Below are 263,914 nucleotides of genomic sequence, written 5' to 3'. Positions count from 1 at the left end.
ATAGTCTGATTTGTCATAACTTCTCCGTTTTGTGGTAAGCTTTTCTTTGGCTGTCACTTCTTCACCCTGACCTGTCTTATTTGGCTCAGCAGAACTAAAATATATATCCTGCTGCTTTTACACACGCACTCACATAACGCTCAGCGATTCTCTGCGCGATCAACCTCTCACATGTTTAAACTTGCTGCAGGAGATTTCACTTGTCATGTTTGCGTAGTAAGCTAACGATTGATAAGACGATGTCAGAGGAATTGGTGCACAAATTATGTCGCTCTCTATACACAGTTCACGCGATTGCAAAGTGAAAGCAAAAAAACAAGCGCAAATTCAAACGCGATTTCAATATGTCACATATTGACAGTGGCTCATCGATGCCAATGACATAATTACCCAGCTACATTTCCGAAAGAATGCAAAAGCATTGACATATATTTTTCCTTCCTATGATAGGCCGACGGGCAGGACAGAGATAGATTTTGGTAGCCTGACTGGAAAAATCGCTAGCTCCGGGACGTTGGGCTAGCGATTTTGCGAGCCCTGTATCTGATTGAGGAATCACTCATCTTTGGAAAAGAGAGTTTATTACAGAGAAATGCATGGGGCTGGACGGCCAACACGTTAACGAGCTAACTGCGCTAACACACTAGCTCCCACCCATGTAATTGAGCATTGCATGGCACATCCAACATACTGTTTTACTTTAGTCCATGACGCGCTTACCTTCAGGGTCATACGTCACATGAAAACCAAAATAGTTCCAAACGCCAGATCTGAATGAGGGTGGGGGAGGTTCAAGTTGCCATGTTGCAAGGAGAGCTTAACTTCTGTCTCGCTAGCTTGCCCTGCGCTCAGTGAATCTGCGTTCGACTACTCCGCCTAGGCTGCACTGTCGAGCGCAGATCCACTGAGCGCTCAACACAGACAGCATCGTCAGAAGGAAAGTTGATCAAATAAATTAAAAATTTTGTATTGTTCGATACATATGCGTACCGAACCAAAAGCACTGTATCGAACGGTTCAATATCGATACGAGTATTGTTGCACCCCTAATGTTTATATATAAATATTTACGGTGGCCCCTAGAGACAAAGCACGTACAAACCAGAGGTGTGGACTCGAGTCACATGACTTGGACTCGAGTCAGACTCGAGTCATTAATTTTATGACTTTAGACTTGACTTGAAAAAATGTTCTAAGACTTGTGACTTGACTTGGACTTTTACACCAATGACTTGGGACTTGAATTGGACTTGAACCGGTTTACTTGAAAAGACTTGATATTTTACCCCAAATACAAAATTTAACATGCATATTATATAGAGATTGAAAATGTGACGTCATTCACGGGTAGAACCGCAAAGGATTCTGGGAACTCGTGGCAAGCGGTACTAGCGCACGCAGGCTTTCAATTAAAATCAGTTATACAGCGATAAAAAGAAACACAAGAAGCCGTTGTATTATTAACTGCAATAGCCGGTCGCATGACAGCCACGGGAAGCCGACGGGTAAAGAGATCGGTTGTTATCGGATTACCTCGTTGAAGAGAAATTGTTCGAGCCATGTTTCCGAAGTAACAAAGAGGCGACGGATGGCCTGGATTGCAGCCATTCTAAGACCAAATATAACGTCCCAGAACACTCCAGCTCACAGGTTAGTCTGCTCCAAGCATTTACACGAAGGTCAGTGTTTTTTAGTACTTAATACGTCATTTTCATAACATAATTGGTGATATAGGTTACAAGCAAGTCTGGCGCTGAACAGAAATTGTCGCGCTATGCTCCTTTATTTATTGTGCATAAATAGTGAATTGTCCTGACACAATATTGCGTTTCGCCTCTGTTATTATGGTACATTGACAAAAACATATACTTTTATTCACAGGATAAAACAGGTTTTTTGTATCACTAATTGCCCAGTACGATTACAGCATACAGTATTATTGTCACTGCTACATTTCTGTGATGCTACCAGAAATTATTTCCACTACTAATTAATTACCGTTGAGCTCAAAGGTCCTATTAATAAACGGTTAACGAATGTGTATTTATGACGACGATTTGTGAGACTGGTAAACTTATGATACGTACGATGGTCTTTCGTTCTACACGGTGCATTTCAAGGTCCTGTACCCATCCGTCGGTAAACTGTACCTGGGCTTGTTGCAGTGAGCTGAAGTTACTAAACTTCATGAGTGTATGCACTCACTCCAAGAACCGTACGATTATAAATATGCATATAAATATGCTACGATGAGATAGCTGACTTCATCTAACTAGCAAATGTTGTCCAGGCTACGTTGGTGATGCAGTTTTTTTAATGTGTATGATATTTTTGTCATGCGATTTTAAAGCCGGTCCTACAACCGCATCCAAGAATGACATGCAGCTTATCTCAGAACTGTCGGTGAAAATTATTCTTGGAGCTAAGTTTAATTGAGCTGCATTTTAAAGAGGTGCAATTTCACAATTTGTGTATATTTTCTAAGTTCACTATTTTGTCATGTGTTGAGAAAAACACAGATTTTAAAATTACATGGTCTAATATTTACATTTAGCATAACTGCAACATTATTTTTTCGTTGTTTTTTTATTTTAAAGACTCGAAAGGACTTGAAATTCAAAGTTTCAGACTTGTGACTTGACTCGGACTTTTACACCAGTGACTTGAGACTCGACTCTGACTTGCCTGACATTACTTGAGACTTGACTTGAGACTTGAGGATAAAGACTTGAGACTTACTTGAGACTTGCAAAACAATGACTTGGTCCCACCTCTGGAAACTGGTACAAACTCCAAAACACATTTCTAGCGTTAACTGAACTTCCAAAACAGAGCTACCTAGATCACTTCAATTACGAGAGATGCACGAGAGAGAGGGACAGAAAAGGAAAAAAAGCCCCACGGCTCGCGATAAGGAGTCGGCTCACGGCGTTCACTTCAAAGACCCGGCTCTAAGAGCCATTTCGTTTGCCACCGACACATCACTACCAGCCACAGCCTCCAGGTAGCATCACTTACCTTTATCTCCTTTTCCAGCCACTAGGTGGGGCACATGTAATCATTTTTGGCACCTACTGTGTGATTAAACTTTTCTTTTATGTAGACAAAGGAAGAAAATAAAAGCTGGGAGAAAAGTGAGGAAAAACAAGTCAGGGTGCACTCTTCCACCAGTTCGGAGTTAGGGGCAAATGTTCACAGATTTTCACTTCACTTCGGTCTGAATGCATAATAATTGTTTGACAGTTAGGTGTTGGTCAAACCCAGGTTAGGAATGGATTATTGATTCTCAAAGATGGCTAAATCAACATGTGTATATTTGCTCCTGGCCAGTAACACAGAGTGGAGCAGGGAGCAGTCACTGCAGAGGAAACACCAAGCTTATCCCAGCTGCCACAGGGCGAGTGGCGGGGTACAGCCTGGGCAGGTCACCCATCTGTTGCCGGGCTCCTATTGAATAAAATTATAAAACAACTGATTGGCACTTGATAGTGCCTTGCACATAGATATTTATGGATGCAGCTTTCTAACCAAATCAGCTGATGGTTTTGAGGCTTAGAAAAACAAACAAACAAAAAACAAACAAACAATAGTAACGTCATGGTAACAATGCGATTTGTCTTTAAGAGAATTCATAGTTGTTGACCAATGCAGGTACATTAGACTCTGTTATACACCGTGTATTAGCTGCTCGTGCTTTTCATAAACGTTAAAAAGGTGTTGCATTTAAAGTGTTTTGATGTAGTGCTTTTCATTGTGCAGGTGTATATCCTTTTGGCTCTGTTCTTTGAGACCTGAGTGATTCAAGGACCGAGAGACAAAAATGCCAAGAGAAAGATCTTGTGCACATTGCCCGAGGCCGTGCCAGTTGCATGTGACACTTACAGTTAGATTACATTTTAAATCAAACAATCAAGATGTGATTGATGTGCAGACCATCAGCTTTAATTTGAGGGTTTTAATAAAAGTATTGCATAGACTGTTTTGTTGTTTTTTTTATAAACAAAACAGTATAAACTGTATAAACCTGTTTATACGGTTGGGGAAACCTGCAGTCAGCTGAGACTGAAGAAGTCACTTGGATGAGTGACGAAACGTTTCTCCCACTGAAAACTCTACGTCCAGATGAACAGAATCAACCTTTTGGGATTTACTTACCTGAACGATTGAGCATGCATCAAGACAGTAAGAAGGACAGAATCAAGATGTTTGCTCATGTTGTGACTGTAATGAACGCTGCTGCCTCTATGGGGCGTTACTGAGCAGTCCTAATGTATTTTACTGTATGTTACTCAGCAAATGAATTTAGTGTTGCAGTGTCTTAAACCTGCTGTTTGGTGGTTCATGAGCAACACTCAGCTGCTCAGTACAACACTGCCTCCATGTGGATGCAGGTTGCTTTACAGGTGAGGATATCGTCCCAAACGATGGGGCACAGCCACTGCATGTTGAAATATTGGTTATGTTTTTTTGGGGTTTTTTAGGGAGAAATAAATAAACAGTTTACTGTTGCTATCAGCGGCAATCATTATTTAACTAAAAATTCCATCTTTTTTATTATTAATAATTTTTCCGAGGTGGTGTGTCGCAAAAGGTTTGAGAAAAGCTGGTGTGGGTGTGTTATGGCCCACGGTAATTCTCCTTCTCTCTTCCATGTGGCCCATAATTTGTCCATTTGTATTTCCTGGTGCCTTTTCCTGAACAACTACACCAAGGATCTCCTCTGCTGCTTAAAGAGCCTGCAGGCTGTGAGTGAAGGTGGCTGTGATTTGATGGGACGAGCTCACTGCTGTGTGCGTCTGAGCCAGAAACACTTTAAAGGACCTTAAAAATGACCCTTTTAAGGTCCTTTGCTTGGGCGCATTGTTTTTTCCCTCTGTCTGTTCTAGAAGTGGAAACTTATCTTCACCATCAGGATGCGATTGACATGCAGACTTTTAGCTTTAACTGACGGCTTTAACAAAAGTATTGCATTAACTTTTTAGGAGTTACACTCTTGTTTATACATATAGTCTCACATTTTCAGATGCTCAGAAGTAATTGGACAAATATACAATTTTACAACCCCGCTTCCAAAAACGCTGGGACGCTCTGTAAACTGTAAAAACAAAATGCAACCCCTTTTTTATTTACAACTGAACAAAGAAAACACATCACATTTTTAAAATGAGAAAGTGTACAGTAAAGCTAAATTATGAAGATTAGCATTATCTTGTCAAAACATGCAAGAACTTCCCTGGAAACGCTGTCGTCTGGGAACTGTGTATAAACACAGTTCCTTTATCAGGTATCTGTAGTAGCTTAAACAACATTCAGCCCAGACTGAAATACAGCACAACTAAAACTAAAGAGGACAGGAGATTTATAGAAGCACCTCGAGGCGAGGAGTGCTCTACTGAAGGAAATCTGGTTTGCTGAGTCAGAGACTTCCTTTAAGTTGTCTTAAAACTTTCACAGGAAAGTGTTCCTGATTTTACTCATGCTTGAACTTCTCTGTCTCTATTTCTTTTAAGAATCTGTAACTTTCATTGTGCTTCACTGGTATTTATAGACCTTATCTGAACATTGTGGTTCACGACAGAATTTTACACATTTCTGTAGATTCCTCTTTTATTTTGAAAGGATATCTTTCTGTGTTTGTTTGTTTGTTTGTTTTTACTTTGTCTTTTTCTATTTTTTTTACTCTCATCGGTTTCTCCTGTTCTCACTCTGCTGCCTGTTCTTTTTTTCTGCCTTGGTGGATTCATTGTTTTTGGGTTTGTTTGTTATTTTTCCTGTTTACTATTTTTCTGCAGCTTTGAATCATCTTAGTATTAAATCCCCCCCCCCGCATTTGGATACTTGTTGGAACTGCTGCAAACCTTTGATTCATGCGAGAATCAAAGACAGATAATTTGGTAAACCACTGTTAGTGCGTAACAGCCAAGCAACTGGTATGATCCCCAGGTCATGGTTTTTGTTGTATGAGCTGTATCTCATATATCTGTCATAGCGACTGTGAGACCAGCAGATATCAGAATACTTTATTTATCCCAAAGGAAATTATGTAATCAGTTATCTGTACAACTGATTACCAGAAAATTACCAATTTCAGTAATGTGTTGGACAGTGAGACATCTTAAAAGTGCCTCATTGGTACAAAACAGACACAGGAACGGCAGAGCCGACCTTGTGCAAATTAAACACGCCCAAAAAACACTACAAAACTGTAGTGTCTTAATTCCAGGTTAATACTTCAGGACAGTAGATACAGTGGGAGTAGGAATGGGAATTGATAAGAATTCCAAATCCAATACTGACATCAGTTATGATTGCGATTCTCTTAGATTCTCATTAGCTCCACTTTGAGTCACCACCATCTCTTAGCAGCACATCAAAGACATTCATGTAAATTAATTATAAGTTTTGTGTTCAAATGTTTGTGCGAGTTGGAGGTAGTTCCCTTCATTGTTGTGATCCGTGTTGGGGGTCGTTATTACACAAGTTACACAGAATGCCTGAAATGCCTTTTCATATAATTAGCATTTAACAATATTAACCTATGGGCTACAGTCCCTGTGAGGACACACCACATGATCTTTGTCTTAGTATTTTAGGTATCAACACAAGGCAAAGATGAAAACCAGCACAGTGACTTAAAAAGGTTAACTGCAGTGATTCTACTGTAGAAACATGAACAGGTAGAAACAGAGGCTGCACCCTGACTGCTAATCTCTGCTGTTGTTACTGTGGAAGTTCAGGGTCTGGCTGCTGCGATGGGGTCAACATTCACAGCATCACTCCGGGTTTCTGGCTAGCTTAGCATTAGCATGCTGTCTGTGCAGGTGCTTGTAAAGAGTTGTGTTAGCAGTATAATGCAGCTGTTTCTGTTCTAGATGCAGTTTTCACTTTACCAACGTGCTCTCGTCCTTATCTGTTGTACGAACATCTGTTTACTGGATGCTATGTAGAATAGATACACTGCATATATCCTAGAAAGATCACTATCACATAGCCACTGGCTTACATGCAAATTTAAAATCACCAATTAACCTGCATGCATGCCTTTTTAAGGAAGCCCAAGTACCTGAAGAGAACCTGCACAGGCCTCGGCTGGCCAGTGGATTCAAACCCAGGCAACAGTGCTAATCCATTGTGAATGTTTAACAATGAGTCTTCTATATAAAACAGAATTTGAGTACTGGGTTTGGACGTGAGTCATGTAAACACTCACTTCCTGCTGTGAGAAATTAACCTCCATCGGGCTGATTAGTTTCTTGTCTGGTTTCTTTCACCCTCACGACTCCTCCCTTGCTGTCCGTCTCTGAGTTTCTTCACACTGCCATCAATTACTCCTTAATGACCTAAATCACTTCTTCTCACTCCCATCTCTCCACCCACGAGCCTCCGATGGCAGCCCACATTTCTCGCTGAGGGAAACTCGCCCTGCAAGATGTTGTCACGATGACTGCATTTCTAATGGCGACTGCGGCGCCACCACAGCAACCAGTGACTCCAGTTTGTTTGGGTTCATTAGTGACGGTGGTCATAATGTGGAGCGGAGCTCCAGGCGACAAACATCTTAACTGCAGACAGATCATTTAGCAAAGTTTAGAGCTGAACTGGCAGGCGGTTTGCTGACGCTCGCGTCATTCACGCTGACTCATTCCTCTCCGTGTCTTCACCCTCAACATCAATACAAACATTCAGCCCCATTTCTTAGTAGCCAGCGTGAGTCTGCAAGAGGAACCAGAGGGGATTAGACCAGAAAATAGAAAAATGATAATCCCTCAATTGAATTTCATCCTCCTTTTGAAAACACCTGCTTATGTAAAGAGCATGTATAAGTGTGTAAACCTCCTCCACTGTCACACTTGGGATCAAATTATTAACATGAATAAGCCCCAAAAAATGCTTCCATGTTTTGCTCACTCTTCAGACACAAAGATCACAGATGTCAGAGATGATGGTGCTGACGTTTGTTTCAGGAGCAAATCAAACCATTTTCAATTAAGAGAGTGGGAGGCCTGAGTAAAGTGTGTGTCCGTGTGTGTGTGACGGAGAGGGCTTTATAAAAGGTCTCGAGATTGAATCTGAAGTCAGTTTAGTGTCTAATCAGCCGAAGTACTGCAGTCGCAAACACGGGAAATGTAAGTACCTCTTTAAGAGTCGGATTACTTTAAAGAAGCTTTTAGTTAATTTTTGTTTCATATGATAGTTTTTTAGTTTTTAATTTGATTCATTTTTTTGTACTTAAATGTTGCTGGTGTTTATTTTTTCTGTGTCAGTCAAACAGTTAAAAGTAAATTGAACTTTATAAAATTGAAATTGATATGAAATCCAGATTCATTTAAAGAAAACTGAAGCAGTTTCTTGTTGTGGACAGACCGACCCAACGTGGACGAAACAGACAATATCGGGAACGTTTGCATGCTCGTTTTACGTGTTTTTTCTTTTTTGTGTGTTGAACCCGAAGCCCAGATGGAGTAGGATCCATCAGCTTGATTTGTCTTTGACTTTGGGAGATCATTAGCTCATCATGACTTACCCGTCACACCTTTCTCTGCATACAGCCGATCTTCCAGCTTTGTGAAAAGTTTGTAGTTTGCTTCGAGGCAGAAAACAGCAGCTGTGTTCATTCTGGATTCTGATGCTGGGGGAAAAAAATGAATGGCTGCAGAGGAATCAGATGTGTGGAGAACTCTTTGTTGTTTGTAGGTTCACAGAATTATCTCTTTGTGAGGTAGTGGAAGATAACTTGGTTGCATCCACTAATGAAGCCAAAAATATCCTCCAACACTTAGAATCAGATTCATCCAGATTGTCCACATCATCAAACATTAAAACACAATCAAAACCTTCATAAACGATGCTTTGTGTTCATATTCTACAAGCACATTTATTTCTGGTATTTTTCAGGCTGATTACTGTGCTTTTATATTTACAGGAAATGAAAGAAAAGCAGATGTAAATAGCATATTCTGTAAATATAAGTTGTTCTTCTTAGCAGACACCTAAAGTAATATCTTATATTTTCTGTATTGTTATATTTCAGTGACTTGCATAACTCAGTGGTTCCATAAGAAGTGGTCAGGACCTGGTAATGGGTTAAAGGTCTGTTGGCAGCTATCTAAATAGGGCAAGGAGTGCGTTACAGGTTATTATTTAGCAGTTTATTTGAAGACAAGTTTTTAAACTCTAATCAGAAAATACGATAAGCTTAAATGGGAGGCTTATTCTCATGCAAAAGTCTTTGCATGTTCCCATGTTCTCTTTTCATTCAGAAGAACTTGTTAACTTTAATTTTAGCTGCATTTCTGTCTGCTGATTATCTTTGAGTAGGGATGCATCCACAGATCAGCACATTTCTTATTGAGTGTCACTTTTCTCATGAGACTCATGGGCTCCTGATTTGAGAGCCAATCAAAAGCTTGGACATTGTCTCAGTATGCGGATCGTGGGGATTGGGGATAAAAATGTGGCGCAGTTGCTGAATAGACTCGGGCACCTAATCATAGCCACAAGAAAAACGCACTCACTCGCTCACACGTACACCGCTGAACTAAACATTTCCACAGTTTACCTGACACACAAGCACGAGAACACAAATGTCAGATTCAGTCTGACATTTATGTGATGTCATAATGCATCACTCCATATAGTGCAGCTAACCGCTGCGAGTGGGCATTGTGCTCCTGCGTGCTCTGTGCAGGCCTAAAACACACCGAGGATTTCCAGCAGCGCTAAAGTGTCTGAGGTGCTCTACTTCCTGCTGTGTGCTGCATGTCAGAGGAGACCACTGTGGAAAATGCCCATAAACGATTCTCCTGCAGTTCATGTGTGAAAACGACTCATCTCTACTGAAGAAAATTTCATTTTCCTCGGTTTGTTGAGCTTGTGCTCCTTTTTCCTGGGAACTGGTGGATGATTTTTATCCATAAGAAAGAAAAATGTTTCCAATAAATAAATAAAGTAAATGGGCTGGTTCTTATAGCACTTTTCAACTCTACCTAAGCTCTCAAAGTGCTTTATGTAGCATGTCTCATTCACCCATCCACACACACATATATACAAGCAGTGTTTTCTATGTCTGGATGGGTTTTTTTAATCTAACATTCCCATAGATGAACCCATCAAAAGCAACTCAGGGTTCAGTATCACCAACCTTCAGCAATAGCTGATGTGCATTCAGAAGGTTTGTTTTTTACCTTTCGTATGAGAGGTTTAAATGTGTTTTGTCTTTGCTGCTGTTTTCATGCAGAAGATGCAGACGTCCCACAGGCCTGTGCAGTGGCTCGCTGTCATGCTTCTTGTCATTGTTACAACAGTCCAGGGCCAGCAAAGCGACAGGTGATCTCACTGTTCCCACTTTATTTCAGAGTTTATGAATAATAACTATTACTTATTTATTACGCATTTTCTGTTTTTGGTGTCACTTTGAATCTAAAACAGTTTTCACTCATTTAAAATGTATTCATGTGCTAAGAGATGAATGGACCCAGTTTGCTGTGCTGCGTTTGCGGCTCTGATTTTGTTTCCATAAATGAATCCGTGTGTTGGATAGAACATGTCATTGATGGTTGCTGCATGAACTTTGAGACTGTGCGCTGACCAGCAGCTGCTTCCTGCTGTCTGTTTTCTTTCTGCAGTCGCCGAGCTGTGACCGAACACCAGCTGATGCACGACCGCGGCCGAACCATCCAGAGTCTCAAGAGACTCTTCTGGCTGTCCAGCGCAATTGAGGGTCTCCACACAGCACAGACCCGCTCTGCTGCTTTCAGCCCCACAAAGGTCTTAAATCTGGCTCTGAATCCAGAGCTGATCCCTGATGATGGAAACCCCCAGAATGCCCAAGTCAGGAGCCTCCTGAGAGACTTCTCTAATCTGTACCTGTCAAACGGAGACGACTAACAATGCACAGAAGCAAAACATGAAGCTGAACATATATAAAAAATTTATTGTATCAATTGTTTGAATAATAAAATGCACAAAAAGCACAACTACAAAATCATCCCGAGTGCCCAAAGCACCCATTCAGCTGCAGATGTGTCTCAAGTGTTTAAAAGCAGCTGTAAGTTTAAGTTTAGTTAATAGAGCTGCATGAAAGTGTACCAGTGGGTATAGTGGTAAGGTTTCAATGTAGGACTGCATACGTCTATATGACTGCATAGGCTTTAAAAAATATTTATTGGGGTTTTTTGATGTTGTTGTTTTTTAATCATGACTGAATATCACACGTTAAGGCAAACACGACAAATTATCTAGAAAACGAATATAAAACTTGTGGGTTATTGCAGACTTTTTTCAATATGCAGCTTTAGTTTTAGGACCAGCACATTCATGTGTTTGAAATTTCATAACTGCAGATGATGCCTGGAAAACCCAAAGTCACAACAGACCAAACTGTGACAGATAAAAGATACATGATTTAGTCTGTTATATATTTATTCATGGAAAAATACGCTTTTTTTGTTCAGATATTTTAAAAAAAGTCATACTTATACTAAAATGGACAGTTTAAATTGTGACGTTCTTTTTTTGACCATTTCCCTACAGCTGGTTACCTGGTTAAGTTGAATAGGCTTACTTTTTGTAAACGAAATGCTGTAACCCTTTAGTTTTCAAATTTGGGAAAAAAAATGACCACCTGGTAACAGCAAGCATATATATTTAAAAGACTATATGCAGATTTTTCCTGTATAAATTCTTTGAATTATAAACACATCACCCCCGATATATAAAAGCTATAATAGGTCACCCAGCTCTGCTACATATTTCAGCTCTCATTCTTGTCCATCAAATGCAAATATACAAATTTTTGTTTCGGCAGAAAGATGGCGAAAGTATGAAGCCTAGAAAAAAGTGTGGGACAGAGACACTTTCAGAACCCGCACAAAGGCATGTAGCAGTTTTAAAGAACCTGATCTGGATGAGAACCTAAATTTATTGGGTTCTTTTAAATAGTTTTTATGTGATTTTGCTGGCAGAGAAGCAGCATGGGATTCCCAAATACATTTGGGAGAAAACAACGCTCCTACTTCAACAAAACTTAAATTGCGTAAATTGGTTAATTTGTTTTTTTTTAAATACCCTCTTTAATGTCCACCTTATAACATAAAAATAGCATTTTAATTATGTTATCTTCTTGTAATGTTAAAAGGTCCTTGAAGCATTAGACATATTTACATACCTGCAGCTATGCCTTTCCCACACCTCAGTAGTGCTTTTTTTTTTTTTATCATTAACTGAAATGTTTTCAGGTTGGTCTCTTTTGTCCTTTATTGTGCTGCTTTGAGCAAATTTGCCTGATGCACAACAGTGTTGTTGATTTTTTGGAGGTGTCCGTTGCTCTGCATCCTACAGCTGCCCATAGCATCCCTCTCTGCACAGTTTTTGCAGGGAGTCTAACCTGAACTTAACACGCATCGTAGCACTGTGTGCTATGATAAGTTCTGAATAAAGAACCCGAGAAAGTAAATGCAGAGGTAACAGCAAGCTTTAAGTCGAACAGAGTAACAGAAAAATTGAAAAAACTAAGCTGAACACATTTTGAGACAGCAGCATCGCACAGGAACGCAGCCAGTCTGACAAAAGCAAAGGCAAAACTATTGAAAACCACACAGAAAGACGCAGACTACAAGGAGACCACAGAGATTTAAGAGGTGCCCCTGAATGTAAGCATCTCCATCCAACGATTACAAAAAGTCCTATTGTCCAATGAGTATTATACAGTAACCAAGACCCAGACAAAGATGTGTTGCCTAACAAAACAAGGATGTGGCTGCAGGTGAAGACCATGTTATATGTACAGCAGAAAAGGCTGCTGTAATTGAACATAACTCTCTATTGAGAGTTATGTTCAATTACAGCAGCATGGTCTGATTTAACTCCTATACTGAAAGCTGACTGAGGATTTTGACTTTCAGCCTTTTCAGTGAATTCGTGTTACAAAGTGAACGATTACAGACACAAAAAAGCCTGCAATACAGGAAGGAATGAGGGGCTTTAGGCTGCAGTTACTACATTCAAGAAGACTGATGCAACTGTGTAAGAGGGAGAGGAAAGGAGGGAAATGATGACTCCTTTAGATCTTATTGCAAATATTTGAAATCATTTGCATTTGGCTTTGTGCAACTTTTATGCAGCTGTCAGCATGTTGGAAAATGCGCATGGTCATTGTGCTTTTCTTGGCTGCGTTAGACCAGTGCTTTGTGTAAAATAAAATCAGTGCGTTGTGGTTGGTTCAGTTGTGAAAATGCAAAACTGTGTTAAGTTTAACATGTCATATAGTGCAGCTTGAATTTACCCAGAGTCTCAGTAACATTTACAAATTTGTGTGATCAGTGTATAAAGAAATGTGCAAGTATGTATGCAACACTAATCTGAATGCCTGCAATTTTACCTTGTGAATATTTATATTAAACTAAGTGGTGCACAGTTGTACACACGGTCTGTGTCAGCTTACTGCTTAAAGGGGACTCGTTATGCTTTGTCTCATCAATCAGTGTCGCAGACTTTACCTGAAAGGGAGAGACACTCATTTGCTATAAAGAGAGAGACAGGCGTGCAGCTTGTTGAGCTGAGCCTTGATGCAGCTCCAACAAGTGCTTTAGCACAGGCGTATAAGAGAAGTATAAGTAGGATTTCTTTGAATAGTGAATCATGTAAAGCTACTCTGGAGTCCAAAAATGAAAAGAATATGCAGCTGGAGATGAGCTGAAATAAACTTGGCATCATTTGATAAGCCTGGACTTTTACTGCTACAGAACTGAGGAGAAAGATTTGAGTCTGGATTTGAAAGTCTGCACTTAGCCACCCTGGCGACCTTGGACTGGAGGTTTGTGCCAAAGGAGAAGAGCTCTGTGGCCAAATGCTGTATCCTCAAAGGAGTTTAGTTACTGAATCCAGGGACAGTTAAGAGCCCAGCGTGAAGGGTGTGATGGTGTATGTTGAGTAATGGGGCTGGAAATGTCAGGGGAAAGATAATCCGATTAGGACCTTGAAGGTCAGGAGGAAGATTCTGAAATCAGGTCTGGCTTATATTGCAAAGACACCCGGACAGGACAATTATGATCGAACTTTTTGGATAACAACTGCTGCACTTTGAACTTCCTGAAGACCACTTGTTGCTGTCAATCAGTTCTGGGTGTAATAAAGTCGGGTGCAAGGTTTGCAGCATCTGAAGTGGATGAGAGAAACTAAATCTGGGCTGTGTTATCTAAACAAAGAAGAAAAATCAGATAGATAATATTATTTTTGAGGTAAAATCTCAAAACTTACAAAATACAAAAGGTTTTCTGTCTTTTTAAATGCTATTATTTGGGTTGTGAGGATTAAAAAAACTGTTTTGTTTTTTTTCATGATCAGATAATGATTGATTTATTGCAGCTTGGGTATGAGAAGCCTTTAAATCCATGTTTAAAAGGCTTCTAACCTTAAACTATCAATACTTAGTTACTAAAAGACATTCTTTGTAGCACTGACCCAAAGTCCTTGTCAAAGCAAGTCTCACCACTGTCAGTAAGTCCAATTTAAAAAAAAAAAAAAAAAAATCTTCAAATTTCAAATTACTTGAAAGCCAACTCAAGTCAAAACTTTGCGATATTCAAAATTTAGAGATGACAATTCAAATTTTTACTCGTATCTGCCTGGCAGAAACAATCTTCTTTATAAGGAAATAGGAGCCTTTGGTGGAGTGTTTTTATGCAGTGGTTTTGTTAGTCTGACCACCTTGACGTAGCCAACGAACTAAACGAACTTGACACCCCTACACTAGAGGGCGTTTGAGCGGGCTGTGTGCCTGTGAGATGAGTTCAGGGCAAAATTTACCCACTACGAAAGGAAACTTCGCGAGATTTCTGTGATGGCTAACGATAACTAGCCTGCTGTGTCAAACCACAGTGACACCGGTCGTGGTGATCCACCTTACAGATGCAGACGCTTGTTTTGATACTCCAAGTCATAGAGAGGAAATCACAAAGCTAACCGAGGACAGAAAGGTGCTGTCTGTCGACTTCAAACACTCCCACCTGGCCCTTGGACTGTCCGCGACTCTCGTCCTTTAATCGCTCAGGTCAGTCGGCATTACGTTCAGCATCCTGCCAGCAGTCTGGGTTAGCTAGCTAGGCTAGCCGCAGTCACCACGGGAGGTCCATGAGTTTCCGTCTGATCTGAGCAATATGCTGAGTATGCACCGGTGCCTTTAGCAAAATAAGTATGAAAAAGAGTCAATAAACTTGCTGCAAGCGTGTAAATTTATAATGCCACCCTGACATGAGTGTTCCGTAGCCGTTCGCTGCGCTAACGTTGCAGATAGTCCAGCTAATGCACACGCTAACTGATGGGGACTGAGCTAACAGCAAGTGTGCTAGGTTTCAAGAAGCAGGTTGTTTGGTGCCCTCCGAGCTTCGTCAGCAGCTCAAGTGACAGTCACAAGAAGTAGTTTAGAAACGTAGACGAGGTTAATGACCGGCAGCCAACCGCTGGCGAACTAACTCCTGTCAGTGTCAGTAATGTCTCAATAAATATTGCGTTATTGATTTAATCTTTCTTCATCGTCTTCTTTGCTCTGGGTCCTGTCATCAGCAACACATGGGCCTTCTCTGTTACTACAGAAATTTAGATGTGCCCTGTTGTCCCAGTTACGAGTCTTAACTTGCCTTTAATCTCAGAATATTATGGGGAGCATAATTAAGCTGATTACTCACATCCACCTATGATTGTAACTGGGTGGCTCTTTGCAGGAGTGTCTTTTCAAGCTCAATACAGAGAGTCATGTTCCGGATGACGTCGTCATGTGGATGTCTTGTCAGTGTGCATTTTCTATATATATCTGTATAAGACCCCAAGATACTTAAACTCATTCACTGGGGGCAGCAGTTCATCCCTGACCTGGAGTGGGAACTCCACTCTTTCCTGGTTGAGAACAAGCTCCAGCTGAAAGAATGAGATAGATACAAGTGGTGGGAATGAGATTTCTCCAAAGGGTGGCTGGGTGAGAATTTTGGTCATTTGGGAGGGACTCAAAGAAGAGCCATTACTCTACACATCGAAAGGAGGAAGCTAAGGTCTTCTGGGCATGTCCTACTGGGATAACACTTTGGTGTTCAGGGCCAGTAAAGCTAGCAATGTCTTGTTGTGTGAGACTGAGGTCTAGGTTTCTTTGCTTAGGCTGCAGCCTCTATCACCTAACTCCTAACAAGTGGTGATGGATGGATGGGCTTATACATTAGAGTAGGGGAGGAACAACTCTCCAAATCCATGCTTTAGGTCGTTCCTAGGTTTGTTTGTTTTTTTAAAAGCTCAGACAGATTATCATAGTTATGGGCTCATCTATCTGCTCCTGCAAAGACACAAGGAAACTTACAACTATGGCATCTATTACATATACGCTTATATAAGTTTTTTTTTCCATGTAAAAGCACTGCTTGTACTGTAAAGCAAAAAAAATATAAACCTTAAGGAGTCTAAACAAAGCCACATTTAAAAGTGTGTTTTTTCGCCAAACCAACAACTCGCAGGCAGTTTAAATTCAGTGGGCACAGAGATGCCTGACAGGCTGTTGAGGCATCTCTGCTGTTCTTAGTTAATTTTTATAACATCCTGAATATTTGCAAAAAGGAAAATTTTCTTTGTCTAGCACTGACAGAAGTGTTAAATAGTCTGTATGTACTAGGAAAATGTTGAATCCATAATTGTGCACCTTTTTTCTTCACATGTGATGTAACAGCGTGCAGTTAACTTCCCTGGAAGTCCAGTCTGGTTATGTTAGTGCTGCTGCTGCTGCTCCACCATGTCCGTTGCCTAAAACCTGCAGTCTTGCTGTGAACTTGTGCTATCAGCATTAGCATTCAGGGCCTGCATCACAGAGACTTAGTCAGAGTTTTGTCTCTATTGATCTGCTAATGGCTCTTTTCTCCATATTGAAACTGTCAGTTAACGTTGATTGTACATCGATATAATTGATCAGCTGATTAACCCAAACATCTGCTGTCACATTTTAAACTTTACCCCGGTATTTTTAAAACAATAATACATGAGCCTATTTGGCTTTGTGGTAATTAATCTAGGTTTATAAAACACGAATAACAGAAATGGGTGAAGTGTAAAAGAGCTTTTTGTCATCGTGCCCACTCATCTGACAGAGACAGGATCATGGGGAGGGGGAGGGGGGGCGCGCAAACCCTCCTTTATTATACTGATGCATTTCCACTTGTTGCCTTAGCACTGGTTAAACATGGCATCAGATTTGCATTCTTTAACCAGTCTTGAGCATGTCTATGTGGGTGTTACAGGAGCTGCAGATATCTGCATTGCACTTTCACTTTCAAGAGTATTGCATCCACATTTCCATAGTGCAACAGGGCTATAGAGGTATTTGGGAGGTTGGTTGTTTAGGCTTTTGACAGCTCACTTTGCAGGAGCCTTTGTCTGACTTTATGCTAAAACTAGGGCATAGTAAGTGTTTCATTTGCCTAAAATAGGTAAATGTTCACTAAAATTATTCAAGCAGGAAAAAAAAAATCTATGCCATCAATAACAGTTGCAGTTGGTCATGCAGTATTCCCATGTGGCTCTTGGTATTAGTGAAGTGAATTTGTTTTTTTTAATTTTAGTTAAAAAAAAGTATGTTATTTTTTTTAACTTTTAGCTGTTTTCAAGTTTTAGCTTTTCCAATTGAAGGATTTGTTAGAGAAAGTTCTTAAGCACCAGATTTAACATTGATGTATAACAAGTAGCCTAGAAGAATAATTATAAAATAATAATAATTTTTAGTTGTAGCCTCTGAAATTGGTTTTTGGGATTTTAGGAGCTGCATTCTTTTTTCTTTTTGCTGAGATATTTCCACAGGGCAGTTTTATGATGTTGGGTTTTTCTTCTTAGGCATCATCCGGCCTCACTGTGGATCTTTAGCCCCTCGGACAGGGCAGTGGCAGTGGCAGAGGTAGAGCCATCAGGGACCAGACCAGCAGGAAGCAGGGCTTCATGAGCGCCACGGGGCAGCAGCAAGGGGGGGGTCTGCGTACTCGCCGAGGCCTTAGCCGGGACAAAGACCCCGGGCACGGCATGGGCATGGAGGCAACCTGCTGGCTGTCCCCTGGAGTCCTGCGCAGGCTGATTGAGTTGCCCTCACCCCCCCTGTCTCGACACCAACTCAAGAGACTGGAGGAGCACAGGTAATGCAGGTTTCTGCTGTGTATGCTGAACTCAGGAAAACAAAGTGTTAGTAAGTGGAGTGAAAAGACAGTGACATGTGGAAAATCTATTTTATGTCAAATGTGTACTGTTGCATTACTGGATGCTTGTATTAAAAACGAGCAAAGATTTCAAATAAGGAGGTGAGCGTTTCTACAGCAATCCCTGTGAGCTAAAAGCACATGCTCAGTTTTTTGTTCTACTCTTGGCTGTGTATGATTTCAAACAGAGGGTGTAGTCATAATATGATCATCTCATGCACACAGGTGCAGTGTTCAAATCCTTTTGTGAGGGGCACCCAGTCAGAAGAGGGCTGACACTGAGTCACGAGATGCTCCTCTACACCAAATATTAAAAAAGTGTGGCAGCGTTTTTTAACTTCACAGGTTGCCTTTTAACAGTCTGAAGAGAATGGAGCTGAGTCCTCAGCCCTTGTCTACAATATCAGTTTCCAGTTCATATTTATAGCTAGCATAGTGACTCAAATTGTAATAATTTTCTGTAGAGACTTTAGCTTCAGGTCTGTGTTTGTGGTCTCCACAGCATGAAACACGACTTGCCTGCACCAAGTGTTCTCACAGACTTGTTTCAACGTGGAAAAAAAAAAAAAAAATGAAATGATTCCCACAGCCACTCAGATACAATACCTCCTAAATTAAACCCGATTCCTCCAGGAAAATTTGTGACTTAAGCTTATATTTGTCAAGATTTGTGCTAGCGCTCTCTATTATTGAAATATGTTATTCAAAAATAGTGTTACATTAATGGATAACAGATATACGTAGTTATTATGATTGGTTTAGGAAAAAAACTGCTGGTATGTCAGGATTGACGAGCTATGTTACTGTTAACAGATCAGGCCTGTAGCAGCTTGTGCTAAGTTTTTTTTTTCCCTTCCCTTCTTCGTGTTTCCCTCTCAGACTCACCGGTCGGGTTGAGTCACACCTCGAGTTGAGTCAAAAACCTTATTATCACTTTCAGTTTAATTTAAGGTCAAATAATGCATCAGAAGTGAAAACATATTCTTCCTAATTAAAACGGAAGTCATTTCAAAATTTAAAAAAAGTTCAACAAAAGTACTTGTTTGAATTTAAGAACTTAATCCAAATAAGTTAACAACATTGTTTGAGTTTAACCACAGAGTTCTGGTGAACTGTTATTTTGAAGCCATTAGTCTTGTCTGAGACTAATGAGCTAGCAAAACCGACATCTTCATTATCATCTTTAGTGTTTCCATCAGGATGTTACAAGCTCGATGGGGTGAAATTGATCCCCTCTTGGGCCTAAGCAGCTGGGATTTTATTTATTTTTAAGATGTTAAATTAGGGTGTTAAGATAAATTGGCTAATGATACTGTTAACTGGATTTACACATATAATAGCAGTCTTAAAGAAGCAGCCACAGTGTGTTATCTAAAATGTGTAGGAGGTGACACGGTGCTGGAATTTCTTGCAGTGACGTGATTAAGAACATTAAAAATCCATCCAAATGGAGTTTAAGGTAATGTTTTTATTGTCTGTGAAGGTTCTCAGTCATCCAGGTCATCGTAGTCAAAGGAGCTTACAAAGAAAAGTGTCTGGACTTCTTTAAGTTGCTTGAAGACGTTTCACCTCTCATCCGAGAAGCTTCTTCAGTTCTGTTTCTATTATTAAATCTGAAAACAGCTTAAACATTTTAACATTTAAAGGACTGGCCACTAGCCACCTCTGAATTCAGAGGACTTATGGTTATTGGTTTAAAGTTTTTAATGATGCTATTTGATGTCTATGGTATTTACCTATGAAGGGTTTTTGTTATGTTTGTCTGAAAGGTACTATAGAAATGAAATTGTACTTTTAAGTCTTTTTAGAATGTATTTAGTTATAATTTAGAGCACAAGCTGAGAAAAGTAGGTGAACCCTTCAGTTTATAACTCACAGAACCTCCTTTAGCAGCACCAAACTTGAAGTATTCCCACAAGCTGCTAATGAGACTTAAACAAGCACGAGGAGGACTTACGGACAAGTCCTCACTGGAAAACTGTTTCAGTTCATAAATATTTTTGTATCCTCTGTTTTGTGTCTGTAACTGTGAATGAGATGAAGATCACAAGACATTTTAAGTAATTAAAACAGAAATCTTTGCAAGAAAAAGTTTGTGAACCTTTGAGAGGAACAAATCTTCCAACTTTTAACCGTCCGAGACTAATGTAAAATTGTAACAAATATTCATGTATTTGACGAAACACCTATGTACTAAAGCAAAATGTTTTAGATCAACCATAAGCCATATAATGTAGCGTCCCATTTGTCTGGATGAGATTTTTGTGTTTTGTTCTCGTGCTGATTGGAACATTAACCTTCATTGAGTACTTTGATGATAACTCTTCATTGCAGCTCACAAACTCAAGAAACTCTAGCTGTAATTCTGTTTCTACAGCTTGGTGAGATATATTTAAACACAGTTAATAATTGTCAAGCCCTCGTAAAAGTCGGTAAACATTCATATCTGTCGCTCCTCTGTATCTCAACTGCTGCCACCTGTTGCCCATCCCTGCAGGTACAGCAGTGCTGGACGCTCCCTGCTGGAGCCTTTAATGCAGCGCTACTGGGAATGGCTGGTAGGACGTGTCCCTTCCTGGATTGCACCCAATCTCATCACCATCATTGGCCTGGCCACCAACCTCTTCACCACCCTCGTGCTCGTCTACTACTGCCCAACTGCCACTGAGCAGGTTAGCCGATAATCTTAAAGAGGATGAGGTCCATAGCTACAGCGCTACTGTTATTGTTATTTTCTGTCAGTGTTTTATATTAAAACATAACCAGATATGAAAGTGGTAAGATTAGGTCATAGAAGCTGCTGGAAGGCTTTTAATGTGAAGCATCAGAAGAGCTCGGAGAAAGAAAAGTGTAATAAGAAAATCATCAGTTAACTCATGATTGAAAGCAGTGTTGGTAAAGATGCTTTTAGATTGGTATATAAAAGAAAAACATTGGCACTGTGGTGTTGTCTGTGTGTTTGTGCACATTTAAGCCTCAGTGTTGCTTTTTTGGAGGCAGAAATGATGTTAATTGAACACAGGATGGAGAGAACTTTCAAAAAAACAACAGAAAAATAATATAAATGTGCTTATTAATTCTATAAAGTTGGACATTTTAACATGGGAATCTATGGGGTTGATGAAGTTTGAGGGTCAGCCTCAAGTGGCCATTAGAGGGACTGCAGTCTTTTTTGTTCTTGGTGTTAACTTTGCTGTTCAGATGCTGAGGTTGCTGCTTGGTCACGATTTCATGTTTTTTGTGGAAGTTATAAATGGTTATCAATATCAATCTTATTAAACAGGCTAATAAGTATTAAATGCATGTTTTGAATAAAGTCACTTTGAGCTGACTTAATTTGTTGACAAAGAGTCAGGATGAATGAATCAAATCATAAAGACATGTCACTTGCTCTGGCTTATATCCATGTAGACAGCTTTGTAATGATCTTTTAGTCTTTGTAATGCTAACCCATTGGACTGTAACTGTATTTAATTTCCACTGAAAACATCCTGGTTGGTCTGGAGAGTCCACATACCTGAATACCAGTGATTTTCCTTTAGAACTACCTTCAACCTCCAACAAAAACTGTTGACTTTCATATGTGAGCTCTTAGGACTCAAATATATGAGAGCTTCTTTAATTACTTCAGCTACCGTATATATATATATATTTTTTTAATCTGGTGATATTTATTTGGGTGACAGAGGGGAGTAAAAAGGCAACTGACGTTCTTGCAGCCAGCACTGACATGTTGCTGCTGCTTTTGTCATCTGTGGGTGTTTCAGCTACATTAAAATATCAAATCTCACAATGAGGGGGGAAAAAGTGAGAGTATTTCTGTCTGCTGTTACATTAGAAACTGCACAGGTGCTTTTGTTTCTCCAGTTTCCTTAAGGTTTAATAAATTATTCTGATTCTGATTTGAGTGCGTTTGTCTGTAAAGACTTGAATGAGAGCGACAAGTGAGGCATTTTACACACATGTAATAATAGACTGAGCTGGATGAGTTACTACAACTACAAGCCTAAAGGCCAAAAAATGTAATGACTGTTCAGATGATCTCCGTTCATTTCCACTCACTTAATTAATCTACATCATTCATTCATCATTGTATGTGAACAAGGCCTCACACTGAAGCCTTTACTTCATAGTAGGAACTAAACTCCCCACCCAGTTCCTCTTTCACCAGCACCACAGTACTCATTATGAAAGGTGTTGGCACAACCCTAACAATTGCAGTCTCTGTGTTTATGTATGTTAATGAGGTGAAAGAAACCATCATGTTCATGCTGCCCAATCCTCCACCAGCCACGGCATGTAAAATTTGCCTTAGACCGCACCTGTTCGTGAGCATCACCATAGAGTGACCTCTTCTTCATGTGATTATTTGTGTTTTTTGCTCCAGGCTCCTCTCTGGGCATACCTGTTGTGTGCGGTGGGTCTGTTTATCTACCAGTCGTTGGACGCCATCGACGGGAAGCAGGCCAGACGCACTAACAGCAGCTCTCCGCTGGGTGAGCTGTTTGACCACGGCTGTGACTCCCTCTCCACCGGTCAGTTTACATCCTGTTTGATTCTGTGTTTCAGAAAATCTGAAGCTCAGTGAACAATCTGTGTGTTTTTTCTCTGCAGTGTTTGTGGTGTTGGGAACCAGTATAGCAGCGCAGCTGGGCACCAACCCAGACTGGATGTTCTTCTGCTGCTTCGCCGGGATGTTTATGTTCTACTGTGCACACTGGCAAACATATGTGTCAGGAACGCTGCGCTTTGGGATGTGAGTCAATAAAAACTGCGTATTTTCCTTTTCTTCTTTAAGAGAACAGTTTGCAGCCGTTTTTCTTATCTGTCAACACACGTAGTCGTCTTAAGACCAGTCTGTTTCATTTCTGATTTCACAGCAGTTCTTACTGATGCTTCACTGTGCTGAGTTTGTTAAAGAATTGATTAATATCTCATCACCGCACACCATTAGTACCTGTTGCTTTGAAGACCTTTGTCTCTATCTGTGGTGGAAAGTAAGACAATGACAGATTTCTTCTGATCTCCACAGTGAGCAGTTGTGCGTGGGTTGTGTATCAGTAAGCTAACATTTTATTTGTACGCCTCAGCCGTAAAAGGCTGATGGGGTATTGTTGTCCACCCATCGTGCGGGTGGACGTAAATTTGTGAATGTAACTCGAGAACAAGGCGATGCTGGAGCTTCAAATTGATATCGTAGGTGCACCTACTAAAAATCTTGGACGAGTTTAAATTTCAGTGACCTTGACCTTAAGGTCAAGTTTTCTGAAAATCCTGCGAGTACGATAACTTGAGAGCAAGGTGATGAAGGATTTTGAAATTGATATCATCGGTTTATCTACAGGGAGGCTAAGTACTGTTTATTTATGGGGGGGTTTAAATATGCAACCACTTTGCAATATGCAATCACAGCCTCACTGCTGTTCATGAAATACATTTTTGGTCTATTGATTCTTACTTCTGGGTGCAAATGTTCCTTTTCTGTTTTTTTTTGTTTTGTTTTGTTTTTTTCATTTTACATTTTTTGTCAGTCTCATTTCTTCCGTCATGTCTATCTACATAGACTCGCTCTATGTAGGATTTAAAGGATTAATAAATGTCCACATCTGGAGGCTGGAGTAGTTCAAAGTTCAGACGATTACCTCAAAACATTTGTGCTGTTTTAATGGTGTTCATAATTATTTTTAAAAAAAAATACTCTGCTAGGTTTAGGCACTACTTCCTGACAGGACAACTCATGGCCATGAACTTGATTTACTTGAGTTTCTGTAACTATTCCATGTTTTGCCATGAAGCCAGGCCAATTTTACAGTTATGCAAAATTTTAAACTGAAAGCAATAAAGGCTGCTGAAGTTAGCACAGCTAGCATTAGCCCCACTTTGTGTATTCTGGCATTTTATATGCGTAATATTACGCACGACACAAATGGCCGCACAATTCATAGGATTTTATTACCAAAGGATGTTGTTAAGTCTCAAATGGTACTTAAACACACACATAGAGTCTGTAGAGTCTGTTTAATTCAATCTGTTAGGTTTCAGATGTTTTTCTGGCTGTTAAACTAGTCAACTAGTCTGAGTTTTTTATTATTAGTAGTAAATTGCTCAGTTTGTCAGCCATTAATCTCTGATTTTTATTACAAATGAGGGTGACATAAAATTTTTATGGTGACTGACTTAAGAATTGAAAACCCTGTAAAGTTCTAGTTGTTTACTTGACCTTTATGTGCGCTCTCACTTTTATTGAACTCTTTCTGTATAAATATAAACACTGATTTTTCTTTGAACACAAATATTAGTTTGATGTGATTTATTTTTAAAGCCAGCATCTTCATATTAGGCAGAATGGACTATTAGTATAGAAAGAATGTCGTCATTTTGAATCACCTTCTGACTTTACATACTGAAACCTGTGAGAATCAGAATCAGAATACGTTATTGATCCCTGGGGGAAATTATTTTTTTTGTTACCCAAAAAAAAAAAAGTTTGTTAAAGAATTGATTAATATCTCATCACCGCACACCATTAGTACCTGTTGCTTTGAAGACCTTTGTCTCTATCTGTGGTGGAAGGTAGTCATAAACAGGTTTTTCAGGAATTCAGTCCAAAGCTTTGAAAAAGTTAATAAAAGGTGCAGCGAGTTAATTAGACCTGAGGTTTAGTCTTGTCATTAGATCGCAGCATTTACAAGTTCAGGTGACCCGCAGTAAATGTGGATGTGTTCTGTGTGTAGATTTGATATAACAGAGGTGCAGCTCTGTCTAGCAGGATTACAGATGCTCACAGCCACTGTGGGTCCCTGCCTGTGGAACGTGATGGTAAACTTTCTGGCTGCTGCCTGCATGGCTCGCTGTTGTCCGCTTCCACAGTGAACTCTGACCTGCATGGAGTCACATGGTCAGATCAGCTCGTACTCATTTCTGCTTGAAGGTGCGGTCAGTAAAATATGGCTCTGAGTAGCATCAGCTGAAGCAATTGGGCAGCTAGCTTTCATCTGTTAAATATAACATTTATAAGATTTTAGTTTCAAACTTTTGTTAAGAAGGACTTTATGCGTTTACATTTTTATAAACTAAATATTTTGATTAGAGGCCATAACAGAGCCTCCACCTGGTTTTACAGAGTGGCTGTACACGCTCTCTGTTGTACCTCTCTCTTAATGTCAACCGTAACATATGGGCAATGAACCAAAACTTTAAAACTTGGACTTATCACTCTAAGACCCGTTCCCACTGATTTTCAGCCAATGACGTGTGTAATTAGGTATATGTCAGTCTAAGAATGGCTTGACAGCCACCTTTCCACTGAGACTATTTTTAATGAAGCAGTATAAGAGTGTATTAACTGAAGGGGCCAGATGCATCTCTCTTTAATGGGGTTTTTTCGCCTCTTAAGAATATGACTTTCAGATCCTGTCTGTCTGCTCTACACAGGTTTTTTTTTTTTGGGGGGGTTGTTTTTTTTAGTCCTCCCACGTCGTCTTTTGTACTCAGTTTAGTTTCCTCAAAATCTTTAAAGACACACTGCACACCAAGCTGACAGATGCCAATTTATTCAGCTAACAGCTTTTTGGGTATAAACATAACATGCTTTTTGCAACAGGCTGCTAGTCACAAAGTCTCTGTTATGTGTAGACAAAACATTGGTTTAGCTCTTGAGTTGGGTGCCTTTATCCTGTAATGATTCATAGGTCAGTCTTCTGTAGCTTAAAAAAACAAATAAAAGAAAGTCCTGGAAATGGTCAGGTGGAAGGACTTGACTGAAAATGAATGGAAAAAGCAGCCAATGTCAAGAGGAAAAACTTTGAAAGACCCTCAGAAAACTTGTAGAATTACTGCTCAACATCGCTTACAAAAAAATTTAATCTGGCTTCTTGGAAGCAAAGCATGAACGAATGAGTGGTGGCTTCAGACTTTCGAACAGTGCTCTATATCCCAAGACAGACTGTCAGCTTTGGAGCCAATAATAAATGAAAACATGTTATCAGATGGTTTTCATAATCAAAATATAAGACAAACTTCGGCTGTCACCATGATCACAGCAAGAAGCAGATAAGGTGGAAACGAGCAGCAGAGGAACTGCAGCCTTGCTCGGGTATTGTCTACATGCATCAAACCTGATGTCCTAGTGACGTTTACTAGACCCATGTCACAGTTTGCCCTGCAGTAAACTTGCTCAAGTCAAAGAGATCAGGGGAGTGACTCACTCTGCTGACAAAACTCGTCCTTTTGTTGACCGAGCCAGTGAAATATTACTGATCGCACCTTTTAACCTCCAAATCAAACGTGTCGAGCAGAAGAGCGGGCTCCGTGTCCGGCAGCTTGTTGTGGAGGAATGCTGCAGGATGACTGTGTGCTGTTATACGTCACTAATCCTCACCGTAAACTCTCTGCTTTCTCCTCCCACTCAGCATTGATGTGACTGAGGTGCAAATCTTCATTATAATCGTGTATTTGCTGGCCGCCGTGGGAGGATCTGCTTTTTGGCAGTCACTGGTAATTCTGATTGATCTTAATCTGAAGAAATTGGAACCAATGACAGTGAGACTGTAATGTCATGACGTTTAACTTGATCATTTCACAGTAATGCTGCTCTAACAGTCATGTTTGAACTGTTTTACTGTAATTGTTATAAGTAAGTGCCTTTTAGTAGTCTCTAACATTAGTCATGGTTGTTTAAATGAGGGTGGTGTAGTGAATGTGCTCTCAAAGTACAAAAATGCAAATTTTCTGTCTGATCAGGATTTGTTTTGATGACTTTGTGTTGCATAAAAGCATCTAAGATTTCCATGTCAATGTCTCGAATTCCAGATTCCGATCCTAAATATCCAGATGAAAATGATTCCTGCCATCTGCACTTTGTTAGGAGCCATCTTCTCCTGCACCAATTATTTCAGAGTTATTTTCACAGGAGGTGTGGGCAAAAACGGATCCACGATAGCAGTAAGCCCTCAGTGTCCTGTCCTGGTTTGTAATGCCTCTTTTTGACTGATGCGCTGCACAGCTCTGCCCTGGTGCCTTATGAGAACCGCCCAGTGTTTTGACCAGCTTGACAGCCTATTTTTACATAGCAGATGAAGGGGTAATTTACACACGGGGGGAACTTGATCTGCAGGCTGTGTCTTATGTAGCAGAGTACGTACAGCTGAAACCTATGTTAATGGATATCTGTAAAAAAAGAGCAGAATAAAGTTTCATTTCCGTTCAGAATAAAAGCATTGTTAGGCTAGCTTTAGTTTGTGTTACAGTTTTTTGTACCTGAGCAGCTCCTCTGTCAGTTTCCACTGATATTAATTGTCTTTTTCTCCTCCCTTGTCTTGCAGGGAACCAGTGTCCTCTCTCCAGTCTTACATATTGGTTCAGTCATAATTTTGGCGATGATGATATACAAAAAGTCTGCTGTCCAGCTCTTTGAAAATCATCCATGTCTTTATATCCTGGCATTTGGCTTTGTCTCGGCCAAAATCACCAATAAATTAGTTGTAAGTCAAACATACTTTTTTTTTCCTCTCTTTATAATCATCATTAGTTTATATTTACTGAATTATGGTTGCGCTTTGTGTTTTTCACGGTTGTTATTCCTGATATCCTGCATAAAGATAGTCTGGAGAGGATGAACGATGCTCAGTGTTCAAGAAGGGTTTTAACATTTTGCAAGTTTTACTTGTGAGCATCAAAGGTGTGATTAGCCTAGCTTAGCATAAAGACTGAAAGTAGGATAAAACTGTTTGAATAGTTCCATCAACAAACCAAAAAAAGCTTATGTTTTTCACTTTGTAAACCTCATGCATGAGGTAGCTAACGTGCATATTTAATTGTTTCAGCTTTACTTCAGCTTATCAATGAAATAATAATTATTGGGAAAGGATTCCTGAAAAAGCATAGACGCTGACAAACTTAGCTATTTTTCCTAAGCCAGCTGAGAGACATGATCTCTCCAGGCTATCCTGGCTCTGCCCTGGCGTCTCTTCTCTGTTCAACATGTCGAAACGCCACACCTAACTCCTTTTGGTGTTGAGGATTAGTGGCTCTACTCTGAGCCTTTCCCAAATAACCAAACTCCTTTATCTCTGAGGGCCCAGACAATGAGGAAGCTAATTTCCACCACTTGTTTTAGTGTGTAATTCTTTCCGTCACTACCCACAGCTCATAGCCGTACGTAAGGACAAAGACTGCCAACCAGTAAAACTGCTTCCAGGTTTTTGGTACGGCATCCAAAACACTGCAGACACTGCAGGAGGATAAAAACAGGATTGTTTGTTTCTCTAATTTACACTGTTGGCTTTTCAGCCGCTTTCCATCAACAATCACGACACACGGTTGAAACTTAACATTAAAACTCAACATTTGACTCTCAGTTTAATTTATTGGTTGCTGACATTGTTGCCAACAGCAGCAAAAGGGACTCCGATCCAGGCAGGAGGCTTTGGCGTGAACTTTGCATGTTGTCTCCTCGTTCTCACCCAGGTTTTCTACTGGACCTTGAGTTTCTGCTGGCATTAAAAAACATGTTTGTTACTGCTCATCATAACAAAAAGTTATAAATACAGGTTTCAAAATAGAGATTCACAATAAGATTCACAAATGCCACAAATAATTATTCTAAAACCTGTTATTGTAAAAAATAAATAAATCTTTGGGGGGGGATTCAAGAGTCTAAACATCCCCAGGAAGAGACTTCTGAACTGCTCATGTTTAAAACTGTCTTCCTTTCCTGCTCAAAGTGGAGAGATGCTGGATGAGAGGCATCTCTGAAGATGTTCACAGACTAAACTTTATAAAATTAGGACAGAGATGGGGTGGGAAAACTCCCCAATAATTTAAGATGCATGCAAGATTCATTAGGCGGGCCACCACATCAAACTGTAGCAGAGGAAGTTTGATGCAATTTATGTAGAAAACTGAAACTTCAAACAACTCCAGTGCCTTGCAGAGATGACTGTTTAATTGAAACTGTGTGTGTGTGTTTGTGTGTGATCTTTGTGTACAGGTAGCACATATGACAAAAAGTGAGATGCATCTCCACGATTTAGCCTTCCTGGGACCAGGACTACTGTTCCTGGATCAGTATTTCAATAGTTTTATTGATGAGTACCTGGTGCTCTGGATTGCACTGGTAAGTACGCACGATGCCAAGTTTGGATAAATGTGGTCATGACATTTTTACTTTGAAAAGCTGGAAAATCACAGAGGTAACTAATCATATGAGTGACGGATGTGTTCCATTTAGCTGGGTCATGTCCAGAATTCAGTGTTTATATCTTTGTGTTTTTCCTACTCTGATAGTCACAGTGTCACCTTCAGTCAGTTATTGTTGCTGTTTAATCCATAATCGTTACACCTTCTCACTGATGGTGTCTGTGCTGTATGGAAGCCCATTGTTGCCTGTAAAGGTACGAAGCAATAAGTGAAATTGGTGTTCAGTGCGAAAACCCTGCTTCAGCCTGCACCACCAGGCAGTGTTATAAATGAACAATGATGTTATTTCTAAATTAGCCCAAACATTTATGCTTGTTAACAAGGACAAACCACATCACTTAATGAATTGCTGGCATACTTCAATCATCCCTAGAAACAAAACGTAAGTCCGTAAAATTAAATATATATAAATTTACAGTTTAAAATAAACCAATTTTGTCCTTCAAGACAAAAAAACAAGTAGAAACAGATTTGTATCCGATGGACCCAAGCAGATATTTTTTATATATTTATAATTTTGGTTGCATTTGTTATTGCAGCTCTGTTTAAAAATAAATAAATAAATAAATTTTAAAAATGTGGTAATAGTGGGCTAATAAGGTGAAAACAAGAAGGTCATAACACATAAATGCTAAGTTATTACCAATTAAATGCTTGAGTAAAAGCCAACTAATCGTCTTGTATCAAGTGGTTTTAGCTGAGCAATGTTACACTGAAGTTTGTGATTTATTTTTTTTATTTTTATTTTTTTTGTAATAAGGTGTCAGAAACTGGGGGGATAGTGTGGAAACATGCATGATTTTGAGGAAACCAATTAGTAATGAGTATCGTCTTTAAAATCTTTTAGAATAAAATGGAAACATCTGTCCATTTAATTTTCTTGTATGCTGGCTTTAAAGTGGTATTAATTCATAATAATGACAAAGTATTGATTGGTGTTTCAACATATTAGGAGACTATTACTGTGTTATAATGCTGGAATTAGTCCTGCCATATGTCCCCAGCATTCGTCACAACACACAGTATGCATGGCCAATATACCAGTATCAGTGTTATACCACTGTTACCTGTTGGTTTTGCTTCATAGCCATACATTTGCTGTGTAATATTACTCAGCTAAACCCAGTGCTGATACAAGATATTACTTAATTATTTACATATTATGTGGTAAATAAGTTTTAATAAGTTGCAGGTTCTGAATTATCTTCTTGTTTTCTCCTTATGACAACACTGCTGCTGAGCTATCATAAAAAGTGCTACCATGATTTATCAAAGGGTCGTACGGGCGCATGCTGGAATATCTTAAACTTGTCTTAATTGGCCAGCCCATATATCACTATCTAGTTTTCATTTTCTTGGCATCAGTGGGTTTCCGCAGTGTGTTAAGCTCCTGTTTTTCTGCTTTTAAAGAGTGACCTTGTTTCCTTCTCTCCCGCAGATCCTTTCCTTGTTTGACTTGGTGCGTTACTGTGTCAGTGTTTGCAACCAGATTGCCTGCCATCTTCACATTTTTGTTTTCAAAATCAAGCCTTGTTCAGTCCTCGGCTCAGCTCCTCACTGAGGACACGCCGGCCATTACTGACTCTGCACCCTTCCTGTTAGCTGCACTCACCTTTTCTTCCCTCTGTTTTCCACGTAGAGACGCAAGGGGGGGTGACGTGGTGTAAACTGTGTGCTTCTGCCAACTGAATGTCAGGACAAATAATATATATTAAGATACTGGAATATTACTGTCATTGTCTGTTTTTCACCAGTGCAGAATTACATTTATACCAGTTTCATTTTCTGCTCCAGTACTAAGAAATCTTCTGACAAACTTACGGTTGCAAAGAGCAGATATTTCAGGAGAGTACAGGTGCTACTCAGTATGCTCAACGAGAGAAACTTACAGCGTGTTTTAACTGTTCACGTGCAAGAAAATGTATAGGAACCGAATCGTTCTCTTTGCTTTTCATGATTATAATTTTTGTAACTTTACCTTTTTGCTATTGTAAATACCAAACTGTTACACTGTCTGTGCTTTCTTTTAAGTTAAAAATCCTATTTTGACACATTTATTTAACCTTCCTTCATGTGTATGATTTTTAAAGACACTCCATCCCCTACACAAAAACAGTGCAGCTGTTTTACATCAGCAAAATGTGGTTTTGGAGGAAACCTGATGCCAGTGTTACTTCCTCTTTCTTTCTTTCTTTTCTGTTTAAAGCAAATCAGAACGTCCTTTTTGTACAAGCCTGCAAATTATTTCACTGCCACTTTCTTGGTTAAATTTGCACTTTGGATTTAGGTTCAGGTGAGAGTTTGGTTTGTTTGTTAAGCTCTTTGCTAATATAGTCATCATGAAGTTGGTACTTTTGTTACGGGGTATAGGCTTTCTTTTATTTATATTGTAAACGTAAAGGGGGCTGTGGACGAGGGCAAAAGGTCATTTAGTGTGCTGTAGTGAAAGGTCCGTCAGCTCCTTTTGACCTCATGTACGAATGAACTCAAATTTCTCATTTTTCAGTTGATGAGAGCAAAGATCAAAACATCTACAGGTGGAGTGAAGCAGTAGACTTATTTCATCCAACTCTGTTACTGATCTCTGCTTTATTTATTGGTGTTTTTTGTTTATTCGTTTTGTTTTTAAGTGTCAAATTCCACAATGATAAGAAAAATAATCCGCCTGCTTCTTTGTTTTTGTTTATTTTTCTGAAACATTTTATCCTGTGTACTTTTTGCAAAAAAGTCAGGTTGAAATTGGTATTGTTTTGAAAAGCAGATTAACATGCATTTTGCGCTCTATATTAGATGCATTCCCTGCAGCATGTCAAAATAAAACTGCACTCCATGTGTGTTCCAGTAGTGCAACGGTTTAGCTCATTTTTAATGATTTATCTGGCTTTGAGACATAGACTATGCTTGTTAGTAGGTCGGTTAAATTTCCCTTTCACTGTATTTGTCAAAGAACAGTTTTGAATAACAGAAAATGTGAAAATGAAACATACACATGAAAAATGGTCCTTCGTGTGTTGCAGCTACTTTACTGAATCACTGCTGTGTGTTCAGTGTTACCATCCGCCTGCACAGTACATCACGTTTCCTCCAAAACACACGCCTGCCTCAGCAGAACAGGTGCGCATGTGAGTGTGCGGGAGGTGAGGTCACCTGATGATGTCACGGGTTTTAAGGTGGTGACTGATTGAGTCAGATCAAACTTAATAAAAATGTGTTGATTTGAAATGTGGCTGCTGGTCGCTCTGCCTCCACATCGTCGTCGTCATCTGATGCTGTTACACCTCAAACCGAATGTGTTTATCGCTGCTGCTGCTGGAGAGGACCTGTAGTGACGGCCTGCATTCACGTGGAGCTCATGTTTGTCCTTAACAGCAGGGGTTAGCTTCTTGCTTTTACATTTTGTGCCTGTTTTATTTACTTTCTGTTGAATACTCCCATCTGCAGATACTGTGCTTTGCCTCTGCGCCGTGTTTGAAATGACCCACAATGCCAAATGTTGACTGAATTGAGAGGCTCTCAGTGTACATTGTCCTCCGAGCTGCGTCATTGTCTCAGCTGGATGAGTTCTTGTGCAGGGCAGCGGTGGTGGTGTTATCTGGATGAAAAGAGACTGATGGCCATTGATTCATATAAACAAAGCCTTCTACACACAAGTGTTAAAGGACCACTTCACCCAAAATCACACAAACCATTGTCCTCTAATGCCTTAAGATGAAATATTATGGCTCAGTGTATTGTGTTTTTATATCATGCAAATAAAGTCATTTTGAGTAAAGAGGTTTAATGAAAATAAAGGTTAAAAGAAAAACATTTGCGTGAGGGTAGAGTGCTTAAAGGTTTTGTGTATAATGTGATGGAAAATGGGAAAGTTGGAACACATATTTAAAGTCTTGACAGCTCATATAATGTATTTTTTAAGTTGTTATTCCCTTTTTGTCAGAAAATGTGAATATTATAATTAGACTAAATGGGAAATTAATGTAGAAGAAAAGCTTTAATATACTGAGACTAAAACTACAATAAATACTGAAAAGCAACACTGCTGGCAGAGGAAAGAATAGACTATAAAGGTGCTGAAAGAAGAAAATTTGCAATACTTTGAGAATGAAATTATATTCAGTGGATGTTTTCTAAAAAATACATTGAAAGTTTCTGCTGCGTAAAAAATGCTGGGCAATAAAAATAGTTTGGTATGGTAGAAAATAGGGAAAATAGCTATGAGTAGGTAAACTGCTTTAAGATATTTCTGGATTTAATCACTTCATAATGAAATGCCAATGTGTTTTTCAATGGTAAAGTAAAATTTAAAATATGGTAAAGACAAAAAAAATTTATTTTAAGTTTATTCATAATTGTAAAGAATAAAATCATTTTAACAATATCAGAATCTAGCTTCAGTTTTGGGGCAAAGTAAAACTAAGTTGATAAACAGAGAAAACCTTAATTTCTCTAATATTTCTGTTTTGCTTTGAAGGCATAAAGAAAAATTAAAATCTCAGAAAATTCTGAGGTGGTTTTGCGGTTTGGATGAAGTGCGTCTTGAAGAACACTGATGAGTCCATTTTTTGTTGATTTGTTTTTGACAGATTTTGTAGTTGTAAATTCTGCACGTTGTGCAATAAAGAATAGTACTGACTCAATGTCACATTTATTTTATCAGTAATATTCATTTTTATCCTTCTAAATTCTGCAGTTGGTGTCTGATCGTTGATGTAGGAGATGATGAGCTAATACGCATGTGTAGTATTCTGTTGTATAGTTTTGTACTGTAACTAGAGACTCTGAGAGATTCAGCATCAACACATATATAGTTCCTGATGTGAGGTCACATCTCTCATTGTTACCAGTAAAGGTTTGCCTTAAACCCGTTTGTTTTCTATTGTTTTGTACAGAGACCAGCGTGTTGTCAATGTGTGCGTTGGTTATGTTGGTCAGACTGCCAAGCTCAGGTATCTCATCAGTGTGCACAACACTGTGTTCTCTTAAGATGGTAAACAAAGTCACCTGACAATCTCTCCTTCACCTGCCATTGCGAATAAATTTCATACTCCAGCCTGGAACCAGGTTTGTACTTGTGTTTTTTTACTGTGAACATCAAAGTGATGGATTCACCTGCCTGCTTCTGTACCTTTCGGTCTTCCATGGAAAAGACTGGTGATTGCACAGAGCGCCTTGAGTTTTAAACAGTGATGTAAGAACAAGATGATAAATGTCAAAGGAGTGCTTTAATATTTATTGTCTCCATAATGCATGTTTACAGAATTACTCAATAAGTTAGGGACAGATCTGAAGAAATACGTAATGAAAGGTGAGGTTTTTAGAGGCCCAGCGTCAAAGGAATTGTCTTTGGAACAGATCCAGGAATTTTTGGAAGAATTTACGAGCTTTACTATTGTGAGGTAGGATCTTTTGTGTCGTATCTTTGCAAATGCATATCAAAATGAAATGAGAAAAACTGGGAGATCTTGATGTTGACGGTCTTGATGTTCTCAAGAAAATATAACGAATTTATGTAGATCTTTCTATCCTCCTCATATATATGGGCGTGCACTATGGAAATTAAAAGAAATACCTGCTTGACCCCTGAAGTGACAATGTTCCTTTTGTATACGTGTCAAACTCGAGGCCTGGGGGTTCCAGCTATCCTGGGTCTGCCCTGGGGCTTCCTTCTGGTGGAATATGCCCGAAGCAACTCATGCAGGAGACGCACAGGAAGCATCCTTACAAGACAGCCGAATTACCTCAAGTAGCTGGAATTAGAATTTTCTTCATAATTTTTTCTTTCATGTTTTTGTTTTAAATGTTTAAAGAAGTCATCATCATCTGCCAAAACAGTTACCTGGTGGAATTACTTCAGTTTCTCGGCTGCTTTGATCTGGATCTACCTCAGCAGCCATTGGGTGAGAGCAGGGTGACCCTTGACATGTTGCCAGTCTATCAGGTCCAGCCAAAAGAGAGAACTCCTTACTCTCATGTCCACACCTATGGCTGATCTAGAATCTACAGTTAAGATTAAAAAAAAAGTATGTGTTTGAACTGTGGTAGAACATGCAAACTACATAAAAGGGACTCATTGACCAGGAAGTCTGAACCCACAACCTTGTTGCAGTAAGGTGACCATGCAAACCACTGCACGGCCCTGATCTAATACAGGATTTCCTTGTTTCTTCTACAGCTACACAAACACCTTCTGGTGAAACACTGTCACCCAGTGGTGATATTAGTTCCTTTAAACGCCACACTTGCACAGTTTTTCATGCTACTAGAAAGCTTCCCAAAGGAGCTTGAAAGCCCCTCCTTGGATTTAGTTTGTCTCAGTATCTTCTGTCTTTTCATGTAACTCCAGACTGAATATGCGAAGATCAGAGCTCAGTGGGATCCACCATCTGCTAAAGCTCCTTCTCCTCTTGTTGCTGAGTCGGGCAGTATGTTTGGGCTTTCTGTTGTGCTGCAGCGGGATTTAGGATCAGATGCTTCCCTGGAGGTTCTGCTTGATGGATCAACATCTAAAGTCTCTTAAGCCACAGAATTATGTGTCTGCTATGCAAACATGCACATAAATGACATAAATGAGATTAAATGCTGATTTCAAAATTCATATTTTTAATTCTCTGACTCCACTGGAGTAGATTTACATGGCAACTCAAAATCCATCTTATGTTGCTATAAAACTTTTCTCCCTTTAAACATTCAAAGCCTAAGTGATCATAAGTGAAAACCCAATTACAGCCTTTTAGATAAAATCCAAAAGAAATTCTTTGGTTAATACTTTTTGATCAGTGATTATTAGAATGATTGTTTTACCCTGACTGAAATAGAAAAATTTAAAAACCAGACTTGCACATTCTGAGAGCACAGAATTAAGATTAGTTGGAAAACTAGAAACAACACACAGCAAAATAAAGAAAAAATAAAAAAAAAAGTCTGAGAGTTCAAATAAACCCTCCCACAGATTGTATATGGGAACCGCTATTGCTGGGTTAAAGTAACACTTATTAACACCATCTGAATTCGAATGCACACCAGTTAGTTCACCTGTTCCACCATCCAGGTGTTGTTTTTCCCACCATGAGTTTGACATTGAACTTAGCTAGGAACAGAGCTTCTGTGCACAAAATACTGCTCTGAACATGAGGTGTCCAAGGACTGTTGGTTGTACCATACAGCCATCTGGCACAACATAGAAAAATTAGTCTGGACCCTGTAAGACGTTTGAACATCAAAGGGCTTCAAAGCAACTCAAGTCATGATGTGTAACAGCTGTAAGTAAAATATTTTACTTTACTAAACACAAACATCCCAGAAACCCTCCTGATGAAACCTGACTCTCTGATATCAAAAGCAGATCTCATCTCTCAGAAATATGTTATAGATATTATTGAAAACTAACATCTCATTGGCAAAGTCTGTTTGAACAAAGCTGAAATTTATTTTATCTGACATGTCAGACTGAATAACTCTAAAAACAAATTACAATACCTTTAACAGGTAAGGACTCCCATTGATAGAATGATTTGTGGGTAATTTCACTTTAGGTTCTTTTTCTATGATGCAAAAATATTTTACTTTACTAAACACAAACATCCCAGAAACCCTCCTGATGAATAACTATAAACGTCAGCACTCCAAATCTTCTTCAGAGAACCTGCCACCTTATAAACGACCAACACTAAGTAAGACAGCTGCTCCATTACTTCCTCAAGTTTGCCATAGTGTATGAATCAACACTTTTTTATTTGGCACGGAGTTGTTATAACATTTGATGCCCTCATGCAGACCTCCAATTTATCTGGACTTGAGACCAGCAATAGGAGTACACCAGCTGGTGACCTCCTAAGGTAGGTTGTCCATGGGCTACTAAAACTGACTTGAATGAGAAATAAATGGGAATATTTAAGCTGTCACACCAACTATCTGCCCTGTCTATCCTGGTCACTCCAAGTGAAAATCTTAACATCTTCACCTCTGCCACCTCCTGTCTTTAGGTTAGTGCCACTGTCACCAAACCACACATCACAGTAGGTCTCACCAACATGCTGTAAACTTTTCCTTTTGTGCTTTATGCTGTCCTTGAAATTTGTTTCCACACACGCCACACACACTCTTTTTTTTTTTTTTTTTACCTCTCTTCACACTGTCCATTGCTTTGGAAAATGAAATAAAATCAATAAAGAAAAATAAAATCGAATAACATCACATAGATATTTAATGCATTTAATATTTTAGCTGTTCATGTACTTATTTATGTTTGAGTTTAAGAGCTTTTGAGTGTATGTCCTTAATGTCTACAAGCTCGCCTGCGAGTCAAAATTCAGGAGGTAAAGTAATATTTGTGGCTTCTGACAGGCGCATGCGCAGTTTTCAGTAAGGAACTCGAATGTTGTAGGCGCTTTAAAAAGTTTATATTATAAATGAGAGTCGGTTCCTTTTTCCGGCGATTACGGTGATTACCGGAGGTCTGAGAAGCTGCTTCGGGGTGTGAAACGAGTGACTGGAGCAGTTTTGTGCGCGCTGGGGGGGTTATGGTCGCAGGAGGACTCGAGTAACGTGAGTGTCATTATGTTGAAGTAGAGAAAAACTGACTTTCTCTCTGCGATTGTTGGTTCCTCGCTGTAGCAGCTGTCTGCTTCAAGATAGAAAACTTTAAAGTAAAGATGTCCTATTCAGCAAATTCATTAGTGAAGGCTACTTAACGAAGCTAACTTTAGCTGGCTAACTAGTTGCTATAAATTTTATGATTTTAGCCATGCTTTAGCCATCTTTTAGCCATGTTTTGTAGACGTCTCTGTCAGTATTTGTTGGCTTTATGTTGCCAGTTTAGCTCCATGCTTTGTTTTGGTCCTTCTGTCTGTAGGTGGCTCTTTATTTTCACGTGTAAATAAATACGTGCGTTCATTTGCAGCTTAATGTGTTGTCAAACGCCTTAAATAGTCTATTTTTACAGTGCACTTTGGTATTGAAACGTCTCCCCTGTGAGATATTTTCACTTTGTTTCGCTTCCTCAGTGAGAACAAGGGAATTTCCTGCACTCATGTTTGTACCCTAACACATTTTTGTCTCTCACGAGTCATGCAGTAACTCACATGGGCTTACCTGGATATTTTCTTTTTAAAAATTCCATCCTGGTGTATTGGTTATTTTTTGTTAAACGAAAGTCTGGTGCTATATCAAAACACATTTTGTATATTCTAAGCTAGCTCCCAGTAAAAATTAGCATTTTTTTGTGCATCTCATCATTATTGCTAAGAGGTTGTGTGAAATAATAATTAAGATCTTATATCATAGTCTTTGTACACTTCTGCATTCCCTCTTTCTCACCTGGTAGCTGTGATTTCACTCATCTACCTGCCCTTCAGTGAAAATGGCATGTTGCACAAAACTGGGCAAAAACAGTATAAACTGTTACCTGTTATTATTCAAGGGTTTTTACTGAAACTTACTTCTTCAAAAGTACGTTTTTAGAAAATAAGTAGCAGAATTTTACTGCAGAATAATCCAAAATACAATACAACTTAATTATATTTGTATATATTTAATAAAATTATTATAATAATTATTGATTTGGGTTTTTGGTGAGGATGCACCTTTAAATCTGTATTATTATTTTTTTTAGTTATATCTAGTAAACTACATTTAATAAAAATGCTGGCCATTGTCTCTATATGTGGGATGGGAGGACTGAGGATAAAAATCATGTCCATGTCGTTATTTGGGTCACACTATTACAAACATGAAAGTGTTGTTCTTTAAACTTTACAGGTAAAAAAAATGACACGATGCCTCTGGGCCACTAAAAAAAAAGTATGCTGGGCATGTTGAACAACCAGCTGCTGGGATATTTTGGTTAATGCTGGTGTATGCGTTTAATTTACTGAGTGCTTCTCCTTCTAAAATTGTAATCTAGTTTTGTTATTTCTTAGACATTAAAAGCCATATAACTGACTTTGGCTGTTTTTGTGTGGGGAAGTGTTATGTTGAACAGTGCTTTTATATCAATATAAATATGTTGTTAACTGATTAAGGTTCAGATTAATTTCTTTTAAACATTTCAGAAAGACACAGCTGATGATATTTTGTTTTCTTTAAACAAACTAATAATATCCCGTTTAGACAAAGTAAAGGATGCATTCGAAAAATATCGTATTAATGTTTATTTTCTGTATTAGAAGTACCAAAATTACATTTACTTCCCTGTGAATGTGCATATATACATTTCCTTACTGAATACAAAATGTCTCCTCCATAACTGAAAGGATTCACTTCAGGTCTATTTTAATCATCCTGGTTTACATCATCATTGGACCAGAACAGGTTTCCAAACCAGTTGTGTTGTAACAATCTGTCTCATGAGTTCTTGAACATTTTTTTTACTTCCTGCTTTCAACAGAAGGGTTATGACTCGGTCACAAACAATGATCAAAGCACTTTTTTTTCAGATCACTTAAATCACAATCTCAAATAGGAGAATGTAACCCCACTTAAACTCTTTCACATGCAAAAACAAACAAAATGATTAGAAACATTCATCACTGGGTGCATGTACATCTTCACAGTTACTTGTGCATGTGAAAGCATTACTCAGTATCTGGACATATCAGTGTAAAAATACAGTAGAGTTGGGCTGTTTTTAACAAGATATTCACCCTCTTTGGACTCTTAACAAGTTAAAGTTTAATATTTAAAGTTAATGATGTTGTTATGAGATCAAGTCAGGCTGAAATCCAAGCAGAATGGCTTTTTTTTTTCTTTTCTGTAACCTAGTTTGACCATCAATATAATAGGATATATGATAGTTTCAATATTGAAACTGCACGTTTAATGGCTGTTACATTAAATAACACATAAAACATCCAAAATTTCAAAAAGTGCTTTTTGGGTAAACTTTAACAGGCCGTGTCATTGTGTGTGACAGGTGGCTGGTCAAAGAATGTTAGAGCATATGAAAGGTCTTGTTTTTACTCACATTTAGATATCAGGCTCACCTTTGCGAGCTGCAAGTCTTCCTGTGTTTCACAGTATAAATGTTCAATTTTATGTTGAGTGGTAAATGTGCTAAAGTAATGTTGCACAACTCCCCAGCTGATTCGCAGATCAGGTGGAAACTGACTTAGAAATTAAATGCATGAAATTATTTAAAAAAAAAAAAAAAGATGGAGTGCTCTCATAATAATGATGATGCTGATGTTTTGGACAGGGCACAGTGAATCAGCATCAGCGCACACATCCAGTGAGGGCGCCATGTGGTGGTTCCAGCAGGGAATGTGCTTCCTCCCTGCCGCTCTGGTCGTCTGGACGGCGGCGTCCTTCATCTTCCCTTACATCACGGCGGTGGTGCTGAGACACGTGGATCCTTTTGTGCCGTACATCAGGTCTGAACAAACACAGAAGAAATTTAAGTATTTTTGATGTTAAATAATAATTTATTGAACCTTTTGATCTGTTTAAGAAACAAACCAGACTTTTATAAACCAGCATTTGTTTGGTGTTACAGTGACACAGGAACGATGGCACCAGAGAGGTGTGTGTTTGGCATCATGATGGATGTGTCAGCCTTTTTAGGTAACACACACACACACGGCTCTATTCTGTAAAAATGGTGTAAACACACAGTCATAACAGTAAAAGTGCTCAAACACATAGTGTAGCTGATGGTTATTGTGCTTGCAGGTATGGCCACGATGTACGTGCGTTACAAACAGGTGGAGGCTCTGTTGGGTGTGGACGATCTCAAACTCCTCAGATTGAACTGCATCGGGCTCTGGGTGGGCTGGACCAGCTCCTTCGGGATGTGCGTAGTGGCCAACTTCCAGGTGTGTGCTGCTGGTCTGGAATCATTTTCTACATGCTCAGGTTCTGACGCATCGATCGTGTTATCAGTGTATCTCTGTGTCTGTTTGAGCAGAAGACCACCATTTTCTACATGCACCTCGTGGGGGCGATTCTCACCTTTGGGTTCGGGGCTCTTTACATCCTGCTTCAGTCGGTGCTCTCCTACTACATGCAGCCCCACATCCACAGCAGGACCATCTACCTGCTGCGCCTCTGCATCGGATTCTGGACCCTGGGCAGCATCTTCAGCAGTATCCTTCGACCCTGTGTAGTCGTCATTTTTGCTTTAATCTAAAACAAGCAGCAAACTCGGGGCCTGAGAATGAAGCCAACAGAAGCAGTGCCTCTTGCTCCTCAGCCAACACACCCAAGTTGGCTGTTTCTTTGGCAAGTGTGCTTATAAAATACTCCAGAATTAGTCAGTTGAGCCATTGCACTGTTTTCATGCCTTTTCAAGCGTCTTTAAAAGTTTATGTTCCATAAAATTCAGTCAGTTACTTGGCAGTAATGTCAACTAACTGATTAATGCGTGTTGCACAAGTGCAGTACATCATGCTAACACGTGCTAGATGATAGTTTAGCAATAACCACCACTAAAGACACATTATACACAAAAATAATAAAAGCATATGCATGAATAGCTGCAAATGCATAAATACAACCCTTTAAAATGTTCTGGTGAAGCATTTAAATCCAGTTTTTCCTGTGAAAATATCACCAGGCAATCAGTCGAAGGGTAAATACCAAGGATGCAAAACATGCGGTCCATAATCGGCAGCTGCATCTGTCTTTTAGTCTGTTTGTTATATCCGATGTCCTGATGACTCTGAAAACAGTCCTCAACAGCCTATCAGTGTTTATATCTTCAGTCATCATGTACACCAGTCTGATAGGTGTCGACGTACCTCGCAAACTTCACTGGACTCCTGGAGAGACGGTCAGTAGTCTTCAGAGTGTGTTAGAAGGTTGAAAGTCATCAAAGTATTTTTTTTTTAGTAGTTCTCAAGTCAAGAAAAATGTGTTTTACTGTATTAATTCTTCAATTTTTAAGGTTTTGTCAGCACCAACAGCCACAGAAGATCTTTGATTTTAGCCAGCAGCTCTGAGCAGATGAACTGCTCCCACTGGGACACAAATACTCTTCATTTAGTATTACCGCAGCATTCAAGCTTGTCCTCTTTTTCCTTCAGGGTTACACGGCTCACATTATCAGCACAATCTCTGAATGGTTTCTGGCCTTCTCCTTCATCAGCTTCTTCCTCACCTACATCAGAGATTTTCAGGTACTCTTTGTTTCACTCACAGCAGTTGCTGAAGGTCTTATTTGACAGATTTACTCGTAACATAACACAATAATGATCTTGGCCTTGCTCCGGGGGCTTAAAAAGGAAAGTCATTTAAGTGGAATCCTTTTTTTCCCTCCCCTTTGACTCAGCTAATAAGTTTCTGTACAGAACAAAGTAGCCCGTGTTGCTTCGGTCTAACTGAAATACCACAAATGATGCCACTGAAGAGTAAAAAAAGAAGAAAGCATTCCTTTTATGTCTGCATTTACAAAGACCCGCTTCCTAATCTTTTCTTCTTTTTTTCTTTCCTTCTTCGTAATAAAGAAAATAAATCTGCGAGCAGAGGTTGATTTGCAGAGCAGTCACCTGTACGACTGGACTCACGGGCACAACCCTGCATCACATCACAACAGTCGCGCACCCTCTGAAGTGTCTCCACTGCTGGCGGGAACAACATGATGAGAACAGGACTTCCTGCACCAATTTCTTTCTTTTTTTTCCCTTTATATTTTAATTTACATTTAAAGGCATTTTATAAAAGGTTTCTGACAGCTGTAGTGGTTCATAAAGAGTCAGTACGCACATACAGTGTCTCCTCCTAACATGTAGTCAGACATTAACGTTCGACTGTTATTCCATTATTTCTTTCTCTACCTCTATAATGTGGAAGTGAATTTAGTTTGAGTCTTAATAATCCACAGCAGGCAGATGTCATAGTAAATATATCACCGAGTCCTGGCAGCATTTATGGTCCCTCCACACTTTTTTTCTGTAGCATGATGAGCAGGAAACCAGAGAGACTAAACGGGTGTTAATATGGTTTTATTTTTTACCATTTTTAAAAGTCTTTTTTTTGCTTTATTTGAGTTTTTGTTATTTTTTTATATAACATGTGTGGTATCTGTAGAAGTTCAGATCAGTACATTCAGTAAACCTGCATGAAAGCTGCTTCAAGCTGGTTGTGTTGACAACTTTGACCAATTCAGTTAGTTAGGGTTGCCATTTGTATTGTTCCAGCTTTTCACTCCTGAAGCAAACATTTAATCTGAATTTGGTGAATAACCTTCTTTGAAATCAATATTACAAATCCGAAGAGTCGCACATCTCAGTTGTCCGTTTTTTATTTTTAGTGTGTGTGTGTGGACTCTTTGTGCCTTTACTCTGAAGACACGTGTTTGACTGGTGGTCCTACTCGCAAAGAGATTATCTTTGTGAACAACAAGGTTATTAATACAGATATAAAGGACATATCTTTAGTTTTAGTCTTTGTTAGTTTGGTCGGATTTGTCAACAAGATGTCTGATGAGGTTTTGGTGCTTTTGTTACTGAGACTTGGATATCTACATGACTGAGACTCACCTGCTTTTACAGTCTTTTGTTTTTATCTAGTCTGATTTTCTTAAATCTGTCTGGTGACTAAAACTTACACATTGAAATGGATAAAAAAAATGAAACTGACATGAGAAAACCTGCTCTGGAAGCTAACCAAAGAAACAAACTTTAAGTAAATATGAAAATTAACTAAAAAAACAAAAAATTACTCTTGCAAACCACACATTTGAAAACCATCAGACAAACAGAAAAAACACTGAGAATCATGCAGATTGTGAGGTTTTCTTGAGAGAATCCTCCAAATATGTGGGGAAAACCAGAGTGCTGGCAGGTATCCCATTACCTTCCTTGTATAGGGTTCGGTGGAGAAAGAAATCAGAATCAGAATACTTTATTAATCCCGAAGGAAATTAGGGTTACAGCAGGCAGCCCGCTAATGGCGCATGCTAAATCAAACTAAATAAAAACCTGTCTGACTGAAGAGAGAAAACTAAGAGGAGAGATTTTTTTTTATTATTATTATATGACCTGGTCAACATGAAGCTTTTGCACTTTTCTGTCAAACTATGTAACCGCTTTGCACTTTTTATCATTACTCTTTCAAAAAAAAAAAAAAAAAAAGGTATTCATGTTCATTTATGAATCATTACTGCTGTTCCTTCAGCAGTCTCTGGAGTCATTAGATGGAAAACTACTGTTTAAATCCAAGTCAGTCTGTTTGTATTTGAGTTGAGCTGCCGGCTTGTTCAGTTCAGCAAACATTAAGTTTCATTCAGTCGTGTTTGGCTGGTGTCAATAAAAAAATAACAATGCAGTTATGTTATCAGAAGCTAACCTGTAGTGTGCCACTGAAATGATTTTGATCACTGAAAGTGTAAAAACATTCCTAAAGAAAGACTTTTATAACTTGGTTTCTAAATAGTAAAATTTTAAAAGAATTTTATCCTTTACATTCTTAGTTCATTGTATCTGTTTTGGGATATGTTGTTTCCTGGTTACTTTAAAGGTGCGCTGTTCAGGTCTTGTTGAGGAAAAAAGGTTTACTGTCGGTGTGACACTCTAAAGCGCTCAATTTATTATTTTACTATCTTTAAACAATATATTTTTGTGTCTCCTGACACACTACAGATGGCACTTCCTTGCTGTCAGTTAACATGTGATATGTTCTCATATCATATCATATCTACAAATATATAATCAAACAAATATATAGTCTGAGAACGAGCTTCTAACTTTAAACCCTTGTTTCCCCTCTGTACTGTGGCATCTGATGTGCATTTTTATACAAAAACTAATAAAGCTGCACTTGTGTTTCAGTACTTTACATAAATGTAAACTTCAGTTCTGTCTATACAAATATTTTGATATAAATAAATATGTAAATATACTGCTGTTTTCTAGTCTTTTTTTTTAGTGTTTTATTAAGAGAAAGACTGGGCATGTAAATAATCCTAAATTCTAATCTGAGGGGTTTAACTTCTCATGGTGGAAAAAAAAGCTTTTTAAAAGCTTTCACCACCAGGGGGCAGCATTTTCAGTGTTTTGAGGCTGTGCCACCAAAGTACAGCCCAGGGGTCCGTTCTTCGTACCTCGCTTACTACATCCAAGATCAAATCATCGCGCCAACTCTGAGCTCGCTATTCCGGTTCTCCGAACACACCTGTTGTTGACGATTAGTACAGCTGGATGAAGTAATGTGAGATCACTGGGTGGCTTAACAGGGGCTACGCATCGATAGTAGAAACATTGATCGGCAACCCTTTGATTGGTCGGCGAAAATGTCGAAGGAGCGCGCTCGGTATTTTTCGGCAGCAGAGCAAGAACTCTTGATTGAGGGATTTCAGGAGTTTCAGAGTGTAATTAAAACGCAAGGGAACACTGCAAAGGCTGCAAAAGCAAGGAGAGAGGGCTGGCAGAAAGTTGCTGACAAATTAAACTCGTAAGTAATTTATTATATTATATGACATCATATCATATTATATTATATCATATTATATTACATTATATCCTCTTTCACATTAGAGCCACAACAGGACCCACTAGAACATGGGAACAAGTAAAAGTGAAATATAAGAATATTCTACAGAATGGTAATATTTATCACTTATATTGCTTTTAGTCTCTTGAAAAGAGACCCTGAAATAATCTGTTTGTTTGTGTATAACAGCAACCAAGAAAAGGGCAGAGCAAAAAAAGACAGGTGGTGGTCCTGCACCCCCTCGTCACACCCCGGCAGAGGAGCTGGCCCTAGGGTTGAATGCCACCAGACCCATTGTTGAGGGCATCCCTGGGGGCAGCTCTTCCTTAGACCAGCAGCCGGGGCGCAGTAGCAGCAGCACCTTCATAACTGGTAAATGAGCTCATAATTCTATTTGTACAATGTAAAATATTTGGTTGTTGCCTTAATTAACATGCTTTTTGTACTTTGACATTTATTGACATTGTGGGGTTTTTTGTGTGTAGTTTTACATAACACTCCATCACTTTTACCTGTTCCCATGCAAGGGGTGACTGAAGCATGCACAGTAAGTTGGGAGATATATATATCTTTTTTTTTTTTAATTATTTAGACCAATAGGCTGTACCACATCCCTTTGTAACACCATTTTGTTTCCATTGCACAGGACAGTGACGCAACCCTGTCAGATGACTGTGGTTTGGAGGAAGTCCCTGTAAGTTCATGCAAAATTTGGCCTGAATTTCTATCTACTTGTGTACTTCTATGTGTTTCTGACTGCAGTATGATTTGCAGGCAAAGAGGCCGGCAGAGAGGCCTGATACAGAGGTGGGCAGTGTTGTAATTAATTTTACTTCCTATATGACATGTATTGACCGTTAAATGTTGTCTCTACAATTGAAACAGGGTGACATTCGTTTGCTCTATAAGAGAAGTCTCCAGCAAAAAATGGAGTATACTGAGCTGAAGAAACAAAAGCTTCTAAGTGAAATCGAACTTCAAGCTCTAATGAGGCAAAAACTTCAACTAGAAATCGAGTTGCTTCAAAAGGAACTTCAGAGTACGTGACACAGTATATATGATTTTTTTTTTTCCAGGCAAATGATGACTGGCTTTTTTTTGATGAGACAGAAAAAGATGCTCAAATAAATTTCAATGAAAAATATGTTTTGTCATGTTTTTAATATTCGAAATTGTGTTGCACAATTCCCTTCCCAAATCCACCTTCACTTTTATAGCCGTGGTCTCTCATCTTGATTACACAAAGTAATTTACTATTACTACTCTAAAATATGAATTACATCTGAAATAATCAAATACATGAAATAGAATGATTAATAGTACATTTCCCTTTTTTTAGGAAATGACCTGTATGTATCTGTATGAAATCAATGAAAGGATCAAATACTGCATTATCTTTAGTTACATTGATAATATTTATTTATGGTAAAACAGTGGTAAAATATCGCTGTTGCTTTCGTATACATGAAGCGGACATACCTGAGTGGCCGCGATCTAATCCTGTTTACATAAAGTAAACCTGCTCCCGAGCAGGTTTACGCTTACGAAGATCACACGAAATCGTCAACAATCAAATCCAGCTACCTTACTTAGCGAGGTACGAAGAACGGACCCCAGATTAATATGCTGCTGAGAATATAGCCCAGACGAAGCATATAGTATAGCTTTTATTTTGGAAAGAGCCATTTCTCTGTAATAAACTCTCATGGGTGATTTCTCGATCAGATAGATTAGGTTTAGATTATTATTTTATCCCTTTGTTGTTTCAGCAACATTAAATTTAAAAACTGTAAGTTTTAGTAAGTAAGTAAGAAAAAATATCGAACCGTGACACCAAAATATCGAACCAAACCGTGAATTTTGTGTATAGTTGCACCCCTAATATTAATACTGCGTAGATGCAGGGGAAGGATTATTTACTCTTGTGGGGCAAAACGTTTAATCAGAGATTTCCAGAAAGACAAAGCTGCTTCTTCCAGCTCCAGCTGATGATTCTAACCTGCAAAGAGTTTAACACATGCTGTGACTTGGAAGTAACATAATATTGAAACAATGACCAATCCACACTTACCAAACCACAAAGCCTCTGTTGATGTTCTGTACTTCCTCTGGGTCTGAGGTCAGATTATATCACTGATGGCTGGATAAATATTGTAAGAACTTGTGTGGTTAGTATCGTGAATCACTGACTTCAAATGTACATTTTGTACACGCAAACTATTGGAGACACCAAAAAGTAAATGTCAGAAAGTGAGATTTACTACAGCACTGCTCTTTGCATTAGTTAGCTATAAACTGCACAGCTAATGTAAGTCTACTTCTCCTGTAAGGTCCTTCAAAGGTACCACAATGTTGTAAAACGGGCCAAATCTGAATTAAATAATGGATTTAAAGCAGGATTATTTGGATGTGACATGTAGAGCAGTTTTCTTGGCAAACCTTACAAATGCTTAAATGTTGACAAAATATTTAAATTAGACCTATTAATCATACTCATTTTTACTTTCTTTCATATATATTCAGAGGTTATGTACTAGTATCTCTGGGTTAAGGTTTTCAGACTTAACTTTTCCTTTCCTACTGTTAATTTTTCAGTCTAATTCTAAAACCTTTTAAAGTTTTTTGATTTTTGAAACTAGATTTAGGCCATTGGTCTGGAAATACATGTATTCAGTTGCAGTGATGTCATCTCCTAATATGGGAATTTAAGGCCCAGAAGCCCCACCCATCTGCTGTTCTGTTTTGGAGGGGCAGCCAATCAGAAGACTGTTGGTTCAGATGGATAGGATTCAAAATAGAGGCTGAACTGATCCGGTGTAGTACAACAATGAGGATTATATTTAACTGTGAATCATCCAAGCTACTCTAGTGCAGTTCAAAAATGACTTTTGGAGATGACAATGAGCATACCAGATCACCTGTAGTTATTCTATTTTGTCTGCCACCCTTTCTTCTGGATAAGCAGAAGAAAATGGGTGGATGGGCTTTTGTCTGCAAGACTTTTTTTTGTTTTGTTTAATTTTCTTCACAATTCCTACAATTCCCCATAAAGTTCAGACTCAACTTTTTAACTTTTAAACAAAGTGTCCACACAGATGGAAGCATATAATACACGATAAGTTTTAATTTCCTCATAAAAGTGTTACATCTCTATGCAAAGCAAACATTTCAAAAGATGCAGCCCCTGACTTAGCTTCAGCTGCTTTGCTGGAAATGTAAAACTCTTAAACAAGCTGAGGGAGTTCATCTTTAAAATGCAGAAACTTTGGCAAACTTACTTGACATTATTCAGACTTTTAAACCCTGATAAGCACAAAATATATCCTCCGCTCTTGCTCTGTCTGTGCTAATGATCCCATGTAATAATCAAAAATATAATATTACAACACTTTATTATTAAAATTAATGGTTCAATTTCTATACAGCCATAACAATAAATAGCGACAATGAAATTAGAGAAGCAGCTTTTGTCTGTGTTATCAATAAAATGTCTCCCGTCTGCTGCTGTGTGGTGCCTTAGTGTTGCAAACTGGATGTTAAAGGGCCAGCTCACCCATATATTCTCTCACAGGTCTAAAACTTGTGTTGAGGCAGAGATGGCTCATAATCTAATAATCAGGTTAAAAACACTTTTGTAAAATGCTAAAATGTGACCAAAAAAAGAAAGTTTAAAAACTTTTTCAAGAGAGTTTGAAAAGAACGAGAATCGCAGTGTTATGTTTACATTTGGCAAAAACATGAGCCAAAACAATTCATTTAAATTAAGCCTTTCCCAATTTTCCTTGTTTTCCACCATATTTATTGTTAAAATGAAGGATGCTCACATTAAAAGTGGCCAATTTTCAAATAAGGATGCCTATATATATATATATATATATATATATATCCACATGTCATTTTCATTTCTTCTACTCTAAGATCTCTATGATGTCAGTAAGAAGGGGTAGGGCTGTGCGATATGACCAAAATCTCATATCCCGATATAAGAATTCTATCGTCCGATAACGATATAAATCACAAAAATGTAACATTTTCTGTAAATTCTGAATCTCGGGCAGCTCGACTTGCGGGAAGTGTTTCCAGGCGGGCGTTGCGTACCTGGACTCGAGTGTTTTAACTGATGCATGAAACTATACTTTTTTTAGACATTTATTTTTTAGCACCTGACGGCTCGTTTTTGCTTCTCATCCGTAAATACTCTAGATCTTTCACGTGATTCAGTTTATTTTGAAAAGTCTCAACAGGATCTTGAGCTTTATTGTGAAAGGTTTATGTGGAAATAACGACAACGCATAAAAACAAGCGCTTGTCTGTCTGTAGTGTGGTTATATTAAATATAAGAGAAAGAGAGAACTTTAAGAAATTAATATAACCACTACAGTGACCATAATGAAAAAATATTGCCGTAAACAGTTTATTTTGCGACACCACGAAACAAACAATAGCGTAAAATGCAACGATAGACGTTTTTTATAACATCATCATCCGATATATATCGTTATATCGAACAGCCCTAAGATGGGGTAACTCTAATATCCTCTTACTGATACTAGAACATAATGGGTCCACTTTGAAAAAAATTACCCAAAATACAGAAAAACTAAAACGCAGTTCAAATGACAGACTGTTTTAGGTACTACGATATGTAACTGAGAATATCATAGTTTTAAAATTTGGGGTGAACTGTCCCTTTAACATAATCAAAAGAACCAAATAAAGGGCAGAAGCGTCACAACAGATGGCAATTATTTTCTTTTGTTTCTGGGTTTGCTCCTGCACTGAGCAGCTCGATGAGTTTTTCCTCTCAGCACCATCTGAGTTTGTTAGCGGCTGGAAGTTCTGATCATAGTCCGGCTCTTTTACCACATCCACATGAATCCAAATGACGCCAAAGTTCCTTTAAAGTTCCCAGAAAGTGCAAAAAAGCAGGTGTTAGAGGGAGAAGAAGAACGGGAGCTGTGGGTCATCCCCTGCGTTGCTACTGGTTCTACTTTGATTACTCCCAGTTTCATTTTAGATCAATCAGCTATTACAGATTAAAAAGCCACAAAGTTTAAGTGAATCCAGCCTGGGGTCGGCTGCACACGGCCAATATACAAAGCACTAATTTTGTATCTCATTGTTCTTCCGTTGTACATGGTGCTTGGGTTGTCTCTGGCTGACCAATCAGCTGTGAATCAATATCTGAAACCACAAGTCTCTTAAGAGGACTCCATTTAAAAGTCATTTTTCATAAATTTGACCCTCATCACTGTGAAGAGTCACACATGAAGACATTTTTCTGGCTTTGACACAAAATATAACTTTGTTTTCTCCAACCAACAAGGACAACAGCAGATATTTTAAAATCACTGAACGAGTCGGAGGTGTTGGCGGTGATTCAGAGACCTGGGACCGGGCACACTAAAGAGAAACAAAGATTTCTTTTGTTTGTTCTTTTTTTATCTAGATATCTGTGTGGAGCTATGGCACGAGATTACGTTCAGCTGGTAAACTAAATGAGTCACTTTTCAGTCCTCAAACCTCCATGTGTGCAGTTGTTCCAGCTCTCTGAGGATGATGTAAGGAAAGAAGGGGTACCAGGAAAAAGTAATAATAATAAAAGGTTGGGACTTTGTAAGGCATCAGTGGGCGGAGCTGGAGCAAGGCAGATGATCTCCATGTCACGCCTCAGTCCTGAACTCCGCCCTTCTTCTCTTGGCGCCTCCTGAAGTTTTAAAATGTCGACCCGCCACAGATGATGTTCTGGCCTCGACCCGGAAAGAGCTCCATCTGCCAGTACCGGGGGTCAGCGTACACTGTGCAGGTCAAAGGTCAGAGGGGACAACAAATCATCAATAGGTGCTCAGTGTGGCTTCAGCAGCTACACAAAACATTAACTGCTTTGATTTTAATTTGTCAGATTAAACATTAATTTATTAATGTTTAATCTGACAAATTAAACATTAATGAATTAATAAACTATATAAAGTCCTAACAACAAAAACTATATTTTAACTTTAAAAAAAAATAAAAAAAAATAATTATCTGTATTTCATCTGCTGTCCATGTGTAAAAATGTGCAGGTGCAGCAGGTGTTACCCATGTCTCCCGGCGTCAGCCACAGGTTGAAGGAGCTGCAGTGTTTCTGGCAGCGCTGAACGGGCAGAACTCGAACAGTTGGCAGCCCCTCGCCCACCACCAGCCAGCCCAACACCCTGACACCCTGAAACCCAAACGGCAGCTTACAACAAAGAAAGCTGAAAGGTGTGTTTTTGTAGTTAAATATTATCGAGGACAAAACGTCACTGAGGCGCTACAATCACAACTGCACAACCTCACACTTCAGCTGCTTTAACTTAATACTACTACTACTACTACTACTAATAATCCATTTTTTTCTTTATTTTTACCGTTTTTACTGTTTACTCTCTGCATCCATAACGATAATTAGCGTGGTGTTTCCTCCGCGATTGGAATATGAACAAATATGAACACAGTTGGACTCACCTTGCTCTGAGAGTTTGTGCTGTGGGTGACCAGGCAGCGCTGCAGGATGGTCCCGGCGCTGTCCAGCAGAGGGCAGAGCTCAGCCTTCGGGAAGAGCCACCTCAGCACCTTCTCCCTGGTCCCAGAGCTGAACCGCCTACAGGGACAGAAGTAATATGCACAACTACAACCACACAGACTGTATCCAGATATAATTAATGGTCACAGTGATGTCAGCTATTGGTTTTTAACATCCAGTTTTAGGGTCATAGGGTCAGCGATCTGACAATTACAAGGCTGGCTCGCTCTAAAACCTACTCTAGCATAGGGTGGACTTAACTTCCTCTTTTGAATGTAATTGAGACCACAATTTACGAAGGTCAAAGATCACAGGGGTAGTACAAAGATTTGTCTAAAAGTGTAGTAAGTATACTTTTTACAGGTAGATGTGTTGCACCCAGCATTTTATTTATTACACAGTATGCGTCCGCATGTAGATGTTTTAGTGGCACAACAATCTGATTCTGACCTCTTCAAGTATTAAATTAGTAAGTATTTTCCAGTGGTTTGGGTTAGTACTGAGCAAATGGAGCACTACTTTAAAAATGCTAAGTACCAGAGCAACGTGAAGTTGGCAGGTCCCTGAGGGAGGCCGAGATTGTGGTTGTGCAGACCGTCCTCCTCCTCCAGCAGAATGGACATGGAGCCCGAATGAGCCAGGTAGAGCTCCTCGAGCTGCTGCCGCTGGACGCTGAGGGACTCCCCGCCCTAGAGAGAGCAGCATGGACAAATGGAAATAAAGATGAACAAACTGTTTTGTTTTGTTTTTTTATTCAAACTGAATACTGTTTACAGGGCATGTGATTTTACAGGTCTGCTGTTGACTTTTTCCTAGTGTGACAAGTGTCTTACACACATTCTTTATCTCTTGAGATCTGTGTGAGCGGCTCCCACAATATGCATGCGTCATTTGTTCAGCACAGTAGATGCAGTTATCATGATGATCTTAAGTTTTTGAAGTGTTTGTAGTAATAAATAAATAAATTCTTTGGAAAGGAAAATGCTCACGTGCACATTTCAGAAAGACAGAGGCTACGCTAATAACAGAGTCCAAATTAAACAAGTCAAATCCTTTAAATGGCACCACTGGCACACACGGTGGTGTTTACAGACATTTTAAACAGGTTCTCTATCAGGAATATGACACAAGGCTCTTTAGATGGCCACCGTGACAGCGTTGACCTCTGACCTTCAGCAGGACAAGCTGAGGACCTCGTCGCAGAGTGACAGTCCCTCTGAGGCTCTCAGGGACTTCCAACACTGAGGAAATCTCCGCACAGCCTGAACAGTTGACTAGATTTTGCCTGAGAGCGCCAGCGCTCCACCACTCATGGAAACCTGCAGCACACAAATAAACACTTAAGAAATGCATATTTACAGGCTGGTCTGAAACAAACAAACAAACAAACAAACAAGCTTTGGGCTCTAAGGATAGCTTCATTCTTGACAGAGCTGTCAGTGCTGTGCTACTGGAAAGTGAATTTCCCAGAGGAACCCACCCGAGGGATTAATAAAGTTTCATCTAATCTAACTGCATGGGTTGATTTAATTTCTCCTAAATAAGTCACCTGTTTGGATTTCTTTTAAAGACCTATAGTCTGACGGATGTCATCTCCACTAACTCGAGTCATTGAAGTGGTTCATGTTTATGGTGCCTTTAGGGACATTTTTACTGGAATTAGTTTACTGCCCTAAAATTCTAGTATGTTTTATTTTACTTTGTTTGTTACAGTGATTAGCAGATAGCACTGTCTGTGCACTGCCCCGTAAAGTTTATGCATACAGCTTACAGGTAGGCACTCAAGTCAAAGATGTTATAATGATGAAACAGTTTTATTAAGTGTCCCTGCAAGTAACAGCATGCATAAACACAGGTCTGCCCCTAAGCAGAGATGCAAAAAAAAAAAAAAAAAAAGTGTTTCTCCTTTTTGGTTTCAGTTTTTTCTCAAATGGAGAACAAGTTTACGGAACAGTCATGTTTGCTGCTGCACACAAACGTCAAATTTAATTTAAACTGAAACGTCAAATATCTTCTGGATTGGCATATCCCAACTACAGCTCTCTGCTGAGGTGCTGAAATGAATCGTGCAATCCTTGGGTAATAAGGACTTTCTCGTTAGTAGGAAACGTTGGATTTTGTTTGTGTACGCATGTTTGCGACAGAACAAAAACTGAAACAACTCACACCTTGCAGGTTGTACTTCTTGGCGATGGGTAGGGAGAGCAGGCGGACATGGCTGAGAGGGGACGACCAGTTATAGCAGCCCAGATTGACCAGTCCCAGCTGGGGAGCATTCTGGGGGTAGGTGAAGGCCAGCACCACCACCAGCAAGAAGCCAACAGCCACCACAAACTGAAGAGACAACACAAAGACTTTGCAACTCAGACAAATGTCTCCTTTATCAGGACAGCACATGAATAACCGTCTGTGAAGCGTAAACCTATTTTAGAGCAACAAAAAGAGCTGAGTCTTCTACAAAGTAAACTTATTGGATTTTCACACTTTAAATCTATCTTAAAACAGTCTTTCAAACTAATTACCAACACTACTGAACTAAAATTAAAACTAAGCCTCTCTAGTGTCAAAGGTCTTCAGTATTAATCTGTTTCAGCAATGTAGTAATTTATATGTGGACCTTGATGGTGGCTCTCAGGATGGGAAACTGTGGGGGCTCTCTTCTGGGCTCGTTGGTCTCCAGGACCTGCTTGATGAACCTCTCGATCTCCCTCTCCGACATTCCGTAGCGGTAACCCGACTGACGGAGGATGTCGATACTCTCGGACAGTTTATCATAAATACACGGCTCGCTCATCGTTGTCCCCATGATGCCGGCAGTGGCGACAGCTTCTTAGTCAAACGTGTCGAATTTCGGTTGCTAAAAGCTCTTGGAGCATGGCGTCACCTGTGAAATAAACCAAGGGTCAGCTGACATGTCACAGCTTTCAGCACTAGCAAGTTACCATCACTGAAGGTGCAGATGATGTGGAAATACTTCTATGTTTAATCTGAATGTGGCTGAAGGTTGCCCACTTGGCCACTCACACAAACATGTTTGTTCTTCCAGACACTGTCACAAATCTTTCAAATGAATTTCTGGCTTTCATAACTAAAACATATTTTACAATATCATCCTTACTATCATCTTGATTTGTGAGATTAATACGCTGGATTTATTATCGTCATGCACAGTTGCAAAAATTATTTGACTTATTAGATCAGCTCTGCATGACTCTCAAAAGGTCCAGTACAAGTCGCAACTTGTACTCTACAAAAACTACTATAGAGCATCATTTATTAATAAACTTAAAGAAAATGGGGGTGCACCTTCTTTGACATAAAAATGCATACACTCTGACCAAGCCACAGCTTTTATTGATTTTTAAGAAGCTCGGTTGAGATCATCTGTGTGCCATATTCTCTTGTGTCAGTTCTACACGGACTTTGGCACCAGTTACAGATAACTTTGCAAAACAGCCCTGTTTTGATAACATGAGGTTGGTGGCAACATTTACATTTGCAGCACTTCAAAAATGCCCGTTAAGAATGTTGCATGTATAATTTTTGAACTTCTTTTTCCTTACAGCAAGAATTAAAAACCCCACAGTGACAAGTACTTCTTTTACCATTCATTTCAAATGAAGGGTATATGATCTCTAAAGTCCTGTTCACAGACTTTCGAGATTTCGAACATTTAAATAGGTTCTCTTCACTATTTACTTGTGTATTTGTTTGTTTATTGCTATCTGATCATAATGAAACAAGTGGTTCTTTCCAAAAGAAAGGGTGCAGGCCAAAGCAATGGCTTGCATACGATGCACCCCACATACATAAAACAAGGTTTAACCATCCAGAAAGTAACATTACGACAGAAAATATTACCAGATAGCCACAGTGTCAAAGCTGGAATCTGAGACTTGCACTTGTGGATCAGGACAATAATTAGAAACATGCAACCAAAACGTCCAAAAAAACAAAACAAAAAACATTAAAAAGGTTTTGAAGTATCCTAGGCAAAGTCCAGGCTTAAGATGTTTTGGTTTGACCTTAAAAAGGCTTTTTGTGCTTGAAAACCCAGAATTAAAACAATTTTGTCAATAAGGGTGGGCCACGGTGATGTGAAACACTCATTGCCAGTCATCACAAATGACTGCAAAGACAGCAGCTCTTGCTGCCAAGAGTGGCAAAAACAATCAGCTTTAGGGCAATTACTTTTTACAAAGGGTCAGGCGGGTTTGTGTAGCTTTTTCAGTTTATAAGTTAAACCATCATTTAAAAACTGTATGTTTTATTGACTTGGGTTTCATTTGTTTAATATTAAAATTTAAAAACAAAGTAAAACACATCAAAAAGGGAAAAAAAAAGTGGACCCACACAGACTGTCCAGTGTAGGTAAACTGATAAATATTTCTCACTTATTTATGTTCCATAATAATATCTATACGAAAATAAAACGACAAGCTACTATTACATATTACAGTGCAAATTCAGTTTCAGTGCGAACGTAATATCAGACTGAGACTCGGGAGTTAAATCCCCACAGTGTTTAGTTCTGCTTTTCACTCGTCGTTGTAAATAACAAGTAAGAGTTGACGCTCATGTTGGTGTCTAACGTTCAGGAAACTAGTTTTCTCTCCTTTTTATCTTTAATAACTACGATCAGTGCAGCTGCTACGGCCAGAAAACGCATGTAAATGTTAAATATAACACTACCTAATTTATTCGTTAATTTGACTAAAGCATAAACCCATCATATTATTTGATATTAATAAAAACAAAACCCCAAAACGTTTTTACCGTCCTGCCAGCAGCAGCATACTGACAGGTTAGCTCGTCTCTGCGAGCTTTCACATTACGAGCAGAAACCTCAAACTCACCTCAAAGCGAGATCCACCACTCAAAAAGTTTAATTTTCCATCCCCGGTGTTTTTAAAAATAAATTAATAAATAGGGGTTTTAAAAGTGACCTAGCTAGGTAGCTAATGAGCTACATTCGCCTTCTCTTCCGCTTCTACCTTTTCTTCTTCTTTATTGGGCGAACGTCAAAAAAGCGCCACCAGCTGGTATGGAGTTTGGGTCTGGATTTAAATATTGCATTATCCATCAATTCTCTTCGGGGTCGCTGGAGTCTATCCCAGCTGTCTTAGGGCAATTTTCGAATCGCCAATTAACCCGCCCCCAACGTATTCGGACTGTAGGAAGAAGCCTGAGAGAACCAACGCAAACGGGGGAGAAGATGTAAAAACTCCTGATGGTGGAAGTGAACTCAGGACCTTCTATGCTGTGAGGAAACAGTGCGAACCACTTAACTCCAGAAATATACGCAAATAGTTATACAGTACAACACTTTCACCCAAAAATTTTACTGAAGCAAAAATATATTACTTAAAAGTAGTGTATTCATAAGATAATGAAACATACTGAAACCACTTTGCACAAACTCGTTGCTTTGTAGCCAACCAAAAAGCAGAAGCGGTACCAAAACACAGAAAATTAACGAATAAGAGTGGTGAACGTTCACAGGAACTCCCGCCTCCTATTTCCGTTTCTTGTGCAACCATGAAACGGCATCGACATCGAGCTGCGTCAAGCTATCAAAGTAACCGAGTGAAGACGCTGCAAAGAGGAGGAAGTTAAAATAATGGGATTTTATTTAATGTATTGCACAATTTGTTTTGGCTGCAGAAGTCCCAGATTTTTGTGATAAAGAACATATTCCATTATCTTACTTAAACTAATTAACAGAAACCTGAAGTTTTTACCCTGTAAAGTCTAAGACATCATTACTGGTGACCCTAGTCCTATGATATTTTTTTACATTGTTACTTTATTTATCTGTTGCTTTTTCTCTCCCCTTGACAATCAGAGGACAAAAACCGCTATCAGTCCGACTGATAAAAATCCAAATATATGTGCATTTTATATACTTTTTTAGAAAATAATCCACTTTATATGAAGCAATGCTTATCATTGCGATGGTTGTGAAAAGCTTTTAATTTGAACGTCTCACACGGAAGTGTTCGGTGTTACGTATTTATCTTGACATTTGTGTTTATACCTGGACGTAACAGACAGGCGGCAACATCACCGAACTTCACTCAAATTTAACCTTTTGTTTAAGTAGTGATATTTTGTTATTTCTATTTTCTTGCGTAGGAACCAGTGGGTTAAGCTGGTCTGTGCCAAGTTTTCTGTTTTGCTGGTGTTCAGCACGAACAGCGTGCTGTTTTTGACGGAGGTCAGCGGCTTTCCAGTTGAAGCCAGTCCACTGACAAGATGCTTGCCTCGGGTAGGACCGTGTCCTCCCGGCTGCTGAGGCCAACCGCGTGGCTTCCTCTCCGGCTGAGCTCCGAGCGGACGGCCGCTAGCTTCGCGCAGAAAGGTAACAATTGCCCGGAGCAAAATGGGTAGCTTATTCCCCCAAGACCAACTAGCACGAAGCTAATCCCAAAGTGACGCAGTTTAGTGAGGCAGGAAACTTCACAGCATCTGTAAACTGTCAGGTTAACTGACGACTTTAAAATCCATGTGAGGTCAGGAAAACCTAAAAAATACTAAATTAAAACACTAATAAACGGAAAGTTCACGAGCACTAGCTGACTGGCACAAGACGAAGCAATCTTGTTAAATAACTGTTTTAAAAAGATTTTATGTTCTGATATTCTCTGTGTCACTCTCCATTTTTTATAATGTTAAAATCATGCACATTACTCTTGACTTCATTGCCAGATTGACAACATTTTTAGGGCCCGAGCACTGAGAGTGCGAAGGCCCTAATGTATCTGCTCTGTTTCTTATTATTAGGGCCCGAGTACTGAGAGTGCGAAGGCTCCATTGTATCTGCTCTGTTTCTTCTTCTTATTATTTTCATTGAAATGAATTGCCTTTTTTGAGTGCTTTAACATGCTCAAAAACTCGTGAAATTTTGCACACATGTCAGGTTTGGTGAAAAATTTCGTATTTTAACTTCCTAGGACCTGGCGTCCACATATGTGGACATCACATTTTGGGTTATTTAGACCAAAATACTCAATTTTGCTCTACAAGGGCCTGATATCCACTTACGAGGACATTATACTGCTACTGTTCTATCGAAATTTTAAACGAATATCCTCATATGTGGCTCTTATTTTTCATAAAAACAAAAATAAGGTTAAAAAAAATCTGGTAATTCTTTGTTTTTACATTCATCGGGCCCCAATATGCCCGAGCGGACGGCCGCTAGCTTCCCGCAGAAAGGTAACAATTGCCCGGAGCAAAATGGGTAGCTTATTCCCCCAAGACCAACTAGCACGAAGCTAATCCCAAAGTGACGCAGTTTAGTGAGGCAGGAAACTTCACAGCATCTGTAAGCTGTCAGGTTAACTGACGACTTTAAAATCCATGTGAGGTCAGGAAAACCTAAAAAATACTAAATTAAAACACTAATAAACGGAAAGTTCACGAGCACTAGCTGACTGGCACAAGACGAAGCAATCTTGTTAAATAACTGTTTTAAAAAGATTTTATGTTCTGATATTCTCTGTGTCACTCTCCATTTTTTATAATGTTAAAATCATGCACATTACTCTTGACTTCATTGCCAGATTGACAACATTTTTAGGGCCCGAGCACTGAGAGTGCGAAGGCCCTAATGTATCTGCTCTGTTTCTTATTATTAGGGCCCGAGTACTGAGAGTGCGAAGGCTCCATTGTATCTGCTCTGTTTCTTCTTATTATTATTTTCATTGAAATGAATTGCCTTTTTTGAGTGCTTTAACATGCTCAAAAACTCGTGAAATTTTGCACACATGTCAGGTTTGGTGAAAAATTTCGTATTTTAACTTCCTAGGACCTGGCGTCCACATATGTGGACATCACATTTTGGGTTATTTAGACCAAAATACTCAATTTTGCTCTACAAGGGCCTGATATCCACTTACGAGGACATTATACTGCTACTGTTCTATCGAAATTTTAAACGAATATCCTCATATGTGGCTCTTATTTTTCATAAAAACAAAAATAAGGTTAAAAAAAATCTGGTAATTCTTTGTTTGGGCCCCAATATGCCCGATGAATGTAATAATGTAACAATTTAAATGCCATTTTTTTACATTAATAAATTTAATGTGGTCTTAAGAATGGCTTTAAATGTCTTAAATATACTGTAATTTATGCTGCAGAGTTGATCAAGAAACATGAACAGGATGAGCCTCGCCCCCTCTACATGGACTTCCAGGCAACCACTCCCATGGTAACTGTTACTAAGCACTTTGTCACTTTTACAGGCTTTTACAGCTGATGTCAGAGAGAGTTGGACATAAAGCTGGTTGTACTTAGAGTTTCATATTAGGGCTGCTCAATTAATCGAATTTTAATCACGATTACGATCTGGGCTTTCAACGATCATTAAAAATGACTGAGCCGATTATTAGCCCCTCCCTCATTTATCCGCGACACCTTAAAGGCCGTCTGTGAAAATATTGTCGGGCATAAACCAGTCCGTGGCGCAAAAAAGGTTGGAGACCGCTGATTAAGAGGACCCGAGGGAAGCTCGGAAAGCTAAGCAGAAGTTATTTGGAGAGGAGAGAGTGACTGCTGTTGGTTGAAAAGAGAGGTTAAAAAAAAAAAAACTTCAGTGGTGTTGCACACTATTTTATATTATTTTTTTAAAGTCATTGAAGCCGGTCAGAGCAGCACGCTCCGTTTTGTGTAACTATTTTTAAATCCCTGTAGAACCTGAACCGTGTAAGCTAGCGCAATAATTTTTTTTGCATATGAAACCGGAGGAGTTGTACTTACATCTGATGCCATCAGCTTGTCCTCGGTCACGGTTTCCTTCCACATAAAGCTTTGCAAAAACTGCATAGAAAGCGCTTGCAGGAACAAAAACATAATATTCCAGAAACACGCTTTGCTGATCCGATCAGCTGTTCATAACACTTCCCACAGTGAATCAGACGTCAGCACGAACTATCACATGTCGGCCATTTCCTCCCCGAAACCGGTAGTGACGTCATTTTCGCGGAAATGTAGTTTTTTACTTGTAGGCCTTACTGGTCATGTTTGACTTTTCTGAATAGTTTCTGGGATGCTTAGAACTCGAATTGCACTGCTGGAAATCGTTTATTTTGATGCACCTTCTGTTTTCTTTGCAAATTTGCATCATAGGATTGTTTTTTCGTTTTTCCTGCAGTGTATATAAAAATTGGTGTATCTCCAAAATAAAACTATGAAGACACTAAAAATAAATTTCCTGTTGTTGTAAACTATTTTTTGCAACTTTTTTGTATTTAAAGTTTTGAGGGATAAACCTCTTAAATTTCTCCAAGTAGAAATATATGTAAAAAAACAAAACCGATTTTCAATTTTTTTGTAGTTTATTGCAACTTTTTTGCAATTTATGTAGTTACTATGGACATAATGCATACATATTATTAAAATATGGGCTATAACAGTTGTATTGATGTATAGCAACTTGAAATGCTCCCACAAATGGCACTACAACATGTAAAAAAATAATATAAGCTCTGGTGGACTTGGTTCTATGGTAGGTCTTAAAGGGTTAAATAAATATCGTCAAATAATCGAGATCTCAATTTCAGTGAAAATAATCGTGATCATCATTTTTGCCATAATCGAGCAGCCCTATTTCATATGTTTGTGTGTGTCTTTAGGATCCCCGGGTGCTGGATGCCATGTTGCCCTACCAGGTGAATTACTACGGTAACCCTCACTCCAGAACGCATGCCTACGGCTGGGAGAGTGAATCCGCTATGGAGACCGCTAGGAAGGTAGAGAGCTGCTCCATCTTTAGAAAAGTGGGCTGTGCTTATTTACACTTTCTTTGCAGGTAGTAAAAGGACAGTAACATCTAGTCCTTTTACTGAAAAAATCTGGTCCATGTATCACTTTGGCTTGCTCAGTTGTAGCTGTGGTATGCAAAGAGATGCAGGCCTCATACAAGCTAGTGAGCACACCAAAGTCGAGCACTGATGCTGAATGTTTGAATTCAGCATCAGCGCTCCGACATTAATATTTGTAACCTACAACATGTGCATGTTTCACCGAGAGTCACTGACTGATGTTGCTATATGTCTATGGCTACGTTCACACTGCAGGTCTTAATGCTCAATTACGATTTTTTGATCAAATCTGATTTTTTTGTCTGGTTGTTCACACTTTGTCCTCAAAGTTTATGTGTTAAAAGCAGGAAAAATGGCCACGCATAAGAATTTGAGCAAATTTCTCAATGGCCAAATTGTGATGGCCACTAGGGCGGAGTTAGAGCATCACTAGAACACATGTTCAAAATTAGAAACACAAATTAGAAACATGTGAATCTGTTTGGTGTTTTTTTTTCCCTTTCTTTCTCTCTGAGCAGCAGGTGGCTGATCTGATTGGAGCCGATCCCAGAGAGATCGTTTTCACCAGCGGAGCCACAGAGTCCAACAACATGGCTATCAAGGTCCTACTCTCTTGACCTTAATCACTTTATCTCACACAAACACACACAGGTTTTGTTTTGGTGAAAACTGATCAAAAATATAAAATGCAGACAACAGATTAAAACTACAACTCTTACAAAATAAGAACACTGTAAAAAACCAAGTGATAAACTACATGAGAAATAAAAAACACACAAAACAGTAAGAGCAAATTCAGAATGTGAACTGATTAATAAAACTCCTTAAAACAAAACTGTCATTAACAAAACTCTTTGTATTGTTAATGATTTGGATGCTTCTTCTGAATCAAACTATACAATATTGAAATGCAAAAACTTGTGATAAAAATGGAATTTGTCAGCCACGTTGAGAACCTTTAATTAAAAGAAATTTTCTGTGCACACGAGGCAAATAAGTCAGCTGACAGGAAGAAGTAGCATCTGTTTTCACTGTTTCACTGAAACAAACTACTTCACTTCAGTCCACTTGGATTGCCTTACCAAAGACACCATGTGTAGCAAAGAACAAGTAATAACAGCGAGAATAGAGGAAGCAAATTAAAGTCACGCTGCTGTCGATTCTGATTTACTGGAATTATAAATGAGGTCATTGAATTAATGCTAAAAAGAAACGAGCAGTAGCCACAAACTGGATTCACAACTCCAGAAAGTGCTAGAATCAGAGAAAATCTTAAAACTTTCTTCCCTTTAACCCAGTGTGTTCTCTCCTGTAGGGTGTAGCCCGGTTCTACAAGGCCAAAAAACGTCATGTGATCACCACTCAGACCGAGCATAAGTGCGTCTTAGACTCGTGTCGGATTCTGGAGTCCGAAGGGTTCGATGTTACTTACCTGCCGGTCCAGAACAACGGCCTGCTGGACCTAGAGGTAAACATACAGAGACAAAAAGAGAGATCACGCAGACAACAACCAGAATATTGTCTGTGTGAACATATTAAAAACTGGAAGCTATATTTACAATACCTCTGGGCAGTGAAGCCTGTATTTATTATTTTTACCTCCATTTGTAGCGTTACAGAATTCACGAATTATTGTGTCCCGTGTCTGCTCCTTACAGTGAGTCTTACTACATGTTTGTTTGTGTGTTCAGTTGTTGGAGGCCTCCATCCGTACTGACACCTCTTTGGTGTCGGTGATGACCGTGAACAACGAGATCGGAGTCAAGCAGCCCATCAAGGAGATTGGTAAGCATAGCAAATCAAACACACATGAAATGCTCACAATCACGCACTCATAATATCCGCATCTAAATAGTTTTCAGTTTTACTGAATAAATCAGACTATTCGCTTTATGCGGAGCCCAACCGAGAGCTCTGATCAGATTAATGAGCTTGAACTCTTTCTATCTACAGGTCAGATTTGTCGCTCAAAAGGAGTCTTCTTCCACACTGATGCTGCTCAGGCCGTTGGGAAGATTCCCATCAGCATCTCTGACTGGAAGATCGATCTGATGTCCATCAGTGGTCACAAGATTTACGGACCCAAAGGTCAGCTTTAGTAGCAGTACCAGTAGGTGGCATAACTCTAAACCGATCGATAGGCAGGTGAGATAGTTTGTGGAGCTCATTTGTCAGTGCCCATTTCCATTTTTTATATAAATTGTATAAAACTAGAAATGGCTAAATTTTCCCACAGAAATACGTGTTTTGGTTTTAAAAATTAAACAAAATACACGCAGGTGAAATATGAAGCAGGAAAGATGGCAAAAAAGTATGTATGTATACTTTTTTGCCATGTAGGTTGTTTATATGAAGATTTTTTTTTCTTTTTTTTTTAAATCAGCGGAGTTTCCCTGTTAATTTTTTCTATCAGCTGTCAAAGTCGGAGTTTGATTATCTTTGAAAAGATGCACGTAAAATGGTGTAAAAGCAAAAATACTTACTACATGTGTGTGTGTGTCCAGGTGTGGGTGCGTTGTACGTGCGTCGCAGGCCAAGGGTGCGTTTGGAGCCAATACAGAACGGTGGCGGGCAGGAGAGGGGGCTGCGCTCTGGCACTGTCCCCACCCCACTGGCTGTTGGACTGGGAGCTGCCTGTAGCATCGCCCAGGAGGAGATGGAGGTAAAATAACCAAAGTCAAACATCCAAAAAACCTTCCCAGACGATGCTACATTTCAGGGGGATTAGTGCATGTTTGTTTGTTTAGTATGATCATCAGCGGGTGTCCATGCTGGCTAATCGTCTGGTCCAGAAGGTCATGTCTGAGATTCCTGATGTCATCATGAATGGAGATCCAGAACAGCGTTACCCTGGTAAACACATTTATGTTTGTTTAGCAGTCTTTATGAGGACATTTATTAGCGTAAGACATTTCTTAACTCTAGCCTATACCTAATTCTAAACTGAACCTCGAAACCAACTCTTAAACTGTAAAGTGTTAAAGTGCTCCTTGTAACTAAACTGGTTTTATAATACGCTAATAAATTCCATGTAGAAATGAAACTCAGTGCTGCTGCTGCAGGTTAGAATTTAAACCAAAATTGATTTACAAGTCAGTGAAGATTTTTGAAGTTAATGTTTTTGAAGTGTTTTTGTTGGAAGTTGGACTAACACCTTTGATTGTGTTTGTGTGTCTGGGTGTTTTCAGGCTGTATCAACCTTTCTTTTGCCTACGTGGAGGGCGAGAGTCTGCTGATGGCACTGAAGGATGTTGCTCTGTCATCAGGGAGGTCAGATACAAACTTTTTTTTTCACGCACATATGTCCAACTTTTGAGTGTAACTTTACCCACTGCATCAAAAAGTTAGAAAATCGGCATGGTTTTGAGAGGATGGAAGTGTTGACCGATTTGTGTACTATTTATGAATCAAGTGTCCTGCCACCTGTGTGGTCAGGGTAGCATTCTTACATTAGCTTCTCTTTGTTGGCTACTTTTTAAATCTGGAATTGAAATTAAATCATTCTCCTATCACACAAAGTCCTGAATGCCTTTTGCCTGAATGACTTTTCGTTCCCTATCTTCTGCTCAAGTTCACAGAAACACTTTTAACATAAATGTCAGTTTCAACACCAGCATTGAGAGTACAGTTACATGCTTAATGTACAGTTCAAAAGCCTCATATGATTGTGCATGAAGTCTCTAAAGATGAATATTTGTGTCTGTGTGTGCAGTGCATGTACTTCAGCGTCTTTGGAGCCATCATACGTCCTCAGAGCTATTGGAGCAGATGAAGATCTGGCTCACTCTTCCATCAGGTAACAATACCTCCTGTAACCTGGATTATGATAAAAACTGCAACTCCCCAGAAGTTTAATAATGATTTTCCTTGAGCTTCCTAACTCTTTTCTTCACATTGATCAGATTTAGCAATCAAAGTGATTAAATCCACAGAAAACTAAGCTGTTTATAAACTTGGATAACCAGGGAATGGTTACCAACAGCCTTTCATGTTCTCTAGTTTCAGGTTTAAATGTCCGTGTTTGTGTCTGTGGCAGGTTTGGTATTGGCAGGTTCACCACTGAAGAAGAGGTTGACTACACAGCAGAGAAATGCATCGAGCAGGTCCACAGACTCAGAGAGATGAGGTAAAGTCAGCTCTCAGACACTATCGCGCAGATGCTGATTTTACTTTACATTCATAAAATTGATACAAAATTTTGAATGGTAACCTTGTTTTCTCTAACCTGCCTCTTTGCCTCTCTTTCTGTCTGTCAGTCCTCTGTGGGAGATGAGTCAGGAAGGCATCGACCTGAAGAGCATCAACTGGGCGCAGCATTAAGCTTCTTCCACTTCTTGCCCACTTCGACATGATAGTTCCCAAAAGACTGAAGGAACAGACCAGCTTTTTCTTCCTGTAAACAAACACGCACAAACTCCCTGTCGTCTGGCTGTAGCTGTAGCTCAGTGTCTCTCTAGAAGCTCCTCCAGTTGCTCTCTCAGGAGATGTTGCTCAGACAGTTGACCAACGCACATCAATCTCTTCTTTTTCTTCTGTTGCCCAGAAGGTTGCTTCTTTATCTCAGATGAAATGTTTACAGAGGCTGTGACACGCTCTGAAATCTAACATGACATTCATGAGAAGTACATCCTCTTTGGTTGTTTCAAACTAAATATGGTATTGATTGTGCGACATGTCCATCAGTGGCCGATTTGGGGCTTTGATCAACAGACTGCCCACAAACAAAAAATTTAGACAGACATCCAGGACCATGTTTTCACAGCAGGGCTACTCAAAAAAAGCAGTTATTCAGAATACAACAGTAAAGGATAAACCAGTCGGCACATGTCGTATTTTTTAATAAAGGTTAGGGGAAAACAAATTTGTGGGCACACACACAAACCAAAACAATTGGTTGTAAAGTAAAAAAGGAAAAAAAAAAAACACTCTATGACTAAGAAGAAAACCTTTTATACTCATGTCTCTGTCATTATTATTTTTTTCTAAAAACATTGCAGCACTGTAATCAACTATGCATCCATCGCACAATTTGATATGCATCAGTGTCTGTGACCAAGATTTGTCTAAAACTGGTCTTGCACAGTATGACAGACATGCAGTAAATGGCACAGAGGTGCTTTTAATCTGACTCTTTAGGTGATTTGACTTCACCTAATCTAACATCTTGATGCCTGGTGTCATCTTGATTTGTGAGATTAATACGCTGGATTTATTATCGTCATGCACAGTTGCAAAAATTATTTGACTTATTAGATCAGCTCTGCATGACTCTCAAAAGGTCCAGTACAAGTCGCAACTTGTACTCTACAAAAACTACTATAGAGCATCATTTATTAATAAACTTAAAGAAAATGGGGGTGCACCTTCTTTGACATAAAAATGCATACACTCTGACCAAGCCACAGCTTTTATTGATTTTTAAGAAGCTCGGTTGAGATCATCTGTGTGCCATATTCTCTTGTGTCAGTTCTACACGGACTTTGGCACCAGTTACAGATAACTTTGCAAAACAGCCCTGTTTTGATAACATGAGGTTGGTGGCAACATTTACATTTGCAGCACTTCAAAAATGCCCGTTAAGAATGTTGCATGTATAATTTTTGAACTTCTTTTTCCTTACAGCAAGAATTAAAAACCCCACAGTGACAAGTACTTCTTTTACCATTCATTTCAAATGAAGGGTATATGATCTCTAAAGTCCTGTTCACAGACTTTCGAGATTTCGAACATTTAAATAGGTTCTCTTCACTATTTACTTGTGTATTTGTTTGTTTATTGCTATCTGATCATAATGAAACAAGTGGTTCTTTCCAAAAGAAAGGGTGCAGGCCAAAGCAATGGCTTGCATACGATGCACCCCACATACATAAAACAAGGTTTAACCATCCAGAAAGTAACATTACGACAGAAAATATTACCAGATAGCCACAGTGTCAAAGCTGGAATCTGAGACTTGCACTTGTGGATCAGGACAATAATTAGAAACATGCAACCAAAACGTCCAAAAAAACAAAACAAAAAACATTAAAAAGGTTTTGAAGTATCCTAGGCAAAGTCCAGGCTTAAGATGTTTTGGTTTGACCTTAAAAAGGCTTTTTGTGCTTGAAAACCCAGAATTAAAACAATTTTGTCAATAAGGGTGGGCCACGGTGATGTGAAACACTCATTGCCAGTCATCACAAATGACTGCAAAGACAGCAGCTCTTGCTGCCAAGAGTGGCAAAAACAATCAGCTTTAGGGCAATTACTTTTTACAAAGGGTCAGGCGGGTTTGTGTAGCTTTTTCAGTTTATAAGTTAAACCATCATTTAAAAACTGTATGTTTTATTGACTTGGGTTTCATTTGTTTAATATTAAAATTTAAAAACAAAGTAAAACACATCAAAAAGGGAAAAAAAAGTGGACCCACACAGACTGTCCAGTGTAGGTAAACTGATAAATATTTCTCACTTATTTATGTTCCATAATAATATCTATACGAAAATAAAACGACAAGCTACTATTACATATTACAGTGCAAATTCAGTTTCAGTGCGAACGTAATATCAGACTGAGACTCGGGAGTTAAATCCCCACAGTGTTTAGTTCTGCTTTTCACTCGTCGTTGTAAATAACAAGTAAGAGTTGACGCTCATGTTGGTGTCTAACGTTCAGGAAACTAGTTTTCTCTCCTTTTTATCTTTAATAACTACGATCAGTGCAGCTGCTACGGCCAGAAAACGCATGTAAATGTTAAATATAACACTACCTAATTTATTCGTTAATTTGACTAAAGCATAAACCCATCATATTATTTGATATTAATAAAAACAAAACCCCAAAACGTTTTTACCGTCCTGCCAGCAGCAGCATACTGACAGGTTAGCTCGTCTCTGCGAGCTTTCACATTACGAGCAGAAACCTCAAACTCACCTCAAAGCGAGATCCACCACTCAAAAAGTTTAATTTTCCATCCCCGGTGTTTTTAAAAATAAATTAATAAATAGGGTTTTTAAAAGTGACCTAGCTAGGTAGCTAATGAGCTACATTCGCCTTCTCTTCCGCTTCTACCTTTTCTTCTTCTTTATTGGGCGAACGTCAAAAAAGCGCCACCAGCTGGTATGGAGTTTGGGTCTGGATTTAAATATTGCATTATCCATCAATTCTCTTCGGGGTCGCTGGAGTCTATCCCAGCTGTCTTAGGGCAATTTTGGAATCGCCAATTAACCCGCCCCCAACGTATTCGGACTGTAGGAAGAAGCCTGAGAGAACCAACGCAAACGGGGGAGAAGATGTAAAAACTCCTGATGGTGGAAGTGAACTCAGGACCTTCTATGCTGTGAGGAAACAGTGCGAACCACTTAACTCCAGAAATAATAACAATGAAAGTCAGAATAAAATTATGTTAGAAGATATAACTTCAAATATTTTTGAACTTAAAGGTCGATACCCTACAGAATACATTTTAATGGGTGGTGATTGGAATATGACTCCTGATGAATGGACTGATAGATGGCCCTCAAGGACAGGTAGACCACAAAAAAATAACCTAATTATAGAATTTTTGATTAATAACAACTTGACAGATATTTGGAGAGTAAGAAATCCAGAAATTAAGAGCTTTTCCTGGTTTAAACCAAATGGAGCTTGTAAATCTAGAATAGACTATTGGCTAGGAAGTGACATCATTCTTAGCCACACTGTAAAAGTTGCAATGTCAAATGCACCTCTATCTGATCATTGCTTTATTGAACTGTGCTTAGAATCGGAAATTAGACAATCAAATAAAAGAACTTATTGGAAGTTCAATGCCAAACTTTTACAAAATGAAGACTACTGCAACATAGTCAAAAAAATTATAAAAGATATTATGGCTGATCATCTAATTGTAGGATATATCAATAAATGGGAATTCATTAAATTCAAAATTAGAGAATTTAGTATTCAATTCAGTAAAAACATAAGTCAAAAGCAAAGAGAATATGAATGTAAATTATTCCAAGAAATTACTTATTGCTGTAGTAAAGATGATCTAAATACCCAAGAAAGGAGTAAACTTATGGAGTTGCAAACTAAATTAGATCAGCTCTACCTAAATAAAGCAGAAGGAGCTTTTGTGCGTTCACGGGCCAAGTGGATTGAGGAGGGGGAAAGAAATTCTTCATATTTTTTTAATTTAGAAAAGAGCAGACAGAAAAGAAATTTTATATCTTCTCTGTTAATTGATGGCATTGAATGTGACGACCCTAAAATTTTGGAGAATGAAACTTATACATTCTATTCCAATTTATACTCCTCACAGTTCTCCCAAGCAGATTGTGATGTCTTTTTTGATCAAATAGATAATCTGATCCCTAAAATTGATGAATCATTTAAGGAATTATGTGAATCTGACTTCAGAATTGAAGAGTTAGATGCATCTGTTAAGAAAATGGCACTTAATAAATCCCCTGGTCCAGATGGGCTGACAGTTAATTTCTTCCAATTTTTTTGGGAAGACTTACGGGAAATTTTATTCAAAGCTATACTGGCCAGTATTGAAAAGGGAGAATTGATGTCTAGCATGAAACAAGGATTAATTACATTAATTCCTAAACCAAACAAAGATAAACGACAATTGGATAACTTAAGGCCCATAACTTTATTAAATACAGATTATAAAATTTTCTCTAGCTCAGTTGCAACAAGGCTCAAACAAGGGGTTTCAAGTATAATTAGTGAGACACAATCAGGGTTTTTGAAAGACAGGAACATTCATAATAATATCAGATTGGTTTTAGACTTACTGGACTACAATGATCTGATTAGTGATGACAGTTTTATTCTTTTCTTGGACTTTTATAAAGCTTTCGATTCAGTAGAACATCCTTTTATTTTAGAAACACTAACTCGATTTGGATTTGGGGATAAATTTAGGAAGATAATAGATATACTGTATAATGATATAAATAGCTCTGTGTCATTAGGCTATGGCACTGGTAAAAGATTTGGCGTCAAAAGAGGAATTAGGCAAGGGTGTGGAAGCTCTCCGTTGTTGTTCATAATGGTTGTGGAGATGCTCGCAATTCTAATTAAAAACAGCAGCGTTGCCGGAATTGAGATTATGGACAATTCTTTAATAATTAGTCAACTTGCGGATGACACTACTCTTTTCTTAAAAAATGAACATCAGATTCCCCTGGTAAAACAAATAATCACTACATTCTCAAAAGCTTCAGGCTTAAAGTTAAATTTAAATAAATGTGAATTATTGGCATTAAAGGAGTGTAATTCACAATTACTGTACGATATAAAGGTGAAGAGGGAGGTAAAATATTTGGGCATCACAATTTCAAAAGATCACAAAGTCTTAGAAAAAGTAAATATTTTAGATAATGTTGACAAATGTAAGACAATCCTAAATAAGTGGTTACAAAGAGACATCACAATTTTTGGAAGAATATTATTAACCAAAATGGATAGTTTATCTAGATTTATATATCCAGCTTACTCTCTATCAATATCGAATAAAGTTATTAAAACAATTAATAGCTTGAATTTTAATTTTATTTGGAGGAATAAGTGCCATTATATATCTAAAGATGATTTGGTTAAACCATACATTGAAGGCGGTGGAAACGCAATTGATTTTGACATAATGAATGGTGTTTTGAAACTTAAATGGTTAAAATCCTTCCTAAATAATCCACACTCCATTTGGTTTTTTATACCAAGTAAGGTCTTTAACACACTAGGGGGTATCGACTTTCTCCTAAAGTGTGACTTTGAAATTACTAAGCTACCTGCTAAACTCTCTGAATTCCATAAACAGGTCCTTCTTTATTGGAAAATGTTATTTAAACATAATTTCACTCCACATAATAGCCCAATTTGGAACAATAGATATATACTGATGAACAGAAAATCTATTTTTATTCAAGATTGGTTATCAAAAGGTGTTTGGGCAATTGCCCATTTTGTAGATGAGGAAGGACATGTTCTAGGACATCAAGATTTTTGCCAAAAGTTTAATATCCAATGTTCTAAAAGTAAATTTAATCGGGTTATAAAATCCATTCCATTGTCACTTAAAAACATAGTTGTAAATGATATAATATATTCTGACATCTCCCCCAAGTTAAGGCAATTATATATAGATGGTATTCGATTTTGTGATGTTAAATGCAACAATAAGTTTCTTAGATCTTCATTAAGGAGTCTTTATTCTCCAAATTTACTTAGACGTAATTACATATTAAAAGATTTCCAAAGGGAAGAAATTGAAAAAATAAGAACTGATTATATCACCTTCCCTATCCCTCCTAAAGGGAAAGAAGTCCAATTTAAAATCTTGAATAAAATTTACCCGACAAATAGACTCCTTGGTGCTAGATTCAAAATAGAAACGGGTAATTGTGTATTTTGTGAAACAGAAGAGGAGGATTTGGACCATCTATTCTTTTTGTGCAATTTTATACAAATATTTTGGTTGGATTTTCATACCTGGCTTTATTCCAGTGGGATTCAAATTACCCCATTTACCTTAAATATGATAATGTTTGGAGTGTTTTTGAAAGAAAAGAAAGCTAATTATGGTGTTAATGTGTTATTAATCTTGTGTAAGTATTTTATACATAAATGTCGCTTTTTTAAGATTAAACCAACACTGGCTCACTGGAAAAACGACCTAAACCTGTTGGTTAAATCTTTGACTTTAGTTAAAAAGAAAAAGGCTGCTTTTTTTGTTTCCTTTGTAGAAGATTTTGATTTAGTGAGTTAATAATCTGTTAATTTATGTGACCCCATCTTTATATTTTATTTTCACTATATATGAAAGTTGCTAATATGTAAGAAATGTTTATTCTCTGAATCTGTAATATATGGTGCATTTTGTTTGTATGTTTATATTACTAATAAAAGGAAAAAAAACAAAAACAAAAAAAAACCTTTTCTTCTTCTTTATTGGGCGAACGTCAAAAAAGCGCCACCAGCTGGTATGGAGTTTGGGTCTGGATTTAAATATTGCATTATCCATCAATTCTCTTCGGGGTCGCTGGAGTCTATCCCAGCTGTCTTAGGGCAATTTTGGAATCGCCAATTAACCCGCCCCCAACGTATTCGGACTGTAGGAAGAAGCCTGAGAGAACCAACGCAAACGGGGGAGAAGATGTAAAAACTCCTGATGGTGGAAGTGAACTCAGGACCTTCTATGCTGTGAGGAAACAGTGCGAACCACTTAACTCCAGAAATATACGCAAATAGTTATACAGTACAACACTTTCACCCAAAAATTTTACTGAAGCAAAAATATATTATTTAAAAGTAGTGTATTCATAAGATAATGAAACATACTGAAACCACTTTGCACAAACTCGTTGCTTTGTAGCCAACCAAAAAGCAGAAGCGGTACCAAAACACAGAAAATTAACGAATAAGAGTGGTGAACGTTCACAGGAACTCCCGCCTCCTATTTCCGTTTCTTGTGCAACCATGAAACGGCATCGACATCGAGCTGCGTCAAGCTATCAAAGTAACCGAGTGAAGACGCTGCAAAGAGGAGGAAGTTAAAATAATGGGATTTTATTTAATGTATTGCACAATTTGTTTTGGCTGCAGAAGTCCCAGATTTTTGTGATAAAGAACATATTCCATTATCTTACTTAAACTAATTAACAGAAACCTGAAGTTTTTACCCTGTAAAGTCTAAGACATCATTACTGGTGACCCTAGTCCTATGATATTTTTTTACATTGTTACTTTATTTATCTGTTGCTTTTTCTCTCCCCTTGACAATCAGAGGACAAAAACCGCTATCAGTCCGACTGATAAAAATCCAAATATATGTGCATTTTATATACTTTTTTAGAAAATAATCCACTTTATATGAAGCAATGCTTATCATTGCGATGGTTGTGAAAAGCTTTTAATTTGAACGTCTCACACGGAAGTGTTCGGTGTTACGTATTTATCTTGACATTTGTGTTTATACCTGGACGTAACAGACAGGCGGCAACATCACCGAACTTCACTCAAATTTAACCTTTTGTTTAAGTAGTGATATTTTGTTATTTCTATTTTCTTGCGTAGGAACCAGTGGGTTAAGCTGGTCTGTGCCAAGTTTTCTGTTTTGCTGGTGTTCAGCACGAACAGCGTGCTGTTTTTGACGGAGGTCAGCGGCTTTCCAGTTGAAGCCAGTCCACTGACAAGATGCTTGCCTCGGGTAGGACCGTGTCCTCCCGGCTGCTGAGGCCAACCGCGTGGCTTCCTCTCCGGCTGAGCTCCGAGCGGACGGCCGCTAGCTTCGCGCAGAAAGGTAACAATTGCCCGGAGCAAAATGGGTAGCTTATTCCCCCAAGACCAACTAGCACGAAGCTAATCCCAAAGTGACGCAGTTTAGTGAGGCAGGAAACTTCACAGCATCTGTAAACTGTCAGGTTAACTGACGACTTTAAAATCCATGTGAGGTCAGGAAAACCTAAAAAATACTAAATTAAAACACTAATAAACGGAAAGTTCACGAGCACTAGCTGACTGGCACAAGACGAAGCAATCTTGTTAAATAACTGTTTTAAAAAGATTTTATGTTCTGATATTCTCTGTGTCACTCTCCATTTTTTATAATGTTAAAATCATGCACATTACTCTTGACTTCATTGCCAGATTGACAACATTTTTAGGGCCCGAGCACTGAGAGTGCGAAGGCCCTAATGTATCTGCTCTGTTTCTTATTATTAGGGCCCGAGTACTGAGAGTGCGAAGGCTCCATTGTATCTGCTCTGTTTCTTCTTCTTCTTATTTTCATTGAAATGAATTGCCATTTTTGAGTGCTTTAACATGCTCAAAAACTCGTGAAATTTTGCACACATGTCAGGTTTGGTGAAAAATTTCGTATTTTAACTTCCTAGGACCTGGCGTCCACATATGTGGACATCACATTTTGGGTTATTTAGACCAAAATACTCAATTTTGCTCTACAAGGGCCTGATATCCACTTACGAGGACATTATACTGCTACTGTTCTATCGAAATTTTAAACGAATATCCTCATATGTGGCTCTTATTTTTCATAAAAACAAAAATAAGGTTAAAAAAAATCTGGTAATTCTTTGTTTTTACATTCATCGGGCCCCAATATGCCCGAGCGGACGGCCGCTAGCTTCCCGCAGAAAGGTAACAATTGCCCGGAGCAAAATGGGTAGCTTATTCCCCCAAGACCAACTAGCACGAAGCTAATCCCAAAGTGACGCAGTTTAGTGAGGCAGGAAACTTCACAGCATCTGTAAACTGTCAGGTTAACTGACGACTTTAAAATCCATGTGAGGTCAGGAAAACCTAAAAAATACTAAATTAAAACACTAATAAACGGAAAGTTCACGAGCACTAGCTGACTGGCACAAGACGAAGCAATCTTGTTAAATAACTGTTTTAAAAAGATTTTATGTTCTGATATTCTCTGTGTCACTCTCCATTTTTTATAATGTTAAAATCATGCACATTACTCTTGACTTCATTGCCAGATTGACAACATTTTTAGGGCCCGAGCACTGAGAGTGCGAAGGCCCTAATGTATCTGCTCTGTTTCTTATTATTAGGGCCCGAGTACTGAGAGTGCGAAGGCTCCATTGTATCTGCTCTGTTTCTTCTTCTTATTATTTTCATTGAAATGAATTGCCTTTTTTGAGTGCTTTAACATGCTCAAAAACTCGTGAAATTTTGCACACATGTCAGGTTTGGTGAAAAATTTCGTATTTTAACTTCCTAGGACCTGGCGTCCACATATGTGGACATCACATTTTGGGTTATTTAGACCAAAATACTCAATTTTGCTCTACAAGGGCCTGATATCCACTTACGAGGACATTATACTGCTACTGTTCTATCGAAATTTTAAACGAATATCCTCATATGTGGCTCTTATTTTTCATAAAAACAAAAATAAGGTTAAAAAAAATCTGGTAATTCTTTGTTTTTACATTCATCGGGCCCCAATATGCCCGATGAATGTAATAATGTAACAATTTAAATGCCATTTTTTTACATTAATAAATTTAATGTGGTCTTAAGAATGGCTTTAAATGTCTTAAATATACTGTAATTTATGCTGCAGAGTTGATCAAGAAACATGAACAGGATGAGCCTCGCCCCCTCTACATGGACTTCCAGGCAACCACTCCCATGGTAACTGTTACTAAGCACTTTGTCACTTTTACAGGCTTTTACAGCTGATGTCAGAGAGAGTTGGACATAAAGCTGGTTGTACTTAGAGTTTCATATTAGGGCTGCTCAATTAATCGAATTTTAATCACGATTACGATCTGGGCTTTCAACGATCATTAAAAATGACTGAGCCGATTATTAGCCCCTCCCTCATTTATCCGCGACACCTTAAAGGCCAGTCCGTGAAAATATTGTCGGGCATAAACCGGTCCGTGGCGCAAAAAAGGTTGGAGACCGCTGATTAAGAGGACCCGAGGGAAGCTCGGAAAGCTAAGCAGAAGTTATTTGGAGAGGAGAGAGTGACTGCTGTTGGTTGAAAAGAGAGGTTAAAAAAAAAAAACCTTCAGTGGTGTTGCACACTATTTTATATTATTTTTTAAAGTCATTGAAGCCGGTCAGAGCAGCACACTCCGTTTTGTGTAACTATTTTTAAATCCCTGTAGAACCTGAACCGTGTAAGCTAGCGCAATAATTTTTTTTGCATATGAAACCGGAGGAGTTGTACTTACATCTGATGCCATCAGCTTGTCCTCGGTCACGGTTTCCTTCCACATAAAGCTTTGCAAAAACTGCATAGAAAGCGCTTGCAGGAACAAAAACATAATATTCCAGAAACACGCTTTGCCGATCCGATCAGCTGTTCGTAACACTTCCCACAGTGAATCAGACGTCAGCACGAACTATCACATGTCGGCCATTTCCTCCCCGAAACCGGTAGTGACGTCATTTTCGCGGAAATGTAGTTTTTTACTTGTAGGCCTTACTGGTCATGTTTGACTTTTCTGAATAGTTTCTGGGATGCTTAGAACTCGAATTGCACTGCTGGAAATCGTTTATTTTGATGCACCTTCTGTTTTCTTTGCAAATTTGCATCATAGGATTGTTTTTTCGTTTTTCCTGCAGTGTATATAAAAATTGGTGTATCTCCAAAATAAAACTATGAAGACACTCAAAATAAATTTCCTGTTGTTGTAAACTATTTTTTGCAACTTTTTTGTATTTAAAGTTTTGAGGGATAAACCTCTTAAATTTCTCCAAGTAGAAATATATGTAAAAAAACAAAACCGATTTTCAATTTTTTTGTAGTTTATTGCAACTTTTTTGCAATTTATGTAGTTACTATGGACATAATGCATACATATTATTAAAATATGGGCTATAACAGTTGTATAGCAACTTGAAATGCTCCCACAAATGGCACTACAACATGTAAAAAAATAATATAAGCTCTGGCGGACTTGGTTCTATGGTAGGTCTTAAAGGGTTAAATAAATATCGTCAAATAATCGAGATCTCAATTTCAGTGAAAATAATCGTGATTATCATTTTTGCCATAATCGAGCAGCCCTATTTCATATGTTTGTGTGTGTCTTTAGGATCCCCGGGTGCTGGATGCCATGTTGCCCTACCAGGTGAATTACTACGGTAACCCTCACTCCAGAACGCATGCCTACGGCTGGGAGAGTGAATCCGCTATGGAGACCGCTAGGAAGGTAGAGAGCTGCTCCATCTTTAGAAAAGTGGGCTGTGCTTATTTACACTTTCTTTGCAGGTAGTAAAAGGACAGTAACATCTAGTCCTTTTACTGAAAAAATCTGGTCCATGTATCACTTTGGCTTGCTCAGTTGTAGCTGTGGTATGCAAAGAGATGCAGGCCTCATACAAGCTAGTGAGCACACCAAAGTCGAGCACTGATGCTGAATGTTTGAATTCAGCATCAGCGCTCCGACATTAATATTTGTAACCTACAACATGTGCATGTTTCACCGAGAGTCACTGACTGATGTTGCTATATGTCTATGGCTACGTTCACACTGCAGGTCTTAATGCTCAATTACGATTTTTTGATCAAATCTGATTTTTTTGTCTGGTTGTTCACACTTTGTCCTCAAAGTTTATGTGTTAAAAGCAGGAAAAATGGCCACGCATAAGAATTTGAGCAAATTTCTCAATGGCCAAATTGTGATGGCCACTAGGGCGGAGTTAGAGCATCACTAGAACACATGTTCAAAATTAGAAACACAAATTAGAAACATGTGAATCTGTTTGGTGTTTTTTTTCCCCTTTCTTTCTCTCTGAGCAGCAGGTGGCTGATCTGATTGGAGCCGATCCCAGAGAGATCGTTTTCACCAGCGGAGCCACAGAGTCCAACAACATGGCTATCAAGGTCCTACTCTCTTGACCTTAATCACTTTATCTCACACAAACACACACAGGTTTTGTTTTGGTGAAAACTGATCAAAAATATAAAATGCAGACAACAGATTAAAACTACAACTCTTACAAAATAAGAACACTGTAAAAAACCAAGTGATAAACTACATGAGAAATAAAAAACACACAAAACAGTAAGAGCAAATTCAGAATGTGAACTGATTAATAAAACTCCTTAAAACAAAACTGTCATTAACAAAACTCTTTGTATTGTTAATGATTTGGATGCTTCTTCTGAATCAAACTATACAATATTGAAATGCAAAAACTTGTGATAAAAATGGAATTTGTCAGCCACGTTGAGAACATTTAATTAAAAGAAATTTTCTGTGCACACGAGGCAAATAAGTCAGCTGACAGGAAGAAGTAGCATCTGTTTTCACTGTTTCACTGAAACAAACTACTTCACTTCAGTCCAGTTGGATTGCCTTACCAAAGACACCATGTGTAGCAAAGAACAAGTAATAACAGCGAGAATAGAGGAAGCAAATTAAAGTCACGCTGCTGTCGATTCTGATTTACTGGAATTATAAATGAGGTCATTGAATTAATGCTAAAAAGAAACGAGCAGTAGCCACAAACTGGATTTGTGGCACAAATCCAGAAAGTGCTAGAATCAGAGAAAATCTTAAAACTTTCTTCCCTTTAACCCAGTGTGTTCTCTCCTGTAGGGTGTAGCCCGGTTCTACAAGGCCAAAAAACGTCATGTGATCACCACTCAGACCGAGCATAAGTGCGTCTTAGACTCGTGTCGGATTCTGGAGTCCGAAGGGTTCGATGTTACTTACCTGCCGGTCCAGAACAACGGCCTGCTGGACCTAGAGGTAAACATACAGAGACAAAAAGAGAGATCACGCAGACAACAACCAGAATATTGTCTGTGTGAACATATTAAAAACTGGAAGCTATATTTACAATACCTCTGGGCAGTGAAGCCTGTATTTATTATTTTTACCTCCATTTGTAGCGTTACAGAATTCACGAATTATTGTGTCCCGTGTCTGCTCCTTACAGTGAGTCTTACTACATGTTTGTTTGTGTGTTCAGTTGTTGGAGGCCTCCATCCGTACTGACACCTCTTTGGTGTCGGTGATGACCGTGAACAACGAGATCGGAGTCAAGCAGCCCATCAAGGAGATTGGTAAGCATAGCAAATCAAACACACATGAAATGCTCACAATCACGCACTCATAATATCCGCATCTAAATAGTTTTGTCAGTTTTACTGAATAAATCAGACTATTCGCTTTATGCGGAGCCCAACCGAGAGCTCTGATCAGATTAATGAGCTTGAACTCTTTCTATCTACAGGTCAGATTTGTCGCTCAAAAGGAGTCTTCTTCCACACTGATGCTGCTCAGGCCGTTGGGAAGATTCCCATCAGCATCTCTGACTGGAAGATCGATCTGATGTCCATCAGTGGTCACAAGATTTACGGACCCAAAGGTCAGCTTTAGTAGCAGTACCAGTAGGTGGCATAACTCTAAACCGATCGATAGGCAGGTGAGATAGTTTGTGGAGCTCATTTGTCAGTGCCCATTTCCATTTTTTATATAAATTGTATAAAACTAGAAATGGCTAAATTTTCCCACAGAAATACGTGTTTTGGTTTTAAAAATTAAACAAAATACACGCAGGTGAAATATGAAGCAGGAAAGATGGCAAAAAAGTATGTATGTATATAGTATGTAGGTTGTTTATATGAAGATTTTTTTTTCTTTTTTTTTTAAATCAGCGGAGTTTCCCTGTTAATTTTTTCTATCAGCTGTCAAAGTCGGAGTTTGATTATCTTTGAAAAGATGCACGTAAAATGGTGTAAAAGCAAAAATACTTACTACGTGTGTGTGTGTGTCCAGGTGTGGGTGCGTTGTACGTGCGTCGCAGGCCAAGGGTGCGTTTGGAGCCAATACAGAACGGTGGCGGGCAGGAGAGGGGGCTGCGCTCTGGCACTGTCCCCACCCCACTGGCTGTTGGACTGGGAGCTGCCTGTAGCATCGCCCAGGAGGAGATGGAGGTAAAATAACCAAAGTCAAACATCCAAAAAACCTTCCCAGACGATGCTACATTTCAGGGGGATTAGTGCATGTTTGTTTGTTTAGTATGATCATCAGCGGGTGTCCGTGCTGGCTAATCGTCTGGTCCAGAAGGTCATGTCTGAGATTCCTGATGTCATCATGAATGGAGATCCAGAACAGCGTTACCCTGGTAAACACATTTATGTTTGTTTAGCAGTCTTTATGAGGACATTTATTAGCGTAAGACATTTCTTAACTCTAGCCTATACCTAATTCTAAACTGAACCTCGAAACCAACTCTTAAACTGTAAAGTGTTAAAGTGCTCCTTGTAACTAAACTGGTTTTATAATACGCTAATAAATTCCATGTAGAAATGAAACTCAGTGCTGCTGCTGCAGGTTAGAATTTAAACCAAAATTGATTTACAAGTCAGTGAAGATTTTTGAAGTTAATGTTTCTGAAGTGTTTTTGTTGGAAGTTGGACTAACGCCTTTGATTGTGTTTGTGTGTCTGGGTGTTTTCAGGCTGTATCAACCTTTCTTTTGCCTACGTGGAGGGCGAGAGTCTGCTGATGGCACTGAAGGATGTTGCTCTGTCATCAGGGAGGTCAGATACAAACTTTTTTTTTCACGCACATATGTCCAACTTTTGAGTGTAACTTTACCCACTGCATCAAAAAGTTAGAAAATCGGCATGGTTTTGAGAGGATGGAAGTGTTGACCGATTTGTGTATTATTTATGAATCAAGTGTCCTGCCACCTGTGTGGTCAGGGTAGCATTCTTACATTAGCTTCTCTTTGTTGGCTACTTTTTAAATCTGGAATTGAAATTAAATCATTCTCCTATCACACAAAGTCCTGAATGCCTTTTGCCTGAATGACTTTTCGTTCCCTATCTTCTGCTCAAGTTCACAGAAACACTTTTAACATAAATGTCAGTTTCAACACCAGCATTGAGAGTACAGTTACATGCTTAATGTACAGTTCAAAAGCCTCATATGATTGTGCATGAAGTCTCTAAAGATGAATATTTGTGTCTGTGTGTGCAGTGCATGTACTTCAGCGTCTTTGGAGCCATCATACGTCCTCAGAGCTATTGGAGCAGATGAAGATCTGGCTCACTCTTCCATCAGGTAACAATACCTCCTGTAACCTGGATTATGATAAAAACTGCAACTCCCCAGAAGTTTAATAATGATTTTCCTTGAGCTTCCTAACTCTTTTCTTCACATTGATCAGACTTGGCAATCAAAGTGATTAAATCCACAGAAAACTAAGCTGTTTATAAACTTGGATAACCAGGGAATGGTTACCAACAGCCTTTCATGTTCTCTAGTTTCAGGTTTAAATGTCCGTGTTTGTGTCTGTGGCAGGTTTGGTATTGGCAGGTTCACCACTGAAGAAGAGGTTGACTACACAGCAGAGAAATGCATCGAGCAGGTCCACAGACTCAGAGAGATGAGGTAAAGTCAGCTCTCAGACACTATCGCGCAGATGCTGATTTTACTTTACATTCATAAAATTGATACAAAATTTTGAATGGTAACCTTGTTTTCTCTAACCTGCCTCTTTGCCTCTCTTTCTGTCTGTCAGTCCTCTGTGGGAGATGAGTCAGGAAGGCATCGACCTGAAGAGCATCAACTGGGCGCAGCATTAAGCTTCTTCCACTTCTTGCCCACTTCGACATGATAGTTCCCAAAAGACTGAAGGAACAGACCAGCTTTTTCTTCCTGTAAACAAACACGCACAAACTCCCTGTCGTCTGGCTGTAGCTCAGTGTCTCTCTAGAAGCTCCTCCAGTTGCTCTCTCAGGAGATGTTGCTCAGACAGTTGACCAACGCACATCAATCTCTTCTTTTTCTTCTGTTGCCCAGAAGGTTGCTTCTTTATCTCAGATGAAATGTTTACAGAGGCTGTGACACGCTCTGAAATCTAACATGACATTCATGAGAAGTACATCCTCTTTGGTTGTTTCAAACTAAATATGGTATTGATTGTGCGACATGTCCATCAGTGGCCGATTTGGGGCTTTGATCAACAGACTGCCCACAAACAAAAAATTTAGACAGACATCCAGGACCATGTTTTCACAGCAGGGCTACTCAAAAAAAGCAGTTATTCAGAATACAACAGTAAAGGATAAACCAGTCGGCACATGTCGTATTTTTTAATAAAGGTTAGGGGAAAACAAATTTGTGGGCACACACACACAAACCAAAACAATTGGTTGTAAAGTAAAAAAGGAAAAAAAAAACACTCTATGACTAAGAAGAAAACCTTTTATACTCATGTCTCTGTCATTATTATTTTTTTCTAAAAACATTGCAGCACTGTAATCAACTATGCATCCATCGCACAATTTGATATGCATCAGTGTCTGTGACCAAGATTTGTCTAAAACTGGTCTTGCACAGTATGACAGACATGCAGTAAATGGCACAGAGGCGCTTTTAATCTGACTCTTTAGGTGATTTGACTTCACCTAATCTAACATCTTGATGCCTGGTGTCATCTTGATTTGTGAGATTAATACGCTGGATTTATTATCGTCATGCACAGTTGCAAAAATTATTTGACTTATTAGATCAGCTCTGCATGACTCTCAAAAGGTCCAGTACAAGTCGCAACTTGTACTCTACAAAAACTACTATAGAGCATCATTTATTAATAAACTTAAAGAAAATGGGGGTGCACCTTCTTTGACATAAAAATGCATACACTCTGACCAAGCCACAGCTTTTATTGATTTTTAAGAAGCTCGGTTGAGATCATCTGTGTGCCATATTCTCTTGTGTCAGTTCTACACGGACTTTGGCACTCAGATCTGCCACTCAACTACTTCTGACCCAACCCAGATCTCGACTGAAGTCCCGGGGTGACCGTGCGTTTGCTCTGGCTGCCCCGGTACTGTGGAATACCCTTCCTCTCGACCTCCGCGCATCTGATTCCATTGCACTGTTCAAATCACGATTAAAAACCCACTTATTCAATCTTGCCTTTCCCTCTAGTTAATATTTCTTTTATGATTTTATATCATGCACTTCTATGCTCATTTAAATTCTTGTTTGCTCTGTACCTGTTGCCTTCCTATGTATTAGTGACAGTTATCTGCTTGCATATTTAGTACTTGCTTTGGTCCTATTTCTATTATCCTCCTCCTATACTCTATTTTTCTTGTTAAGCACCTTGGCATACCCTTGGTTTTTAAGTGTGCTTTATAAATAAAGTTTATTATTATTATTATTATTACAGATAACTTTGCAAAACAGCCCTGTTTTGATAACATGAGGTTGGTGGCAACATTTACATTTGCAGCACTTCAAAAATGCCCGTTAAGAATGTTGCATGTATAATTTTTGAACTTCTTTTTCCTTACAGCAAGAATTAAAAACCCCACAGTGACAAGTACTTCTTTTACCATTCATTTCAAATGAAGGGTATATGATCTCTAAAGTCCTGTTCACAGACTTTCGAGATTTCGAACATTTAAATAGGTTCTCTTCACTATTTACTTGTGTATTTGTTTGTTTATTGCTATCTGATCATAATGAAACAAGTGGTTCTTTCCAAAAGAAAGGGTGCAGGCCAAAGCAATGGCTTGCATACGATGCACCCCACATACATAAAACAAGGTTTAACCATCCAGAAAGTAACATTACGACAGAAAATATTACCAGATAGCCACAGTGTCAAAGCTGGAATCTGAGACTTGCACTTGTGGATCAGGACAATAATTAGAAACATGCAACCAAAACGTCCAAAAAAACAAAACAAAAAACATTAAAAAGGTTTTGAAGTATCCTAGGCAAAGTCCAGGCTTAAGATGTTTTGGTTTGACCTTAAAAAGGCTTTTTGTGCTTGAAAACCCAGAATTAAAACAATTTTGTCAATAAGGGTGGGCCACGGTGATGTGAAACACTCATTGCCAGTCATCACAAATGACTGCAAAGACAGCAGCTCTTGCTGCCAAGAGTGGCAAAAACAATCAGCTTTAGGGCAATTACTTTTTACAAAGGGTCAGGCGGGTTTGTGTAGCTTTTTCAGTTTATAAGTTAAACCATCATTTAAAAACTGTATGTTTTATTGACTTGGGTTTCATTTGTTTAATATTAAAATTTAAAAACAAAGTAAAACACATCAAAAAGGAAAAAAAAAGTGGACCCACACAGACTGTCCAGTGTAGGTAAACTGATAAATATTTCTCACTTATTTATGTTCCATAATAATATCTATACGAAAATAAAACGACAAGCTACTATTACATATTACAGTGCAAATTCAGTTTCAGTGCGAACGTAATATCAGACTGAGACTCGGGAGTTAAATCCCCACAGTGTTTAGTTCTGCTTTTCACTCGTCGTTGTAAATAACAAGTAAGAGTTGACGCTCATGTTGGTGTCTAACGTTCAGGAAACTAGTTTTCTCTCCTTTTTATCTTTAATAACTACGATCAGTGCAGCTGCTACGGCCAGAAAACGCATGTAAATGTTAAATATAACACTACCTAATTTATTCGTTAATTTGACTAAAGCATAAACCCATCATATTATTTGATATTAATAAAAACAAACCCCCAAAACGTTTTTACCGTCCTGCCAGCAGCAGCATACTGACAGGTTAGCTCGTCTCTGCGAGCTTTCACATTACGAGCAGAAACCTCAAACTCACCTCAAAGCGAGATCCACCACTCAAAAAGTTTAATTTTCCATCCCCGGTGTTTTTAAAAATAAATTAATAAATAGGGTTTTTAAAAGTGACCTAGCTAGGTAGCTAATGAGCTACATTCGCCTTCTCTTCCGCTTCTACCTTTTCTTCTTCTTTATTGGGCGAACGTCAAAAAAGCGCCACCAGCTGGTATGGAGTTTGGGTCTGGATTTAAATATTGCATTATCCATCAATTCTCTTCGGGGTCGCTGGAGTCTATCCCAGCTGTCTTAGGGCAATTTTGGAATCGCCAATTAACCCGCCCCCAACGTATTCGGACTGTAGGAAGAAGCCTGAGAGAACCAACGCAAACGGGGGAGAAGATGTAAAAACTCCTGATGGTGGAAGTGAACTCAGGACCTTCTATGCTGTGAGGAAACAGTGCGAACCACTTAACTCCAGAAATATACGCAAATAGTTATACAGTACAACACTTTCACCCAAAAATTTTACTGAAGCAAAAATATATTATTTAAAAGTAGTGTATTCATAAGATAATGAAACATACTGAAACCACTTTGCACAAACTCGTTGCTTTGTAGCCAACCAAAAAGCAGAAGCGGTACCAAAACACAGAAAATTAACGAATAAGAGTGGTGAACGTTCACAGGAACTCCCGCCTCCTATTTCCGTTTCTTGTGCAACCATGAAACGGCATCGACATCGAGCTGCGTCAAGCTATCAAAGTAACCGAGTGAAGACGCTGCAAAGAGGAGGAAGTTAAAATAATGGGATTTTATTTAATGTATTGCACAATTTGTTTTGGCTGCAGAAGTCCCAGATTTTTGTGATAAAGAACATATTCCATTATCTTACTTAAACTAATTAACAGAAACCTGAAGTTTTTACCCTGTAAAGTCTAAGACATCATTACTGGTGACCCTAGTCCTATGATATTTTTTTACATTGTTACTTTATTTATCTGTTGCTTTTTCTCTCCCCTTGACAATCAGAGGACAAAAACCGCTATCAGTCCGACTGATAAAAATCCAAATATATGTGCATTTTATATACTTTTTTAGAAAATAATCCACTTTATATGAAGCAATGCTTATCATTGCGATGGTTGTGAAAAGCTTTTAATTTGAACGTCTCACACGGAAGTGTTCGGTGTTACGTATTTATCTTGACATTTGTGTTTATACCTGGACGTAACAGACAGGCGGCAACATCACCGAACTTCACTCAAATTTAACCTTTTGTTTAAGTAGTGATATTTTGTTATTTCTATTTTCTTGCGTAGGAACCAGTGGGTTAAGCTGGTCTGTGCCAAGTTTTCTGTTTTGCTGGTGTTCAGCACGAACAGCGTGCTGTTTTTGACGGAGGTCAGCGGCTTTCCAGTTGAAGCCAGTCCACTGACAAGATGCTTGCCTCGGGTAGGACCGTGTCCTCCCGGCTGCTGAGGCCAACCGCGTGGCTTCCTCTCCGGCTGAGCTCCGAGCGGACGGCCGCTAGCTTCGCGCAGAAAGGTAACAATTGCCCGGAGCAAAATGGGTAGCTTATTCCCCCAAGACCAACTAGCACGAAGCTAATCCCAAAGTGACGCAGTTTAGTGAGGCAGGAAACTTCACAGCATCTGTAAACTGTCAGGTTAACTGACGACTTTAAAATCCATGTGAGGTCAGGAAAACCTAAAAAATACTAAATTAAAACACTAATAAACGGAAAGTTCACGAGCACTAGCTGACTGGCACAAGACGAAGCAATCTTGTTAAATAACTGTTTTAAAAAGATTTTATGTTCTGATATTCTCTGTGTCACTCTCCATTTTTTATAATGTTAAAATCATGCACATTACTCTTGACTTCATTGCCAGATTGACAACATTTTTAGGGCCCGAGCACTGAGAGTGCGAAGGCCCTAATGTATCTGCTCTGTTTCTTATTATTAGGGCCCGAGTACTGAGAGTGCGAAGGCTCCATTGTATCTGCTCTGTTTCTTCTTCTTATTATTTTCATTGAAATGAATTGCCATTTTTGAGTGCTTTAACCTGCTCAAAAACTCGTGAAATTTTGCACACATGTCAGGTTTGGTGAAAAATTTCGTATTTTAACTTCCTAGGACCTGGCGTCCACATATGTGGACATCACATTTTGGGTTATTTAGACCAAAATACTCAATTTTGCTCTACAAGGGCCTGATATCCACTTACGAGGACATTATACTGCTACTGTTCTATCGAAATTTTAAACGAATATCCTCATATGTGGCTCTTATTTTTCATAAAAACAAAAATAAGGTTCAAAAAAATCTGGTAATTCTTTGTTTTTACATTCATCGGGCCCCAATATGCCCGAGCGGACGGCCGCTAGCTTCCCGCAGAAAGGTAACAATTGCCCGGAGCAAAATGGGTAGCTTATTCCCCCAAGACCAACTAGCACGAAGCTAATCCCAAAGTGACGCAGTTTAGTGAGGCAGGAAACTTCACAGCATCTGTAAACTGTCAGGTTAACTGACGACTTTAAAATCCATGTGAGGTCAGGAAAACCTAAAAAATACTAAATTAAAACACTAATAAACGGAAAGTTCACGAGCACTAGCTGACTGGCACAAGACGAAGCAATCTTGTTAAATAACTGTTTTAAAAAGATTTTATGTTCTGATATTCTCTGTGTCACTCTCCATTTTTTATAATGTTAAAATCATGCACATTACTCTTGACTTCATTGCCAGATTGACAACATTTTTAGGGCCCGAGCACTGAGAGTGCGAAGGCCCTAATGTATCTGCTCTGTTTCTTATTATTAGGGCCCGAGTACTGAGAGTGCGAAGGCTCCATTGTATCTGCTCTGTTTCTTCTTATTATTATTTTCATTGAAATGAATTGCCATTTTTGAGTGCTTTAACCTGCTCAAAAACTCGTGAAATTTTGCACACATGTCAGGTTTGGTGAAAAATTTCGTATTTTAACTTCCTAGGACCTGGCGTCCACATATGTGGACATCACATTTTGGGTTATTTAGACCAAAATACTCAATTTTGCTCTACAAGGGCCTGATATCCACTTACGAGGACATTATACTGCTACTGTTCTATCGAAATTTTAAACGAATATCCTCATATGTGGCTCTTATTTTTCATAAAAACAAAAATAAGGTTAAAAAAAATCTGGTAATTCTTTGTTTTTACATTCAGCGGGCCCCAATATGCCCGAGCGGACGGCCGCTAGCTTCCCGCAGAAAGGTAACAATTGCCCGGAGCAAAATGGGTAGCTTATTCCCCCAAGACCAACTAGCACGAAGCTAATCCCAAAGTGACGCAGTTTAGTGAGGCAGGAAACTTCACAGCATCTGTAAACTGTCAGGTTAACTGACGACTTTAAAATCCATGTGAGGTCAGGAAAACCTAAAAAATACTAAATTAAAACACTAATAAACGGAAAGTTCACGAGCACTAGCTGACTGGCACAAGACGAAGCAATCTTGTTAAATAACTGTTTTAAAAAGATTTTATGTTCTGATATTCTCTTTGTTTTTACATTCAGCGGGCCCCAATATGCCCGATGAATGTAATAATGTAACAATTTAAATGCCATTTTTTTACATTAATAAATTTAATGTGGTCTTAAGAATGGCTTTAAATGTCTTAAATATACTGTAATTTATGCTGCAGAGTTGATCAAGAAACATGAACAGGATGAGCCTCGCCCCCTCTACATGGACTTCCAGGCAACCACTCCCATGGTAACTGTTACTAAGCACTTTGTCACTTTTACAGGCTTTTACAGCTGATGTCAGAGAGAGTTGGACATAAAGCTGGTTGTACTTAGAGTTTCATATTAGGGCTGCTCAATTAATCGAATTTTAATCACGATTACGATCTGGGCTTTCAACGATCATTAAAAATGACTGAGCCGATTATTAGCCCCTCCCTCATTTATCCGCGACACCTTAAAGGCCAGTCCGTGAAAATATTGTCGGGCATAAACCGGTCCGTGGCGCAAAAAAGGTTGGAGACCGCTGATTAAGAGGACCCGAGGGAAGCTCGGAAAGCTAAGCAGAAGTTATTTGGAGAGGAGAGAGTGACTGCTGTTGGTTGAAAAGAGAGGTTAAAAAAAAAAAAACCTTCAGTGGTGTTGCACACTATTTTATATTATTTTTTAAAGTCATTGAAGCCGGTCAGAGCAGCACACTCCGTTTTGTGTAACTATTTTTAAATCCCTGTAGAACCTGAACCGTGTAAGCTAGCGCAATAATTTTTTTTGCATATGAAACCGGAGGAGTTGTACTTACATCTGATGCCATCAGCTTGTCCTCGGTCACGGTTTCCTTCCACATAAAGCTTTGCAAAAACTGCATAGAAAGCGCTTGCAGGAACAAAAACATAATATTCCAGAAACACGCTTTGCCGATCCGATCAGCTGTTCGTAACACTTCCCACAGTGAATCAGACGTCAGCACGAACTATCACATGTCGGCCATTTCCTCCCCGAAACCGGTAGTGACGTCATTTTCGCGGAAATGCAGTTTTTTACTTGTAGGCCTTACTGGTCATGTTTGACTTTTCTGAATAGTTTCTGGGATGCTTAGAACTCGAATTGCACTGCTGGAAATCGTTTATTTTGATGCACCTTCTGTTTTCTTTGCAAATTTGCATCATAGGATTGTTTTTTCGTTTTTCCTGCAGTGTATATAAAAATTGGTGTATCTCCAAAATAAAACTATGAAGACACTCAAAATAAATTTCCTGTTGTTGTAAACTATTTTTTGCAACTTTTTTGTATTTAAAGTTTTGAGGGATAAACCTCTTAAATTTCTCCAAGTAGAAATATATGTAAAAAAACAAAACCGATTTTCAATTTTTTTGTAGTTTATTGCAACTTTTTTGCAATTTATGTAGTTACTATGGACATAATGCATACATATTATTAAAATATGGGCTATAACAGTTGTATAGCAACTTGAAATGCTCCCACAAATGGCACTACAACATGTAAAAAAATAATATAAGCTCTGGCGGACTTGGTTCTATGGTAGGTCTTAAAGGGTTAAATAAATATCGTCAAATAATCGAGATCTCAATTTCAGTGAAAATAATCGTGATTATCATTTTTGCCATAATCGAGCAGCCCTATTTCATATGTTTGTGTGTGTCTTTAGGATCCCCGGGTGCTGGATGCCATGTTGCCCTACCAGGTGAATTACTACGGTAACCCTCACTCCAGAACGCATGCCTACGGCTGGGAGAGTGAATCCGCTATGGAGACCGCTAGGAAGGTAGAGAGCTGCTCCATCTTTAGAAAAGTGGGCTGTGCTTATTTACACTTTCTTTGCAGGTAGTAAAAGGACAGTAACATCTAGTCCTTTTACTGAAAAAATCTGGTCCATGTATCACTTTGGCTTGCTCAGTTGTAGCTGTGGTATGCAAAGAGATGCAGGCCTCATACAAGCTAGTGAGCACACCAAAGTCGAGCACTGATGCTGAATGTTTGAATTCAGTATCAGCGCTCCGACATTAATATTTGTAACCTACAACATGTGCATGTTTCACCGAGAGTCACTGACTGATGTTGCTATATGTCTATGGCTACGTTCACACTGCAGGTCTTAATGCTCAATTACGATTTTTTGATCAAATCTGATTTTTTTGTCTGGTTGTTCACACTTTGTCCTCAAAGTTTATGTGTTAAAAGCAGGAAAAATGGCCACGCATAAGAATTTGAGCAAATTTCTCAATGGCCAAATTGTGATGGCCACTAGGGCGGAGTTAGAGCATCACTAGAACACATGTTCAAAATTAGAAACACAAATTAGAAACATGTGAATCTGTTTGGTGTTTTTTTTTTCCCTTTCTTTCTCTCTGAGCAGCAGGTGGCTGATCTGATTGGAGCCGATCCCAGAGAGATCGTTTTCACCAGCGGAGCCACAGAGTCCAACAACATGGCTATCAAGGTCCTACTCTCTTGACCTTAATCACTTTATCTCACACAAACACACACAGGTTTTGTTTTGGTGAAAACTGATCAAAAATATAAAATGCAGACAACAGATTAAAACTACAACTCTTACAAAATAAGAACACTGTAAAAAACCAAGTGATAAACTACATGAGAAATAAAAAACACACAAAACAGTAAGAGCAAATTCAGAATGTGAACTGATTAATAAAACTCCTTAAAACAAAACTGTCATTAACAAAACTCTTTGTATTGTTAATGATTTGGATGCTTCTTCTGAATCAAACTATACAATATTGAAATGCAAAAACTTGTGATAAAAATGGAATTTGTCAGCCACGTTGAGAACATTTAATTAAAAGAAATTTTCTGTGCACACGAGGCAAATAAGTCAGCTGACAGGAAGAAGTAGCATCTGTTTTCACTGTTTCACTGAAACAAACTACTTCACTTCAGTCCACTTGGATTGCCTTACCAAAGACACCATGTGTAGCAAAGAACAAGTAATAACAGCGAGAATAGAGGAAGCAAATTAAAGTCACGCTGCTGTCGATTCTGATTTACTGGAATTATAAATGAGGTCATTGAATTAATGCTAAAAAGAAACGAGCAGTAGCCACAAACTGGATTCACAACTCCAGAAAGTGCTAGAATCAGAGAAAATCTTAAAACTTTCTTCCCTTTAACCCAGTGTGTTCTCTCCTGTAGGGTGTAGCCCGGTTCTACAAGGCCAAAAAACGTCATGTGATCACCACTCAGACCGAGCATAAGTGCGTCTTAGACTCGTGTCGGATTCTGGAGTCCGAAGGGTTCGATGTTACTTACCTGCCGGTCCAGAACAACGGCCTGCTGGACCTAGAGGTAAACATACAGAGACAAAAAGAGAGATCACGCAGACAACAACCAGAATATTGTCTGTGTGAACATATTAAAAACTGGAAGCTATATTTACAATACCTCTGGGCAGTGAAGCCTGTATTTATTATTTTTACCTCCATTTGTAGCGTTACAGAATTCACGAATTATTGTGTCCCGTGTCTGCTCCTTACAGTGAGTCTTACTACATGTTTGTTTGTGTGTTCAGTTGTTGGAGGCCTCCATCCGTACTGACACCTCTTTGGTGTCGGTGATGACCGTGAACAACGAGATCGGAGTCAAGCAGCCCATCAAGGAGATTGGTAAGCATAGCAAATCAAACACACATGAAATGCTCACAATCACGCACTCATAATATCCGCATCTAAATAGTTTTGTCAGTTTTACTGAATAAATCAGACTATTCGCTTTATGCGGAGCCCAACCGAGAGCTCTGATCAGATTAATGAGCTTGAACTCTTTCTATCTACAGGTCAGATTTGTCGCTCAAAAGGAGTCTTCTTCCACACTGATGCTGCTCAGGCCGTTGGGAAGATTCCCATCAGCATCTCTGACTGGAAGATCGATCTGATGTCCATCAGTGGTCACAAGATTTACGGACCCAAAGGTCAGCTTTAGTAGCAGTACCAGTAGGTGGCATAACTCTAAACCGATCGATAGGCAGGTGAGATAGTTTGTGGAGCTCATTTGTCAGTGCCCATTTCCATTTTTTATATAAATTGTATAAAACTAGAAATGGCTAAATTTTCCCACAGAAATACGTGTTTTGGTTTTAAAAATTAAACAAAATACACGCAGGTGAAATATGAAGCAGGAAAGATGGCAAAAAAGTATGTATGTATATAGTATGTAGGTTGTTTATATGAAGATTTTTTTTTCTTTTTTTTTTAAATCAGCGGAGTTTCCCTGTTAATTTTTTCTATCAGCTGTCAAAGTCGGAGTTTGATTATCTTTGAAAAGATGCACGTAAAATGGTGTAAAAGCAAAAATACTTACTACGTGTGTGTGTGTGTCCAGGTGTGGGTGCGTTGTACGTGCGTCGCAGGCCAAGGGTGCGTTTGGAGCCAATACAGAACGGTGGCGGGCAGGAGAGGGGGCTGCGCTCTGGCACTGTCCCCACCCCACTGGCTGTTGGACTGGGAGCTGCCTGTAGCATCGCCCAGGAGGAGATGGAGGTAAAATAACCAAAGTCAAACATCCAAAAAACCTTCCCAGACGATGCTACATTTCAGGGGGATTAGTGCATGTTTGTTTGTTTAGTATGATCATCAGCGGGTGTCCGTGCTGGCTAATCGTCTGGTCCAGAAGGTCATGTCTGAGATTCCTGATGTCATCATGAATGGAGATCCAGAACAGCGTTACCCTGGTAAACACATTTATGTTTGTTTAGCAGTCTTTATGAGGACATTTATTAGCGTAAGACATTTCTTAACTCTAGCCTATACCTAATTCTAAACTGAACCTCGAAACCAACTCTTAAACTGTAAAGTGTTAAAGTGCTCCTTGTAACTAAACTGGTTTTATAATACGCTAATAAATTCCATGTAGAAATGAAACTCAGTGCTGCTGCTGCAGGTTAGAATTTAAACCAAAATTGATTTACAAGTCAGTGAAGATTTTTGAAGTTAATGTTTTTGAAGTGTTTTTGTTGGAAGTTGGACTAACACCTTTGATTGTGTTTGTGTGTCTGGGTGTTTTCAGGCTGTATCAACCTTTCTTTTGCCTACGTGGAGGGCGAGAGTCTGCTGATGGCACTGAAGGATGTTGCTCTGTCATCAGGGAGGTCAGATACAAACTTTTTTTTCACGCACATATGTCCAACTTTTGAGTGTAACTTTACCCACTGCATCAAAAAGTTAGAAAATCGGCATGGTTTTGAGAGGATGGAAGTGTTGACCGATTTGTGTACTATTTATGAATCAAGTGTCCTGCCACCTGTGTGGTCAGGGTAGCATTCTTACATTAGCTTCTCTTTGTTGGCTACTTTTTAAATCTGGAATTGAAATTAAATCATTCTCCTATCACACAAAGTCCTGAATGCCTTTTGCCTGAATGACTTTTCGTTCCCTATCTTCTGCTCAAGTTCACAGAAACACTTTTAACATAAATGTCAGTTTCAACACCAGCATTGAGAGTACAGTTACATGCTTAATGTACAGTTCAAAAGCCTCATATGATTGTGCATGAAGTCTCTAAAGATGAATATTTGTGTCTGTGTGTGCAGTGCATGTACTTCAGCGTCTTTGGAGCCATCATACGTCCTCAGAGCTATTGGAGCAGATGAAGATCTGGCTCACTCTTCCATCAGGTAACAATACCTCCTGTAACCTGGATTATGATAAAAACTGCAACTCCCCAGAAGTTTAATAATGATTTTCCTTGAGCTTCCTAACTCTTTTCTTCACATTGATCAGACTTGGCAATCAAAGTGATTAAATCCACAGAAAACTAAGCTGTTTATAAACTTGGATAACCAGGGAATGGTTACCAACAGCCTTTCATGTTCTCTAGTTTCAGGTTTAAATGTCCGTGTTTGTGTCTGTGGCAGGTTTGGTATTGGCAGGTTCACCACTGAAGAAGAGGTTGACTACACAGCAGAGAAATGCATCGAGCAGGTCCACAGACTCAGAGAGATGAGGTAAAGTCAGCTCTCAGACACTATCGCGCAGATGCTGATTTTACTTTACATTCATAAAATTGATACAAAATTTTGAATGGTAACCTTGTTTTCTCTAACCTGCCTCTTTGCCTCTCTTTCTGTCTGTCAGTCCTCTGTGGGAGATGAGTCAGGAAGGCATCGACCTGAAGAGCATCAACTGGGCGCAGCATTAAGCTTCTTCCACTTCTTGCCCACTTCGACATGATAGTTCCCAAAAGACTGAAGGAACAGACCAGCTTTTTCTTCCTGTAAACAAACACGCACAAACTCCCTGTCGTCTGGCTGTAGCTCAGTGTCTCTCTAGAAGCTCCTCCAGTTGCTCTCTCAGGAGATGTTGCTCAGACAGTTGACCAACGCACATCAATCTCTTCTTTTTCTTCTGTTGCCCAGAAGGTTGCTTCTTTATCTCAGATGAAATGTTTACAGAGGCTGTGACACGCTCTGAAATCTAACATGACATTCATGAGAAGTACATCCTCTTTGGTTGTTTCAAACTAAATATGGTATTGATTGTGCGACATGTCCATCAGTGGCCGATTTGGGGCTTTGATCAACAGACTGCCCACAAACAAAAAATTTAGACAGACATCCAGGACCATGTTTTCACAGCAGGGCTACTCAAAAAAAGCAGTTATTCAGAATACAACAGTAAAGGATAAACCAGTCGGCACATGTCGTATTTTTTAATAAAGGTTAGGGGAAAACAAATTTGTGGGCACACACACACAAACCAAAACAATTGGTTGTAAAGTAAAAAAGGAAAAAAAAAACACTCTATGACTAAGAAGAAAACCTTTTATACTCATGTCTCTGTCATTATTATTTTTTTCTAAAAACATTGCAGCACTGTAATCAACTATGCATCCATCGCACAATTTGATATGCATCAGTGTCTGTGACCAAGATTTGTCTAAAACTGGTCTTGCACAGTATGACAGACATGCAGTAAATGGCACAGAGGCGCTTTTAATCTGACTCTTTAGGTGATTTGACTTCACCTAATCTAACATCTTGATGCCTGGTGTCATGAAGCTGGTTAACAGACAGCTTAGTTTACACTTGTTTCACTAATGCACTCATGAGCGTGTCTGTGGGAAATGGAAGTTACACACAGTACCGTCCAAATCATGAAGTGTCAATGTGGCAGGCAGGTTGAAATGCAACATTGTTTTGTTATGACACTGCAATTAGTAGAAGCTTTGTAGGCCCACACATTGTAGCTGTGTACTGTCATCTGTCAAATATATCTCAGTAATGTAGTGTAAAAGACTTCAAACTGGAGTGAAACTGAATATTGAAAACCTGAGAAGTCTTTTAAGCAGTCAGTATGCCGGGGCTAATGGCAAGTGTGTTTCCATAGCCCTTTCCTTCTTTGACTTCCAGTAATCACCCTCTCTGCAGAGCCAAAGAGCTCCACAGAAAGACCTGATCAGACATTCACACAACTAGAACAAAATAATTTATAATTTACTGAGTCAAGCAGTAGTTCAAACATCCATTGGTGTTATATCCAGCGATCCAATTGATGACAAGTTTTGATATTATCTTGAGAATGAACCTGCTGTGGAGAAGCACGAATGTACATGTGACCAACACAGTTACTGTTTACTCTTGCTAAATGTGACCGAGCTTTGTGATACCATCACACTCGCATTAAACCCAAAGATAGCCACATAAATTAGAAAAAAATAAAACACGGGCAACAATCTAAGTGATAAAAGAATCGGAACAAAGCTGTGTTGCTTCAGCAAAGCTGGAAAGAGCAACTGAAGGCAGCAGGATGTGATGATTCGCCCAGTATTTATTTGAGTCAGACCTTTCCACTAGATTCACAGGCTTATCTCTCCAGCTCTGTTCATAGGTTATAAACTGCCCTCTCTGTCTCATGCTCTTGTCTTATCATCCCACATCAGCGTTTATTATTCATTCAGTGGTAGCATGTTGGCCTATGATCAGCAGTTCTCAGTGAAATATCCAACGAGACAGTGTTAGCAGCAGCGGTTTCATTGTTCTGTTAGTCAGTAACCACTCTACAAGTCTGCAGCCCTGATTTTTAAAGTCAGACTTCTGTCACACGTGTCCGTGGCTTATGACAGGAAATACAAGATGATTGTGAAAATCTAAACAAAAATAAAACAATTGGTTAAAAAATGTGGGTCTCTAAGACTACACTCTCTGGGGGGGGGATTCTTGTATTGTGTTCTTGGATGTATCTGGAGCCTCTTTTTGATATATTTGCTCGTCTCCTGCATCTACTGTCTTCGACTGTTACATGTCATTGCACATTAGTATCCAATAAAATTGTTTCTTCTGGTTATGCCATCAACTTTTGATGTATTTCATTTGTGTTTATTGTTTTTTCAACTCAGATTCTCAAAACAGTTTTGATGATGTCTGAATGCGTTTTTCACATTGCTCCACGGGTCGCAGAGAGTTCAACCTGAGGTAGTTTGACCATTCCATTATAAGATAAAATAAGATGGATCTTCTTTGCCCTGGAGATCAGAAATTGTCTTTTTTTTATGTAGCAGATAAAATTTCAGTTAAACACCACGAATGTCTGTGACTGTAAAACTCCAAATCTGTCTGTCCACAGACTCTTATGCAATCAGGAGTTTATCAACCAAACATTGCACAGTTACATCTTAGGCCCCTGTATGTATGTATAATCTTTGCAAAAGTCTTGCACCACTCATGTCTTCCCATTTTGCCTCCAGTAAACACCGAAATATACCATACGAATATATGAATTTATCTCTGAAAAATAAAGATAGTCTTACCAAATAATAACTTTCCCATTTGCTAGAACTGTACAACCCCTGTTTTTACCCAACAAAAAATGTATATAATAATATAGTAATTGTATAGTATATTATAAAATATTCGTAATTTTATAATCTACAAAAACAACTTAAGTTGTCAAGAAGAGTGATTAAAGGTGCAGTGGGATAGATAAGGCAAGGTCTACTAAACTACTTAATTCCCCCAGTCGACAGGTGGCGATGTCGCTCAATCAGGATATCCCCAGCTGCGTGTTCTCGCGTCATCACGCCTGTCATCGCGGTGTTTGTGCCGACATTTCGTGCAGTCGTAGCAGCAGCTTGCAGAAGGGAGAAGAAAAGACCCGCGTTCATGAGTTAAACCTCAGTGTGTTTGTTGACAAATTTCTCGGTAAGAACACATCCGCGGCTGCTCGCTAAAAGACGAAATCACAGCGGGAGCCGATGAAAGCACGCAGCCTGCTCGTTGTTCCGCTACACTTCACACACAGACACGCACACATACAAAGCAACCACCCCAGTCAGCTAGGTCGCTAATGAGCATTAGCCTGCTAGGAAGCTAAGCGGTATAATCTACATTCACTCTTATCTGCTGAAAATTTGATAGTTAGCTACGACTGTATAAACTCCACGTAGACTATGAATGCCTGTTAAGCGTAATGACTGTTAGCATAAGAAAAAGTGTAAGCAGACTTTGTGTAAAACGGTGTCTTAACCGTAGCCGCAAGCAGATATATACATTTTTCTATTTTTCACTGAGCGTCAGTTCGTGTTCTTGTCGTGTATTTATTGAGTGGAGTGATGGGCATGGAGGAAGGTTTTGAACGATATTTGCTACGATACAATGCCGTCCGTCACTGCATAGTAGAAACCAGTAAACCCCGGCTTTGGGTAATGACGTTAAGCGTTGAGCCGCGATGTTGTCAGAGAGGATGTTGTTCAAGATGAGGCTGAGTAGTCATGGAGACCATGTGGGGACGTTTCTGATAGCTGTTAACTGATGTGTGGTCTTGGTTTATGAACATCAGCCCTTTTCAGATATGAAATATGCAATCCCAGCTCTCCCCTGTGATCATTATGATTTAATTCAGTCATGATAGAACCGAGAGAGAGCTTCTAAAATATGTAGTATACAGTATACATGCCGTTACACTGTAGCGTTAATATCATGATTTAATATATGCAACATAGGCCAATGCTACATATTTTTGTATAGCCTGAATTTATGACGATGATGCGCCTGTTGTTTTTATGTAATTCCTACAGGTAAGTGCATAGTCAAGATTTAGGTTGTCAACATAAAGAACAGCTTAAAGTGTAAGACTGACTCTAAAGTTATGTCTTTTTCACACTCATTACCAGGGATGCACCAATGTTTTTGTTTATTTGCATTGTTTTTATAATTTTTAAATTATAGAAATAGGTATTTTTTAGAAGTATTTATTAGAAAACATAAGTAAACGCATTGGAATGGTTTGATTCTCTATCCATTATAATGAATTGTGGACAGTTGTGACAGCACTGTTTCACACTTTCTTTAACCAATGTGACACCACAGCAACTGGTAAATCATCTTATTTGCAAATAGGTTAACAACAGGGATGAAAACTTCAGTCAGAAATAGCATTCAATAAGGAAAACTACTTAAGTCCCAGATCTCTGCAGGTAGTTTTGCTTTGCCAACGTTACCTGAAAAAGTTTGCACTGGATTTTTTTTCCACTTCAGGTTGTAGTAGCTAACATTTTTACTTAAGTGTCTCAGACTGGGAAGAGACACAAACATGGTTTTGGTCCCGAGCCTGGATAAAAGGGAGAGTTTTATCAGGATGGGTATTCGGTGTAAATGTCTGCCAAATTATCTGCTGTGATGCCTTCTTGGGAAATAAGTGAGGAGCAGAGTTGCATGTTAAAATATAACAGACAATTGTAATAACAAGGAATTTTTTTTTTCATAAATGTATAATTTGTGACATTTTGAATATATGACTATCATAACTAATCCTCACACAGCAGTATGTAAGATTAATGAGTCAATTTGGCCAAATATATTGGTGCATCCCTTCGTATGGCCTTTCATGTACACTATTAATCAAACATGAGACTTGTATATCAGTGCTTCTAAACATTCACATCAAAGGTGCATGTCTGAAAGGGGCTTTAGTTGAGTTTGTGAATGACTCCCCAGTTGGTCTGTTGGATGCTGAACACAGCAAACAGGAATATTTATCAGTTTCTCCAGTATTAGTGGTTTCTAATTTTGTTCTGTTGGCTCAGTGTGCATTGCGCAGGCCAGTGGAGCTCTGTGCCAGAGATTTTTCTTTATCAGACATTTCTGAAAAAGGAGGGCTCAGGTGTGCTCTGGGCTTCATCCCAGAGGCAGTCTCATTGTCCCATCTGAGACTTGATCTACATGCTGAATGTTGTGAATGGAGAGTTCCTCATTCTTGTTCTTTGGTAGATTATGGTCTTACTTTTTTCATCTTCAATTCCACTCTTTGATTGATGGATTTGACAGCCAGTTATGCGTTCCAGCTTTGAACCAACAAATTAAGACAGTGTGTTTTTCCTTTTGATTCTGAAGTTTCTTTCTTGAAAATCAGTTTCTGGTTTTCTTTGTGTGATTTATCAGCTTCACTGTGTCTCTGTTGTGTTAATACAAGCTGAATGTTTAAACTTGCTTCTGGTTACTCGATTCTTTGACAGTATTTGTTTGTTGCTGTTTCCTCTTCTGCTGTGTTTTATCCTCTTGCTGCTGTTGATGTTGGTAGTGGATGTCTTGAATGAAATTGTTTAAAATCTAGTTTAAAAAAGCAGTGGGTACACTGCTGACGCTGATAATGCTAATGTTAATGTCCAGACTGATTTTGGTGGGTGTGTTGAGTTGTGGGTAGCATCCTGGCATACAAACATGTTCCTCTGCAACTCATTGCTTTGTACTTTCTCCTCTGCTCAGCTGCTGTCTTTGGTGCTGTGCTGGTAATTAGTTGCTGATATTACTTTGGTTTACTTAAAGCTAATGTTGCTCCGGTTGATATGATGCTAATGTTGCTCTGGTTGACGTGATGCTTATGTTGCTCTGGTTTACATATATCTAAATTTGCTTTTGACAAAATGTTGAAAATGTTGCTGTAATTGATAAGTTACTGTTGTTACTTCTGTAATAGTTGTCCCAATGATTTGTGTTAATTGCTGACGATGTGTTGCATATTTGCTGGTTTGGTTTGTTCCGCTTGTTGTGCTCTTTTAAAGCCAGATGCTGAAGTGTTGTCTGCTGGATTTGGTCAACACTGTGATGTTGCCTTCGACCTGTTTGCCAGATCGGTTGGTTTTTTGGGTTGTTGCTTTGACGTTTGGTGGGCATTGCTGAATGTTTTCAGATATTGTTATTATCTATTTGTTGATAATTACATTTTTTCGTAGCTGAAGTCATCATGTTGTTGGTTTACGAAGCCTAAATGTTTTAGTTTAGTGTGATATGTTGTGGGCACTGCTAGTCTTAGTCATGATGAGGTTGAACTTTGGACTGGAGTTCTTCTTTGCTTCTGGCAGTAGTTTTTCTTTTTGCTGTCTCATTATGATGATCTGTTGTTGGAAAAGATTTCCAGTTTTAGTGTCCATGGAGCTTATAGAACAATTTTCGTGTGCTTTTCCGTGATAAGACCAGCTTTTAGTTGTAGGGCTAAACTCTTCCACCACATACTACTTGTGCAATATTCAGCATTTTTTTTTAACTGAGTGAGTGCAAATACTTGAAACTGATAAAGCACATCCTGTCAAAACCTTCTTGAAAATGGCTCAACGTACCATTCTTTTCTGTGAAAGGCTGAATTCATTGATGATGTTTTTAAAAACAGGAATGCTTGTTTCTTTGACCTTTTCACCAGGTTTCAGTATCCTGCAGAAAACCTCTGTCTGTTACAGTGAAACTATACACACAGCTTAGTTGCATTGGTGAGTTGGAAGTTGCATGAGATTTATAAAGGATTACTGTTGCACGAATGATTCCATAGTTGAATAAACAAGCAATATCGCTGTACTGCATGATAGACAACTTAATGAACCTTATTGTTGCAGCCAGTTTATTAGGGCTCAATATTCCAGAGTACCACTGCAAAGACTCAAGGCCTTGATAAACCTTAGACAAACTGGGTTGAATGACACTTCATCATCCGTTTCATCTTAAACAAAAATTAAAACATTTAAAAATTCCCTCTTTGGGCTTCACTGGGTTTCCGCCATAACTTAGTGGCCTTACTAAATGTACCTAAGGCCAGAAAAAGCAGAAAAAGGAGGAGGAAGTATTAACATGGCACTATTCAACCAAAGTAATGAATACTAGGTACACATGAAGATCAAGTACAATAGGCTACACCAGCAGGAGGGCAGGGGGGGGGGAATATAGCCTCAAAATTGTATCACAATATTTTAATCATGATATAGACAAAAAAATGCTGAATGTTTTATTGTGCTTCTTTGGAGGCTGCTAAAGAAACTCCCATTTCAGATAGGTTGGGTAGGGTTCATAAAAACATAGTATTGCTATAGCAGTGATATTGGATAATGACTTTTTTATGTCACTTAAAATGTTATATCAGTATTGTCATGGACAATATGATATGGCACAGACCTACAGTGCACTGAATCACAGTTAATCTTGTATACAGCGATGGATGATTTTTGCCTGCTATAATTAGCGAATGTAATTGGGCAGATATTAGTTGAAAAATAAAGGTGAAATGGTATTAAACATTTTGCTACTTCAGTCCATTTTATTTTAGTATGTTTGTTTTATTTGTTTTAAGAGTGTTCGCACCAAACATGAAAAAAAAAGTCTCACCTTGCGCCAGTACACTTGCTGAGTAGTTTTATGGAATCCACAAATGTTTGGCCATAATGGCCAGTAGGAGAAAAATCACTGCAGTGCTGCCATCATTTCTAAATGTTCACAAGAACATCTTCAAATTTGCTCACTTTTCTCCAAGCTTTTTAGTTTTTTTCCTGTTCGACCATACAGCTCCTTCAATCCACTAACACCAGCATTAAACTGGTCCTCACTTTCTAAATGTTGGTGATGTCAGAAGACGCTAGTCTCTGGGAGAATAGAGAGAAAGATGAATACACGTGGATTTGCCTTAATTTCCATTACCCGCATGAACTTGCATAGACTTTTGTCAAAACTTTGCTTCACATTTGGTGTGAATGCTACACTTTAAAAAAAAAATTTGTTGACAAATGTTTAAAAACAGAAGGCGTACAAGATACGGTAGCTAGTGTTTAACTAACAGTCATAATTTTAGCTCATAATTAAATAAAATTTAAATAAACACGACCTGAAAATGCAACCATCTTAATGCTTGATACTCAAACACTGGCGGAAACCCTGGACTTCAGATGCTTTTATGCAATCTAGTATTGAAAGTAAAACAAGTTGTGTTAAAGTTTTCTTTTTGTGCACACAATTCACATTGAAGGTATGTTGATACCTGAAAATGCTTGTTGAATGAAACAAAAGCTGTGCTACTTGTCTTTACAAACCAGATAAGCTTTACTGAGGATTAGAATTTGACCTGGCCAGGTGCATGCATGGTTTAGAAGGACAAAAAGATATCACAGATGACAAATGAGTCTCATTTTTGGCATGTAAAAAAATTTTTCAGAATTTTTAAATGTTATATATTTGCAATTCATGACAATTTAGGAGAGAATATACCACATATCATCACAGCGTCAACTTTATCTGGATTGTTTTTTCCCCCTGTCTTTAAGCCTGCCTGAAATTCTTGCTGTTCTTTAAGCACAATTTCTTTGTTCTTGCTATGCACTGTTTTTAACACTTGTCAGTTATTCAATACTAAAGCTATGTTTAAAGCTTAAGATTGTTTTGTGGTCTAGTAAAATATGTTGGGCAGGATTGCTTAATTATCAAAATGAAAGTTTAGCTAACCTATTAAGTGGTTCAGAGAGACTGTTTTAGTTGACAGTTTTGTGCAAATTTTTAAAATTCTTACCTCTATTCCCCAAACCCCTTCCAAAAAACCTTTGGTTTCCAGATGGCAAGACAAAAAGGAGTGCAAGATTGAGAACTTGTTATTATGAAGCGCTTAAAATTGTAAGCACTGCTGGCTATGCAAAAGAGACTCCTATCCAAGTTTACTAGAAAAAAAAAATCTGGAAACGATTGGTCACCCTCTCTCTGCTCTTCATCTGATGGTAGTGTTGCTTTCTCCCCAGGTTTTAGGGCTGTTGTTTAGCAGTCAGTATGGCGGTAGTCATCAGACTGCAGGGTCTGCCCATAGTGGCTGGCACCATGGACATCAGGCACTTCTTCTCTGGCCTCACCATTCCTGATGGGGGAGTGCACATCGTGGGGGGTGAACATGGTGAGGCTTTCATCGTCTTCGCCACAGATGAGGACGCACGGCTGGGCATGATGCGAACAGGTGGGTCCATTAAGGGCTCCAAAGTGTCGCTGTTGCTTAGCAGCAAGACAGAAATGCAGAATATGATTGAACTCAGTCGCCGGAGATTTGAGGCTGGGGCAGGGGCTGTGGAGATTGCTGCACCTACAGCAGGAAATGCCAGTCGTCAAGCAAGTGCTGCCCCTATACCCACAGTACAGTCTGGGGCAGGGGGGAGAAGCGGTAGCCATGGAAATCAGGGTTTTGGTAACACCCCGACTGCAGTGACGGCAGCAAGCTCATCTCAGGAGCCACCAAATAACAAAGCTGCAACCAGCTTGGCCAGCGTGGTGCCCAGCTTCCCCAACAGCTACAGTTCTGCTCCCACAATCACCACAGCACTGGCATCTCTTAATGCAGGACCCCCACCCATCCCTCCACTTCCCAGCATGCCTTCCATGCCTCCTATGCCCACACTCCCTACTATACCAATTCCTCCTCCAGTCTCCTCCCTTCCTCCTGTTCCTACTGTTTCGCCACTGTCCCAAGGACCTCCAGTGCCTCCTATGTCACACCTTCCGCACATGTCCTCTCTACCTCCCTTCAACCCTTCCCTACCTCCCCCAGCTGGACTAGGCTCGGGCCTTCCTCTTGGGACACCCAACCATATGTTATTTAACCCTCTTTCTCCTCTGGCTTCACTTGGCCTTCAAGCCCACATGAAGGCGGCTGCTGCCGTAGCCACTGGGGGAGGAGCTGGCAATCCTGATGAGTTGTTTGTTCTGCTGCAAAACCTCCCATTTTCATGCTCAGAGGTGGAAGTCAGGGAATTTTTTCGGGGTCTGGGGGTTGATGCTGTTCGCCTGATGAGGGATGGACAGGGGCGGCCAACTGGTAGAGCTATGGTCAAGTTCTTCTCACCCCAGGAGAGCTTTGAAGCAGTGAAGCGTGGAGGTGGCATGATGGGCCAAAGATTCATTGAGATCACCCCTGGCTCTGAGCGTCAGTGGGCCAGCCTCAATGATGGGTTGGCAGGCCATGCTCCTCACAACAGCAGCAAATCAAATAGCAGTAATGAGTCACAAGATCTGCAGCACCGCCGTGGTAATGTAGAGGCAGGAGGCAGAGATCAACGAGCAAGGTCGCGATCTCCCCACCGACAGGAGTTCTGTGTGTACCTAAAGGGCCTTCCTTATGAGGCAGACAAAAAACAGATTAAGGAGTTCTTTAAGAATTTGGACATTGTAGAAGACAGTATCTACATTGCCTATGGCCCCAATGGACGAGCCACAGGAGAGGGATTTCTTGAATTCAAATCGGAACAGGACTACAAGGGAGCTCTAGGTGCTCACATGCAGTATATGGGCAGCCGGTTTATTCAGGTTCACCCAATCAGCCGTAAGGGAATGCTAGAAAAGATTGATGCCATCCGCAAGCGTGAAGCAGCACAGGGTGATGGCAAGAACCAGGATGGCTTAAAAACGCCCAGAAATTGCGCCCACATTACCAACATACCTTACAACATCTCCAAGAAGGATGTTCGAGCCTTTCTGGAGGGTGTGGGCATCTATGAGGACACCCTGAAGGTCCTGACAGATAGCCATGGCAACGGTTTAGGACAAGCCATCTTCCAACTGCGAACTGAAGAAGATGCTCGCAAAGCTGAAAGACTGCACCGTCAAAAGCTCAATGGACGGGATGCCTTTGTCCATCTTGTGACCTTTGATCAGATGAAAGAAATTGAAAGAAATCCTCCACCCCAAAATAAGAGGGGCCAACGCAACCAGAACCAGCAGAACCAAAACCACCACCAACAAGCCCAAACAATTCCCCAGCAACCCCAAATCAATCCATTTGCTGGGATTAGTGGTGAGGAGTTTAACTTTCTCAGAAACACTATGGGGAACCTCAACAGCCCCCCATTTGTGACTCCATTTTCAGCTCCAGGAAATGGGCTAGCAGGCCCTCCTCCTCTCCCACCACTGGCTGCGGGATTGGGAGATGTTAATTTGGGCGTGGCTCCCCCACTAGTTGCAGGCCTTCCTGGAGCGCCAATCTTGGAGCCACCTGGCTTTCGTAGTGGAGCTGCAGGAGGGGGTCCATTCAGCCAGGATGGGCTGAGAGGCTTGGTACCCTTTGACAATGCCAACAGAAAAGGAGGTGTGGGAGGACAGAACCGAGGGGGAGGGGCCAACAACAACCAGGGGCGTCCAGGTGGTGGAGTGGTGAGTGCACAGCCAGTGTTCACTCCAGGGGCAGAGGGTCTCCGCAACCAGCCAGCCCCCGCAGGATCCAATAATCCTAGCAGTCAGCGTGGCGCTGCTGGCCCAACAATTGTAAAGCTGCAGAACATGCCATTCACCGTGACAGTGGATGAAATCATGGATTTCTTTTACGGTTACCAGGTGCTGCCTGGCTCAGTCTGCTTACAGTTTAATGAGAAAGGCCTGCCAACTGGAGAGGCCATGGTGGCCTTTCAGAGCCACGAGGAGGCCACTGCTGCAGTTATGGACCTCAATGATCGACCTATTGGAGCACGCAAGGTCAAGATAAGCCTTGGTTAAAGCCCCTACACTGACTGTAGTTAAAATTACCTGGATTAAGTCAAGTTGAAACAAAGCCAGCCTAAACCATACCAGATTTTGGACACAGTTCAGACCTTGCCCTGTGCTGTGACTGTCCCTTTGTGTAGATATTGGCAGGTAAGCCAGATCCCCTGCAGTCTGTGCAGTAGAAAACTATGACTTTGCTCTTTTCTGCAGCTCCTCCACTGACTTTGATAGCACAGTATCATGATTAATATTGCTGTGATTGTAATGATGATGATGCTTATGATGATGATGGGAGGATTTTGGTCCTTTTGTTTTCAAGCTGTTAATGACATCACAGCTTATTTCCAAATCATGTCAACTCATGATGCAGCGAACACACTCAACTGTTTTAGGTTTTTCTGTGTGTCTTTTTTGTTGTTTTTTTGCTATGCTAATATTGCTGTATATGCTTAAATATGCTGCGCTGCTGTGGTTCGATATTAACATGCTCTGTTGCTGTAATTCTCCACATTCCTTGTTGCTGTGGTGAAATCATGATTTTAAAAAAGCTATGTTGCAATGATCAAATGTTGCTTTGGTGAAATGTTGACATGCCCCTTTGCTGTGGAAAACGTATTACTGACTTGAAGTTTTGTGGCCATTGTAAAAGAAAGACACTTGCTATAGTAAATGTTGTCTCAAATCTGTGTTGCAACAGTCCTCTGTTGATACGTGGAGTGTGTGGGATGGACAGATTGCTGACTTCAGTTTTATTTTGTAAAAAGGGGCTGCTGAACTTCTTTAATTTTTCACATTTTTATCATCTCGCTGTGTTTGAACAATGCCACCCTTTTTCCACAGCACTTGCTCAGTAGATGTTTGGATTGTAGAGCGCTAAGATGAAGTCTGTAGTGTTTTTAGTTTGGTAGCTTTTTGTTGTTTCATAATTGTTTTGGATATTTTCTTCTTTAAGCTTATGTTTGTTTCTCTCTATTGTCAGTGTGAAAAACTTGTATGAACGTATAACCCTATATGATGTGGAGTCCTCTTTACTTTAGCTAATAAAAGGATGTTCCTCACCTGCGATGAGCTCTTTCTGACTGCTCTTCACTGTCTGATGATGGAAATTGACTGAATATGAGTTATTTTTGTAGAAGCGGAATGGAAGACTCGTTTGGACTTGTTTCCAATACAGGTGACCTTTAATATCGACATCTTCAACTCAATATGAATAGGCGTTATTATGGGAAAGAACTTGAACCTATATAGTTATCCGTTCTCTTTTACACAGTAGAGAGATTTTGTGTTTGGGGGGAGGAGGCGTACATGTAATGGTTTTATTTTCTCTGGAGTTGGAAGACAATGTAAAAAAAAAACAAAGGCACAATTTAAAAAGGCTGACGTGAAAGTTTTGCTGTTTGAAACAGTCAGAATAAGATGACTGAATCAATTGAAATGCTTTAGTTTAAACATTTTTTAACCATCAGTTGCACACAGAGGTTTGACTATACTGTCACAGTAAATCTCTTTCTGTGGTTAACACTAGACTTTTAACAAAACAAGATCATAGCAACAAAAAAAGGACATCAAGAATTCCTGAAACAAAATAAAACAAAAAAGGTGCTCTTTTGTGCTTATAACTATAAAAGTTGTAAAATAAAACATTTGATGACCTCAAATTACAGAAACAAAAGTCTAGATAGTGAGTATAAAAACGACTGACCAAGAACAGTCGCAGGTCTCACAGTTACCTTTTACGGTAATAGCTCTATGGCATGTTTTGCGAATTACAGCATTGTTTAGCTAGCGAGTCTCATTCCCTTGCTTGTCTGAAACTCCTGCTGTCACCATGTTTTTCCCAGTCTGGTAATATACTCCCTACCCCCCCCCCCCCCGGCCAGGTGGGTTGGCTGCGGGGGGAATTACATGCAAAATATTGCCATGGTAATTTATACTAGATGGTTATGTTAAGGCCATTTTAACTATTGTATGTGGAAAAAGTCATCATACATAGTATAGTATATTTGATATATCGCCCAACCCTACATGAAACTACCACTACTATGACAGCAAAGACCCAGTAACTGAGTTAAGTACACAATGGGGTTTTTTTCCAGTCCCTAGAATACTTGGTTGAAAACTATTTTTAACCACTTCTGCTGTGATGCTAAAAGGGAAGCTGACTCCCAAGAAAATTTTCATTGGCGTTTTTAAAATGATTGTTTAGCAACAAACCTCTGGAGCACTGTCTAGCATGTTACAGGTGAATTGCGCTACAGTTACTACTACTACTACACTTTCAGCTGTTTTTTTTGTTGTTTGTTAGGAATTTAGTTAAATGCTTTCTTAGTGGAATTGTTTATGAAGAGCCTATGCATTCTTGCACAGTTATAGAACTAAAGCACATTGTGTGTACATTGTAGCTGCAGAAAATAGCTGTAGCTTTTTGTGAAAATTTAGGCTTCCCTTAGAAATATGATGGGACATGAAGGCAGAACTTCACTAAACCTTTGTGCCTCAGCAGTATTCATGTTGTCTAATTCTCCACACAAAATAGAGCTCATAATTAAATTCATCCTGAAACCAAGAGTTAAATAATAGCTGACAGGGTAAAACAAACACTAGTCATATATGAACAAGAGGTTTATGATATTCTATGACAGCCTTTGTTGTTCACTGAACTCTTCTCTGAGCAAATTCAAACCAATTTGTGGAAGATCATTTTAGGGCTGAACGATTATGGAAAATAATCTAATTGCGATTTTTTGCCCCAATATTGCGATTGCGATGCGATATGCGATTATTTTTTAAGGTCTTTGTCTTCTGTATTATTAAACAAAGACAAGCAATACATCATATAGTATGGCCAATACTATATTACATTAATTTTAAACTGTTCTTTCCTGGAAGACAGACCTCTGTTATGATAACATGAGGTGATGCATGAATTGATGACTGACATTTTTATTTAACTTCTTCAATCACAACAGTATATTTGAACATACACAATAGTTTATTTTTAGCTTACAAACATCTGAGCATAAAGTGCTGACAAGGAACCCTGGTGTAAACATTAAAATGAAAGTCAGTACAATGTGCAGATTGCAGAAATATACATAAACAAAATCAGTGGCTTTACCACACTCAGTTTTTCGACATCTGTGAACTACTAGACAGTCATTCAATTAAAAAATAATATTAAATAAATAAAACTAATAAATAAAAAATACACACATCTTACTGATCTCTGCAGTCAGTAACATTACACATAAAGTGCAAACATAATAGCAATTGTATAAACACACACACAAACACGCCTTTAAAGTTTAAAGGCGTGAAATTGGACGGTCTAGCCTTCTGATTAGCTAATCAGAAGGCTAGTTCTGATTAGCGTCACCGCTGTCTCGGTGGAGTTTAATAAACTCGGCCGTCTGCTTCTTGCTATCTAAAATATAACCAGACACTGGCGTAAATTCTCGACTGTCTCATACTTCTGTTTAATAAGTTTTCTGTTTGACGTTTAGTCAGCTGTGTGAAAACCAAGGAGGAACCCACCCGGGGGATTAATAAAGTTTTATTTTATCTAATCTAATAACTTTAATCTCAGCCAAACCGATTTACTCACGAACAAACAAAACACTGAAAAAAGCCCAACAATAAAATTTTTAGGTTGTCTAAGTGACTTATATATTACGTTTAACCCGAGCAGCGAAACTCCGCGGTGATCTGAAAATGATGTGCCGGGAGTTGTGCCGTTCTCGGCCGCATCAGTAACCCTCGAGCTCCCGGCTAGCTGTCGAGCTGGTGGGTAGCAGACGCCTCTGAAAACGTCGAAGCACTTTTGCAAATATGGGATATCTTGATAAACCGAGCAGATATTTGATGTTTACACAACTACTTTCTCGCCTGAAAATATTTTAAAAGTTTATTTTGTGACCCAGAAAGATTAGTATGAGTAATTTTAAAACTTAGTAGCGGCGCCATTGTTGGAAACTGGAGTTTGGCTGGGCCGCGCTATGAATTCTGGGATATGGTAGTAATTTGGACAGCCTTCGGCGCGTCGCTGTGACGTAATCGGTCTACAAATGCGGCCTCAGGAGGATGCAGCCCATGAATTTGGACATGTCCAGAGTATAATCGCAGCCTTTGCGGTTAGAAAATTGCACTTGATCATGTCGCGATATTATCGCAAATGCGATATATCGTTCAGCCCTAGATCATTTATCCCAAATTACAGGACAGTTTTCAACCAAATCGTCAAAGTTTTGATTTGTCACCTCAGCTGCTCTCATTTTTGTCGATGTGCTTTATTTATTTTTTATTTGCTGCAAACTTAAAATAAAGCTTTTGGATGTATTATCAACTCTGTTGTACTGAGTAGAGGTAGTGGAGAGCATCAGTGGAGGTAGTTTTGTCTGAAGAGGAGTCGTCTGCTATCTGGATATGGTTAACCTCCAAGCAGGTACAACAGCGTTCAACAATATGTGCATGCATTGCTGAACTTTGTGTGAAACTGTGGGAGATAAGCAGGCTGTAATAAAGAGAACTGAAGCACTGTCTTTAAAAAATGGTTGCTGGGAAAGATGACTGTGTCTTTGTTGTGAAGCTGGTGTGTGGAGTGAAGAGAAAATGCAGTGCAAATTAAAGAGAAAAAATTTTTTTCTGACAATTGGTCTGCAAAGGATGCATGTCTGTGCAGTACCTGTGTTTTGGTGGGTGAGTGTGAGGCAGGGGTAAAAATTATCCCAGCGTGACTGCTACTGAGCTGTCAATCATTCAGCTGCTTTCCACCCTCCTGATAAATAGACATCCAGAAGGCAGATCTTGCAGGTGAGTGAAATTTAAAGCACATGAGGAATTTCACATAGTTTATCAACAATACCCTGAAAAGTGCTGGTGCTGCCTGTAGAGCACCAATATCATTAATCCTAGATTAGTTTTCAAGGCCATAATTGTTCAATGATTCAAAAAAAATGGAGCAGGTGGCAGGCCTACAGCCTTGAATCACTAGATTGTCTAAATTGCCCAATGTTTGGAAGGCGATACATACTTATGAGCGATGGTAGCTATTAGATGGCTCCTAGCCTGTATAAACTCCTTGGAAGGTAGTAGAGGGGTTTTTTGTAGCCTGTAAATGGTAGTCTGTAGGCGAGTTAAACCTATGGATGTCAAGCTGTAGATAACTTGTGGTAGATTGAGCTCTTTTAAGATTTTATAGGCACAGGCTCAGGGAGTGGCAGCCATCTGCAAACCTGACCCTGGTTCTGCTGAAGGTTTCTTCCTGTTAAAATTGTTTTTCTTCTCTCTCTTGGCAAGGGCTTGCTCATAGGAGTTTTCTTTGTATTATTGTTTTACAACATAAAACTCCTTGAGGAAACATCTGTTGTGATATCAATAAATTTACACTTGCATAAATAAAACACTATATGACTAAAACTGAATTGATTCAAAGGTAAAGGCTGGCAGTTAAGTGGTGAATAGTAGTTTGTGGATGGTAGCCTATGTAGCATTTCATTTGTAGATGGCAACTAGTACAAGGTAGCATGTGGATAGGAAGTAATTTTTGGTGGATAGTAGCCTATATATGGTAACCTTTTGATCATAAGAGCACTGGAAGGTAGCTGGTAGCATTTAGACTTTAAGTTATAGGAAGTGTATGGTATGTAATAGCTTTCTAAAAGGGTATCTATAGAAGGTAAATCATGCCTAGCAATGCCCCGTGGATAGAAGTCTATATAGTACTTACTATGTAACGGAGGAAGAATAGAACATGATTTCAGGTAAATGGTAGTGTTTTGGCAAGCTTTTGGTAAGTTGTTGATGATTATATAGGGTTGATGGTGCCCTCTAGATTATATTGTTTTGGATAGTAGTAGCCTGTGGATGGAACAACGGCTTACAAATGGTAGCCAATATAGTGACTTATGGATAGAAAGTGGTTGTTGTTAAATGGCTGAAAATGGTTAACTTTTGATGGCTTTTTAAGGTGGATGCCGTTCTATAGAATATGCTATGTCAATGGTAGATAGAGGAATGTGTATAATAACATAGTGTTTGATTTTTGGTACAGTACAAATGTAGATGGTTGCCTGTGGACAGAAAGTAAGTGCTGGTTGACAATATTCTGTCAAAGGTAGATAGTATACTGTCAAAGGTAGTCTGTGGTTAGTAAGTGATTGTTGGTAGCCAATAGATTACAGGTGTCCAACTCCAGGGTCGGTGCAGGTTTTAAATGTGTCCTTGATCCATCACAGCTGATTTTAATGGCTAAATTACCTCCCTAACATGTCTCGAAGTGCTCCAGAAGCCTGGTAATGAACTTATCATTTGAATCAGGTGTGTTGAAACAGGGTGACATCGAAAACCTGCAGGACACTGGCACTCGAGGCCTGGAGTTCAACACCCTTGCAATAGATGGTGCAGAAGGTGGGCTATGTAAACTGTGGTTGGTTGTAAAAGGTAAAGGGTATTGCTGATGCCAGAGGCTTCTGGCCAGTAACCAACACATGATAGATGTGGATTGAATGTGATTGTTAGATGATGGTGCTCTGCAGATAGCATTGTCTAGATGGCAAATAGTGCTCTGTGAATGGTATTCTATTAGTAACAGTTACCTGTTGGAGGCCTATAGATGGTGTAGAAGGTAGATGTATGCGTTGGAATGCAAATTGAGCCACGGCAATATATAGATGGTCATGTATAGACATTACAGAATATTTTACCTGTTGTTCATAGTTAGCAACTGGTAGATGGGTTTTTATATGCAATTTATATAATATATAGCGGTATTAGATGGCGGAGATTGGAAGACTGGCATTTTCTGATAAAGTTGCCGCCTATTTAGCATTATTTTGGTAATGATTTGAAAATCAGTTGAAAATAAATGACTAGTAACATTAACCCAAATATACAATAGTTTTACAACATAAAATAATTTAAAAAAATGTAAACACATGCAGCTAAGTAAATGCAAAATTCACAAAATAATTGTAGGTAGGCAACCTGACCTAGTGATGTTGGATGAACAAATAAGTAATTTAAAATATATATATATTATAATTAAGTAGAAAACGATATACTACCTTCTTTATCCTTGAATGAGAAGTGGTGTATAAAGAATGGGGAGGAGTCCACTTGTGGAAATGGAGGAAATTGTGCGAAAGATTATTGACTGGACTGATCACGTATTATTTTTTTCTTTTTAAGGCATATGAAACACTTACATATGCCTACAAAGTTTGAGCATTTTCTTAATGCCACTTCTAGATTCCTTGCTGCTTCAACTTTAATAATAATAATGTTGAAATATTAGTATTTGTTAATTAGTAAGTCTTTCATCATATGGATTTTACAGAAATGCAAATTAATGACCCAAATATGAACAAAACAAAGAAACAACATTTTTATTGTATAGAATCATGCAGTGAGTCTAACAATATAATAAATGTACATGAAGCTAAATTAACACCTAAGTACACTAAGGTAATGTTAAAACTGATATCTATCTATATCTAGATAGATATACAGATAGATATGGAGGAAAAGGGGTAATCTGAGCCCTGTGGGTTCTTGCAGATGCTGTTTTTTCTCAACTTTTTTGGTCTTGCATGAGGTCATGATAAACTTAGCAAGTGCATATGCTTTTCCAACTTAGACAGTTGGCGTGAGTTTCAGGGTTATTTATTTTTGATGAGCATAACATAAAATTAGGGCTAAAGAAGAATAATATAATGTTTAATGTATAATGTTTAGCTTAAGGTTCCTGTTACATTATTATAGCATGGATTGGGTGCAAACTTATTCCAGCTCTTTTTTGAGGCTGCATCTTACTCAAACCATGGAGTATGCTACTTTCAACATATTTCCTCACAATTAAGTCCCAAAGATTTTTATTTATTTTTATTTTTAAGAAAAGGGTGTGAGTAGTTTTCAGGGAAAGAGATCCTTACAGAATGAGAATCACTGAAGCAGGAGCTCTGTTTGTTTATGCATGTGAGATCTGCACGGTAAATAAAACAACAATACTCTCCCCTACCCTCTCTCCCTCCGTACTGCATTTATCTGTTTGTGCTTTTCCTGGTGTGTTTCTGTGTTGCTTTTCAGACTGCACTGTGGTTCTACTGCGAAGGATGAATAAAATGAAACCATATTGTTCTCTGTGGGGAGGGTGACTCATGCTGTGTGCAGTTTGTTCTGTTTCCTCTCTGCTCTGACTGTTGTTCAGTCTATTTGGTCTCTTCTTCTGATCACCACAGTACATCTGCTTCATCATTCATTCATTTAACTGCAGCTACAATAGCACTTCCGGCCCAAGTATGTGATCTTCAATATAAAAGCACTAAAACGTTTAAGTCTTAAAGCACATGATCTTTTTTCCCTCAAACATCAAGTCAGATGAAGAAAAAAAACAAAAACAATAGCACCCTCCCCCAACACACATTATCTTTCTTATAGCTTCGTTACAAAAGAGCAACGGGAATTCTACTTTGGAGGACATAAAAATGAGGTTGAAAGCTTTAAATAGATATTAATAAAATATTTTTCTATTAGGTCAGTTTTGAAGTGAAATTTGGAAAAAATAAATCTTCAATTGGAAATGCATACATAAATCTCCAAATATTGCTACATCTCTGTAGCAATATTACCACCCTCGTAAACATGCTGGACTTTAGCAAAAACAATACACATATTAGGATGGATTGTTCAGCCATGATAATTTAAACTAAAATTAGGTGGACTGAATATTATCTCTGATGGGATGCAGTCATGATCATTTATAAATTACTTGTACGATTTATAATCCTCAAGGATTATGAATTGTGTTAAAGTGTGTAACACTGTTAAACATTTTTGCATTATTGCACTGGGATATGCTTTAATCCTTACCATATCTTTAAGTCTTGTTGTGCTTGTGTTTGGAAGTAAAGCTTTAATTATGCAAGATCTCAGGGACTCTGGACGTTTTTCTCTCTGTCCTGTCATCGTTGTGTTTGGGGTTATCAGCTTTGGTTTGTTGTTGGTGCAGTAATCTTTGGAATAGTTTCCCCGTTTGCTGCAGCAGCTTAATTCCGAGGCGGGTGTAATAATAATATCTTCAGGCTATGCTAAGGTTTAAACGAGGTGGTATGATTTCTTTTCTGTTGTTCTTGTCTCTGTACCAACATTACTACTAATATAATTATTAATTACTCAACAATGTGCATTATACCTGGTCGGCTGTAGTGTGATTGGAAAGTTAAATGAGTGGGAGGATTGATTGCGTTTGGCGTTATTGAGCTTTTATTGTGAAGGAGTCTACAGGACATGTGAAAGGTAGTAACGTCACCGTACTCTTGTTCGGGATCAGAGGGCGTTACTGACGGTTGTTTTGGCCAATCAGGAGTCGAGTACGCAACCGCATGTTCAATCAGAGAATAGTTAGCCTGGCCACCACCCTCCCGTGACATCGAAGGCTTTCGAGCAACGACAAACGGAGTTATTTTCGTCTCAGTTACTCAAGGCTTGTATTGTGTGGCGTGTATTTTACTAGAAATCCTGATAAACTGGTCAGATAACGTTTAGTGAGCTCTTTAGTGTGTTTAACAGAAAAAACAGGGAGTAGTTTCCGTTCGCGGGTTGTGGGAGTGGCTGTACACCGCCCTTGGTTTTTATTCCTGTTTGAAGGGGATAAAATATAACGGATCCAATAAGGTGATTTTTAGCATTTATGATGGCATAATTCTCTTTAAATGTGTGCTTGTGCGAGAGTGTGTGAACTTCGTGTGTTGGAGAATTGTGCTGGTGTAACTGGTTTTACAGGTCAAGTCAAATCTCCATTCAATCTCATGCTGATGTTGCCTTTAAGGGGCTGCTACTCCTCAAGTTCGTGCGGGTGGTGCCTTTACCTGCTTCTGCTCCTTTTGTTGATTTAGTTTGTAATGAAAACGGCATATCAGGTGGCAGATGGTGCGAATATGTCACATGAGTTGTTATAGAAGAGCCTGGCTGACTTTATGGCTGCTGATAAAGACGATACCGCCACATTTCCTCTGTTTATTGAGTGTCTGAGACCGGTGGCCTCTTTTGAATGTGGAAAAGATAAATGAATACAGTCATCAGAGATATGCTGTCTTACATTTGGGCTGTTTTATGACTCTGTGGTGCAGGAAGTTGCAGAACACAAAACTGAGATCTTGCCAAACTTCATTTAAATTCTGCAGCTGTTTGTGGTTAAAGAGTGATTGCATTTGTGGTGTTTTTGAGCTGCTGTTTCATTTGGGGACATCTTAGGGAACTCTGCTGAAAGTTTCCGGTTTTGAGTGGCATACCAATAAAGAGGTTTTGGCTTGCTACCAAAAGGAAACTTATCAGGATTGCAATATAAAATAATTTGTTTTTATTTTTAATCAATATGATTAAAGTATATATTAATGTATAATGAGTTGACCAAAAGTGACACAGCACTTAGGTTATATGAGGTAACTGACTCACTTCCTGGACCAGGTGGTTGCTTGCAAAGACCCAGTATGGTTAAAAAAAAAATCCTGTTACCAACGCGTGTTTTTGTTTAACTAATGTACAGGAGCAGGAGATGAGAAGAGTATGATAGTGATTAGATGTTGTGTTTATATTGATCTGTAGCGGCTGAGTTGTTGTGGCCACTTTGGGTAACCTGAGGCTTTGTGTTTCTAGTGATTCAGTGCTTATGGATAAGCATTGGTGTTATTTGCAGTTGTTTTTTTCTGATACAGGGTACTATAACTGCTGTAAAGACACACATTTCTACTCTTGAATGACTATTTTAACGTTACAGCTGTCACTGTAAGCTATGCTGATATTGAACTCTTAAGTTCTGAAATATGCTGATTTTAATTTCTTTTCTGCTCCTCCTTCAGATGGCAGACTGTGTCAGCAAGGTGGAGCTGAGTGTCTCCTGTGCTAACCTGCTGGATAAAGATGTGGGGTCAAAGTCTGATCCTCTGTGTGTCCTGCTGGAGAGCACTGGAGGAGATAAGTGGGCTGAGGTAATATGACAGTCACGCTTCAGAACAGAGCTTTGTTTGGCTTCAGACTTCATTCTAATGTGAGAATCCTGTTGGTGTTTCTCTGCGTCAGTTGGGCCGCACTGAGCGTCTGAAGAACAACTCCAGCCCGTCCTTCAGTCAGCGTCTCCGACTGGATTATCATTTCGAGAAAGTTCAGAACCTGAAGCTGGGTGTCTACGACATCGACAACTCCAGCTCTGACCTTGGTGATGATGACTACCTGGGAGGGGTGGAGATCACACTTGGCCAGGTACACACCGAATGTGATCAGCTATTACTTTCAATACCAGATTTATTAGAATCTATTTTTCAGTAGACTAAGGTTCAGCTCTTCAAAATGCAGTCAAGCTTATTTTTTTGTTTGTTTTTGTGTCCCAACTGTTGTAGGTTAGAATTGTAACTTTCAGTCTGTTGCTTTCTCCAGTTTCCCAAGAGGAAGCAGGAGAAATGTATACAATAGGATGGACATATATATAAAAAAGAGAAATGTATACAAAAATAAGAGAAAGGCACACATTAGAGTACAAGTTGCAAAGTGCTTGGGAGTAGTGCAAAAGAAGACAGACTTGGTCTGAATATAGTGTGTTTGCGAGCGGCCTGAGTGATGGGGGTCGCTCAGATTAGTGGGGTGGGTGGGCAAGGGTGGGGTACTTTTTATAAAGTTTATACATTTTTCATAAATGTATGTGACATCAATCATATAACACAAGTTTCACTATAAAGTTACTGAAATAAGTAGATGCACTTTCTTTATTGAAAGTGGAATTGTAACTCATTAACTTTCATTAAAACTTTTGTTGGCAACGTGTCAGAAACTAGCTGAAATGCAAAATATGCTGAATATGACCAAGAAATAAACAATTTGAGATGCAGGAAATGTTTCACGGTTTTTAATTATTGTGCAAAGTTGTTGCAAATAAATTTTCTTTTAACTAACATAATGATTCACGATCAGCTGTTCCAGTCTTACAATGTGTAGATCATAGGTGTCAAACTCTCAGAGCTGGCCTACTGGTATTATACAGCTAATATATATATTGTTTAGTATTAAGCTTTGCTTGTTCCATATTCAGTTTTTCAGCAAAACGTGTTTGAGTCCATAAGAAAAGATTCATTCTTATATCTGGAGGAATAAATATATTTCAATAAATATTAACGTTAGCCCGCGACTTTGTTCCAGTTTTGAATTTTGGCCCACTGTGTATTTGAGTTTGACACCCCTAGTGTAGATTATTCAATGCAGATTATTCTGCAGTTTTCCAATGTAATGCTGGCGCCCTCTAGTGGTGTCATTGAACCATAACGAGCTATGCTGTCTGTGCTGCAGCTGATTGGCTGTTTTTAATTCTGAAATGGCGTTTTTGTTGTTGTTGTTGTTGTTTTTTTTAAACTTACAGATTCAGGTTGAGTCTACTGGTTTGAGGCATGCAAGCTGATATAAGATTATAATCTGATATCCATTAAAATGTTCAACAACACTTTATTTTTGTTAGGCAAGAAACTAAAAAGTTCCTCTGAGGTCAACATTGCCCTCTGCTGGACAAACTGTGTTATGCAAATTCAGGTTTGGGAGCTGGCTGTCAATGATTAAGCTGCAAACATTACCTTCTCTGTGTGTTTCAGATAGTTTCCAGCAAAACTGTGACCAGACCTCTGCAGCTGAAGAAGGGCAAACCTGCTGGGAAGGGAACCATCACTGTATGTAGAGTATCGCTGTACTGAGAATAAAACAAGATTATGATGACTGTGACTTTAACATAAGTGTGTGTGTTTCTGTGTGTGTAGATCACAGCAGAGGAGATAAAGGACAACAGAGCCATTGAGTTGGAGTGGGAGGCTAAAAACCTTGACAAGAAGGTATCTTCTACTTCCTACTTTATTTAATTCTTAATTATTACTCACTGAGGTTTGATCTCATGAACAGCTGCTCTGAATGGCTGATGGTGTTTCTTGATACTCCCCATCGGTCTTATTTTTCCTCACCTTTGTGCTTAAAAACATAATTTAAGTGTATTTTTTAGCTTTTTAATTTTGAGCTTTTCTTAGACTCTCATTTTTATTACAAAGAGTTTGGTAATGTGTACTGGATTTTCCTTTTATATATCTGAGCCACTGATGACATGCAGCTATATCAGAGTATGTGTTGCTTTCTAATCTACCCTCACAGCTTAGTAAAATGCATCGCCAATAAATGAGATTGCAGCATGCTGTCCTCCGTTTGTTTAGGATACGTTTGGGAAGTCTGATCCATTCCTGGAGTTTTTTAGACAGGGAGATGATGGAAAATGGCAGCTGGTCCACAGGACAGAGGTAAACACACATGCACACACCTTATTTCATGTGAGAGATGGCTGTTAATTGCTACGATCCTTCTCAAACTCTTTCTTGTTGCTGAAATACAAAATATTTAAACATCTAACACTCTTAGCTTATCATGTGGAAAAACTACAAAAGCACAAACAGAAAATTATGGTGAAGATGACCGAGATGAGGACTGTTTCTGTGTATTTGTGTTTTCTGTTTGTAGGTTGTGAAGAACAATCTGAATCCAACCTGGAAGAAGTTCACCATCCCTCTGCAGACTCTCTGCTACAGCGACCTTGAAAGACCTCTGAAGGTTCCACCAATTAGAATCCACCTCAGTTCATGACAGCCAATCAAATGTGTAACTGTTCCATTAAATCCTGTCCTTCCTTTGCAGGTGGATTGTTCTGATTACGACAGTGATGGATCTCATGATCTGATTGGTTCTTTCACCACTAAAGTCTCCGATATGCAGAAAACAGCACACGGCTCACCGGTGAGTCCAGCGATGATAAGACACGTGACGTATTTTAGTTTGCTGCTGAGAGGTTATTGAGCTGTGCCGTGTTGTTCTCCAGGTGCAATTTGACTGCATCCATCCCGAGAAACAGAAGAAGAAGAAGAGCTACAAGAACTCTGGAGTTGTCTCTGTCAAGAGCTGCAAGGTAAAGACTACGTGACACAGGGTTCTCTTCAAGGGGTTTACTTTTTTAAAATTTTCAACTTTATTTAAATGGGAATTCCTTTAAAGTTAAAATCTCACTTTTGTTTAATGGGGACCTGCCCAAGAAAGTACACATTACATGGTTATTAACATTATAAAATCAAGTAAATCAAAAACATATATCAGATAAAAATAAACAAATGAGAAAACGATGTGCATAAAGTTCAGCTTAGGGATACTAATTCTACTCTTCCTCTACAGTTACTGTGTAAACCACTGTCAGACAGACTGAACAGATTCCTCCTCTCTTGAGCTGAAGTTTCTATTCATTGAGTTTTCTTGAACTGTTCACTGCTAATCAGAGCTCTGTCAGCTTGGCTTGTTGGTGACTATTGCCATGACGGAAGTGAATCTTTAGTAAAGATGCATGCATCGAAACATGTTTGATTCTCTGTTTGTGTGCAGCTGATCACTCAGTACACCTTCCTGGACTATGTGATGGGTGGCTGCCAGATCAACTTCACCGTATGTCAACGCCAGCTCACATGCACACATTTTAAGTGGTGTAATTTATCTAACCAAGCTCAGTAACTCAAAGGGTGGCTTATCTTTGTCATTTGACTTTTCAGCTACTGATCACAACTTATCAATCAACTTGAGCAGTTGAAAAAGAAGTTAATAAACTAACGCTGTAATTTTATGTGAACGCTTTAGGTTGGGATTGACTTCACTGGCTCTAATGGTGATCCTCGCTCACCCAACTCTCTCCACTATATGAGTGCAGATGGGCTGAACCAGTACCTGTCTGCTCTGTGGTCTGTGGGCCACGTGGTCCAGGACTATGACACGTCAGTACTCATTCACTCAAACTACACCCAAACAACTTCACATCTCCAACCTGAGCCTTAAACTCTAAACTCTGCAGCCTTCTAAGCTCTTGTTCTGCTCTCCTGACTGCACTCTAACCTCTGGTGAAATGAAAATGTTTCTGATCTTTATGTCTAACAGTCATTATTTTGTTTCCTCTTTCAGCGATAAACTCTTCCCAGCGTTCGGTTTTGGAGCCAAATTACCTCCAGACTACCAGGTCAGCTCTCTAACCGACCAATCACAAAGCCTGTTTCTTTAGTTTCTGTTTGTTTCTGAAGTGAGAGATCATTAATTCCCTGAGGTGTAAAAATTATTTTGTAATTTTCTGATTTGATTTCGTTGATCTAAATCAGTTATGTCCGGTTTACTAAACCGTTCTACTGTTGATCCTACAGGCGGCACACCACGAATTCGCCCTCAACTTCAACCCAACTAACCCTTACTGCCAAGGTACACACACATTTACTGTACCTCAAAAGTGATATGATTTACTAGATTATTCCATTTAAAAAACAGGTGAAGGAAGAATTAATTAAAATTTTATTTAAGATAGTTTAGCTGTTATTTGACAAAAAAAAAAGATTGTACCCTTAGTCATGAGTTTTAACATCTTATTATGTATCAATAAAGATGTGATTTGATGAGCATTAGAATGGGTTTTTCCAAAGGTAGCTGCATGGGAAGAGATCTCTCTCACTAACATCTGATGCACACACAGTCATTTTGTTCTGAAGCAGACCTGAAAAGTGACAGAAACCGCTCAGTTCAAAAAGGAGAAACATGGTTACCCTTAGTAGGCATCCAAGGAGGGAAGAGTTAACAGATTTTCTTTTTAAAGTTTGGTTTTTCTGCTTTGCTGCTGCCACTCTTAGGCATCCAGGGGATTGTTGAAGCCTACAGGATGGTTTTGCCTCAGATCAGGCTCTCTGGACCAACAAACTTCTCCCCCATCATCAACCACGTTGCCTCCATTGCTGCCGGTGCCGCACAGGCTAATGCTGCCGCTGTGAGTGAACTCATAACAACTAAAGCTTAAGACAATTAGCCTGAAATACACAGTCTAACTTTGACATGTATCTTCTTGTCTCTGCAGCAATACTTTGTCCTGCTGATCCTCACTGATGGCGAGATCACTGACTTTGACCAGACGAGGGACGCCATCGTTCGGGCATCAAGACTCCCCATGTCAATCATTATTGTGGGGGTAGGACCAGCTGACTTTAAGGCCATGGAGCTTCTGGATGGAGATGACGGTGTGCTTAGGTCAACAACTGGAGAATCAGTCGCCAGAGACATTGTCCAGTTCGTGCCGTACAGACAGTTTGCAGATGTAAGTGTGATGCATAAGAAGACTAAAAGAAAGTTCAGGCTCAGTTACAAAGGACTCATTCCTGTGGCCCATCATTTTAATATTTTAATTCTTTAGTTATAAATTTAATATTATTCCAACTTTTATGACAACTATTATGCTGAAAACCTGAAAGATAAACAGAAACATTACTTCTCATGCCGACACGGCACAAAGCAGATTTTTAGATGCTTTCCACTAAAACAGTGCAGTCACTGTGCCTAAATAGGCAAATATAGACAGAATTTAGGTGGATTCTTGCTTGAATTTAATGAAATGCAAGGACATTATTTTTTTTACATCTTCCTCCAGAATGACAACTTTTCTCATCCAGTTTTGTTTTATACTGACGGCTGACCCCTCCCTCCAACTACCCTGCTGGATTTACCTGTGTACTTTTATAGATGAAGGGATATTTCTTTCATAGAAATGATGATAAGTCTCTACATTCAATTCATGCAACCACTCTCCTCAGAGGGCACAAAACAAAAATGCATCAACAACAGAAAATATTTTCTTAATTTAAAACCTGTTCAGGTCTAAAATAATATACTCTAAATGTTAACCTGTCTCTGGGGGTGAAGTCATTTCTGTGCATGGACTCTGTGGTGTTGGAGGAAATCATTAACAACGTCTCTCTCTTTTTCCAGGCTCCTCAGGCTGCTCTGGCTCAGTCTGTGCTCGCTGAGATTCCCAATCAGCTGGTCTCTTATTTTAAAACGAGAGGGCTGGATCCACCAAAATCTCAGGCTGCTGCTAAATCCTAAACATTCCGCATGCCCTAAAGCCCACCCTCACATTCCCCAAAACCGAAGGCCCACCCTCATGTCATTCCAACCCACCGCTAGACCACATGCCCCCACTCGGCCTTCAGCCACAAAGTTGACCACTCTTCAAGGACCACGCTGATGTGTTAGCCAATTGCAGAACAGCACTCAGCTGTTAGCCAATCAGGATGCCACAGGAAAACATCCCAGTTTTGTTTACTCCATTTAAGAATGTCTTTGTTTCCAGATCTTTGTCTTCTATAGCTGGAATGATAATCTTAGAATAGAAATGGCAGATTATTTATTCCTTCTGCTGCTTCCACAGTATCTATGCAGATCACATGTGTTTGTTAGCATGTGTTTGAATAACAAAGAGCCACACACACACACACACACACAGGAGAAAAAGTGTCTTGTTTTTGTTCCACATGTATTCTAACAGAAGAAGAAAGTTACTGACAGAGGAGATGTGATCTCTAAAATCTGCACAGATGTCTGGGTTTTCTCATTCGTTTAAATGTAGTTTTATCACAGCAGCCCCTAGTGGACATGAGTGGCACTGCAGCTCCTGGTTCCTCAGCTCTGTGTGTGTGTTGCTCTGATTAGCTTTTTTTTTTTTAAATGTGCCAATACCTTGCACTTTGCTGGAAGATTATATTACAAATGATATATAGCTTTACACCTACCGCCTTACTATAGACTTTAATGCTGCCTTATAGTGTAGCCTTAGTTTAGCTTCTTTCTTGCTACTTGAGCCTGGATGTTTCTGTATAGCTCTCTTGTGCTGCTGGTTGTTAATGCTGCCATTTTGGCTCCCAGAGCTCCATTTTGCACATTATGTCAGTAACGTTTGCAGGTTACTAGTAAATCTGAACGTCTGCAATTCAACTGCAATCAATTGATTGAAATAGAGTCGAGGTTGGACATTAAAGATAATATAATGTGTGCTTTATAAGAAAGCAATTAGTATCAAACATAATGTGCAAAGTGAAGTCAAACAAAGTTTAGAACAATGACAGTAAAGTGCCTTTTTGAATAAACCTGAAAACTTTTCACACTTGAATGAATCCTGGGAGCCAAAATGGCCACCTGTGCTGCACAGTGACATCACTGCTCTATTTGGATCCTATGCAAATAAGATGTTATTGAAGTTGGAAAAAAATTGTTTCCAAAGCAAACACGAACACTTTAAAACATGAATTTGTATTCAAGCTTGAACTCCATATCACAGCAACATGTCCAGGCTTTGAAGGATTAATGCCAAGGAAAACATGAGATGCAGAAGTAAGCAATTAATAATCAAACTAAGCTTTTATGTAACTGAAACGCAGTGAAGTCGTAAAACAGCAAGCATTGTGGACACTTTAAGAAACCTCAAGATAAACATGGCTCCTACAGCCTGGGATGCTGGGATTTAAAACGTGTCAAAATATGTTTACAGCATAGTCACATTTAATTTTGTTATAAAATACTGTTACCACAGCTTCAGCTGTAAAGACTTCTAAACAATTATTAGATGTTGTGCCTTTTTTGTTTTTTAAAAGATTAGCTAGAGAAAATGCAGGAAAGGAAGGAGGAAAAATGGGAAAAAGAAGTGCTTGGTTAAACTGAAACGCTCGACTTTGTGGTCGGTGTCTTGACCTCCAAACTCATGGCAAGATTGAGCTTTTTTTACTCATGTCACATCATCACTTTTGCAAACGAAAAGAAGAAAAGTGACATCAACGTTCGCTTTTCACAGCTAATTTTAGGTCAAATTCTTGTACTCTGTATTGATTGTATTTTTATTTTAACTTGAGCCAAGATTTCTTGTTTCAGTCTCATGAAAGTGCTGGTTTGATTTTCTTCAATTAAAACTCTGAGAGATCAGATCTCCAGGGGAAAAGGTCAGGCAAAAGTGATCAAACACGTTGTTTTATCTATTTTTAATTGAAACTGTATTTCACCATGAATATGGGTGATAGAAAGCCACCTCTTCTGCACAGCGTCCTGATAGACTCGCAGGAAGTGAATCCTCTGCTAATTTTGTCACAGAAGTTCAGAGATCAGCTGAATGGGATAAACTGATTCTTATTAAAACACCATCTCCCTTGTTTTGCTTTACTGTTTGCCAAAATCCTTTTCCTTGCAGAACTGACTATAATTGTCACAGCAGCGCACACAACTACTGTATTAACAGCTGTGATCAGTTCAACAGAAAGATCCGTATCATTTAAATACATTTTTAACAACGGCAAAATTTTTATTTATTTTTTTTAAAGTTCCACGTATTGGACAAAATTTGGGCGAAAAGTCAGTTTGTGTTTTGTTTTCTTTAAATTTCTTTTCTTCATCTCATGATCTGCGCTATGCCAAGCCTTTAGGTCGGGAGCTGCTGGTTTATTTCTGCTGTGGCAAAGGGGTTAGGGTTAGTCTTAGAAACAGGTCTGCAGTGTTTGAATCTTCTGCAAACAGAACATTCTAAACTGTTGTAGAAAAAGATAATAAAATCAGAACAATAGTGATTTCATTTTGGTTGTTTTGGGTTTTTTTGTACCAAACATTAGTAGATTCAGTAGAAAGCTTTTTTTCTTACAGGTTGTTTTTCACCTTCACCCTCACCTGGTGCTTCTAAAGAAAGGGAAACTTCTGTTTTCACATGTTGAATACTGAAATATATTTTTGTTCTAGTAAAACATATTTTAGGAGTCAATTGTTGATCATATTGATTGGTCACATGGTGCAGTCATCTCACAAACCCACAGTATCAACAAATTAAGCTTAAGATTAGGTATTAATAATGATAAAGCACTACATCTCCCATAGTATTCCCACACTGCTGCAGGCTGTGATTAGAATAGTTTGTGGAGCCACAGCATAATGTGACTAGCAGCTCCACTGCTTGTTCGGCTAACTACTATCGACTTACCTGTGTAACTAAACCAGTATAACCAATAATAAACCTGTCTGTGAAGAATGCTTTTCTCAAGATGGTAATAAAAACTGGGAAATGGAAAGCGTGGTGGTTTTTGTGTTTCATTGGAAGAGCTGCTGCTGTTCTTGTAAAAACGTCATTTTCTTCTTATCTTTACTTACTGAGAGAAGGACGACTGTTTGTTTAGCTAGTCTACCTCTCAGCATGAATGATTTCTCACACAAACATACTGACGTTCATGTTTCAGCTCCATCGGGTTGAAAGGGAGGCTTTGCTCTTTATATTCAGTCGAACACACTCAGAGCTGGTCAAACTATCTGATCATCTGTGCTGGAATCAAACATTTGTTTCCCCATCATAGAGTTCATCCACTCAAAGTTAAAACTGCTTCCTGGAACAGGGTGCAGGTAAACTCTGCAGAAGGCTGGAGTGTGTGCGTGTGTGCTTTTTGAGGAGGAAACTAGTTGAGCAACTGTATTTGCTTTCTCAAACATTTAAAAGGTCCTGCCCTACACACACACACACTTTAACAAGACTAACTGTACAGTCACACACACAGTTTCATACCGCTGAAGAGGGAAGACGGAGAAGAAGCAATGAGTCGACTTCATAAGGACATGATGTAAATAGACAGAAAAACAGGTGTCTGTTATCATGTCCATCACTGTGAATCTGAAGAGGATCTTTAACCTGCCAGGGCGATCTGACAGAAAGGTCGAACTCTGCTTCAGAGGTCGGTAACACACAGCAGCAATGTCCGCACACACCTTTGGTCTCTTTGGCACATTAAGTGAAACAAAAGTGTGAGGACACACATGATCTGTGTTCTTGGTTTGCTTTATTGAACTTCTATCGTTTTTTTTTTATCGTAAAAGTAACAGTACCAAACTGTAAAAATGCAACAGTCTAAATTCTGCATAAAAATACTGAAAGTATAAAAACTAGCAGAAAAGTGCCAATAATTTAAAACAAGTAAATCCAGAGTATTACATTTAAAAGGTGCATTACTGATTTGGAATTATGGGTTTTTATTATGGTGGCAGAGCAGTGTAGAGTTCATTGTCACTGCGTTACATCTTCTGTTTACATTTGAGACTCTGACGTTAGAGAGAAACTGTTTTTTTAAACTTCAGCCAATCCTTGATTTTGTTCTGCTTCACTTCCTCTGGAGGGACACTGGTAAGAGGAGGAGGAGAAATGGGAACAAATACATAAACTACAAACAGATGTAGCAACTGAAACAAGGGAAAAGTTATTTTAGCACTGCTGGCATGTGGAGATTTATTTATTTTGTTTATTTTTAAGCTGAGAAATTCACTGCATGAATTTAAATTTCATACAGTGAACAAATAAGAAAATCAAACGTGGAGCTCAGATGACGAGTAAAAACACGTTGAAGCTCAAATGATTGACAGGATTAAAGAAGCATTAAACTACACAAGGATGATGTTTATTGTTTAGGTTCACATTTCCAGTGTTTTTTTGTTGTTGTTGTTGTTTTAATAAATTTTATCTAGTTTTTCCTGATATCTAGTGACGATTTTTTGATGTGGTCCGAAGCCAACTTCAGTCTTGACTGAAACCAGCTTATTGTTTCATTATTGCCAGTAGCTGTACTGGTGTAAAACAGAAACTGCTTAAATCAACTTTTAGGCTGTGTTAAGAAGAGCGTTAAAGTGTACTCTGTGATGGTCTTTTCATTACAGCGTACAGAAAAGTTTATTTGTCAGCATTTGAACAAACATTAAATTGCTACACATGTACACGTATGGGTGTTACTCAGTCAACATTAAAATAAGTCCCTACACTGCAGAGGTGAAGCATTCAGATGCTGATGCGTATATTATCAGGGATTCAATTAGAAGTAAAGGCGATGCATTTAAAGTATTTAAGTAACTGTGACCACCACACCATTATAAACTGGTTTTAGAGTGTTTTATTGATGCATTAATGTGTAAATAAAACATTGCTGTACTTCAGTTGGTGCTTTTTTGTAAGATCTTTATAATTTTTTCATAATCTTACAATCTGTTTATTATCTCATTCTAACAACTGATCTGGTTTGGCTTTTGTAATAAATTCATACTATGATGACGATGAAGTTAAAATAATTAACAGTGAATGAGCGTTTGGCCAAAATATATTTATTATATATATTATATATAATTATTGTAATTATTAAAATAATGCCATTGACATTACTTTGAATTAAATAGTCATTAAAGCTGTATTTGTAAATGTCAGATAATTTAAATTAAAACATATTTACGGTAAGATAAGGATCACTCATTTCTGTGCAAAAAAACAATGAGGTACATTTTTTCTGAAATGTTGCAGCTTGAAATGATGAAAATTACAGCAAGTTATTGAATTACACATCTTTTTTTAAGAAGAAAAAAAAACATAGCCACAAAGTGGAACATTAGACAAGGCAGTTTTGTTTTATTGCTATGTTTATATTTCATTCACAGTGTGCAGACAAAAGCATCACAGTCTGTCTGTCTTTCCTTCAGGTTTCACCCATAAAACCAGAGTCCTGCAGTGTGAGAATGTGGCCATCTTCAATGAGGTCAGTAAACCATATTATGCTATGGACATGCTCATGCCATTCAGAAAAGCGCCAGCTGGATGTATCCCTGTAAGCATATTCTGCAGATGAACATTTACAATCTCGAACCAAAGGATTTTTGGTGCTGGAAGCTTTCTGGTTTCCATCTGCTTTTTTCTTGTTTTCTGAGCACCATTGAACAATCACAGGCATTAGTTGGATTTGGGTAAATGGTCTATGCAGACCTCCAGAGTCTAAAGTTACCAGGCTAGCTTACCCGTCCTCATAATCCCCAGATGTATAGTTACCTGACAAATCTGCTTTCCAAAACTATCTTCAAACTATGACCAGTTATAAACCCAGTTCCTTGAAACCTGCATTTTTCTCTAATGATCTCCAGGGGACGACTCCTCTGGTTGCACGAAGATGAGACTGTCTATAAAACAATGGCGCTAAATCGTATTTTGACTTTACTATGGAGTTTTTATTCTCAGTCTGTATTTTAAAGTCTTCCTCAACACAGCGAGATATTTAATTTGTAAGTTAGATTAAAGCAGGGGTTAATATAGCTGTAACAAAATTGCGATGGAGAAGCTGGCACTTTATACCATCGCTCTCAGTTTCTCAATTCAGATCCACAAGTTAGTTGTGTCTGATTAAAAAACAAACAAAACAATCAAAAAAGAAAAGCGTGACGAGACCGGCCAAAATGCTTAGCTTGCATTTTCCAAATAGGAGGCCACAAATCAAAGGGAGGCATCACTATCGATCGCTCGTTTCTTGTGTGACTCTGGCGTTTAAAGAGATGTCTGTTCAGATGGGAGTGCGGAGATTAGCCTTCATTCTAATGGAAGCCCTCAGACACATGATTTATGCACAGGTTTGTGCAAACACACTTTTAGTAAGTGAGAGCATTTGAGATTTCAGATCAAATGATTTTCATCCTTTCTGTCTGTACTGGTCTGTACTTGTTTATCGTTATCAGGACCACGTTGAACTCGCAGGGGGCTGTTTGACACGTCAGACTTGGTTTTAAGAGGACAATAAATGGTCAGTTTGAGGCTCCTCACAAAGACAGAAACGCTGTGCGCGTGTTGGAGCTGGTAGCTGCTGCTGTTTGCCTGCTACAGATTGAAACTATTTTAATTAAACTGATATGAGAGTGTACCCCTCCTATAGTGCACACACAGCCACTCCTTCAGCACACACGCCTGCTACTGGAATGAATTGACGTTAATCTGCTTCACTCTGTTAAGACAGATGTGATAGATGAATCCATCCTCCTGGCATGGCTCACGGTCTGTTAGCTGGTTGGTCCACTAAACTGATCAGGTCTAAAATATTTAAACAACTCAACATGAAGGTTTTGATAGACATAACAGCCCATCCAATCCTAGACTGAACTACAACACTGGACTGATAGTTTTGGTTTACAAACCAAACCGACATCAACAAATTCTGCTTGTAATCTTGTGACATTTGGTACAGACATCATGCAGAGAGGCTGTATTGTTCAGTTAATTCTGATTCATTCTCAGGGATGTAACTACCATTCACAGTCCTTTATAATCTTTATTATCAGGTCATAGTTTGAATTTATCTAAAGCTGTCATTTATGACCAAAACCAAAAAGTCCAACATTTTAACTGTATGACATGTATGTGTGGCATTTTATCGAGCTGCTACATTTATAGTTGTAACTGTGACAGGATTCCTTCCGATAAGCTTTAAGGCGACTTTTATACTTAGTTCACACAAAAGAAAGAGGTTTAACAAATTGACATTATTGTGTGAATAAAATGTCATAAGACATGAGGAGATTCAACAAAGCTGACCAACTACCAAACCGAGAAACTCGTGCAGAGATTCTTTCCTAGTCTATTAATTATTTAATGACATAGAAGGAAGACAAGAATATTTCAGTGCACAGAGGCAGAAACTGTACTTGAAAAAGAAAGCAAACACCATCAATTATACATCCTGAATATGAAGACAGCAACGGGCACCTTTTTCTAGTTACTTGTGTTACAAGAAAAGGCTACAAGAAAAGCCATCTGACCGAAGTTCTTAAATGGGAACCATGACCACGGGCTAATCAGAAATTAATGCCAAAACCAGAAATATTTACGGGGTCTTAAGTATTAAAAGTATTTTGATTGGAGACAGGCCAGCATTAGGAGATGGAGATGCCCAGTGAAAATATGGTGATGACATTTAAGCACAGATTCACCCATGAGGTGAGCTACTAAAATAAAAAATGTTTAAAATATTTTAATGATATTTATTTATTAATTGGGAGGCACAGTGGTTAGCACTGGTGCCTCACAGCAAGGAGTTCCTAAGTTCAATTCCACCACCAGGCCAGGGTCTTTCTTTGCAGAGTTTGCTGTTTGCCCAGTTTCTCCCCGGATACTCCCACAGTCCAAAGACATGCAGTTAGTGATTAATTGGAAACACTAAATTGCCCATAGGTTTGAATGCGGGAGTGAATGTGAGCGTGAATGATTGTCTCGATGCATTATCCCTGTGACAATCTGGCAACCTATCTAGGGTGTACCCTCCCTCTCGCCCTTAGAAAGCTGGGACAGGCTTCAGCACCCCCGTGACCCTGAGAGGGATAAGCAGAAGAGAGTAGATATTTATTATTTTTCATATTATGCGTTCTTCTATTTTATTTTTAATTTAAATATTTGTTTTAATGCACACACTTCAGTTTAACATGTTTCCAGGACAGAGCACGACACTCATGTGCTGCATAGAGAACTGTTCATTTCCAACTAATGCCCCTAATTGGGCTTTTACATCCAACATGCGCACACTTTAGTTTAACAAGAAAAATATTACTACATTTATAAAAGTGCAAAAGTGTAAAATCGTATTATAAATAATGAATAATTGGCTGCAGTTCTGACTTGCTTTAAAGAAATGAGAGCTTTTGACATTCTTCCAAAAGAGATATATCTAAGAGGATACATCTCTGCCACATGTCAGAATACAAGTTTATGGTACCTAATGAAGCACCTGGCAACATTTCTGGGCAGCAGAGATTTTGGCAGCATTGCTGTGACACAGTGTCAAAAATACTCTCTTTAAACGTGACTCTCGCCGTATTGCCATCTTTGGTGTCCCAGTGGAGTACAAACGATTCTCCAACCGGTTAGATGGAGATCTCACCTCATTATTGGCAATGTGACACCTATTCCTACTCCATCAGCAATGCTCCCTCCCATGTGCAGTGGCTCTGTGATACAATGTCTTTTCTTAAACCTGATACGATCAACCATTCTCTCTGAGGCAAATCCCACAACTTCTCACATGTGGAAAGCCTTCCTGACACATTTTAGCTCAGTATAATCCCCGTCTCCAGATGTGTCCCCATCCATGTTCTCCCACCTTCTTGATTCTGTATCTATTGACTTATTAGTTTTTTCTTTTTCTCTCTTATTGTTTCTTCTGTGATTGATTTTAGAAGTTGAAAGGCCTTTCCGACAATAAATACATTAAAAGAAAAAGAAACACTATTGCATGATTTCAAAGATGAAAAAAGAAAGCCGAGTAAAAGCCTCAGTCTCATTACATAACCTCCTGTTTGTTGATAAAGTAATACAGAAACCTCTTGTGACGTGATCATGAGTATCTGAGTATATATTTCTTTGCTTCTGAGTCAGACATCTGTTTGTTCTTCAGGTGTGACCAGGTGAGTGTATCTGTGTGTCTCTGCCACACTATGATTAACAGCTGAAGTGGAAAATGTCCAAAGTTCTTTCCTGGATCTAGATTTAATTTTTCTGTTTGTTTGAGGATCAAATTCTTTTAGTACAACAATTACAAGATGTCATGGCTGAGAAAACGGAAATATTAACATTTGAAATAAAAACTGAACTTTTACAAATAAATGAAGCTAAATAACTGTGAATCATGATGAGTGATGGATCCTGACAGATTTGTTTCTTTATGACTTTTATCTGAGAATCCCAGCATGCTAATTAAAAATCATGACGTAATTGTCAAACTGCATCATAGAACCATATTTTGCTTTTATCTATGCTTCAGATACAAGAAGTGTGACTGAAAATGTCGGCACCGGAGGCATTGCACAGTAGCTGATATAAAGTTTTACACAACAAATGTGTAAACCAAGAATATGAAGATGATTTGGCACAAAGATAGTGTGGTTTTATTTTTATTTTTCCTTACTTTTTCACATCTCTTTATTGAATTTTCAAATATATTCTGGTACATAAAAATACACCCCCTATTCATCCCAACTCCTGAACTATTCCCACCCCAGTAGGCTACAGTTATGGTTTTATGGATGTATTATTTATTTTCACAATAAAATGAAGTACAGCTTTCTTTTCTTTGGGATAAATATTATTTTTTGAAATTCTGAGTGACTTCTATTGAAATAAATTCCAAAAAATATTTTCTAAACTGTAAGAAAATCACTTAACCCAGATTTTTGACTCAAAGTGTCATTTTTTCCCCTTCTTGTTTCCATTTTTTTTTTTTTTTACTCAGACTTACTGGGTTTTTTTGGTTCAATCACTGCCTCCAAAAATGTCCTTAGTCAAGGCACTGAAAGATTAATGCATAATGTTTTAAACGAAATCAGGTCAGTATAAGTGTAAAACTGTGGAAAACTCCCGTTCTTGATTGTTTTATGTTGGGGATCTTAAATCTTAGAGTGTGTTTTAAGACCATTAATGGTTTTTGTTTTGAGTCCAGTGTCTTTTTTTAAAGAAGAAATTGTACAAATGACTGCAGCTCTGGCCAAAGACAACTTCAATGTTAAAATGTTTTTTCGTGTCAATTTCTACCAGCAGAATGATAGAAATAATCTCAAAACAAATCTACTTGTTGTCGTTGTGTTTAGATGTCAGAGGATCTATAGTGTGTTTTATAGTGTATGGAAGCATGTTTGTAAACCTCTGAACGAAGCTCAGTCATCTGAATTCAGTGAAGAAGTCGTTAAATACATTCAAAACTGTGTGTGTGTGTGTGTGTGTGTGTGTGTGTGTGTGTGTGTGTGTGTGTGTGTGTGTGTGTACTTGCAGCATTTCCGATGGCCTCACTACGGAAAAGAGATCAGTACTGAAGTTTTGACCGTCAGCGTTTACAACTGCAGTAAATTCTTCTCTAACAGGTAACACACACACACACACACACATCTAACAGATTAACAAAAACGTCATCATCACATCTTATTAGCAATTTGTCATAATGAAATAGTAACTAATAATGATAATTAATAGTAAAAGATAAGTCCTTGGTGAGTTTATGGGGTGCTTTCAATTATTATGATGAACACTCACACGTCTCTGCTGGGAGGACCTAATAACATAGATTATATACACAGAAATGATCATATTTGGATTAGAGGGTGGAGTACTAACCCTAGCAAGCCTGATTAGCATCCTTCCATCCATGATCTGTGCAATGAACAGACACAGATTTGCTAATTATTGTTATTCAGCCCTGCAGTAGCTCCATGAATAAGATGTGAGAAAAATGAAAATGAAGTAATGAAAAGCACCTGTGGTGTTAGAGTAGAAAGAAAAAGAAATTCAGTTTTGACATGTTTATACATTTTTACTTTCTCTATATTGACTAAATTGTATTTTTAAGCGTAAATATCAAATGCTGTTGTGTAAGTTATACTGAAAGCTTGTTTTTGTAGACTGCTTGGGAAGCTGATCATCAGCCTCCAGCATGTCGTGACTTCTGGGAGGTTGGTAGTACGGGAACCGCTCACCGATGCCAGCTACAGCCTGACTGATGTGAGGACGCACAATCACACACGGTGCTGTATGAAAGTCTGGATTTTAAATGCAAACACTTACCTCTGGTTACATCTCCTTCTTTCTGTAGATCTACATAGAGCTGGAAATTCGGTTTCATCCACTTGAAGGAACCGCAGGGACCTGGGATGGACGGGACTTTCTGAGCATAGATGAAGAAAAGGATGAGTAAGTAATATATATGCTGGACAGAAAAATCTTTTTTTTTAATCTCATCTGCAGTAAAGACCTGTTTTATGAAAGCGGCCACTGCAAGATGTTTTTAGCTTGACTAGTTTTGTTCTTTTGTTCTTCAGATCAACTCTGGTCATCAGAAATGAAGGAGCTGATGACATTGAAGGGTGAGAATTAACATCACTTACACAATCTTTAAAGTGAGCTGACACCAAAGCCGCTCTGTACATAGAGTAAAACTCTTCCTCACAGGAGTCTCCGATTCATTAATCATTCAAGCTTTTTATCAAGCAGTCAGTCTACAGTAATGTCAGTTTATTTATTTTTATAGCCCGATGCATCATGCATAAAGATTTAATGGGCTTCACATGCATAATAGCATATTAAAAATAAAACAAAAGAAAATAAATATTTAAAGAGTCACTGATATATTCAAACAAACAAACAAACAAACAAAAAAAAGCCCAAAGATACCACAAATACAAAACAAAGAAAAAGAAAAAACAAGAAAATCATCTCAGGCTTGATGATTAATTAATCTCTGCTTCCATCCACCTCGACTCCTCCCTCTGTGGAGGCCATAGGTCTATGATAACATCATCTTCCTCATGCTTTCCCCTCATCTTTCCTTCATTATTTTGAGTCACACTTTCGCTCCTTTTCATGTGTATAGAAGTGTGTATGTTAGAATGAACGTGTGACCCTATGTGTCTGCGTGCTTATCTTTGATATGTGGCTTTTATTCAAACTAGGAAACACTTTGTAAGTCAGTGTTTTTTGTTATTATTATTATTCACAAAAGTGTGGCAAGCCTCTCTGACCATTCACGGTGTCTCACTCTAGTCCAAGCCTGTGCACTGCTGGAATAACGTTTCTGTAAATCGTGGTTGAGTTTGTCACTGTGTCTCGTATTTTCCCATCAGGCAGCGGACAATCGGCCGCCTCGATCAATTGGACAGAGAGGCTCGGCGCCTGGGGCAGAATCTGCTTCCGAGGGATGAGGAAGACGAGGATGGTGATTACGATGATTACGATGATGACGTGATGGACATGGAGGCTTCGAACATCATCTTTACTTCTCTGCTGAGGTAAATCAGGTTACCTTCTCTATGTTATACTACCTGTAGCTTATCTGAGTGAAGTTGAAATGATTACTGTCTGCTGTTTTATGTGTGTGTTTGTGCGTGTGCGCGCAGTCGTTGCAGGCCGCTGTCTAAAAGTTCTGTTGGAGCGATGCCCAGAGTCCAGAGCTTCCAGGTGAGTTCATGCAGCTATTTATTTCTGAGGCTGGTGTTTACAGGACAGGTTCAGGTCAGGGATGCCAAACATGCGGCACGCAGACCACAACCTGTTCTCAAGATGGGTCCAATCCAGCCAACTGCCTGGCTTTGCAAAGAGACAAACCTGTAGGAGAAGAACTTTTGAGTGTATTTTTGAATATTGGAGTTTTATATTGGAGTTAATATTTTTTATTATCTGTTTTGGTTTATTTCTTTACATACCATGAAACAAAAACACATTTCTTACAGTTTTTATGTAATGGTCTTACTCATCTGGCTACCTCGTCAACAAAATGGGATGCACATAGCCCATAAACTAAGATTTGACAACCCCAATTAAGTAATTTTTCCTCCTTACATTTGCTGGGAAAGTATTAGGAATCTTGTCCCAGGTAGCCATTAATTAAAAGATAAAGTTTGTCTACAGGATAGAGAAATGCTGCTGTAGTCAGTGAAAGAAATCTGTCAGAGTATTTCATAATTAATCAATCATACATAGAAAATATTCAGTCTTTATCAGTGGGAGAACCTGTAAAACCTGTGAAACAGTTAAAAGTCCAAAATCTGTGCCCTTCACATTGTCCAAAACACTCCAGTGGGCCAGATTTGAGTCTTTTTGTCAGGCCAATTCTCGCCCCTGTACCTTATGTTTAACACCAACATGTGCTTTAGATAAAGTCAACAGACAGACCTGGATATCACTCAGTCCTCTATCATTACACACTATAAAGACCATAAATTTGAATTGTGTGTGTGTGTGTGCGTGTGTGTGTGTGTGTGTGTGTGTGTGTGTGTGTGTACAGGTAAATGTGAACATCCTCGAGGCCCAGAAGCTGGTTGGAGTGAACATCAGCCCTGCAGTTTTCATCAGCGTAGGAAACCAGAAAAGACACACTGCAACTCAGAAATCCACCAACTGTCCGTTCTACAACGAGGTACAGTGGAGTGGAGATCAGAGCAGAACACAGTAGACTGCAGTAGAGTCCATCACAGTTTTTTTCTGTTCTTTCAGAACTTCCAGTTTGACTTCCAGGAGGCTCCACAGACTTTCCTTGATAAAGTCATAGAGATAAAGGTCAGCTCTATTAATTTTCCAATTGTCTCTCATGATGTTGCCATGGTGACATACTTGAGGGTATGGCCTAAGTGAACACCTGTGATGTTTCTTCCTCTCAGGTGTTCCACAGGCGGACTTTGGCCTTCCTGTTGACCCACATTGGAACCTTCAAGATTGACATATCTACCGTGTACAACCAGCCGGGTATAAGTACTTTTCACAGTGTGGTACTCTGATCTGACTACTGCAGTACTCACTGACCTCTTTTCTCTCTGCCTCTCCAGACCACCGCTTCTACCAGAAGTGGGCTCCTCTCACTGATCCTGCAGATACACGGTCGGGGATCAAAGGTTATGTCAAGGCCAGCCTCAATGTGCTAATGAAGGGGGATACTCTGAGCATGCCCAGTCTGCCACCGTCCTCCTCGTCTGGAGCCACCGAAGACATTGAAAAGTCAGTTCTAATGCCGTATTGGAATCATTATTAGTCCTCATGTCTTATTCACCTTTATTTCAAACAAGATTAGTCCCTATCATTGTAAAAACAATCAATAATAATCATTACCAATAACATAAAAAACAGAAGATGTAAAGAGAACCTGTCATTTCTAGTCTGATACTTTTATTATTATGCAGGAATTTATTTTTGTCTGAAACAAGCAGTTTTAGTTCCCTTCACACTCAACCTCCCTTTATACATGGCCTTATTGTTGCCCCTCATAAGCAAACGGTTTGAACAGCAGGTGCGTTGGGCTTCTGTATTCACAGGAAATGATTGTATTGGCTGCACTCTGCTGCTTTCTCTGGCATCATGTCGAGTCCCGACAAGTCATCTCGCTCATCTAGCTCTTGATCCATCACAATTCAGTGATAAAATGAAAAATGTGGCAATGAGGACCTCAAGTCATTCTGTGTTTGAGTAATTCTGAGCAGTGCTGCAGGAGGAGCAGTGATTTTTGTGAATTTTAGCTTGCCATGGTATAGCAGTCCTTGGGCCAACTGAGCTAAAAACTGCCTGATATTGAGTGTTTAGACCAGTCTAAAGCCCATTTTTCCCTAAATGGAATTATTTCCACATTTGCTGACCTCATGTTTAAAACAAAATTATTTATACACCCCCTAATTTGAGTATGAAAAATACAAATAGCGTCCTTGTTTAACAAAACAACACAGTCGTGAATGCAGAGATTATGACTTAACAAGGCCACCTCAGTCCTAGCAGACCCCTAAAATCAAGTGTGGGCACAAATAAATCAACACCACCTCTTATTGTTCTGGATAATTTACCTAATGGAAGCACTTAAGTATTATTAAATTCTGTTCTTTTGAATTCTTTTGGCGACAGAGAAAAACTGGACTCAGAGTGGTCAAGCTCAAAAAATGATCTTTATTTTACATTTCCGGAAATGGAGACCTGAACACACAAACACACAAGCTCAGGTCTGAAAGCATTAGAAGCCAGCATGGTTATATAGTTCTGCTGCACGTCACACAAACATAGTTTCGATATAAACAACTCCTTCTGTGTTTCTAGTTTCGCTTTTTCTGTCTAGTTTCCTGTGATTTATTAATATGTCTCTGCACTAAACTTCCCCTTTCTTTACTTCAGGATTCACTGTGTTTAGATGACGTGATGAGATGGGGTCGTCTGTCTTACTAGTAATTTTGCTCTTTATTCTAAAGGTTCCAGTTTGCTAACTTTTGTCATGAGTTCAACCACTAAACTTATGGGCGCATCAAATCTCAGCAAAACAAAAATGCAGATCTCGTTGTGAACTATTGAATCTGAGATTGATAAAAACATACAGCACACATCATCAGTGGGTTGTGATATTGTGTTTTTCCTGCAGGAACTTGCTGCTTCCTCGTGGTATGCCTTCTGAGCGCCCCTGGGCTCGGTTCCGTGTCCGGATCTACAGGGCCGAGGGTTTGCCCACCATGGAGGCGGGGCTAATGGCCTTTGTGTCTGTCACTGACAGGACTGTATTCATTGACCCCTATGTGAAGGTGACCTTCGCTGGCCAACAGGTACTCAGATATATAAATGTACAAATGTTGTTTGTGGTCTGAGTGCTGGTTCAGAAGCATTGCTGAAACAAATTTTCCTGCATTTCAACTTGTGTACCAAACTTTGGTTTCTGCTATTGTCACATCTGCAAGAAAAACACAAACAGGATGTTCACAGCTTTATAATATTCATAGGTCAGTCCTAGAATTGCATTAAACTTTTTGTGCTCATTTTCAACTCTGTTTAGTTTTGCTAGAGTAGCTTCAGAGATTAAAATCATCCTTACCTACATTTTAATGGGCTTGCTTAGCTCCTCCCCCTTCAACCCAACTTTTTTCTAATTAGTTCACCTCCACAAACAGAAGGTCTGGACAGGCTGCAGGTTGGGCTTTCATACTGACAGCCTAATCTTGACCACATTAGGGATGTTCCTTCTGACTGAATAAATACAGAACCAGGAGTAGAAAGAACTGTCTGATAGTGAATGTTTACAGCAGTCTAAGGCCTCCTTTCAGCTTGAAGGGTTTACTTGTACATACACTGACATCACTATCTGAATTGTTGGCCATGTATCATATATCACAGAAAATATCGGAAAGCAGAATAGGCTGTTTTTAAGTTGTTTTGCTTTTGATAACAATGTTTGGAGTTGTCACATTTCATAATCTTTTTGTGTGTCTGCTTTCAGGGGGAAACATCTGTCGCCACTGCCACCAACTGCCCAGTTTGGAACGAGGAGATCTCCTTCATTGAACAGTTTCCTCCTCTGGCTCAGCGAATCAAAGTTCAGATTCTTGATGACTCTAAGATGGGCGACATCGCTTTGGCAACTCACTTTCTTGACTTGCAGCAGATCTCTGACCCCACCAGGAATGGTGTGACCCCAGATTTACACTGTCTTAATAAAACAATGCATAATGTTTTTTGTCCTTAATTCTATTAAAAAATGATGAAAAACTTGAAAATCAAATCTTAATCTGCAAAGATAACCGAGTATTTGTCACTTTAACACTTCCTGCTCACTTGTGGTAGGAACAAAGTTTCAAGGAAGCTGTGATCAATGATTAAAAATTGTATTATTGGTAAACTGAAAAGTTTTAAGCAAAGCAATAAGTATTGACAAAATTTTGTTTTTGTCCCTTTTAAATACAGCCAACGTTACATGTTTGGCATACCGACATTATTTGAAAAACGTTATTTTGAAAAATGTATTATGCTAAAATGTATCATACCATTAATTGAAACAGTAGAATTTCTGTCCCTCCTTTATCTGCAGGATTTAACCCCACCTTTGGCCCAAGCTGGGTTAACCTTTATGGATCTCCTCAGAACTCCACCCTTGGAGATGTCCACCAGGTAATCTACACCCAGCAAACCAGCATTAAGAAAGGCAGTATTTTGCTCTCTATCTGAAAATAGGATGGAGATGAATATTTGTTGTTTGCCTCATTCAGCAAGTTTAGTTTAGCACAAAGACTAAAAAAGATGGTAAGAGTTCTTCTGGCTTCATCTAAATATATATATATAAAAAAAATCTCCTCTACTATCCAAAGTCCCCCCAGAACTAACAATTGTGTTGTCCTTAGACAGAATAATATTGGCTACTTTCAACTACTGACAGTGTGTACGCTAAGCTAATGTAACCTAATCAGCTGCTGTTTAAAAACTTCCAGGCATCTTGTGGAGTCATCCGCAGGAATAATATGTAGCCTTTGCAGGATTAAAATAATCGTAACTAGAGGACTTCACGATAATTTGTAACATAAAAACATCACTGCTTTCACAATGCTACTTGGAAGGAGAAGAATATTACTATGTTGGGAATCTAAAAACCCGCCCAATGTGTCCCTGTGGTTTGGCAACCTCAATTAATTCAATTACAAATAATAAAATACAATCTCTGAGGGTTCAGGGACAAATTCAGTGCTAACATACCTACATTGCTTAAGACTTCAAAACTTGCCCACCTTAACATTTGTGTGTTTTATGTGTACATGTGAACTATAGCATGCAGGTCACGGCTTCAGCAGTAGTAAACCTATGCGAATACTCGTTTTTTTTTATGGACTGGTGTCCTACCATGTGTTCTGGGTGGGTGTTTGGTATTACTTTCCAAAGGGAATGTGGAGGGGAAAAATGTAACAATGACAATATGTATACTGATATATCTTTTGTTCACTTCTTCAGGCTTTGAATGAGGGTCTGGGCGAAGGACTGTTCTACCGTGGCCGAATCCTCCTCGCTCTCTCCATGGAGGTCTATTCTTCCTCCTCAGCCATCGCTGCAGACACAGGCTCTGCTGCCTTGGGAAAGGTACCTGAACAGCTGAAACTTCAGTATCAGTCAAAACAATTCGCAAACACTTCAGTTTATCAGCAGTATTTTCTATACGATGTTTCGCTCTAATCAGGATTTTGGATCTCAACAACAACATCATGTAATACAATGTTATTTAATTTTATTGCTGGCCTGATATCTGCATTAATGACGTTACTAATTCATTTCTGAATCTATATTTTGCCCTTAAAGATGAAAGGAGCCCTGAGTAAGCTGGGATCGAGGAAGAAAAGGAGCAGTAAAAAAGATAAGAAGGAAGGTCAGTCTGCTGAAACTGAGAGAAAATAAACTAAAGTAATGTCTAAGCTGCCAAAGTGCATTTTTTTCAAGAAAAATTAGATCACTGGAGATGAAGGGACCTTTTCCAGTCAGTTTCAGCTCTGTGCTTTTGTGCTTGGACTCACTTTGTATGAGTCTTGATGCAGACCCCTAGTTCCTCCTCTGACTGATTCACCTTCCAGCGTCTTGTTACCGATTGGCTCACCCATCTCATAACCAAAAGATCTGGACAGCAGGTGATTGGGACAGCAAAGCTGTGCACCTGACATGACCATAGAAGGGTTATTTACTTTCTTTGACATCATACAGATTTAACAGTTGAAAAAAAGTGCATTTAGCACAGTCTGAAGCCTGAGAAAAAAAACCAGGACTTTATGACCTCCCCCAGTGGCAACTTAATGAGTTTGAAGTAAGAGGAAGTGAATTCAGTTGTGGTGAACGAGAAGAAATTTTGGGGGCAAAACTGTTTCACTGATATTCTCAGACTTCTTTGAAAGCTGAGCTGAAACAAAATGTTTTATCTTTTAACACAATATGTTTTCCTTTATTTACTCTGGATAATCGAAGCCAATGACAAAAAGTATAGTTAGGATAAAAAAATAGGTTAACTGTACAGAATAAAGGAATCCACTTGTTTTGCTTCCTTCTTGTAGCAGCAGCATCTCAGGCTGCTAGTGGACCTGATGAGTCAGGGGAGGCGAGTGTTGAGGTACCAGAGGCTGCGACTGTGGATGTCGAGGAGATCCACCCTCTCCCAGAGGTGAGTACCAATTATACTGTGATAGCTGAGAATATTTAAAAAAAAAATATATATATACATATTTTTTATTCTGTTTTCAACACTGAGATCAAATTTGATCTTTTCTCATTGTTTTGTTTCTGCTCTTCCCTTCTCTGCATACGTAGAGAAATGAACGACACACTATACATGATTTTTTTAAATTTCTAAATTGTTGGGAATTTTCTGCTCATCACTTAAGGGAAGTTATTTTCCTCCTCAGGGTCTCCTGGGACAGAAGGAGGAGTTTCTGCTGTTTGCATCTCTGTTTGAAGTCACAATGATGGAACCATCTGTAGGAACCAAACCAATAACCTTTGAACTCTCCATAGGTAAATGTGGTGGTCAGTTTGCAGGATATGGGAACTGCTGGTTTAGTCACTGTGGGTCAACAGTTAGATATTATCTTCACTGATAGTTTATCTGATTATTATTTTCTTAGTAAATTGTTGATATCAGAGATTGAGTCAAATCCTGTAAATTGATAGCTAGACGGACCTTCTGTGGTTGTGAGGAAGAAACCACAGATTGCAGTGGCCGCTCTGGTTTTCGCTGCCTGGGGCTCAAATTTCACATTTTATTTGCAATGGTGAATCCTTGAACTCCAGGTACTGATGTGTTTTTCCCAGGGAATTATGGGAAAGCAGTACAGGTTAGGAAGTCAAAGAAGAAGCAGAGCAAGGAGGATCTGAGAAGGAGCAGGGAAGAGCTGAGGAGCAGCAGAGAGGATCTGAGCGAGGAGACTCGGAATCTGCTGGATTCAGAGGACGAGCTGGACCGAGAGGAGGTTCAAAGTCCTGAACCTGAGAACAGATCTGTGTCTGCTGCCATGAGGCCCCAACCCACCGAGTACAGCAGGTAACCTCTGCCCCCTTTAGATTACTAGGACACGGTTCATCACAATTTTCTAACCTTAACTCAAGATAACTTAAGAACATCAAAAATGATTTCTGTTTGGAAAAAGTCTTCCCATCGTTTGTCCATCCCTGGGCAGAAGCTCTGCATTAGACAACTTTCTGCAGAAATAAATTAATCACATTGTGATGACACTTCTGATAAATATTGTAGAGTTCATTCTTCAAATACTATAACCCATGCAGCCCATTAACTGAATTAACCAATGAACAGTGTTGATAGAAGATGCATGTGACCTATGTAATTCTCTGTCATCTCACGTCTTCAAATGATAACCCCGTGTCTTTTCCAATACTTCGATTGCCTGTTTAAGGAGATATTTTTTTTATATGTGGCCCTAACATAACTTTCATTATGTCTTTTGGCCTCTAAGGTCTTTCCAGTGTCTCCAACTTCATCCCCCATTAGTGAAATCGAAGCCTTGTTTGCTTGTCTGGAGTCAGTTTGAAGACCACAGCTTTCGTCTCTATCAGGCTAACTGGCTGAGCAAGATGGCAGACAGGCTGGTGAGACTCGATGGATTTCCAATTTCAAAAATGAAATTATATATATTTTAAGTTATGCATACAGCGCCATCCGTGCTCTCTCTACTTTTAGGAGATTGGTCTCGATGAGGTGGAAAAACTTTTGAGGAGGCCGAGGAGTAAAGCGAAGCAGCGACTGGACGAGGTGCTGCTGGAGCTCGTGGTCTCCTGCAAGTCAGTGTCCTCCTTCTGAAAGCTGTATTAGAAATAATTCAGTTTAGTTTGTTCTGATCTAACTTTATTTGTCTTTTGGTCTTTTCACTTTTCTAATGTTCTCCCTTCTTTCTCTCTGCAGACAGTTCAGTGCTTTCTCTGAAAAGAGATCTCAGTCGCGTCCCAACAACCTCGATAAATGCAGAAGGAACTTCATCAAGAAGAATTTGGTGAGTCTGTTCTCATGTCCTTCCTTTACCCATCACCATCTACCTGCCTGTTTCTCTCTGCCTGATTGAATGTCTTACTTTGTCCAGATCCTGCTGGCCAGGCAAGCAGTCAGGGCCAGGCGAAGGATTACAAGACGGACTGCCAAACAGCGGCTAATGGAGAGCAAGAGATTCCTCAAGAAGCTCCGCCTACTGGCTGTAGAGGTCAGAGTTCAAAGAGTGTGACTGATAGTCACCAAAAAGATGTTAGAAAATCGCTTTATGTACAATATGTTGCAAGTCTGACATCTACTGCCCACGCTGTGCTCTCTTCAGCCCCAGAGTACCATCCCAGATGCTTTCATATGGCTACTGAGTGGAAACAAGCGACTAGCTTACGTCAGGATCCCGGCCTACTCCATCCTGTTTTCATTGGTGGAGGAGCAGAGGGGGCGGGACTGTGGCAAAGTCAGCACTCTTTACATGAAGGTAACCATTCCGTCTCTAGTCATCAGTGAAACCCATGATAATTTGCTTTAGTTAAATCCAGCACTGGTAATACCATTAGGGGCAGTTTGTTTTGAAATAAATTCATAAATCAATGAAACCACACAAATCTGTCAAAACTTATAATATTAACAATATAGGTGCGATAAAAAATAATATAGCAATGATAACATGACAGTAATAATTATGACAAGTCAAAGAACTTTTGTAGAGGTCCATTCTCACAACGGATGAATAAAGTTTGTTTTTACAACAGTGATCTGATAACAACACAGATAATTCATCTCCTCTCATGGTCACGCTCTAAAAACTGATGTTTCCCATTTCATCCCATTTATCTGTCTGTCCTTTTAGTCTCCGGGAGGTCCAGCAAGTGAGATCTTTGTGAAACTTGAGGTCTACCTGTGGCTTGGTCTTACCAAGTACAGCAAAGAGGTCATCAGTTGCCTGCCTGAGGACTTTGTGCCAGTTTATGCGGAGGACATAGGAGAGGGGGAGGAGCAGAGGGGGCTTGTTGATACGGGTGGAAGGAGGAAGCTTCCTCTCGGACTGTCCTGCCAAGGTGAGTCAGCTGAAACGTCTGTGTGTTGGTGGAAGCTTAGCATCGAGGTGAAAAAAATAATCTTATTAGAGAACTAGAGTTTGCAAACATTTAAAGTTCCCTGCAATAAATTGATAAATTTGTACTTCTACATAAAAGCCTTGTAGTTTCTTTTATTTTGACTTGTTGATCGTACAGTTTCAGCTGTTTGTTCATGTTGGTTTTGTTCTTTCTCCACAGACCGCAGGTACTACCAGCTACGATGTCACCTGTACCAGGGGCGTGGCTTGATGGCTGCAGATGATGATGGCCTGTCAGACCCCTTTGCCAGGGTGGTCTTCACCACTCACTGCCAGGTCACAAGGGTAGGTACAGCAGGTTTAACAGTTGTAAGTGCAATGTTTCAAACGTTCCACATTTGAAACATTGAATCGGCAAAATAAAGTAATCATTGAGGCTAAAATGAGCTAAAGTGAGAATTAAGATAAGATAAGATAAGATAACCTTTATTAGTCCCACACGTGGGAAATTTGTGGGAAATTAAGGGTGACAAAAAATGATAATCATTATTGGGTCTCTCTTTACATTTACCTGCCACTAAAGTCATCTGTTGGTCTGTTTCTTTTTTAACATACTATCATGGGATCTTTTATCAGAGCTCGTAAACTTTGCACCTACTGTTTTTGATATGTACAGATGTTGCCAGACACACTCTCTCCTGCCTGGTGTGAGTGCTTGGTGTTCGACAGAGTTCTGCTAGAGGGAACGAGAGAGGATCTCCAACAGGATCCGCCCCTCATCATCATCAACATCTACGACTATGATGCTGTGGTAATGTTATTTTTTTCGTTGTTATATTATTATAAAATGTTATTATAAAATAATGCGCTTCATTTTTTTAAAATAGAAAATATTATCTCACACTTAGTGAGAACTTTAGTTTATAAGTTTATAACGGATTCATATACTAATTTCCAGCTCCACATATATATACTTGGACTGTACTAAAGTAGCTTTGCATGATAAACAGTTCAAAATAAGTGTTATTTCTCTTATATTTCACCTTGTTGGAGCCCCCCAGCTCATCTGCTGTCTGACACAAATCTTCCCTCTCACTTAAAGCCACTTTTATACTGCTTGTCTGCTTGTCTCATAAACAGAAGAGTGATAGCTTTTGTCCAAGAGTAGACAAAACTGTTTGACATTAGGCACTTATAGTAGTTTAGCTCACAGGGATTAAGTTCTAAACACTTTGGTTGTCTGTAACTGGAACATCCAACACTGTGTCAGTATTTAAAATAAGGACAGACATAGCAGGTATCCTTTAGCAATCTAGTAGGTGAGAGCTAAATGTGTTTCTGCAGTTGTAATCAGAACTGAACAGCTTTCATAAGTGTTTTTTTAATGAATGGAATCAACAGATTTTCCCTATTTAGACTCTTAGTGGCTCACTGTCATTTTTGCACAGTGAATACCATTTGATTTATCCAGAGGAAGAAGGTGGAAGAGGACCTGTTAGGGTGGAGGTATACACTGCAGAAGAAACGTGAAAGACAGTAGAAGCGAGACAGAATATATGTGGAAAGGTGAAGATGGAATGAGTAAAGGTAGTGAAGATGAATGGCTTTAAAAGGAGTCAATGATCCAAAACAATGAAGAGAGCGCAAGCAGGGTGGAGTGGGTCGAGTAAGCGTCAGGGGTGATTTGTCACACAAGGACAGCAGCAAGAGTGAAAGGAAAGGTTTACAAGGTGGTAGTGAGAACCGTGCTATCATGTTGGAAATGATAGCACCGGCTGGTAGAGAGAGGAAGACGCTACGGATAGGGTGAGATCGAGGAAGATGTTCTGCTATGTCAACCTCATATGGGAGCAGATTTTTTTAATGAAATGTTTTAGTATTTGCCACATCGTCGACTTATTATTAAGTGATGTCATAATAGCTATTGTGTGTGTGTGTGTGTGTGTGTGTGTGTGTGTGTGCGCAGGGTGGTCCGAAGCCTCTGGGTCGAGCTTTTGCTGAGCCTGAGTTTAAAACCGTGGAGCAGTTGTATGAAAAGCCCCGCCTCCGTTTCTTTGATGTTAACATGGGGAGGGTCTCCGCTGGAGAGCTGCTGGCTGCCTTTGAACTCATCGAGTTGGACTACTCTGGGTTTGGAGAGGTAACGACTGTCAGCCAGTCACAATCTTAAAAAAAGTTCATATTTAAAGTGAGGAATCTGGAGTAACAGTCTTTTTTGTTTCTAATCTGATAGAAGATCTGATGACAAATCTCAATGAATTTGGTTAATAAAATTAAAGAGGAAAAAAGAAAACATGGTCGCAGCAACTAAGTTTCGTTTTCTTTTAAATCAGAAACGTCCTTTTACATAGAGACACAGGTGGTGTGTCTGAACTGATCAAACATAGTGAATACCAAAAACATTTCCCCCTGCAGCCCACTCTCCCCAGCCACGTGGACCCGCAGGAACTGAACTATGATGAAGAGCACAATTTTTACCTGATCCCTGAAGGAGTGCGACCTGTGCTGAAGACTTTCAGGATTGAGGTCAGGCACACATGGACACACAAAGTTTGTTGATGTGACGCAGATGGATAATGTGGACTTTTGGCTTATAGGGCGAGATCTGTGTCTTTGTTTGTGTGCGTTCAGGTGCTGTTCTGGGGTCTGCGGGACCTGAAGCGAGTGCACCTCTTTGAGGTGGAGCACCCTCAGGTGAAGATCGAGTGTGCAGGACGACAACTGGAGTCTGAGGAGATTGAAAGCTACAAGACTAACCCAAACTTCAAAGAGGTGGTCCACTACATGGATGTGGTGAGTTACTAGTTAAGGATGCTAAAGAGAACAATTCTGGTATAAAGAAAAGCAGAATTGTACAAATTCAGAACAGGTGCAAAAATGTAAAATTTCATTTCCTGTCCTGTTTCCTCTTCCTGCTTGTGGTCTGATTAGGAGCTGCCGGAGGAGTTGTACCTGCATCCTCCTCTCACAGTGTTTGTGGTAGAGCATCGAGCGTTTGGCCACCTTGCTCTGGTCGGGTCCCATGTGGTTCAGAACCTCATGGACTACGGCCCGCGTGAGGTTGCTGGGGAGCCAGAGGAGGAAGAGGAGCCCAAGCCAAAAGGTAAGACCTGCAAAATTAGTCTAATGTTGCTCTCTGAAGCTGTTTGCTGAGAATGCAAGCGAGTAACTCGTACTACTCATTTGTTTCCACAAGGTTTCAATAGACAGTTTTCTCAGCATCCTCCAAAAGTTTTTGTGTGTCTTTTCAGCGAAGAAGAGTTCAATGAAGATGGACCCTCTGATGTCAGTGAGGAGTATGGGACTCAGCAACCTTTCAGTCAAACAGTCCAAGATTCCCATCAACCCCTTAAAGCTGGTTAATGTATGTGTGTTAATCTCCCACTCACTTTGCGCTGGGTGTTAAAAACTAGGAACTAGAAAGGTTCAGACATATTTCAAATCAAATTTCAACCATCCACATTTTAAAAATATTTTTAATGTCTTTAGGCACCCCTGAAAAAAATTAGAAATAAGGAGGAGGAGCTAGAGGAGGAGGTGCCTGAGAAGGAGGAGTTAGACTGGTGGTCGAAATACTACGCCTCACTGGAGGAGCTCGAGAAGCAGGTGAGACACTAATTTACCTGTGTACCTGTTAATTTTCCTCATGGACAAAAAGGTTAAATGTTGATATAAATTTCAAACAGAGCCGTGGATACATGTGAGGCTTCAATAATATAATACCTTAAGAATCAATGAAATTCTGCTTAATTAAGACTTTCAACAAGAGACCTTATGTTTAAATAATTTCTTTCCACCGAACATGTGCAAATATATGTGCTTAAGCTTATGAGAAATAAATAATCTCACTAATTAGGACATTTTTCAGTCGTCCTAATGTTCTGATCCCATCTGCAGGCTGCTGAGATTCTGGAGATGGAGGAACAAGCCGAAACCGGTACAGTTAAACGGCTAAATTTAGTTCAAATAATCTGTATTATTTTATATTATTAAATATCAACAACATATCATCTGATTATTTACAAGGATCGTATGTTTAACAGAAAACACATTCTGACATAAAATCTTCTAAAACATGATTTTATTCTGCAGCATTAGGCGTCCCAATCCAGAAAAAATCCCAACAGTCCAAATGTCTAAATATAAAATGTTGATAGATATATAACAGAGAAAGCACGTGTGTGTGCCCATGTGTGTGTGTTTAATAAAATGTTCTTCTTTGCTCAGAGGGAGTAAATCTAACCATGGCGAACATTGAAGAGGAAGAGGAGGAAGCCGTGCTTGTGGAGGCTGAGCCTCCCAAACGCAAAAAGATTGCAACACTAAAGGTGTGACTTCACAATCGATCCCCAGCCTGAAGCAGCTGATCCATAATCATAATCTTATGGCCACATTACTAAAAGGAGTCTTTAGGATTCTCTCAGAAAAACAATTACAAACTGTTTTGGTCCCACACTGATATGTTAACTGTGAAGTTGTGAACTTGGAGACCTCCATTCACTTGGATTGATCCATCCATCCATCCATCCATTCATTCTCTTCCACTTATCTAGTTCAGGGTTGCAGCGGGCTGGAGCCTATCCGAGCTGTCTTAGGGCAAGGCAACCTGTCCAGGATGTCGCCAGTCTGTCGCAGGACTAACACATATTCAGGCAATTTCATAAAATCAAAAACTCGTCATAAACATCTTTTTTACTTTAACTGTTAATAAGGTGTCTAAACTCAAGCCCACATATTATATTTTGGCTATATTGGGTTTTAGAAAAACACATCTGTGCATTTAAACGCTTACAACAAATACAAAATCCAGAGAACTCACTGTAAGCTTCTAGAAAAATAAAAACACAGGAACATTTGCAAAGCTTTTAGGGTTCCCCAGTTCCCAACCTTTTCAATCAATCAATCAATCAATCAATCAATCAATCCTTTATTTGTCACATGCAAAGTTTGCACCTGAAGTGAAATTTGGGTAGAAATGTTAAATCAGTTGAAAGTACTAGAAGTTGTGAGTCAATCCACATAGACGTCATTGTTAAAATACTGTTAGCATAAAAAATTACATGTTTACAGGCAGTTTAAAAGGATTAGGATTCAACTTTATTGTCATTACACAAGTATAAATAGAGGGTAACAAAATACAGTCAAACAAAAAAACAAAAAAGTATAATAATCTGGCCCTATAAAATAACTGCAAATACAACAAAAGGATTGCATTATATTAATGCTTAAAGCAATGCATTATTACAGAAAAGGCCCCTTTGAGTGATTCATGCGCAGCTGTAGCTGGCATCGTTCTGCAAGGCTTCACCTCTTCTTCACTGACCACTAAACTCTGGTCTGGATCAAGTTTGTGGTGGTGATGATTGCCTTACAGAGAATTTTTAATGAATTTACCTCACAAGTGATGTGACTTGTTGTGTGATTCAGTCCATCCAAGCAGACTGACCTCAAGTTTTGGTGAGATAAATTTTGCTTTTCTTAGTCTAGCACTAGTAGGAAAGATACCCGTCTGTTGTACCTGCAGATTTTATGGGTGCAGCTTACCACAATCATCTGATAACTTGGTACTCCAGCTTTTTAAATTTGGCCCCTTCTGCCGTCCCTACCAAAGCAGGATGTGGATGGCTATTTTTCTCAGGTGCACTGTAGCTTCAGTTGTTTTGGGTGCGACTATTTTCTGAGTCGAGTTTTTTCCGCAGCCTTGATGCCAATGAGTAACAACAGAGCAGATTTGGAGCTGGGGTAGACTTTCAGACATTTTTCTCTCTGTGTTGTGTGTGTGTGTTCAGCTGTATGGAGGCGATCTGGAGTCAGAATTCAGTCACTTTCAGGACTGGCTGCGGGTTTTCCCTGTGTATAAAGGTCGAGCAAGCGGTGAGGATGAGGAGGAGGATGAAGAGACGAGGCTGATGGGAAAATACAAGGTAATGTATACAGAGCTGTCTGTGTATTATTCTGGTAAATAGTGTTTATTATGTACTTCTCTCTCTTCCTAGGGTTCCTTCCTGGTTTATCCGATTGAACCAGAAGACACCGAAGACACCAGCTGTCAGATCATCAAAGGAATCCCCAGAAACTCACCAGTTAAAGTCTTAGTTCGAGTCTACATAGTCAAGGTCCTTCTTGCTTACACAAACAGCTTTGTGCATTCGATAACCAAATTCACATTCTTGCCTGCAGCTGCATTGCACTGGGTTGATATCTGTTTGGACCCAATTGATGTTTATTTCCTGCTGTGTGTTTGGTGCCTGCAGGCCACCAGCCTGGCTCCCACAGACCCAAATGGTAAAGCAGACCCTTACCTCGTGATCCAAGTTGTAGAGCAGAATATGGACACCAAAGATCGATACATCCCCAAACAGCTCAATCCAATATTTGGAGAGTCAGTACCACAGTTATTATGGTTTTATTTTTTATTTTTTGCTTTTTTGTGGAACTGCTTGTTTTATTACTGTTGGTGTTGGTATTGGTTATTCGTTTTACGATAATATGTAACATTGTCTAATTGAACTTGTCTGAAGTTCTTGAATCTTAAAAAAGCCTGAAACTGACATCCCATAATCATTTGCACCAAAGCCGCCTCAGACCAGTTGTGTTGGAAATTTTAAGTTAACAAAGAATAAAATTGCACAACTTCGAGTTGTTTTTATTCAACTCTAGTTGTTTGATGCGTGTCAGTCTAGCTGTATTTGATTCTTTGTTTACCTGCCTATATGTCTCACTGTCTGTCTGCCTGTCTGACTGACTCTGTATCTCAGGGTATTTGAACTCACAGTGTCTTTCCCACTGGAGACGGAGCTGGTTATCACAGTCATGGACCACGATCTTGTGGGGGCCGATGACCGTATCGGAGAGACACGGATTGACTTGGAGAACCGGTTCTACAGCAGCCACAGAGCCTCCTGCGGTCTGGCTCTTTACTACGACACGTTAGTACCGCAAGTCATTCAAGGCTCTGGACAATGACACTTTAAATTTAATTCTACAATTTGGACACGTAAAAAATTATTTTGCTTCTTACTGTGTATAAACTATATCTTATTGTATCTTACTCATTGTCATTTAAACATAACAATAACTTCAGTACTCAAATGGCCTCCACAGTCCAAATGAGCACCTTTGGCATAAGATGGAACAGACGATTCACATCATGGATGAGCAGCTGACAAATCTGCAGTAACTGAGTGACACTGTCATATCAATATGGGCCAAAATCCCTTAGGAACAATTCCAGTACCTTGTTGAATCTTTGCTATAAAGTATTCACCCTGGAACGCATGTGATTGGTGCTTTGCAACAATCTCACTAATTATAATTTTTTTCAAAGGGTTTAATGAATCAAAAAATATATCTTTTTATTGCAATGTTTTATTTGCTCAGGGTTTAAAGTGTTAATATAATTCTGACAGTAGGGTCAAAACTGGTACAAGCAATGTCTACTTGAAGTGGCTGGTGAGTATATATGCTTTGTCTCTCTGCTGTTTCTCACTCCAGTGATGGTTACAATATGTGGCGGGATGCAAAGAAGCCGTCAACTATCTTAAATGAGCACTGCAGGAAGTACGGCATCCCGTCTCCTGAGTACAGGCCATCTGAAGTCAAAGTCCTCAACAAGATTTTCAAAGTACCACCAGACGCGATACCTGAAGGTAAGACGGAAAGAAAAGGAGAGACAGGTAGGTTGCGATTCAGCTAGATCTAAATAGACTTTAGTACTAAGTGAAGCAGTGCTTACTCTGAAGCCAAAGTAAACAGTGCATAATTGTACATCTGTAAATGAATCATAATATACAGTACAACATCATATTGTTCCATCTAGCAGCTCTGAAACTGCACCATAATCATTTTTCATACTTTATTTCTGCTGCTCGTCTCATACAGCAGCCTCCAGCTCTCATAACACTAATAACAGTAATGGTAATAACAGCTCTAACAACACTGCTGCTGCCACTGTTATTGTTATTAGACCTGCTGAAGAAGAACCAGCGGTCTCCAGAGGAGGAGGCAGAGATACAGGAGCATGCAGCCCTGAGTGTGCTGCACCGCTGGGGTGAAATGAACGAATTCATTGCTGGAGTTGTTCCTCTGGTACCTGAGCACGTGGAAATCCGGTCTCTGATGAACCAGGACAATCCTGGACTGCCACAGGTAACCATACCACAGCAGTAAGGACAACACACTGCTACAGGTGCAAATAAGTATATTCAGCTGTGTGTGTGTGTGTTGCAGGGCTATCTTCATATGTGGGTGGACATGTTTCCCACTGACATCCCAGCTCCGCCCCCCATTGACATAAAGCCCCGCCTACCTGAACAATACGAGCTGCGTGTGATCATCTGGAACACTGATGATGTGTTTCTGGATGATGTGAACCCGTTCACAGGCGACCCGTCCTCTGACATCTATGTGAAAGGGTTAGACACGCGCGCACACACACACTCTCTCTAACTTGGTCTGCACAGTCATCATGCCTACATCTTGATGGGCTTACCTCTGTGTTCCTGCTTAGCCTTTAGGGATCATTGTTGTGTTGTATTCCCTGTGCAGCTGGATAAAAGGACTGGAAGGAGACAAGCAGGAAACCGATGTTCACTTCAACTCTCTGACTGGAGAAGGAAACTTTAACTGGAGATTTGTTTTCCGCTTTGACTACCTTCCTACTGAGGTACACACATATTTTGGTGATGTCTGGACCTTTTAATGTCAATTAGCCTTTGCTCTTATGTCTCCAGGGCTACGACCAGATAACTAATAAGTCTATAAAAATGTTAAAAATATCATCCTTGAATCTTTACATAAAGTAGAAAAGCAGAAAACTCCTTTTTCAGAATCAGTAAACATAAGTAAATGCGCTCTTTCTCTGGAGATGAATCATCTTGACTCTTATGTTCTTTCCTTTGGTGCTGCCCAGAAAAGGCATTTTAGTTTAAAAAAATTATTAAAGTACAACTTCAGTTATTTATAAAGCCTGAAATTACAAAAATAGCCAGGATATTTGTTTTGTACGGTAAAGATCCATTAAGATGACATAACCAAAGTCACCAAGTATCCAAAATGTATGAGGAAGGACCTGGCAAGAGTGGGGAGGAAAAGCTCCCTTCTAACAAGAAGAAATCCCAGGGGAAGGCTGTCATCTGCTACGATGAGTTGGAGTGAGGGTAAAAAAAGAGATCAAAGAAGAGAAAAAACTACTAGACGGAGATGCTGATCTTCTTGTGGCTCTAGTGGATGCTAGCATGTCTCATAGTGAGCCTCAGTACTTAGTAGTATACTCTGCACCTTATGTACTTAGCTGTCTACCATGTAAATTTCAGGGGGTAGTGCCTTTGTGATTGCTTTTGTAAACTTCTGACCAGAAATATTACTGAGTTTCTCTATAGTTAAGACAGCAATTAAACAAACAAACAACCAACAGTGTCACAATACATGAAATATGTGTTTCTGTTAGTTATTTCACATAGTTTTCTAGAGGTACTAGAAAATGACTGGAGACGTATCATGTTTGTTAAAAATGCATCTTCTCCTTCTGTAGAAAGAGGTGGTGTACAAGAAGAAGGAGTCCATCTTCTCTCTGGAGGAGTCAGAGTTTCGTCAGCCGGCTGTTCTGGCTCTGCAGGTCTGGGACTACGATCGCATCGCTGCCAATGACTTCCTGGGTGAGGCACACAGGCTTATCAACACTGTCAATTAGGAAATGCTTAATAGCCCTTAAAAGAATTATTAGACCACCACCCAGTGTATGGTTTATACCACAGCTGCCCTAAAGTAACAATCTTGGCAATTAACAAATGAATGTTTTTATGTTTCTGTAATAGTTATTTCAGCTTTATTCAACTCACGGCTGAGCTGTTATTTTTCCATCCACTGTTTAAAATGTGTCACAAGATTAAAGAGTCCTTACCTCCGACTCTTCCACCCAGTCATTCCTCTTTTATGCTTCATCTGCTAGGTGCAATAGAGTTGCGCCTCAGCGACATGGTGCGACCGGCAAAGTCATCCGGTAAGTGTACGATTTCGATGGCGAAGGATCGGGCCAGCCCTCGATTCTCGATCTTTCGTGCCAAGAAGATGAAGGGCTGGTGGCCCCTGACTCGTCCAAAGACCGCCGAGGACTTTGAGAGGGAGGAGAAGGAGAAGGAGGAAGCCAAAAAGAAGGGACGCAAAAAGAAAAAGAAGAACAAAGACAAGAGGAGCCAGTTGAGAGAGGAGGACATCCAGTACACTGACAGCATGGGCAACACTTTCCTGTTAATGGTACAAAAATCCATCTGAATCACTTCAGTTCAAGAAGCAGTAAAATATTTATTCAATTAAATTATAGAACATCTGTGTCTGTTGGCACAAGAAGAGAAATTTAAACAGAGTTTTGCAGCAGCAAAAGCTTTTTTCCCCACTTTTGGCCTTCTGGTCTTTGAGTTTATAATGGCAAATGAAGAAAATGAATTTTATTTAACACAAACTTGTCTCTATGAAGGGAAAAGTGGAGGCGGAGCTTCAGCTGGTGACATTGGAGCAGGCAGAGGCCAACCCTGTGGGTCGGGCACGCAAGGAGCCAGAGCCTCTGGACAAACCAAAGTACTGCGTGCACTACCACATGCACACTACAACTCTTTTCTTTTTTTCTTTTTTCAAGTTAATATATTTATACACTTGAATACTCTCTTATAAATGTCTTTAACTTCCTTTTCTTTCATCTCTAAATTTCCCTGATTAATGTAACTAAAACCATTTTCTTTTTTTTTTTGATTGATCTCTTTAGTGGTTGCTACAGCAGCTCATTTGCCTCCATCCCCGCTATCTCCAGCATCTTCCTCTTTCCAGCTAATCCTCTGCATGTCCTCTTTTACTACTCCAAGAACCTTCTCTATAGTCTTCTTCTTTTCCTCCTGCTTGGCAGCTCCATATCGAGCATGCTTTATCAAGTATATCCACTCTCCCTCCTTTGCACATGTCCAAACCATCTCAGTCTTGTCTCTCTACCTTTGTCTCCAAACCGCTCAGCCTGATCTGTTTCTTTGATGTACTAATTTTGTAATCCTGTCGTTTCTGGTCACTAGCAGGGAAAGTTTATTTTGTGGTAAAACACTGATGTTTTGAATTTGGTGTGACCCAGCCTGTAGGCTTCCACAGCCCAGGTGTGAACACATAAACTGTCTTCTGTTGTCTCTCCAGTCGTCCCACCACCAGCTTCGCCTGGTTCGTCAACCCGATGAAGACCTTCGTCTTCCTCATCTGGAAGAAATACAAGAAGTATATCATTGCTCTGGTTATTATCACCATCCTCACGCTTTTCATCGTCCTCATTGTCTACACAATGCCACAGCAAATCAGCTCTCTCATCATCAAGGGGTAAAGAAATGGATGGCTGGTTGTTGACCTGACCTGGCCCAGCGTCCTTTTTATTCCTCACTTTTATGTACCTAATCTGTATAACAGGTGATTTAATGTATTTATCCTGACTGCACTACATAATCAAAGAGATGTTTTACGTTTGGATGAATCCATCCTCAGAGGAAATTAAATCTCTTTCCTCAGTTTGAAACCACACTGATCTTATTTACATGTATTTTATGAACTGTAAAACTTGCAGCAACCCGATGTAACAAATAAGTATGTATGTTAAAATAAAACACTTTTCTATTCATTGTAATACGTCTAATATTGTGTATTATGCATAGTTAGGTTTATATTGGTGTTATAATTGGAAGGTAAGTCAAATAAGTACATAACCTTCTGGCATTTAGCAGTGAAATCACAGACTGCAGACAGATGCAATGATCATACTCCATGAAATAGTTCCCATTCTTGCTGTGGGGCATATTTGAAGCCAATAAAGCTGCAAAAGTTCTTATTTTCCAGGGATTATATACCAATTAAAATAAATTATGAATACTAGAAGTTATTTTTGCAAATAGATCCACCTGGACACTGGGTTCTTAAATCTAAATATAGTGAAAGTTACTCCTATTTTCAAAGTTCTCGATCAGAGTATTTTCTCCATTGTCATTTTAGCTTTGATCATGAACGCAGATGGACCTGACTAAGAAACCGATAGAAGCCGCATGTAGCAACCTGTCATTCATATGGTGGTACCGCCCTTAAAGATACCCTGCATTACTGTCATGCTGGACACTGATAGGAACCCTCTTTTACAAAATGAACATGCATTCAGTGAGACAACAAACTGATCAGGAAAGGATTTAATAACAGCACGCATTCATGACACCAAGGATCTTTTACTTTTACTTCTATGTAACTCCTGCTTGCTGTCACAATTAACAGGTTTAAGGTCAGACCTGAAAGTTCCACCAAATGATCAAACGAAACCTGCAGAGTCCCAGTGAAGGAGATTAACTTTAATTAGCTTTTAATTCTATTCAATTTGGCAGTTTTTCTGGCTTCTTTTATGCACAAATTTGGTGTGCTAATTGTAGTGGGATCAGCGTCACACCAGCACTGAGAGCTATACGATTTCTCAGTAACTGAAAGACAAAGCAATTTGCACCAAAACAATCTGAATTGAATGTCAGCTACAACAGATTCCTTACATAACGGATGGTTCTATTTCTGTGCTGCATTAAGCAATCTGTTTATGTCAAAGACAATGGCACAGAGTATAATTGCTGCTACATCGGCATCCAGCATCTACTATACAAGTAATACATGCAATGTAGTCCTATATACACAGAACATACAGCATGCTATGTAATAGTGGTCTCATACATTAGGCCTTCTACATAACGTAATAGAAGAAAGAGATTTAAAGCTGCAATAATGCTGAAGGAAATCACCAACAGGAAAGTTAATTTCGTGAATGTTAGTGTATTTGGGTTGCGCTGTAAACTTTTGACTTTGATAAATTTTTAAGTGTATCTGCCACTTCCTGTTTTTGCTCCTGGCATATCACCCAAATAAGGTAAAAAAAACAAACAAACATAAAAGCTGAATCTGCAGTTCAGGAATTTAATACGTGGTTCTCCAGATATTTTTCCAAAATATTTGACTCCATAGACAGCTAAGACAACGTGGTAAGGATTTGTCAGTGCTGATTTCTGATCTCTGCTTAAGTAATTTCTCTATGTTCTGTCATTGTGCCTGTTAACAGCTATCACAGCAGAAAATTCAAGTTTTTTAATTCTGTAGAAAGGTGAGAAACAACATAATTATGAAGTGAGATGCCACGTCTCTACTCACTGTGGTTATGCAGAATTAAAACCACAGTTTCTTCCCTTCGCAAATAAGTTGTGAAATTAGATTAACTCATTCAAAATTAATTGGCTGGGATTTGAACTGCAGGGACAGAAATAAGGCTGCCTCTGTGTAGAAGTTCTTGCACTGAAGTTATAGAGCACACATTATTTCTGTCATAACGACACATTTAGTCTGGTGTAGGAGAACTTTGCTACATCTTCCTTTAAAAAGATGTACTGTTTTCTAGCTTGACTATTATATTTTCTTGGAAAAAGGCTCAATATCACACCTAACTTTAACAGTGGGACATTTTATTATCTCATATCTAAAACAGGCATCAAAGAACTTTGGATGTTTCCTTGTTTGTTAGGGGTATTTAAGTAATACGCTGCAGTCAGCTGTCAGACTTCATTCTTATCTTCTGTCAGAACAACAGGAAGTTGGAAGTAGCTTGTTTATAGCGGTTTGCTCTGATTGTTTCCCCTAAAACTATGATAATGATGGTTGATGCCAAGACAAACTTTGGCTTTTTGCCTCAGACACTACAAAGGAAATTATGTCAGAAGACGAAGAAGAGGCTCAGTCGATACGAATAATTGGTAGTTCACGTTAGTGAACTGAGGCGACCGTGTAAAGAGTGCACAACAAGAAAGACCGATAAAGTTAAACAGAAAACTTCAAGTTATTGCTGCTAAATTATGGGTCGTACTTAGTTTTTCACAGAACTGGAGCGAGTCCAATGGACCTTAACTTTTAACATGCCTGTATATACCCTATGGATCCACCGGTGCAACAGATCCAATATCAGCAGATACCAACATCTGTCTGATAACATTATATCAGCGAATAAGATGACATTTACTTACGTCATTAGACAACAACTGAACCGTGGTGTCGCATTGGTTTTTCACTGGCTAAATGCTCAAAAAACGTGAAGTTCTTCGAATTATTTTTAGAAAGATTTTTGGGTTGGTTTGCTAAAGAAGAAAATAAAAATAAAACTATCAACCCAGAATTAAATTAATATATATATATGCATGAAGTCTTTGGATAGGTATTAGCCGCTTACATGCTGGTCCTAATTAAGCCTGCCGGCTGAAACCAATTTAATTTATTTGTTTTTTTTTTTGAAAACGAGTCGAAAAAAGCACAAACAGGGATTTTCAGATTGTGGGGTCTTTGAGTAGCTAATCCTGTTTTCATGGTTCCTTTTCTTTTGAAACTAACTTTAAAATGGCCGTTTGTGGAAATGTAACTCCGGTTGAGTGATTTAAGCGAACAACGAGAGGACGCAGGTGTAACGAGCTGAGGTTTATTTGGAGGAGCGTGCGTTTCACACTCCTCCCGGTCAGCAGTGCGCGCGGCCGCGACAGAGGGCTCCGCCGCTGTACACCGTGAACGCGCCTCTCCATGCGGTTTAAATAAAGGAGCAAAAGCAGGAAAAGAAATATCTGTGACGAGAAGACATGAAGCTGCGGCTGAAGCCGACAGCAGAAGCCGCTTTTATTGTCTCATCTGAGCCCGGAACCGGTGCCCGGTGGGTCCGGTTCTCCTCTCCTCTCCTCCGCTCTTTGTCAGCGGGTTCACACACTGACCACACACGGGCGGGTTTGCTGGTTTTCTCTCAATGAAGACGCTCTATCGGAGACCGACTCGATCTTAGGACGTCAGTGAACCGGCGGCGTTTTAATCTTTTGGTTGTTTCGTGCAGAGAGGCTGGTGGGCTTTCATCTGCTGCTGGGTTTAACCACCTTTGTTTGGAGAAAAGAAGCTGATGCTGCGGTTCACTCACACTGACGGAGGAGGAATCACCCAGCAGGTCTTTAATTACCCATTTCTTTTTTTAAATCAGCCAGTTGATGCTAGTTTCTCTTACCGGGACTGTGGGAGTCTGGACGTACCACTGATGGGCTCGTTTCAGCTGTATTTTTAATTTTTGTGTGTTGTTGGTGACTCTACGTTGCGCTTGGTGTCCTCGGTCTTTTGTGTGGAACTGGTCTTTCAGTTCCGGACTGTCCTGGTTCTCTCCCGGTCCTTACCGGCCTCAGGAGCACAATGCCGGAGTGTGTGTCGGTATCAGAGTTCGTCCAGGAGGTTCAGGAGGACTGGAACTCTCCCACTACCTCCTCTTTCACCTCCAAGATGATCAGCTGCAGGAACACAGTCTACCTGCTGGAGGAGGTCAGTACTGACAGAGGAGGGGTAGCAGGTAGTGGTAGCAGTCTGAAGATGCTTATCGTGCAGATTCAACAGGACGGGTGTAGGCTACCTGATGAATGAGATTATCCGTACACGGTAAATTGATTATTTGGCTTCTAGCCTACATTCATGGCCGGACCTAAGTGCTCAGGGTCCCCGGGGAAAATGAGCAGCTGTGGCCCCCAATCAATCCTTCATACCAACCCCTCTTTGTGTGAAATGTACAGTTTTTCCTTTTAACCCTGTCTCCTACAAATGACAACATTTTTATATTATTTGCATGTGATTAACAAATCACAAAGGCCTTTGCACATTAATTGTTTATACATACTTACTATAGATGATAAATGCCTGCAAGCATGAAACAGTTTATTCCTTTTAAAATTCTTCTTGGTACAAAAAAAATGTAACCGATTTAAATTTGTCTCCTTGTGAAGCACAGCACAGCCTTTCTGCTGTGTTTAGATGGTTCCCTTTTAGTCCTGCTTTGACTAATGCATTTTAAAACCTCAAACTTGCAAAGAGAGCAAGTATCAACTTGTGTGTCAAAGTGTAACAGCCTTTATATCGACGATCATCGCTGTGAAGAGAGTTGGGTCAAAGAACTACGACACAGAGTGTGCGACCAGGAGTGTGCAGGTCAATTTCTTTGTGATTCATGAGGTTATGCACTATGAATTTATTGCCATTGACGGTTTCCATTAACTAACGATGACCCCTGGTGCTTAGCGTTGTTGGCTTTTCAGCTTGCTATTCACAATTTCATTTAAATGTCTGTGCTACTTATCCCAACCTTTTGACACAAACATAGACTCACCACACTCTTGTTAAACAGACTAATCCACATTATAACACACAGTTCTGATGGTTGGACTGTTTTACCTCGATATGTCTTTTAACATTTGTTTAGTCACAGGTCTGACGACATTATGGTTTATAAATATTATCCATTGAGCGGCTCCAGAACTCTCGCTGCTGTGTGGATGTTTCATTATTTTCACTAAATTTCAGAGCCATTTATGAAAGAAGTTGCAGAAAATGTTACCTCTATATAATGCTATTGCAAGAAGCTTTTGACTGTCATGACTGGGTTTCATGACATTGACTACCAGCTCAACACTTGGTTCTATAGGAGTACAAGGCAGGCCTCATACAGTTTGTATGCCCACACCTCCTTCACCACCACCACTGCCTCCAGCTGTTTTCAAGGATCACACTGAAGCATTCCCAAACCAAATGAGATGCACAAATCTCCAGGAAGGCATCCTGGTCAAATTGCCCAAACCCCTTCAGCTGTTTTATTTTAACAGCAGTGTTTGAGCTTGTCGCCATTATATCGAGATCAAAGCCGCTGTAGACAAAAGCTGTGTAAACTGGGCAGTGTTTTGACAGGTGACAATCATTTTTACTAGTTCAGATATATTCTTAGTTACTGCGTACAGAAAAAGTAATGCATTCGTGTATTACTGTACTTTGAGGAAAGTATCAGATTCCTTATCAAAAAGCAATTCACTCAACTGTTTGCTAAATTCGTGCATTGTTTTTAATGACTATACTAGAGCTACATCTTCCATGTTTTACTTATTAATCAAAAACATGAATCTTCTTATTTACTGTCAATCGCCCTTCGAGCTATCATGCTTATTGGTGAAGAAATGTGATCATTTCTGTTAGACAAATGCTTCAGTCACTGAAGTCCAGCTTTTGTACTTCATTCACAATCAAAGTGTTGCTGTCACTTTGAGTTTTTGGAGGAAGACACAGAATCATGCTATGCAAAATTTGTCAAAACACAAGGGGTGCAAATGGTTCTCAGCAGATTGGTAGCATGGCTAATTAGCACAAAGCTGTTCCTTAACTACTACTCATCTTATATTTGCAGACATGTTGTTTACAGCCTTTCAGAACATCCTTGAATTGAAACAAAAAGCAGACTGTATCTCACTACGAAGTTTGACTAAAATAACATTCTGCAGTAACAGCAGTTTCTTTTCCATTTGTCTGCCACGACTTTCATATCACCCTTATAGTTTGCAGTGTGCTTGCAGGATTTCAGAAGGAAACGCGGAACAAAATCATGAAATGTTTACATCCGAGTTTTGTCTAAACCTCCCTTTGCATGCATATTTGCAAACATTTTGGACCCTTCATCCGAAGACTCAATGGACTGAAGCCCTTTAAATATTTACATATACAGAAGTAATTTCTTAATGTTAAAGTGATTAGGTCTAAAGTTAGAACATTTTATAATCTACTAAAGGTCTTAAACAGTTTGTAAATTTGCTCTGCTACTGTGTGAGGTCTGAGAGCTTGAATGGGGATGCCCCTCAAGCCAGCAGGCAGCGCAATTCCCTCAACAGTGGAGCTACTGACCCCGAGCCTGGCCTCAAAAACACTGCCCTTCTGCCCCAAACATGTACCCCCAACAGTGTTGGCATATGTTACCATGGCAACAGATTAATCATTCACAGCTATGGTTATTTGATGATAAGAGAAGGGGCCAGAGGGATAATTACGTAAAGGATGTTCTAGCTTGCACACTGGTACTGCATTCAAAGGAGGCTGAAAAACTGTAAATTACAGATTTAATTTTATAATTTCTAATTATTTATAAAAATTTTTAGAATAAACACCCATATGGTGGCATACCACCTGTTTATAGTGACATTTATTTCATGTGTGCAAAGTTTTAAAGCCACGAATAATAAGCAACATATAGACAGTCCAAGCTTGTCCAAAGATAAATTCCCAACAGGCAAAGATAAATGTTATTTCACTGTTTGACAATAAAGTAGAGCATATTAATAATGCTATGAATACCCCAAAATCTGCTGCAGATAGGGTCATTTGTTTAGTTCCTGTCATATTTTTTTGCATAATTATCACTTTTCTTTAATTTTAATGGCATTTATGTCAACATCTAGGTCATAAGGACACCTTTGAAAGTTGAATGTGAAAAAATCAAGCAAACCCTGAAGCTGTTTAAATGTAATTAAATGATAAAATTTGAAATTTGTGGTGGTTTATTGACGTAACACAGTATTTTCAACCCTAACATTTCCAACTGCAATAATAACAACCATCAATCATCATTTCCACACTCAAGTTGTAGTGTCAAAAAAAAAAGTACTTAATAATCAATAAGAAGCAGCAGCGCATGAAAACTGGCAGCCTCCATTAGATATGTGGTCTGACACATTCAGAAATAATCATGTAGAAATCGTTATACAAACTATTAACCTGTTAATAACTGCTGAAGGTAAAAAATTAACATCTTCTCAGAATGGGGAGAAGAGCTTCACTGTGGAGTTTCATGTGGAGATTTTTAGTGATCAGACGATGGTTCTCACACAGGAACGTTGCTGCCATCAAGCGATGTCATCAAGTTTGTCCTCTGTGTGTATGTTGAGTCAGCAGGTGAATTACTACCACCTCCCCTTCATGCACATGTACACACACATGCACACACTGCAGGTCCACACACTCTTTATTAATGTGTGTATGGTTTGTTTTTTTGTTTTTTTCAGGTTCTGGACAGCGACAGGTTGGTGCTACAGAAGATGAAAAAAGCTGCAAAAGCCAAATACACATCAGGTCAAGGTACACACCCCAAAATATACACGCACACATGCACATCCCCGTATTGTTCCCTTTACTAACAGCATTTCTGTGTCAGAACACGTGTCTCATTTGGAGCAGTACATTAACGCGATGGAGAAGCTGTCGGTCAACTGTCACTCAAACGGAGAGACGGAGGTTGGCTCCGCCTTCTGCCGCCTGGCGGACTTTTCCAAAGAGCTCCTCTCTCCCATGAAAAACCTGGTGAGTGATAGCAACAAAACACCTCCAGCTGATGAGTTTCTACTTAAAAATCTGTAACTTCAGTTTGAAAAAACCCTTAAAATGAGTCTTTGCTCTAGTTTGAAAATATCTGCCTCCTTCCTTTACAGAAAGCCCCATGTCGAGGAGCGCATAATGAGTTCATTTGCAAAATGACTGACTGACCAGCATCAGCTACATGATTAAATACAGACTTTTTGGTTCTATGTTATGACGAGTGCATTTTATTATCATTTATTGTCCAGTTATTCTGGGGTTTGAAAATGAGGTACTCATATTTTGATTGCTTTATTTAAATCCGCTGTGTTGGTGTACAGAAGCAACATTACTGTCACTGTCCGATTAAGGACCTAACTTAAGACCAAACTGTAGTTCTAATTACTATACATCTGGACGGCAGTAGACCGTAGTGAGCTCGTGACACAATCCTTGTGTCATATGGTTTTGTGCTCTCTGTCAAAGTCATAATCACCTAAACTGTCTTAATGTTTTTCATGTTAAGCAGTTCATAGTGTTACCCATGATGGCTTTGAGCAGTATGTGTTTTCCCTTTAGATAATTTATGTTTCTCTGTGTTCAGCTAAAGAGCATGCTCCACAACATCAACTTCTTCTTGGACTCTCTGGTTAAAGGAGACCTGAGGGAGGTGAAGGGGGTGAGGACATTCATCTTTGCTTAGTGCATTCATACCACCTAAATAACTCGTATGAACTATAACAGTCACGAGCCTCTGGCCAGTGTTTCTGTCAACATTTCACCAGAGTTCAGTCAAAAAAAATGAATCTTTGTAGTCTTTTTTTTACTGTTTAGCCTCAGGATGCTGCTGCTTGTGTTCAGTAAGGTAAATAATTCTAATTCCAGTTTCCTTCTGTGTCTCCTAGGATCTGAAAAAGCCTTTTGAAAGAGCGTGGAGGGATTATGAGAGCAGATTGTGAGTGACACTGAATTAACTTATGTTTATTTGCTAGTATCTAAGACTGGAAACTTTAATACGTTTGTATTAGGGGCAGGAAGATTTTTAAATTAAAGTCTTGAAACTGTGTGTGCAGTAAACAGGTGGAGAAGGAGAAGAGGGAGTTGGCTCGGCAGTATGGGATGGTGAGGAGTGAGGTGAGCGGAGGAGAGATCGCGGAGGAGCTGGAGAAGGAGAGACGCTCCTTCCAACTGAGCATGTGTGAGGTCAGTGACTCTTCCCCTTCATTTCCATTCTTATTTATTTTATTTTTTAAATGTGCAGCTTTCCTTCAATCGCTTCTTGTCTTTTTCCCTCAGTATCTAATTAGGGTCAATGAGATAAAGACGAAGCGAGGAGTCGACCTTCTGCAGAACCTCATCAAACACTACCATAGCCACAACAAGTAGGAGCTCACACAAACACAGCTTTGGCAAAGCTACATACAGTAAACTGGAATGGTTCGATTTACTACATCTTTATGTTTGTGTTCAGTTTCCTGCAGGAGTGTGTTTCCACCACTCAGAGGCTGAAGCAGTACATGGATGAGCTCAACGGAGTCCTGACCACGGTACAGGAAGCGCTAACAGCAGCAACACTAGCAGCAGCCTTTAAGTGCGGCTGGCAGATTGTTAATGATTTGCACAGAGATTAAAATCAAGTCATTTACTTTAAAAAAAATTATTATTATGAAGAATACAACATACAGAATAGAGACATTACATGAAGTAAGAAATTAAGTGATTTACTCTCTTTTTGACTTTCCTTTTGGAGCCAGCCTTGAGGAACTATACTTTGCCGCTTGGTTGTGCCCTGTCTCTGCAGTCACATGATCAAAACTCATCCATTCATACAGTAACTGATCAGCTCCAGCTCTCTACATATGTAATATACCATGAGAAGTAAACTCGTGATGATTTAATCCAAAACTAAAAATGGAAATTTGCTGAGTGAGATTTGGACGGTGTAAGCGCGGCAGCAGCATGTGATCTTGGATTAGCTGAGCTCTGCAGGTGAGCTGTTTGTGTGTGCAGGTGAAGCAACGTCAGGATGAGGAGAAGAGACAGCTGTGCACACTCAGAGATCAGCTGAGGCCGGTCGTCCACACGGAGCAGGTCAGAGACACAGACACATATGTGCGCTATTTTGCTGTTTGGACATGCAAAATAATGAATGTGTGTCTGCACGTGTGTGTGTGTGTGTGTGTGCGCGTGTAGGACTCTTTGCCTAAGCAGGTGTACAATATGCATCAGCTGCTGGGAGACAAACAGTACGGGACGGAGAGAACAGGATTCCTCTACAAGAAGAGTGACGGGTAAACACACAACATAAAATAACCTGCACGCCTTTTTAAACATTCACAAAGCAGTGCAATTAAGTTAAATGCCTCAATTACTCTTAATGTGCAAACTGCATTGGTAGTACTGATTTTTTTTCAATTGCAGTATTTTAAAGAAATCATTTAAATTTTAAAAACAAACGGTACCAAAGCGTTGATAAAATAGGGCAACTCCTATAAACAATGTTAAATAGTTAAAAGTATCTTCACCTTGACCGACATTTGTTCCTCGACATTAATAACGCATTTAGAAAAATGTATCTGACTTGTGCTCTTAATGGAGTGTCCTTAAGCTTTTTGGTGCTACTGACTGTTTGAATTTGAATAGTTCTTGGACCACTTAACCAACATCAGCCTGCAGCCGTTGGTTTAATGTTGTTATATAATCATGGTCATTGCATCATCTCCTTTTAAAGGCTTGTGTCTCATAGCTTAAGGCACTCTTTTATTCTCACTGTTCTTTCTAATATTGTGGTGTCTTTACCCTACAAAATGAAGTGCCTTGAGGCAGCTGTTGTGAACTGGCGATATAGATATTGAACTGACAAGGAGCGACATTGCACATGTGCTGGATTCGTACTTATATTTGTGTGTGTGGATTATGGAATGGCAAGAAACCGGCCTTTGTAATTTGTTCCCTCCAGACTGGTCGATGTTTTCCAAAATATTTATGTTGGATGGGGGAAGATGCTGCATTTATTGTGAAAATCAGGGAACAGATCTCTCTGTGTGCACCTACAGACTGTATATAAAACATGGCTGTAGATTTCGGGTTTGAAAGGAGGTTTAAAGGGAGAGTACCTGAAACTTATGCTTTTCTAAGGCCTCAGTTACACATGTGACTGGTTGGCAACCCACTGGAGACCAAAGTATGCTAGGGAAAATGTGTATTCCCTGACAGTTACTAATTTGCTGTAGACAAGTATGTGTTTCAAGCAAATGAAGGGCTACTCTGGCAATCTGCTAATCACCAAAACTATAGGGTGGTCTTCCTTATTGATAAGTTGCTACAGAGCGAGGGCACTAAGACACTTGGTGATAGTCAGCGCTATTAGGATCACTAAAAGGACTAAAACTGTGTTTGTGTTACAGGTTGAGGAAAATGTGGCAGAAGAGGAAATGTTCAGTTCACAACTGTTACCTGACCATCGCGCATGCTACTGTGAGTGCATGTGTATAAATGTATAAAGAGATAAAAACATCAGGAAAAATCTGTTTGGCTTAGTTCTCTTTGCTGTCTATGTTTTAACTGAATCTTATCAGCAGCGTTCTTTCTGCTTTTCAGCCGAACAAACCTCCCACCAGACTCAACCTGCTCACATGTCAGGTTAAACCCAGCGTGGAGGATAAGAAATGCTTTGACCTTATCTCTCGTAAGTGTCACTAAATGCTATTCTACATGTACACTGAAGTCGTACATAATTTAACACAAGATAAAAACTGCATGCATCCAAATATAAATTTAAATGCATGTAATCAGTATTATGTACTGTATAAATACGTCTCTGTAAGCATAAGATACACCTTTTCCTGCAGATAATCGGACCTATCACTTCCTGGCTGAAGATGAAGCTGAGTGTGTGGCGTAAGTAAAACTTTCTTCGGGCAGGTTGTTAACGGGCCACTCTGCTAAGTTTACACGTACAGTATGAGTTATGTTTCTGCAGGTCTTGGGCAGTATGATTGCACATGTGACACTAGACACTAAACATTACAAGTCTGAAAATGTTTAGTTAGACAGAAGGGGAGTTTCCTTTGCTGCTCCACAAACTTTGCACCTAAAGAAGTGAGATGCATGTCTCTTGAAACGCTGTCTGAGAGAGGTTGGACTGAGATGTCAGCGGCCGTGTGTGTGTTTTTAATATAGTAATGGTGGTAAATTGTCGGACTACTCTTTTCTTGTGGTGCTCACATCATCTTGGGTCTAAAAATGAGAACACATTATTAAGAAGTGTTGTTTGTTTTCAGCTGGATGTCAGTGCTCACTAACAGCAAGCAGGAGGCTCTGAGTATGGCTCTGGACGGGGGGAGAAAAGGAGGAGGAGGGAGTGAGAGCAGCGTGGAGGATCTGACCCGAGCCATCACCGATGACATCAAACGGATGCCGGGAAACAACAGCTGCTGTGACTGTGGCGCACCAGGTAATCAAACCAATAAAGTACACTAGATGTTATGCCGAAGAGATTACTGATTTAATTGTGTCATATTTAATCAAGCAAATAATTGAAAGATTATTTTGTGGCAAATAAGACAGTTGAATGAATAGCTTAGTTTAATTCCAAGCGTGTATTTAATATTTATCTGCTAAATGTTATATAATTTCTTATTAGCAGTCTGTATTTCTACAATCAGGTGGTTTGTGCCAAGGTAGGCTTTTAATGTGGAAAAAATCTCTCTCGCTAAATGAAAATAAAACTGAAGTTGTCATTTTTGGCAGCTTTGTCAATAATCACATCGATGGCACTCTGGGCCCCCTTTCCTCCTCCTGTAAAACACATGTAAAAAACCTCGGTGTCTACATTGATGATTGTTTTAAATTGAATAAGCAGGTGAGTGCAGTAGTCCAGTCCTGCTTCTTTTTTTTTTTTTTCCTGCTTCTTTCAGTTTAGACAGCTAGCCAAGGTAACACCATACCTCCCGGCTAATGTCTTTGAACGTGCCATTCACCGTTTCCTTGCTTGCAGATTGGACTACTGCAATTCATAGTATTTTGGTCTCGACCAGGCCTCCATTCATTGTCTTCAGATGGTCAAAAATGCAGCTGCTCGCCTGCTAACTGGTACCAACCGGAGAGAGCATATAACCCCAGTTTTAGCTTCTCTACACTGGCTTCCTGTCTCCTACAGGATCCAATTTAAACTTTTACTTTTTGTTTTTAAGTCACCTAATGCCCGAGCCCCTCCTTCTCTGTCTGAGCTCCTCTCTGCTTATGCTCCATGAAAAACCATGAGGTCAAGCTCAAAATTAATGCTGTCCATCCCACGGACTTATCTCAAATCTCATGGCGATAGAGCCTTCTCTGTGGCAGGTCCCAGACTCTGGAATAGTCTCCCCCTAAATATTAGATCTGCACAAACACTTGATCGATTTAAATCACTACTAAAGACACGTTTCTATGCCCTGGCTTTTAACACACTATGGCCCAAGCATTTTGGTCTTATTTCAAATAGTTTTAGTTATTATTTTAATTCTTTTATTGTCCTATTATTGTTATTATTGTATTACATTGTTGCTTTTTTAATGCCATTTTTACATTGTTAAGCACTTTGTGCAGCATCTTCTATCTGGAAATGTGCTATATAAATAAATTTGACCTTGACCTTTGACCTTGACCTCTCTTACTGTAGATCCTGGGTGGCTGTCTACAAACCTGGGTATCCTGACCTGTATTGAGTGTTCAGGCATCCACAGGGAAATGGGGGTCCACGTCTCCAGGATCCAGTCTCTGAGCCTGGACAGTCTGGGAACCTCAGACCTGCTGGTAGGTCAGACCTGTTAGCTAATGAGCTTATCATTCATGCTTTCCAGGTGTAACTGGGTTCACGTCTGAAATGCTACTGTGCAGGGCATTTACATGTGCTCAGCTGAGAACTGTCATTAGCATGTGTCATAGTTTCAGTTAGCTTTGTGAACAGTTATCAAAGACATTTGTAGAGATAAACTCTCAGGTAGTTTCAACGTTTAGAGTCTTTTTTTTCCTGCTGTGCATTTCCATTGCTTTGCAGCTGGATCTTTACTATTTCAGTGCAGTGTGGTTTATTCTGACATATGTAATGTTAGAAAATATTTAACTAAATGTCAAACTTGGTTATTTAATGTTAATTCAGAGAAGAGATTTATATCCATGCAAGACATAATAAGTTCCAATTCTCAGTCAGCAGTGACCTCTGACAAACTGAAAAAGATTGTAACGTTACATCTCGATGCATTCTCAATCATCCAGGTAAGTAAATCCCCAAAAGTTGATTCTGTTCATCTGGGCGTAGCGTTTTCAGTGGGAGAAACGTTTCGTCACTCATCCAAATTACTACTTCAGTCATGACTGAAACTAGCCATGAGTACCGTTCACACAGAGTTGGGAGAGAGTCCCCCAACTAATCCAATCTAGCTTATTCTGAGGTTAAAAATCATGATGATTCTTATTCTTGATACAATACCCACTGAATGGGTATTACATGGCCCTCATGTTGTTTGCCCTTGACTGTGAGCTCTCTCTCTCTCTCTCTGTATCTCCCAGTTGGCCAGGAATGTCGGTAATTCTGGTTTTAACGAAATACTGGAAGCCAACCTGCTGAGTCCGTCACTGAAGCCCTCTCAACACAGCCACATGTAAGAGACGAACACAGGTGCACACACTCAAAGGAAATATTTCACACTCTAACAAATCTGATGTTGTATATTTTTGACGTGCAGGCCGGAGCGTAAAGACTTCATCCTGTCAAAGTATCAAGATGTTAACTTTGTGAGGCGGAGTCATAGCTCTACTTCGGCGCTGCGACTTCGTCTGCAGGAGGCAACCAAGAGCTGCGATATCTACACTCTGATCCAGCTGTACGCTCAGAGGGCAGAGCTGAGCCAGCCACTGCACGCACACATACAGGTAGCTAAACATACTTGATACAGGCACACTGATGTGCATGTTGGATTGCACGCACATACATACAGATATAAAAAACCCCAGGTATAATCAGCTACACACGCACAGCTACATTAAGATGCATGGTATTAATAATCTGGGAACAACATAATCTCAAGAGATTGTTTTCTTGCCATCAGGAGAAAGGAGAGACAGCGCTCCATTTAGCTGTCCTACTGGCTGACAGGACATCACTACACATCCTGGACTTCCTGGCTCAGAACTGGTCAGTCTGCTATGGAAACCTTTGTTACACCTCAGTGTGTGTGTGTGTGTGTACCTTTGTGTTTACCTGCATGTTTTTCTTTTTCTTTTTTGTCAGCTCTAATGTTGATACACAGACATCAGCGGGAAACACGGCGTTGCACTACAGCTGTCTACACAACAAGACCGACTGTGTGAAGCTGTTGCTGAGAGCCAGAGCCAACACACACATCAGTAATATACACACACACACACACACACACACACACACACACACACACACACACACACACACTTGTATAACGTATCTGTCAGAGCTCTCATTTATCAGTTGAGCATCAACTGTGTGTAGAGGTTATTTAATGTCATTCTGATAAAGCATATGAGAAAAATGTCAGACTCTTCACATCCAAAATAATCCGAGTTCACCAGGATTACTGTCCCAAAGATAAAACACTCTTTATTTCAAACAACCACATCATCCAGAGGTTCACAGTAAGGATCGCAAAGACAAACTAAAGATAACCTGAAACAGAAGATCAGTGTCTGTAGAGTTGTAGGTCTTCAGCCTCACTCTCCATGTAGAGTCACCTGCCTTCTGCGCCCATGCCCATCGACTCCAGCCAATAGATGAGGCCCAATAAAAAAACAACAACACAGGAGGACTGTCAGACAATAAGTAAAACGCACAGTTTTTAGGTTTTTACATGTAGAATATTTTTGGTGACTTGGATAAACTGATGATATTTGGTAATTATTTCATTATTAATTAATATCTTAACCGTTTATTTCAGAGAACGAGTTAGGAGAAACCGCTCTGGATGTGAGCCGCAGGTTGAAGCACACCCATTGTGAGGCACTGGTGAGGTCATCGCTCTGATTACAGATTCACATCAGACTGTCTGATAAATCAGTAACCACCTGTTATACTGTGTTATCACCATATTTGACCAAGATGCCAGAGGACTAAATTACTAGTTTTTTAATTTTTAAAAAATGTATTTAGCAAGATAAATGATGGTCTGTTACTATAATTAACTGCACAGCAATGCATCTTATATCTTTAAAAAGGCGTCCAACATGGTGAAAGCCCCAGTTTAGTGAGTCATATAAGTGGAGGTCAAAGCTAGCAGACTATCTTGTCTATAGTGAGCTTAAGTCACCTACCTGTTAATTTTAGTCTGTGTTTTAACTTGATTTTGTATTGCTGTTGTAGCACTTAATATTTTTACTCTGTTGCAGTGGTTTGTGACTGTTTGCCTGTGAAACGGTACTTACTTGCTTACCTGTTAACCAAAAGGCGTTGATAAAGTTTCACATTGAACACCTGTGTAGTTTTTATAAAAGAGCAAAACAGATACAGAGCTGAAACTAATTATTTTAGCAGGTTGTAAACAAGTGAATTTCTGTTGTAAAATCTGGCATTTTAAAGGCAGTCTATAGAGAGGCACCTAGTTTTTGGACCTATCCTCAACTGACCATCTTTTACTCTCAGCATAGATTGTTAAGCAGCATGCAGTCAAATACTGCTCAAACCTGATAGGTCAGTAGCTCCTAAAGCCTTGTCCCTTGTCTTTGAAGGTGATCCTCATTTACAAATATTTTACTGTGTGTGTGCAGTTGCAGAAAGCCCAGTCCAACCAGTTTGACCATCACGTCCATGTGGAGTACGAGTGGAGGATTCGTCATGACGACCTGTACGACAGTGATGATGACTTTGATGACAAGGTAACCATGGCAACTGACAGGCTGCTGAGTTGAGATTTTTACAAAAAAATGTCCTCAGAGTAATTTAAATGATGTCACTGCCTTTTCTTCATGTTCTGCTTTCATATATAAGTATAAGGGGGATATGTTACTTGTATTTATGATTTACTCTACTCTGCTATCGGAGTTTTGCACAGTTCACAATTTGAAATAATCCTTATTTTATTGGGTTATGGTGCAGCCCATTGGTTTGTACTCTGTTTGAAATAAACATGTTTGGCTCCCTTCCTCGTTAGAGTAAAAGTCTTTGTGCATAAAATCTGCAGTTTAGTCATGATGCTCATAATGAGTTTTAAGCTATCGATCTTTATAAATTGTTCACTGCTTTCTCTCTGCTAACGTCTTCATGTGCTTCACCCTCTGTTTCAGAATGGTCCGTTGAAAAAGGAGCGCTCCACTTCCTCCTCATCCTCTTCTTTCACCCCCTCCTTCTCCTTCTCCTCCCGTCCCTTCAGCTTCAGTCAGTCCAACTCCTCCTGTGTCACGTTGTCCTCCTCTGGAACACCCGGAGGACCAGCTGGAGGCCTTCTCAGTGTGGGGAGGAGACTCGCCATGGCTATGGAGCTTCACAGCCATCCCGCTGGCTCCGTCCCCAGCCCACCACCTCCTCCTCCATCCTCTCCTGCGCCCCCGCTGCCTCCCAGGGTCAAAGGTCAGCTTATATAAACATTTTTTAAATGTTTTATCTGGTTCAACGTCTTTCTCTGGCTTTACCTGCTGCCTGAATGAAAAACCTCAATGCTCTCTTTTGGCTTTCAGCTCCCAATGTTCCTCCTCCTCCACCTCCATCTGGAGGAGATGGTATGGGGGAGGAAGAAGAGGGAGAGGGTGAGGTATTCTTTCCCCTGACAGGAAATAGAAGGATTACCCCTCCCTCTCCGATCGCCGTCCGACACAAGCGGAGCTGCTCTGAGTCCAGTAAGCACGGTAATATCTGAGAAACACACTGTAATTAATCAGTCAGAAGGATACTGTGTTATTAACTGTGTGTGTGTGTGTGTGTGTGTGTGTGTGTGTGTGTGTGTGTGTGTGTGTGTAGATTATGGGTTGCCAGCCAGTCCCAGGATATACAGTGGTCCAGACTCCTCCTTCAGGAAGTGTGTGTGAGTATCCACAGCACTGCATCGAGCACATCCAGGAAAAATCTGTCTCATGACCAGTGTTGTGATCATCATTGGTGCAATAGCTGCTGCATTGATGATCACAACACCGGTTGTGTCTCTTTATTATTTTGTAAAAGTGTGTTGTTGTTTTTTTTGTTTTTTGTATGAATACAAACTCCAGGAGCACTACAGGAGTTTGTATGTACAGTCCAGTGTTCTAAAATGGTCCACTGAATTTTGTGTTTTTGTATCCTAGCTTTAAAAAAAAAAAAAGAAGCTAAAATTTAACCTTTGCTGATGAAGCTTATAATTGGATGTGCGATGAAGGGATGTCTCACAGACCGAGGTGCTATTCTGCTCATGTTGTTGTTCAGAATTCAAACCCGTAGAACAAAGTTTTAAGCAAAATAGAAACAAATTAATTTTAGGAGAGATCCTAAAATTTGAATTTGTTCAAAATCTGTCAGAGTAAATTTATTGGGACAGACAGCAGATATGAATATTGTTGGTTTATTATTTCATACATGATTGTAAAAGAATTAAAGAGGACATAAAAGGTTAAAGCTGGAACTTTATTCTTAAACAAAGTGAAGCAGTTTCTACCTAGATAAATTGAGGTTGTACTGACCTCTGGTGGATAGGAGGTGAAATACAGGTCAGTGTGATGAGCTTCAAAACACCACAGACAATAACACGGACTCCTTCTCTTCCCTGTCTGTCTCTGTTTTTCCAGTCCAGCTTCTCCTCTCAGCTCACTGACTGAACGATCTGACAGAGGTACTTCCTGTCCCAAAACGTCTTCTGAGACCTGAGTCTGTTTTACGTATCAAGAGTCTGTTAAATCCATTATGCCTATCTGTGATAAATGTTTACAGACAGCGTGCACCTACAGTCTTTAACCAGAGAGCAGAAGAGCAGACAAAATCTGAGGATACATTTTGGCTTCTATGAGTTTACACTGACTTCTATGATGGTTTTTTATTTATTTATTTATTTATTTATTTATTTTTATTAAAACAAAATTTATCTGCAGTTTTAGTGAAAATTCCAAAATCTTATCTGAGGATTTGCTGCTTTTTCTTATTTACAGCACATGTGTTGCTTGTGACTGTTCCAAAAAAATGGTTATTTTATCTGACAAAGAAGTGAATTGAATTTAGAGATTAATATTCACATTATTTAATATATGCAAACATGTATTACTTTACATGCACAAAAACGCATTATTTTTTTTAAAAATAATTTAATTTAGTCATTTCAGGTCATTTAAAACTTAATTATGACTAATTAATAATGCATTTTAATGATTATTTTTTCTCTATTATGAAATTGTAAAATATATATTTAATGTAATTATTGTCCCTGTATGAACGAGAATGTACTTAAAACCTGAATCTTTCTGTCTGAGGTTTTCGGAGGGCGGACAGTGAAAGTGGCTCCTCCCATTTCCAGATCCTCAACAGTAAGGCACCAATAAATGGCTCTCCATCCAATCAGCGCTCTCAGAGCTTTGAAAGTGAAAGCAGAGGCTCCGCCCCTCAACCACTTCCTCGTAGATCACTGGTGAGATTTTTGAAAATATTTAACGTCCCATCAACCTTGCAGTGTTTTAATGTTAGGAAGAAAAAAAAAATCACAATCCAGTTGCTTCCGCAACACGTTTGCCATCATCTTTCAATGCTGTGATTACAGCCATTGCCCAACTCTCTGTGAATAATACTCATGGTCTTTGATCAGTGGTCATGACAATTTGCATAGTAATGATCAAGAAATCTTTAATAGTAAAGGGGTATAATTCAAATAATTTGTGTGCAGGTACAGTAGTTATGCAAGCAAAAGGTACAAAGAATGAGCATAAAATGAAAGAAGTGAATCGATATCATATTTGGACAACAGAGGAACAAATTCCAATTGGCAGTACAATGAAATTATAATTGCTACACTGTGATACATGAGCAATAATGTTACACCTGATTTGGTATGTATCAATTAGCCTCGAGGAGCATCCAGTCGTCGGGTTCAGGCGCTGTATGACTGCCAGGCCGACCACCATGACGAGCTGAGCTTTTCTGAGGGCCAGGTGCTGGTGGTCCTGGGACAGGAGGACAATGATTGGTGGGTAGGTATCAGTATCACCAACCCGACCTCTCATTAGAGCCTCGGCCGGCGGGTTGGAGAAAGTCTCACAGTGTGACCTCATCTGTCCTCTGAACTTAAGTCTGTACTTCAGCTGAAACATATGCCCAGAGGCCTGTTCTGGTAAGGAGAATTTAAAGCTTATAGGATAAACTTTGGGTTTAGCTGGATTTTCACTGCTAACAAAGGTGGTTCAGTTCTTGCTAGGATACTCTAACCTGTGCCAGAGCAGCTTATATTAGTCATCAGCATGTATGAAATCAAACTGCTATTAACTAATTCTCTGGAAAAAATGGCATCACCATTTGTGAAAGTGCTCTTGAACCTCAGTAGCTTTTATAGATCATCTTTCTATGATGAGCATTAAAAAGAAATATAGATTTTTTTAAAGTATACATTTTACTGTTGATATTTGCTTAAAAAGTTACCAGGGCTCAAAATCAAATCTTTACCCCTCCTTTAGAATAAAAAAAAAAAAAGTACATAATACGAAGGCAAAATTTTGCAGTGATCCACTCAAGTGGCTCTCACTCTTCAAACCTCTGTTTGACTACATGTCCAGTGAACATTAAGGTAAACATCTCTCTCTCTCTGTGTAGCATGGTTACATAGAGGAAGAACCAGACCAGAGAGGGTTGTTTCCGTCCTCATTCGTCCAGCCGCTGTCTGACTGATGTGAAACCAGAACTGGGCTGACCTCAGACCAGCACAAATCCAGATCACCGCAGAGCTCTGGAGAACCAAACCACATCAGAACACCTGATCTGCAGATGGACCAGGTCAGATGTTCAGAGGCTTCAAATGTTCATGGTCCTGACACGGTTGTCACAGCAACCGGTGTTCCTCATGCCTTCAGTTACCATGGAAACATTATGGATGACCTTCAGTAAAGACAACACATTATTTTTATGTGGCTCCAGTTAGGTCAGGAAAAAAACAATGAGACAGCCTCGGACAGACCAAACAGCCAGCACTCGAGGCTGCTGTAGCCCGGACTTTATTTATTTACTCAAAAAGCAAAAAAATATTTAAGCACAAAGGGCAAATCACAAGAAACAGCAATCCCCTGGATTTTTATTCTGAAGGTAATCTGGGCCTCATTTTCTTTTGATTTTATTATAATTTATTTATGTTTTCTGAATTTGTGGCTAGCCAAAACACACAAGCTACTGCTGCCACATTTTAGGTTTCGATAGACCCGGACTCAGGCCATATTATTGATCAGATCTGTTGGTTACAGCTGCTTACCCGGATAGCACAAAACACTCTGAGATGCCAAGGACCAAAGCTCTAAAGTGAGATATGAAAGGTGGACTTCATGGGAGACTCGCATTTCCTTCCAGTTGCCTTCGATGTCCCAAGATATCACATCGCCTCAGTGAACACAGCAGTGTGTTGCTGCCACGTTTGCAAAATGAATTTACTCAGTGCTCAAGTCTCAAAACTTCTCATTATAATGAGTTACTTCTGTCGTGATTAAATAATTCTGTTTTAAGAAGAACCGTTGTATTAACATTATAACCAGGGATGGAAAGTTTTATAATTATTATTTTATTTGGCTATTTGAGAAAAATAAGACCTAAAATTCAATCTCAGTAAAAGTACTGAGTTATTTTAGACATAGTTAAACTTAAGCAACAATTTAAAAAAAAGAAAGAAGCTTATGTAATATACATATACTCAAGTAATGGCATCAAGCACAAAAGTAAAGCACAAAAATAGACAAACTTGGTACTTTAAGACAGTAGAATTTAATCATTGTGCATAACCTGCATGTGTTGGATATGACTTTAAGAGAAAACACAAATCTTCTTAATGTATGTTCAATAATAATAATAATAATAATAATAATAATAGGATAAGAGTTTTTAATGTTACATGTTTTATTTTCCCATTAATCGTTTGTGTAATTCTTTTATTAGGTCCGTAATAGTGAGCTAAGCACCGGAACTTCATATAGCACATTTTGTATGATTTGTGTAAAACTTTTAGTAAAATATAGAATAAGTTCTACTGAGGCACCATGTTATGTGGTACATTTAATGAGGCAAAAACACAAAACAAAAAGGGAATTGTGTACTGGACATCCTAGCATAATGTAACTAACACCCATTCAGACTGAATTTAGAACAGCATTTTGCTTTTTAAGGCATTGTTTGTACTTTAGTGACCTGTGGCCACTCAACTTGACTACTTCCATTCCTGGTTACAACAACATATCAGCTTATAATAACCCCTGGAAAAAAGTTTGGAATTATTAAAAAGAGTTTAAAAAAAAAAGTCTTCTGTCTAGCAAATGAACAAATTGTTTAATTGCTCTGGCTTTATGAAACATGCCTCAACCAAATGTAATACTTTTTTGATAAAGAAGATCAAAGTACCTCCCCTCAGGCTTATGCAATGGCCTGAGCACATGTACTGGAAGGGAAACTAGTTTTGACAAGGAGGCATTTTGCTCAACTCATTTTGCTATGTTATTAAAAAGAAACATCTAAAAAAAAAGTGTGTGTGTGTACACAAAACTTTAAAGAAAAACAAGCAACCGTATCCATAATTCTGGATGAATGACCTCTCCTTAGTTTCAAAGAAACACTAAGGAGAGTACTTCCACAAGTCCAACCTACACAGGCACATGTGCTCCTCCAAATGTCAAACTAGTTACTGCAGTTGTTACAGAGTCAATGAGCCGCTGTTAACTAAATAATTAACTTGAGCTGCAGTAAGTCGAGCATGATTCAAATTAAACACTGTTGAAAAATGTCAGAATTCAGCTGACCTTCGTGAATAGACCCCCAAAGCTCCCCCATAACATCAACACTGGGTTTCATCCATGAAAAAAAAAAAAAAACATTCTCCATCAAGCTGATTCCAGCTTTCTTGTGTAACAGCTGACAGATGAGCTTTGCAGGTTGGAGAACTTTTTTTTTCTTCCCTAAAATAATTTTGCCAGGGGTTGTAAAAAGACCTTTCCTTATAGCATCTCTGTATAAACTTCTTGATTCTTTTTTTCTAAAACATTTTCATGAAAGAAAACAGTTCTTGTTAAAACATCTTCATTTAAAGAAAAAGAAAAAAAGAATTTGGCATAGTGGCAGAAATTCATTGGCGTACGAATCAGCTTTTATAGACAAACTCCACAGACGATCAGTTCAGCTCTTACCTCCAGAGTACGGACAATTTTTCAAATAGAAAAACAAAAACCCATGAATTCTGTTTTTAAAAAAAAATGTTTTATTTCATTCAAAGTGACAGCGGTGGATTCAGGATTTTTATCTGTTGTTTCAATGCTTCTGTCAGTTTGGCCTCTATAAATGGACTGATAATCAGCAGGTTTGTTAAATGAAACTTGCATGACGAGCCGAATTAAAGCTATGGTACCACAGGCCGAACACGTTTGGTCACTTGTTGTCACTTTGTACTAAATCTACAGCTCATGTACAGATGTTTATAATGGAATTACGAGCAGCTGACTAAGTGGATTTATCTGCACCTAGCAATGGAAATAAAACTCTACATTTGAAGACTGCAGAGAGTCATTGAGCACAACTTTGGATTTAAAGTCACAACAAACTCCTTTGTTAAAGGTGAGGAAGTAAACTTGTTTACAACAATCCAGCTCAGGACTCAGAAGGGCTGCTGCTCTGTCGTTTTCTGGCATATTAAAGCATTCCTCATCTGTGTGTAAACTGGATAATTTCCCAGGTAATTTGGCAGGAAGTTTCCTTCCCTTCCTGGACAAGGCAACAAAGGTTTAGATCTCAGCAGTGAATGGAAAAAGTTTAGAGCAAGCAGCAGATGTTTCATATTAACATTAAGGCTTCTGGCGATGCAGCAGTTGGATTTACAAGACACTGACTTGTTCCAGACAGATAAGGGTAAACGCTTCACTCAAGCTAACACCAATGACAGAGCAACATCCTCCAAATGAAAATTCAGCATTTGAATTTTTTGAGAAGTCCTCAGCCTGCTTGTGATTCTCAAAGGGTTGTTTTTTTTTATTCCTCCATTAATGGTATCTGACTTGTTTTCCTTTCAGACAATAAAATAAATAAATTAAAAAAAATATCCTACCAACCTTGTACAGTTATACTTGGTAAAGAGGAGTGTTGGACAACACATTGTATGAACATTTTTCTTTGGAGCAGATTGATCTTTTCACTGACCATCAGTCTCAGGGTGGTTTCACACTGGCTTATTTGTATATATATGTCTACATTGTCACCACAAATATGCACATTTTTGTTGCATTAAAACAACACGCCAACCTCATTACTACAGCAGGCTGTTTGTTTCTTATAACAGCCATTTTTTAAAGTACACATATGCACAGAATTACAAAGCAAACAGTTGCATTCATCAACTTGTGGTTTAAAAAGTACATCCAGTAGGGGGCAGATCAGAGACAAATTACAGACTCTTCATGACAACCTTAAAAAGTCCACTAAAAAAAATAAAAACAAGATAAAAATGTTTTTTTTAGTATTAAGATTTTTAGATAAAAATCTAATACTATATTTACCTCCTGCCCACATCGACAATGGCACATGTGACCCAACTGTGTGAAGCCCAAAAGTTATGATTCCTCAGACTTTATATAAAAGACATAATAGTTTCTGTGACATCACCCACTGGTTTCTGGACAGTGCATCACACTGCATCCATTAGTCACCATTTTGTCTTGGTTAAGAATCTGCCTTTGTCAACATACTTCAAAGCTGCCATGCTCCTTCCCCCCCCCCCCCAATCTTTACAAAACCCACATGTTCTCAAGGAGAAACTACTCCTACTACTGTGATGACTGCTACTAATATAGAATTTCTTACTTAATGTCAAGAAGGAAACCCAAAGTAGAAATGCTTTTCTCTAAAGGCCACTTGAGGCTAGCTTCGAAATGAAATAAAATCACATGTAGGCAGCTGTAAGTGCCAAATTTGAATAACATGGCCTGATGTGCCTGATTGTACTATCAGGCAACCAAAAACGTCTGTGGTCCAATTTTGGTGAGCAAAAGTTTGAGAAACAAAAACCAAAAGCATGCAGTCTGTTGCTTAACACGAATCTAAAGTCTAGTTAGTAACCAGGCTTGCAAACATCAGCTGGTAACTGTCATGTAATTAATATATCCTTAGTATCCTTATTTTCTTATTATATTGTTTTATGTACTTTAATAATGAAGGTTTGTAGAGAAAAGGCCACTTTTGACTCAAACTAAGTGCTCAGCCAGACTGAAAACAGGAAGTGTAGAGCTGTACAGCGTATTAATAAATGCAGGAAGCCAGACAGAAAAGAGAAACTTTGCCATATAAGCAATGGTTGTATTGAAACTGTGACGTGTAAAGTACCAAAATAATACCTATATGAGACAAAGTTTATGATTCTAATGTTAATGATCCTGCAACTGGCGTTTTGGGCTGTGCAGGGGTCTCTCTCTCCAGGAAGATGATTTAATAAAAAGAAATATAAATGTTTTAACACACTCTGAGTCGGTTTGCTCTGTTTTATCATGGGGACAAAAGAATCGGGGTTAATATTTGGTGTTTCCGCCCGGTTCGTTTGTGTCCCAATTTGAATTTCTTCTTAACATCAGGAGAGTTGACATTGAGACCAGATCAGCGGCTGCCGCTCAGAGATGAATTCTTCTCAGGCAGCGGCCCCAGTGTGGACATGGACTATGAGATGTTACGCTGCAAGTTTGATTTTCGGGAAAAGAGGTGCAAGCTGCTTCTTCATTGCATGTGTATTTTTATAGTCAGGTTTAATTCATGCATCCTTGCACTGAGCTGTGGATTCAAACTGTCTCACTTCTGATTCTTTCCAAAAATAATTTCACATGTAACAATTTGTGTATGTGTGTTTTCTATTCATTCACGTAATTGTTAGTTCATGTATTTATCTTTCTCTGTGGTGGACAATCCTAAACCTCCATGAGTTCAGCCTCCATTTTCAATCCAATTATATCCTGTACTCTCTCACTCGAACTCGTCCGGGCTTGACCTCTCACTGGTCCCTGTCCCTCTTCTCACAGTGTCCTGTGTGGCCTTCAAATCTCCAGCAAACACAGGCCCAACTCAGCTGTTTCTTCTTCTCTGTTAATCTTTCAGTCTTTTCTTGTAGGTTAACTCCCAGCATGGCAAATATCACGTCCAGTGCCTTCAAACAGTCATGTCACTTGTCAAGTTTGTGATTCAAAGCTCCATCAGTGGCATTCATACATGACCCTTCAGTGTTATAGGTCAGTTGCACTGACTTTTGCCTGCTGTTAACTCTTCAAGTTCACGGTGCTCAAACCCCAAAAAGAAGCACAGAGAACCATTGTTCCAGAAAATGTGTTTAGGAGATTAAAAGCTCGTAAGACATAGGTTAAATGTGAACATAAAAGATATGCACTACCTGTTAAAGGGGGCGAAGAAACCAGGCCTAAAGTTTAAAGATGAAACGGGTTAACTCTATAGAGGATGTTACCGAAGGTTGACAAAATAATCTAGGACCTTTTACCAGAAAAGCTAATTGTATCTGTTTGGAGTTTACAGTGTACACTGAGGGACGTCAGGAGTGGTTTTAAACTGGGATTGAAAGAACAATACAGTATCCACATCTGAACTGATATTACCTGTGATGTGCCAATATCAGCCCTTATATTTTCAATAACTAAGTTTAGGTTTCAAGTATCACCACATTTTGAGTATTTTTGTATTGACGTGCAACAGAAGGACTGGTTCTCCTGACTTTACTACTCCAAAGAAGGTTGGATACAACAGGGGGTTATGTGCATTGATTAGAAAACTAAAATCTCCCTATTTTGGATGAAATCAGCTGCAAACCTTGAGACTGCAGCAGACTGCTGAATCACACAGGCTGAGAACCAAGACAGGACAGGAAGTTCCAAGTATCATTGGCTTACATTCTGAAAATGCAGAAGTAACAAGGCTTAAAAAGTTTGTCATGATCTTCTAGGTCAGGACGGTTTGTGTTAAAATTAGGATCAAATAAAATGGAGGGATTATAAATGATATACAATGCAAGAAATCTTATGTGGCCAAGTGAACACTTCCTTCACTCGGCCTCTTTCCACCATTTCTTCTTAAGGAAAAAGTGCTTTTATTTAAAAAAAAAAAAAAGACAGAGAACAAAGGTTATCCCTGTGTACCTATAAAATCCAATAAAAACAAAGATAGGATAAAATAAAGTTTGTGGTTGTTTCCAGCTCACAGCAAAGGTCTTTGTGGTCTATCCCAGCAGTTGCACACGTCAGGAAAGTTGGTTTTAGGTCTAGAAAAACAGACTGATTTTTTTGAGTTGAGCTTTAACTTCTTTCAGCCAGCAAACGTTGGAAGAGGCAGGGGATCTCTAAATTAGATAAGCCTCACAGATGTGTCCACAGGTAATTCAGCTGTCTGAAAAAGCTTAACAACATTCATTCCAGCATTCCTGGATGTCTGACTCAAGGCAGTTGTGGTGACTGACAGAAAAAGTGCAGGAGTCTAATTTCTACCCAAAACAACAAATGTATGGTCTAAAAACTGGCTCAGATTTGGTTTGAGTGCCAGAGGACAGCCAGGTGTTTTGACGATCAGCCAGGTAGAGGTCAATTGAGTTTATGTGCCAGTCTGTCGTTGGTGCCTAGTTCTGTCTGCACGGATGTGGTTGTGTTGAGGTGTAGAGTGATCTTGCCTTCGTTGGCAAGGTGTTGGATGATCTGATTCTCAAAATCAGCGCTGTGGACGCCAGTCTTCTTGAAGGCTCCGGCAAACTGATTCTTCTCCCAGTAATGATGCCAGTTTCCTTGCTTGTCTGCACCATAACCAAACACTGACACCTGGACAGAGAGAAGGAAGCTATTTCATCAACCATGCATGACACACTGCTGACAGGTCATACTGATACTAAATACATCCCGCTTTTATACGCTTCATTTCATGTGTGACTTCTACCCTCACATATTAATTTTTGTGTGAATGCTGTAAGGCCCGGGTTCGAATCCCGCTTATGGCAACATTATATTCAGGTAACAGTTCAACTTTTTTAACTCTTTTCAACACAAACTTCAGCTTCTTCACCCATTTTCAGCAGAATTTTCAGCTTCTTCACCTCTTTTCACAACAAACTTCTGCTTCTTCACCTTTTTTCAGCACAATTCAGCTTCTTCTGCACAGTACACATTTTTTCTCTCATCACATCTTTGTTTGGGACCGGAACTGGTTTGGCTCAGTGGGATGAGCAGCCGCTGTGAGACCTGGTAGCAAAGGTTCGAATCCTACCTGTGGCGGTTGCCGCACATCTTCTCCCGTTTGCGTGCACTCTGCTTTCTTGACATTCTTCAGTCTACCCTTTCAAATACAACTGTCTTCAGCAGTTCAGCTTCTACACCTCTTTTCAGCAGATAATTCTGCTTCTTCAGCTGTTTTTTAGCAGATTCCACTACACGGCATTCAAACTGCATTTTCGCAGGAAATGCAACTTTTTCTAGTCTTGGTTGTATTGCCATGACTTGCTAGTCTGGACATGCTACAATATTGTTTGGACTAGTCTGTTTTTGGTTAGTAACACCATATTTTGTGAATATACAAAAAAAAAAAAAGAAAGAACAAATGTGGTTTTTCTCTCTACACCCAGTCTTTACTTTCCTCTTACCTGGTCACAGACATGCAGAGCAAAGACGATGGCCAGCATGCCGGTGGACGGGTAGCGACCATGATGCTCGTTCCAACGTTCATGAACATACTTAAAGAACACTGGGTTCACCACAACAACCTACACACACGCACACACACACACACAGTTTGTTTAAAATGGATGTGTTTTACACAAGAGTAGGCTTGCATTGCCCACAGTTCCAAAATAAGCCCCGTGTACTTACAAAAAGACTCTTGTTGCAACCCCTGAGTTTATCAGGGTAGATATGACAGAAAATAAGGAAATGTATAACAGGTCATGTTTGAACATCAAATGTAGTGGGGCATCTGTGTCCAGATCAGACCAGAAGTGTGGATTTCATCATGTGTGGTTTCTGGTATAGACACTTCCTTCACTCTCACTTGTCTTAAAAAATAAAAATACTACAAAGATTTATTTGCTCATCTTTGTTCCCTTATTCTTTAGCAAATGCAATTTTTAAAATATTGTAAATACCGGTAGATAAAACTAAGAACTAAAAATAGGAGCAGCAGCAGCAAAAAAAAAAAAAAAAAAAAGGGTGAAGCTGAAAGTAAAAATAGCAACAGAAAGCGCTGTAGAGAAAACTGAGATCAGTCGAGATCATAATTTACCTTGTCTTTATCAGCGTGCACTCTTGCTTTCACCCTCATGTAGGTCCTGAAAAAAAGACACACACAAACACTTACATACAGGTCATATATGTTTACAGTGTGCCACGTTTCTTTTCATCTTTTTGCATTCATGTATATTAGTGTATAAACATATGCAACTCTTACTTTTCTCTCTCTCTCTTATATATAAGAGATATATATCCCGGGATCCCTCATAGAGGGTCTTTGTCCCTGGGGGGGGGGGCGTTCGTTTTAGAGTAGCCTTATCACTTTAGGCGCTATGTCGGCTGCGTTTTGTTTACAGCACTTTATAGATGCCCCATCTATTGAGCTTTTAAATAGCTGTCACAAAAACGATTTGCTGCAAATTGGATCACTTTCAGATGCAGGTCTCAAAAAATCTCCGTAAGATGTGATTTGAAAGCTTTAGTAGTGGACAAGTTGGTGGAAGCTGGTGTGATTCAAGCGCCTGTTTTGCCTGTGGTCTCTGGTGTGCCAAGCCAAGCTGCCGTAGTTGAGGAGGGCCATAAGAATGGTTCTTGTGGGGATGGCGAGGGGGATGAGCGGGGAAAAACGCCACGCACGCTTCCTCGCTATGATCCATTCTCCTCTGGGAGTTCAGATGGCAGAGAAGGAGCTCGGCTGAAGGTGCGGCTGGCACGTCTCAAATTGGAGGCTGAGGAGAAGGCCCAGAACAGGCGGCCTCAGCTAGAGCTTGAAATAAGAAGGCTGGAGATAGAGGCAGACAAAGCCATTAGGCTGCGAAAGCTTGAGCTGGAGTCTCAGCCTCAAGCCTCATCTGTCTCTGCTGAAAATTCCGGCTCCACCTCCTCGTCCGCTTCTGCTTTTGATATCAGCAAGTGCATTTCTTTAGTGCCCACTTTTAGAGAAACTGAGGTTGATACATACTTTGCAGCATTTGAGAGTATCGCTGGCGCATTGCAGTGGCCTAGTGATATTTGGCCTCTTTTGTTGCAGTGCAAACTGTCCGGCAAAGCCCAAGACGTGGTGGCTGCGCTTTCTTTAAAGGACAGTTTAGACTACGCGTGTGTTAAAACAGCTGTTTTGCAGGCATATGAGTTAGTCCCTGAAGCCTATAGGCAGAGGTTTCGCCAAAGAAAATGCCGACCCAAACTTATGTGGAGTTTTCTAGAGAAAAGGGGATTCTCTTTGATAAGTGGTGTGTTGCTTCAAAAGTAGGTGACTATGACGCTCTGCGTGAGTTACTATTGTTGGAGGAGTTTAAGAAATATTTTCCTGAGCGTATTGTGCTATATTTAAATGTACAGAAAGCGACTTCTCTCGCATCTGCTGCTTCTTGCTGATGAGTTTGTGCTCCTTGCTGATGAGTTTGTGCTCACTCATAAAGCCTCGTTTACTGGCAGTGAGAAGCCACGGGTTAGCGCTGTGCAACAGCCCCACACGGCTAAAGTGTCTGGGTCCAGGGAAAACCGCGAATGTTTTTACTGTCATAAAACTGGACATGTGATTGCTGACTGTTTAGCCTTAAAACACAAAACATCAAATGCTCAGCAACCCAAAGGGGTGGGTTTTGTGAAAGCTGAGGCCTGTAATGAGGAGCCGGACCCCTGTTTTGAACCATTCATTTTTGATGGCTCAGTATCGCTAACCGACAATCCCTCCGATTTAAAACCTGTGCGTGTTTTAGGGACACTGGAGGTTCTCAGACTGTCATCCTCTCGAGTGTTTTACCTTTTTCTGCTGAAAGTGAATGTGGTTTTAATTCTGTTCTACGGGGGACTTGTTGATTTGACTAGACTGTGCAGACTGTCCCTCCTGCCTTTGCACCTTCGTTTTGAGTAGCTGCCGGTGAGATGTTTAGGTGATTAGTGTTCTACTATTGCTATTAGCGTTATTTGAATATATGAGTTGTTTGTTATGTTTGTTTACATCACCCCATTGCGTAGTGAGTTGTTTGACTAACGGTTTTCAGTTGTGGTAACAAACCTTCTGTTTTTCTTTTTATCTAACCCTCTGGGCTCATATTTATATATAGCCAAACAGCCCCCTAGTTCTTGTTCTCTTGAAATTCTTTGTAGTCTATCACTCTTTTAACTCTCTCTCCCCATCAACCCTCTGCTTACTCTGCTCCACCACCACAACCATCTAGACCAGCGGTCTCCAACCCCCGGGCCGGTACCGGACTGTGAGTTGTTTGGTACCGGGCCACGAGAGTTGAGGCTCAGGTTTGAAATTGATGGTTTTCAGGGTTTTTATTGTTAACTCTGTTTCCCTGGGTATTTTTCCCATGTTGTAGTTGTGTGTCTTATTTTGAAAGAAATATTTATGCGTTACCATAGCAACCAGAGAGCATTAAGGGTCAGAGAGGAGGATGTTACTCTCAATGTTGTTGGCGCATTTCAGAAGGACGCTGCTAATAAAGTTACACAATTACACAGTGAATTTGCATTTATTATTATATTTACCAAATGCCACCGTTTTTTCTTGGTCATTTTATTTTGTTGTATATATCAGCGACACCTTAAAGGCCGGTCTGTGAAAATACTGACATTAAATCCGTGGTGCAAAAAAAAGTTGGGGACTGCTGGTCTAGACTCCAGGAGTTTAATTTTAGATTTTTTTTTAAATAAACTTTTCCCTCTTACATCAAATAATCTCTCCTGTCTGATATGTTTTTTGATGTCTTTTTGATGGATGCATGAGATAATGAGCATACTTGTTTTTTTATATATATCGTACATTTTGACTGTTCCGGTGGACAGCGCACTGGTCAGCCACTCCAGGTCTCTCAGTTTGAATGGCAGCAGGATGAGGCTGGTACCATTACTGATGTCCACTGCACTCTCTGGGTACAGGAAGTGATGCGTCGTCCGACGACCGACGTCTTCCTCAAACCCTTTAGTCACCGCCTTGTTCATCCTGAAGAAAAAAAAACATAAGGAGGGTGAGGGCTGTGCGCGCGCGATTGTGTGTGTGTGTGTGTGTGTGTGTGTGTGTGTGCGTGTGTGTGTGTGTGTGTGTGTGTGCGTGCGTGCGCGCATGTACCGGAACACGAAGCCATGAGAATCAATGAGTGCACCGTGTCCAGAATGCCGTAAGTTGCCAGAGTTGCCAACCACTGCACAACTACGGCAACGTGAGGGCACGGGCTCCAAGTCTATAGAGGGTGGGGATATGACCTGGAACATTTTTGAGATCACTTCCTCCAAGGACTGATCATTACCGGCCCGTTGAAGACTCTGTGGAAGAGCAGACAAACATTTTTTTTTTTCTGTTTAACACACTTATACTCAAGTAAAACATTTGCATAATGAGTCACGTTAAAAATTCTTAAACTTCCAGTGTCAAAAGGCTTGTTATTGGTGCTTATCTCTGTCTTTCATGACAGTAAAATAATTTTTAGTTAAATAATTTCTTAATTTAAAAAAAAGAAGCAGGCTAAAGAGTACTGACACCCCTACCCCCACCCGCGCACACACACACAATCGCGCACACGCGCGCGCACACACACACACACACACACACACACACACACACACACACTTTACTGCCTTCTGTGGCCCAGACTAATTATGTTAGCAGCATTACTGGCCTCCTCTTTTTAATCTACTAATGGTTTCTGCAGCAGGAGTTCACCTCTCTAAATGCAGGAAAAAGACTCAGACATTTGTCTTCTCATGCAAACTGCAGCCAGTCTCCACAAGGACAAATTCAGGCTTCTGAAAATACAAAACTTCATAACTGTTCTTGACTATTTACTGCAACATCATCCAGTATGTTACAAAATATCTGTTGGTCTTTCAATTTAAGACAATGCCCAGAGATTAAGCTTATTTGCTGTTGAGTCATTTCCCCTTTGAAGTAGGGCTGCTCGATTATGGCAAAAATGATAATCACGATTATTTTCACTGAAATTGAGATCACGATTATTTGACGATACTTATATTATTTTTTTACATGTTGTAGTGCCATTTGTGGGAGCATTTCAAGTTGCTATACATCAATACAACTGTTATAGCCCATATTTTAATGATATGTATGTATTAAGTCCATAGTAACTACATTAATTGCAAAAAAGTGCAATAAACTACAAAAAAATTGGAAATCGTTTTTGTTTTTTATACATATATTTCTACTTGGAGAAATTTAAGAGGTTTATCCCTCAAAACTTTAAATACAAAAAAAGTTGCAAAAAATAGTTTACAACAACAGGAAATTTATTTTGAGTGTCTTCATAGTTTTATTTTGGAGATACAGCAATTTTTATATACTGCAGGAAAAACAAAAAAACAATCCTATGATGCAAATTTGCAAAGAAAACAGCATGTGCATCAAAATAAAATATTTCCAGCAGTGCAATTTGAGTTCTAAGCATCCCAGAAACTATTCAGAAAAGTCAAACATGACTTATAAAAACACCAGTATAGGCTTTTAAGGCCTACAAGTAAAAAACTACATTTTCCGCGAAAATGACGTCACTTCCGGTTTCGGGCAGGAAATGCGATAGTTCTCGTTGACGTCTTTTTCAATGTGGGAAGTGTTACGAACAGCTGATCGGATCGGCAAAACGTGTTTCTGGAATATTATGTTTTTGTTCCTGCAAGCGCTTTTTATGCAATTTTTGCAAAGCTTTATGTGGAAGGAAACTGTGACCTAGGACAAGCTGATGGCATAAGATGTAAGTACAACTCCTCTGGTTTCATATGGAAAAAAATTTATTGCGCCAGCTTATGCGGTTCAGGTTCTACAGGGATTTAAAAATAGTTACACAAAACAGAGCATGCTGCTCTGACCGGCTTTAAAGGGTTAAGAATAACAATGTATTGAATAATGACTTTAAAAAATAATATAAAATAGTGTGCAAATACTGATAACAGTGCAAATGTTTGCAATAAGATAAGATAACCTTTATTAGTCCCACACGTGGGAAATTTGTTTATATAAATTTGTTTATATAAATATAAGAAATAAATGAAAAATGTAAACATCTATGTTTAGTGAACTTTGCAGTGTTGCTCTGTGGTGCAGCTACTACACTGTAGCAAAGTTTACACACTGTGTCTACTTGATCCACGTCTGACTCCGCAAACCCATAATGTTTCCACACCACTGAAGTTTTTTTTTTTACCTCTCTTTTCAACCAACAGCAGTCACTCTCCTCTCCAAATAACTTCTGCTTAGCTTTCCGAGCTTCCCTCAGGTCCTCTTAATCGCGTGTTCAAAATGCAGAGCAGTGCGCTCGATTTGCCACACGGAGCAGCGCGAGAGTAAAGCATGAGGGAGGGGCTAATAATCGGCTCAGTCATTTTTAATGATCGTTGAAAGCCCAGATCGTAATCGTGATTAAAATTCGATTAATTGAGCAGCCCTACTTTGAAGGCTGCAATGATTTCCTGTGAATCTTCTTTGTCCATAAACTAAAGCAAAGGAAATAAAGGGAAAACCTGTAAGTTGAATTAACAAATGATGCATTACTTTGAAGACAGTACAGTGGCTTAAGTAGACATTACTAATACTGCTGTACTATTTTAATAAAAAACCATTGATAATTCACGGTAAGTTTATAATTTGGACATTACATTACCATTTGCAAAAAACTCTTGTTTTATTCACTATTCACAGAAAGTGTTTTGGATTTAGAGTTTAAGTAAACAAAGCAGTCACTGCCACTGGAGTTAGTGACCCTGCTGGCCATTAAAAAGCCACAGTTCTGCTTTTCACATTTCCTGGTTAAAAAGGAACAATCATTCAAAAGAAAGGAAACTTAAAGGGAAAGGAGCTTAAACAGCTTGTTTCAGACCGACCTTCAGACCTTTGGGGGCTACACTAAGGTGGAGTATTGGATAAATAAGGATCATTTTTTAAAAGTGAATCTTGCAAAACTATCTAGTCCAAGAATAAAAATGTAGAGTTGGAAATAATGACAATAGGTCCCCTTTAATAAAATCTGAACTATCACTACATTTTGTCCTTACCAGCCACCATTGAAGTGCATCAGAGTCAAAATTATTGCCGGTCTCTTTGATGATGGGCTGCTGTTTAGCGTCGTAGCGCTGGCTGAACCATTTCGACCCATTGTTGTCTGAAATACAGGCATCAGAGCAGCCACACAGCCTGTAAGAGTACAAAACACAGGTGTAAGACCAGGGTATTAGTGGATATGCAGGGTTACAAGTGTTACATGTCATACTTAGCGTTTTTCATAAGCTGCTCCTGAATCACCATCTCTTCCTCCTCCTCGTCAATTTCTTCCTCAACCATCTCTTCCTCGGTGGGAATTTGTTCAGGTTTCAGGTAAGGAGGTGCCTGACCTGAAATTGGGCCTGTGAATTCAGCTGCTGGAAACAGAAAAAAGTTCAGGCCGTGTGGATCAATACTTAAAAAACAACAACAACAACAACAAAAAACAAACAAACATTCATTTCTCACACCCGCTCTTCACCTGTCATCCTGCCACTGGACGTGCTGTGGCCTCTGGGCGGAGCTGCAGGCTGCAACAGGAAATACCTCCTCTGAATGCTCTGGCTGGCAATCATGAGGAAGAGGATGGCAGCGATCACCAAGGCAACACAAGCCTTCCTCCTAACAATCATTGCTGCACTATCGGTGTTCAGCAGGAAGGGCGTGTTCTTGAGCTGTCAATTGACCAGCTATGTCAGCATAGTGGGAATGTGTCACCTGCTGTCATCTGGACTTTTTCCTTTGTTCTGTCACGACACCACTCAGCTTTTCCTCCATTAAGGCTGAGACCGGTGTTGCTTTCTGATTGGTAGATACAAGATCTATTGTTGGAGACACAGTGAATATTGCATCATTAATAATAAACTAAATATGTGAAACATGTATTTTCTTTTTTGCATTCTTTGCATTGCAACTCAGCAGTGTTTAAATACCTTAAAAACCACTGCAGAACTGATTAAAGATTACATAAAAATCTGATACTGACAAATCAGCCACTGGCAATCACACTCTCTGGGGCCCAGTATAAAAAGAAAGCATTCTGCTGCTCTCCCTCACTCTGATAACAGAGTCATGCTAATTCTTGTTTTGCTCTGCTGCCATGGTGAACTCGGCGTAAGCAGCACTTAAAACAAATTTTCCACCTGCCTCACCTTGCAATTCACTAAGGTGAAAGCTGCTGCCAAGAGGGAGGACCCTCTAGCGTTACAGCCCAAAAGAGCTGAGTACATCACCGATAGGAGAAGTTCCTCCCAGACCCCCCCAAAATGTAGTTTTGATGTCATCACTGATGCTGATAAAGGGGAAGGCGCAGCGCCACTCTCTTAAAAAAATACAGAAAGATTTTTACCGAATGGAGTCATCCTCTTACTCCCGCTCACCTCCACACCGCCCCTCTCCCCCTGAAGGAATGTATCCGTGCACACAGAACTCAGCCTGTGAATCCCAATCAGATCTGGATTCAGTACAGCTTCTCCTGTTTCAGCTCTCAATGTAAATCTCCCTCTCACTGTGTGTGTGTGTGTCTCTATGCACGAACACACTCAGTCTGACCTGTCAGCTAACCTGTGTCAGTGTGTGATTCTTCACTACTATTTATGTAAATCGGCTATCACACAGTTTTCTACACAGTATCCGTTTGATCTGGTTTAACACACATGTGCACTTTACAATCTTTGCTTCCATTTTTCTCATTTGATTTGTAAATTTTTTCCAACTGACATTCGTCAGTCCAATAAATGATGATAGGCGGTATATTGTCTCAGGTACTTTTTGATGGGCGAAGCAATGTAATCATGCACGGACTGACTTGCTTGTTTAGAATCTACAAGTTTTTTGGAGGGAATGTTTTACATTCTTTAGTTGTTTGTTTTAGAACAGCCTTTTTCCCGCAGCACACCATGTTATAAATACCCACGAAGAAAACAGCGGCCGTTACAACCTATTTCTAAAAATGTACAATTTCATGCATCGGTTAAAACACTGGTACATGACGCCCAGCTGAAAACACTTCACGCCAGTCGAGCTGCCCGAGATTCACAGAATTTACAGAAAATGTTAAATTTTTGTGATTTATATCGTTGTCAGGACAATAAATGTCTTATATCGGGATATGAGATTTTGGTCATAGCGCCCTATATCCATATGATATATTCTGTATTTATACAGTGGCTTACAAAAGTAGTCGGCCCCCACACTTTGTCACATTACAGCAACAAACATGAATCAATTTTATTGCAATTCCACGTGAAAGACCAATACAAAGTGGTGTACACATGAGAAGTGGAACGAAAATCATACATGATTCCAAACATTTTTTACAAATAAATAACTGCAAAGTGGGGTGTGCGTAATTATTCAGCCCCCTTTGGTCTGCGTGCAGTCAGTTGCCCTTAGAAATTTACTTGATGAGTTCTAATGACTAAATAGAGTGCACCAGTGTGTAATCTAATGTCAGTACAAATACAGCTGCTCTGTGACGGCCTCAGAGGTTGTCTAAGAGAATATTGGGAGCAACAACGCCATGAAGTCCAAAGAACACACCAGACAGGTCAGGGATAAAGTTATTGAGAAATTTAAAGCAGGCTTAGGCTACAAAAAGATTTCCCAAGCCTTGAACATCCCACAGAGCACTGTTCAAGCGATCATTCAGAAATGGAAGTAGTATGGCACAACTGTAAACCTACCAAGACAAGGCCGTCCACCTAAACTTACAGGCCGAACAAGGAGAGCGCTGATCAGAAATGCAGCCAAGAGGCGCATGGCGACTCTGGACGAGCTGCAGAGATCTACAGCTCAGGTGGGGGAATCTGTCCATAGGACAACTATTAGTCTTGCACTGTACAAAGTTGGCCTTTATGGAAGAGTGGCAAGAAGAAAGCCATTGTTAACAGAAAACCATAAGAAGTCCCGTTTGCAGTTTGCCACAAGCCATGTGGGGGACACAGCAAACATGTGGAGGAAGCTGCTCTGGTCAGATGAGACCAAAGTGGAACTTTTTGGCCAAAATGCAAAACGCTATGTGTGGCGTAAAACTAACACTGCACATCACTCTGAACACACCATCCCCACTGTCAAATATGGTGGTGGCAGCATCATGCTCTGGGGGTGCTTCTCTTCAGCAGGGACAGGGAAGCTGGTCAGAGTTGATGGGAAGATGGATGGAGCCAAATACAGGGCAACCTTGGAAGAAAACCTCTTGGAGTCTGCAAAAGACTTGAGACTGGGGCGGAGGTTCACCTTCCAGTAGGACAACGACCCTAAACATGAAGCCAGGGCAACAATGGAATGGTTTAAAACAAAACATATCTATGTGTTAGAATGGCCCAGTCAAAGTCCAGATCTAAATCCAATCGAGAATCTGTGGCAAGATCTGAAAACTGCTGTTCACAAACGCTGTCCATCTAATCTGACTGAGCTGGAGCTGTTTTGCAAAGATTTCAGTCTCTAGATGTGCAAAGCTGGTAGAGACAGACCCTAAAAGACTGGCAGCTGTAATTGCAGCAAAAGGTGGTTCTACAAAGTATTGACTCAAGGGGCTGAATAATTACGCACACCCAATTTGTAAAAAATGTTTGGAATCATGTATGATTTTCGTTCCACTTCTCACGTGTACACCACTTTGTGTTGGTCTTTCACGTGGAATTCAATAAAATTGATTCATGTTTGTGGCTGTAAGGTGACAAAATGTGGAAGTTCAAGGGCGCCGAATACTTTTGTAAGCCACTGTATATGTGTATGTGTGGTATATTTATGCGTATATCCTTACTCTCATTCCCTTTTATTGTATCTGGAATATGCAACTTCTGTCGGTGCTGTGCTACTGGAAACTGTGTTTCCTGGAGGAACCCACCCGAGGAATTAATAAAGTTTCATCTAATCTAAATCGCACAAAAGACTTAACATTAAAATCTAAGATTTTCACTGGAAAAAATTGCTTAGGAGTTTCTTCCCGTGTAGGATGAGAGGAAGCAGCTACTGTCAGTGGCTGTCTTATTCACAAGGGGTCACCACAGTGTGTAGTACCACTTGTTTGATTTGGTAAGTTTTTATGCTGGATGCCTTTCCTCATGTAAACCCAAATTGATGGTAAGTGAAACTGAAAAAAAAAAAAAAGTTACACCTGTTACAACCTTTTCAGAACAAGACCAAAGAAGTCAGCCCCATGACGACTGATTATCAACATTGATACCTTTCTCTTAAAGTCATCCACTCCAGATGAGAAGAGTGGCACTCAAAGGACAAAGATTCTGACGCAAAGGCAACTTCCTGGATAAACATAACTGCACAGAGTTTAGGGCGAAGGCGAAGAAGAAGAAGAAGAAAAAAAAAAAAAACTGGAATCAAAGAAAGTGATTTTCCACCACAAAGTATTTTCAAACTCTTGCAACATATTCCCCTAATATATGAATCTCTGAGCTTCTGTACTGATGTATCATTAAATGGTTGTAAAAAGCAACACAGTTGAACACTTGTGTCCTCAACCCAGTGGCTGCAGTACAAAGACCAAGGTTACAAAAATCAAGAGGTGATGAATGGTGCGGTTTGCCAGGCAGTGCACAGCGAGTATAATGGGGCCGTAACTGTATGCCAAGTTGGAATGTCCAAACTTGCTCCAGTACAAAGAGCTTTTAACACAGAGGCAGCTCAGAGCGGATATTATGATTGGCCCTGTAATTCCACACAGGAGGCAGCACACGGACCAACGTGTCTGCTAAAAATCCACCCTGAGAATTAGGAAATGCTTTAAACATCCTTGGGAACAAAAGGGGGGAAAGTTAATTCAAGCATAGTGGTCACAGTAGTAAAAAGTCTGGTGTATATTATTATATTTTTACAATATGCACTGCCCATATATTGGCTTCTCTTTGATGGCCTCCTGTTAAATCTGTTGAATTTAAAATATTTCCTCACACATACAAAGTCTTGAATAATCAGTCCCCATCTTACCCTAATGCTTTAAAGTAAAGTGCAGCAGCCAGTCTGAGACTCTGTGTTTTGTAGAAACTGCACAATAAATTTTTAAGTAAAAAAAAAAAGAAAAGAAAGAAGAAGTGTGATGTAGCAAATTTGATACAAAATACAACTCGTACATGCAAATATTTTATATTCTTTTATTATTTTTGAATTTATTTTTTCCCCCATTTGATCAGGAGGTTTACTAAACACTCCATTTTCAATTCCATGTTATTAGCTTAACCTGCAAGTGCCTGGTTTTTCCAACAGAGCACTTGCCTCACAGATTAGGAACCACAAGCAAGTCTCCCGAGTCTGTAAAGGTAGAATGTGAGGCAGAGCCTTCAGCCATCACCTCCATCCCCTGTGAACCAGCTAGTTGAAAAGATCAGATATCTCTCAAAAACATCCTCCTGTTTTCTCTCCTGATGAGTCCATGTGTCCACGCAAGCCAAAAACCACATCTGTTACAACTGCCAGTTATATGTGGAGATGCGGGACGCAATTAAAGCAATGCAGATTTAATTAATTATGGTGCTCATAACAATATTAACTTGTGTGTATAGCTGGGGAAGAGACCTAAAAGTCACCTAGACTGGCAAGCGATCACTGATTGCTTTGACCACAGTCAATCTCCAAAATCATCATCTACTTCTACAGACCTATGGAGAGGTGATACATTGTTGTTATTGTTGGACAGCACTGAGCAGCTCTTTCTGTGGCGGGCTGCAGCACCCACAATGTGGGCAGAGGTCTTTCCTTTGAACTGCTGTCAGACTCCACAACAAAGACTGGAAATGACCACACACGCACAGACAGAAACACACATAACCAATAAACCATGGTAGCCTTCGCTAGTCTCGCTTATGTGCAGTGTAATCTTTCTGACAATTATTTTACATATTATTTTACTCTATTTCAGTCTTTCTCAAACTGTGTTACTTGGGCTCTCTCTGGTGATACACGGGAAATCTCTATGCAAAGATGACACAAGAGTTCCCGAAGCTCTTCTGGGAACTGGAGTCAACCAGAAAACATTTCCTGGAGCATGAGTCCTCTATAAAGAGCAGCCTTTCCTTATCGCCAGCTACACAGCGCTGGCAGGCTCGTTTCCCTGGCCTTAAAACTGCAAAGGCGGCACGGCGCTGTCACGCTGATGGTACCACCTCATAAAATATATGGCTCTTGAAGTACCACCCTTATGAGCGACGTTAAAGTACAGTAGTATACGCTTAATTAACACCACATAGAGTTTAGACAAGACAATTTTATTTTTTATATGAATGTTATGTATTGTAACTGTCATAAACAGGATGTGGTAATTGATAATAATAACAACCGTACTGCATTAAAACATTCACAGCGGGTGAGATATCTGGTCCCACCTGATGATCTACAAACCCTGCTTCTGGGTCAAAACTATTCCGCGTTTATCAAGGCAGTTGTGTTTGTAACATGTTTTAATGCTTTGTACTTTGTTCTATTTAATCTGAACAAGCCCCTAAAAAAGCAGTGATCACTGTCGGCCTCTCTCGGTTTTTATTACCACTGTTTATTTTAAAGCTCAGTTTTTAAAACCTTATGATGCAACTACAGCCCAGCCCATGTAGCAGTATATTAATTGCTAACCTTGTATTGTGGATGGATTGTCTCAGTATTTCTCCTGACTGAAGTTTGGTCTGTTTACATCAACCCGACATGTGATTGGATTTGTCCCTAAACATCGGGAACCCTCGCCTTAGCGTTCATACTCCAGACATTCCTGCAGTGTAACTAATGATGTGTGTTAACTGGCTTCATGTGTATAGGAATTTATTTTACTTATGTATTAATCACATTATTATATTGTATACTGCCTGGGTGCCACTGGATTTTAACAAGTCTCACACTCATACAGTAAGACAAATGGTGGGGGTCTAGTTAGGAAGTTGGGGGAAGCAGACAGCTCCACAGGAAGAATCTTTTGTCTCTTTGAGGACTCTGGGAGGTAGCAAGGGAGTGTGAATCTTAAGGTGTGAAACCGCTGTCTGCTGCCTTTTGTTCCTGGAGAAGGTATTTAACTGAGAGCCATGCTAGGCTCAGAGAGACTCTGCTGACCTGCCCCGCGGTCATGTAGGCTCTCCACAAGCTTGGTTGTCTGTTCTTTGTGTGTTTTGATTAAAGAATGTTAGCTACCGCTCACCGCTCGTCTGCAGGCTTTATTTAAATGGAAAACTTCCACAACACATGGATCGATAGATCTGGGTGTCATCTGCTTAGCAATGAAAATCTATGCCATGACTTCTGATGATACTGCCTATACTGAAAACACTGCATGTATAATGTGAACAGAATTGGTCCTAACACTGAACCCTGTTGAAGTCCATAATTAACCTTCCCAGTGCGGGTATATGTGTGTGTGCGTGTCTCACCCTGCCATAAATGGTATCAGCAATTGTCAGTTTTACAGAAGGAAGTGTAGACTATGGAGATGTTTGCCAACCCTAAAGTCATAAAAGTTAAGAAAAGCTCTGTGTGCAAGTTATGGTCATGCAAATGTGTCTGCCCGCCTTTCCATTTCGACAGCAAGCACGTCACTGGAAGCAGATGACATATGCAGCTGCTGAATGCCTATCGGTTGACAAATGGGACAAAATAGAGAAAAGAGCAACAGCGGAGTTCGTCCAGGAATGGGAGAAGAAAACAAACTTTAACCTCCTAAGACCCGAACTCTTTCATGGCATGCATTTTTAATTTCTCTTTATATTTGGGCAGATTGGGACCTGATGAATGTAAAAACAAAGAATTACGTGATTTTTTTTTTTTTTACCTGATTTTTGTTTAAGAAAAATAGGATCCAGTCTGTCTGTTGCAGGGCTAACGCACAGAGACAGGCAACCATTCGCACTCACATTCACTCCCGCATTCACACCTATGGGCAATTTAGATTGATAAATTAACCTAACCCCACAAACTGCATGTCTTTGGACTGTGGGATGGACAGTCATTCATTTCCTCTTCTGCTGGCTTCATGCCTGAAGTCTTTCATACATTCGTAAACCTGTTCAGAAAACCTGTTTCCCTTATTAACGAAGTAGGAAACATCCACTTAAGGCAGGGGTGTTAAACTCCAGGCCTCCAGGGCCGGTGTCCTGCAGGTTTTTGATGTGTCCTTGATCCAACACAGCTGACTTGAATGGCTAAAAGAGCTCCTCAAAATGTCTTGAAGTTCTCCAGAGGCCTGGTAATGAACTAATCATTAGATTTAGGTGTGTTGACCCAGGGTGAGATCTAAAACCTGCAGGACGCCGGCCCTCGAGGCCTGGGATTCGACCCCCCTGATTTAAGGCAATGTAAATATCCCAGAGAGTTGAGAGTTGAAAAGACAGTGGAGGGTCTTGATGTTGTTTTAGGGTTTTCAGGATGGGGAAAAGGGACATAATTTCCTGTCCCAAGAACACATTGCAACAACAGGGCTTCCTGTCTTGCTTCCTCCCCTTTTCTGTGAACTCTGACACCTCTTTTGAGAAGTCCCTTTTGCGTTTATTAATCCCAATATGCAGCACCAAAGGTCTCTTCAGCTGATGTGTAAAAACGTCCAGGCAACTGCAGACGTTCACTTTAACTGGGTTATAGTGGAGTCTAAAGCTCCCTGTTGATAAAGCAAATTAGTCAGCTGACAAAGCAACAACTGCTTGCTTTCTCAAATTTCTGTAAAAGGAACAAGGCCTCGTCGAGACCCATGGAAAGTAAGTAGAGTCTACTTGATGCGATCAGACCGGGTCCTCTGATAGGGATGGGTATTGATAAGATTTTCACGATTCCGATTCCATTTTTGATTCTGTTTAACGATTCGATTCTTTATCGATTCTCTTATAGATTCTTTTTTTTTTTTTTAAAGGAGAACACTAAGGTCTAGGGCTGCACGATTTTGCATGAAATGAGAATCACGATTTTTTGGCTTAGAATTGAGATCACGATTCTCTCACGATTTTCTTTTCCAGTACTTATTAACTGCACATCAACTTCGCAACAGTTAAGACTGAACATAAAAACAATAAATAAACATAAAAACAACAAATGTCTCGCGTTTTGCTGTTGCCGCAAAATGTACTGCTTGAAATTCCGTCTCCACCGTTGCTCGACACTGCGTGTATAGAGCAGGTAGTGCAACAATAGAAAAATAGTTGCGGGACGGCACTGTGTAGCGTTTGTCTAGGGTGTTGATCATTTTCCTAAATCCCTCGTTTTGCACAGTGTTGATGGGAGCCATACAGTGGGGCAAAAAAGTATTTAGTCAGCCACCGATTGTGCAAGTTCCCCCACCTAAAATGATGACAGAGGTCAGTAATTTGCACCAGAGGTACACTTCAATTGTGAGAGACAGAATGTGAAAAAAAAAAATCCATGAATCCACATGGTAGGATTTGTAAAGAATTTATTCGTAAATCAGGGAGAAAAATAAGTATTTGGTCACCTCAAACAAGGAAAATCTCTGGCTCTCACAGACCTGTAACGTCTTCTGTAAGAAGCTTTTCTGTCCCCCACTCGTTACCTGTATGAATGGCACCTGTTTGAACTCATCATCTGTATAAAAGACACCTGTCCACAGCCTCAAACAGTCAGACTCCAAACGCCGCCATGGCCAAGACCAAAGAGCTTTCGAAGGACACCAGGAAAAGTATTGTAGACCTGCACCAGACTGGGAAGAGTGAATCTACAATAGGCAAGCAGCTTGGTGTGAAAAAAATCAACTGTGGGAGCAATCATCAGAAAATGGAAGACATACAAGACCACTGATAATCTCCCTCGATCTGGGGCTCCACGCAAGATCTCATCCCGTGGGGTCAAAATGATCATGAGAACGGTGAGCTGGGCGATATGAGATTTTTTTCATATCACGATATGTTTTTTTCATTTCAGGCGATAACGATATCTATCACGATATAAGCCAAATAACTATATTTGTAAGATTTAAATGTGCCGTTGCTCACAAGTAAAATGTGAAATAATCAGCAGCTTGTTTTTATTTAAATATTTATTTCCCATAATAAGTTCGACAGGGTAGATGTACTTAAGGAACATGAGACTTTTTCAGCTAAATAAAGGCAAATATTGCAAACTACACAAAAGGCAGCCGCTAAAGCGTTTAAGTTTCAAAATAGAACAAACGAAACAGACTAAATTGTCAATTCCACTTAGAAACAAAATATTAATTCTAAAAATAAATCTTAGTTTGTTTTACAGAAGAACAGACAAAACTGACTAACTTTTGTCAGTATCAAATAAACTGAGAACTAAAAGGAAATTCTCAATCTCTCCTTGTTGTATAGCTTAGCTTTTCAAACAGTTTTAACAGTTACTTTAGTCTGACAAAAGCCGAATGACGAATTAGCGCTTCCAGTCAGAGACTGAGGCTACGTCCACACGTACACGGGTATTTTTGAAAACGGAGATTTTCCGTTTTCGTTTTAAAAAATAATCCCGTCCACACATAAAGGCAGAAATGAAGGAAAACGCTGCTATGAACATGCCAAAGCAGCAGGTGGCGCTAGATTCCTAACCGTGCAGAAATGTTGGCTAATCAGAAGTCTAGAAGCCTCGGTGGGAAAAAGTAAACAAAGCTGGGGCATAGAAGCAGAACCGAGTCTTATGTGTGGAGGGACAGTAACTGTGTGTATATGTAAGCATTTAAACACTGCAGAGAGTAGAATTAACAGTAACAGTATTGTAGAAATTCATTTCACCGAAACAATAACGTGGCGCACAGTGTGACGCATGCACCAGTTTATTGTATTTCCAGACTTGCTTTCGGCACAATTTACAGTGCACGCTACTCTGTTTTTTGTCAGACTTGAAATAGCCGAAATACCTTCACACTACGGAACTTCTATGGCTCTTCTGTTTGACAATCTCTCCGGCATTGGAACCATCATCTGTTTTCTCTTCGGTCACGCTCGGTTGATTTTTCTAGTCGGCACACTCATTTCCTCCATTACCCGCTGGCTGCTTCCCAAACAAACACACGTGCGGCTTGGCACTTGTGCTGTATGTAACAAGTCACGCGATGTGACGCTGCGGCTGTGATTGGTTCGGCTCTGCGCTACTTAATTTGGATTGGCTGACCTTTTTTTTTTTTTTTTTTTTTTTAAGAGGACAAGAGCGGCGAGGTCTATCGCGATAGCTTAATTTCTCTATTGAGTATAAGTTATATCGCGATACATATCGTTATCGTTCTATCGCCCAGCTCTATGAGAACGGTGGGCAAAGATCCCAGAACCACACGGGGGGACCTGGTGAATGACCTGCAGAGAGCTGGGACCAAAGTAACAAAGGTGTAGTGGCAATTCCTTTACTTTTGAATGATCAAACGTCCCACAACTTAAAGTCCACAAGCCACTGCTGCACTGAGGTAATATTTCGTACGCAGGCAAAAGAAGTCCATTGTCCAAACCTTTTAGTTGAGAGTTTTGGTTTTGGTTTATTTATCCATTTGGCAAGCAATAACAAGATCCTTCCTACTGCTTCTCCTGCTCTGGTAAAAAAACCATAGGCCCACCCCAATGCATGCTGGTCCTATACCAGTCTCTTTATTTATAGAAACAAAATGGCCCTACAGCTCTTACTGACTAATTTAACAAAATAACAACAAACAAAACAAATCATTTAAAACAAAATATTAACCGACAAATAAACCCCAAAATATAAATAAACTAACAAACTTTAACTAATTTCAAAATAATAAAAAATAAAGAACAAATAGCTCCAACACTCCGGCCCCTAATTGTGCATACTATCACAATTACTTTAAAGTCCCAAAAGGAGGAGCTATTCCCTTAAACAAATCCTTAATTTTCATTGATGATTTTCTTCACGATGAGGCTTCCAGTAGCAAAATAAGTTTTGTCACTGGCCTTTCCAAAACACTGGTCCTTGTTTGTAGTCTCACAGAACGCACCAAGCCTTTTGCATCCTGGTTTACATTTAAGACTTTCGCCATCATCCATGATCCTCTTGGAGCTGTAGCGTCTGCAATTAAAACAACATCTCCAGGTATAAGACATCTTTTAGTCCTCATCCATTTTTGTCTTTCTTGCATCAGAGGTAGGTACTCAGAAAGCCATCTCTTCCAGAACAACTCTGCCATGTACTGTACCTGTTTCCACCTTTTCCTGACATGCAAATCACTTGGATGAAACAGTCCTGGTGGAAAAACTGGTTTATTTTTCAGCAACAACAAGTGATTGGGTGTCAGTGCTTCAAGATCATTTGAGTCATCTGAAACTTTAGTAATGGGTCTGTCGTTCATTATAGCTTCAACCTCACAGAAGACTGTGTGGAGTCCTTCATCATCCAGAACTTGCTCCTTAAGAACTGAGGCTAAAATATTCTTTATTGAACGAATGAGACGCTCCCACACACCACCTTGGTGAGAGGCTGCTGGAATGTTGAAGTTCCATTTCATGCCATCCTGAACAAAAGCCTTTTGAATTTTGGCATGGTCCAGCTCAGTCAAACTTTCTTTCAACTCTCGATTCGCCCCAACAAAATTTGTAGCATTATCAGATCTGATGGTCGAAACTGGGCCTCGTCTACAGATGAACCTCCTCACAGCATTTATACAAGAGTCTGTATCAAGTGTACATGCAATCTCCAGATGTACTGCACGACTGGTGAAACAAGTAAAAAGAACTCCATACCTTTTAAGGAGACTTCGTCCTCTTTTTAACACTTATAGGTCCAAAATAGTCCACTCCAACCTTTGTGAATGGAGCTATGTCTGGCAGGACTCTCTCTTCAGGCAGATCCGCCATCTTTTGTTCAACAAACTTTCCTCTGTTGCGTCTACACGTGATACAACGAGAGATAATTTTCCTGGCAGCAGAATTTGCATTTAATATCCAGTAATTTTGTCTTAGTTTTGACAACATGTGTGCTCTTCCTGCATGTCCCAACCTTTGATGGATATGGCGTAAAATCAGTGTTGACACATGCATATCTTTTGTCAAAATTACAGGATGCTTTAATTCCATAGGCATGGCTGCTTTATTCAATCGGCCACCCACTCTGAGGATTCCTGCATCCAACACTGGATCAAGTTTGTAGAGACAATTTCCCTTAGAGACTCCTTTGAGGCCATTGCAGATTAAAGCCATTTCAGTCGTAAATTTTTATTGTCCTCTTGGATTATTTCAAACTTTATAAAGATGCACAGCACACTGAGAGTCCATAGCCTAAAGTACAAACATGACATCCATTTACCTGCCTTTTGCAGCGAACAAACATTTCCACAGAGGGCGTTGGCATGTTTCAATTAGCGATCCAATTTTGCACCAATTTAGTACGTCAAAACTCAGTTCATCAGTCTTTGTAGTGATATAATGTCTTTAAACTCCAATAGCTTCACCGTTTTCCTTTACGGCTTAAACAATATTATCACTCACCAGCTTTGATGAACGAGTGACATGTTGATCCAGGCCTCAACATCAAATCCGTCTGGATTACTCACCAGACGATCCAATAACTTTTATTCGAGTTCGACGGTGATCCTTGAAATCCTTATATCCATTAATGAAGGATTATTCCTTTGTCCACGGGAAGGTTTTTTACTTTGTGTAGTGGCAATTCCTTTACTTTTGAATGATCAAACGTCCCACAACTTAAAGTCCACAAGCCACTGCTGCACTGAGGTAATATTTCGTACGCAGGCAAAAGAAGTCCATTGTCCAAACCTTTTAGTTGAGAGTTTTGGTTTTGGTTTATTTATCCATTTGGCAAGCAATAACAAGATCCTTCCTACTGCTTCTCCTGCTCTGGTAAAAAACCATAGGCCCACCCCAATGCATGCTGGTCCTATACCAGTCTCTTTATTTATAGAAACAAAATGGCCCTACAGCTCTTACTGACTAATTTAACAAAATAACAACAAACAAAACAAATCATTTAAAACAAAATATTAACCGACAAATAAACCCCAAAATATAAATAAACTAACAAACTTTAACTAATTTCAAAATAATAAAAAATAAAGAACAAATAGCTCCAACAAAAGGTCACCATCAGTAACACACTACAACGGCAGGGAATCAAATCCCGCAGTGCCAGACGTGTTCCGCTGCTGAAGCCAGTGCATGTCCAGGCCCATCTGAAGTTTGCCAGAGAGCACATGGATGATACAGCAGAGGATTGGGAGAATGTCATGTGGTCAGATGAAACCAAAGTAGAACTTTTTGGTATAAACTCAACTCGTCGTGTTTGGAGGAAGAAGAATACTGAGTTGCATCCCAAGAACACCATACCTACTGTGAAGCATGGGGGTGGAAACATCATGCTATGGGGCTGTTTTTCTGCCAAGGGGACAGGACGACTGATCCGTGTTAAGGACAGAATGAATGGGGCCATGTATCGTGAGATTTTGAGCCAAAACCTCCTTCCATCAGTGAGAACTTTGAAGATGAAACGAGGCTGGGTCTTCCAACATGACAATGATCCAAAACACACCGCCCGGGCAACAAAGGAGTGGCTCCGTAAGAAGCATTTGAAAGTCCTGGAGTGGCCTAGCCAGTCTCCAGACCTCAACCCCATAGAAAATCTGTGGCGGGAGTTGAAAGTCCGTGTTGCTCGGCGACAGCCCCAAAACATCACTGCTCTCGAGAAGATCTGCATGGAGGAATGGGCCAAAATACCAGCTACTGTGTGTGCAAACCTGGTAAAGACCTATAGTAAACGTTTGACCTCTGTTATTGCCAACAAAGGTTATGTTACAAAGTATTGAGTTGTATTTTTGTTATTGACCAAATACTTATTTTCCACCCTGATTTACGAATAAATTCTTTACAAATCCTACCATGTGGATTCATGGATTTTTTTTTTTTCACATTCTGTCTCTCACAGTTGAAGTGTACCTCTGGTGCAAATTACTGACCTCTGTCATTATTTTAGGTGGGGGAACTTGCACAATCGGTGGCTGACTAAATACTTTTTTGCCCCACTGTATCTTTGGTCAGGTGATAAGTAATAGCCTCCGTAATTTCTTTGTGCCTGCGGGAGTTCGACGTGAAGCGCTGTATAAGGTTCCCGTTATTGATGTTTGGGTGGTTGACCGGGACGGATTTTCTCCTGTCACTTTCTCGTCATCCCTGACGTGCTCTCCGTTGTTTTTTCCCCTGCTAATTTTAGCAGCCAGCTTCTGTATCACGTGGTATAAGGCTCCGCCCTTGTCATTTGTTGAGCAGGAAGAGTGAGCGCTTGTTTTCATGCAGATTACATCCCGGATCAAAATGAGGTACAATCGTCATCTTTTTTTCTTTTTAAATCGTTGTCATTCGGAAATGAGATCGCACATAAGTATGAATCGAGATCGCGATTTTCTAACGATTAATCGTGCAGCCCTAGCGCACAGTAATGGCAGGTTTTGTAATAAGGCAGATCGCGCTAACATAATATGCACTGTTAGTTGATTATTTACCTGCCGCATTAACGGGAGAGGACGTGCAAATGTTACCGCTGCTGCTTGGTTGAGATTCACGAGTCAGGAGCGGAATTAAAAACACGACATTCATTTAAGGTTATCGTGTGTTTTGTGAGCAAATGCTTTTGCATATTCCTAGTGTTTCCTCCCTTAAATGAAATATCTACTTTGCAAGTATTGCAAGTTGCCCTGTTGTCTTCCGTTCTCGTAAAGTATAATCAAACTTTTTAGTGTTTGAGCCGCTTAGGCGCTGTGTTTCCTGCCAGGTAAATGACGCTCCGCAACGTGGTGACGTCATTCGGGGTGACTGGAATCGATAAGGGAATCGTTTGCAAAAATGGCAAACAATTCCAAGGAATTGAAACAGTGGGAACCGGTTCTCAACAAGAACCGGTTTTCGATACCCATCCCCATCCTCTGATGTAATAAACTCTTTGGCTCACAAAGGTTTCATTACACTTGCAGTAATGAGCTCAGCTGTTACAGACTCTGGGAAAGTTTCACTTTGTATATAATAAAGAACAGCTCTAATGACTGTTACACCATCAATATTACATTTTAGTTAGAGGGGAAAAAGCAAAACTACAAACACTTGTTTGTAGTTGCAAATTTAAGTTAAATTCTTGCACTCTTGAGCCCTGCACACAGCAGCTGTTGCCTTCCCCACCGTCTTTCATATCACTAACAATTCCCCCTCTCTTTTAGATTCTTGTTAAAACTGCAGAGCCTCATATGCTTCCTCTAATGTAAAAAAACAAGGTGAAAATACTAAGAAGAAAAATAAGTCAAATTAAGGTATTATTGATCATATCTGCTTTTCTTTATAAACTGTTTTATTTTTGGATGATTTCTTGTATTGTCAGTTTCTTCCTGTGATATAGCTAAATAAACTGCTTCACTTCAATACAAAACTGTTGACCAATAGTCTACTTATCCCAACAGATAAGATATTCAACAGTCCAAAGTTTTGTTTAACCTTCCTGTGTTCCTGTATTTACACGCAAATTTACATGTTTCAGGAGAGACATCCGCCACGTCCAAATCTGGATCCACATACCGGTTTACTGCAGCAGTAATAATATGCTTACCATGAATTTACATTGATAAGGTTAGAATGACTTTTAATGCCATTATTGATTCATTTTAAAGGCCTAATTCTTTCTTGTTGAACTCACTGACTCCTGATCAATGTGTGAACTCCCATCTAAAATGAATATCGAGCACCTTGTTGATGCACAATGTTCATTCACAAAGGAACAAAGTAAACACTAAGCACAATCCTTTCTTAGATACCAGGACTGTAGGAGTATTTAAGTTGCCTTAAGTATAACAGAGACAGTACTTTATTTCTGCCATTTTCAGAAGTATTGCTGAACTGAAATAGGAAAGAAAGTGTGTCAAGCTCTTAAAAGTTTATGAAGGTAAAAGCCACATGTGCGTTTTTGAGCCTTTGAGAGGACAGTGACTGATATAAAATTCCTTGGGTCCAAGTCTGAACCCTTAAACATCTCTTTGAAGAAGGAAGGATCAGCCACGTTGTCCTAAAATTGCACTTTGTACAATCCTCGTGAATTACACACTACACCAACAGTCAGAAACGCATTCCCTAGTCTTTCATAAAACACGCCAACTCCAAATTCAAAACCTTGTATTTATCTTCAAACAGTCCCTACTGAGTAAAAAACATTCTGACTTTCAGAAATGTAACTTACAGCGTTCCTCACAAAGATAGACGATCGACTATACACACAGAACATTTTAACAGCAATACAGCACAGGAAGAAGAGGGGCTAAAAAAAAAAGCTTGCTCTCATATCCGGTACAGGAAGGCTTGACTCACAGGCATGATTTTTTTTGGGGTGGGATCTTTATTACATATTTTTACTGAACCTAAACGTGTCATTGTCCTGTTTCTCTACATAATGGCTGTCCTTGTAGTCTGACAGTCCATTTTATAAAAAGACAACATCTATTCAGCATTAAGTATTGCCACACAAAAATCCTCTGACTCTGAATGTTTGGTGAAGAAATGAAAATGGATTCAGGAAAATGAGCAGACAGTCTGTAAAAATCGACTTAGTCAGATTTAGTCAGGCCTCTATAATTACTTTAGCCCCAACCCAGTCTAAAAAAAACAAACAAAAAAAAAAACAAAACACTAAATGACCACACAACCTGCTCCACTGACCATCATTATATTACATTCAAGTGTACCATTTCAGTTGTCACATAAACATAAATATCACAGACAGTCCCAAACATAATTACAGAGGGAGTTTTACTGGTCTGGCACACCTATGATCAAAGTGGGCTGTAGCGGGTCCTCGATATAAAATGAACCACAATTCTGTCACTTCTTTGAAGTTTTGAACATAAATCACTGATTTTTTTTGTTCTACCATTTGACTATAAACAAGACAAAGCAGGGGAGCAATAATAACTGGGACTGTAAAATTAAATACAAGACAGTCAGTATCATAGACATGGCTATCTGTCCGTGCCCCTTCTTCTGGAAATCAACAGCTAGTTTACAAGAAATACATAATCGGTTATGGTAAAATGTTATGACTGTATGGAACACAGTGACCTTGAAAGTAATATATTCTGAGCCCTGTCAGTTCAAAATAATTTGTAGAAGTCTTGATGTGTTTGTCTCTTCACCATCTGATTGCTTTCTTCTTCTTCTTTTAAATTCTCTCACCAGGTGGCAAATGGTCTCTCTCCCGTCAGCACTGGCCTTTCCCTTCAGTTACTTTTTGTAGTGTTGTTTAATTATTATTTAATTTAGAATTTATTGCAATACCTTTTTTCTGCTTACTGACATTAACTTAGAGGATAAGCCTGAATGACGGTTGGTTCCAGGCCTTTTCCCTCTTTTGTTTGATTTTGCCATTGTGCCATCTCCCTTATTTGTGTTTAAGTGTCTTGGGTTCCTTTAATCCATGAATTTAGAGACCACAACAAAAGGTACACGATGAAGCCACAAATACTACTTGCCAAAGACCTGCAGAGCAACCGAAAATAGGGACGCATCAGGTATCATACAGACTCCAGTAGCACAACTGGTATCTCTGACACTCTGCTGATCTAATTTAATTAAATGGAATTTAGGGTTATTATATGCACATCCATCTTGCATAGGCGGAGCCCGCTGCATTTCAAGAATTAGAGCCAACACAAAAACAACAAATAGTCAGCAGTCCAGGAGCATTTTACACTACCACGCCAAGGTCTGTTTATTTGTTTGCCATAGTTCATGACCTGATTGTGATGAGGCAAACAAACACTGGTCTAGTGAGCTGATGAGGAGGCACATCGCCCTAAAACTGACTGGAAAACTTCTATTGATCCTACAGTTTCATGATGAGATGTCAACAACAACTAAGTGATTAACTGCTATTACAGCGATACTGCAATACATAATATTGACAGCCAGGGGAAGATGACAAAAAATTATATTTAGCACAGTTGCTCTGTTGTGTGTGTTTTGCTGTAATGCTAAATGTCCTGAGGATTAATAATTAGATTTATGTTGATAAGGTGTCAGGGATAAAACTGCTGATTGTTTCCAGGATGTCAACAGGAAACAGGAAACGCTGTAATGAAGAAGTGCTACGCACAGACAATCGCAGGCTACCAGCAGACTAATATCACAGAGATGATAACAACCTGGAGTCAAAACAGGCCACACTGTCAACATCACAAATATTACAGCAGCTGCTCTATATAAACACTTGATGGTCTTTTACCAGTAACCCTAACGCTGAACTCTACAGTAGGGCAACAATACACCAAGAAAACCTCGACACATAATATAATATTGTTAAAGCACTAGCAGACAACAGGCCAACTCCACTCCAAGAACACATTAAATGCACACAAAGCAGCCGAGCACCACCAACTGTAATCTATAAAGACTCTCAGTAAGATAACTACAGACTAGCGATACACTGAAGTTAGATGTGGGAGGAAAATAACACAGTAGAGTGCAGCTACGTGTAAATACACCAAACTGAGCGCAGCATAATAGAGAAGTACTATTAAATATACATTTTATGTATGTATGACTGACATTTCTCCTTAACTTCCTATTCAAAGAAGTTCTTTTTTTCGATAGCGTGGTGTACAACAAGCTATAACTAGACTTTTTTTTACTTTTACATTCTTCGCTCCATGCTTATCAGTATTTATCCTTGGGGTTGTAAATAAGGACACCGGTTTACTTGTAAAACTATCATGCAAATACATTATTTTGCTTGACTAAGCATTATGAAGGCTAAGTAACTTGTACAGTTTTTGATGACGCTTCTGTATGGAACCAACTGAAGGCTTTACTGGATGTCCCACACTGTTACTGTTAGTGTAGTCTTTGAGGGGGCGGCATTACATGAACCTTCTGGTAAGGCCCTCATTTCCTCATAAATAGATGGGTGGGCGGACAGACTTCTGACAAACTAATGAATATTACAGGAGTAATATGAGCGATAAGTAAAGTCTATGAGGCAAGCTACAACACACAGGATCACAAGACTATAGACATACTGTAAACATCCATTAGGTAAAATATATTAAAAGTACAATAAAAACAATCAGTCCGTTTAAACAGATAAACTACAGCAATATTTCAGGAATACATGAAGCAGGCCATTATAGCTAAAGGTACATCAAATACTGCAGAAAGGCATAGAAGTTGACAAATGAGAATATTCTAACACCACCATGAAAATCGCTATTATTATGTAGGACAAGCAAAAATAAGCTAAAATATGATAGGGATGCAGATATAAAGACCAGAGCAAAGTTCTAAAATAATTTTAAGGAAGCACTTTGTAGTAAGTTGTGGTTCCTTAAAATTGGATATACAAAGAACTGCAACTGCATGTCCCCCAGCAGCAGACGGGCAGCTACAAAAATAGAAAAGTACAGACCTCAAGTCTGAAGGTATTTGTCCCCAACCCACCCCCAACGTTATCTGCCTCCTTCTAAAGTATCTCACGCCTTTTCCTTTCCTTTAGAAATCACAACACAAACAAGCAATCCACGTCAAGAGAAAAACAGCACAATCCGGAGTAAACCTGGCTTCAAAATGCGTTAAGTTTTGGTGGAAACTTTAAGAAGTTTCTAGCCCGAGTTACGAACACGCCGTTACTCAGAATGATTGATACACGGCTTTAGACACATAACGAGCCAGTAAACAGCCGGTAAAACCGCACAAAGCTCCGAGAAGAACAAACCGAAAAACACTTACACGAAGGAGCAGCAGCTGCAATAGACACCAGTTAGATTTTCTTCCTTTCTGTTAGAGGAGCAGCAGAGCTGAGGGCATGATGATGCAGAACAGAGACCCCACCCACCGGGAGGGGAGGGGCTTGGCGAAAGAGGAGATTTTTTTTACCACCCAAAAACATTTTTTCTTTCTAACGGTGCGGTTTTTTGGGTGTGTTTGTGTTACAGGCATGTTGCAGTGTTGAGTCTTTTTACAAAATGGATGCAAAGATTTTACAGATTTATCTGGTTAGGCCTTCTCGGCTTTGTTGAGAAAAAGCAAGGAGATAAAATCCAACAATAGGTTCAAGTTTAGGTTCTTAGATCAGGTTTGACTTGTGTTAATTAAACATGAGTTATGAGCTTATTAGGTTAATTTAGGTTATTTTTAGGTAACCTGTAGCTAGTTTTCAAGAATTAATACAAGTCAAAGTAATTTATCTATGAACTGAAATAAACTTGTGTGTATTTCCCCATAAAGAGATTGCACAGCTGCATCTATAAAAACAGTTTTACTGGATATTTTCTAACAGACCTTAATCTTCAGTACTGATCATTTAACCTCCAAAGTTCAGCCTTAGTATTGCTCATGTTATGATGAGGCATGGTTCGAATCCAAAACTCAGAGATTGAATAAGTAAACAAGAAACAAAGAAACTTTTTTTTATTTAGACAGAAAACTAAAGCCTACGATGTACAAAGGTTGAGTGATGAAAGCAAACTAGAATCCGAGAATGTCCAAATGTGACCACCACATTAAAACGAGATTAGACACTCTGACAAACACTGGAAGGAGACTGAGAAGCAAATGAGGTACTCTGCTGAAATTAATGAAAGTGATGACAAAGCAAGTAACATAAATAGATCACACAAAACAAATGACTACCAAAATAAAACAGGAACACCTGAACAGGGAATCACAGAACACAGAGATGACATTTTGATAACAAGATATAAACAAAAACTCTAGACACTAACACTAAGTTTGATTAAACCAGTCTGACATTAATCAAAAGGAGGAGATTTAAAAAAAAAAAAAAAAAAAAAGAGCATACACACTTACACCCCAAAAACATAGAAACCTAGATTACATGGACAAAAATATTAAAAAAAATCACCTTAAAAAAATGCACAGTGAGGACGTAGAAGAACAAAACTCAGTTATCGCTTCAAATTTTTTAAATTCCAGGGCCTCTTGCAAGAAGCTGCTGGGTGGGGCTTCTGCGCCCCCATTAAAAGCTGTGCGTCTGAGATAACTATAGTAGTGATCGTTGCTCTCTATGACATCACATATGGCTGAGAGTAAAAAAAAAAAAAAGACTCAAAGAGAGAGTTTATAGCGGTCTAAAACCTGAACCTTTGGTTTAAAGGGATTAATTGAACACCCACTGAACATTCTTTTTAATGTTGCCCATAATTAATATGAAAATCCGCTATTGCAAAATAATGTGATCAAAAACAAGGAAAACAGGCTCTTTTTAACCATAATGGCTGCTGGGGTTAATGACGAGGCTGATTGTATTTTAACGGTTAACGGGAGCGAAGCAGTAAATGTTTCCCCTTGAGGCCTCAGTAGGTTAATATAGCCATGTAGGCAGACAAAGCACTGCAGTGTTGTTTTGTTTGCCTAACATTTATATTTTTAACATTACAAACAGGTTTTGTGGAGAACTACCTGACCTTTTGTAAAATGTAAAACACATTCACATGGAGCTTTGTCTTAGGAGTAAATTAAAACTTTGACAGCAACACTTCCTCTGTCTCAGCCTTCACACTACAGACAAAAAGGACTGAAATACAAATAGAGAATCACATGAGAGATAGTTCATGGCGCCTTCTGCACACGTGTCTCTGTCTCACATGTGTGACTTCCTGTGAGATAACTATATCAACACTTAAAGGACTAGATGGCAGACACATCGTTATACGACAGGAAAAAGAAAACAAATGAGACAGGCTTCAGCATTTCCCTCCAGCTGATAAGGAATGCCTCCAGAAAAACAGCAGTTTAGCTGTTTTTTGTTTGTTTTTGAGGTGCTGTACTGCAGAAAAGGGCATCTCACAGTTGATCTGATGGTGACGTCTGCACAATGTCAGACTGCACAGAGACAAGGTTTAAGGATTTAATCCAAATGAATTAAAGTAAGTGACAGTGACAGATAAACAAGAGACAGCACAGCTTTCCACTTTTCGCTCCTCAGTTTTATTCCTTTTGCTAAACAACACAAACAACCGTAAACACTCGGAGATTTTCCCAGAGTCATTTCACACTTTTTGAGCAGAATAGTAAATTTTTTACAGATGGTATTTCACTTACTTACTTAAGGCAAGGCAAGGCAAGGCAAGTTTATTTGTATAGCACAATTCAACAACAAGGTGATTCAAAGTGCTTTACAGAGACATTAGAAACAAAAACAAATAAAAAGCATGATTTAAAATTGATTCGTTTGTTTGTTTGCTTGTTTTAATTAACAAACAAACAAAACAGTATATAAAATCAAAACAGATAAAATCAGAACAATAGATAAAATCAGTAGTTAAATGTAAGTTTTGAAATTTAAGCTTAAAAGTGTGGATTTGGTGCTTTATTCAAATGCAGCTGAGAATAGGTGAGTCTTCAACCTGGATTTAAATAAACTGAGTGTTTCAGCTGATCTGAGGCTTTCTGGGAGTTTGTTCCAGATATATGGAGCATAAAAGCTGAATGCAGCTTCTCCGTGTCTGGTTCTGACGCTGGGAACTGATAAAAGACCAGATCCAGATGACCTGAGGGATCTGGAAGGTTCATACTGGGTCAGGAGGTCACTGTTGTATTTTGGTCCTAAACCATTCAGAGCTTTATAGACCAGCATCAGAACTAAGTTTTTAGAACTTAAAACTTAGTTCCTCCTACGCTGGGCGGCACATGGGGTAGCTAGTGATCTCCATCGATGTCGGTCAGCAGTGACTGCTTGAGCTTCGTCCCAGGCAATGTCGACAGTTCTCAGATCGTCCATGAATGTTCGACACCATGTGGTCTTTGGTCGGCCTTGCTTTCGCTTGCCAGTGCGTGGACACCATGTCATGGCAATCTTAGCTGGGCGATGAGGGGGTAGGCGTAAAATATGGCCCGCAAAGCGGAAGCGCCTTTCTGCAACAACATCGGCTAATGGGCGGGTGCCTGCTCTTCGTAGGACCTCCTCATTTGTTATTCGGTCCCGGTAGGAAATTTTCAGGATTCGTCGCAGGCCACGTTGTTGAAGCACGTTCAGGTGTTGAATAATTGCACTTGTTGAGCGCCAGGTTTCACTAGCGTAAAGGGCAGTAGGGAAGACGATAGAGTTCAGTAGTCTGATCTTGACCCTTACATTCTGGGAGGTCGAGTTCCAAATAGGTTGGAGACGTCGCAGGACACCAACTGCCTTCCCTACTCTGGCGTCGACATCCCGATCAGAGACCCCGTCATTCGAGATGATGCTGCCAAGATATGTAAAATTCTCCACCTCTTCAGCATGTTGTTGGTTGATCATGAGAGGAATGCGGGCACGTGCATAGCCAACTCTGAGTAACTTGTTTTTTTTGGCGCCGATTCTTAGTCCAACTTTCGTCGCCTCCCTCTGCAGGGCCGCGGTCAACTTTTGGAGGTCTTCCTGAGTCGAGCCCAGCAGGGCGATGTCATCTGCGAAGTCCAAGTCAGTGAGATTATGCGCTTCGTGCCAGGGCACACCGATGCCAGCTTGGTCAACTGATCGTCGCATGATGAAGTCAATTACCAACAGGAAGAGGAAAGGGGATAGCACGCATCCTTGTCGGACGCCAGTATTGATCTTGAAGAAATCTGTGCAGCCGTCATCCGTCCGGGCGCAGCAACGGGGTTTCTTTTGGGTCGAAAATTGGTCGACGCATCGGGCAGTGGACGACCCGAGGGCTTTTCTCCACTGCCGTCATTAAGGGTTGCCGATCATCTTCGCCCTGATTCAGTCGATAATGAGATTCACTTGCTGTTTCCGTAGCAGTTGGAGTTTTTACAGGGTGGGGTTGCTAGCCCCACACCCAACCCTCCTCCTTTCTCATCCGGGCTTGGGACCGGCAATGGCAGAGTTGGTATTTCACTAATATTGAAATAGACTATAACAGACAATATGACCAAAAGTATTGGGTCACCTACAGCATCTATCCATAAGCTTCCGCTTATCCTTTCCAGGGTCATTGGGGGCGCTGGAGCCTATCCCAGCTGTCATAGGGCAAGAGGCAGGGTACACCCTGGACAGGTCGCCATTCTGTCGCAGGGCTAACGCAAAGAGACACAGACAATCATTCGCACTCACATTCACTCACAGATTCACTTTAGGGCAATTTAGATTAATCAATTAACCTATCTCCACAAACTGCATGTCTTTGGACTGTGGGAGGAAGCCGGAGTACCTGGGAAGAACCCATGCAAACACGGGGAGTGCATGCAAACTCCACACAGAAAGACCCTGTGGTGGAATTGAACTCAGGGCCTTCTTGCTGTGCGGAAACAGTGCTAACCAACGTGCCACCGTGCTGTACACCTACAGCAGTGGTTCCCAAAGTGGGGGGCACAGAGCCATTGCGGGTGATGAAGCATATCTTGCCTTTGGCTTCACCTACACAACGGCAGTGCCAAGGAGGGTATTCCCGACAGAATTTGTTTCCCCTGTGTTGGTAGCACGCACTGGGCTGTCCAAATCACGGACAAACAGGATCCCACATTCTTGATTTTTAGTTCACAAACACTTCTTATAATGAAATTTTGGCCATGTTAGCTCTTTATACAGTAAATAATATCAGGCTGATCCTTTCGCAATTTATTCCCCCGGTTCAAATCACAGAAAAACAGTATCCCGCAGTTGTTTATGTTTTTGAATCTATTTTGCATGGACACATTTTTTGAATAATGTATTGATAGCAATGTTGAATATTGTCACACAGTAAAAAACAAACAAACAAAAAACCAACTATATGTAAAAATAATTACACCATAAAGATGAATTGTTTAGTGGTTTATTTTATTGCAGCCTGTAATTTATTGCAGTTTACTTTTATTTGTTTAACTGTTTACAAAAGGTTTGAGGTGTGAATACACTGCAATGGAGACTGAAAACAAATATGTTTGTGCGTGTTTGGAGGATGTTTTTGTGCCAGGGGTGGGGTTCCTGTAAAAAAATAAGGGGGGGGGGAGGGGGGGGCTTAGCAAAAAAAGGTTTGGGAACCACTGACCTACAGGAACTTTAATCAGTGCCTATTCTAGATCCACAGGCATTAATTTGGAAATGGGTTGAAATTTTCAACCCTTCAGGGTTGTGTGTCTGCAAGTCAAGCTATCATAGCTTAACAGGCCTTGCTCTGTGCACTGGGAAAAGTCGTGCTCGAACAAAAAAGGGCCTTCTCCCAAACTGTTTCCACAAAGTCAGAATCATGGAATTGTGCAAAATATCCAAAAGGTTTAAGAAACCCATTCCAGCCACAGAAACACAACCCCATACTATTGTTGAGTGCCTTGAAAATGATCTGTAACCCAATACTTTTTGTCTGTATTGTGCATCTCTGTGTTTTCTAAAATGTTATGTATTGGACCTCAGGGCCACTTTAAAGGGAGAACAGATGAAATCATCACCATCAGCAGCAACAACAGAAAGACTTCAGAAATTCTTAAACGAGGCAGAAAACACATGCGCTCGTCATCTCTTTTCGACATACATTTATTATCAGTCTTAAAAAGTCAGATTAGACGTTCATGTCCTTCTTCAACACATTATTTCTGAACATAATGTCCATGTTAACCCAAATATCCTCAGTCTCCTCTTTATTTATTTACCATAAAATATGCTCCCTTTAAAAAAAGGCGGGCTTGTCTTTACAAAATTGACTCAGCTCCTGTATAGTTAAAGAAAATAAGTATAGCTAGTGCCTTCTTCATGCTTCAAAAGAACAAAAATAATATATTATTTCTATTTTCTTAACCCTTTCACACATACTGGTCACTACAGTGGACAGCTATTCAAAGGCTGTTTTCTTGTATTTGTGTCAGTGCTGATGGTATACTTGCACATAAACCACTACATTGGACTACCACTACACTGACGTGTCACTCCATACCCTGCCATCCACTGGTCGTTTAAGGTTACTATAGATGTTTGACGTGTTTCGTTGTAATTATTGTTATTTAACCCTTTCATGCATGAATTATGGCAACCTCCATCAGGATTTTTTTCATAAGTATTTTCATTCGTCTTTTCATGCCTAAAGATGAATAAAAATACTTAAGAAAAAATCCTGATGGAGGTTGTCATAATTCATGCATGAAAGGGTTAAGTTGGCTGTCCAGGTTTTCAACCACACCTCATCTCCTGCAGTCGATGATAGAAAATACATTTACGGTACTCAAGCACCTACTTATGTAGCTGGATGTTACATTTACTGTTTCTGTTACTTAATACATTTACCTTGTGACCGCTCAGGAGGAAATGCTGCATACATTCCTTTGCAGATTCAGAGTACTAAGAAGAAACTTACAATTATTTTCATTATAAATAAATCTTTTTGTACTCAAATGCTTAACTGAATTTTAAGATGTATGATTTTATAGTGGGATATCACTTATCTTACCAGTAAGAAGTGAGTGGCATGTGTCACATAGCCCATTGGTAGGAAAAAGTAGAATACAGTGAAACCTGACAGCTCAACTCGTTGTTCACGCTGTACAAGACTGTTTTGGCCATTTTTAATGACAAAAGAACAAAAATAATATATTATTTATATTTTCAGCAACTGGCTGTACAGCTTTTCAACCACACTGCACCTCATCTCTTGCTGTCGATGTTAGAAAATAGATTTACTCAAGCACATACTTGTGTGGTTGGACTTGTTTTTTCAGTTTACATGTTACCTAACACATCTGCCCCGTGACAGTTTAGAATGAGATGGTGTTTCAGATTCCTTACACATGATAAATTACATTTCCTTGACAGATTCAAAGTAGTAGGTAGAAACCTCTCACTGGCAACAGGTTTTCAATGACACCTCATCTCACCCAATCTCTTGAAATCAATTGTAAAAAAAAATGTAGTTGTTCAAACACATGCTTGTGTAGTACACTGCAATGCTAAACTGAATTTTAAGATTTATGGTCTAGCACCACTCTGACTTGATCATTCTACTGGCTTGCTTTTTTAGGGTTTCAAATAGGATTTAAAGGTCTGCGGTTAATATAATGTTCAGACATCTGAATGCTGAAAGCTGAAACTTCATCCTTTTTTAAGCAAGCTTGGGGGGAGACAATCAGAGGGGCAGTGTGATGATCTTAGTTTACTAACTACCGCAGTCAAGTCATTAAGGGAGACAGGATCAAACTGCTCTAAGACAGCTGAGCACATAGGAGAAAGACTCGGATAGGAGGTCATATGAATGTTGGGGTTTTTTCTCTTTATGTATTATTGTACGGTCTACCTTACAATATAAAGTGCCTTGAGGTGACTGTTGTTGTGATTTGGTGCTATATAAATTGAATTGAACTGAAAATTGCTATTAGCTTTTGGTCCAAAAGAAAAAAAATTTAATGAAGATGCACATCTATAAAACTGTAGACAAAACAACCTACATTGAAAACAAGATGCAGCATGCACATAATAAAAGATGCTACAGGTCAGATGCTACAATATTATCTATCCACCTTCTAATATTTAGAAGGCAGCACACAAGAGGAAGATTGAAGACCACTTCAACAACAATAACTCACGACCGGTATGGCATGGAGTTCGGCACTTAACCAACTACAAGCCTGGCAATACCATGTTGACTGAGGGCAACGCGGCGTTTCTGGAGGAACTGAAGCACTTCTTTGCACGCTTTGAGGTGAAGGGACCAGAGGCAGCCGCGGCTAAAACATCGGACGACAGCAGCAGCCCAAGCTTCATTGTGCAGGAATATGAGGTGAGGTGCACACTGAGGGCAGTGAACCCCAGGAAGGCCACCGGTCCAGATGGGTTGACCGGAAGGGTCCTAAAAAAATGTGCAGACCAGAAGGTCACTAAGACCTTCAACGCTTCACTGTCCCAGTCCTGCATCCCGCTGTGCCTAAAGTCAGCCACAATTGTCCCACTGCCTAAGCGGACCATTAGCAGCCTCTGACCAATTGCTCTAACACCTGTTATCATCATGTTCTGCCTGCCACCCACACTCGACCAGGTCCATTTCACATACAGAGCTAACAGATCAACTGAAGACGCCATCATTACAACACTCCACACCGCCATCTCTCACCTGGAACAACAGGGGCGTTATCCCAGGTTGCTCTTTGTTGACTTTAGCTCTGCTTTTAATACGATACTCCTGGACAGACTAATAGTAAAACTGCTGGATATCGGAGCTCCTTCTACCACCTGCCACTGGATCAGAGACTTCCTCTCAGACTGTGTACAGAGAGTTCGAGTGGGGCCTGATCTTTTCCCAATCCTCAGCCTTAACACCGGCTCTCCACAAGGCTGTGTACTGAGTCCCCTACTGTACACTCTGTACACACATGACTGTGTTAGTACCCACCCTGACAACGCAGTAATTAAGTTCGCAAATGATACCAACGTTGTGTGGCTCATCTCTGGGGGAGACAAGACGGCATACAGAGCTGAGGTTCAGAGGCTGTCGGATTGGTGTGCAGACAAAAACCTGGACCTCAATATCACCAAGACAAAAGAGCTGGTAGTCAACTTCAAAAGGAGAAATTCTGAGCTGCAGCCTGTCAGCATCAACGGGGGAATGTGTTGAAAGGGTGTCCAGTTTCAAGTTCCTGGGTGTGCACATAGACACACACCTCGAATGGAGCTAAAACACCTCGGCGGTTTTAAAGGAGGCACAACAGCGTCTCCATTTTCTGAGAACACTCAGAAAAATGGACCTGAAGAAGGAGCTGCTGATCGTCTTCTACCGTTGCTCAAAAGTGTGCTGACATATTGCATCGGTGTATGGTTTTCCAGCTGCACCATGGCACACAAAAAGGCACTTCAGAGGATCATCATTATGACCAAAAAAGTCATTAGACATCCTCTTCCCTGCCTGAAGGACCTGTACAGCACTCCCTCTTTCAAGAAGGCATGCATTTTGCATGCAGGACACCAGGTGTTTAAGCTTCTGCCGTCTAGCAGGAAATTCAGGCTGCTGAGGTGGCAGACAAACAGACTCAAGGACTGTCGGACGGGGTGGACATGACTTACTTACATAGTACTCCATTTAGAATAGCGCTGGATATGTTTGAATGTCTCGGTATCACAGTCACGCGTAAGGTGTCACAGCTTTTAAAGAAAAATTGGGATAGAAAAGTTAAACAATTGGAGAAGAATATTGAGTTCTGGGTCACATTGCCAATTTCCATGGTGGGGCGGATTAATGCCATCAAAATGGTAGTTTTGCCCAGATTTTTGTACATCTTTCAGTCAATTCCAGTGTGCGTTCCCCAGTCATATTTTAAGAAGTTGGAATCTATTGTATCCTCTTTTGTTTGGTCGGGTAAGGTTCCTAGAATTTCCAGAAAACATCTTGTTAAACATAAGACTTGTGGTGGCCTTGGACTCCCAAACTTTAGGTTATATTATATGGCTGCACACTTAAATGTTTTTTCTTTTTGGCGAAGGTGTGCTCCAGGTGCTAGTTTGGAAGGACAACCCGCATGGTTGATGATGGAACACCTATCTTGTAGACAAACTTGTCTCCCGGCCCTGCTTAATAGCCCGATAAAAGTGAAGAATACACTATATGGCAGAAATCCTGTGGTTCAAAATTCAATTAAGGTTTGGAACCAACTATTGGACACAGTAAAGGCTCCTAAAATGTATTTGGATGCTCTGCTATGTAACAACCATGCCTTCAGGCCTGGGCTGGAGGACAGCACGTTTGTGTCATGGCAGGGAAGAGGGATTTGTTCTCTCAAAGATATTTACATTAATGGATATTTTCCATCTTTTCAACAACTGAGGGTGAAATTTAATCTTCCTAATTCACATTTTTTCAGATTTTTACAGTTAAGACATTTCATCAAAGCATCTGTTCCACGATACGGTCTGATTCCTCGAAGCCCAGTGCTTGACAGCTTCATGTCGGTTGAGCCCTATACTAGAGGTGCTGTGTCCCGCTTTTACAGGGCCTTACTGGATATGTGCAGTCCTTCCTCTGATACTTTTAGGGAGCAGTGGCAGGAAGAACTGGGGGTGGATGTTCCTGATGATCTTTGGCAAGAGTGCATTAAGAATGTATATTGTAGTTCTGTAAATGCTAGACACTGTTTGATCCAATTTAAGGTTGTGCATAGGTTGCACTTCTCTCCCACTAAACTGGAAAAGATATATAAGAACGTCTCAGCCCTCTGTGTTAAGTGTTCAAGTGGTCGAGGAACTTTATCTCACCTTTTCTTTCAATGCCAAAGGCTGCGGCCTTTTTGGAATCATCTGTTTGATTTTTTGTCCAAAGCCATTGGCAGGGTGGTCCCATGTACCCCCTTTGCAGCGTTGTTCGGGGTGTGTGAACTGGGATGGGCAAGGGACAAGACGGAGATGCAGGTTGTGTCAATGACCACACTTGTGGCTAGAAAGCTGATACTTCTCTGCTGGAAGTCTGATAAACCCCCTACCTTCGAAATGTGGTTGAGAGCATTTGGAAATGTACTCCATCTGGAAAAAATCAGGTTTACCCTGTCTAACCGAGAGAGTGTGTTTGATAAGATTTGGCAACCGGTCGTTAGCCTGATGGACAACCTTAATTGAAGTATACTCTGTCTTGACATTTATGTATGATGTATCACCACCTTGTTGACTTGCCGTTCACCTTCTATTGTGTTCTTTTTGAAGGTGATTGTTGTATGCTACTCAATTATAAAATCAATAAAAATATATAAAAAAAAAAAAAAAAAACAGACTCAAGGACAGCTTTTGCAACAGGGCAATAGTCCTAATCAATGATAACACCTGACCTGATTGGCTACCTCCCTGAACTTTTTTAGGGGGCAATAACAGTAACAATAATAACAATGTGCAATAAACATACATTTATTAAGCCATTCCTTTGTTCATACCTTCCTTGCAACCTATAAATCCACTTTAAGTTAAGTTACTGTGTTGTGTTGTGCATGGAGCCGACAAGGGAGTTTCCAATTCCGTTGTACTAGTGTACTGTGCAATGACAGTGAAGACTTATCTTATCTTTATAAAGTTCAGTTCCACCAGAGGCGAGGTGCATCTTGCCTCTTGCAAGATGATAAGAACTGCTGCCTGTTGTCTTGCAAGAAGCAGATTACACCCTGGACAGGTCTGCAGTCTATCACAGGATTCAAAGAGCATCCAATTCAAATAATAATGGCTTGCATGCAGAGGTGTATATTAGCTTTGGAAGGTCTGTGTGAGTTGAGCTGCTTCATTTTTAAAGTAAAGTTTAGGAGGCTTTGCAGTGAGTCTGAGCTCATTATGTGCTAATATTGTGTTTTCAATACAGTTTAACAAATGGCTAAAAAAGTTGGGTGTTTGCTCATTGTAAGAAAGCTGAGGAAAGATTTTATTGTCTTTATGTTTTAATGTTTCTCATGCCCCAGAAGACTATTGATATGTATAACTGTGCTTTTCATGTTTTTGTGTTCGAGGTGCTGTGGGTTTATTCCCCTTTGTTTTTTTTCTTATAGGTGCAGCAGTTGGCAGTGACACGTATTTCTTTGGCAACTGAACAAAACTTGGATTAGTCAGTTTGTAGTTCTTTGTATGGAATGAACAATGTCATTGTTTAAATAACTTCTTAGTACCAGGCACCTACCTCAAACATGTTACTGTCATTACTAATCAGTTACTTGTAGAAAAAAATATATACATATAGTTTTAACACATTTTTTAGTAGATGAACCTATGGTATCAATTCAAAATCCTACGTCATCTCATTCTCGAGTTGTCACATTCACAAGCTTTTCAGCAGAACCTTTGACCTTAGGTTTTCAATTACACCTAATTGACTGTCTATTTCTGTTACGCATTCTCTTTAGGTCATAACCACTGGGCCCTTTTCCTTTCTTCCTTCTCTCAGAATGCATTTAAATACTGGGCAGACTGTCAGAAAAACAAATGAACAGAGGGCAAATATAGAAACTTTTCAAGCTTTTCAAGCTGACCTTTATAGTGATCATAGTTTATTTTAGAGGCATTAGATGTTTAGCATAAACCACAGAATACATTATTTAAAAGACAAAGTATGAAGAGGCTTCAATAAATGTAAAAAAAGAAGAAAAAAAATTCCAGTCACACCTACATTAAAATTGTGGAGTTTCAAAGAAATTGTCACAGATAGTAATTCACTCATTCACGGAAGACGATGTTTTCCAGTGTCAAAATTAACTTTGACACCGATTTGTCAATGCCAAACTCAAGGGCGTAGATTTGGTTTTGGCATTGGTGCGGACGGATGATTCAACCACCAAACCCTGCCCTGTTTCTTTTTTTTTCCTTTTAGTCTTTGCTTCTTGGTTAAAAAAAAAGAAGAGAAATATACTTGCCTACATATGCTATTCTACATGCTTTTAAACCATTTAAAATTACAATTCACAGTTTTACATGTGAATTATATATTGTTAAATTACTATTAAACAAATGACTGACTAAGTATTTTAGACTTTAGTTTACTTCAGCCATATTCCTTATAAATCAGGTGTCATACAATAATAAAAATAGCTTCAAGTACAGTCATGACAATAAAAGAATATGACTTTAAGGACTTAACAACATTACTTCAGTTATAGTACACCAACATCTCTTACACATTAGCACTAAGGGGACATTGAATCACCTGGTGGTTTTTGTCCATAAAACTACTCATCTAAGATTACCACAAAGTAAAAGATCTCTCAGCAAAATTATGCAACCTTTTAGGTACACTATACAAACATTGCTGATGAGTCACTCATCAGTAATGTTTGCAGGGTGAGTGTATTTTTTTTTTTTTTTTAATTGTGCAAACTGCACTACAAGGTGGAATATTTGCAAAATCATGACTTAATCCTCTCCTCTCTGTTATAATATAAACTGCTCAAAAATTGAAGATTGCAATTGGCCGACATTTTTTGGCACAAGAGAAGAAAACAATTAACCTAGATAGCATTTTTTTTTTAAAACAAATGTTTAAAAGTTGTTTGTTTTTTTCACACAGGGTCAGGTAGGTTTGGATAGCTTTTTCCCTTAATAAATGAAATCATCATCTATGGGATCAATTATCTACAGCAGGGGAGGGCAATTAATTTTCCCAAAGGGGCATATCAGAACGCTGAGCTGTTTCAGAGGGCCGAACCAACAATAACCTGAACTTAACTATGTTCAGTATTATGTCACTAATTAAAAGACTAAGGATATTCTATTACAATAAAGATATAAAATTGTGGAGTAAGCCAAAAATACAAGTCATAAACAGGAAAACAACAGATAGGATCAAGGTCTGATCTGCAGGATGGTGATATAGCAGGTTGCTGGATTGTTGTCAGCACTGACTTTTTGTGCATGTTTCAGTACACGTAGGCGTTGCCTTTCCTCTTGCAGTTCACCTTGTTTACATGTTTTGTTTAAGACAAAGACACATACACAGACACTCTCTCACACACACGTGCACACACTCATACCAAGTTGACTTTTGATTTATATATCTGTGCATTTTCATATTTTTTGTTCCAGGTGTTGTATGCACCCCCCCCCCCCCCCCTTTTTTTGTTACAGGTGCAGCAATTGGCAACACATTATCCTTTTCTATTTGTGCCTGTGGCAAAGTGGCTAGGACTGAATTCATTTACCATTTGTCACTTGCATATATTGTTATTTTGTGTTCTGTTATCTTATAGTCTATCATAATGCTTTAATGTAAACACAGCACATGTAACCTTGGCTCTACATACTATCCCAGGTCTGTTTGTGGTGGCATCAGTTATATTCATTTCATCTGAGCAAATTTTCTTAAAACTGAATGTCACTTCATCATTAATTGATTTGAATCTTTCATTTGTTTATGTAGTTTGGTTATACTTACCATTGTGTGTTCCTGTGACTGCCAGGTTCTTATGTTCTGTGAAACAACTGTTGAAAGGCAACACCAGAAAATAAAGAACACTTAAAAGAAACTTGAACAGTCTGCAGATGCTGTCTTCCTATCACTTTCCATGCTGCTTATGTTATGCTATCTCACAGTGCTCTGTCCTTTTATTGGTCCTGCTTTCTCCCCAATTCTTGTTTTTCCTGTCTGTCAGCTTAGACACTGTCATACTATACATACAATGTAATAAATGAAATAACACTGATAGAAATGAACAAATACACAGATAAAAAATAAACAAACACATGAACAAGAAGTTTAATTTCTAAACTTTATTTTTTCATACAGTTTACATTTTTTATATTTTCAAACTTTCATATATATTTTAAGTGAGCATCTGTAACTAAACAGTTTCCTTAGAGCGAAACTCTACTGCCAGCTAGTGTTTTGAGGGTAAAATTGCAGAACAACACAGGCACAAAGGTACAAACACTGGCGACGATGCTGGTTTCTTGAATAGGCTATGCATTAGGCTCTAGATGGCCTCAACACAGAAGTCTAAATTAAGCTTTATGAAGCACATTTTCTCTACCAGTAAAACTAAAGATAATTGTATTTCAGCTTTAATGTATTACTTTTCAACTAGATTTATATTTTGATGAGACAAGGATATCAGAAGATGCCTTTTTAGTTTTCTCTTGGGCTGTGTGTTGGTCTACCTGCTGCAGAATCCTGGAGGTTTGATGTTCTTTTAACAAATGCTCAGAGGCCTGTGAGATTAGATTCTGCCTAAATTAGATTTGATAAATCTCTGTTGTTATTAATGGGATGTCCATTAAGAAATAACTTTTATTCGGATGCGGTACTTTTGCCACTTATGAAAAAATCTCAAAAACGAATGCATTAAATCGTTAAGTTAACTCAACTAAATATGTATATGTAGTTAGTTTAAAGGTAGCTTGATGATAATTTTGAGGACTGTTTCACAATCTCTTTGACGCTCTTGTGCAACAAGTATTTGCAGATGTGTGAAAAAGGGGCTGCCACGGTGTCAAAAAAACATGACAGAAGACAATTCACTTTCATTTCACATCAAAAGAAGCATAACTGACATTTATGTGGTTCGTATATCTGACTTCTCTTGCAAAATTCACACAAAAATATCACATCAAAAAATGTAAACAAAAATTTCGGGGTTTTTTTCTAACATTTTTAGCTTATACTGTTATCTAAAATACAATTCATTGGTGACAATTAGCAGTACAGAAGGCCAAAAACTACAGGGAGTGCAGAATTATTAGGCAAATCAGTATTTTGTCCACATCATCCTCTTCATGCATGTTGTCTTACTCCAAGCTGTATAGGCTCGAAAGCCTACTACCAATTAAGCATATTAGGTGATGTGCATCTCTGTAATGAGAAGGGGTGTGGTCTAATGACATCAACACCCTATATCAGGTGTGCATAATTATTAGGCAACTTCCTTTCCTTTGGCAAAATGGGTCAAAAGAAGGACTTGACAGCAGTCTCAAAATTGCAAAGCTTCTGAAGCGTGATCATCGAACAATCAAGCGTTTCAGTCAAAATAGTCAACAGGGTCGCAAGAAGCGTGTGGAAAAACCAAGGCGCAAAATAACTGCCCATGAACTGAGAAAAGTCAAGCGTGCAGCTGCCAAGATGCCACTTGCCACCAGTTTGGCCATATTTCAGAGCTGCAACATCACTGGAGTGCCCAAAAGCACAAGGTGTGCAATACTCAGAGACATGGCCAAGGTAAGAAAGGCTGAAAGACGACCACCACTGAACAAGACACACAAGCTGAAACGTCAAGACTGGGCCAAGAAATATCTCAAGACTGGTTTTTCTAAGGTTTTATGGACTGATGAAATGAGAGTGAGTCTTGATGGGCCAGATAGATGGGCCCGTGGCTGGATTGGTAAAGGGCAGAGAGCTCCAGTCCGACTCAGACGCCAGCAAGGTGGAGGTGGAGTACTGGTTTGGGCTGGTATCATCAAAGATGAGCTTGTGGGGCCTTTTCGGGTTGAGGATGGAGTCAAGCTCAACTCCCAGTCCTACTGCCAGTTTCTGGAAGACACCTTCTTCAAGCAGTGGTACAGGAAGAAGTCTGCATCCTTCAAGAAAAACATGATTTTCATGCAGGACAATGCTCCATCACACGCGTCCAAGTACTCCACAGCGTGGCTGGCAAGAAAGGGTATAAAAGAAGAAAAACTAATGACATGGCCTCCTTGTTCACCTGATCTGAACCCCATTGAGAACCTGTGGTCCATCATCAAATGTGAGATTTACAAGGAGGGAAAACAGTACACCTCTCTGAACAGTGTCTGGGAGGCTGTGGTTGCTGCTGCACGCAATGTTGATGGTGAACAGATCAAAACACTGACAGAATCCATGGATGGCAGGCTTTTGAGTGTCCTTGCAAAGAAAGGTGGCTATATTGGTCGCTGATTTGTTTTTGAATGTCAGAAATGTATATTTGTGAATGTGGAGATGTTATATTGGTTTCACTGGTAAAAATAAATAATTGAAATGGGTATATATTTGTTTTTTGTTAAGTTGCCTAATAATTATGCACAGTAATAGTCACCTGCACACACAGATATCCCCCTAAAATAGCTAAAACTAAAAACAAACTAAAAACTACTTCCAGAAACATTCAGCTTTGATATTAATGAGTTTTTTGGGTTCATTGAGAACATGGTTGTTGTTCAATAATAAAATTATTCCTCAAAAATACAACTTGCCTAATAGTCAAAGGAGCTTGCAAAGAAAAGCGTCTGGACTTCTTTAAGTTACTTGAAGACGTTTCACCTCTCATCCGAGAAGCTTCTTCAGTTCTAAGGTCAAATGGTGGAGAGTCCCAGATATAAACCTAGTGGGAGTAACCCCTCACAGAGGGACAAAAGGATCACATATTACAAAATCTTCACTTCTTTCTGTTTATCATCATTTTTATGCATCCCCAGCTTGGTGGAAATATGGGAAAGAAGCAGATGAGTCTCAGAGTTTATTTTTCAGTTTAAGGATTAACATATCATTAATAAACCACAGTAATAACACATCATAACATGTAATAACATGATCAGGCCCACCAGGTTATGAGCAAAAATGTACCTGTATGAAGGTAAGGCAGGCTATGCAGATAAAAGAGCATTCCACTTACTAAATGGTTATGTCCATATTTTAAATGCATATTTTTCTAGAACAATCTGGCGTTAGGGGTTACATTCAGAAGAAACAAAATTATAAAACAGAAAAGTTGTTGGTTATATTATCAAAATAAGAACTGTGTAACCTGTTTAACTAAAAACAAAACTAAAATCTTCAAATGGTTAACAGAATACATATTTAAGTAAATGCACATAAAAAAATAAATGCACATAAAAATATTTTTATGACTGATTAAACATTAACAGTAGACTATTTTAAACAGAAATAATTTCATCCTGAATATCATAGATAAGTAACAGCCAGCAGAGAGCAGACCCTCTGAGTCGGACACTGCCTCCTACAGGATTTTTGCAGTCTTGAAGAAAGGCAGTCTAAAGGGTTGTGTGGTTTTGTGTATTTCTTTAGTTTTTGCAGACATACGATATATAATAGATGGATATAGTCAATGTTCTGCATTGATTAGTGAAGTTCCAATGTGAAGACTCAAAGCCTTAAGTTGATGATTATGACTGCTGCTGTCTTGGTGTTTTAATACCTGATGTGAGAAAGGAGACACATCACACACTGGCTTGAGGTATATCGTGTTTTATCCTCCTTTCTGACAGTAGTGGTGTCTATAATTACCAATGCAACATCATGCTGTACTCAGTAAGACCAGAGATTAGCAACTTAAACTTAACTCCATCATAAAAGTCTACTGAGCTGACAGAGAAAGGCAGCTAACGGGCATTTTCTTATACATGTCTTTACATCTGGACTACATTTAGCAACTGGAAGAGTTTAAAAAGCTATTTAGCATGAGCTTTTATATACAGTCTATGGTTGCAATTATGTAAGCTAAAGATGTGAGGGGTCTTACTGTGACTCCTATTGTCAGATGTGCACCTGGAAAATACTTATGGACACATTCAATCATTTAATTAACTGATTACAGTTGATTATAAAACTGTAATGTTTGAAATCTTTCATATTTTACAATTTTCAAATGCTGATAAGGTGCGCCTACAACCCCCCAAAATTCACATCAGATATTTTTTATAGAAGGAAGGAGTGCATGGTGAACTCAGGGTTGCTGCCTTAAGTGGAGGAGTTCAAGTATCTCATTGTCTTTTTCACAGTAGATAAATAAGACACTGTGGCAGATTGACAGACGGATTGGCGTAGCTGTAATGCGGACCCCATATTGGTCTGCTAAAGTGAGGTGAGCAGAAAACGGAGTCGAGCTACTAATATGTCATTCAGTCACCAACTCGCTTCAGGCCATATGAACTGAGCCCTTTTCCTTCCTTCCTTCCTTCCTTCCTTCCTTCCTTCCTTCCTTCCTTCCTTCCTTCCTTCTCCCAGAATGCATTTAAATACAAGACAGACTGTCAGAAAAACATGTGAATAAAAAAGCAAATATAGAAGCTTTTCATAGAGACTTAGAGCTAAGCAATAATTAACCTTTATATTGATCCTCGTTTCTTTTACATATGTAGGATGTTTAGCAAATGCAACAGACACTGTATGATATGCTTCAATGAACATGAAAAAGAAAAGAATAAAAAAGTCCAGAGGGGGACATGGCATGCTAAAATACTGGCGACTGTAGACAAAGATTTTCAGAAAGCATGACCCCTGACCACTGAGATTCTAACTCGTGATTTTGGCATATTTAAGACTATGCCAAAGCATCTGAAATGAATTTCAGTCTGGACTTTGACTAAGCTACTTCAAATCCTTAATTTAATTCACTCCCACCACCATGTTTACTTTGGTATGATGTGGGATGCTGTTTTGGCTTTCATAAATCAAATGAAAACAATTATTTTAATAAACATTTCATGCGCTGATGTTAAAAGAAGAGAACAGTCTACAGGATGACGCAGCAGCAGGTTGCTGGATAGTCGTCAGCATTGACTTTGTGTTCGTTGCCGTACACATAGTAGGCGTGGGTGTTGTCTTTCCACTCGTAGTTCACCCTGGTGATGGGGATCAGCTCGACCGTCTGCCTCTGAAAGAGAGAGATAGAGGTGCGTGTCAGCTTGAGTAGGAAAGCATTAGCTTAGCTTAGCATAGACTAAAAGCTGGAGGAAAGGAAACACATCAGCCTCATTCTGTCGTACGTCTTGACCGTCTCTGATTCGCATAAACATTAAATGGTAGATCATTATTAAATATTAATAATGATTGCTGTGACTCATTTGTCACAAGCTGAAATTTGTGGCAATGATTGAACATGACTATCTCAAAGACTATTAAAGATAAAAGCCTAATATTTTAAAATATGTTTTTAAAATATGTTCAAATATGTAAAAATAAATATCTAAATATTTAAAATTTGAAAAAAGTGCAAGACTACTACAAAGTCCTATATATGAAAGCAAACTAATAAAAAAAACTTCCCATTTCAAAAGACAGAAAGTGAAAATTTCTAAATAGTATATAGTTATCTTTCACAACAATGCTAAAATAAAACTGAATCCTTTTTAACATTAAATGATTATGATTTTCTTCATTTTTGTGATTATTTCCATTTAACTTTCATGTTTAATTGAGCAAATATCACAAGCTGTACCACAAAAACATCAGCAGATAGTAAAAATGGCACTATACCACTTTTTTATATCCGATACCGATATCATAATTTTGGATATCTGCTGATATGAATCCAATATAGTGTATTTTTTAATCAATAAAACTGTTTTTTAAATATTTTGCTGCATTTTGTATAAGTTCATACTCAAGTTTAAACAAAAAAAAAACTAAAGCTATTCTGTTATACCTGTATGCAAAAAATACACTGCACCCAAAATATTTCATAGTTCAGCATAGTGATGTGCGATACCACTGATTTCCTTTCCGATCCGATACCAAGTAATCGTCAGGGTGGTATCGACGATACTGATCCGATACCGATACTTTGTACAAAAACGTATTTTATTTATTGTATCTCAAATTATAGCGTCATAATGATTACAGGACATCAGATTTCTTGTTCTTATCACTTAGTAATGCAGAGTTCATCATATAGAAATAAAAAAACTGAAGTTGTGCGCTATTTGAACACCTTGCCTGCCTGCAGCACTAAAGGACTCCGTGAGAGACGTCACCTGTCCCTCTCCTCCTCTTCAGTTCGCCTCAACATACGCTATTCTGTGATATGATTTACTCTGAGGTGTTTGACAAGGTTAGTGATGTTGCCACAACCATACATGCCAACCCTCCTGATTTTTCCAGGAGAATCCCGAATTTCAGTGCCCCTCCTGAAAATCTCCCGGAGCCACCATTCTCCCGAATTTCTCCCGATTTTCCACCCGGACAACAAAATTGAAAAACCATATCGCAGAATTTATAGCGCGGCCCAGCCAATTCCAGTTTCCAACAATGGCGGCAGCGACTTAGTTTTAATATTACTCTTGTTACGGCCTCCGGCCTCAGGTGGCCCTGCCTTCCTCTAGGTAAATCAATGTGTTCCAGGACTTGTGTGTGATTGGTTACTGGGAGACCCGTGCCAACCCTCTCTTATGCAGAATGAAGTGTGCCAGACCACACGGACGATTGGCTGCCCCGGGATCCCATGATGCTCCAAGAGGCAATCAGTGGCTGATCGTACCCACCTGTGGCTACAAAAGGCTGGAGGTCCTTCACTCAGTGGCTGCTGCTTAGGACTGAACATGCAGTTTGCCCTTCGTGCCTCCCTCGTCGATCTTTTTTGAACTTATTCATATTGCTGAACTTTGTCGAACCTTGGTGCATGCTTTAAACTTAGCCTGATTAGAGTTTTGAGCTGCTAGCGGGCTGTGAGTAGGATTTTGTGAAGCTGGCTTGCCGTAGTTAAAACCCTAGCTTTTATTTTGTGTGTGGCCAGCCTGCCTTAGTTACCCTTTAACTTTTACTCGTGACTGTTCTTTCTTTATGTAATAATTGTCTGCCCAGTGGTCTGTTGCACAGCCCTGTCGGTTTTCTGTTTAGAGTTTGTAATTAAAACCTTTTGCTTTACTCAGTTTTGTGTTGGGGGGCTCGTGTATGTTACTCCCTCCCTGACGCCTAGCAGAGGGGGTCGTAACACTCTTATTTCTCTTTCTGGGTCGCAAAAAAACTTTTAACATATTTTCAGGTGAGAATGTAGCTGTGTAAACTTCAAATATCTGAACCGACCGACACATCGTCTTCAAACCCCTGCGGTCTTTCATTACTCGGGTTAAACATGATATATAAGTCACTTTGATAACTTAAAAATGTTATTGTTTGGCTTTTTCAGTGTTTTATTTGTTCATGAGCAAATCAGTTTGGCTGAGATTAAAGTTATTAGATTAGATTAAATTAAATTTAACTTAATTAATCCCTCGGGAGGGTTTTTACACAGCTGAATAAACGTTAAACAGAAAACTAATTAAACAAAGTGTGAGACGGTCGAGAGTTTACGCCAGCGCCCTGTTATATTTTAGATAGCAAGGAGCAGACGGCAGAGTTTCACTTCACCGAGGGAGCTCGTGACGTACTACCCGGCTTTCTTTAGACCACGAAGGCCGGGTCCTCAGGTGGAAGCAGCTTCTGAATTTGGACACCCTCGCTGTTTCCGGGCCGGCCAATAATAAAGGTGACATTTAATGCATTTTATCCGATGAATAAACACTGTAAAATGTATTTTGAATGTCTCCCTAATTCTGAGGTCTCAAGTATGGCCACAATACCTCACTCTTGGAGCACTTTTTTGCCACATGTATCACAAACCATGTCTCAGCTGTTTGTGGAGGTAAAATATGTCCGCACAATTACGCTCAGCCATTGTTGTGAGTGCGCACGCCAAGGGGCTGCGAGACATTTATACAGCCGTATTTCGCACATGACTATGAAAGAGGAAGTAGTTCCTTTGAATGTAGACAAGATCTGAATGTTATAGTTTCTTTCCACTGTGTTCCTGTTAATGATAAACTACAAATTTACCCTAAATTACTAAAATATCGATATTTTAATGTGAGAATTGATTCTAGAACATAAATGATTATGTATCGGAGGAATCGATATTTCAGGATCGATCCGCACATCACTAGTTCAGCAATACTGATCAATCTAATAAACTTAAACCTACACCATCCTCCCTATTCTGGTATTTTAAAGAGTACTTAGTGGAAATATTAAGCAACCTAACTAATAGGGTTGCAAACTCCCAGCAATATAAATAGGGAACCACTCCCCACCCTCCGCCTCGTGATGCTTAATCGACGTAATTTAATTTAATGCACGTGTAAAAAAAAACCCAAAAAAACAAAATGCACAGAAATCAATTATTTTTCTACAATAATTAAATAGATTCAACATCTTTCTTCAACAGAATTGCAGACTGCACAGATGGTACCTTTCCAAAGGAAAAAGTACTGTAGCTTATAAATTTGACTTAATAGTTCCTATATACAATAATGGATTTCTATACATTTACATCAGATGAAAACTTTGGGTGTAAGATTCAGATAATTATGTATTAAAAGCTCGACATTTTAAATGAGAATAAGATGGAAAAGCATGTCTTTGTGCCCCCTTTTCCCTGTTAATGCCCTACCTGCCCCCTGGCTAAACTTTGCTAGACCCGCCCCTGCACAGTTACCAGCCGTCAGCTACGTAGAAAAGGATCCTGGTCTAGAAAGTAATATTAATCTCCATAAGTTGATTCTGTTCATCTGGACGTAGCGTTTTGTGGGAGAAACGTTTCGTCACTCATCCAAGTGACTTCTTCAGGCTCAGCTGACTGCAGGTTTCCCCAACCTTATAAACAGTACAACATTCTAACAACAGCTTATAAGCTCAAACGTGCTGCTGTTGTTTAGCCGCTGGTTTCCTTTTTCTGGTGCAAAGTGGGCCAAAAACAAACAAGGGAGACGGGACTTGCGACAGAAAAGCCGATCAGCCGATCAGTTTCATGATTGAAGTAGCAACAGGAGAGGGAGAGAGAGAGAAGAGGCAGTCGCTCCATATATCGGTTGTTATGCTTAACGTGGGAATGCTTTACAAACATTCAGACATTAACTTACACACTTCTTCTCTCTGGGATAACTTTCTTGGAGATGAAATGCCGGTTTGGTAGCGAGACGCCAAGTGCTCAACCAGACCACCGAGAGGTCTCGCACGCCACAGCCGCTCTATCACATGACGCATACTGCTCCGACGTGCTACGGTTATGAGTTGAGTTACGCCATGGCGCAAGTTTTTCTTTGAGGCGCTTTCGTGATATTTAATGGATTGATTACATTTTTTTATTACCGATATGTAATATTGGATCGGTCCATCCCCAGTAGATAGTCTAGCTTAAATAGAACAAAATCCTTGAATTTATGTTCTTTGTGAATTGTACTCCTTTTTTTTTTATTTTTTATGTTGTTTCCATCCCCTGATGTATTACTTGATATGGTTTTTTGAAATCGTTTTTCAAGATCAACTTTGACATTGGGTGCTAACAATAAAGGTCAAGGCCAAATGTTTAGTCAACCAAGATACTCGTGCCCCCCCCCAAAGCCTTTTATATTATTGTGAAGTTTGAAGATGATCCATAAAAACTTGGGTGGGTTATATATGTTTTTGCTGATTTACATATTTTATGTGACCCTCGACCTGATTTTCACCAAAATTAAATCAGCTCGAGCTGTCCTTGGCATCTACCATCACAACATCATCACCATCAATTTGAAAATGATATCTTGAAAATTGTTAACACTACACTGCTAACAGACAAACAATTCCTTTGGGTAGGTGGATATTAGGGATGCAACGATACACAAAATTCACGGTTCGGTTCGATACTTTGGTGTCACGGTTCGATATTTTTTCGATACAAAAAAAATGTTCATGCCTTTTTAATTTGTCATTTATTAAAATTATAAATATATATTTTAACTCAAAAGTACAGTTTTTAAATTTAACCCTAACCCTTGTGCGTGTTTTTTATTTTGACAGCGAATGTGCACCTGCGGACCACTTATGTGCAGCCCTGGTTATTTAGCTCGTCATATTGCAGCCACAGAAATTCTTTTGTCCATGAAACCATAAAGCTGCACTTTCTTTTTGCCTTATAGTCTCATTTGTCATAACTTTTCCGTTTTGTGGTAAGCTTTTCTTTGGCTGTCACTTCTTCACCCTGACCTGTCTTATTTGGCTCAGCAGAACTAAAATATATATCCTGCTGCTTTTACACACGCACTCACATAACGCTCAGCGATTCTCTGCGCGATCAACCTCTCACATGTTTAAGCTGCGGGAGATTTCACTTGTCATGTTTGCATAGTAAGCTAACGATTGATAAGACGATGTCAGAGGAATTGGTGCACAAATTATCATCACTCACCAATCAGTGCTGTCGCTCTCTATACACAGTTCGCACGATTGCAAAGTGAAAGCAAAAAAACAAGCGCAAATTTAAACGCGATTTCAATATGTCACATATTGACAGTGGCTCACCGATGCCAATGACATAATTACCCAGCTACATTTCTGAAAGAATGCAAAAGCATTGACATATATTTTTCCTTCCTACAATAGCCCGATGGGCAGGGCAGAGATAGATTTTGGTAGCCCGTCTGAAAAAAATCGCTAGCCCCAGGACGTCGGGCTAGCGATTTTGCGAGCCCTGTATCTGATTGAGGAATCACTCATCTTTGGAAAAGAGAGTTTATTACAGAGAAATGTCTCTTTCCAAAATAAAAGCTATACTATCCGCTTCTTCTGGGCTATATTCTCAGCAGCATAAGGAGAATCATGTGCTAACAGCTGTCTAAATGACTCGGCTAAAGTTAGTAGCATGCTTGTTGTTTTTGTCTTTGCACTAGGATGATGTCGGCGTAAATGTGCAGTCATATTCGTTGTGTTCCCACTAGTGCTTTCAGGTTAATCTCGTTGAAATGACCTTAACGCCACAACACGGCAAATCTCCGTTAACGAGCTACCGCCGATCGCTCCGTGCATGGGGCTAGACGGCCAACAGCTTAACTTCTGTCTTGCTAGCTTGCCCTGCGCTCTTCCTTCTGACTATGCTGTCTGTGTTGAGTGCTCAGTGGATCTGCGCTCGACAGTGCAGCCTAGGCGGAGTAGTCGAACGCAGATTCACTGAGCGCTCAACACAGACAGCATCGTCAGAAGGAAAGTTGATAAAATAAATTACAAATGTTGTATTGTTCGATACATATGCGTACCGAACCGAAAGCACTGTATCGAACGGTTCAATATCGATACGAATATCGTTGCACCCCTAGTGGATAACTATATACTGTTCAGAAATAGCGACTAGTTGTCTTTTGCAAGGTCAAGGTTTTTTTTTTTTTATTAGTGTGTTCTCAAAAATGTATTCATTCATTTCAAGACACCTTCAGTCACGACGCACCACAGAACACTACATGTGGCCATCAAACTGTATATCTCCTTATGACATGTGGACTAATTTCACAAAATCTCGCTGATACTTTACATAGTATTGTTTTAACTTTGGAATATTTCATTTTAATTAAACATTGCACTCTGAAGGTCTTTGAAAACGTTTCTTGTGTCATAAGAACAAACCCCTCTAAAACCCCACATTGTAAATTACACCACAACCTTTCCTGGAATTGTAAATGTATGTGTCTCATCACACTCATGACACTGTGATTGGCCCATTTGGTGCTTTTGTTTCTTCTACACATTTCTGGTTACTTCCAGAATTGTGTAGTTCCTGTTTTGTTGCAACTGACTGGGAGTGTATGAATCAACATAAAGAGAGAAACTCCCCACCAACAAGCATTTTGGTGGCAAAATTGCAGAGCAACACAGGCACACTAGAATAGACCTTTTGTTTTTCTCTTGAGCTGTGTGTCGGCCTACCTGCTGCAGAATCCTGGAGGTTTGGCCATACTTCGTTTGATGTTCTTTGATCAGACGGTCAGAGGCCTGAGAGACTCCTGGGTTTGGAAACCCAAACAGCGGGTAAACCTGAGAGATAAAAGAGAGAAATTAACATGCAATATACACACAGCTAACCCCAGCAATGTCTTTTACTTCTTACGTTTATGTTTACCTAAACTACATCTGGCTGAAGTGAGCCCCTGCTGTGGCATTATGTTTTACTTATGAAGATTAGTTCATCTTTAAAATGCGAAATTTGGAATACAGCATTCTAAACTATTGTGTAGAAATTACTGTGATGTAGTTTATTGTGTATATTTTGGTATGAAATAACTGAACTGAAAAGTGTGAAGCTACATTAGCTGTGTGTGTGTGTGTCTGTGGTTTTCATGGGGACCAAAAACTGGTAGTTTACTATACTACACTACAGGGAGTGCAGAATTATTAGGCAAATGAGTATTTTGTCCACATCATCCTCTCCATGCATGTTGTCTTACTCCAAGCTGTATAGGCTCGAAAGCCTACTACCAATTAAGCATATTAGGTGATGTGCATCTCTGTAATGAGAAGGGGTGTGGTCTAATGACATCAACACCCTATGTATATTTGTGAATGTGGAGATGTTATATTGGTTTCACTGGTAAAAATAAATAATTGAAATGGGTATATATTTGTTTTTTGTTGAGTTGCCTAATAATTATGCACAGTAATAGTCACCTGCACACACAGATATCCCCCTAAAATAGCTAAAACTAAAAACAAACTAAAAACTACTTCCAAAAACATTCAGCTTTGATATTAATGAGTTTTTTGGGTTCATTGAGAACATGGTTGTTGTTCAATAATAAAATTATTCCTCAAAAATACAACTTGCCTAATAATTATGCACTCCCTGTATACAGCCCTCGTTTGAAGGCATTTTTGAGACTCAAAATGTGGTTTTAGTGTCAGGGTTACAATTAGGTTAGGTTTAGGGGAAGGGTCAGGGTTAGGCAATCATTTTTGATGGTTAGGGTAAGCGGCTAGGGAAAGCATTATGTCAATGAGATGTCTCCACAAGGATATAAATACACACAGACGAGTGTGTGTGTGTGTGTGTGTGTGTGTGTGGGTGTGTGTGCATACCAAGTTCTGGCTGTTCTTGAACAGCTCCTTCCCATTCACTGAGCACAGCTTATCAGTCTTTAAACCAGAGTTATGCTCCACCACGTGGTCTTCCACATTGTTTTTCCTAAATACACACAATAACTATATTCATATATATGTACCAAATCACAACATCTTCAAGAAACCTTGAAGATGTTTCTTCGAGGTTAATTAAGAAACATAATTCAGCAATCCAGTGTTGGAACAGCTCAGTACTTGTACTCACCACTCCACTTTGAGCTCGATGTAGGTCAGCAGTTGGCGTTTTCCTTTACAGGTTTGACACTCCTTTTTCCCTCTGCCATTACACTTACTACAACTAAACACAAACATAGACGTGACACATTAACCTTTTGTTTTTCTTTTTGTGGTCACATCAATATCTTCTTTAGGCCCTAGTTGGTGGTTGTTCTAGGTGGTTGGCCACATAACCAGTATGCTGCTTTGCTGTATTTGATCACCAACAGTTGGTTTTCGCTGGCAGCAGTCTCAATGTTCTTGTTTCAGGTGTGACCACATATGGAAATTCCATATTGCATTTCAACAAACGGGCCTATCAAGGTTTTATTTCAGCAAGGTCCAGGTTTTGGAGGCGGTCTTCATACTAATGTTAGGCTGCTTCTTCTTCGCTTGGCCCATTCTGCTGTGGATGTAATCTGTGATCTGATTTTTGAACTATCAAATGAATGCGTTTAAATTCACTGCTTAATTGGGGCACCATTGAGATGAAAAGCAGCCGCCGATGCTCTGTGGTGTTGATTTAGAGTCCATATGGCCCGGCAATGCAGGCATTGTCACAGAGGATGTCAGTCACCTCTGCATCGTCATTTGTATCGATAAGCTGTCATTAGCAAACATCAGTCTTGAATCATACATCCATGAACATACATCATCCAAATAATTCTTATTCCAAAACTCATTTCCTCAAGACTCAACTGTTCCTAAAGCCAAGCCTGAATCGAATAAGAGTTTTTAAATGTGAATTGAAATCAGCTTTGTAATAATCTAAAATCATCTTTGGGAGGTGCTTTTCTAGATTTACCTGGATTTACCTGGCAGGGAAGGGTTGGACCATTCTTGTTTCCTTAGATCAGATTTATTTATTTTTTTTAAATTCTAATATTTCTGTATTTCATTTATTATTTTCTGAGTATGTGTACGCTTATTCTGTTAATATTGCTGCTTATCTTCACATCCTCCAGAACATAATTTAACAGATTCCATCCTTCACGTCTTTTAAAATAAAATAAAAATATATATATTTTTTTTAAATCAAAATTGAGTTATTGCGGGATGCAGATAGAGGACACAGATGATTGTGGTGCGACTATCTCTGCTCATGTATTCATCAGGCAAGTCTGTAGTGCTAGATATCAAAAAGTCAGTTGTTGATTCTTTTGGTTTTATTGCTGGTTGCACTGCAGACAAGATGCAGCTGCTCTGCACACAGGAGCAGACTCTGCTTCAAGAATTGTTTTCGTGGTTGTGTGTGTGGGGGGGACCAGTGCTAATGTCACGTCCACTTGTGCTTTCACAGCTTTGTTGTACACAACAAACATCTTGTTTCCACTTTTAGCAGGAACAGTTTTTCTTGAATATTTTGAAAAGTGTGGTGTTTTGCTGTTGGTCTGCCCTCTTGTAGCTCCCTTTTTAGGTATGAAGTCATCATTTGAGGCTGACACACTGCTCTCATTCTCAGAAATGTCTGTAATTATCTTGTTGTGGAGTACGCTAGGCCAAGTAGTATCATTGATATTGATATTCTTGCTTTCTTAATCACGTATAAATTTATACACTTATTATTGCAGATAGGAAAATATGGCTCAACCTTAACAGAAACTCAGCATCCCTGTTTTATCTATAGTCACAGTTATTTATATCACCTAAATTTTAAAAAGAGAAGAAAAAAGAATGGAAGTCTGGTTATGATTGCACTTGAATGCCGAATGAATGAACGGCTAACTAGATATATTATTAATGGTTTGCATGCATAAACAGAAAACCTGGCTGTTTTGGTCCCTTTTTAAAAAAATCTCCAGTTTACTGCATTGGATTGATTTGCTCTAAAAACATGTACTCATATTCTGAAGTAATAATTGCCTTTTTATTTATGGTAATGTTGTATGCATAGTTTTGTTCTGAAAAAAGTAGTACCTTTCTTTGCCTGTGCCATTGCAGTGACTGCAGGCCGCATCCAACTTCACTCCAGTGCCATCACACACCCAGCAAGCTTTCTACAAAGACACAAATAAGCATTTTTTTTAACATTACCACCAGATTTCTCCTGTCAGCAATTATTATGCATTGTTGAGAATTTTCTTACTTTTCCACATCCATTGCACTCAGTGCATTGCTCTACACCTGTTGCATGGCAGGTGTTGCATTCCTAAAAACACACACACACAAAAAAGTTAATAATAAGATTATTGTCACACTGACAGACACTTCTCCTTAGATCCTTAGAACCTTCCCACACATTCCATGTTAACAGCTTAACTTCTAATCAGAGATCAAGCTAAATCAAAACTGCAAATAAAGTTGTGGTAGGAGTTTGCATGTGCTCAGAAAAAGGTTTTTATAGTCAAATGAGAAAAGAAAAAGAGCTATGTGGCCACAATGACAAGAAGTATGTTTGGATTAGTAAAGGTGAGGCATTCAAACCTAAATGTACCAGCTGTTAAAGATGGTGGACGTAGCAAATTCTTCAAATTCATCTCAAAACAACAGCTACATGATTGAAATGCTGAGCGCTCCAGCAGGACAATGATCCCTAACACACATCGTTGTTCTGTTGATTTAGCCTTGGGGTTCTACATTGCCGGAAAAAAAAAAGATTGTTTATTAATCCTCACCTTTGACTCTGCATTTGGGTCATTTTCACATACAATCATGACACTACTGAAATGTCTTGAAGAACTGCTGTATTGAGAACCCTTGAACACTATCGGTAACCCAAGAAACAACCTCCGGTCCTTTCAAGACCCTGTCAAACCCATGGAACATTTTCAGATTTGACAGCTTTAATTCACAAAGGGCTGCTTACAACTTTTCAAGGTTCCCTGCCAGCTTTACTGTGCCTATATATCCAACCATTACTTGAGTCAGCTCAATGCATTTAAAAAAAAAAAAAAAAAAAAAAAAAGCTCTAGAAAAATCCCATGGACAACTAGCAACCCAATGAAACCTTTGGAGCATGATAATTCCTTAAGTTCATGTAAGGACCACTGAAATCTATTCCTTAGACCATAAAAACGTTTTCAAAGCTACTGTGGTACTTAATACATGTCCAGTGATTGGGGGGGGAATTCGATTTACATAATGAAAGTTGTGTCAGCCCTCTTAAAGCTAAAACCAGCACTTTGATAGATAGCTTCTGTTATTCAGTCACCTTGACAGAGGATGTGAATGGCACCCGGATCTTCACTTTATGGTCACTGAAGAGATTGGGGGGCGTGGCCTGGACCTCCCACGGTTGTGGAGCAGGTTGGGTGTAAAAGTCAGCAGGCTCACCTATTAATTATACAAGAGCTCACAGCAAGTGACAGTAAAAAACAAACTGATGTTTAGGTAAGGATTAGGCAACGATGTCCAAAAGAGGAATTCGTTGTAATGAAAGCAGAAGCAAGTGTGTTTCTCCAGTGTTGAATTGACACTAGAAAGTGTCTATATGGGTCCACTCTTTTGAGTGTTAAACATTTTTGACAGTGTTATATTTTTAACAGTAACCTAGTCCGTTTTAAAGATTAACAATGACGTTGAGCAGTGCTGATTTCCTAACACTGGACTATTACTAGCATTTTGAGTTATTTTCCAGTGTTGGAAAATCAGCACTGCTCAGTGTTAGTCATTGCTAACCTTTAAAACTGACTAGGTTACTGTTAAAACTATCACACTGTCAAAAATGTTCATTTAATACTCAAAAGAGTGGACCTATATAGACACTTTCTAGTGTCAATTCAACACTGGAGATTTTGCAGTGGCATTTTTCCATGTAGTTTCTGTTATGGTCCTGGGTCTGTTAGAAAGTGACTTTGAGGTTTTTTTTTTAGTAAATCTTGGTATTGTTTGGAATTATATTCATGTATCTGTTCCCCATAGTGGAACAGTTGTGGTATTTAGTTTCTTTCCCTTGTTCAGTTTTCTGTGATTAGTTTGTTTTTGTATCTCCCTCTCGTTTCCTCTTCCCTCGTTATCTTGTGTATTTATCATTTAGTCGCCCCACTAGCTGTGATTTTCCCCATGTTTCCTTTTTAGTTCAGGGATTTTTTTTTACCCGTTTCTCGACTGCCTGTAAATTGTTCTGGACTGAATAAAATGAAAATGTGTTTTTACCTTCATATGGTTTCTGGGCCCACTCAGTTGACCTGGACTCAGTGAACGTCTCTAGACGGTACTAAGGAACAGAAAACTGACTTTACCAAGAGAAACTGGATGTGATGATAAGATTCCCCTGTCAACGTACAACGAACTTTGTGAGCCTTCAGTGTGTTTCTGGATCAGGATGAAGTTGTATTAATGCACATGTAGATTAAAAAAAAAACAAGAGGGAAACAAGTTAGGGCGAAAATATTTTATAACAAAAAAATATTATGAATGGTTGTCGTTAGCATAAAACTGTAGGTAGAAATAACTGATGTTAGCTTACTAGTAACAGCGTGGTGTGCATTACTGCATAACAAATCCTGCTGTAAGACTAATCTACAGTGTAGTTTTCGACCACGTGCAACAGCCCTGAAGATTTGTAATGAAATAAACTGTCCAACCCACAAAACTGCACAATTATTTGCTGCCATGAGGTTGGCAAACTACTGCTTCAGTAGGTTTGGACACTTACTTAAAGGCCTCAGGTTTCTGAGAAAAAAAAAATCATTACACATGTTAATTTTTCAACAGTTCATTATCATTCAATTATGTCCTTTGGTCAAATATTTGGAAAAAACATTTAAACTGAATAAAAGCAGTTCAAACCAGACGTCTTTAGTAGACTGATCAAGATAGTAAAGGCAGATATGGAGGTAACTCAGTCCGCAGCATCACTGATGCTGACAGCATTATAAATAGGGAACATTTAATCACCCTAAATGTGTTGAATGGCTCCATGGAGGTGATGACTCCCTGAGTGACCGGAGCGTCACTGTAGCAGCAATGAGACGACACAAATTCCTTGAATGCCTTACGAGCCTCATCCTCAGAAAGAGAGGGGATGCTACAAATCACATAAACTTTGTGTTAAACCAGAAAATTCTACTGGTTGGTGAGCAGCTCAGAAACACAGGTAATATGTTGTACCTCCATTCAGGATTTTCAGGGGCAGGTTGGGGTGGGGCTACTGGCTCCATGGGCATGGGAGGGGGCAGGAAACCTCCTGCATCAATGACAAATTTTCAAGTACAAGCAACAGGATTAATGTGAGGAATTATGTGAACCGGGCTTTTCTTACCTCCTCCTGGCACAGTGCCTTCATAGCCTGGGACATTGCCAAACATGTTGGCTTGGGGTGCCATGACAGGTGGATACATAACTGGAATGAAAAACAAGAAACAAAAAATTCAAACCAATCTTCTGGGTGAAATTAAAACTAGTCATGTCTCCAGCTTTCCATGTTTACTTTTTGATGCAAACCAAAGCTCTGACCAGGCAGCTTAGGAAGTCTGACATTTTGTCTTGGCAAGAAACTGATTCCACTCTCTAGTTGGTGGCTGGTTAGCTTGGGATAAATACTGAAAGGGAAACAGCTATTCCAAATCTATTCAAAGTTAAAAAAATATATATATATATATTTCCGAGAAACTTATTAATTAGCACGTAATATCTTTGTGGTAGTGTGGTGTGGTTTCTTCTCAACAGCTAAAGAAAGGTAAGACGGAATAGGTTTAGGGAGAGAAAGTTAACTGGTATAGCCTGGCTTATCAACCAGCACCTTTTTATCCAGTTAGGATAGGATGTTAGGACCTCGAAGTCTCATGAATACCTGATGAATATAGTGGTGGCTCATGAGGTAGAGCATGTCATAGACTAATCGGAAGGTTGGTGATTCGATCAGTGATTCGAGCTCCAGTGCTCATGCCAAATATCCTTGCGCTACTAAACCCAGGTTTGTGTCCGATGTATCCACTGGAGCATGAACACGTGTAAATGTTAGATAGAAAGCACCTCCGGGTGTGAATGGGTGAATGAGGAAAGTTTTACAAAGTGCTCAGGTAGAGTAGAAAAGCGCTAGGAACCAGCCTATTTACCATGAATACAGTGCCCAGGACACAACTGCACCCACATGTGCTTTGCAATTTAGAGGCATGCAGAGCGTTTATTGGTCAGTTATATCTTTTGTATAAGTACAGTGAAAATACACACTGTGGTACTGTACTCTACTGTGAGATCTCTCTCTGTCTCTCTGCTGGGAAGTGAAATCACTGCTATAACTGGGTTTCTTTAAGTTGTACAAAAATAACATTTTAAATAAAATTTGAATTTTATTTCTAGGCTGGACTAGCTTATCTGAAAGACCTTAAAGTACGGTATCACCCCATTACACCACTTGCGCTCAGACTTCAGGTTTACTTGTGGTTCCTAGAATATTTAAAAGTAGAATGACAGGCAGAGACTTCAGCTTTCAGGCCCCTCTCCTGTGGAACCAGCGCCCAGTTTGCATTCCAGAGACAGACACTATCTCTACTTTTAAGATTGGGCTTAAAATGATTCTTTTTGATAAAGCATATAGTTGGAGCTGAATCGGGGGACCCTGAAACATCCCTTAGTTATGCTGTAAAAGGTCGAGGCTGCTGGGGGATTCCCATGATACACTGAGTGTTTCTTCTTCTCTCACCATTTCCCCCCCCCCCACTCATTAGTTATAATTAGTCACTGGCTCTCTTCCATAGCATGTCTTTGTCCTGTCTTCCCCCCCTCACCCCAATCGGTCACGGCAGATAGCTGCCCCTCCCTGAGCCTGGTTTTGCTGGGGGTTCCTTCCAGTTAAAAGGTTTTTCCTTTCCATTATCACCAAAGCGTATGCTCATAGGAGGTGGTTTGATTGTTGTTATTGTTGTTTTTTGTTTTCTCTGCATTATTGTAGGATCTTTACCTTCCAATACAAAGCACCTCGAGCACCTTAACTGTTGTTGTGATTAGGTTTTGTATAAAAAAAAAACTGAATAATATGTATTCAGTTTAATTAACAGTCTCATCAACATTAGCCCTCTTTACCCCTATGAAGGAATATTAGGACCATATTAAGAAAAAAACATTATTCATCAAAAAAAAGGTAAAAAAAGGCAACCGAAACCCCACCACAGGTTCTCGTTTTTACTCATGACCTTTCATGACAATTAAACTAATGACTTTAAACCATCAAACCAGAGAACCTCACAAGATTTTCCCTCCACTTCCATTTTGTTTACAATAAGCTACCACATTTTTAAATTCAAAATCACTGACATCTGTCTCTGTGTCTCCCTTTCTCTCGCTCTGCGTCTTAGTTGTGTCTCTTTTTTGTCTCCCTTACTTCTTCCCATGTTCTTCTATTTGTTTCATCCTTGTCTCTTCAGCCTGTCGTGTGTTCCTGGGTTTGCTTATCTCTATGCCAATGTCAAGCTTGCGTGTTTTTCATTTAGTTAATTGTTATTTCATGTGCACTGTGTCCAGCTTTGCATCCCGTTTTGTTCTAATTTGTTCCTGCTATGTAATTATGTGTTTCCACTTCCCTTATCACCCATCAGTGTATATATATATTATCTCTGGCTTCCTATGTCATTTGTCGGAGTGTCTGTTTTCCCACCCAGTGTCCTCCAGTGTCCCCTCCCTGAGCCCAGTGCATGCTCCTGGGAGGTCATCTGATTGTGGAGTTTTCTCTGTACTACTCTTGCAGCTGTTCTAGCATCTCAAAAAAGAATGAGTATGTTAACCTGACACCCAAGCAATTACCGAGGAAGGACTGGGCTCAGTAGTTGAAGAAAAAAAAAAAACCAGACACAAAAAACTGAAATTAGCGAAACAACTTGATTGTAAAAATGTAAACAAAAAATCCTGTTGCTTATTGCCCAAATTGCACTGTGTACAAAACAGAAAGTTCCTGTTAATTCGGATTTTTTATTTTATTTTTTTCAATTTCACTTAATTTCTGTCGCTACTACAAAGGCGAACATCTGCATTAAATTCTTCAGGAAATAAGGTTCAGATGGGTTAATGAGTTTCATCTGGAGTTTACTGTCCGAAAGAGAAAACAACTGAAACTCCTTAAAAAACAAAAAACAGAAATAGATTAAAGCAGCAAATATATTCAGTTTAGTGAATGCTGAGGTTTAACGTGATTCTGACTTCTTAATCTTCTCGCACTGAATGTGTTTATAGAAGAAACAGCGTTTCAGTCCTGTCAAAGTATTTTTCTTTCACAAAAGTACTTTTTTCTCCTGCACAACTGTAAGCAAATAGAGAAAAAATGCACACGTTGGACTAAGAAATTTCAAGAGTCTAAGAATGCAGATTGTAATCGAAACACATTTACGAAGGTGGACTATCAGAAGCCGAGCTTGCGCGTTTAATGGCCCGGAGGCGTTTGGTGGTCGGTTTCGTGATAGTTCCTAAAGTCTGCAGTCCTGTGTTTCAATTCTTACCTGCGCTGTTCATTCTGCTGCAGATCAATCACGCTGTTATCAGCTGATTTTTATTGATCCGTTATAATCTCTCTGAGTTTTAGTAGTTATCCCCCGTTTCCCCTCCGTCGGGAGCGCGCAATGAGCACGGATAGCGGATCTAGTTGTAGAACCAAAACATGAAGCCAAAACGTCCCTATCGCCCCCTGGTGTCTGGCTGCAGTATGGGTCATAAACCCCGCCTCCTCCATGTTAGCGGATGGGATTGAGGTCAGACTAAAATGTAATGGGTGTAATGGATCTGAAACGGTTTAAATATTCAGAGCCCTCTACAGCCTGGTAACATGGAAACTTTAAAAACATCAGCAGAACGTTTCAGTGGTGTATTCTAATTTGTTCTTTTCATTTAATAATAGAGTCCGTATTATATCAACAGCTAAGAGAAACTAACAAAAACACACAGACATGCTGAAAACAGGAAAGGAGATATAGCTGAATGAGAAGAAAGGGCACAACTAAATGGGAAAAACAGAATATCATTTGGAGAAAGCAGACACAGGGACATGACTTAGAAACAGAAAGTTATCACAAAGGAAGATGACTAGATATTACATAAACCAGGGGTGGGGAACTCCAGGCCTCAAGGGCTGATGTCCTGCAGGTTTTAGATATGACACTGGGTCAACACACCTGAATCAAATGATTATTTCATTAAGTCCTCTGGAGCACTTCAAGACATGTTTAGGAAGTAACTTAGTCATTTAAATCAGTTGTGTTGGATCAAGGACACATTTAAAACCTGCAGGACACCGGCCCTTGAGGCCTGGAGTTCTCCCACCCCTGACATAAATAAACACTCCAATATAAACAGAGACAGAGGCTATAATAAACCCTAAAGGAAACTATCATGCTCAAAAATACAATGAATCACAATACCCCAAATTCACAAAGAAATTGTAAAATAGGATTCTAATGTTATAAAACCATAAAAATGTGTGACGTGTTCTTACTACAACCCTTTAAAACTAAAAGATTCGTAGGGCTCAGTTGTCCAAGGCACTGAGCTACAGGGGAGCTGCTGGGCCTGCAAGTCTACTCACACTTTGGTGTGTATCAGAGGAAGTAGCCCTATTGGGCTTTTGAGGCAGTTACAACTGGGAAAGTCCCCTCACACATCGGCTTCATCTAAGCTCTGCACTGACTGATAGGATCAGGGTTTAGGACTTTTTAAACAGACAGCCAATCCAGACTTCCAGAATTGGGGGGGATCAACACCACCAAGGAAAGTGGTTTTTGCCTTTAAGCCCAATAAAGGCAAAAAAAAAAAAGAGTTGCAGTGGCTGGAGGTGAAACTTTGCAGACATGTAGTGTGAGTTGCAGGGAAGAAGAATTTGTGGAGAATTTCCTGTCAACTATCAATAATTATTTTATTTTGTAATTTTTGTTGATTAAAATAACCTTGTTGAATTTGAGTAGAAATATTCGCTGGAATCTTGCAGCATTTTGTGATGAAAGTTGGCACACATGTAGAGAAGGTAACCCAGAGAAGTATTCAACTGACAATTTCATGTCAACGATCAGAGATGATTTTTAATAAAAATTTTATGTAGTGTAATATTCCATTGAGCATGCTGAATTTGACCAGAAATATTCTTCTCTAGATTTATGCAGTGGAATGAGATGCACACAAATTTAGCCCAGGTTTCCAAAAAAGAGGAATCCATTGAGAAAGTCATGTCAATTGTCAAGCATGATTTTTAATGAATTTTTCAATATGACGCAGTTTTTAGGCACAGAACAACAAGCGCTGTGTTAAATTGGTTGCGATACACAAATGGCTCTACCGTGTCAAGAAACGTGTGATGGCTTGGAAGTGAGAGGGTTTGGTTTTTGGCACCTTGAGTGTTCAGTTGTGAGAAGCCGAGATTAAAATTGGAGTAAAATATTGGGATCTCTCGTGTCATCCTTTGATACCTCCACAGTATAGTGTTTTTATTTTTTATTTTATTTATTTTTATTTTAAGAAAATGTTGAACAGAATACTAGATACTGTTATTTTTTTAAACACAGGTATGGTTTGCTTTTCTTACCCTAATAAATGAAATCCTCATGATATATGGAAGAAGGAAGACTGATGTTAAAAAAAGAGAAGAATGAGTACATGTTTAATTGCTTTCAGCTGTGTGCATTTGTCAGTCTACAGCAGGGGTGTCAAACTCCAGGCCTCGAGGGTCAGTGTCCTGCAGGTTTTAGATCTCACCCTGGGTCAACACACCTGAATCAAATGATTAGTTCATTACCAGACCTCTGGAGAACTTCAACACATGTTGAAGAGGTAATTTAGCCTTTAAATCAGCTGTGTTGGATCAAGGACTCACTAAAACTTGCAGGACACCAGACACCTGTGGTCTACAGGATGACGCAGCAGCAGGTCTCTGGGTAGTCATCAGCACTGGCTTTGCGCTCGTTGCCGTACACGTAGTAGACGTAGCTCTTGTCTTTCCACTTGTAGTTCACCTGAGTGATGGGGATCAGCTCGACCGCCTGCCTCTGAAAGAGAGAGAGATGGGGATTCATATTAAAGGAAAACTTTCAACAGCATCAGAGGGGGTCAGCTTGAGTCAGAATACTTTAGCTTAGCATTGACTTCAAACCTTTATGTCCTTTTCTTTAACAAAAATTCCAACAATTAATTCCCCTTTTGAGTGTTTATGTAACAGCTAACTCTTCAACCACCATCAAATCATTCAAGATGGCTTTAGTTATCTTTATAGGTCACCTTATCCCTCGAGCTTCTGTAGCAGTTGATAACTTTAGTAATTGAACAGTCTATTGATTTTTCTATTGACTAACTGAGGAATCAGTTAAGTTAAATAATTTGCAGAGCAAAGCAATAAATTGCAGATTAACACAGGCACACCAGCACAGGCTGGCCACTGGGGGTGACTACACTATAGCCTATAGACTCAAAACAGAAGTCTAAAGTAAACTTTGCACGTTTTCCTTGCTGCTTCAACTACAAATAATGGAATTTCAGCTTGAATCAATTATATTTCAACTAGAATTAGCTGCTGATGGAACAAGGATAGCTGTTTTCTTTCCCTCCACTACTGGAGAAGATTGTTCCTAATTTCTCTCTTGAGCTGTGTGTCGGCCTACCTGCTGCAGAATCCTGGAGGTTTTGCCATAGTTAGTTTGATGTTCTTTGATCAGACGCTCAGAAGCCTGAGAGACTGCTTGCGGTTTAAACCCAAGCAGTGGGTAGACCTGAGAGAAGCAAGAGTTTAATTCACAATATTCACACCGCTAACCCCAGCAATGTGTTTTCCTTCTCCCCAACCTTTCCTTTACATTTATCTCAACTACACCTGCCTGAGGTGAGTTCCTGCAGTGGCTTTATGTTTAATTTATGGAGATTATTTCAACATTTCGAACATAGAATACAACATTCCAAACTACTGTGTGAAACTACTGAGATGTAGTTTTTTTTGTATGAAATTTTGGTATTAGGATTCAAAGTGAAGCTACATTGTGTGTGTGTGTGTGTGTGTGTGTGTGTGTGTGTGTGTGTGTGTGTGTGTGTGTGTTACCAGGTTCTGGCTGCTCTTGAACAGCTCTTTCCCTTTTACTGAGCGCAGCTTATCACTCTTCAGACCACAGCTCTGCTCCACCAGATGATCTTCCACATGGTTTTTCCTAAACACAAACACACAGATATGAACTATATTCATGCTGTATCCATCAAATATATAATACTGATGTAACACACACTCTACAGGGTGGGCCATTTATATGGATACACTGTAATAACATCGGAATGGTTGGTGATATTAAAGTCCTGTTTGTGGCACATTAGTATATGTGAGGGGGCAAACTCCTCAAGATGGGTGGTGACCATGGTGGTTATTTAGAAGTCGGCCATCTTGGATACAACTTTTGTTTTTTTCAATAGGAAGAGGGCCATGTGACACATCAAACTTATTGGTAATGTCACAAGAAAAACAATGGTGTGCTTGGTTTCAACATAACTTTATTCGTTCATGAGTTATTTACAAGTTTCTGACCACTTATAAAATGTGTTCAGTGTGCTGCCCATTGTGTTGGATTGTCAATGCAACCCTCTTCTCCCACTCTTCACACACTGATAGTAACACCGCAGGAGAAATGCCAGCACAGGCATCCAGTATCCGTAGTTTCAGGTGCTGCACATCTCGTATCTTCACATCATAGACAATTGCCTTCAGATGACCCCAAAGAGAAAAGTCTAACGGGGTCAGATCGGGAGACCTTGGGGGCCATTCAACTGGCCCACGACGACCAATCCACTTTACAGGAAACTGTTCATCTAGGAATGCTCGGACCTGGCACCCATAATGTGGTGGTGCACCATCTTGCTGAAAAAACTCAGGGAACGTGCCTGCTTCAGTGCATAAAGAGGGAAACGCATCATCATGTAGCAATTTCAAATATCCAGTGGCCTTGAGGTTTGCATCCTCGCCTCTGTCAGTGCGCCCCTGGGCAGCTGTGGCTACAATGTAGCTTGCCATTGCCAGTGTGTGAATGGGTGTGTGAATGGGTGAATGACTGAATGTAGTGTAAAGCGCTTTGGGGTCCTTAGGGACTGAGTAAAGCGCTATACAAATACAGGCCATTTACCATTTGCATTGATGAAGAATGGACCCACTATCGTTGTACCCCATATACCACACCAAACCATCACTTGTTGCTCCAACAGTCTTGGAGGGATCCATCCAATGTGGGTTAGTGTCAGACCAATAGCGGTGGTTTTGTTTGTTAACTTCGCCATTCACATAAAAGTTTGCCTCATCACTGAACAAAATCTTCTGCGTGAACTGAGGGTCCTGTTCCAATTTTTGTTTTGCGCATCCTGCAAATTCTGTGCGCCGATCTGGGTCATCCTCGTTGAGATGGTGCAGTAGCTGGAGTTTGTAAGGATGCCATGAGTAGCTAATATCCGCCGAAGGGATGTTTGACTAATGCCACTCTCCAGTGACATGCAGCGAGTGCTACGCTGTGGGCTCTTGCTGAATGAAGCTAGGACAGCCACTGATGTTTCTTCATTAGTGACAGTTTTCTTGCGTCCACATTTTGGCAAATCCAACACTGAACCAGTTTCACGAAACTTAGCAAGCAGTTTGCTAACTGTAGCATGGGAGATGGGGGGTCTCATAGGGTGTCTTGCATTGAAATCTGCTGCAATGACCCGATTAACTGCGTTCACCAGACAGCAACATAATTTCGATCCACTCCTCACGTGTTAACCTCTTCGACATGTCAATGTCATGGCTGTGTGCGGGCAGGCAGGGAGATAGGACTAGTGATGGGACGTTCTGTATCGAGGCTTCGGAGCGTGTGTCGAGTAATGGAGGGGGCGTTTCCGCGAAGCGCGTATCGAGGCTTGCTTCATTTATGGGAGGAGCTGAAAATGATGACGTCCGAAGCCTCGCTGCCCGGCTGTACCACGTGACTGGTTCATGAAGTGGTTCGAACTTTGCCGCGAGATATGACAGCGATATAAACCCCTCAGACTTCATTCAAAAATGTGGGTGTTTGATGGAGAGTTGCGGTTAGTGAGAGTTTGGAGACCGTATGGAGGTTTATGAGAGTGAGGAAAGTCAGGAGAGAATGGAGCCAGCTAAGAAGAGGAGGATGTCCTCCCCTGTGTGGGAACATTTTGATCTTATTCCTCCCAACAAGGTATGTAAATTTCTACAGAAGATGTATTTTCATGATACTGATGGTGCAATACAATTTATGTTGAGCTGTCTTGACTTTTGTACAAGGTGAAGTGTTTTCTATGTGCCAGGGAGCTGGGATATAACAACAACACCTCATCCATGCTTAGGCACTACAGAGCTTTGCATGAGAATAAGGGGGACACCGATTGTGGAGCAAGACCAGGTGAGCCATCAAATGCAATGATAATATAGGATGCAGTAATGTTACTAAATGATATAACAATATTATACAACTGTTATAAGTTACGTATGTGATATTTATATTTGTGCTTTATCTTTATTGTCTTTCCTCAGGAGAACAATCTCAAATAGATGAAGACCTGGTCAGCATGGTGATTGAGGACTCCCAGCCATTTAGCATTGTGGAGGACAAAGGATTCAAAAGATTTGTTAAATCATTAAATCCTAGCTATGTTCTCCCCACTAAAAAGGTCATAAAAGCAGTGAAAATTTAGTTTTTACAGAATAAAATGTGAACAGGCAGTGTGTAGCTGTCCATACCTCAACGTTACAAAAGCACAACCACTGTCCACACCCCAACCACACCTCACCTCACAGTAAATGATCATTTCCATTTCAAGCATTTCCAAATAATCATTTCCCATACTGCCACTATAAATATACACAGTATACTGCCATCACTACAATATACATGTTTTACACACTCCTTTTGTTGTTGACATTTACAGGCTGTGTGCAAAATGCCACACTCTTCAAATTCATGCCAGCTATTATTTTTACGTCCAGTAGGTGTCCTGCTAGAGCAAATGAAGCTTCATGAAGCTTCGCGTTGGGGTGAACCAATTGGATGAAAAGCTTCAGTGCTTCATGGGGCTTCATCTGCCCATCACTAGATAGGACCCAAAATGCAGGACTCGGAGGCAGACGTGAAATCAAAATACACAGCTTTATTGCTGGAGCAATGGAACAGAAACTAAACTGAGTACAAACTAATACAAAAATTAATTGGCTGGCTGGCTGGCAGATAACGTGAGGGTACGACGCAACAGAGAACACAGGAAAACACAGTGCTTATATACGCAAGGCGGTAATCAGGGAATGGGCAACAGGAGGGAGACACAGCTGGGAGAAATAAGACTAATGAGACAGGGGAGCAGTAAAACTGAACACACTGACAACATACTGGGACAATCAAAATAAAACAGGAAACATGAAACAAATCACAAAGACGCAGACTTGACACTAAGAGGCAGACAGAAAGAATATAACACATGGAACTCAAACAATATTAAACATGAGACACCACCGAAGAACTAATCCCTCACCAAGAATAAGACATATTTATAATCATGATCAAAGCACCAGAGAATAAGAAAATAATCCATAATGTAAAAATAAACCAAAACATAAGAAATTCAAAATGCTGGGTCGAAACGACCCAGAACCATGACAGTCAATGGCTGTGAACAAAGAGAAACTTGTAAATAACTGATGAAAGAATAAAGTTACGTTGAAACCAAGCACACCATTGTTTTTCTTGTGACATTACCAATAAGTTTGATGTGTCACATGGCCCTCTTCCTATTGAAAAAACAAAAGTTGTATCCAAGATGGCCGACTTCTAAATGGCCACCGTGGTCACCACCCATCTTGAGGAGTTTTCCCCCTCACATATACTAATGTGCCACAAACAGGACTTTAATATCACCAACCATTCCCATGTTATTACGGTGTATCCATATAAATGGCCCACAATGTAGATTCTGATGAATACAACGTTCCATCCATCCATCCATTCGCTTCCGCTTATCCTTTTCAGGGTCGCGGGGGGCGCTGGAGCCCATCCCAGCTGAATACAACGTTACATGATTTAATACATTTTAAGCTTTAAACAATTAACAGTTTCTACTGCTTTCAATTTAAACTAGCATCATGTAATTTTGATCTATATTGACTAGAGGGCACCAAAGCATCTGTCAAACCACCATTAATTCTCTTCCGCTTATTTCTAAAGAACTCATATCTCAGATGAGAGGTGAAACGTCTTTTCTTTAGACTATGATGACATGGATGACCAAGAACCTTCACAATCATATCTCTTCTGCTTGTTCTTATCAGGGTTGCATCGGAGCTTGAGCCTATTCAGGCTACCATAGGTGTAGAGGCGGGGTACACCTTGGACAGACTGCTAGTCTGTCACAGGGTTAACACAGAGAGACAACCGTTCACACCCAAGGGCAATTTATAATCACCAGTTAATCTAACCCCAATCCTTGGATGTGGGAGGAGGCCCGAGTACTAGAGCAGGGCGATATGACCAAAAATATTTATCACAATATACATTTGAAAATTTGCGATAACGATATAACTGACGATATAATTGACACTAGACAAAACACTTTACAACTCCACAACTTTATTAGTTGCTGACAGTTTAACCAAAAGGCATTTCCAGTGGAAATTGGCTGACATATCATAGGCATAACCATGTATAATATCCACAAAACTTAAAAAGAGGTTATACACACATAATACGGTAATATTATGTTGAAGCACAGTACGTATCACTCCACGAGGCGCCTGCCTGCGATAGCCGTGTGGGTTCGTAGCTTAGTCATACCGAAACATTTGACAGATTTTCGAGCGCCGTGTACCACATAAAATCGTTTCGAGGTCAGTGAACACAACCAGGATTCATACATAAGGCACACAGGATTATAAGGGGCACTGTCGACTTTCAGACAAATCAAAGGATTGATTTTAAGTGTGCCATATTTTCCAAAAAACACGGTAATAACGACGGCCCGCTAGCATGGTCTACCAAAAATAGTGCTTTGTTGTGTATCTGACGGACGAAAGCTAACCCAGTTCCACATCACTGATGCTGCAGCATTTTTACAAACCAGTTCTGGTTCATCTGTTTTATTCAACGATCCGCTTTCGCCCTTCTCATTCTTCGTCGCCGCCATGCTTTTTCCGCCATGTGCGTATGAAAACAAAGGCACTGCGCATGCGCGTTTTACCCATATTCTATTGCGATATTTCATTTTCTTATCGTTGCCCAACATTATACTGGTATTACCGTGAACAGTATGATATGGTCCGGCCCTACCGAGTACCCACAGAGAACATTCACACTCCCTGACCAGATGGTGGAGTTGAACTCAGGACCTTGCTAATTTCCGCTGACTTTTCAAAGCCTTCTAAAACTTCTCCATGGACCATTTTAATGCCCGAAATAATTCATGGATATCTGCCAAAAACAGGTTAAATGAATTGAAATGTATAAAAACTTTTTATATACTTCTGAAACCTCCTCTAGGACCATTTGAGTTTTCCAGATGATTCCTAAAAGACACTGAAGAACCCAATCTTCAAGGACTCTGATAAAGCCACTGAAATATAGGAAACTGCTGTTGTACTCACCATTCCACTTTTAGCTCAATGTAAGTCAGCAGTTGACATTTTCCTTTACAGGTTTCACATTGCTTTTTCCCCCTACCATCACACTTTGTACACCTAAACACACACAGACACATAACTCATTATTTTTGGTTACTTACAGACATTGCAGATTTTGCTTTATTTTTTAAAAATATGGTATTTGTTTATTTTTACTTCTATTATTATTTAAAAAAATTACTGAACTTTTACTTATTGCAGTATTTCTTTGCTTAGACATTTTTAGGAAATTTTGCATCTGTCCTTTTCTAATTAGTTACTGTAATTAATCGTATATCCCCAGCATATGCACAGTCATAAAACTGGTATTTTTTCTGTTTTATTTTCAGTTTGTGTGACCATTCAGTACCTGTCTTTGCCTGTGCCATTACAGTGAGTGCAGGCTGGATCGGACTTTGCCGCACCATTACACATCGGGCAAGTTTTCTACAACGACACAAATAAGCAAATGTTTTAATTGTACCTTGATCAGACTTTTCATGTCTTATTATTTACTATTGAGAGTTTCCTTACTTTTCCACTTCCACTGCACTCCTTGCATTGCTCAGTACCTGCTGCATGGCATGTGTGGCATTCCTAAACACAAACACACAAAAAAAAAAGTTAAAAATGAGCAAAAGGTAAAAAAATTTCACATGTTCATGGTTTTAAAGCCTCAATAAACTCAGGAAAAGATGAGCTGTAGAACCATCTCATGGACAACTAAAGATCCATCAAAATTCATCTGGAAAATTCTTTAAGTATATATGTCTTCAAGCTTAAAGCTCAGAACCAAACTGCAGGTAACCCAGCACTTTGACAGATAGCTTTTGTTATTCAGCCACCTTGACGGAGGACGTGTAGGGCACCCGGATCTTCTCTGTGTGGTCACTGAAATGTTTGGGGGGTGTGGCCTGGACCTCCCATGGTCGTGGAGCGGGCTGGGTGTAAAAGTCAGCAGGCTCACCTTTTAAATACACGAGATCACAGAAAATGGCAGTCAATAAACTACTAGTATAGTAAGTTACTGCATTGTCAGTAGATTTATGCAAGGATCAATAAAAGAGCCATTTGTTATGAAAACCAAAGCAAGTGTTTCCAGGTTTAACTCTTTCAGGTAAAACACTATTGATTAATCAGTTGTTCTGGAGTTTGATTCATAATAGGCTCTGAGTATCACACTATTGTTTTTAATCCCTCACAAGGCCATAAACTTTGAGTGTGGTCAAGAACAAAGTGAAAAATGTGGTTTGGTAACAGGAAACAACAAAACTCTACCATCAGATTAAAAAGCATCCAGCCTTGCTCTATAATAACAGAACATGGTGGCTCAAGGAAACAAATGAAAATGACCATTTTAATGGCTCCACATCAGATTTGGATTTAACAAAATGAAAATGTGCGTTTACCTTCATGTGGTTTGTGGGCCCAGTCAGTTGACCTGGACTCAGTGAATGTCTCCAGACGGTACTAAGGAACAAAAAACAGACTTTACTGAGAGAAACTGGATTTGCTGATAACATTACTGTGCTAATTTCTCTATATTTCACATCAGAGTGAAAGTGAAACATACGTTTCTATGCATCATGTGCAAGAAATGCCTCTCCCATTAAATCCTACACAAAATTTGTTAAACCCAATCAGTATCGCACATTATACCATACAATGTATTTCCGGGTTGTTGCCATATAACTGGGCATCATATTACTGCATAACAAATTTTGTGGTAAAACCAGTACTTGGAACGGGTATTCCATATTCTTTGAGCTTCTTGCAAGAATCTTGAGGATGTGATGAAAAGTTCTGGCAAACTACTACTTCAGCAGCTCTGGACACTTACTAAAAGCTCTGAAGTTTTTGAGAAGAAAATGGTCGCACTTTCTATTACAGCTCAGTAATAAGGGGGTAATAGCAGGTTAACTAGTTAACCTACAAGGTATGTGTTTTAAATATGCTTTTTGCATGTTGCAGCTGTATTTCCTGTTTTATTAGGCAAACTGCCACAGTTGTTTTTAGATAATAATCACACACTTTTTAGCTTTAATAGGTTCTTAATATGTTATTAAATTTAAACAGGTGGTTTTGCATTTTGCAGCACTGTTTCCTGCTTTTTACACAGAAACTACCACAGGTAATTGAGGGGTAATAACTTAACGCATATTACTGCATTATAGCATTCTTGTTTCTTCCTTGTGACTCCACTTTATTGTGGAGCTGTATTTCCATATTATTATGTGCAGTTTTTGGGTTCTCATTATCGTATTACATACATTTCTGAGCAATATTACTCAACTGTAACCACTCTTGCTACCATGATATTATTTAGATATTAAGTGGTTATTACTTTGGTAATTGCATAGTAAAAGCTTGGAAATTACCACATTATTACACTCTTTTCCCCCCTTTTTACCCTACTACTACCCCTGTATTACCTAGCTGTAATAGAAAGTGCTACCAAAAAATTCATTATGCATGTTTCAACAGTTCATTATCATTCAATTATGTCCTTTGGTCAAATGTTTGGAAAACTATGGATAAAAGCATCTCAAACCAGAGCTCTGCAACAGACTGATCAAGATAGTAAAGGCAGATATGGAGGTAACTCAGTCCGCAGCATCACTGATGGTGGTGATGGTGGAACATTTAATCACCCTAAATGTGTTGAATGGCTCCATGGAGGTGATGACTCCCTGAGTGACTGGATCTTCACTGTAGCAGATATGAGATGACACAAATTTCTTGAATGCCTCCCGAGCCTCATCCTCAGAAAGAGAGGGGATACTACAATACACACAAACTCTGTGTTAAACCAGAATATTCTACTGGTTGGTGAGCAGCTCAGAAACACAGATAATATGTTGTACCTCCATTCGGGATTTTCAGGGCTGGGTTGGGGTGGGGCTACTGGCTCCATGGGCATGGGAGGAGGCAGGAAACCTCCTGTATCAATGACAAATTTTCAAGTACCAGCAACAGCATTAATGTGAGGAATTATATGCTTTTCTTACCTCCTCCTGGCACAGTGCCTTCATAGCCTGGGACATTGACAAACATGTTGGCTTGGGGTGCCATGACAGGTGGGTACATAGCTGGAATGAAAAACAAGAAACAAAAAATTCAACCAAACGGATCAGGTGACCCTGAATCCTCCCTTAGTTATGCTGCAAAAGATCTAGGCTGCTGGGGGATTCCCATAATGCACTGAGTGTTTCTTATTCCTTCCATTTAAAAGGTTTTTTTTCTTTACCACTGTAGCCAAAGTGCATGCTCATAGGAGGTTCCCTGATTGTTTTTTTTCTGGTTTTTTTGTTGTGATTTGGTGCTATAAAACTGAATTGAATTGAATGGCTGGAGCTGAATAAGACTGTTCCTGCACAGAAGAATGTTTGGTGCAATGAAAAATGATTATGCCCACGCTATGGTTAGCCACGGCCAGGTGGGCTGGTGTATTTGCGGTGTGAACCCAAAAGCAGACACAGGAGAGGGAATGAGGTATAACAAAAGCCGGGCCTTTTATTGAGGCTGATTTCCAAAAGAGAAAACAAGGCAAGGCGAGTTGGGGGGAAAAGGAAAGCAAAACCTAAACTGGAATAACCTAAACTCAATATGAAAACTATGACATGGAACTCAGCGCATGCGAAAACGGTGACCAGAAACATGAACATGAACACGAACATGAAGCATGAAAACAATCCTGAGACTTGCAGTGATATGACATGAGATAGACAGACAACCTGACAATGAAGAAAGAGAGACAGAGGACTTAAATTGTGTTAAAAAAATAAAAAATTAAAAGTTAAAAAATTGTGTATGTTTCTGTTCTGTGTCCTGTGTACTGTTTGTTTATATATGTGTCTTTGTGGCTGCTGTCAAAACCAAATTTCCCCTCGTGGGACAATTAAAGGATTATTCTATTCTATTCTATTCTATTCTATTCTATTCTATTCTATTCTATTCTATTCTAAATACACAGAAGGGTATACTCTGTTGAACAGTTCTTGTTTCTGCCATGGCTGCTCTACAAAACGACTTGTGTAGATAAGTTAGTGAAATCATTCTTCAGAATCAGTTTTAGTTAGAAGGAAATGATTCACCTTCTGTGATATGTGATAAGTAAATGTGAAATGTAAAATGTAAAAGTAAAATGTGATAACTACAATGGTGCAGAAAGCTGCATCTGGTCAGAAGAAATAAACCCCACAAATTTTAAAGAGTTGTCCAGATTTGTTAAAACTTAAAACGGCTGTCAACGGACAGATGCAAGGATATCCATTGCTACCCCCTCATGCAATAAAGAGTTTCAAAGATGTTTGTTGTATGACAAGTATGATAATGGGGGTAGTATACTAACCCCATTTCCAGTGTTAGAGTAAACATTTTTAGTTCAGGTTTCTTTTACCATTTTCTCTCTTATCTCTTAATTTTAACAAACATCTCCAAAAAACAAACACTGATATGACAAGAAACTGCATTGATTTCTGAAAAGGGTAATAATGGTTGTGTGCAGACAGCCCCTAAAGCCCCGGACAGACTTTAATATTTTGTCACAGACTCTGAAGGACTCCATCACCCGTTCCAGCAACTCAAGAATCAATGATTACGTTAACCTGACACATGAGGGATTACAGACGAAGGCATGAGGTCAGTATCTAGAAAAAAAGACTCCAAAAACTGAAACTAGTAAAACAACTTGATTAGCTCTCTCAACATGACAGTGTTAACATCCATATCCTTGCATCTGTCCATTTACAGCTATTTAATTTTGTATAAATATGGTGAACTATTCTAGGTTAGTGTTATTTTTCTTTCTGACCAGATGCTGTTTTCTGCACCATCTCTTCAACGCCCTTATACTTGTTACTAGTGTGTATGCGCTAAAACAGAAATATTTTCCATATCCTCAGTACGGTTTCAATAACTCATGCAAACACAGCATTTTGAAAAGGGTATAGAAGCCGTACCAGTTGTTTGACTCAAAACAACAAATTAAATCTTTACATTTCAACTTTCTTTGTCTTTGTCTCAAAAGATTATTTATTATCATGCATTACTATTATTATCATCACTGATTATTTCCTGACTTTCATTATGCCTAAATTGAGCACATTATATTAGGTCTGCACTCCCTTTCTTCACCTGAGTTGATTAAACTTATTTTTAAATCAGTTACTGAAAATCTGACCTTGTTTTCTCTTTCAGAGTTTAGCAATCCATATGTGTCCTTATTTGTTAAGTCTAAAGCAGGGATGGCAAACTAATTTTAAAACATGGGCCACACTCACCCCATTTTAAATTTAAGCGGCCGGACCACTGGTCTTTCCAACAATAGAAATAAGTTTAACTACACATTTAGCTGAGATGCATTAATCTAAAAGAAATGCACGCAAGTCTTATAGTATCTCTTAGTTTTTCTACATGATAACGAAACACTGCTGACGTTAATGATAGAAATATGTCAGTGTGACTCTTTGGAATTGGAATTGTAAGAAATAAATGTGTAAAATTACAGAAAAGAAATTGCACAAAGTACAAAACAGAAAGATCCTGTTAATTCGCATTTTCCTCCCAAGTCCACTTTCTTTCTGCTTTTCTTTCTTTTTTGTCCACTACAAAGGCAAACGTCTGCATCAAATTCTTCAGGAAACAAGGTTCAGGTGGCTTGATGAGTTTCATCGGCAGTTTACTGTCAAAAAGGAAAACAAGTGGATCATGTTTGGAGCTCCTCTTTTAAAAACTAAAATATACTGAAGAAGCAAACGAATGCAGTTTAGTGAATGCTGAAGTTTAACATGATTCTGACTTAATCTTCGCACTGAATGTTTATTAATAGAAGTGACAGCGTTTCAGCGCCGACTATCAGGAGCCGAACCCTGCGTCTGCGCCTTTGAATAGCCCGCAGGGGTTCTGTGGTCAGTGTCGTGATGGTTCCTAAGCCTGCTGGTGTGTCCTGTGCTGCAGTTCCTACCTGAGCTGTTCATTCTGCTGCAGATCAACCACGCTGATATCAGCCTCACAGAATCCGTTACAGTTAGAGTCATCCAGAACCGCATTTAAATGGTGAAATTCGGAACGCCCCCTGGTGGGAGAGCAGGCCCGCCTACCCCGAGTTAACGATCAAAGATAGAAGCAGTGAATGCAAACAATCGAAAAACTGTAAATCTTTATTTTTCCTGCGGTGTGCTTGTGACTCGCTCAATAAACAGCTGACCAGGGTCTATCCTGT

The 263,914-nt window shown here is 39.5% G+C and overlaps 15 protein-coding genes and 2 long non-coding RNA genes across 26 annotated transcripts; 11 read left to right on the top strand and 6 right to left on the bottom strand.

Annotated features, from left to right (window-relative positions):
• The first annotated feature begins 8,102 nt into the window (after nucleotides 1-8,102).
• pth4 (parathyroid hormone 4) lies at nucleotides 8,103-10,910 on the top strand. The gene is made up of 3 exons (XM_082533903.1): nucleotides 8,103-8,126; nucleotides 10,238-10,326; nucleotides 10,626-10,910. The coding sequence occupies exons 2-3, from the start codon at nucleotides 10,241-10,243 to the stop codon at nucleotides 10,885-10,887; spliced, it is 348 nt and encodes a 115-aa protein (XP_082390029.1). The 5' UTR covers nucleotides 8,103-8,126; nucleotides 10,238-10,240; the 3' UTR covers nucleotides 10,888-10,910.
• Nucleotides 10,911-14,822: 3,912 nt separating this feature from the next.
• cept1b (choline/ethanolamine phosphotransferase 1b) lies at nucleotides 14,823-33,218 on the top strand. The gene is made up of 10 exons (XM_082534278.1): nucleotides 14,823-15,049; nucleotides 17,860-18,152; nucleotides 20,710-20,884; nucleotides 22,600-22,747; nucleotides 22,827-22,968; nucleotides 26,624-26,708; nucleotides 27,024-27,155; nucleotides 27,536-27,694; nucleotides 29,203-29,328; nucleotides 30,850-33,218. The coding sequence occupies exons 2-10, from the start codon at nucleotides 17,962-17,964 to the stop codon at nucleotides 30,970-30,972; spliced, it is 1,281 nt and encodes a 426-aa protein (XP_082390404.1). The 5' UTR covers nucleotides 14,823-15,049; nucleotides 17,860-17,961; the 3' UTR covers nucleotides 30,973-33,218.
• Nucleotides 33,219-37,748: 4,530 nt separating this feature from the next.
• dram2b (DNA-damage regulated autophagy modulator 2b) lies at nucleotides 37,749-45,242 on the top strand. The gene is made up of 8 exons (XM_082532260.1): nucleotides 37,749-37,955; nucleotides 40,603-40,777; nucleotides 40,900-40,967; nucleotides 41,076-41,218; nucleotides 41,311-41,488; nucleotides 42,092-42,174; nucleotides 42,428-42,520; nucleotides 42,848-45,242. Exons 2-8 carry the CDS (start codon nucleotides 40,647-40,649, stop codon nucleotides 42,980-42,982), a joined length of 831 nt encoding a protein of 276 aa, XP_082388386.1. The 5' UTR covers nucleotides 37,749-37,955; nucleotides 40,603-40,646; the 3' UTR covers nucleotides 42,983-45,242.
• Nucleotides 45,243-45,425: 183 nt separating this feature from the next.
• On the top strand, nucleotides 45,426-46,947 carry LOC309707259 (uncharacterized protein). The gene is made up of 7 exons (XM_082534480.1): nucleotides 45,426-45,794; nucleotides 45,878-45,945; nucleotides 46,023-46,205; nucleotides 46,319-46,380; nucleotides 46,480-46,527; nucleotides 46,608-46,640; nucleotides 46,719-46,947. Exons 1-7 carry the CDS (start codon nucleotides 45,634-45,636, stop codon nucleotides 46,878-46,880), a joined length of 717 nt encoding a protein of 238 aa, XP_082390606.1. The 5' UTR covers nucleotides 45,426-45,633; the 3' UTR covers nucleotides 46,881-46,947.
• Nucleotides 46,948-48,939: 1,992 nt separating this feature from the next.
• Nucleotides 48,940-57,503, bottom strand: cUnh6orf89 (chromosome Un C6orf89 homolog). The gene is made up of 8 exons (XM_082534017.1): nucleotides 57,237-57,503; nucleotides 54,998-55,264; nucleotides 54,549-54,714; nucleotides 53,551-53,699; nucleotides 52,918-53,069; nucleotides 52,323-52,458; nucleotides 51,915-52,038; nucleotides 48,940-51,631 (listed from the first exon to the last, which is right to left on the bottom strand). Exons 2-8 carry the CDS (start codon nucleotides 55,184-55,186, stop codon nucleotides 51,549-51,551), a joined length of 999 nt encoding a protein of 332 aa, XP_082390143.1. The 5' UTR covers nucleotides 55,187-55,264; nucleotides 57,237-57,503; the 3' UTR covers nucleotides 48,940-51,548.
• Nucleotides 57,504-57,970: 467 nt separating this feature from the next.
• LOC309707253 (cysteine desulfurase-like) lies at nucleotides 57,971-67,859 on the top strand. Its single transcript, XM_082534470.1, has 13 exons — nucleotides 57,971-58,741; nucleotides 60,525-60,595; nucleotides 62,019-62,135; nucleotides 62,726-62,809; nucleotides 63,523-63,675; nucleotides 63,899-63,992; nucleotides 64,161-64,295; nucleotides 64,712-64,869; nucleotides 64,955-65,060; nucleotides 65,396-65,477; nucleotides 65,920-66,003; nucleotides 66,244-66,333; nucleotides 66,464-67,859. Exons 1-13 carry the CDS (start codon nucleotides 58,636-58,638, stop codon nucleotides 66,525-66,527), a joined length of 1,344 nt encoding a protein of 447 aa, XP_082390596.1. The 5' UTR covers nucleotides 57,971-58,635; the 3' UTR covers nucleotides 66,528-67,859.
• Nucleotides 67,860-74,146: 6,287 nt separating this feature from the next.
• LOC309707252 (cysteine desulfurase-like) lies at nucleotides 74,147-84,019 on the top strand. Its single transcript, XM_082534469.1, has 13 exons — nucleotides 74,147-74,478; nucleotides 76,273-76,343; nucleotides 77,759-77,875; nucleotides 78,466-78,549; nucleotides 79,268-79,420; nucleotides 79,644-79,737; nucleotides 79,908-80,042; nucleotides 80,453-80,610; nucleotides 80,696-80,801; nucleotides 81,137-81,218; nucleotides 81,661-81,744; nucleotides 81,985-82,074; nucleotides 82,205-84,019. Exons 1-13 carry the CDS (start codon nucleotides 74,373-74,375, stop codon nucleotides 82,266-82,268), a joined length of 1,344 nt encoding a protein of 447 aa, XP_082390595.1. The 5' UTR covers nucleotides 74,147-74,372; the 3' UTR covers nucleotides 82,269-84,019.
• Nucleotides 84,020-86,451: 2,432 nt separating this feature from the next.
• Nucleotides 86,452-97,072, top strand: LOC309707251 (cysteine desulfurase-like). Its single transcript, XM_082534468.1, has 13 exons — nucleotides 86,452-86,784; nucleotides 88,928-88,998; nucleotides 90,415-90,531; nucleotides 91,123-91,206; nucleotides 91,920-92,072; nucleotides 92,296-92,389; nucleotides 92,560-92,694; nucleotides 93,105-93,262; nucleotides 93,348-93,453; nucleotides 93,789-93,870; nucleotides 94,312-94,395; nucleotides 94,636-94,725; nucleotides 94,856-97,072. The coding sequence occupies exons 1-13, from the start codon at nucleotides 86,679-86,681 to the stop codon at nucleotides 94,917-94,919; spliced, it is 1,344 nt and encodes a 447-aa protein (XP_082390594.1). The 5' UTR covers nucleotides 86,452-86,678; the 3' UTR covers nucleotides 94,920-97,072.
• A 711-nt stretch (nucleotides 97,073-97,783) lies between these two features.
• cpne1 (copine I) lies at nucleotides 97,784-126,428 on the top strand. Of its 4 annotated transcripts, none has more exons than XM_082534466.1 (16): nucleotides 97,790-97,917; nucleotides 117,330-117,458; nucleotides 117,550-117,729; nucleotides 119,103-119,177; nucleotides 119,265-119,336; nucleotides 119,706-119,789; nucleotides 120,007-120,096; nucleotides 120,181-120,279; nucleotides 120,362-120,448; nucleotides 120,913-120,972; nucleotides 121,162-121,295; nucleotides 121,480-121,534; nucleotides 121,713-121,767; nucleotides 122,190-122,323; nucleotides 122,411-122,647; nucleotides 123,316-126,428. In XM_082534466.1, exons 2-16 carry the CDS (start codon nucleotides 117,330-117,332, stop codon nucleotides 123,430-123,432), a joined length of 1,608 nt encoding a protein of 535 aa, XP_082390592.1. In that variant the 5' UTR covers nucleotides 97,790-97,917; the 3' UTR covers nucleotides 123,433-126,428. The 4 variants fall into 4 exon arrangements, with proteins under 4 accessions (XP_082390591.1, XP_082390590.1, XP_082390592.1 ...); XM_082534467.1 differs by lacking the exon at nucleotides 97,790-97,917 and adding an exon at nucleotides 115,838-116,145; XM_082534465.1 differs by lacking the exons at nucleotides 117,330-117,458; nucleotides 117,550-117,729; nucleotides 119,103-119,177; ... (10 more) ...; nucleotides 122,411-122,647; nucleotides 123,316-126,428 and adding exons at nucleotides 101,411-101,477; nucleotides 103,758-107,534 and having other exon boundaries at nucleotides 97,784-97,917.
• A 465-nt stretch (nucleotides 126,429-126,893) lies between these two features.
• fer1l4 (fer-1 like family member 4) lies at nucleotides 126,894-157,126 on the top strand. Of its 2 annotated transcripts, none has more exons than XM_082534454.1 (48): nucleotides 126,894-127,079; nucleotides 128,860-128,915; nucleotides 133,952-134,040; nucleotides 134,575-134,674; nucleotides 134,766-134,863; nucleotides 134,992-135,036; nucleotides 135,793-135,957; nucleotides 136,066-136,126; nucleotides 136,953-137,084; nucleotides 137,162-137,224; nucleotides 137,326-137,410; nucleotides 137,491-137,659; nucleotides 139,056-139,233; nucleotides 139,902-140,088; nucleotides 140,490-140,569; nucleotides 141,401-141,526; nucleotides 141,743-141,809; nucleotides 142,486-142,589; nucleotides 142,831-142,939; nucleotides 143,237-143,465; nucleotides 143,896-144,028; nucleotides 144,120-144,220; nucleotides 144,342-144,429; nucleotides 144,517-144,633; nucleotides 144,745-144,897; nucleotides 145,270-145,477; nucleotides 145,697-145,821; nucleotides 146,153-146,287; nucleotides 147,443-147,616; nucleotides 147,892-148,002; nucleotides 148,108-148,269; nucleotides 148,408-148,579; nucleotides 148,728-148,840; nucleotides 148,966-149,082; nucleotides 149,374-149,413; nucleotides 149,704-149,804; nucleotides 151,266-151,400; nucleotides 151,473-151,592; nucleotides 151,731-151,858; nucleotides 152,235-152,405; nucleotides 152,971-153,125; nucleotides 153,443-153,624; nucleotides 153,706-153,890; nucleotides 154,024-154,141; nucleotides 155,009-155,132; nucleotides 155,426-155,730; nucleotides 155,951-156,051; nucleotides 156,649-157,126. In XM_082534454.1, exons 1-48 carry the CDS (start codon nucleotides 127,001-127,003, stop codon nucleotides 156,827-156,829), a joined length of 6,177 nt encoding a protein of 2,058 aa, XP_082390580.1. In that variant the 5' UTR covers nucleotides 126,894-127,000; the 3' UTR covers nucleotides 156,830-157,126. The 2 variants fall into 2 exon arrangements, with proteins under 2 accessions (XP_082390580.1, XP_082390579.1); XM_082534453.1 differs by having other exon boundaries at nucleotides 142,483-142,589.
• LOC309707262 lies at nucleotides 153,046-154,051 on the bottom strand. The gene is made up of 3 exons (XR_014276968.1): nucleotides 153,968-154,051; nucleotides 153,785-153,878; nucleotides 153,046-153,119 (listed from the first exon to the last, which is right to left on the bottom strand). It is a non-coding gene; the product is annotated as an uncharacterized lncRNA (long non-coding RNA).
• On the bottom strand, nucleotides 155,506-159,611 carry LOC309707261. Its single transcript, XR_014276967.1, has 3 exons — nucleotides 159,534-159,611; nucleotides 156,457-156,708; nucleotides 155,506-155,588 (listed from the first exon to the last, which is right to left on the bottom strand). It is a non-coding gene; the product is annotated as an uncharacterized lncRNA (long non-coding RNA).
• A 789-nt stretch (nucleotides 159,612-160,400) lies between these two features.
• unm_sa1614 (un-named sa1614) lies at nucleotides 160,401-180,232 on the top strand. Of its 5 annotated transcripts, XM_082534459.1 has the most exons (29): nucleotides 160,401-160,486; nucleotides 160,673-160,848; nucleotides 164,394-164,466; nucleotides 164,543-164,688; nucleotides 165,287-165,361; nucleotides 165,588-165,637; nucleotides 165,756-165,885; nucleotides 165,979-166,064; nucleotides 166,154-166,229; nucleotides 166,693-166,773; nucleotides 166,876-166,973; nucleotides 168,090-168,159; nucleotides 168,283-168,370; nucleotides 168,534-168,582; nucleotides 168,966-169,138; nucleotides 170,345-170,478; nucleotides 171,235-171,326; nucleotides 171,411-171,597; nucleotides 171,774-171,859; nucleotides 171,956-172,071; nucleotides 172,632-172,699; nucleotides 173,458-173,565; nucleotides 173,974-174,256; nucleotides 174,364-174,531; nucleotides 174,644-174,707; nucleotides 175,441-175,484; nucleotides 176,116-176,270; nucleotides 176,701-176,826; nucleotides 177,443-180,232. In XM_082534459.1, exons 2-29 carry the CDS (start codon nucleotides 160,723-160,725, stop codon nucleotides 177,515-177,517), a joined length of 3,027 nt encoding a protein of 1,008 aa, XP_082390585.1. In that variant the 5' UTR covers nucleotides 160,401-160,486; nucleotides 160,673-160,722; the 3' UTR covers nucleotides 177,518-180,232. The 5 variants fall into 5 exon arrangements, with proteins under 5 accessions (XP_082390585.1, XP_082390588.1, XP_082390586.1 ...); XM_082534462.1 differs by lacking the exon at nucleotides 160,673-160,848 and having other exon boundaries at nucleotides 160,424-160,486; XM_082534460.1 differs by lacking the exon at nucleotides 160,401-160,486 and having other exon boundaries at nucleotides 160,717-160,848; nucleotides 174,364-174,522.
• On the bottom strand, nucleotides 180,058-212,813 carry st3gal8 (ST3 beta-galactoside alpha-2,3-sialyltransferase 8). 2 transcript variants are annotated; one of them, XM_082534471.1, is made up of 9 exons: nucleotides 212,704-212,813; nucleotides 192,534-192,873; nucleotides 192,282-192,429; nucleotides 192,067-192,205; nucleotides 189,137-189,330; nucleotides 188,831-189,010; nucleotides 186,110-186,155; nucleotides 185,475-185,594; nucleotides 180,058-184,659 (listed from the first exon to the last, which is right to left on the bottom strand). In XM_082534471.1, exons 2-9 carry the CDS (start codon nucleotides 192,682-192,684, stop codon nucleotides 184,429-184,431), a joined length of 1,209 nt encoding a protein of 402 aa, XP_082390597.1. In that variant the 5' UTR covers nucleotides 192,685-192,873; nucleotides 212,704-212,813; the 3' UTR covers nucleotides 180,058-184,428. The 2 variants fall into 2 exon arrangements, with proteins under 2 accessions (XP_082390597.1, XP_082390598.1); XM_082534472.1 differs by having other exon boundaries at nucleotides 192,282-192,426.
• Nucleotides 212,814-229,772: 16,959 nt separating this feature from the next.
• LOC309707257 (protein SSUH2 homolog) lies at nucleotides 229,773-248,710 on the bottom strand. Its single transcript, XM_082534478.1, has 12 exons — nucleotides 248,552-248,710; nucleotides 245,383-245,463; nucleotides 245,232-245,307; nucleotides 245,019-245,148; nucleotides 244,275-244,335; nucleotides 243,331-243,452; nucleotides 242,266-242,328; nucleotides 242,097-242,176; nucleotides 240,169-240,261; nucleotides 239,922-240,027; nucleotides 238,776-238,883; nucleotides 229,773-231,942 (listed from the first exon to the last, which is right to left on the bottom strand). Exons 1-12 carry the CDS (start codon nucleotides 248,562-248,564, stop codon nucleotides 231,802-231,804), a joined length of 1,074 nt encoding a protein of 357 aa, XP_082390604.1. The 5' UTR covers nucleotides 248,565-248,710; the 3' UTR covers nucleotides 229,773-231,801.
• Nucleotides 248,711-250,896: 2,186 nt separating this feature from the next.
• On the bottom strand, nucleotides 250,897-263,708 carry LOC309707256 (protein SSUH2 homolog). The gene is made up of 12 exons (XM_082534477.1): nucleotides 263,657-263,708; nucleotides 260,700-260,780; nucleotides 260,556-260,631; nucleotides 260,343-260,472; nucleotides 259,101-259,161; nucleotides 258,537-258,658; nucleotides 258,226-258,288; nucleotides 258,062-258,138; nucleotides 257,677-257,769; nucleotides 252,121-252,226; nucleotides 251,690-251,797; nucleotides 250,897-251,080 (listed from the first exon to the last, which is right to left on the bottom strand). Exons 1-12 carry the CDS (start codon nucleotides 263,667-263,669, stop codon nucleotides 250,940-250,942), a joined length of 1,071 nt encoding a protein of 356 aa, XP_082390603.1. The 5' UTR covers nucleotides 263,670-263,708; the 3' UTR covers nucleotides 250,897-250,939.
• On the top strand, nucleotides 253,912-255,146 carry LOC309707260 (uncharacterized protein). Its single transcript, XM_082534481.1, has 3 exons — nucleotides 253,912-254,248; nucleotides 254,335-254,452; nucleotides 254,584-255,146. Exons 1-3 carry the CDS (start codon nucleotides 254,141-254,143, stop codon nucleotides 254,742-254,744), a joined length of 387 nt encoding a protein of 128 aa, XP_082390607.1. The 5' UTR covers nucleotides 253,912-254,140; the 3' UTR covers nucleotides 254,745-255,146.
• Nucleotides 263,709-263,914: the final 206 nt, after the last annotated feature.

Source organism: Aulonocara stuartgranti, assembly GCF_965226115.1.
Source record: "Aulonocara stuartgranti genome assembly, chromosome: 5".
In the NCBI taxonomy this organism is placed as follows: Eukaryota; Metazoa; Chordata; class Actinopteri; order Cichliformes; family Cichlidae; genus Aulonocara; species Aulonocara stuartgranti.
Note: the sequence above shows the minus strand (reverse complement) of the source record. Positions and strands in the feature narration are given on the sequence as shown.

Coding starts and splice junctions, on each gene's coding strand:
- pth4 (XM_082533903.1), top strand. CDS start 10,241: ATGCAGACGTCCCACAGGCCTGTGCAGTGGCTCGCTGTCATGCTTCTT. Junction 10,327..10,625: donor CAGGGCCAGCAAAGCGACAG/GTGATCTCACTG, acceptor TTCTTTCTGCAG/TCGCCGAGCTGTGACCGAAC.
- cept1b (XM_082534278.1), top strand. CDS start 17,962: ATGAGCGCCACGGGGCAGCAGCAAGGGGGGGGTCTGCGTACTCGCCGA. Junction 18,153..20,709: donor AAGAGACTGGAGGAGCACAG/GTAATGCAGGTT, acceptor CCATCCCTGCAG/GTACAGCAGTGCTGGACGCT. Junction 27,156..27,535: donor AAAACGGATCCACGATAGCA/GTAAGCCCTCAG, acceptor CTTGTCTTGCAG/GGAACCAGTGTCCTCTCTCC.
- dram2b (XM_082532260.1), top strand. CDS start 40,647: ATGTGGTGGTTCCAGCAGGGAATGTGCTTCCTCCCTGCCGCTCTGGTC. Junction 41,219..41,310: donor GCGTAGTGGCCAACTTCCAG/GTGTGTGCTGCT, acceptor CTGTTTGAGCAG/AAGACCACCATTTTCTACAT. Junction 42,521..42,847: donor CCTACATCAGAGATTTTCAG/GTACTCTTTGTT, acceptor TTCGTAATAAAG/AAAATAAATCTGCGAGCAGA.
- LOC309707259 (XM_082534480.1), top strand. CDS start 45,634: ATGTCGAAGGAGCGCGCTCGGTATTTTTCGGCAGCAGAGCAAGAACTC. Junction 45,795..45,877: donor GTTGCTGACAAATTAAACTC/GTAAGTAATTTA, acceptor CTTTCACATTAG/AGCCACAACAGGACCCACTA. Junction 45,946..46,022: donor TAAGAATATTCTACAGAATG/GTAATATTTATC, acceptor TGTGTATAACAG/CAACCAAGAAAAGGGCAGAG.
- cUnh6orf89 (XM_082534017.1), bottom strand. CDS start 55,186: ATGGGGACAACGATGAGCGAGCCGTGTATTTATGATAAACTGTCCGAG. Junction 54,715..54,997: donor TCCTGAGAGCCACCATCAAG/GTCCACATATAA, acceptor TTGTCTCTTCAG/TTTGTGGTGGCTGTTGGCTT. Junction 53,070..53,550: donor CTCAGCTTGTCCTGCTGAAG/GTCAGAGGTCAA, acceptor TGCTCTCTCTAG/GGCGGGGAGTCCCTCAGCGT.
- LOC309707253 (XM_082534470.1), top strand. CDS start 58,636: ATGCTTGCCTCGGGTAGGACCGTGTCCTCCCGGCTGCTGAGGCCAACC. Junction 62,136..62,725: donor CTATGGAGACCGCTAGGAAG/GTAGAGAGCTGC, acceptor CTCTCTGAGCAG/CAGGTGGCTGATCTGATTGG. Junction 64,296..64,711: donor CAAGATTTACGGACCCAAAG/GTCAGCTTTAGT, acceptor GTGTGTGTCCAG/GTGTGGGTGCGTTGTACGTG.
- LOC309707252 (XM_082534469.1), top strand. CDS start 74,373: ATGCTTGCCTCGGGTAGGACCGTGTCCTCCCGGCTGCTGAGGCCAACC. Junction 77,876..78,465: donor CTATGGAGACCGCTAGGAAG/GTAGAGAGCTGC, acceptor CTCTCTGAGCAG/CAGGTGGCTGATCTGATTGG. Junction 79,421..79,643: donor ACGGCCTGCTGGACCTAGAG/GTAAACATACAG, acceptor TTGTGTGTTCAG/TTGTTGGAGGCCTCCATCCG.
- LOC309707251 (XM_082534468.1), top strand. CDS start 86,679: ATGCTTGCCTCGGGTAGGACCGTGTCCTCCCGGCTGCTGAGGCCAACC. Junction 91,207..91,919: donor CCAACAACATGGCTATCAAG/GTCCTACTCTCT, acceptor TCTCTCCTGTAG/GGTGTAGCCCGGTTCTACAA. Junction 92,390..92,559: donor GCAGCCCATCAAGGAGATTG/GTAAGCATAGCA, acceptor TTCTATCTACAG/GTCAGATTTGTCGCTCAAAA.
- cpne1 (XM_082534464.1), top strand. CDS start 103,786: ATGGCGGTAGTCATCAGACTGCAGGGTCTGCCCATAGTGGCTGGCACC.
- fer1l4 (XM_082534453.1), top strand. CDS start 127,001: ATGTCCATCACTGTGAATCTGAAGAGGATCTTTAACCTGCCAGGGCGA. Junction 136,127..136,952: donor CCAGAGTCCAGAGCTTCCAG/GTGAGTTCATGC, acceptor GTGTGTGTACAG/GTAAATGTGAACATCCTCGA. Junction 155,133..155,425: donor CGCTGCCAATGACTTCCTGG/GTGAGGCACACA, acceptor TTCATCTGCTAG/GTGCAATAGAGTTGCGCCTC.
- unm_sa1614 (XM_082534459.1), top strand. CDS start 160,723: ATGCCGGAGTGTGTGTCGGTATCAGAGTTCGTCCAGGAGGTTCAGGAG. Junction 165,638..165,755: donor AGGGATTATGAGAGCAGATT/GTGAGTGACACT, acceptor CTGTGTGTGCAG/TAAACAGGTGGAGAAGGAGA. Junction 174,708..175,440: donor TCCTCCTTCAGGAAGTGTGT/GTGAGTATCCAC, acceptor CTGTTTTTCCAG/TCCAGCTTCTCCTCTCAGCT.
- st3gal8 (XM_082534471.1), bottom strand. CDS start 192,684: ATGATTGTTAGGAGGAAGGCTTGTGTTGCCTTGGTGATCGCTGCCATC. Junction 192,206..192,281: donor CAGCTTATGAAAAACGCTAA/GTATGACATGTA, acceptor GTACTCTTACAG/GCTGTGTGGCTGCTCTGATG. Junction 189,331..192,066: donor ATGCACTTCAATGGTGGCTG/GTAAGGACAAAA, acceptor GCTCTTCCACAG/AGTCTTCAACGGGCCGGTAA.
- LOC309707257 (XM_082534478.1), bottom strand. Junction 242,177..242,265: donor AGTGCAATGGATGTGGAAAA/GTAAGAAAATTC, acceptor GTGTCTTTGTAG/AAAGCTTGCTGGGTGTGTGA. Junction 231,943..238,775: donor CCTCCAGGATTCTGCAGCAG/GTAGGCCGACAC, acceptor TCTCTCTTTCAG/AGGCAGACGGTCGAGCTGAT.
- LOC309707260 (XM_082534481.1), top strand. CDS start 254,141: ATGGAGGTTTATGAGAGTGAGGAAAGTCAGGAGAGAATGGAGCCAGCT. Junction 254,249..254,334: donor ATCTTATTCCTCCCAACAAG/GTATGTAAATTT, acceptor CTTTTGTACAAG/GTGAAGTGTTTTCTATGTGC. Junction 254,453..254,583: donor CGATTGTGGAGCAAGACCAG/GTGAGCCATCAA, acceptor GTCTTTCCTCAG/GAGAACAATCTCAAATAGAT.
- LOC309707256 (XM_082534477.1), bottom strand. Junction 258,139..258,225: donor AGTGCAGTGGAAGTGGAAAA/GTAAGGAAACTC, acceptor GTGTCGTTGTAG/AAAACTTGCCCGATGTGTAA. Junction 251,081..251,689: donor CCTCCAGGATTCTGCAGCAG/GTAGGCCGACAC, acceptor TCTCTCTTTCAG/AGGCAGGCGGTCGAGCTGAT.